Source organism: Panthera leo, chromosome A2, assembly GCF_018350215.1.
Source record: "Panthera leo isolate Ple1 chromosome A2, P.leo_Ple1_pat1.1, whole genome shotgun sequence".
In the NCBI taxonomy this organism is placed as follows: domain Eukaryota; kingdom Metazoa; phylum Chordata; class Mammalia; order Carnivora; family Felidae; genus Panthera; species Panthera leo.
Genome location: NC_056680.1, coordinates 74,875,265 through 75,163,622, shown reverse-complemented (window position 1 = coordinate 75,163,622; position 288,358 = coordinate 74,875,265). Strand labels below are relative to the sequence as shown.

At 39.5% G+C, this 288,358-nt stretch overlaps 1 protein-coding gene, 1 long non-coding RNA gene, 1 pseudogene and 2 gene segments (V, D, J or C); 1 reads left to right on the top strand and 4 right to left on the bottom strand.

Annotated features, from left to right (window-relative positions):
• Nucleotides 1–64,717: 64,717 nt before the first annotated feature.
• LOC122213456 lies at nt 64,718–180,900 on the bottom strand. Its single transcript, XR_006199522.1, has 5 exons — nt 180,701–180,900; nt 178,460–178,584; nt 129,846–129,961; nt 77,899–77,966; nt 64,718–64,749 (listed from the first exon to the last, which is right to left on the bottom strand). It is a non-coding gene; the product is annotated as an uncharacterized LOC122213456 (long non-coding RNA).
• On the bottom strand, nt 154,807–155,698 carry LOC122213455 (annotated as a pseudogene).
• A 196-nt stretch (nt 180,901–181,096) lies between the features above and the next one.
• STARD3NL (STARD3 N-terminal like) lies at nt 181,097–237,165 on the top strand. 7 transcript variants are annotated; one of them, XM_042914877.1, is made up of 11 exons: nt 181,098–181,308; nt 190,218–190,482; nt 197,406–197,466; nt 208,258–208,525; nt 215,331–215,408; nt 218,538–218,615; nt 220,844–220,897; nt 221,012–221,129; nt 223,062–223,157; nt 235,414–235,489; nt 236,671–237,165. In XM_042914877.1, exons 4-10 carry the CDS (start codon nt 208,301–208,303, stop codon nt 235,470–235,472), a joined length of 708 nt encoding a protein of 235 aa, XP_042770811.1. In that variant the 5' UTR covers nt 181,098–181,308; nt 190,218–190,482; nt 197,406–197,466; nt 208,258–208,300; the 3' UTR covers nt 235,473–235,489; nt 236,671–237,165. The 7 variants fall into 7 exon arrangements, with proteins under 7 accessions (XP_042770838.1, XP_042770811.1, XP_042770794.1 ...); XM_042914860.1 differs by lacking the exons at nt 190,218–190,482; nt 197,406–197,466 and adding an exon at nt 202,674–202,885; XM_042914870.1 differs by lacking the exon at nt 197,406–197,466.
• Nucleotides 237,166–241,769: 4,604 nt separating this feature from the next.
• On the bottom strand, nt 241,770–279,095 carry LOC122206055. The segment is given in 6 exon segments: nt 241,770–242,091; nt 244,569–244,616; nt 248,523–248,852; nt 256,166–256,229; nt 278,520–278,824; nt 278,920–279,095. Coding segments are annotated over 6 exon segments (981 nt in total).
• A 3,993-nt stretch (nt 279,096–283,088) lies between these two features.
• LOC122206042 lies at nt 283,089–284,137 on the bottom strand. The segment is given in 2 exon segments: nt 283,089–283,860; nt 283,961–284,137. Coding segments are annotated over 2 exon segments (534 nt in total).
• Between the last annotated feature and the right edge of the window lie 4,221 nt (nt 284,138–288,358).

Sequence of the window (288,358 nt, the reverse complement as noted above, 5' to 3'; positions counted from 1 at the left end):
TGCTCTCTATATATTTTGCTTAAACAACTTAGTTCCCGAGTACCTTTACTTCTATACATGTTTATATTAGATTCCTCAAAGAAACCATCATTTCCTTTAGAAAAAATACTTCAGTCACATAAAAAGAAAACCAACAGCTATTGTGTTAAGTGAAAAGAACAAGATGAGAAATTGTGAATATGGTATCGCATCTTCATTCATTCTTTCACAAAAATATTTGCTGAATGCCTACTCATTGGTCACTCACTGGTGATATCACAATTAAACATAAAATATGGAATCTTTGTCATCAAAGGGCATACATACATGCATATGTACATATATAAAATAAATATCAGGCTGCAATAAAAATAATAAACAGTAAGAGGACAGAGGGTATACTAATTAATCTTTATGTATCCAGATCTACTCGTCTCCCTTTTCTCCTTGACTCCTGTAGTTTCCTATTTTCCACTGGGTGTGAAAAGCTAACTCCCCTGCTCTTCAGGGATTTATCATTGAGCCCCCCACATGGCTGGCCAAGAAAGTAGAGCCCATGCCCATTAATGTGGCACTTAATCTAAATATAAAAATGGGTGGAGGGGTGCAGCTGATAGGACATTTGCAGATTCCTATCAACTCAAGGGGGTCAAAAAACATGGCAGTGGTATGGCATGGTCCAGAAGATAGGTGGCATCTCCAGAACAAAGGAAATAAGGGCGTCTGAGGAGACATAAAAGGTTTATGTTCAATATAGAAGGGTCTCTATAGAGGTGCCATTTTAGTCAAAGTCTCACTAAATTGAGAGAGCAAGTCATTCAAACAACCAAGTGAAGAGTATTCCAGACTGAGGAAGCCACATATTCAAAAGAAAGTTTGATGAACAACAAGAAACTTAATACAGCTGAGTGAAGTGACTGAGGGGATAGTGATAGGAGATGAGGTTGGAGATGTACCCAGAGGAAAGCTGCATAGAACCTCTTAAGCTATTTTAGAGATTTAAAAAAATTATGGGTGAGATGAGATGCATTTCAAAACTTACAAATTTACCATTTGGGACTGACAAACTATGATTTGAATTTTATAACTATGACAGTTAGCTGTGTGGAGCATAGATGGTCAAGGGCAGAGGTGGAAGCCCAGGGACCTAGGACATTACTAGAATACATGAATCATGATGAAGATGTGCACAGGGGTACAAGTGGTTGGAGGTCCTAACTGGTCAGATTTGGAAAAGGTAGAGCCTCCAGGATTTGCTAGTACACTGGAGAGAAAGTGTGAAATTGAGGATGGCTATGATTTTGGCTTGAACATCTGGAAAAATGGGGTTGATGTTTATTGGAATGGGGAAGACTGTGGGAAAGATTTGGGTGAGAAACACAAATTCTATTTTGGGCATGTTGAGTTGAGATGCATTCAGTATATCGAATAGACTTAAAGGATACACAGCTGAATATTTGAATTTGGAGTCAAATGGAGAAGTTAGGGATGAAGATAAAATGGGTTCTGTTGCTGTATGTGGTATATAAAGCCAATTGGGTTGGATAAGATCTTTTAGAGAACAAATGTAAATAGATGAGCACTGAGCCATGGGCACTGAAGCACTGTGAGGATGGGAGCAGGGCCAGCCTCATGGGTGCACAACCTGTGTGGCCACACAGGACACTATGATTCAAAAGGCCCTGTGCGGATGGCGGCGTAGGAGGACGGTGGGCTCACCGCGCGTCCTGCTGATCACTTAGATTCCACCTACACCTGCCTAAAGAACCCAGAAAACCGCCAGAGGATTAGCAGAACGGAGTCTCCGGAGCCAAGCGCAGACGAGAGGCCCACGGAAGAGGGTAGGAAGAGCGGCGAGGCGGTGCGCGCTCCATGGACTGGCGGGAGGGAGCCGGGGCGGAGGGGCGGCTCGCCGGCCAAGCAGAGCCCCCGAGTCTGGCTGGCAAAAGCGGAGGGGCCGGACGGACTGTGTTCCGACAGCAAGCGCGACTTAGCGTCTGGGAGGTCATAAGTTAAAAGCTCTGCTCAGAAAGCGGGAAGGCTGGAGGACAAAGGGAGGGAGAGCTGCTGAGCCCCCGGATGGCAGAGCTCAGCTTGGCGGGGAACAAAGGCGCACGCCAGCGCCATCTCCCCCGCCCATCCCCCAGCCAAAATCCCAAAGGGAACCAGTTCCTGCCAGGGAACTTGCTCTCACAGTGCAAACACCCAACTCTGTGCTTCTGCGGAGCCAAACCTCCGGCAGTGGATCTGACTCCCTCCCGCTGCCACAGGGCCCCTCCTGAAGTGGATCACCTAAGGAGAAGCGAGCTAAGCCTGCCCCTCCAGCCCCCGTGCACCTTGCCTACCCACCCCAGCTAATACGCCAGATCCCCAGCAACACAAGCCTGGCAGTGTGCAAGTAGCCCAGACAGGCCACACCACCCCACAGTGAATCCCGCCCCTAGGAGAGGGGAAGAGAAGGCACACACCAGTCTGACTGTGGCCCCAGCAGTGGGCTGGGGGCAGACGTCAGGTCGGACTGCGGCCCCGCCCACCAACTCCAGTTATACACCACAGCACTGGGGAAGTGCCCTGCAGGTCCTCACCACTCCAGGGACTATCCAAAATGACCAAACGGAAGAATTCCCCTCAGAAGAATCTCCAGGAAATAACAACAGCTAATGAACTGATCAAAAAGGATTTAAATAATATAACAGAAAGTGAATTTAGAATAATAGTCATAAAATTAATTGCTGGGCTTGAAAACAGTATACAGGACAGCAGAGAATCTCTTGCCACAGAGATCAAGGGACTAAGGACCAGTCACGAGGAGCTGAAAAACGCTTTAAACGAAATGCAAAACAAAATGGAAACCACGACGGCTCGGCTTGAAGAGGCGGAGGAGAGAATAGGTGAACTAGAAGATAAAGTTATGGAGAAAGAGGAAGCTGAAAGAAAGAGAGATAAAAAAATCCAGGAGTATGAGGGGAAAATTAGAGAACTAAGTGATACACTAAAAAGAAATAATATACGCATAATTGGTATCCCAGAGGAGGAAGAGAGAGGGAAAGGTGCTGAAGGGGTACTTGAAGAAATTATAGCTGAGAACTTCCCTGAACTGGGGAAGGAAAAAGGCATTGAAATCCAAGAGGCACAGAGAACTCCCTCCAGACGTAACTTGAATCGATCTTCTGCACGACATATCATAGTGAAACTGGCAAAATACAAGGATAAAGAGAAAATTCTGAAAGCAGCAAGGGATAAACGTGCCCTCACATATAAAGGGAGACCTATAAGACTCGTGACTGATCTCTCCTTTGAAACTTGGCAGGCCAGAAAAGCTTGGCACGATATCTACAGTGTGCTAAACAGAAAAAATATGCAGCCGAGAATCCTTTATCCAGCAAGTCTGTCATTTAGAATAGAAGGAGAGATAAAGGTCTTCCCAAACAAACAAAAACTGAAGGAATTTGTCACCACGAAACCAGCCCTACAAGAGATCCTAAGGGGGATCCTGTGAGACAAAGTACCAGAGACATCACTACAAGCATAAAACATACAGACATCACAATGACTCTAAACCCGTATCTTTCTATAATAACACTGAATGTAAATGGATTAAATGCGCCAACTAAAAGACATAGGGTATCAGAATGGATAAAAAAACAAGACCCATCTATTTTCTGTCTACAAGAGACTCATTTTAGATCTGAGGACACCTTTAGATTGAGAGTGAGGGGATGGAGAACTATGTATCATGCTACTGGAAGCCAAAAGAAAGCTGGAGTAGCCATACTTATATCAGACAAACTAGACTTTAAATTAAAGGCTGTAACAAGAGATGAAGAAGGGCATTATATAATAATTACAGGGTCTATCCATCAGGAAGAGCTAACTATTATAAATGTCTATGCGCCAAATACCGGAGCCCCCAGATATATAAAACAATTACTCATAAACATAAGCAATCTTATTGACAAGAATGTGGTCATTGCAGGGGACTTTAACACCCCACTTACAGAAATGGATAGATCATCTAGACACACAGTCAATAAAGAAACAAGGGCCCTGAATGATACATTGGATCAGATGGACTTGACAGATATATTTAGAACTCTGCATCCCAAAGCAACAGAATATACTTTCTTCTCGAGTGCACATGGAACATTCTCCAAGATAGATCATATACTGGGTCACAAAACAGCCCTTCATAAGTTTACAAGAATTGAAATTATACCATGCATACTTTCAGACCACAATGCCATGAAGCTTGAAATCAACCACAGGAAAAAGTCTGGAAAACCTCCAAAAGCATGGAGGTTAAAGAACACCCTACTAACGAATGAGTGGGTCAACCAGGCAATTAGAGAAGAAATTAAAAAATATATGGAAACAAACGAAAATGAAAATACAACAATCCAAATGCTTTGGGACGCAGCGAAGGCAGTCCTGAGAGGAAAATACATTGCAATCCAGGCCTATCTCAAGAAACAAGAAAAATCCCAAATACAAAATCTAACAGCACACCTAAAGGAAATAGAAGCAGAACAGCAAAGGCAGCCTAAACCCAGCAGAAGAAGAGAAATCATAAAGATCAGAGCAGAAATAAACAATATAGAATCTAAAAAAACTGTAGAGCAGATCAACGAAACCAAGAGTTGGTTTTTTGAAAAAATAAACAAAATTGATAAACCTCTAGCCAGGCTTCTCAAAAAGAAAAGGGAGATGACCCAAATAGATAAAATCATGAATGAAAATGGAATGATTACAACCAATCCCTCAGAGATACAAACAATTATCAGGGAATACTATGAAAAATTATATGCCAACAAATTGGACAACCTGGAAGAAATGGACAAATTCCTAAACACCCACACTCTTCCAAAACTCAATCAGGAGGAAATAGAAAGCTTGAACAGACCCATAACCAGCGAAGAAATTGAATCGGTTATCAAAAATCTCCCAACAAATAAGAGTCCAGGACCAGATGGCTTCCCAGGGGAGTTCTACCAGACCTTTAAAGCAGAGATAATACCTATCCTTCTCAAGCTATTCCAAGAAATAGAAAGGGAAGGAAAACTTCCAGACTCATTCTATGAAGCCAGTATTACTTTGATTCCTAAACCAGACAGAGACCCAGTAAAAAAAGAGAACTACAGGCCAATATCTCTGATGAATATGGATGCAAAAATTCTCAATAAGATACTAGCAAATCGAATTCAACAGCATATAAAAAGAATTATTCACCATGATCAAGTGGGATTCATTCCTGGGATGCAGGGCTGTTTCAACATTCGCAAATTGATCAACGTGATACATCACATTAACAAAAAAAAAGAGAAGAACCATATGATCCTGTCAATCGATGCAGAAAAGGCCTTTGACAAAATCCAGCACCCTTTCTTAATAAAAACCCTTGAGAAAGTCGGGATAGAAGGAACATACTTAAAGATCATAAAGGCCATTTATGAAAAGCCCACAGCTAACATCATCCTCAACGGGGAACAACTGAGAGCTTTTTCCCTGAGATCAGGAACACGACAGGGATGCCCACTGTCACCGCTGTTGTTTAATATAGTGCTGGAAGTTCTAGCATCAGCAATCAGACAACAAAAGGAAATCAAAGGCATCAAAATTGGCAAAGATGAAGTCAAGCTTTCGCTTTTTGCAGATGACATGATATTATACATGGAAAATCCGATAGACTCCACCAAAAGTCTGCTAGAACTGATACATGAATTCAGCAAAGTTGCAGGATACAAAATCAATGTGCAGAAATCAGTTGCATTCTTATACACTAACAATGAAGCAACAGAAAGACAAATGAAGAAACTGATCCCATTCACAATTGCACCAAGAAGCATAAAATACCTAGGAATAAATCTAACCAAAGATGTAAAAGATCTGCATGCTGAAAACTATAGAAAGCTTATGCAGGTAATTGAAGATGATATAAAGAAATGGAAAGACATTCCCTGCTCATGGATTGGAAGAATACATATTGTCAAAATGTCAATACTACCCAAAGCTATCTACACATTCAATGCAATCCCAATCAAAATTGCACCAGCATTCTTCTCGAAACTAGAACAAGCAATCCTAAAATTCATATGGAACCACAAAAGGCCCCGAATAGCCAAAGTAATTTTGAAGAAGAAGACCAAAGCAGGAGGCATCACAATCCCAGACTTTAGCCTCTACTACAAAGCTGTCATCATCAAGACAGCATGGTATTGGCATAAAAACAGACACATAGACCAATGGAATAGAATAGAAACCCCAGAACTAGACCCACAAACGTATGGCCAACTCATCTTTGACAAAGCAGGAAAGAACATCCAATGGAAAAAAGACAGTCTCTTTAACAAATGGTGCTGGGGGAACTGGACAGCAACATGCAGAAGGTTGAAACTAGACCACTTTCTCACACCATTCACAAAAATAAACTCAAAATGGATAAAGGACCTGAATGTGAGACAGGAAACCATCAAAACCTTAGAGGAGAAAGCAGGAAAAGACCTCTCTGACCTCAGCCGTAGCAATCTCTTACTCGGCACATCCCCAAAGGCAAGGGAATTAAAAGCAAAAGTGAATTACTGGGACCTTATGAAGATAAAAAGCTTCTGCACAGCAAAGGAAACAACCAACAAAACTAAAAGGCAACCAACGGAATGGGAAAAGATATTTGCAAATGACACATCGGACAAAGGGCTAGTATCCAAAATCTATAAAGAGCTCATCAAACTCCACACCCGAAAAACAAATAACCCAGTGAAGAAATGGGCAGAAAACATGAATAGACACTTCTCTAAAGAAGACATCCGGATGGCCAACAGGCACATGAAAAGATGTTCAACGTCGCTCCTTATCAGGGAAATACAAATCAAAACCACACTCAGATACCACTTCACGCCAGTCAGAGTGGCCAAAATGAAGAAATCAGGAGACTATAGATGCTGGAGAGGATGTGGAGAAACAGGAACCCTCTTGCACTATTGGTGGGAATGCAAATTGGTGCAGCCGCTCTGGAAAGCAGTGTGGAGGTTCCTCAGAAAATTAAAAATAGACCTACCCTATGACCCAGCAATAGCACTGCTAGGAATTTATCCAAGGGATACAGGAGTACTGATGCATAGGGGCACTTGTACCCCAATGTTTATAGCAGCACTCTCAACAATAGCCAAATTATGGAAAGAGCCTAAATGTCCATCAACTGATGAATGGATAAAGAAATTGTGGTTTATACACACAATGGAATACTACGTGGCAATGAGAAAAAATGAAATATGGCCTTTCGTAGCAACATGGATGGAACTGGAGAGTGTGATGCTAAGTGAAATAAGCCATACAGAGAAAGACAGATACCATATGGTTTCACTCTTATGTGGATCATGAGAAACATAACAGAAACCCATGGGGGAGGGGAAGGGAAAAAAAAAAAAAAAAGAGGTTAGAGTGGGAGAGAGCCAAAGCATAAGAGACTGTTAAAAACTGAGAACAAACTGAGGGTTGATGGGGGGTGGGAGGGAGGGCAGGGTGGGTGATGGGTATTGAGGAGGGCACCTTTGGGATGAGCACTGGGTGTTGTATGGAAACCAATTTGACAGTAAATTTCATATATTAAAAAAAAAAAAAAAAAAAGTCCCTGTGCTTGGTTCAATGCTCTGCTCTGTCCTGAAGCTGTTAATATATTTTATTTTATTTTATTTTTAAATTTTTATTTAATTATTTTTTTAAAATTTACATCTTCGTTAGCATATAGTGCAATAATGATTTCAGGAGTAGATTCCTTAATGCCCCTTAACTGTTTACCACCCCCCCCCCCCAAAAAAAAACCTCTCCAGTAACCCTCTGTTCTCTATATTTAAGAGTCTTTTATGTTTTTTTCCCCTCTCTGTTTTTATATTATTTTTGCTTCCTTTCCCTTATGTTCATCTGTTTTGTATCTTAAAGTCCTCATATGAGTGAAGTCATATGATATTTGTCTTTCTCTGACTGACTCATTTCACTTAGCCTAATACCCTCTAGTTCTCTATCCACATAGTTGTGAATGGCAAGATTTCTTTTTTTTTTTTTTGATTGCTGAGTAACACTCCATTATATATATATATATATATATATATATATATATATATATATATATACCACATCTTCTTTATCCATTCATCCATCGATGGATATTTGGGCTCTTTCCATACTTTGGCTATTGCTAATAGTGCTGAAACTGTTAGTAGATTTTAAAGAAGGGTCTAGCATTTCCATTTTGTATTGCACCCTGCAAATTATGTGGCAGGTCTTGGTTGGGAATAAGAGGATTCATCAAGGTCTAAAGCCAGTGAAGTAGACTGAAAACCAAGCAAGTATGTTAGCGGTGTCATAAAAGCCAAATAAAGAAATTGTATGGAGATGAGTAGAGCGATCAACAGTTGCAAGGCCAAGTTATCTTTGGCCTTAACAGTGATCACTGGATTTGGCAACCTGGATGTGATTGTTGCTCAGGTTGACCTATGTTGTGGAGAGAAAAAGAGAAGACAGTAAGAACAAACACTGAGCATAGACAACTCTGGCAAATACCTTCTCTGTGAGTGGGAAGGCTTCAAACTGAACAGGACTAGATAGATAGGGGGTCAAGTCAAGGCTTTTCTAAATTGGAGATATGGCATACTTTTCCTCTGGCAATGACCCACTAAAGAAGGGGAGGAAATGACGAGGCAGGAGAGGAAATAATTATAGGAGCAAAGTCCTTGAGGAGAAGAGAGGAATGGGATCCAGTACAAATGGAGGGTTTATCCTAGGAGCAGATGGAAGGAAAATTGCAAGGGAAGATGCCTGTGCCTGGTGTATTTTGGAAAAAAAAAAATCCATTCTGATTGCTTCTGTATATGATTCAGTCTTCAGCTGAGAATAGAAAGGAGAAGGGGGATATGGAGGTTTGGGGAAAGAGAAGAGAATGTGAAGCCATCCTCTGTGAAGGGGCTGGAACTGACAGGCAGCACCAAGGTTGCTAAAGGGCTATGTGAAAATACAGATTGATGGTACAATACCCTAAACTGTTGATTTGGGGTAACTCCAGTGATTCTTTCTTTTGCAGTTTTCTGATTCCCTAATAGGCATATATTACTTCCATAATTAGCCTTTTTAAACTGTATGAAGGGGTGAAAAGCAGTACTTATAATGTACAAGAGGTGTTTATGATTTATGACAGGTGAATGGGGAATCAGAAAGAGCACACAGGTATCATTTTGGTTGCCTTGAAAAGCAATGCCCACATAACAGGTGAAGAGCAGTCCGGTTTTGGTTTTTGTTTTTTGCAGAAATGAGGAACAAGACAAAATATCTTTGGCCCTTTTTCAGGCCTTTGGATTTACTAATTTCCAGGCCTGAGCCACCTCTTGTGTTTTCCTAGTTGAGTTTGGTTGGCCTATTGGTTCTTCCCAGGATCTGGCACCAGGCTGGCTGCCATCCTTGATTTTCCAGCACGGATGTGCCACTCACCCCGGGTCTGGGTCTACAGGGGTGTTATAGAGACAGGCTGAGTGAGGCTCCATCAGGGACTAGCTAGACATCTCTTACACCAGAAATATTTTTAAATGTTCTTGTTAAAAGGGTTAAAAGTAAATGTCCCTTAGAAGTTGAGGTCCTTGATGTCTGCTTTCAGAGTGTCCTTAGTCACTCACTATTTGTCTTGTTAACAGCTATGGCTGCTATTTTTTAAAATTTCAAATCAAGATCATTGTTCCCAAAAGACATTTCAGAGATAATACATCGTTAGGAAGGGGTTGTTACTAATTCCAAAACATTTTCACCCTGTTAGACCTTGTATTATTAGCTCATATGTGCTTTTATTTTGACCCATGATAGATGGGATGATGAGTGGGGAATTTCAGGGCAACATTTTAAAATAAGTTCCTCTGCGCAATTTACCCTCATCTTTCTGTTGAAATCTTTATTGGGATCATAAATCTCAGTTCTCAGAACAAGATGTGAGAATTAGATCCTGTGATTGCTAAAACACCCCATGGAGCTCAGCTGTGTGGGCGCAGAGGCAGTAACTCTGCATGGGGTTGTGAGGTAGGGTGTGTGTTTGGAACCCTGAGGGTGGTGAATGGAAGACCGCAGAGCCAAGGGCAGCTGTGGGAGCCAAGTCCAGAGCTTAACATCAGGGAAAAGGGGTGAATATTTCTCTTGTGGCGGAAATAATATTTAACTTAACCATATGCATTTGCATCATGTTACTCTTCACAAAACGCACCAACTCGTTGATAATTAAGTTCCTTCATAATAAATTTTTTACATAAGAAACCTGTTTGATAAATTTACCTACTATTCATATTCATACCTGAAAGTAAGTTCTTAAAAGGACAGAACGGTTACCTAATATTACTTTATGTATACTGCTATTGAGAACAAAGACAAATTTTACTCTCTGAGCACTGGGGTCTAATTTGAAATACATAGCAAATTAAACATGGCTTATGTTTAGTGGAGCTATCTACAAGTCAACCGAAGGGAATTAGGTGCAACTAGGCAGTTCTTTTCCTGAAGAAGTGTCTGTAACTTCTTACATTAGATGGACTGAGATGGGAAGTAAGAGTTGTTGTGGGTGAAAAGTTCAAGCAATGCTTAGAAGCAGATGTTTAGAATCTTATGAAGAAAGGTTAAAGAACAGCATGTTCAGTAACTGGAAGTTGATGAGCTGAAGATAAGGAGTTTTCCCGAAGGCACCTGAGTCCTCATTCAGGTTGGCTGGAACTGCTGACAGTCAGTCAGGTGAGCGTAAATTGGTGGCTTTGAGAAAAAAAACAGTGAAGTCTCATTTATCACATCTGTGTAATGAAAATAACACCTACCTTATAAGTTGGTGACATTTAAATGAGAAGATATTATACACACACTCACACGCATCCTGGATATAGCACAAGTTCAAAACCCTGCAGTGTGTGATCAGGTTCATGAGAGATGCCATATGTGGCAAAAGAATCATCAAAGCCAGCCCTCTAGTTGGCTTCAGGGACAAGAGAGGGGTCCAAATACATGCAGCATGTGTGAACGTGCCCTCTCTCTTTTTTTCATGGGTAAAACTGAAATTCGGTTATGATCGAAAGACCTTCTCTTCAGACCTGCATTCCTAGGTGCTTTGGGACACTTATGGAGTTTTTCCAACAGTGGTAAAATAAAAGACTGCAGTTCCCTCTTCTTTCTCACAGCTAGCACAGAAAACTGACCTCGGGCTTTTTTTTGGTGGGGGTGGGGGTGGGGGTGGAGGTGGGGGTGGGGGTGGGGGTGGAGGTGGGGGTGGTGGTTTTCATCTGAGGATGAGACCATGTAAGTCACAGAAGACTTTGTCAGTTGGGTGGAGGGTAAATGCAGGCCCTGCATGGCTGGTTGGGGACTCAATCACCGGCTCAACTCCAGCCATCCAGGGGTCTGGCGGTTGAGGAGGATCACAGGGTGATCTGATAGAGAATTGCCGAAGGGGAGGATCAAGTCAACCTCTTCCAGATTCATCACAGTCCCCTAAAGCATTGATGACCTTTTTCTTAATACTTATATGGGGAAAATTTTAGTTCATTGACCTTACAAATAATTATGATTCTTTGGAAAGCTTTTGTTCATGGAAACCGGGCAGCACTTTCAGACATTTCAATGATGTTTATTATCTTAATAGCACCTGTCCTTTACCCTGCCTGCATACTCCAAAAAAAAAAAAAAAGTTAACTAAAAGAGAGCATGATTCATTTTATATCCTCATGTTTTCTTATGACCACAGCTGTGGCCACTTCAGTGTCCAGCAAAGTATTTCTTTGGCGAGTGATTTAGGGAGGGGTGGAAAGTGAAATGGAAGCAGTCTCTGGAAAATCTTTAACACCGGGGCGTATTCTCTCCCTGTTTGACTCCAAGGAATTCCCACTCGTGGAATCTGGCCTATCATAAAGAACTTCTCTTTTCTGTATTTGATTCAACTTCAATAAATTATGTCAACCAACTGTGGCGAATGATGTGTGTCCTTCACGCTACAGAACAATAGTCTTCCTAGTTAAACTTCTGGAAGGGTCTGAATCTATCAGTTCCAGTCCCCCCATGCTGGGCACAGTCTTCTGTGTCAGCTGGATCCGCTTGTTCATAGCCCCTCCCCTAGAACAAGTTCTTCTTTTTTTCTGGCACCTAAGACACCCTGACACTCATCCCTCCTCGAACTGCCTTCGTTGGCCTTAATTCTGAAATAACATCTCCTCAAGATACAGAAAATGACTCTTGTCATCAAAAAAAGCAAATCCTCAGTGAGAATAATTTGTCTTTTAAAAAAATCATGCCCAAATCAGCCAGATTTAGAAAATGCAGAAACTCTTCCACCCTTTTTAAAAGTAGGCTTTAGAAAATAAATTTGTCCCATGAAAGAAATGGTAACTGGTGCATGAGATGGTATGAGAATGAAAAGTATTTCCTTTATTCTTATCAATAACAGTCTGTGTGTCTGTACCAACCATATTGCAAATCGTCTGATTTTGTGCCATCATAGCTGATATATCTGAATCTTTCCTAAATAATCACACTGTTTCCAAAGGTCACAACCCTTTATTTCTAAACCAAATTTCTCCTGGAGTCTGTGTCCACACAAAGGTTCTCTTACCAATTTTCTTCCAATAACTTTGTGCTTAGTTTGGCTCCCCGCTAAACACACCCACCAGTATCTCCAGCCTTGTACTTCACAACCACTCAATCACGGTCATTGGAATTTTACTTCATTTCATGTCTACCATTTTGTTTTTCTTCTGTCATCATCCTGGCTCAGATATACAGGTGGTCCCCGTGTGCATGGAAATGAGAGACCATTAAAATGACTACACGAACAAAAACCATGCAAAGCAACCTTACCAACCAAAGGAGGGGTGGGGATTACAACTGTTTTGGGACTTTAAGATTTTTTTGTCGACACATTAAAACCTCTTTTGCTGTAGGTTATAAACCTGTAGGGAAATTTAAAGATAGTAAAACTAATATTTAGTACACTGTAATGTAGTTATGTTTTATTTTAGCACACTGTAACTTAAAACATTAGAAACACTTAGCAGTGAAGTGTTGGATTTTTCTGTGTAGAAGTCACACTGAGCAGTTTGAGCAGTGCTAACCCTCTTGTTCCCATTGTATTGCATACAGTATGGAGTGAGCACCTCCATTAGGCCTTGGCAAACTGTCATACTCTTTTCTAAATTTGGATCGGCTTCTGACTATCCATTGTGTCTTCAATGTCAGGGAATACCTCTGAGAGTTTCTTTAATGCAAGTGTTGTGTGTGTGTGTGTGTGTGTGTGTGTGTGTGTGTGTGTGTGTTTCCAGTGTGTTTCTTCTGGGATATCTTCATCCTTGTCATTTTCTTCATTTGTGTCACTAAGTTTGCCTTCCCTGAGTTCTTCTGGTTGCACATCTGCGAGTCTCTCACACAGTGACAACTGTCAGCAATTTCTTCCAAATCTCCATTTATGTTCAATTTGAATTTCACTTGCAGCCTTATCAGTTCTTGTATCTTTGTTGCACTTCCTCTCTTAGCCAATTTCCTTTTATGGTTACCTGTCTTTTCAAACATTGTGTAGGTTCATCTGGAAGACAACTGGGTGACACAACTTCATGTTTTGCTACCTGTGAGCTTAGTAATAGATATGTGGTGGCCAATCATGGGTAGACTTTGTAAGAAGTGATGTGACTGGTCACTGATCATGATGTGCATTTCTTATTTATGCAGTGGTTTTCACCTTGATGATGCAGCAATGAAGTTTCTACTTTATGCAATTAGAGTGGTAACTGAAATCTGAACTGTCTTGTTGGGATACTGGTATCATTTAACTAAACTAGTAACTGAAATCTGCCTATTATTGGAACTGTGCAAAGCAAGGATGGCCTGATGATAACACTAGGACAAATATCTGCTTTCTTTTTTCATCTTTAGTGTTTCTAATACACCTGCTATTCACTGGTCCAGAGTTTCCTCTAGGATAACAACTGCCTTATTCATCATATAGCCATATCTAGCAAAATTTTACATGTAGTTTTTACCCCAACATAGGCGGTGTATAATTATAACCTTCTCCCTGGTTGGCCTAAGCCCCTGTACTTACATTATGAGGTTGCATTATGAGGTTGCTCTTATGCTCCCGGGGTAACAGGTGTTCCTCAACCCTGCCACAGGATTACAGAATTGAGGCTGCTTTGTTGCTGTTGTTCATGATGACTTCTATAGGAAGTGAGTTAGAGGACTCTTTGCTAAACCTGGGTTTTCTGGCTATCTTGTTTGAGTGACATCTCCAGTAAGGTGGATCCCAAGAACTGTCTCTTTGGTTTTCGAACCTTCTGCCCAAGACTTGGTCTCCAAATACCCCTGAGACTGTGAGAGTGACTGCTGAGCTCCCAAGTGATAAACACACAGTTAGACTTTTCAAACTTGTTGCTTTGTAGTCAACAGGAACAGAGGCACTCTGTGATGGTTTGAGAGGCCATCTCCCAAACCAGAGTCTGGGAAGAGTAATTTCGCCTCGGTTGTTTACTTTAGCTTACACCTCTCTTATGTACTGTTGTAGTGAGGTACAAATGCCTCCTTTTTCATGGTCTCTTTTTGGTTCCTGGGAAACAGGACAATATCCCTGAATTTTTCTTTGTATATACTGTAAAACATCCTCTGAGAACAAGAGGTGAAGAGGAAGAAGCTTTCTGTCTTCTTATTCTGAATGCCCACAGGAACACTTGTAGAGTCAAACTGGACAGACCTTTGTGACTATCTCAGCCAACAGAGTATCATGGAAGTGATGCCACATGCCTTCTGAGGCTAGATGATAAGAACACCTTGCACTTGTGCCTTGCCTTCTTATGACACTTATTCTTAGAACCCAGTTGCTATGTATGCTGTGAGGAAGCCCAAATTAGCTCACAGGCAGAGGCCATGCATAAGTAATTTGGCCAGTAGTCCAGCCAAAGGCAGCATCAACTGCTAGACATTTGAGTGAAGATGTATCCAGAGGATTCCCACCCTCAGCTGTTAACTTATCCCAATCTTTGAGTCTATCCAGCTAATGCCCCAGACATGGTACAGCAAACATAAACAGGCTTTCCTGTGTCTGAACTAAATTACTGACCCACAAAATCAGTGAAAACAACTGTTATTTTTAATACAATTATATGCCACTAAGTTTGGGGTGGTTGTAATAGTAACCGGAACAGAAATGCTGGACTCTGTACAACTCTTTAAATGATCTGAGTGGCGAGACAGGTGAATTTGTCTCTTCTTAGCTATGCTTTCTAACATTTCCACAATGTACATGGGTAATGAGTGCAGTCAATAGGGACATAATGAAGTGACTGATTAGATGTGGTTGAGAAAGGGAAGGGTCTGGGATGCTGCCCAGATTTCATGTCCTTGGATGCTAGCAAGAAGAGGCTGTTATGTGTTGTTTCCCTTACCTCATCTATATAAAGGACACTGATAGGACATTATTTCTTGTTAAATAATTTCTTTAGAAATAGCCCCCAAACTGTAATAAAATGTGATCTGGTAATTTTCCACCCTCCCCAAATACTGCCAAGATTTAGAAGTTCCTTATCCCCTGTAACAAAATGGTTAAACAGAGGAGAGGCCCATCTGAATTCTATATACCCCACTCAGTGGTCCAACTGTAGACCACCTTTCATTTTCCCTGTCTCATCTCCTGATTTTGTGGTTGAATTGATACACATGAAGATTTAGGGTCTTTGTGACAAAAATCAAGTGAGTCAGCCAGATAACTATGGCCCTTAGAAGGATACAAACAAAGCCATCCGACTAACAAGTAAGGATCAATTTGACTACTAGTTCACCAAAGTCAAAACATTACCATCCAGGAATAATACAATTGCTGGCATAAGTGCAGGTGCCAAGAGTTGCTGGTTTCAACTAATAGCATTCAGTAAATCATTGCAACTAGATGGCGAGGTGATTCTAAGTACTTCGTTTATCCTTAGTAAGTGAATATAACTTACTCTTCCATCTCATGGGGGGAAAAAGCATTTTTCATCTCTGAAATGGATTAAGAGGAGACCCCCACAGCATCAGCAGAAAACAAATTCCATGGGCAAGTCTCTCGACCATCAGCACTTTGAAATTATATTCTTTTGTTTTTTAAATGTTTATTTATTTTTGAAAGAGAGAGAGAGAGAGGGAGACAGCGTGAGTGGGGAAGGGACAGAGAGAGAGGGAGACAGAATCCAAAGCAGGCTCCAGGCTCTGAGCTGTCAGCACAAAGCCTGATGTGGGGCTCGAACTCAGGAACCGTGAGATCATGACCTGAGTTGAAGTCAGATGCTTAACCGACTGAGCCACCCAGGCGCCCCAAAATTATATTCTGATGGTACAGTTTAGAAAAAAGAAAGAAGTAAGGTTTTACCTATATGATAAATTAGAGGCCAAATGGTTTCTTTCCATATTCTTATAATCTTAAGGGAGATAGTTTGTGACAAATCTAAAAAGTTCTATCTTGACCATTTGGGCATAAAATAGGTGGAGATTGAAGGCAGGAATGACAAGGCCTTGGAGGGATAAAAAATGAAAATAACCAAAATTACATCTTTGTTACATGAGTGGCCAAAACCAGAAAGCTCCATACAAGTTTTTTTGTCTTGGCAGAAATTATTGCCCTTACACCATCGAATGTCATTGCAATCATATGGTATCAATAACAAATGAATTGTGGCCAGAATGTCTAAGGTCTGTTCTTACAGACATTAGATCTGAATTCTCCTTCTCACAAATCTCAAAAGCTTTGTTCATTCTGAACTCTGGCCAGTTTTTTGACCTTTCTGCTGACCTGAAAGGGTTATGCAGCAAGGGTAAGACACAAACTAGTGCTTGGAACACCCCTCAGAGTGGCCAAAATATTTTCTTTATGACTATGAAGCAATTTCCAAATCACATTGCTTTCTGTTGCAGAGCTTTCTGGAATTGTACCGTATATCCCAGTATAATGGTTTTCAATTTCTGTCTCAAGACTTGCGTTATGCTCTTTCAAGATGGCCTAAACACTCTACCAATTGATAGCATTATGCTGGGCCTACTGAATTAGATTTTATCCCAGAGGCTAGACATGGGAGCCTATGTCTATTACTTACACCATTTTTATTGGTCTTTGTGTGCAGCATGGTTAAGCCATAAAAACTTTCACCAAGGTGGTAGGAATGGAGGAGAGAAAATAATGTGAGAGCTTAATGACATTCTGAATGTGGGCTGAAGGGGAAAAGGAAACAAAGTTGACTAAGGCTTGTGGGTAACTGGGCTAATAATAACATACATTAGGTAACTCAGATGATTTAGTTTTGGATAGTCTCTTGACAAACTAAAAAATAATGTATTATTAATAAATTTTATTAATAATAAATACTATTAACATGCTTTAGCCAGGTCCTAGATTTATTTTAAAAACATCCTTCATATAGCAAAACTGTTGTCAAACACTGTTGTAATTTAAACACCTCCTTCTAAAACAGTGACATATATTTCATGAAGAGTGTATATTCCAGAGTTATTTCCTGCTGGATCTCAAAACTAAACCATCTCAAAATTAGGTTACTCACCAAGTGTTCTAAAACTCAGAGCCAATGAAAATGTCCACACTTCCAGCTTTTATAAAGGCCCCTTTGCTTACTTAGCAACCCCCAGTGCAGGAAATTCTCCTGTTACCACCAAAGACAAACCACTTTTTATTTATATTTAAAAATACTGTATTAAAGTGAAACTAAACATTTTTAAACTTACATTGATTTAAAACATTGATTAAAAGTCTGTTTAAACATCATACTTACTGGTGAATTATTAAAGGAATTCCCACTGGGAAGAGGAAAAAGTATGACTACTTTCACTGATATTCAATATTGTTCTGATTTTATTCCCAATGTAATATGACAAGAAAAATAAGGTTTATATTAGAATTAAACACAGGGGCACCCGGGTGGCTCAGTTGGTTAAGTGTCTGACTCTTGGTTTCAGCTCAGGTCATAATCTCATAGTTTGTGGGATCGAGCCTTGAGTTAGGTGCCACACTAACCGTGTGGAGCCTGCCTGGGATTCTCTCTCTCCCTTTCTCTCTGCCCCTCCCCTACTCTCTCTCTCTCCCTCTTTCCCTCTCTCAAAATAAGTACATAAACTTAAAAAAAAGAGAATTAAACATAAATTACTTGGCACTGATATGATTTCCAGGATGTGAAAAAAGCAGTAAGTTAAGGGAACAGATAATACAAAAGTCAGTTCTCAGACTTCTGGGAACATGGAAGAGTAGGAGGATCCTAAATTCACCTCATCCCATGGACACACCTATATAACAGCCCCAGCAGTGCAATTAACCCAGAAAACAACCCAGAGACTGACAGAACAGACTTTCTACAGTCAGTCATAGAGGGGCCATGGAAAAGAGTAGGCGGGGTAGAGACTCAGTTGGGAACCAAACTCCTGGACAGAATAACCACAAATGGGACAGACATCACAAACATGGAGAAGGGAGAGGAGCAGACCTCACCCTAGGCACCCATGGTGTGGGGGAACTACACTGAGAAGATGAGCCCCCATAACATTTGGCTTTGGAACACAATGGGGCCTAACTTCATGAGGTTTCACAGTCATGAGGGCTTAACTACAGATACTTTAAAAATCAGCAGGCTTAACTCTGGGAGTGCTAGTGGGTGATAGGAAACTTAATCCTCACCCTTAAAGGGCCAGTATAAAAAACAACCCTGCCACGATACAGCATAAAAGCAGAAGTTTGAAAAGTGCCTGGGGTATACATGAGGGAGATTTATTTACTAATCTCAGAACATTCACTGGATGGGCAGGGATCTCTAGGAAACTTTATCAATTACAAAAGAGCAGGTGGGTGCCATTTTTCCTCCCTTACCCTCTACCTCTTGCCTAGATAGCTGGATACTTGTGGGAACCAGCAGTAACACTCCCCACTGACCTTGCTAACAGTTGCTATACCCTGCCCTGGCATTCTCCGAAGGATGTATCCCATCCAACATGCCCCACTCATGGTGTATCCCTCCAAAGTGGCTCCTGCCCTGGGGAGAGGAGAAGATAACCACACACTGGTGCAACTGCAGCTACAGCAGACTGGGGATAGGCATCTGGTCTGCTAGCCCCACCCATCAATAAAAACCACTCAGGGGGTAACACAGGGAAAGAGCCCTGAAGTTTGGGTAATTGCAGCCCTGGCAGATGGCCTGAGGGCAGGCATCTGGTCTGACTGTTAACACCATACAACTACAAACCCATGGCATTCCAAGACTGGCCCCTTAACAGCACAGGGACCAAACTTGTCCAGTGTGCCTGCTAAAGGCAAACTGGGCCATTGCAATATATTGGACTGAAGATAGGAGACATCCCTAGAGCACCGGGTTCTGATGAACAGGGGACATTGTGCTACAGGGCACATAGAAATGTTTCTTTTTCTTTCTTTTTTTTAAAAAAATATTTTATCGTTTTTATTTTTTAAAGCTTATTTATTTTGAGAGAGAGAGAGAGAGGGAGAGAGAGAGAGAGAGAGGGAACATGAGCGGGGGTGGGGGCAGAGAGAGAGGACAGAGAGAATCCCAAGCAGACTCTGTGCTATCAGCATAGAGCACGATAAAGGGCTTGATTTCACAAACTGCGAGATCATGACCTGAGCCGAAATCAAGAGTAGGATGCTTAATTGATTGAGCCATCTAGGTATTCCCAGAAACTTTTCTTTATAAGGCCACTACTTTCAAGATCAGGAGACATAGATGACTTTCCTAATACATAGAAACAAACAAAGAGAATTAGACAAAATGGAGAGACAGAGGGATATGCCCCAAATGAAAGAAAAGGATAAAACCACAGCAGAAGAGCTAAATGAAATGGAGATAAGCAATATTCCTGATAAATAATTCAAAGTAATGGTCATAAAATACTCACTGGACTTGAGAAAAGAGTGGAGGATCTCAGGGTAATCTTCAAAAAAGAGATAGAAAATTAAAAAAAAAAAAGAACCAATCAGAGATGAAGAATTCAGTAACTGAAATTAAAAATTCACTAGAGGGAAGCAACATCAAATTAGAGGATGGAGAATGGATCAATGAGCTAGAAGATAGTAATGGAAAGCAACCAAGCTCAACAGCAAAAAGAAAAAAAGAAGAATAAAAAATGATAATAGGTTAAGGGAGCTCAGCAACATCTCAAGTGTAATAATATTTGCATTATAGGGATCCCAGAATGAGAGGAGAGAGAGAGAAGGGAGCAGAAAATTTATTTCAAGAAACAATAGTTGAAGATTTTCCAAATCTGGGAATAGAAGCAGACATCTAGATCCAGAAAGGATAGAGAGCCCCAACAAAATCAACCCAGTGAAGTCCATACTAAGACAAATAATAAATAAAATGGCAGAAAAGTAGTAATAAAAAGAGAATTTTAAAAGCATCAAGAGAAAAGAAAACAGTTACATACAAGGGAAATCCCTGTATGTAAAATCAGCTATCAGTTGATCTTTCAGCAGAAACTTTGCATACCAGAAGCAAGTGGAATGATATATTCAAAGTACTGAAAGGAAAAAAACCCTCAACCTTCTTGGTTGCTCTATCCAGCAAGATTATCATTCAGAATAGAATTAGAGATAGAGTTTTCCAGACAAACAAAAGTTAAAGGAGTTCATCACCACTAAACTAGCCTTATGAGAATTGTTAAAGAGAATTCTTTGAGTAGAAAGAAAAGGCCATAATCAGGAGTAAGAAAATCAAGAAAGAAAAAATTTCACAGGTAAATGCAAGCATAATAAAAATGGAAGATTAAACCAGTATGGTGGTTAAAGCACAAAGCAGTAAAATCAATTATATCTATAAAAACCAGTCAAATGACTCACAAGACAGAAGGATGCAAAGTATGACATCATATATATAAAAAATGGTGGAGGAGTAAAAATTTAGTGCTATTAGAATGAGTTTAAACTTGGGGCACCTGGGTGGCTCAGTCGGTTAAGCGGCCAACTTCGGCTCAGGTCATGATCTCGCGGTCCATGAGTTCGAGCCCTGCGTCGGGCTCTGTGCTGACCGTTCAGAGCCTGGAGCCTGTTTCAGATTCTGTGTCTCCCTCTCTCTCTGACCCTCCCCCGTTCATGCTCTGTCTCTTTCTGTCTCAAAAATAAATAAACGTTAAAAAAAAAATTAAAAAAAAGAATGAGTTTAAACTTAAGTGATCAACTTAATATAGACTGCTATATGCATAAGATATTATATACAAACCTAATAATAACCACAAATCAAAAACCTGTAATATATACACATACGAAAACAAATTAAAAAAGAAGGAAAGAATCCAAGCATTTCACCTTTTGTTTGGCTTTGTTTTGCTTCTTTTCTTTAATACAAGAGGTCTGGCAAGTTGACACTCAATGAGGAAACATCACTCATAATGTAAGTGGTAATATAGTTGGTACAACATTTTGGAAGAATGTCTGGCAGTACCTACACTTTAAAATGTTCTTAATTTTTAACCTAGCAATTCCACCTGTAGTAATTTTTTCCTACAAAATAGACACGGAAAAAAAATATATATATATGGAAAGATGTGTAATCACAAAAATTGGAAACTAATTTGCATGTGTTATAATTCATTTCAGTTACAAGTGGCAGAAAAACAAATGTAGCTCAAAGACGAGGGATATCCATTTCTCACTCATGTGAAAGCTCAGGTAGACAGCCCAGGATAAGTCTAACACTTGATTATCTCAGGGCCCATATTCCTTATATCTTGTGGCTCCACTGTGTAGGCCTCAACTCAATATATTAGATGGCAATCTGAGATTACAGACCGCAGGATGGAGGAAGGGAGGTAGAAAGGCAGAGGTATAGTCATCCTGTCTCCTAGAAAGCGTTCTAAAATCGGCTATTTGATGCTCTATCTACACTATATTGTCCAGTACTTAGTCACATGGCTACATCTAGCTGCAAGGGAGACTGGAAAGCACAGTCTTATTCTGGGAAGTCATGTGCCTAGCTAAAAATGTGGAGGAAAAAAGGGATAATAGAAAAAAAAAAGACAATAGATTTTACGGAACGACTAGCAGTCTCTGCCACGTGACTGGATGACCAATAAGGGGGAAATATGATATAGAATATCATACAGTTAAATATTATACAATTATAACAAAATAAAGTAATTCTATGTGGATTGACATGGAAGGCTGTTACAGAACTGCATTAGTCAACAATTTCAAAAATGCTTGTGTGAGAAATGCCAGCATATGTTCACCCAAAGACACGTTAAAATGTTCATTTCAGCATTATTTAAAATAACCCCTCTGGGGAATAAGCTTAGGAATTCCCTGAGCTTGCATCAATGGGTTAACAAGGCATAAAGAATTAGAAAGCAATAGGGTGTACACATCCAAGTTTGGGTAAACAAGATTAGGTAAATAAGATTAGGTAAACGGGGCAAAGGCCCCCAGTATAGGACAAAGGTATAGAAATAGGAAACCTGTGGATGAAAACATCCAAGATTAGGTAAATAAGATTAGGTAAATGAGGCAGAGGCCCCCAGTATAGGACAAAGGTATAGGACAATAGCAGAAAGCTGCTTTCACAGGAAGGAAGGACCAATTAGGTAAATAGGGCTATAGATGGCAGCAGGGCGAAGTTGCCCAGAGTGGAGCTAATTAGCAAAAGAAAGGTGCCTTCTTGACCCTTTGGTAGCATGCTCTGTCTTTCTTGTCCCCTAGACCAGTTCAGATAAACAGAGGTGGCGCTGCATGTTTGCTGTAAACAACCTTCCATCCAGCATGAGAATCTTGTTTTCTATTGGCCCAAACCCCTAACACCACACATCTCCAAAACCCCCTTTTCCCCACACCCATGAGTTCATGGTTTCATTGTCTCTTTGTGCACATCCATCATGCTTATAAGCCTTCTATCATGTTTATAAGCCTCTGATCCTAATAAAAATGGAGCAAGGACCCTTACTTTTGTCTCCTCCCAGACATTAGCCTCTCTCACATTTTCAATCCTGCATCCTGCTTTCTTGCTGGACAAGAGAGAACCCCAGACCCAGAGTCTACAACAAACCCCAAAGTGAAAATGCTAAAAATGTCCACTAACAGTAGAATGGTAAGTATGGAATATTTGCCTTGTGAAATGCTATAGGTGATGGGAATGAACAGTGTTACCATATGCAAAAATATGGATGATTCTTAAGACACAATGTTAAGCAAAAGAAACCAGGCACAAAACACATAATGTATATTCCACTTTAGATAATTTCAAAATCAGGATAAAGTTACCTTTAAGAGATGGTAGTGACAAGAAAGGAGCATGAGGGAGACTTTTGTGGTGCTGGTAATATCCTATTTCTTAAACTGAATGCTGGTTATTAGGGGATATTCACTTTCTGAAAATTTACCAAGTTGTACAATTTTTGTGCAATTTTTAGTATACATGTAACATGTCAGTAAGATTTTTAAAAAGCATATGTATATTTGCACATTTGTAGAAAATCTAGAACAGTATAGGCCATATTAGATTAGAAGTTGACAAACTTTTTCCTTAAAAAAAACAGATAGTAAATATTTTAGGCTTTGCTGGCCATACAGTGTCTGTCACAACTACTTAGTTTCACCACTGTAGTGCAAACCAAGCCTTAGACAATACATAAATGAATAGGTATGGCTGTGTTCGAAAGACATTTATTTATTAAAAAAAAAAAAAAAAAAAAAAAAAGGGGACAGGCTTTAGTTTGCCAGCCCATGTATGAAATTGTCCATAGTGGTTGTCTCTGGAGCTAGAGGAGAGAAGTATGCTTTTTTTACTCTTTTCATGTTTCTATAATGTGTAATATTTTATAATTGGCATTTTATTTAAAGCATCTACTTTTATTAAAAGCTCATTCTTACGAATGTTTTCCTGCAACAAACGAAAAGAAACGGATCTAAGTGCAACCAATGGACACCTTAAGGTAGCAATAAAAATCTGGTGCAAGTCAATCAGCAAAGTATTCAGCATATATTTGTCACCTAAAATACCCACAAGGATATAGAAAATTTTGTTGCCAATTACTGACAGAATTAGCATCTGTTCATAATAACAAATCTATTCACCAAGATTCTTTATCTATATTTGTAACATTCCAGTGAATCACAGATATTAGCCATGACACTGCCATAGTGTCAACTTTCCATGTTGTAACAAGAAAGTCATTGCTTTTACTCTGTATTTGGAACATGTGTTTTGATCAAGGTACAAGCATGCCAGGAGCATCAATGTGCATATGCAAAGGAAAACTATGATTTATGGGCTAGAAAGTATCACAAGTAAACTCACATTTGCTTTTGAACTTTGTCAAGGTACATTTCAACTATTTTGCCTTAGTAATAGGAAAACAAATGTAAGCCAGAGCCCATGGCTTCTAAGGATTTAAAATCCACTTACAGACCCAAGATATACACAAACAATAGATAATTAACCTTAGACAGTCTGTGCCTCTTATTTTGGCAGGTATATACCAGTACTATAAAAAACAAGAAAGAAAAAATATTGTGACTCAGTGTAGAGGAGACTGACTTTTCAAAGAAGCAAATAAGACTTGGGGAAAGGCAAAAGAAAACCTGATTCTCCATGCTGGGGGGAATAGCAGGGGAAACAAAGAATAAGGTTCCACATGAGCATGACCTCCTCAAAGGACAGTGAAGCCAGTTTGCTTTGGGGGAAAGCCAGTTTAAAGAATATAGATAGTCTCCAGAGTTCAGTGAGAAGGCAGTGGGAGATTGAGCAAGGAATTAATGAGTTCTTAAGAAGATTAATTTTGAGACTATGTGTACAGCTCATGACCTTCTCCCTCACTCCCTTCCAAATATCCAGCCCAACAACTGTAAAAATTCAGGCCAGTATTTTAAGCCTGAACCAGAAGCCTAGAGGCTCCAATCAGAATAATGTCAGTACAAATGGCTAGAAAGGGCAGGTAGTTTAATTTCCATGTCTAAATGACCAATGCTTTTAGCAAAACTGTCATTGGAGAAAGCAATAGTCCATGCTAATGCCATTCTTTGTCAACTAATTTATTTTGATGTAAGTTTTTTCATCTCTATGATTTCTATCAACATCTCTAAGTTTTATTCAACCTCAAATCTTAAGAACTTCTAACAGATCAGATCTCTAGCAAAAGCATTTCTTACGTACGATGGTTTTTTTGGTAGCAGTTCATTCTTTTACCCCCATAATATACTGTGTCCAGCCTTCTGGACCCGAACAACATTAGAACTAGGCATAGTCTCGCTGAGGCTTCTCTCCTCCCCAGGAAGCTGGTGTTTTGTTTCTAATGTTTTCAGGGATAGTTCTCTATGACAGTAGGAGAAGGTTAACCCAGCTGTTACCTACACTGATATTCTACCCTAAACTACTTAAAATGCCTATCATTCCTAACATGTTGAATCAAGCAAGACCCAGGTCAAGACATTTTGGGGAGGAAGAGGGAAAGGACCTAAAAGAATTCTGTATTCTCTCATTAATACAGATTAACCTTTCTCCTTAGAAGATAGAGGTATAAATACGAGGGTCAAAAATACAGAGGGAAATGGAGTCAAAGCATGGCAACAATAAACTTCAGGAAAGAGGCAGCGCAGCCTCTGCAGGGGGGAAGCATATCAAAATGAAGTGCCTTGGGCAAACAGATATGATAGGCTCAGGATGGCAGGGGTGAAAGGGACTGGGTGCAGTAGCATTTTTTTCGCCCATAGATAACACTAGTTTTTCAAATCCTGGGGAAAAAAAGGTTGTTTTATCTTCAAAGAGGAAGTCTTTTGGAAAGATGAGATGGTGGGAACAAGTCCAAACTGGTTTGCTGTCTTGAGAGACCATGGCTAAACCATCTATTTCAGCCAGCTTCCAGCTTCACATGGCCACATAATTACAGCATAAGGTGATGGTTCAGTTCTATGGGATCATAGCTCTGACCACGGCCCTCACTAACCATTCAACCTCTGGAGTTCCTGCCATTTCCAGGTCCTTATTCCCAGGCTCTCTGAAGGCTATTGTTCATTAGAAACATTTTCCCATTAAAGTTAGGATTGTTTGCATGATATACATTGTTCCATATTTTTACTATTAGATTACCTATACTATAAAGTGAGTTTCTTACAGACAGCATATAGTATTGTCACATATTTTTATCCACTTTAACAATCTCTGTCTTTTAATTTATGTGGTTAGACCATTGACATTTAATATAATGTTAGTATTTTTGCCATTTTAATTATTTATTTTCTGTTTGTTACCTTTTTATTATGGTTCCTCTTTTCTTTAGGGTTATGTGAACTTTTTTGGTGTTTAATTCCACCTATTGTGCATTTTACTCTGTCTCTTTGTATAGAATTTTTTTATTGGCTAATCTAAGGATTATAATATACCTACTTAATATTTCACAGTCTACTTAAAATCAGTATCTATCGGATTTTCCATGTATAATATCATGTCATCTGCAAAAAGCGAAAGCTTGACTTCATCTTTGCCAATTTTGATGCCTTTGATTTCCTTTTGTTGTCTGATTGCTGATGCTAGAACTTCCAGCACTATATTAAACAGCAGTGGTGACAGTGGGCATCCCTGTCGTGTTCCTGATCTCAGGGAAAAAGCTCTCAGTTTTTCCCCGTTGAGGATGATGTTAGCTGTGGGCTTTTCATAAATGGCTTTTATGATCTTTAAGTATGTTCCTTCTATCCCGACTTTCTCAAGGGTTTTTATTAAGAAAGGGTGCTGGATTTTGTCAAAGGCCTTTTCTGCATCGATTGACAGGATCATATGGTTCTTCTCTTTTTTTTTGTTAATGTGATATATCACATTGATCGATTTGCGAATGTTGAACCAGCCCTGCATCCCAGGAATGAATCCCACTTGATCATGGTGAATAATTCTTTTTATATGCTGTTGAATTCGATTTGCTAGTATCTTATTAAGAATTTTTGCATCCATATTCATCAGGGATATTGGCCTGTAGTTCTCTTTTTTTACTGGGTCTCTGTCTGGTTTAGGAATCAAAGTAATACTGGCTTCATAGAATGAGTCTGGAAGTTTTCCTTCCCTTTCTATTTCTTGGAATAGCTTGAGAAGGATAGGTATTATCTCTGCTTTAAATGTCTGGTAGAACTCCCCTGGGAAGCCATCTGGTCCTGGACTCTTATTTGTTGGGAGATTTTTGATAACCGATTCAATTTCTTCGCTGGTTATGGGTCTGTTCAAGCTTTCTATTTCCTCCTGATTGAGTTTTGGAAGAGTGTGGGTATTTAGAAATTTGTCCATTTCTTCCAGGTTGTCCAATTTGCTGGCATATAATTTTTCATAGTATTCCCTGATAATTGTTTGTATCTCTGAGGGATTGGTTGTAATCATTCCATTTTCATTCATGATTTTATCTATTTGGGTCATCTCCCTTTTCTTTTTGAGAAGCCTGGCTAGAGGTTTGTCAATTTTGTTTATTTTTTCAAAAAACCAACTCTTGGTTTCGTTGATCTGCTCTACAGTTTTTTTAGATTCTATATTGTTTATTTCTGCTCTGATCTTTATGATTTCTCTTCTTCTGCTGGGTTTAGGCTGCCTTTGCTGTTCTGCTTCTAATTCCATCCCCAAAGGCAAGGGAATTAAAAGCAAAAGTGAATTACTGGGACCTTATGAAGATAAAAAGCTTCTGCACAGCAAAGGAAACAACCAACAAAACTAAAAGGCAACCAACGGAATGGGAAAAGATATTTGCAAATGACACATCGGACAAAGGGCTAGTATCCAAAATCTATAAAGAGCTCATCAAACTCCACACCCGAAAAACAAATAACCCAGTGAAGAAATGGGCAGAAAACATGAATAGACACTTCTCTAAAGAAGACATCCGGATGGCCACCAGGCACATGAAAAGATGTTCAACGTCGCTCCTTATCAGGGAAATACAAATCAAAACCACACTCAGATACCACCTCACGCCAGTCAGAGTGGCCAAAATGAAGAAATCAGGAGACTATAGATGCTGGAGAGGATGTGGAGAAACAGGAACCCTCTTGCACTGTTGGTGGGAATGCAAATTGGTGCAGCCGCTCTGGAAAGCAGTGTGGAGGTTCCTCAGAAAATTAAAAATAGACCTACCCTATGACCCAGCAATAGCACTGCTAGGAATTTATCCAAGGGATACAGGAGTACTGATGCATAGGGGCACCTGTACCCCAATGTTTATAGCGGCACTCTCAACAATAGCCAAATTATGGAAAGAGCCTAAATGTCCATCAACTGATGAATGGATAAAGAAATTGTGGTTTATATACACAATGGAATACTACGTGGCAATGAGAAAAAATGAAATATGGCCTTTTGTAGCAACATGGATGGAACTGGAGAGTGTGATGCTAAGTGAAATAAGCCATACAGAGAAAGACAGATACCATATGGTTTCACTCTTATGTGGATCCTGAGAAACATAACAGAAACCCATGGGGGAGGGGAAGGAAAAAAAAAAAAAAAAAGAGGTTAGAGTGGGAGAGAGCCAAAGCATTAGAGACTGTTAAAAAACTGAGAACAAACTGAGGGTTGATGGGGGGTGGGAGGGAGGGCAGGGTGGGAGGGAGGACAGGGTGGGTGATGGGTATTGAGGAGGGCACCTTTTGGGATGAGCACTGGGTGTTGTATGGAAACCAATTTGACAGTAAATTTCATATATTAAAAAATAAAAAAAATAAAAAAAAAAAAATAAATAAACAAAAAAAAAATAAAAACAAAAAAAATAAAAACAAAACTCTTAGAATTGAAACATATTTTATAGTCTTTAGTTTCTTGAATTGTTTAAGGCATTGAAACATTAAGACAATTATTGGTGTAACATAGAAATTAACTCACTATTTTCACTTTTCTGAAAGAAGGTGTTTCCTAGTTCATGTTTTCAAAGAAGGCATTTCCTAGTACGTATATTCCAATCTTAATAAAAATGGAAATAATTGTAAGAAAAAAAAAATAAATAAAAAAATAAAATCAGTATCTTATCACATCAAGTAGAAAGTAGAAACAATATAATAATATAGGTTTCACCCTCTTCTCTTTGCATTATAGCTGTCTTATGTATTATATCTACCTAATATTGAAAACTCCATCAGATAGTATGGATGGTCTCTCACTTATGATAGTTCAACATGCAATTTTTTTGACTTTACGATGGTGTGAAAACAGTATGTATTTAGCATAAACCATAATTAGAATTTTAAATTTTGATTTTTTCACAGCTTGTGCTATGTGTTACAATACTCTCTCATAAGGCTGAGCAGTGGCAACAAGCCACAGCTCTCAGTCAGCCACACAATCACAAGGGTAAACAACCAATATACTTACAACCATTCTGGAACCATACAACCATTCAGTTTTTTGCTTTCAGTATAATATTCAATAAATTACGTGAGATATCCAATGCTTCATTATAAAATAGCCTTTGTGTTAGGTGATTTTGCCCAACCATAGGCTAATGTCAGTGTTCTGAATATGTGTAAAGTAGGCTAGGCTAAGCAGCAATGTTTGATAGGTTAGGTGTATTAAATGCATTTTTGGCTTATGATATTCTCAACTTATGGCTTTATCAGGATGTAACCCCATCATAAGTTGCTCTCAACCATCAAACATATTTGAATGAACTCAAGAGGAGAGAAATAATCTATTAGAATTACCCAGATATTTACCATTTCTGTTGCTCTTCTTCCATTCCTGAAGTTCCAAGTTTCCTTCTGATACTATTTCCTTCCATCTGAAGAACTTTCTTTCGTAACTCTTTTAGTGTAGGTTTGATGGAAAAGAATTCTCTTCGTTTTCTCTCAGCAGATAATGCCTTATTTCATCTCCATTCTTGGAAGATATTTTGCTGCATGTTGAATTCTGGATTGACAGTTCTTTTCTTTCAGCACTTGAGAATTGTTAGGTCACTTTTGCTTGCTTTCTCCATGGTTTTTGATGAGAAATCCAATTATTAAAATTACTGTTTCTCTGTAGATGATATGCTATTTTTCTCTGGCTATTTTCAAGACATTTTCTTTGCCTTTAGTTTAAAAAAAATTGGTTATGTTGTGCCTGGATATGGATTTTTTTCTTTATCCTGTCTGTACTTTGCTCAGCTTCTTGATTCTGTACATTTATGTCTTACACCTAATATGGAAAATTTTCTTCAAATACATTATCTTCAGATGCTTTTTTTTGTACTGCATCTTTCTCTTCTCTTTCGGTTTCTTCAGTGACATAAATGTTAGACCTTTTGGTATTATCATTCAGGTCCCTGCAAAATTTTTCTTTTCAATTTTTTTTCTCTTTGTTATTTGATCTGGATAATTACATTATTGTTTTATTTTCAAGTTAATTGTCTCTTTCCTCTGTCACCTCCATTTGACTACTGAGTTCATCCAGTGAATTTCAAAAAGTTTATTTTATTTTTAGTTCTAAAATTTCCATTTGGTTTTCCTCTGTATCTTCTATTTATTTGCTGATGTTTTCTATCTTTCCTCATTCTAAGAGTATTTGCCCTTACTTTCCAGAGAATTTTTATAACATATGCATTAAAGTCTGTGTTAGATAGTTCCAATACTTGTGTCATCTCAGCACTGGCATCTGTTGATTGTCTTTTCCCGTGTGAGTTGAGATTTTGTTTCTTCACATGCTGAATAATCTTGGATTGTATCATGAACACTTTGAAAATTATATTATAAAATTCTGGGTCTTGGTTAAGTCCTATGGAGAATGTTGGTATTTTGTTTTATTAGGCAATTGATTGGTTGGATTCATGTTGCAAGATCCAAGCAGTCTCCTGTGGTTTCAACATCAGTTCCATTTTTAAAGCCTTTGCAAAGCTATGTAGGTCTGTCTTGAATGTGTGCCACCCAGCGGCCAGTTTGGGACATGGGCAGTGGCCTATATCTCTTCATTCAGTTCTTAACTGAACAACTGTTGGTGGGCTATTTAGGATCAGATTCATGTATGTGCTGCTTGGGAATGAGCCCAGGAGTTCATAAACTTACAGGGGTCACTTACCCAACTCCTCCACCTTCATGATTTATCTATTACATTTTGGTCTTCTGTGGCTCCCTTTTCAGTCCTCCAGACAGAAATCCAGGGTTTTATCTTCCCTATTCTGCTGTACACTTTCCACAGCTCAACCATATTTCAGCTAAGAGGTAGGAGAACAGAGAATAAAAAAGCAATGGGAGTTCACCCCACTCTCATTGCCGGAATCCAGCTCCAGCAGGTCCAGGGGGTCCCGAAGGATGAACGGCATCGGCGAAAAAGTGAAAATAAAATAAAACAAAAATAAAATGGACACAGACAACAGCAGTGTGTTAGACTGGCCGCTTTATTGGGGCAAGCGTGGCATTATATGTGTTTGCAATTTCCTTGTAGCATGCGTCATCTTTGTTTTCTGGCATTACCTAATTCTAAAAATGTTCCTTTGTGTAATCACCCATTAAGGAACAACATGGTTATTTTCTTGTAACGTTCCTTCCTGCCCTTTGCTTATTGATTAATTTCTTTCATTGTTTTCATTTTGTATCTATGTTTATCTATAATCTATAAAGCATTTGCTTTGCTGTTTTCATGAAAGGTCATTTATCTCTCAACACCTCAAGCGGAACAGTTACAGGTTCATGACCTCTTACTTGTTTCCCTGAACCACTTGTGGCTTGAGGAACAAAAGTGTTCACCTCAGTCTGAGGTTTCAGGAGGGAACCAAGAGGGCCTTAGGAACCCATGCTTTATGCATTCTCAGAGAGACAATGCACCTAGGAACTAATGAACCATTCTGTAGCTTAACCGACTAGGTTCAATCATCATCTAGAATGCCTCCTGGGGGCCAAGTGGGCCTAGGGGCTGGAGTAACTTGTGCCCATAGATACACTTCTTTGCCAGAGTGGGGCTTTTTTTTTTTAATTTTTTTTAAACGTTTATTCATTTTTGAGACAGAGAGAGACAAAGCATGAATGGGGGAAGGTCAGACAGAGAGGGAGACACAGAATCTGAAACAGGCTCCAGGCTCTGAGCTGTCAGCACACAGCCCAATGCGGGGCTCGAACTCACGGACCACGAGATCATGACCTGAGCCGAAGTCGGACGCCCAACTGACTGAGCCACCCAGGCGCCCCCAGAGTGGGGCTTTTAAGTCCATTTATTCCTTCCTTGGCTGGGAAATGTATGGGGTTATCCTTCTTTTGGGTAAAAGAGTCTTTATAGGGGGTGGCGAGGGCTAGATGTAGGGCTGCACAATTTCCTTGCGGAACCTTATTTCCTTCCCCAATGGTTCCTTTCCCAGGGGACCTGTCGAGGGCAACTCCCCAACAGACAATTCCCCAGGTACTTTTATTAAGGCCAAATTACCTAAAAGCAGGAATCCAAGAAGCTTCACTGTCGGTGGGTCGCCTTGCAGTCCAGATCCATCCACCACCTGGGCCCTGCCATCAGGCTGGTTGGACAGCTCGGCCTCTGGCATCTCATGAAACCACAGGTCTTCTCATTGGAGAGTAACATCCCCTTCCCTCAGAATTTAAGACACCTGCAGGTCTCTGCTGCCCTGGCTGTCCCTACTGTCATTGCCATGGAAATGGGATATGAGAGAACCAAAAAATAAGACAAAAAGAAAGAAAAGTAAGGAATTTTCTCAACTGTCCCTGAGGTCTCAGAGATGCCTTTCTCATGTCTTAGATCAGATCTGGAGGATTTCTCCTGTAGCTCATTCTGTGTCAACATCCACCTCTGGGTTTTAGGCTGTCTGGAGTCCAGGCTGGGGGATACTGGAGAACACAAGAATTCATTACTGGTTCCATAGTATTCCAAATTTTGGTCTTCTCTAATCTGCCTGCCATTTTACACTTTTGGAATCTTCAAACAGCTGCTCCAGGCATTCTGTACAGGTTTTATGGGTTCATTCAGTTAGAGAGATAGGATGGATTGTATTTTGTCTCAGTCCAATATTTTTTTTTAATAACTAACATGACACAGCATAAAAAACAAGGATGAAGTGAACAGTGTTGCATACCAGATTTAGTTGCAAGTAAAAAATTGACATTTTAGTTCTAGGTGCTAAAACTATCTTAATGTTCTGTCATCTGCACGGTAAGTGGTGACAGGAGCCAGATCTGGATTTCCTAGTTCCACAAGGCAGTAGAATTCTTTATAAAAACCAGCATTCATTACTCAGGCTTACTAAATTAATTTATTTGCTTAGGTTTCCTGAGCAGTTTAGTCTTGCTTTGGATCTGCTCTATGCTGGGCACTTTCACATGCCGGAAATCACTTGTTAATCACAACTCCCTGATTAGGTGGTGGGAATTGCCTTCAGATTAAGTGACTTGCTTATTAAGTGACTTATTAGGTGAAAAATGCTGCCAGATGGATGGGGGGGGGGGTGTGACTGACCTACTGAGTGGAAATGTGGAAACTAGGTAACTAAGCCTTTTTCTCATCCCCTGAATGAAGTGGGATTTACTTGTTGGCATTTACTTTCTATCATCATGAGCAATCCAGATGCTGCAAACAGTATAAATGGATAAAAAACTAACTACCTCTACAAGATCAGAATGTGCTGACCTTGCTCACCACCTCAACTTGTCCTTATGCTTCTAGACTCTAAACTTTCCATGTCTGCTAGCTTCTCTCTGCCTTAACTTGATCTGCCTTTCCAGGTGGTCGACTTCTCTGGCACTAAATGCTACTCGGTACTTAGCATTTTTTCATGGTCATTTGTGTTTAGTGTTTAATAAGAAAAAGAGACCACTCTAGGTTATAAGTAGGTGTTATGAAACCAATGAAAGCCTAAAGTAGCAAAAGTCAGTGGTTTTCGGTTTAGGGCTATAGACAGACAGCGTTGCTGCCAGTCAGCAATCTTCAGAAATCTGCCACAGGTTTCAGAACCCCTTCATGGCATCCACAATGGTGAATGCAGCTACAAAAACTCGTGCTTGGGAAATCCACCTGCACCCATGGTCACAGAATAGAGCATGAAAATACATCTCATTGGTGGGATCTTCAATAAACTCAATACCCTGCTGGCAAGGGAATCTTGGAAGTGAAGCTCCTTCCCAGGGTTTCCAGTCCTGGCCACTCAAGAAGAGAACTAAAGGCATATGAAGAATATTGAGTGCCAGCAGTGAGTAAAACTAATAATGTTTAATTCCAGGATGCAGCATTCTGTTATTGGTATTAAATGATCTGTCTGCTACAAACTGGTGTAGAAGACCTCTAAAACACAAGGGGTCTATAATTGAAATTATATTTCTGGAAAATAGTGGGAAACACCTGAATTCACTGTAAATTGAGTTAATGTGGATATTTGTGATAGAGAGTTTTATTTAAAATTACTTAAAGAATAAAGTGCACCCAGAGTTCATAGTAAAATATGCTAATTATAGAAGTACCATAAAGAAAGCATGATGCATATGCACATGTTTTTCTGTAAATAAGGGCAGTATTTTTTTTTTCAATTTTAAATATCTGAGCAACAATAAAAGAAAAATATTTTAACTTGTGGGTATTTTATTCCTATAGATGTGCAAATTCCAATAGATTTGAGTAACCCTCATATCACATTTGAATTTAACCATTTAAAATCTACCATGGTTTAAAATAATGATGAATTAAAAATAATTAAAAATTATTCTAGTGGCCTCAAAATGAGTATTCCAATCCTTTAGCAATCTTCCAAAACAGGACAGTTATTCATTTTCTATTATATAAGAGAATTATTGAAACATTTAGTACAGAATGGAATACATATGTACATGCAGGTGAAGCATTATGAAATTAAAATACCTTCTGGAGGAATGTTAATACTGAAAATAAGATGGAAGGATTTCACTTACTACATTAGAACAGTATAAAATAACATAAAGAGTGGATACCATATTACTAAATGTATAGGCACGTTTATTTTTTAAAAGGGATTATAGCAAAATAAAACACAATTTGTGTTTCTATAGGTCAAAGTAAACTAAGCAATGGACAAGCATGTAAAAACTGTAGTTTGGTGCAAATATGTTCTTAGACTTTAACTTCAACAAAACTATACACAACTTATATATTGACTTATTGATCTTGGCAGTTTGTTTATTCAACACGATCTTCACTGTAAAATTGCCTCCTGAAGTCATTTCATACTGTTTGCTCTAGCTACTCTACAGAAAGTGTTGAATGATCATTTTCTACTACACATTACTAAAAGACTAGGTGCACCATACCTTCAGCAAAGAGCTGATGACCATTACATAGAAACTGTTATCCAAGTTAGAAAAACAACAACAACAACAACAACCACAACAACAACAACAACAGCAACAACAACAACAACAACACCCTTCAGGATACAAAATATCAACCAAGACAGTACTAACTAAATCTGACCTTATAAAAATTTTAAGTTAGTGTATCATAATTCATATTTTTTATTTTAAATTATTTTAAGTTTATTTTTTGAGAGAGAGATACAGAGAGAGTGAGCAGGGAAGGGGCAGAGAGGGAGTGAGAGAGAGAGAGAGAGAGAGAGAGAGAGAATCCTAAGCAGGCTTGATGCCAGGCTCGAACTCATGACTGTGAGATCACGACCTGAGCCGAAACCAAGAGTCGGACATTCAACTGACTGCGCCACCCAGGTGCCCCGTATTTCATATTTTGAACTTTAACTTATGCCTCCTAAATCTTTCCACTGTGGTTATAGCTTGGAAACAAGGTTGGCAGAGCTGCTAAGATGGCCTACAAAAGGTAACATGTTAATGCACAGAAATAGTATCATATTCAAAATAGAATCTAGTGGATATACTTAACTGGAACTACTTTTATGCTTCATGCTTCTTTAGTTTTCCCTGTGAAGAGGTCTACACATGCCATACCCACATGACTTGTGCTCTGTCTCTACTCTTCAATATCAGTGGATGGTCAACATCTCCCAGGGTTACAGAGCACGAAACTCAGAACTGAAGGGACTGAATCTTGAAGCTAAAAGTTCTCCTATGACACTCTAATAAATGGTGTGGGTAATCATTATTCCTTTAAGGATTGTTGGACTCATGAAAAAAATCTAGCATGGGCCCAACCTATGAATTGTGGTGTCAGTGGATCCCCTATACAAAATCATTATGTCCTTCGATTTATTGCTGAACCCAAAGACCTTCCTCCTTAATCTGTAGATCTTAGTCCATCCAGGTAGGCAGAGTCCCTCGTGGCCTTACACTATAGGCTTTTACAGCCTCAGCAGTCCTAGCTCTGACCCAGGTCTCCCAAAAGTTTGAAAGCTCTGTTAGCATTGATGGTGGCAAAGAAGAAAACATTTCCGATGAACCGTGTCCTGGTTTTTTCAGAAATATGAGCACTTAGGTTTCAGTTTGAAGAGCCTTTTCCTCCCAGTTGATTCTGGAGTTGTGTGAGGCAGATGTTGGCCTGTTTGACAACTCATCCAAGAAAGAGCTGTAACTTAATTATCCTACATGAGATAGTAAATAATGGATGGTCTTGAACCCAGATCTCCTAACTCAAAGATCTCATGATCTGTCCACCACTGATATCAGTTCTCAAATCTTGTTTCCATTTTGTTGACTACTCCTATTGAAATCCATGGAAAAGGTATTAATATTTCCCTACTCTACCCTCAAAAATTCTCCTAAGAATTTCTTTGAAGCATACATGAAAACTATCCACAAGTCACAACGCCAATGAGGGATGCTGTTCTATCATATGAGGACACCTCTAATCATGCTTCCACTAGGGCTTGGGGAGTATCTGGAATGTGTGTGTAAAGCCAACAATCGTGGAATTACTGTGGCTAGCCTCTCAGACTTGACACATGATGACCTCCCACTCTACACTGTAAACAGTACTTCACTAAATTCCTGAGTGTCACCTCTTTCCTCTGTAGTTTTAGAAAGTCCTAGAGAGTTCAGAGAATTTGCTTCAATGACAATAGAGCTCCTCAGGAGCACTGTAATGACATAATCAGAAGGAGCTGACCCTCATAAGTAGTTACCTTCTTATACCACAGTGATTATGAATCCATGAACTCTTTTGAGTTTCCAGACCCAAATTAAGTTTTAGTCATGGCCTGCATTCACATCTTGTTCCTACCTTTAATGGGAATATTTCCAATATTTTATTGTTAAGGGAATACTGAATGTTGATTTAAGACTGGCTCTTTATCATGTTAAGAAAAGAGCTCTCCATTCCTAGCGTATGAAGTTTACAAAAGGAATGGGTGTCTTATCAAAGGCCTATTTAGGATCTTGACTGACTCACACATTCGGCTAATCCCTAATCCTAAACCATTTTAGTAGTAAACCCTTACATAATCTAATTTTCATTCTTTTAATATCCAGCCTCCTTTATGTCATTTGTGACAGCTTCATGAAATAAGTAGGAAACTTACAGATTTTTATATTCTGCAACATTGTCAACATTGGAATTATTACATAAACATTATGAAGAATTCATCATTAAATCTAACCTTGGTGTATTGGGTGTGCTTTTTTGCTACTACTTGTCCAATTTATATTTTCATCGTTGCTCATTATTTTCCCATATCCTTTCCTGATTCCCATATAATTTTGTTTTCTGAACCTTTTATTTATGCCTAGTTTCAGGCTCTTCTTTTGGGGGAATCCAGGCCAACACAGTATCTTCCAACATACCACTGGTTATTTATTCTTTAGAAATAATTAAGCAAATAGCTTCCTCTGTACCCTGGCACAGTTGAGAAAAAAGTGAGTTTCTATACAGAAAATAGGAGCTTAAATGAAAGTCAACATGATAAATGGTGAAACCTAGAGGTCTTCTCTTTAACTAGGTACCAGAATCTATTATCTTGGCTGATACACTGTATATAGAGGATTGAAAATTTTATTTTTAGGGAAGATTCTTTTTATGACTAAAGAAAAATGCCTACAGATATTGATATTGTGGATTTCTCCAAACACTGGCCAAATCCTGCTCTGCCACCCTTCAGTGAAACCCACATGTTAATGAGTCCTATTCTTACACACATAGCTCACAATCAGCTTTTTAGTGAAATTCCTAATTAGAAATGGATAGGGACAGACTATCAGGCTATGCAGCACCAGAAGGCAGCACCAGAAAGCATCTAATGTGAAAACAGAGATTAAACCCAACAAGAAAACAGGAAAAATGAATATGGAAGCTCATAGGCAAAATAGAGTGCCCATGGTGTGTGTGTGGGGGGGAAACAACTCCAAATAAAATCGTAACATTCTCAAAGATAAGAATATATAGGCACCTGGGTGGCTCAGTTGGTTAAGCATCCAACTCCTGATTTCGGCTTAGGTCGTGATTTCATGGTTCGTAAGTTTGAGCCCCAAGTTGGGCTCTGCACTGACAGTGTGGAGCCTGTTTGGGATTCTCCTTCTTTCCCTCTCTCTCTGCCACTCCTTTGCTCTTGCAAGTGCTCCCACTCTCTCTCTCTCTCTCAAAAATAAATAAACATTAAAAAAAGAATATACTGCATCCATAAAACAAGACATAGATGCTATACACATTTTTAGAGAATAATCAGAAATAAGTAAGATATTTTAAAAATTGGTTGTAATACAAACAGAGAAGAAGCGATATAGAAATTATGAATAGAGAATAGGATGGAAATAGAAATGGTAGGATAGGGGTAGGAGATAGAATAAAAGAGGAGGAGTCAGAGAAATATGGTTAAACAGAGAAAATGAGAAAAAGGGAGAATACAGGGATAGGAGAGGAACAGTGAAGTAATGAGGGTGTAAATCTACGGGGAAGAGAGGAAACAGAAATCAAATGAGGTAAAGAAACAGGAAAAGAGAGACAGATGGAGGAGCTGGAACCGATGTGGGAGAGACAAGAAAGGGAGGCAAAACAGTGATGGGAGAAAAAGAAAATCAGGGAATAGAAATAAGTGTGTATCAGGAGGAAGGGCAGAAAGAGACAACAAAACATGTGGGAAGCAGAGACAGACATTGAAAAAGAAAGCATGAAAAGAGAAAGAAGCATGAAAACAGAGTAAGAAAAACCAAAGAAAGGGAAATCAGAGAGGGGAAGAAAACAAGTAAGGAAAAGAAAAAGAGAGGAAAATAGAGGGGAAAACAGATGGATGGGAACAGATTGAGGGGAGAAACAGAGACAGAACAGATTGAGGAAAGAAAGTTTTACACACACACACACACACACACACACCCCATATCCATATATTCTACCAATAAGACTAGGGTATTATTATTATTTTTTTATTAACAGAGGGTTGGAAGATGAAGCTGAGGAAATTTCACAAAATGTCCAACGAAAAGACAAAGATAAGGAAAACAGGAAACAATTGAGATTACAAAGCAACCCATGAAGTGAAACGTGTGAATAATGGAAGTTCCATAAGAAAAAAAAATGTACAAAGGAGACAGGGAGATGAAATTATCAAAGAACTGATACAAGGTATTTTCCTATAATCGAATGACATGAACTTCAGATTGAAAGGGACCACCAAGTGCCTGATATGATAAATGAAAAATGACAAATAACTAGGAATGAATTAAGTAGATCCCTAAATCTTCCAGTGAGATAAAAGAGGTCAAGTTCAAAGCATCCAGAATTAGGATGATTTTCAACTTCTTAACAGCCATCTAGAAGAAGACAAAGTACAAGTGCTTGACAATTTGTGCAAGTGATTTCCAACCTAAAATTCTATGAGCAACCAATGATATTTTGAAATACACACATTTTGTAAGATTTACCTTCCATGTACTTTTTGTCAGAAAGCTACTGGACAATAAACTCCAACAATATGAGGGAATAAACTATGACAGAAGAAGGACACGGTCTAGGACACAGGGAATCCAACAAAGGAAGTAGGCATAGGGAATTTCCAGAATGTGAATGAAGGGAAGCCTTGGGACAACAGTTGTCTACTTGGGTTCTGGTTAAATTCTCCCAGTGGAATTTTAAATAGAGTATTTGTTAGAAAAGTTTTAGACTATAGAAGAACTGAGAAGAGAATACAGAGGATATCTATATATCTTATGCCCAGTGTTCCCTATTATTAATATCCTGCATTAGCATGGTATGTTTGTTATAATCGAAGGACCAATATTGATAACGTTGTTATTAAGCAATGTCCATATTTTTCATATTTCCTTAGTTTATACCAAGTGTCCTTTTTCTGTTTCAGGATAGCACATTACATTCAGTTGTCCTGTCTCTTAGCTATGGCAGTTTCTTGGACTTTCCTTGTTCTTGATGATTTTGACAGTTTTGAGGCATCCTGGGCAGGTATTTCATAGGTTACCCACTATTGCAATTTGATGTTTTTCTCATGATAAAATTGAGATAATGGGTTCCTGAGAGGAAGATAGCACAGGTGAAGTGCCATTCTTATCACATAATATCAAGGGTACTTATTACCCTACCTGTATGTTGATGTCGATGTTGACCTTGATCACCTGGTTGAGGTAGCATTTTTCAGCTTTCTCCACTGTAAAGCTTCTCACACTGCCTCCATCTTTGGAAGGAAATCATACTATACACACCCTGATCTAAAGAGTGAGAAGATGCACTCTCTCTCCTTGAAGGTGGAGTACCTTCATAAAATATTTGGAATTCTTTTGCATGGGAGATTTGTTTTTTCTTCCACATTTATTCATTTATTTGATCATGTATTTGTATCAGTTCAGATTCATGGATATTCATTTTATACTTTGGATTATAATACAATACTACTTTATTAACTTTGTTGCTCAAATTGTTCTAGCTTTGGCCACTAGGAGCTCTTTTTTGTTAACTCCTGTGTACTTTTGACATACCCCCATCAATGCGCGCATGCGTGCGTGTGTTTCAACATTTCCTTACTTGCTGCGTGTGTTTGTTTCCTTACTTCCTTACTTACTGCCTCTAAAAATGCTTCAGGCACATCTTGTATATTTTCTGTCTTAGTCCAATATTCAGTCATTTCTCTGAGGAGACTTGGTTCCTTTTATTGGAGAATGTTATTAAAAAACAAGATCTGAGCACTAAGTATGCTTTTTGCTAGTGGGTTATCATTTATTTGGGGGCTTTTCAGCTAACAGCACAGAAATGTACATATGTAAACTAACCTGTTGTATATAAACATATCTGCGATTATGTTCTATTTAACTATCTGTATTTATAGTAAGTTAAACATGAGCTCATTCTGATGTCTCCAGCTCTACTCCATTACCACGTGGATCATTCAGGCCTCCTTTGGTTACTTATCTGTAAACTCCCATTGCAGCAGTGAAAAATCTGGCCCCCACCATCTGCCATCCACTTGTTCAATTGTTCAATTCCAGTATATATGGGTAGCAGTAAGGAAATTGGTAACAGATAGCCCAGTGGGAGAAAACTTCATCAACCGAATGAATATAGTTCTTAAGTGCCGTTAGTCTTATAGACTCCTCTTCCTACCAGAGTTACTTACATCAGCACCTGTCTCCTCCAGCCCTGCAGCGAGATTGTTTCATATGTTTTCATACAGTTAGTTGCTCTTGTCACAGTCTGAATTCCTTCCTAGCATCCCCAAACCTTCTAAGTGATTTTTTAAAAATATCATATCGAGGCGCCTGGGTGGCTCAGTCGGTTAAGCGTCCAACTTCAGCCCAGGTTGTGATCTTGAGGTTTGTGCATTTAAGCCCTGCATCAGGCTCTCTGCTGTCAGTGTGGAGATACTGCCTCTGTCCCCATCTCTCCTGCCCCTCCCCAGATTGCACTATCTCTCTCAAAATGAGTAAACATTAAAAAATATTGTATTATTAATGTTCTTTGTGTTTTTAAGGTCCATGTATTTTGACAAAAGCATTCTCATGTGTCCACCTTACAGCATCCTACAGAACAGTTCTATTGCCCTAGAAATCCTTTGTGCCTCTCCTATCGTAGACCCCTTGGCAAATTCTGATTATTTTACTATCTATACAATTTTTCCTTTTCCAGAATGTCATATGATTGGATCATACAGTCTCCCTTTTTGTGGTTTGGTAGCTCACTTGGTTTTATTGCTGAATAATATTCCATTTTACAGATGTACCACAGTTTATTTATCCATTCACCTATTGAAGGATATCCTTCAGTTTTTGGCAATTATCAATACGCTGCTATCAACATACTCATGCAGATTTTGTATGGGCATAAGTTGTCAATTCAACTGAGTAAAACCTAGGAAAATAGCCAGGAGCATGATTGCTGGACTGGATTGTAAGACTACCATTAGCATTGCATGAAAGTGCCACACTGTCTTCCAAACTGTCTTTCCATTTCCAACAGGAAAGAATGAGAATTCCTTGTGTTCCACACTCTCACAATATTGTCAGTGTTTGCTACTGTCTGTTTAAATTTTTGCTTCTAATGGGGCATAGTGTTATTTCATTGTCGCCTTAATTTGCAATTCCCTAATCACATGCAATGTTGCATATCTTTTCATAAGGATTTGCCATCTGTGTGTCTGCTTTTTTGGTGACGCGTTAGTTCAGATCCTTTGCCCATTTCTTAATTGGGTTGTTTGGTTTTTTATGGTTGAGTTTTAAGAGTTCTTTGTATGTTTTGGAAACAAGTCCTTTATCAGATATGTGTTTTACAAATATTTTCTCCCAGTCTGTGGCTTGTGTTTTGATTCTCTTAAAAGTGCCTTTCACAGAGCAGAAGTTTTAAATTTTAATCAAGACAGCACTTTATTTTATGGATTCTGGTTTTTGTATCATATCTAAAAACTCATCATAAAACTCAAGGTCTCTGAGGTTTGCTTCTAGAAGTTTTATAGTATTGTAATTTATATTTAAAATCGTTTAATGTTTTTATTTATTTTTGAGACAGAGAGAGACAGAGCATGAGCAGGGGAGGGGCAGAGAGAGAGGGAGACACAGAATCTGAAGCAGGCTCCAAGCTCTGAGCTGTCAGCACAGAGCCTGATGCGGGGCTCAGACTCACAGACCATGAGATCATGACCTGAGCTAAAGTAGGCTGCTCAACCGCCTGAGCCACCCAGGCGCCCCTGTGATTTATATTTAGGTCCACATTTTTAAATTTTTAGTTAATATTTTGTGGAAGGTGGAAGGTCTGTGTCTAGATTTATTTATTTTTGCCAATAATTATTCAATTGTTTCAGCACATTTTGCTGAAAACATTATTATTTCTCCACTGAATTACCTTTGTTCTCTTGTCAAGGATCAGTTGACTTCATCTGTGTAGGTCTACTCTGGGCTCTTTACACTGTACCACTGAACTACGTGTCTATTCTTTTATCAGCACCATGCTGACCTAAGCAAGCTTTGTAATAAGTCTTGACATTGGGTAGTGTCAGTTCTCTGACTTTGTTCCTCAGTATTGTGCTGGCTATTCTGGGCCTTTTAACTTTTCTATATAAACTTTATTTTTATTTATTTATTTATTTATTTATTTATTTATTTATTTATCATTTATTTATTTTTGAGAGACTGAGAGGCAGAGCATGAGTCGGGGAGGGGCAGAGAGAGAGAGGGGGACACAGAATCTGAAGCAGGCTCCAGGCTCTGAGCTGTCAGCACAGAGCCTGATGCGGGGCTCAGACTCACAGACCATGAGATCATGACCTGAGCTAAAGTAGGCTGCTCAACCGCCTGAGCCACCCAGGTGCCCTGTGATTTATATTTAGATCCACATTTTTAAATTTTTAGTTAATATTTTGTGGAAGGTGGAAGGTCTGTGTCTAGATTTATTTATTTTTGCCGATAATTATTCAATTGTTTCAGCACATTTTGCTGAAAACATTATTATTTCTCCACTGAATTACCTTTGTTCTCTTGTCAAGGATCAGTTGACTTCATCTGTGTAGGTCTACTCTGGGCTCCTTACACTGTACCACTGAACTACATGTCTATTCTTTTATCAGCACCATGCTGACCTAAGCAAGCTTTGTAATAAGTCTTGACATTGGGTAGTGTCAGTTCTCTGACTTTGTTCCTCAGTATTGTGCTGGCTATTCTGGGCCTTTTAACTTTTCTATATAAACTTTATTTTTATTTATTTATTTATTTATTTATTTATCATTTATTTATTTTTGAGAGACTGAGAGGCAGAGTATGAGTCGGGGAGGGGCAGAGAGAGAGGGGGACACAGAATCTGAAGCAGGCTCCAGGCTCCGAGCTGTCAGCACAGAGCCCAACGCGGGGCTCAAACCCACAAACCGGGGGATCATGACCTGAGCTGAAAGACGTTTAACCAACTGAGCCACCCAGGAGCCCCGACTCTCACCACTTTTATTCAATATAGTACTGAAAGTCCTAACTAGAACAATTAGGTAAGAAAAAGAAGTAAAAGCCATACAAATAGAAAAGGAATAAGTAAAACTCTCACTATTTGCAGAGGATATGATTTCACATATAGAAAACCCTAAAGACTCCACAAATGAACTGTTAGAGCTAATAAACAATTTCAGTAAAGTTTCAGGATACAAAATCAATATACAAAAATCAATTGTGTTTCTATACACCAATAACTATTGGAAAGAGATATTTAAAAATAATCCAATTCACAAGTGCATTAAAAAGAATAAACTCTCTGGGAATAAATTTAACCAAGGAAATGAAGGACTTATACATCGAAAACAATAGGACATTGATGAAAGAAATTAAAGAAGACACAAATAAATGGAAAGATATTCTGTGTTCATGAACAGAGGAATTAATATTGTTAAAATGTCCGTATTACTCAAAGCAATCTATAGATTCAGTGCACTCCTATCAAAATTCCAATGGCATTTTCCACAGAAATTAAAAAAAAATCCTAAAATTTGTACGGAATCATAAAAGACTCCACATAGCAAAAGCTATCTTGAAAAATAAGAACAAAGCTAGAGACATCATATCCTGATTTAGAACTATATTACAAAGCTGTAGTAATCAAAACAGTATGGTTTGGGGATAGATACCTAAATCAACAGAATGGAATAGAGAGTCCAGAAATAAACCTATACATCTATGTTCAATTAATTAATGACAAAGGAGCCAAGAATATACAATGGGGAAAGGATAATCTCTTCTTTAAATGGTGGTGGGAAAACTGGACAGCCACATGCAAAAGAGTGAAACTGGACCATGATCTTATACCAGACACAAAAACCAACTCAAAATGGATTCAATACTTGAACATAAGACCTAAAACCATAAAACTACTAGAAGGATTTTTAGGAAACTCCTGACATCAATCTTGGCAATGATTTTTTGGATTTAACACCAAAAGCAATAATAAACAAGTGGAACTACATCAAACTAAAAAGCTTCTGCACAGTGAAAGAAACCACCAATAAGATGAAAAGGCATACTACCAAATGAGAGAAAATATTTGCAGACCACATATCTGATAAGGAGTTTAATATCCAATATATATAAGAACTCATATAACACAATAACAAAACAAACAAACAATCCAATTAAGAAATGGGCAGAGGAAGCGAATAGACATTTTTCCAGAGAAGACATACAAATGGCCAACAGGTATATGAAAAGGTACTCAACATCACTAATCATCAGGGAAATGCAAATCAAAGTCACACTGAAATATCACTTCATTCTTGGTAGAATGGCTATCATAAAAAAGACAAGACAGTAGAGGGAAAAGGGAACTCTTGTGCACTGTTGGTGGGAATGTAAATTGGTACAGCCACTTATGGAGAGCAGTTATGTATGGAGGCTCCTCAAAAAATTAAAAACAGAACTACCTTATGATTTTGTAATTCCATCTCTGGATCTACCTCCAAAGGAAGTAAAAACAAGTTATTGAAAATATATCTGCACCCTCATATTTATTGTGGCATTATTCACAGTAACTAAGATGTGGAAACAACCTTAGTGTCTGTCAACAGATAGGTGGATAAAAAAGATGTAATACATATAATGCAATATTATTCAGCCATGAAAAAGAAGGAAATCTTGTCATTTTTAACAACATGGATGGACCTTGAAGGCATTATGCCAAGTGAAATAAGCCAGGCATAGAAAGGCATATACTATATGTGGAGTCTTAAAAAAAAGATAAGTATATGAGGTGATGGATGTCTTAATTAACTAGATGGGGGAAATCTTCCCATAATGTATATACATCTATCACCATGATGCACACTTTAAATGTTATATAATTTTATATATCAATTATACCTCAATAAAGCTGAAATTTTAAAAAGAAAGAAAACTAGAGAATCTGTAGTGACAGTGCTTTTTGGAAGTATTAAGGAAGAGGTGCAAAAACTAGTACAAAGGGTTCATTGATATTTATAGTTGCAGAGGAGTTCTTTCAGTAGCCGCAGTAGGATGGTGTATCCATCCTTTGTCTTCATTTCTAATACCCAACTATGGGGAAGAGAGAATTCACAGTCTCTCATGGGTGGCCATGATTTTTCCTGTCTGGAGCTGACCAGAGCTGATCATCATGATCTAGAGATATAATTGTGATGTCTCTTGGGCTGGAGAGCAGTGAAAATTACACTGTTGCTAATGAGCAGTCAGGAAAACACCAGAGAACCAAGAAACATGTGTTTTCTCAGGCTCTAACCTCTGGAGAATGCTCCTAGATCTGTAATGTGGTGATCATTCCAAACACCCCAATATGCTAAAACCTCTGTCAAAAGTGGCTATTCACACATACTTCACATTTCTTGATAAGGCTCCTGGAAATCTAGAGCTGTGATGGTCTTACTTAGCTCATTCCAATGTTAAGATCTTTTCCTACCATACCTCTTTTATCCAAAACACTGCTGTACTGTCAGCTCATTTCCTTCTCTACCTTTGTGCTACCTGGAGTCTAATACATTTTTTTCTTAGTGTTAATCATGTAAGGAAAGTTTAGAAAACTAAGGTAAACCTGTATACATTGTTGCTTCTCTGAAATAAAAATCCCACACAGCCTGAGGCACACCCATTATCTGGTGTTCAGTTCATTCTTCCCAAGATCTTAATGTACCTCAAATATTGATCTCTGATTTGAGTAAAGTTTCTTCAGTCTGCGGTAACACTTGGCAATTTGTTTGTTCATTTTACAGCTTCTACATCTTATTCTAAAAAAGCCAACTCTGGAAGTGTGATGAGATAAAATTTAAAGAATCCCAAATACAATCCTGTCACATTCTTTTTATCATATCAAGATAAGTGTCTACTCTGGACTAGCTATAATAGAGAAGGTAGAATATTTTTCAACAAAGATGACATTGTTTCAAACCTTTTATCTTCTGTGTTCTCTTCCAACATACCCCTAAATCACCAGCTCACACACATCTCTTTTTTTTTGGAAATAAAGTTATGGTATAGGGCAGCCTTTTAGGTGACCATTGAATTTTCCTCAGTGTTTGATGCTTCACTGATGGTCTGACTCAGTATTCACAACGCTGTGTCAGTGTTTCAGGGTGTGTTTGGAAAAGAACTTATCCAAATTCTCCATTTTGCCTCCACTCCATTGCAGCTGGTGGTGTCATGGAAATTCTCTTCAAGGTAAACATGAAGAAACCCGAAGGCGATAATACTTGCCCTTCAGTTAGAGTAATTACCTGGCCTTTACCAATTGTAGATCTTGGGTGTTGAGAGGAATCATTCGGCAGGTTCTTTTTAAAATAGGCAATGATTCTTTAAAGGCTGAAACCCCATTTCATAACATGCAATTTTGTAAACCACTCTGTTTGGAAAACCGGGCTCCCTCTGGTTTCCCAGCCCCGGTAGCTCCTCTTGACGCATGAGCTTGGGGCTGCGTCGGTCATGCCTCTTTAGATTACTGGATCTCACAGGATGCTACAAGGCAGACACACCCCAGGCTGACTCATTGAGTGGGAAGTTTAAAAAGATGGTTTTCCTCAGCCATCAATTAGATAAACCACATTTTCCAGGAGAAAAACAGCATCTTGAAAAGTTCTTTACAAACAAAGCTCTCTTGGTCATAATGCTTTTGGTCATGTTTTCTTGTGAAGGGAAGTATAACTTTAACCTTAATTGCACTTACAAATTAGCAAGTAAGATATAATGCCACCCTTTCCTCCCTTCCTTCCTTCCTTTCCTTTTTTTTTTTTTTTTTTTTTTCCTCAGAAGGAGTCACTTTCATGATTTTTAGCTCTGGTAAAATTAGAGCATTCTCCCTCTTTGCCTTTCCCCTCAAAGCTGTGGTTTTGACCAATCACATGGTGAATAAGTTATAGATGCAGGCCTGAGTTCTGTTTCTTCTCTCCTGATGACTCTCCTTTATACATTTTTTTTCTACCTTTTATTGCAACAGTCTTGAAAATACGCGGAGGAGAAGGCATTTATAGATTGTGCCTTTTTGAAAATGGTAGTTTGGATTTCAGATGTATGTCAGGAAGAATCAAGAACCAGATGGTGATTTGAACCTCCTTGTCTCATGTTTTTCCAGGGCTGGCTGCATATTTGGAAAGTTCTGGGTAAGAGTCTCCATTGTACTATAAGATTCTGAAGGACATAGGATATGTTTGTGGTTTCTATCTTCTGGTGTACAATGTACCTAATACGTATTGAGTAACATTCAGAAGCAGACCTTCTTTACCATGTAAACAAATAAGAGAAAAACCACACACCCAAATATTCTGCACAAGATAGGACATAGCAGGCACTGTCCCATTGGACGGTAAGTGGACAATACAGTCACCTGCAGTGTGTGTTTACCTAGAGGGAAGGGATGACCCAGGGGCATCAGTAGCTCTGCTCACAAAGGACTCCATGGTGCGATAAGGTCCTGATGGAGCAAAGGCTGAGCACGTTTTGGAAACCGATTCTGTTCCTCTCCTCCAAGTCCTGAAGGTCTCTCACAGGCTTCTATCCTACCTGTCTCCATCTTTCTCTCTCTCCCAGCTACAACAATCTACCAAATACTTATGATTAACTGCTACACACTTTCAGGTAGCTTTACAAGACTGTTTTAGAAGTCAATGCTGAACACTATTTTTGATGACTGTTTCATCACAATCATCCTAACATTCTCCAAGGTAATAGATGGATTGGGGGAAATTCATGAATGAGGAAAAGTAAAGGAAAAAAAATAAAGAAAATCACATTAATATGTTCTAAAATATCACAACTTTAGGACTCCAGCTTGGATCACAATCCAAGGCTCCAGAGGATCTTACCCAAGCTCTTTTCCCCAACACATTAAAGGATTTTGAGTAACATTATGTTAGCATCATGTTTTCAAAAATTGCTAGGTTCCCTCAGACTCTCTCCTGACTTTTGAGTTAGCATCAATAATTGGTTAAGACATCCACTAAGAGGTAACACATTTTTTTGTAAAGGTAACTAAGGCAATTTAGCAACGATGACAGCATTATTGGGTCCTTGACCCCAAAACAAAGTAGATAGATATATTATTTAATGCTTATGTCAAGGAAACAAAGGACCCTGATGAGTGACCTAGCTAAGACCTTAAGTAGCTAAGACCACTGACTGGGTAACTTCTCTTGCTAGTTAGTTAATGGTTAACTTCTCTTCCTAAAGAGTTACCATTCTGGGTCCTAATCTATTTTGAGTTGTCTGTAGAGTAAGTTGTCATTTTTTTTTCACAACAGAATTTTGAAGTATCCTGAAAAGCAATACTGAGTAATAAAATGGGAAGAATGAAATAAATATCTGACTGCCCACTCCCCTCCTGGGATTTTTTTCTGTACAGACCCTCACCACTGCCCACCCTACCATCCCAAATCTCAGCTCCATCCAGTTATGTGCTCTTGGAAATCTACATAATCAAGACAACCTGGCCCAATTAAAGCTTCTTGTCCAACTATAGTTTGGTCCTGGATACCTTCTGGAAAAGATGCTCTACTCCCAACTTAGCATTCCTCCTTAGCCATCCTACTTGCCTGCCATGACTGCCATTTTGTTTGTCTTTCAGAATGTATTTTCTAACATGACTTCCTCATTTGTCCTGGAAAAATTGATATAGATAACATATAGTAAGCACTTACCATGCTCTAATAGTTATCATCACAATGATGCTTGAGATAGGAACCATTATACAGATGTGGATGCTAGTTTCTGAAGGGCACTAGTGAGCGGCAACTGTAAGTGGCAGAGTCGTTTTACTAACCATGGTGTCCCTCTCCAGGATCCCAAGCTCTAAGGCACCTATAAGCTCTACATATCTTTCTTTATTCTCTTCTGATCAAAATAGATATGTCTTCTCTGAGCCCTATAATTGTTACTTATATTTTACTACACATTTGTTATCAGAATCCTGTTCTCTGAAATTCTTTGTAATTGCATTTGTCTTTCTCTGTGAAGTGATTTCTAATGAGATGCCAGGAATTCCGCCATAGAAGCAGAAATATTCAGTAATCTCTAGCCACTGTTGGTAGAAATTCAGTAAGTATATTCTCTCTCATAGATAATGATGTTGGGTGTAATTTGGTAAAGTAAAAGTACTATGATTCACCTGCCAGTGAATTAGTGTCTCAGAAAATACCAAGAAGCACGTATTTTCCCTGAGTAAAGATGATTCAAAGTCAATAAAAATTTTTCCGCAAAGAAAACATCAGACCCAGACAACTTTACAGAGTAGTTCTACCACACATTCAAGGAAAAAATAATTTTAGCCTCACAAAACTCTTCCAAGAGAAGAGAGAAAGAGAAAATAACATCCCATCTCATTTTATGATGAGCATTTTGATGTTCAAACCTGACCAGAAGAGTCAAATAAATAAAAATTACATAACAACTATACTCTTGAACAAAAATGTAAAATATTAGTAATTAAATAAAATATTAGCCATCTGTATACAGTAAGATATGAGAAGTTAATACATCATAAGGAAAGCTTATCCCTAGATTGCAATGTTGGTTTAATACTAAATCAACTAATACAACTTTTCACATTGCTAAAGGGAGAGAGACAGGTTATTATCTTAATATATGCAGAGAAAACATTTAAAAATTCAATATTCAGGGGCACCTGGATGGCTCAGTCAGTTAAGCATCTGACTTCAGCTCAGGTCATGATCTCACAGTTTGTGGTTCCAGCCCCATGTCAGGTTCTGTGCTGACAGCTCACAGCCTGGAGCCTGCTTCAGATTCTGTGTCCCCGTCTCTCTCTGCCCCTCCCCCGCTCCTGCTCTGTCTTTCTTTGTATCTCTCTCAAAAATAAATAATAAACATTAAAAATTTAAAAAAAATTAAATATCCATAAAGACCTAACTGTGAAATCTAGGACCATAAAATTCCTAGAGAAAGCATAGGCAGTAATCTCTTGGACATTGCCATTACCAACATATTTATGGATAAGTCTCCTCAGGCAAAGGAAATAAAAGCAAAAATAAACTATTAGGACTACACCAAAGTAATAAGCTTTTGCACAGCAAAGAAAACCATCAATAAAAAAGAAAAGAAACCTAGTTAATGGAAGAAAATTTTTACAAATGATATATCTGATAAGAGATTAATACCTGAAATACATAAAGAATATACACAAGTCAACAACAACAAAAAAGACAATCTGATTAAAAAATGGACAGAGGAACTCAATACAGTTTTCCAAAGAAGACACACAGATGACCAAGATGCTCAATATCACTAATCATCAGGGAAATGTAAATCAAAACTACAATGAGATATCACATCAGTCAGAACTGCAAGTATCAAAAAGACAGAAATAACAAATGTTAGTGAGGATGTGGAGAAAAGGGAACCCTTGTGCACTGTTGGTGGGAATGGAAATTGGTGCAGCCACCTTGGCAAACAGTACAAAGTTTCCTCAAAAAATCGAAAATAGGGGCACCTGCCTGGCTCAGTCAGTTGAGCATATGTCTCTTGATTTTGGCTCAGGTCATGATCTTGTGGTTCATGAGATCGAGCACTGCATAGGGCTCTGCACTGACAGCATGAAGCCTTCTTGGGATTCTCTCTCTCCCTCTCTTTCTCTTTGCCCCTCTCTGCCACTTGTGCTCTGTCTCTCTCAAAATAAATAAAAATAAACGTTAAAAAAATTAAAAATAGAAATACCATATGATCTAGGAATTCTCCTACTGGGTGTTTACCATCAACCCTCCACCAATGAAAATACAATTTGAAAAGATATATGCATCCCTATGTTTATTGCAGTGTTATCTATAATAACCAAGACATAAAGCAACCCAAGTGTCCATCGATAAATGAATGAATAAAGAAGATGTAGTATATATACATACTGGAATATTATTCAGCTATGAAAATGAGATTTTGTCATTTGTGACAACATGGATGGAGCTAGAGGGTACTATGCTCAGTGAAATAAGTCATACAAAGATAAATGCCACATAACTTCACTTATATGTGGAATCTAAAAAACAAAACAAATAAGCAAACAAAATACAAATAACCTCTTTTTTTTTTTTTTTTCAAATAGACTCTTAAATACAAAGAATAAACTGAAGTTTCCAGAGGAGAGGTACATGGGGAGATGGACAAAATAGATAAAGGGAATTAAGAGGTACAATTTTCCAGTTATAAAATAAATAAGTCACAGATATGAAAAGTATAGCATCGGGAATATAGTCAATAATATTGTAATAATGTTGATTTATGACCGATGACTACACTTATCATGGTGAGCACTAGGTAATGTATAGAATTGTTGAATAGATATATTGTACATCTGAAACTAATATAACATGGTATGTTAATTTTATTTTATTAAAAATATTCATTATCTACACATGATCTAAGAAATATATTAGCAAACTAGAAAAGCATAAAAATTCACTAATTTTATAAAAGGCAAACATATAAATAGGGGAGGCTGGGTGGCTCAGTCAGTTGAGCGTCCAACTCTTGATTTCAACTCAGGTCATGATCCCCAGGTCATGGGATTGAGCCCCATGCCTGGCTCCACATGCTGAGTGTGGAGCCTGCTTACGATTTTCTCTCTCTCTCCCTCTCTCTCTCTCTCTCTCTCTCCCCCCTCTGCCCCTCTCCCCAACTCATGCTCTCTCTCTCTCTCTCTCTCTAAAAAAAAAAAAAAAAGAAAACAAACCATACAAATAAAAAATGCATAGCAAACATCAAGATGAAGAAGAAAAGGATGCCTGTTACCATCACTTCTATTCAAGCCACTGACCGTGAGACCTACCTAGTGCAATGGAATTAGAAAAAAAGAAATAAAAGTAATAAAGAAGAAAAAGAAGAACAAAAAGTCTCATTTTTCTGAAGAGGGCATAATTTCTTTTTTTTTTTTCTTTTTTTAATTTTTTTTATTTTTTAATATATGAAATTTACTGTCAAATTGGTTTCCATACAACACCCAGTGCTCATCCCAAAAGGTGCCCTCCTCAATACCCATCACCCACCCTGCCCTCCCTCCCACCCCCCATCAACCCTCAGTTTGTTCTCAGTTTTTAACAGTCTCTTATGCTTTGGCTCTCTCCCACTCTAACCTCTTTTTTTTTTTTTTTTCCTTCCCCTCCCCCATGGGTTTCTGTTATGTTTCTCAGGATCCACATAAGAGTGAAACCATATGGTATCTGTCTTTCTCTGTATGGCTTATTTCACTTAGCATCACACTCTCCAGTTCCATCCATGTTGCTACAAAAGGCCATATTTCATTTTTTCTCATTGCCACGTAGTATTCCATTGTGTATATAAACCACAATTTCTTTATCCATTCATCAGTTGATGGACATTTAGGCTCTTTCCATAATTTGGCTATTGTTGAGAGTGCCGCTATAAACATTGGGGTACAGGTGCCCCTATGCATCAGTACTCCTGTATCCCTTGGGTAAATTCCTAGCAGTGCTATTGCTGGGTCATAGGGTAGGTCTATTTTTAATTTTCTGAGGAACCTCCACACTGCTTTCCAGAGCGGCTGCACCAATTTGCATTCCCACCAACAGTGCAAGAGGGTTCCTGTTTCTCCACATCCTCTCCAGCATCTATAGTCTCCTGATTTCTTCATTTTGGCCACTCTGACTGGCGTGAGGTGGTATCTGAGTGTGGTTTTGATTTGTATTTCCCTGATAAGGAGCGACGTTGAACATCTTTTCATGTGCCTGTTGGCCATCCGGATGTCTTCTTTAGAGAAGTGTCTATTCATGAAGAGGGCATAATTTCTAATCTTAATATAGAAAATCTAAAGAAATTATAGGAAAATTAAGACATTTAATAAGAAAGTTTGGCAAGTTCTGAAACAAAAATCAGTATATAAAATTCAGTTGTATTTACACATTAGATACAAGAAGCTGTAAATCAGTTTTAAGAAGGGCATTTTCAGTGGCAACCAAAAATATAAAAGTACCCAAGGATAATTATATCAAAAGGCATGCAAAGCCTTAATGGAGCAAATTATTAAATGTTGATAAAAATCATCAAGGATAAGGAGCACCTCGCTGGCTCAGTTGGTAGATTGTGTGACTCTTGATCTCAGGGTTAGGAGTTTGAGCCCCACACTGGGCATGGGGCCTATTTAATAAAATAAAATAAAATAAAATAAAATAAAATAAAATAAAATCTTTAAAAAAAATCCTCAAGGGTGTCCTAAACAAGTGGAGAGAAATAACCTGTTCCTGTAGAGTCCGTGATTCCTAAATGATGCTATATAGATGCAGTGAACTTCCAATAAAAGTCACTAGATGTTTGTAGATGGCACTGTGGAGCCAGTCAGCATGTGTCACCAGGAGACACATGGAACTGGATTCTGAAGGTGCTGGTCAGATCATAAAATTGGATAAAGAGGAGTTTTTTGATTTGGGAGCACACTTCTACTGTGTAAGGTAAGTCGTGTAAGACTTAAACCCTCCACAAGGACTGCAGGAAACAGTGGTAATACACAGCTAGGCTAATTCTTGGGTGCCTGGAAAAACCAACAGTGCCCACTAAGTGAAATACGGGTGCCAGAACTGCCATAGCAGAAAGCAGAGGAAGGCATCAAAAGTTCACGGAAGTAGACCCTCAAAAGTAGATATAGTATAAAGACCAAAAATCCTGTCAACTGACTATTCTACAGGAGGGCCTGGAGAACACTCCATTTATTAGAACAATAAAGAATGTGCTAATGAGACAGAAACCAGCATCACTGAGAAGCTCTTTGATTTTGAGTTAGGAATTGTCACTACAGGACTGGGCTCACAGATAGCAATGGGGATGATCCCAAAATACTACAGGCTAGGAGGTGTGGCTTCACCATCAGAATGGAGGTGAGCACAATTGTCACAAAGGTAGGTTCCCGAGGCAGTCAGGAGAGACACGGAGATATTTAACAGAATATAGTTTCCCTAGGTGCCTGAGAGATGGACACTTCTCTGATCCAGACCCACTGGGCTTAAGCAGAGGCTAGATGGCTAGAAGATAGGACCCCACACCACCACAGCAATCAGTAGTCATTTTTCTAGGCTTCCCTCAAAGGATGTAAAGGCTATTTAGCAGTGGGAAAAGGGGAAAACTCAAACATATAGAGGTCTGTTGGGCACAGGGACTGAATTGATCTGAAGTGGTAAATGGTTCTCCTTTTGGAATGAGAGCATATAGAAGGGAAGTAATAAAAGGAATCTTGACCCAAGTCCAGCTCACAGAGTGTCCACTGAGTCTATGATCCAGTCAGCAGTCACTTCTCTCCATCCTGAATTTAAAATGGAAACAGTATACTTGGTACTTGGCATAACCTTCACATTTATTTTTGATCAAGTTGAAACCTCTGAATGTTCTCTCCTTTCTCCCACCAAAATAGTAAGTTACAAACAATATTGTGTCTTAGAATTGAGGGTGGATGCCAGACATGAGTGCTGCTCTTAAAATCCTAACGTGTGCAGAGTTGGTGGTCCCTGCCATACACTCATTTAACTCACCTTTGTGGTCCTTCAAAAACTAGATGGATCTTGGTGGATGATAGTTGTCTACTGTGAACTTAACCAAGGCGTACTCCCAGTCACAGGTGCTATGTCGGATGAGGTACCTTTGCTAGAGCAGATTAACACAGCCTGAGGTACACAGTATTTTAAATTCACGTGATAACACCTATCTGTGAGCATTCACAATATAAGAAATGCTAAATGGGCAACAGATGGATGGTGTGAAAAACTGACCACAGCCAGCCTCTGCCATTGGTCATGTCAGTGCTAGCACAATGGGCTCAAGAATGAAGTCGTTTTATGGTTGGCAGGGGTGGAAGCTGTGCATGGGTCCAACAGCAAGTGCTTCTACTCATCAAGGCTGAGCAAGTTACTGCTGCTACCAGATGCCCCACCTTCCAGTAGCAGGAAGCCATCCTGAGCCCCCTGATTCATGGACAACATACCATGGAAAACAAGCAGCCACTTGAGGGGCATACTGATTACAGCTGACCTGTTGTGGCTTGAATTGTGGCTCCCAAATATATATGTAGAAGTTCCAACGTGGTATCTGTATATGGGACCTTGTTTGGAAATATGGTCTTTGAGGGTGTAATGAAGATGTAAGTTAAGATGAGGTGGGGTAGAGTGCGTCCTTAACCCAGCATTACTGGTATCCTTATAAGAAGAGACAAAGAGACACAGAGGCAGACACAGAGAAAATACATGTGAAGACATAGACATATGGGGGTAAGATGGCTATGTGATGACAGAAGCAGAGATTGAGAGTTATGTTGCTGTAAACAAAAGAACATGAAGGATGGCTGACAACCACAAGAAGCTAGGAGATAGGGTGATGGCCCTGCTGACACCTTGATTACAGACTTGTATGTAGCCTGCAGAATTGTGAGAGAAGAATTTTCTGTTGTATTAAGCCATCCAGAGTGTGGTAATTTGTTATTGTGGCCCTAGAAAACTAACACAGGACCACTTTCACCCTTGGCTGGGGCAGCAATTTATCTCACCTAGAATTGATATTATGGGTACAATACCTGCAGGACTTTGGCCAGCACAACTGAAGGCTCACAGTGACTGGCCAACATAAAACAGAGAATACTATCCACTACTGTCATGGACCAAGGGTTCCACTTCACAGAAAAGACTTTACAACAATAAACATGTCCGTGGGATCCTTGGATCCGATCACAAAATACACCATCCAGAATGTACTGGCCTCGCAGAGCAACTGAATGGCCTTTTGAAGGTATAGGTGAAGCATGAACTTGAAGTTGATACCTAAAAAAGATGGAATGCCATCTTCCAAGATATATCTCTGCAACCCGTAGTTTCTGTTTCCCAAAGGAGAAGTGTTTCCACTACAAAAACAGCTAGAGCTTGATTAAACTTTAAACTATGGATACTGCCCAATCCCTGAAGACTTCTTGTGTCAAGAGAAAAGCAGACAAGAAAAAAAGGATAATCAGCTTTAATCATATGCAGGAGGAAGTAGGGCTGTGTTATACAGGTAAGAAAGAACAGATTTGCACTTACGTAAACCACTGTATCATCTTTCGTGACCCCCTTGCCTAATTTTGACAGTAAATGGACAAGTACAGGAGCCATGTCCTAAGAAGGCCTTGATAATCACAGTCTCAGATATTTATGGGCATTAAAAGGCCTGGCCCCTTGGGGCACCTGGGTGGTTCAGTCAGTTAAGCATCTGACTCTTGGTTTTGGCTCAGATGGTGATCTCATGGTCCATGAGATTGAGCCCAGCATCAGGCTCTGTGCTGCTGGTGCAGAGCCTGCTTAGGATTCTCTCTCTTTCCCTATCTCTCTGCCCCTCCCCTGCTCTATCTCTCAAAATGAATAAATAAACTTAAAAAAAATAAAAGGCCTGGCCCCTTTATCTCAATTTAGGACATCTCTGAAGGGAACACCCAGCTCCAGGGTCCCCAGGATATCCACTGAATCCTCTAACAAGCTGAACCACAAAAAAACTTACCCATTTGCCCCATCTTGCTTGTCTCACTCTTTCTCAGGTATTGGCTATAAGGCATAAACTCCTGGACATGAATCCCCATCTCAGAGTCTATTTCCCAGGAAAGTCCAGACCAAGTAAAGATTTACTGTGGAGGAGGGAAAACAAATATTGTTAAAATGTCCTAATTACCCAAAGCAATCTATACATTTAATGCAACCCCTACCAAAATACCAGTAACACTTTTTCACAGAATTAGAACACATAATTCTAAAATTTGTCTGGAACCACAAAGACCCTGAATAGCCAAAGAAATCTTATAAAAGAATAAAACTGAAGGTATCACAATCCCAGATTTCAAGATATATTACAAAGCTGTAGCAATCAAAACAGTATGGTACTGGCACAAAAATAGACACATAAATCAATGGGACAGAATAGAGAGCCTAGAAATAAACCCACAATTATATGGTCAATTAATCTACAACAAAGGAGGAAAGAATATCCAATGAGAAAAAGACAGTCTCTTCAACAAATGGTGTGGGACAACTCGATGGCTACATGCAAAAGAGTGAAACTGGACCATTTTCTTATACCATACACAAAATAAACTCAAAATGGATTAAAGACCTAAATGTGAGCCCTCACACCATAAAAATTCTAGAAGAGAGCACAGGCAATAATTTGTCTGACATTGACCATAGCAACATTTTTCTAGACATATATCTAGAGGTAAGGGAAACAAAAGCAAAAAACAAAAATGAAAACAAAACTATTGGGGCTACATCAAAATAAAAAGCTTCTGCATAGCAAAGGACACAATTAACAAAATGATAACCTACTGAATGGGAGAAGATATTTGCAAATGATATATCTGATAAGGGGTTAGTGTCCAAAATATATAAAGAACTGATACAACTCAACATCAAAACACCCAAGCAAATTAATTACCCAATTAAAAAGTGGGCAGAAGACATGAACAGACATTTCTCCAAAGAAGACAGACAGATCGCCAACAGAGACATGAAAAGATGCTCAACATCACTCATCATCAGGGAAATGCAAATCAAAACCATAATGATGTATCACCTCACACCGTTCAGAATCTTGCCATTTGCAACAACATAAATGAATCTAAAGGATATAATGCTAAGGGAAATAAGTCAGTCATGGAAAGACAAATACTATCTGATCTCACTCATATGTGGAATTTAAGAAACAAAAAGACAAAGAAAAAAGTACTTTGTGAGTTTCTGCCCCTTCTCTGCTCCTTCTCTCTCTCTCTAAAAATAAATACACTTTAAAAAATACTTACTATAAAAATGTAGGAAAGAAGACAGTATAATTTTGCTACAAATAAAATCTAAGTGGATAATGGTTTAAATGCAGAAGACAAAGATATAAAACTTTCAGACGAGAACATAGGAGAATATCTTTATGAATCAGGGTAGGGAAGAGTTGTCAAAATAAGACATGAAAAGCATAAACCATAAGGAAAAGACTAATAAGTTTGACTATATTAAAATTAAGAACTTCTTGTCCGTAAGAGGCACATAAACAAAATGAAAAAGTAATTCACAAATGAGAAAAATATAGATGAATTCATACAACTTCAAAGGATTATTATCAAAGATATATGTAATATTATACATATTACATATTTACATAATATTTTACATATATACACATAGATATACATATAGATATATACACATATATGTGTATATATGTGTATATATATATACACCTCCAATTTGGAAACAAAAGATGAGCAGGTATCATTTACAACCTGAATATAAATCTTTAAGAAATAATTTACAATGAATTGAGAAGTATCTAAAAGTCTTTATACCACCCAGATATACACAAGTTTAGCCGAAAAGATGTTTGTTGGTTTTTGGACCCTGAATATAGACCACCATTCATTTATTTTGTTCATCTATGTACATTTCTTTATAATTTTCCAGTTATTTCAATCATCATTAAAATATCACCTTAAAAATATTTGTAATATATTATTTAACTGTTAAGCAAAATGTGATTCCATTTCAACTAGATCTCAAGTACCATTCTTCAATTAAAATTAATCAAAATTAATGTAATTAAAATTCTTAAAATCTTTAAAATTAATTAAAAACTAACATTCTTTCACTGTGCTTACAAATCATATACATACATATGTGTGTGCATGTATGTGTGTATAATAGCTATGAAAATCCATTTTATAAGTTTATATGCTATATATATTAGAATACATGTTTAAACATCAGTCCACAAAGAATTCTTGATTCAGTAGATTTCAAGTATGGTATAAACTACCCAGGAAATATCAACGAGATATGAAGTATTTGACCATACCCCTCTCACTTCTGCACACAGTGAATGCCACCTTCGAGTGCTAGAAGAGTTTGTTTTTGTAGAAGCCAATCTTATTTTAGTCCTAGTCACTTTAGTCACTGTAACCAAAATTATGTAAACTTTCTAAATAGACTAAATATTCTAAAAATACAGTGAAACACCAACCTCCACACCAACCAAGTCACAATATGGGTGTCTGGCCTAAACCCACAAAATGAGAATGATGGGAAGGTCATTTATCAAACAGCAGTGACCATAACGTGCTCCCACCACTGTGTCAAAAACAAAGGCAACCAAATGGCTATTACTCAAAGTTATTCCGTTATCGCTGGGAAAGCATTTCGTCCCTTCATACCCTCAATGCTTATCATATTAGACCTACAACTTAAGTTCAATAATTATAACCATGTGTCTTTGAAACATTTCCCCATACCTTGGAAAATGGTGGAACAGTTTGTAGCTTTGTTACTAAGTTTTTAGGATTTCCCTTGAAATATGAGTGTGTTCTGTGCAAAAAGGATTTGTTCCAATCTGTTTGTTACCACTTATAGTGCAGCCTTGGGTATTTTGAACCCTAAATGAGCTGCTTTGACCATTAGGAAGAGTTGTGAAGACACATATGTCAAACGTTATGAAGCAGGCCCAGTTTGTCCACATTTGCTCCCCACCTGCAAACAATTTCCATAAGGCCTCTTTCTCTAAGCATTAACGCCATACCCATGAGCTTACGAACATATCCACTCAGCTGCCATATTCTGACTGCTGTCTTTTTCTTCCTCCTCTCCTCCTCTGGTCTTGGCTACTGGAGGTCCCACTACCGATGCCTTAAAATTTTTGGAGCATATTCAGTAAAATAGAGAAATTAGTTTTCCTTTTTCTTGTCACTTGCTATTGGAAAAGCAGCCATGCCAAGCTGCTGCCTTTCACCTGCTGTACCATATCTATTTTAAAATATTCCATTTTGGATAATATAATGTATGTGTATAAGCCATCTGCAATCTACAACCTGGAAAAGTTGGTTAACATTTGCAGTTTCCTAACCCTGACTTCACACTTCAGGGTGGGTTGGTTAGCTTTTGAGAGACCCTATCAGGTATCCACTCTCCAGAAAACAATACACAGAATACTTTCAATTGAAGTCAGTTAAGCTTCTATTTTGGCTCAGGTCATGATCTCACGGTTGGTGAGTTCGAGCCCCGCATTGGACTCTCTGCTGTCAGCACACAGGCTGCTTCAAATCCTGCCTCCTTCTCTCTCTGCCCCCTACCCCCCACTGCTCATGCGCTTATGCGCACTCATGCTCTCTCTCTCAAAAATAAACATTTAAAAAATGCAGTCTAAATCTCGACTATTGCATTTGCTGATTAGAAAGGAGTTTTCACTGGTGAAACGACAGGTGATCAAGATGTGAGATCACCAAGGAAATTAGCGTGGGCCCCTCTACCCTGTCACAAATAGGGTATGAGAATCGGGTGAGCCCAACATACTAACACTTCTGCAGCAAACAAAGCCTTAGGACCGTAACTCCTTCTGCCACCACAGCCCCACCCTAACATCACAACCACTTAAGGGAGGATTTTGTCATCTTTGCTGATTGACGAAGAAGCGATCTTGTTGCCGAAATTTTTCTCACATTTCCCTTGCGATAGACCTTTAAAGAAAGGTGCTCTCGGAGTGTGGTAAGGACAGAGAGTAGAAATTTTAGATTGTCTACAGAACAGCTGCACTGTTCTGGTGACTGCTAATCAGTGCGCATGTGGAAAATTCAGTTCATGATGTTTTCATTGTAACAGGTCACCCTGAGGATGGAGTAAGGCAGTCATAGTTCACTCTCTCCTCTCTGGTTTAAGGCTACTCGGAGTTATCAAAGAATCAGAAATTGTCCCATAACAGTTCTCAACAACTCTTATATAACTATAAAAATAGAAAATGAGTAATAATATCTATTGATGACACAGATATGGTGGCAATATAAATGGTTACCATCTTTTGGGAAAACAACTGAAAATATCTATTAAAATTAAACCTTTGCATACACTTCAGCCCCATAGTCTAATTTTTGGGAATCGATTCCATGGGTATGAGTATCAGAATATATAACGGAAAATACAAAAAAAACAAATTACTGCAGCACTGGTTAAGGTGGCACAAAATAAAATGCAAGCCAGATGAATGCCAACACATGGAAAACACTTAAATAAATTATGCATGGACTTATAAAACATTAGCAATTATTATTAAAGAATAATTAAGTTCTGTGAACTGATGGGCGACTTGGGGGTATTCCAAAATGTGTTGAATGAGGAAAATGACGTGAATGGAAGAGTATTTAATATTCCACTTCTGTAAACAACGACAAAAAAGTGTATGGAATGTGTACGTACATTAAATTACAAAAGGATACAAAATGTGAGGAGTGAAAGGGACAATGAGAGCAAAGGATAGAGAAGGTGGGGAAGTAAGGTAAGCAGAAAATTAAAGTCGGGAAGAGACTACTAATGAAGAACCATAATACGATATGATGTGTGTGAAATTATAGGTGTATATGTATGCTTACAGAAATTAGAAGAGCAAGATGGATCTCTTATGAAGATGTCCATAACGTATTAAACAGAAAAAAGTAACAATTAAGTAATGGGTACTTTCTGATTCTATTTCAGGATAAAGGAAATAAATAGCATCTCTATACAGATATATCTATGGCTATGTGTTTGCCTGAGCAAGAATAAGGGTTTGGAAAGATACGGAATCAGATCTCCAGGGGATGACCTTGGGATGGGGTGGGTTAATTAAGAATTTGGGCTGCTGGGGCAGGTGAATGTTAGCTTTGCCCACTTTTGAACTGCATTATGTTGTTTTACTTATTACAACCCAAAAGTATTACTTTGGCAATTTGAAAAGAAGAAAACATGCAAGTTAGAGATTCTGGATAATTGAACAATTTTCTAACTAATTCATGGGGAAAAATAGTTCTTAAATATTTTTGAATTAATTTTTTTTAAATCATTTATTTTAAACTATTAAAGCTTCATTAAATTCACCAATGTACCGAATCCTTATTGGAAATCCTTATTTTGGTCAAAGAATTAAAGTTACTTCAAATATAGTAATGAAATTCTTAAGCATCTATTTAACTAAAGCTCGCAAAGTAAATCATATTCACTGTCATTTTTGCATAGGAGTAACAGTTCTGGCTTTTGAGAGCTATCAAAAATAGCATTTCATGGAGCCGTTACTATATGGCAGACATTATGCTTTTATTTTTTTTTTTTGAGCTATAATTTACATACATAAATTTTACACAAAATTTCCCTTCTATTCCCTCAAGAAACAGATGCCAAGATGAGAATAAGCATGCATTATGTTGGCAAAGGTTGTTGTCGTTTTTAATTTTAGCTATTGTAATAGAAGTTTAGTTACTTCCCATTGATAACTTTTACAAAGAACTACATGAACAGCCCTATTCAGCAGGTGAAATCTCCCCAATGGACTTATTTTAAATAGCTTGCCCATGGCAATTCAGAGCTGGTTTGATCTTGAAAATGCTGCCTGTAACCACATGTGACCTATAGTCTGCAAGGATCCTAAGTCTTTATTCAGTGATGGTTGGTTATGCAGGTGGCTGTTCAAAGTCAGTAAGGCACAGAGTGTATTTCCTGGTTATTTCCTCAGTTTAAGGAGGTGATCAATATCACCTTTTGAAGCTTTTTGCAGGTTTATCTTTGGGTAGTGGGAATACAGAAAATGCAAATAAATAGAAAATAGAGATAAAAAGTCATCCACACCCTATTTAGTAAGCATGTAAGTTTAAACTCAGTTTGATGGAAGTTGAGGGAAAAAAATTATTGAAAAGTAACATCAATCGTAAGCTGAGACTTGTATATAATGAGTTAAGTTTATTAAGGTAAATTTTCTCTCTGAAGTGCTAAGTATGTAGTGAAGACACATTGGCAAAAATCAGTTTTTGTGTTTTAGGACTCTAGCATAAAATGAAGAAGAAACAAGGATTGTGAATGATGTCCAGTCCTCCATCTTTATGATTCTGATTTGTGTTACATCAGTAGAATAATTCTACTGAAAACCAGCATGATTAACCACGATGTGACTTTTAAGGAATTCATTTGGTGGAAGGTGGGGTGAAAAGGAAGTTAAACAAAACCTTTGTGGGGTCTTCTTTGATGTTATTTTTTAGTCTTTTGTTTTTGGCAGGGGTTGGAGTGCAGTTAGGGAAAATAAGTGGTAGAGAAAGGGATTGTGTGATTTAGGAATAAATAACTGAGTAATGTGGCCCCAGTGAGACCCAGAGGTTGGGATTGGAGGGTGGGTGTGAGGGCATGTGAACTGAAAGGTAGTCCATTTTCATTTTTTGTATTTTTGCTTTTTAAATCTAGGGTTACATCCGAGGCTGTATTTATCTCTCTAGAAAATTATCAGTAGAATACAGAAACAAAGAATACAGAAACTAGGCTCTATTTCCACCCTCTTGTGTGTATGTCTGTGTAAACTGGCAAGCTATAAGCTTCCAATGAGCTTAGAAATGGCATACCAGCTTCTCTCCTACCATAGCATCAATGTTTATCTACCTCTCCCACAATTAAAATCAGATGTCCGACCACAAGCAAGAGTGAGGCTTTGCTTACCTTAATAATGACTGCTTGTAACCTCACTATTCAGCCACTTAACTACTGGCCCTATGAATCAAATCAGCAGAGAGGAAGAAAAGTGTCAGTGTCAGAATCCACTTTGGGCATTTAAGCTGACTCCACATTTACAAAAACATTCATAGAAACAAATTCCAACCTCAAATCTTTTTCTCCGACTTCAAGTCCATCAGATTGCAAGTTAATTACTAATTCTAGTTGACTGCATAAATCAACAGACCAAAAATGTGTAACCATTTGCTTAAAGGGCAAATGATTTGTGAAATTTCACCTAGCTGTTTTTATTCATGTCATGCAAAATTATGTATATTACCATTATTCACCATTTAATCATCAGCCACATTCTAAACAGTTTGAAATATCAAGTCAAATCTAAATTCTCTGAATTTTAAAGTGTTTAATTACACGAGGAATAGCAAAACAGGAAGAAATTATTCAAAGCTAATTTTGCAGATCCTTGCAAGAATGGAAATGACAACCGTATTTCCAATAGGTCCAAAACCAGAAGTTAATTTTATTTCTCAAGTCAACAAAACTCTTTTTATTGAAATGCCAATCTGTTCACAGAATTACAAACTTACTGTATGCTAGAAAAAGGCTTAAAGAATGAACACAAACAGTTAAAAGGAAATCGTTGACAAAATACAAAATGAATGCATTCTAGGTAAGTGATTCTATTCAATTGCACATCTAATTGAGATATTTTGGATTCCTAAGCATAAGCTTAATTTTTTTCCTCCCAAGTTTGGTCAACTTTGATTTAACAAGCACTGCGTGCCTTGTCCTACCTCTTCGCTCTACTCAGATATCAGATTAATGTAAATTTAGTATTTGTTTTAATTCTATAACACACTCTTACAATATCTTCTGTCTATGCATTGAGCAAGAGAACTATTTGCAGACCTTGATTCTTCATTAAGTGGATGGAAGCATTTCTCCAGAGGTGTCTGATATATGGCAATAATGAAATAATATGACCAATTTGGTAAATGTTCACCAAAAGACCTCGAGACATTTACACATATGCAAGAAAACACAATGCATTATAGAAGAAGAGAAAAAGTAAATATAATGAAACTAGCTTATATAGAAATAATTGCCTCATTGGTTTGTGTCTCAACGTATTTTAAGGAGGACACTATTTACAATGATAATATAGGATGCTAGCATTCTTTCTAAAGTTAGGGAACCCAGTTTTATTTTTAGCAGGCTCTTAATATTTGTAGAAAAAGAGCTTAGCTACACCCCCCCCCCATATTACATAATCTAGACTTATAAATGGAATGACTTCATTTTCAGTGATTGAGGTCTGAAGTTAAATTCATCAGTTTGTTATTCATTATATTTTGTCAAGACAAAAGAAAAAAAAAAAAAAGCTTAGTGTGCTGGGGCACCTGCGTGGTTCAGTTGGTTAAGCATCTGACTTTGACTTAGGTCATGATCTCACCATTCCTGAGTTTGAGCCCCATGTCAGGCTCTGCGTCGACAACTCAGAACCTGGAGCCTGCTTTAGGTTCTGTGTCTCCCTCTCTCTCTGCCCCTTCCCCACTCACACTGTCTCTCAAAAATAAATAAACGTTGGGGCGCCTGGGTGGCTCAGTCGGTTAAGTGGCCGACTTCGGCTCAGGTCATGATCTCGTGGTCCGTGAGTTCAAGCTCCGCATAGCGCTCTGTGCTGACAGCTCAGAGCCTGGAGCCTGTTTCAGATTCTGTGTCTCCCTCTCTCTGACCCTCCCCCGTTCATGCTTTGTCTCTCTCTGTCTCAAAAATAAATAAACGTTAAAAAAAATAAATAAATAAACGTTAAAAATAAATAAATAAGCTTAGTGTGATTCCAAAAGTAAATAACTCATTTTGAGGTAAATCACTGAGAATTTAAAATTAAACTAAAATAGACGCTTCTGTTTTATTAATGAAATAATTAATAAAGGAACAGTAGTTTTCACATTCTTTCTGCATCACAGATCTCTTTTAGAATAAAAATCTGATGAAATGTCTGGATTTTCCCAGAAAAAAAAAATGTATATTCTAACTAAATTTTGTATATGGTTTCTCTGTAAACTTGTCCTTTCACACCAAATTTTAAAAACCTTTAACTTGGGGTCAAGTTAAAGAATACCTGCATGCAATAAGGATCCTGTCATAATTATGTTTATTGTTACCAGACTGAGCCACAATTTGGCTCAGATTCCTAGCAGCCAGGGGGAAATAGAAAGCCTGGTTATGATGACCTCATTAGAAAAAAAGAAACAGGGAAAACAAAGTTTTGCCTAGCAATGAATTATAAATAATTTCCCCTGGAACTGTTTTTGTAAACTTTACTTTGGAAACTGTGCATAATCTCACTTGCAATAGTAAATTTCATGTAATTTCTTATTTTAGGCACTTAAGAAAATAAGAGGACATAAGATTACTAGGAAACATATAGCCTGTTGGTCGTCTGAACCATAGGAGAATATGCATTCAGTTCACCTGGTAGTTAGTCAATTCTATCCTTAGACTTTATAGACCTTAGGCTTACATTCCTTAACATTTTACTGCTCATTTAAAGCTGGGCTTTTAATAGGTACAGTTCAGGTATCAGCCCTCTGAAAATCTCTGATACATTCAGCCTTATGAAAGATAGGAAAAGAAGAAACAACATGTGTATAATAAAGTCCCCAAAGAAGAAAACCAAAACAATAAAATGAGATATTTTAAAAATCTATAATAAAAAAAACTTTCCTAAAATTAAGAATATATATGCATAAGACAGTACATGTTGAAAGGACATACTGTGTACCTGGGAAAATAAAATGAGAACACAGGAAAGTAAGGAAATTACTGGTTGTTGACAAAATTGAGTAAATTCTCTTGACATCTGGGAAACATCTTGAAATCTAAGTCACTTATAACTGACAGAAAATAAAATTGTGAGGAATTTTCAATAGCAACATTTTATGCCTTCTAGGATAAAGCAAAAATAAAATCTGGACCAACTGTTTTCTACTCAGATAAGTTGCTTTTCAAGTATAAAGCCAAACTCTTTTCAACATCCCATGAGTTATTCCTGATGTATCCATTCAAGAATAACCTTCAGACAATTAAAATGACTGGATAGACATCAATTTAAGGGCATTTGGTGAGCATTAGCATATAGTTAATTATAGAACAGTGAGTAAATAATGGTAATAAGGGAAGAAATACAATATGTAATAATTATAGGTACCAATCCTAATGCTGACATCTCCCCTAAGGGTACAGAGTGAATAAGATGAAGGAACAGGGATAGAAGGTAGACTTCTTTCAATATACCTTGTTCTATGGAATTGACTTTGAATCTGTGTAAGCATTTTATATAATAAAAAATTAAGTCCCTAAAAATTGAATTAAAATGAGAGAAGTGAATCAAAACCAGTAACTAGTGCAGGCATAACCCCTCAGAAACGAATCCAAATATCTTTTCGTTTGTATTTATTTTTTTAGAGACAGAGCAGGGGAGAAAGACAGAGGGAGAGAGAGAGAGAGAGAGAGAATCTTAAGCAGGCTTGCTCAGCATGGAGCCCAAAGCAGTGCTTGATCCTATGACCCTAGGGTCATGACCTGAGCTGAAATCAAGAGTCAGATGCTCAACCAACTAAGCTACCCAGGTGCTCCAAAATATTTTTTAAAAAACAGTTTTTGATTGTACATCCCTAATATATGCCTTAAGGACAAAAAAAAAAGCTAGAAAAAAAATGGTAGTTTTCAGTAATCATAGTATAGGTGATAGCAATGATTTTGTAACTCAAAAATGTTGTATGCATAAAGTATAATTCTGCGATATTATAATCCTATTATCCAGTGTCCTTGACAAGCAAGATTCTTGACAAGGGAGAAAGGAAAAACTGATGTCAGAAAGAAGAGATTAATAAGAGCTTTTAGTCCTGAATTTGAAGTCTCAGTATAAACTGACATTTTCTGCTTGAAAGAAACTATTTGTAGTTTTTTCAACTGAAAAGTCTAAGAAACACTGATGCACCCAGTAGCAAAATGTCCTAGAAGCACTCTTGCTCCCCAGGATGTGGTGTTGAAATCCAATTTCCTTCTGAAAGGAACAAGAGATCTTTGGAGAGATGGCTAATTCTAGATTCAGATCCAGGACAGGAAATATACAAGCTTGTCTTGGAAACTCTTGTCACATCAGATAATGAGGAAGCTATCAAAGATTATTAAGTGTGTGTCAAAAACTTGAAAATCAGCTCTCAGAGACTGTCAAAGATGAAGCAATATGAAGATCAATGAGAAAAAAAAACCCTTCAAAAGATTGAAATTCACCAGGGGCTCCTGGGTGGCTCAGCCAGTTGAGCCCTGACTTTTGATTTTGGCTCAGGTCATGATCCCAGGGTGGTAGGATTGAGCCCTGCATTGGGCTCTGCGCTGAGTGTGAAGCCTGGGTTTTTTCTTTTCCCCTCCCTCTGGCCCATCCCCACTCATACTATCTCTAAAAAAAACAAAAACAAAAACATATTTAAATTCATCAGTTTAAATCCATGAGTTCATAATGATACTTAAAACAATAATTGGTCAGCCATCGGAAGACTCTAATGAACCAACTCATTACTTTGAAAATGTATAAGCAAAGAACCACTGAGTAAATTATGGTAGGTCAGCAAATAAATGAGAAAGAAATGACAGAATTGGAATATCATCCATTTGTAACACAAAATGTGTTCGTGGATGTAGGCATTAAGTATCAATTATTACTAATACCAAAAACAGAAAGAAAACCAGATATTAGGTGTCTCCTGAGAGAGGAAGGAATCTTTCCAAAAAATCAAACCTGAATCTGGTTAGTCTTCCTGATCCATTTATTAAGTCACAGACAAGTCAGAGGAAGAAGGAATATGCTAAACCCTGCTATGGAGATGTAATCAGGACAAAGAATTCTACAGGACACACAATTGAGTTTCTTCAAATAAAGTGAAGAGAGGAAAAATAGATGGAAGGGGAACCCCCCATAGGTGAGAAAGGAATATATTAACCAATAATAGCATGTAGGCCTTGTTTGGATCCTGATTCAAACCAGAAAACTTTCTGACATTAAAGATATAGTTGGAAATGTAGACACTGACCAAATATTTGATGGCATTCAGAATTATTTTATTTTTAAAGCTACCATCATGGTATTGTGGTTATGTAGAAAGAAGAGTCTTCTTCTTTTAGAGTTACACACTGAAATGTTTGTTGACAAAATGAAATGTCTGAAATTTGCTACAAAATCATCCTGGAAGGTGTACATGGTGAGAGGTTCATGTTACAACATGAAATCATTTTGTCGAAGCTGGGTAATGGCACAGGAGAAGTTTATTACAGTATTATATTTTATTTTTTAAAAAATGAGATGTTTAAAATAAAAATGTGCATTTGGTCGCTTTGCCTGAATGGCATTGCTTTGCTCTGATGGCACTTGAGAGACTTGAAATTTTCTGCATTAGGAGAGATTTCTTCTCCCTCCATTTCGGTGCAAAGCAGGCAGTGCTGCATGTGAGCCCAGTGAGAGTTAAAGACAGCTAGCAGCTGATACATCTGGGGAACATTAGCTATATTAAGGACAAGCCAGCATGAAAAGGTAACCGGAAGAAGCAGCTGAGTACTCTCTGGTCAAGCCTTGAGGTCATCTGAATTAAGGGATTGCGGTTCCCAGTCTAGCAAGGGACGTGTATCATTTCAGCTCTCTGTTTTAAGCCCCAGCACAAGATTCCTTTGGTTTGGAACTGCATCAAAACTGAGACCAAGACTTTTCTATTCTCAATAAGCAAGTTTCAATGTCTTGTATCACACAACACCTTTCAGGAAAGAATGAACAGGATTTACATTTATAGTAACAAAAACTCCATGTCTTTTGGATTTTTTTCCGTTGCAAAAACTTCTATTAGCCATATCTGTGTATATGACGAGAAACACTTCTTTTGATTGTTGTAGGGATCAAAAGAAACCTGCAGTATTTATTATGTGGTGGCACTGTAAAAAGCATAAGAATTCCTATAAAGGCATGGTAGAATTATCGGGGTCCTATAGCTTCAGGAAAGACAGGACTTTGAAATCAAACTGAAATTGTGTAAAATCTAACTGCCATTTCTCAGCTTGTTGGGTTAGGCCATGTCTATGGTTTAGTTCCCTCACTTACAGAACAGGATTGTAGTGAGGTGTAAAGATAATACCTAAGTTGGGGCGCCTGGGTGGCTCAGTTGGTTAAGCATCTGACTCTTGATTTTGGCTCAGGTCATGATCTCATTGTTGTGAGATCGAGCCCTGCATTGGGCTCCACACTCAGCGAGGAGCCTGCTTGAGCTTCTTTCTCTCTCCCTCTTCCTCTGCCCCTCCCTGACTCGGGCTTGCTCACTTGGTCTCTTTCTCTCTCTCTCTCAAAAATAAAATGAAATCTTAAGACAACAACAACAGGTAATACCTAAGGCAGCTACCCCAGAGTATACATTCAGTATGTAGAAGAACTGCCATTTTCACATTTGCTTTCTTATGAGCAGCAATTTCTGCCACTTGCCTTTGAATAAAAGCATGTTTGAGTGAGTATCAGGCATCTTTCTCCTTATGTAAACACCACTCCTGGACATTCCCCTAGCCTACCAGCTCAATCTCTCTTGAAGACAAACCTGAAACAAGCCAATAATTATTACAGATTCATTTTCCTTTTATGGTGAAACAATTTTTATTAAAAGTTGAAGGCTGTATAACAATGTGTCAGGAAGCCTCAAGTACTGGTTATTATGAAGACTCTAATACACTGATAATTTAACTAATACTAACAGAGATGCAAAAATAAGTGTAATAGACATGCTGTTTGAGAAAACGTAGTCTTAATAAACACAGAATACTGAATGTGCCACACTTTGGCCATTTATAGTTTGAGCTAGAAGACGGTCTGTCTTCCGGGTGCCTTGTCTTTTACAATTAAAACAGCAGTGAATAATAAAAATGTATAAGCCATTTTGATGTAATCTTAAGGTACATAACCTGATGGCATGCTTCTAACCAGCCATATCTATATTGTAAATTTCACTTGAAATACATGATAAAATGAGCCCATTTCACACATGGTAAAAGCTAAGGCCAACAAGAGTTTTCCATCAACCTGTAAGGCGTTTAAGGTAGGACAGAAGAGGTAGGAAGCAAGAGAGCTGGTAGCTCAGGAACTAGTAAAAGACTGTGAAGTCACTACACAACACTGTGGACCTACTCTCGTTCCTACTAGTCATTTCACTGACTAGAAGCTGGGACATTGGGAAATATACTTTCTTGTGTTTTCAGCATGTTTATTATATAATCAATCCAAGTCCATTGTAGAAGAATTAGAAGTTGTAAAGAAAAACAAAATTGCCTAAAGCCCTACCATTCAGAGATAATCCCATTATTGCATATTGATGTATCTCTATCTAGATTTTTGTATGAACATATAAATAAATATATATTCCATAACTTATTTTTTGCAGTTGATATTCTTTTATGAATATTTTCTGTGACACTTGGTAAAGATCTACACTAAGAAGTGTGATAATATGGTATTGTTTTCTGTTGCATATTTGTTTTTGTTGGTTTTTTTCTTTTACAAACGTGCTTGAATATATATCTTTATACAAAGGAAATATGATGTGTGAAAATTCCCACAAGTGATATCTTAGCATGGTATAAATTTGACTTCCTAATATCTCAGCTCGTGCTCCTTGTGAGAAGTAGTCCTTTATTCACTTCCCATGGCAGACTTTCTTATTTCCATAACCGACTTTTCTATGTTGGCAACATAGCAAATTAATGGAAAAGCCCACAGTAGGGTGATGGAAATAGGTATTATTTTTTGTCCATAATCCCTCTTGAGCAGGTTTCCTATTAAGTGAGAAAATATTTCTCCAAATACATGGTGTGGCCATTGGTGACGAAGCTAGGGAACAGACAAGGACACTGAGAGGAGATGCCTGCTGTCTTCACTGTGGCTTCACAGGAGCATCTGAAACCATCTCTGGGTTTAAGAGTGAGTCCATCTGACCAGATATTTTAGCAAGTTTTTCAGCAGCCAAAAGTCCAACTCAGATATAGCTTAGTTTTTCACGAAGCTGATGAACCCTTAGCCATTTTAAATTGTATCTATTAAATGCAATTCATCAGACCTTGCAATGGGTGCTTTGGCATTATACATCTTTGGTTCTTATTCATAAGCTTCTAACTTTCTAATTCTACTCTACCAAAGTCAGTCATTTCCCATGAAGAAAACCAGAATACGATGTCTTGTTTCAATTTCAGAATCAGGTTACATTTCTGGTTTCAGTGAGTATGCACAAGAAATACATTTTGGGTGACTGAAGCTCTGTAATTTTTAGTGACTAACTATAAAGAAAATATTTACAAAGAAAAGTCTTAGTGGATGTCTAAGTAGCTCATATACACTGATGGCCCCCAGAATCTATTCTATACACGTTCTCATGTTATAATACATTGCACTACCTACCTCGGGCACCTAATTCAGGAGCAATCCACATGTATAAGGAGTCAGCTTGTGGCCAAAATCAGAATGAGGCCAAATTCTCAACAGGCTGCTCACATGAGCCTCTCTGCTCATGGTTTTGATTCATCTGCATTTGGCAGAAGAAAATAGTGCCAACCCCAGCAGGTGAGGAGGTAAAGGAAGAACCCCAGAGTAGACAAGGATGTCAGGAAACCGGAATATCAGGACAGTACAGAAATGCAGAAACACACATGAACAAGGTCGATGCCAATGTCAGTGCAATCCAGACCTGGTGTCGGAACAGCTGCCAAGATAAAAAGGATCCTTTTTGGAAAAATGCTTTTCCCAGGTCTGCCCTACCTTGTTATATACCACATGAACGCTCAGGGAAAGTCTGACCAACCATTTGCTAACCATTTGTTAGTTGTGTTAACACTGATCACATACGTCCCTCTGACAATTACTGCTGGGTCATAGGAGGAAATAGAGATGCATAACTAAACCAAACCAAACCAAAACAAAACAAAACAAAACATCATTCCTCCTGCAAAGGCCAAGGTCCTTTTCAGTCCTGACTGAGTAGTGCACCGGTGAGCAGCTGGGGACACAGGCTGCTTAGCTACGGGAGTCTCTGGGTCTCCAGAAGCACCGCTGGTAGGAGTTTCAACAGAAGGAGGAGTCTCAACAAGTCACGTCAGTCGTTGAGTAGCCCTTGCAGCAGAGAGACACTGGTCATACCTGCTCCTGCTGCTGGCCTCACTTCTAGCATGGTAGAAAAGCAGGGACTTGTGTCAAAGAAAAGGTTAGAAGACATTCAGTGTGTCACCTGGGTAGGTGTGCTTGAAAGGGGGGTGTTGTCACAGTGCAGGCAGTGCTGCAGGTACCTGAACTGCAGGCCTTGGGATCGAGCACATGTTGACTCCATCGGTGGCAAGGGACCCACAGTGGGAGAAATCCCAGTTAACTATGGGACTGGAAGCTGCAGCCCCTGTAACTTGATGGGTTAACATCATCCTAGAACTTGCTACCAGCACAGAGAATGACGGTTTTGTCATTGACCCACAACATCATGGTGGCTCAAGAAAGGTAGTCAATGACCCAAAGAGGCAGTAGTAGAACTAGGTAAAAGCATGTATGAAGGGTTTTGAAACTGACAAATAATCTAGGCGGAGCCCCTAAAATATGTAATGAACTTGGTGTGCCAAACCCAATCAGGACTTACTTACTGTGCCTCCATTCAGCCCTGATGCCAGTTAGAGATCTGGAAAATCCCCTGGGACCTCCAGGGAGGGAGCTTTACGCCAAGGTAACCACCTGTTGAAATGCAGGGCTCAGTGCACTGCAGGTCAGTCTAGGATGACCCAAGTGAAGAAGGGTGTGGAAGGATACACACGAGGCTTTATAGAGACCAAGATCCAGGCTGCCACACAGGCTGGGAACAGATCTTACACTAGCATTGCTCTAGCGGGGTCAGTGAGCACTATTATGTAGCAGGAGTGGACTGGAGACAGCCCAGAGGAAGTCTCAGTTAGGGCAGGCCCTGGGGAGCCACAGCTTGTCCAAGCAGAAGAGAAAAATGGAGCCCAGTAGTCAACCCTCAATTTTAGTGGATATGGGGAAGTTAAAGACAGATCCATTTTTGATGATAAAATAGTGAGGATATTCTGCCATAATCTTCCCCCATAACAGCTATACCTCAGTGGGATGGTAGAGCCACCTGAGGACATTTTGGAAACTTTAGGAGGCTTGTATTTCCCTTTTGCCACACTGATTGGGAAATGCTGTGGACATTCAGTGAGATGGGTTAGGGATACAAGGTGTCCCGCAATCAAATAATTGTACCACATCCTGCCCAACCTTCACCTTGTCTCACTAGAAATTTACATAGATGAAAAATCTACCTAGAGCCTACCTTTCTTTATATTAACACAAAGTAGTTCTGTACCGTTTTAATATACATAGAATCTTTGGTAATAACTGTAACTGGAGAGAAGACTGCATTTGGTTTCACGGGAATGATTCCACAAACCGTTCCCCGTCTCAGAAGACCACATCACTAACAGTAAGGCTGCGCATGATTTTGAGGCCACCCTACACAACATACCTGGGTGGTCAGAGTCTGTACGTGTCACATTCATGATGATTCTGCACATAGTTGCACATCTGGATGCCTAATTATATGTTACGGTGCAGTCATATCTGAGTCATTATAAATTAAAAGTAACTAAATTAAAAGTAACTAAATTAAAAAGCAAACAGAGAAAATAAAGCCAAAAGTTAATTTTGAGAAAAGATTAATAAAATCAATCAACTCCTAGCAGGACTGATGAAAAATAGAGAAAAGGCTCAAAATACCAATATCAGAAATGAAAAAGGAGTCATCATTAGAAATCATGCAGGCATTAAGAAGGTAAGAAGAGGCTATTATTTAGAACCCTAGGCAATTAATTTGAGATTTCATGTAAATCAGTTAATTTTTTTAAGTTTATTTATTTTGAGAGAGAGAGAGAGAATAGGAGGGGCAGAGAGAGAATCCCAAGCAGGCTCTGCGCTGTCGGCAGAGAGCCTGACGTGGGGCTTGATTACAGGAACCATGAGACCATGACCTGAGCCAACACCAAGAGTCAGATGCTTAACCAACCTTAACCACCCAGGCTCAAGCTCTTCCTGACAATAGAGAAGAGGAACCCTTCCCAACTTCTGTAATGAGTGAGCATTTCCTTGGTCTCTGTAACCAAAGATCTTTGTTTTTCTAAAAAGGAAAATGTAAAACTAAGCTTTCTCTTCAAGTTAGGTAACAATTCTAAACAAAATAACAGCAAACATAATCAAGCTCTGTATAACAAGGATACTATATCATAACCAAGATGGAGGTATTCTAAAAATATAAGGTTCAGTTAACATTTGATAATCAAGCAAAGTAGGTTAGCAATTAACAGAAAAAGGGGAGAAAAATAATAGGTCATCTCAGTAGAGGCAGGGAAAGCACTTGGTAAAACTCAACACCCATTTGTGATAATGACTTCTACAAGAAGTAGAAAGGTCTTCTTTATCTGATGATATATAAAAAAAAAAAACCACCGACAAATAATATAAATATAAACCAAAAAAAGAATCTTATCATATTTAGAGGTGAAATATTGAAAGCTTTTATTAAGAGACTGGGAATGAGACACGGGTTCCTCCTATCACCATTTACTATATTGGGCAATCATCACAAACCCCAGTGTCTGTAAGGTTCATGGCAATAGGGAGGGGTGGGGTCTATGGAATTTGAGAATCTTCTGCCAAAAGTCATTCAAATTCAATTACAAAGCAAAACCAAACAAAACCAAGACAAAACAAAACAAAAATCACTGAGCCAGCCAAATAAAATATCTGCAGGCCAGATTTAGTCTGCAGTCTGCAAATTGGTGAACTTGGTTGGGGTTGTTTTGGGCCCAGCTGATAGGATAATAAACTTCACGTCTTAAGTGAAAACAGTAATCAAGTATATTACTACCTGAAGGAGACCCTGTGTTTTAATAGATGTCAAAGTCTCAAGCTAAACTTTGTGTAATTTGGAGGAGAGCGCTGAAAAGGCAAGCCATACAATACTCAGAAGGAATAAACAATACTAGGGTGTCAATGGAAAGAGAGGCTCACATCGTGGGACTTCAGGAGTAGCGATAAACAGCAAAACCACTGGGTTATGAATTATTCCAAGAAATCCCCAGGGCATCTCTGCTTGAATTTATCACATTGTACAAATGTGAAAGAAGACAGATTAAAAAATGCAGTAGTGAGTTGACTGTTTTGGTAAATACTCCCATTAGAAGTACTTGCATGTAAGAGGCACTGGTGAAATCTTTGAATTTGAATAGTGTTCTTTCTTGATATCTGCTGTCCTAGAGGCCCTAGGACATGAATGAATGAATAGGATGAATAGGAATGGTCCTTTATGCCCTTAGACTGGTGTCATCAGCTTGCTCCTGGGCCCAGAGTTGCAGACACAGGAAAGCAGAAGGCAGGCAGGCCAGTTTGCTCAGCAAGAACCCCTCTTGGGTGGTCCATTTTGCACATGTGTTAAGAACTGGCTTGACCCAGAACTGCCTCCCTCATTTCTGCAGGGCGAGGTTTATGGAATCTTTGGTGCAGTGACTTTCTGAATCTAAACTGACCTTGGCTTTTGTGTTTCCTTGGATAACCGTCTCTCCGCTTTGCAAAGCAGATGAGCTCTCTGCCTCCCTTCCAGATGAGGTGGAGATTGGAGAAGATAACTGAAAGTTTAAACCTGACACCCCTCTGGTGCCTTTGCTGCTTGGTGTGGGTTTCCCAGGTCAGCCAGTGAGACAGCTCCAGGAGCTCACCCAGAGTCCTTGAAGGAAATCTTATCCCTGAAGCAAGACTCATGTCAGTGGAGACTGACAAAACTGACTGCCTGCACAGTGGTCAGTCTGGCTGTCACCCACATGCCCAGTGCCCAGCATGGCACCTGGAAATGCCTATTTTCAGAAATGCCAGGGTTTGGGGAGTCCTTGACTGTGTTTGTATTTATGATCACAACTCTATGTTTTAGATGATGTGGCTTGGATTCGTCTTCGTAGTTGTCTTCAGACTTTTCTGCCCTTCAAAACAGGAGCTGCTACCAAGGACCTAAGGAGGTGATACTAGGAGCAAAGGGAGAGCATTAAATGCTGTTTAAGTTGACAACTCCAACTTACCTTTGGACTCGGTCCTTATCAACCACCTCCAATCATCTCTAATTCATTAATCTGCTTTTTGCTTCTTCCTGAAAAAAAGGGATAACAGAAGAAAAATATTTTTTTTCTTTTACTATAAGTTTTTTCAAGAACAGTGCCAGGCAGCACTACCTTGGCTAGGGTTTCTGACACAAGTTAGTTTTAAGGAGTTTATCACATTCACTGTTTTTATTTTATTATTTTGTTTTGTTTTATTTTATTTTATTTTATTTTATTTTATTTTATTTTATTTTATTTTATTTTATCTTATCTTATTATTATTTGATTTTATTTTAAGTTTACTTATTTATTTGGAGAGAGAGAGGCAGAGAGAGAGAGAGGGCGAGACAGAATCCCAAATAGGCTCCGTGCTGTCAGCGTAGAGCTGACGCAGGGCTCGAACTCATGAGCCATGAGATCATGACCTGAGCTGAAATCAAGAGTCAGTCGCTTAACCGAGCCACCCAGGAGCCCCACAACATTCACTATTTTAGTTTTTAGGTGGCAGAAACCTTGCCTGGGTGTCAGAGTTCATGTGCATGCTCTGTTTACTAAAACATGAGTCACAACTGAGGGTTTCTCGTTGCCCTTTGTTATGAACAGTGTCACTTGTATCAGACCACACTTTCTGGTTTGTGCCTTCAAATACAGCTTTGGTTACCATGAAATACTGAACTTTTGTCGGTGAAATTTAAATTTCTTACATGGGGGAAAGTCCAAATCACATCGGGGAGAGAAGAAAGAGATCTGAAGTTGGGGAAAGTCCAGAGACTTGAATTTACTTGTTAATTAATGTATCCTATGCCTAAATAGAGCATAACTTAGTAAATGGTTGTTGAATGACTTAGTGGTGGGGAACTTTACTTTTGGAATGAAGGTATCTCATAAAGAATCCTTTTGGGGATAAAAGGAGCCCAGTACATTAGCTAAATAATTATGGGCCACATTTAAAAAAAATCACATGTATCAATACTTTATTAAATAGAAAAACAGAGATTTGAAAAAGAGCACTGGTTTTATTTTTTTTTTAATTTATTTATTCATTTTGAAAGAGAGAGAGGGTGCATGCTAGTGGCGGAGGGGCAGAGAGAGATGGGGAGAGAGAACCCCAGGCAGGCTCCGCACTGTCAGAGCAGAGCCTGATGCAGGGCTCGATCCCGACAACCGTGAGTTCATGACCTGAGCTGAAATCAAGAGTCAGATTGATTAACCAATTGAGCCACCCAGGCACCTCGAAAAATAGCACTGGTTTTAAATCACCAAAGTTTCCATAGACGGGGAAGAAAACCCAACATGATACACCACAGATTCCAGTGGCCTCTACCCATCAGGAAGTGTGGGAATACCTGAAAAGGAGGCAGATTTCAGTAGTGAAGACAATCTGAGTGTCTTCCAGTTCTGGTAGCTACATAGTGGTGTCAGAAGCACAGCAAACACTTCCCCAGCAATAGATGTTTATCACAGCTCCACTGAGGAAATATTTTGCAATGTTCATCAGCATAGCACCACTTTGGGGAAAGCCCCTTCCACATTCTTTAGTCTATGTGCTTACAGTGGGGCTGACCCCAGCCCCAACTGCACAGGTATGAAAAACTAGAGTCAATCCAAAGACGTTTACCGATTACATCAGAAGAGGGGTGCATTTGTTTGCACTGCTAGGAGGGATCTTAAAAGTTCTCTTCGCAAGAAAAGCATCTGTGACTGTGTGTGGCAATGGATGTTAACTAGACGTACTGTGGTGAGCATTTTGCAGCATATACAAAATCCAGTCATTACACTGTACACCTGAATCTAATACAGTGCTGTAATATCAGTTATATCTCAGAAATAAGCAAATACGTAAAACTGAAAGATAAAGTAAACAAAAAGGAAAAGGAAAGGGGATGCATCTGTTTCACGGGAGTTGGAGGTAGGAGGAAGACTTGAGTTACTCATGGTCACATCTTATTACCAGGTGGGAAGAATCTTTCAGAGAAGAATGATAATGAAAAAAATATTCAGGGGTGCCTGGGTGGCTCAATCGGTTGAGCATCCGACTTCAGCTCAGGTCATGATCTCACAGTCTGTGAGTTCAAGCCCCGTGTCAGGCTCTGTGCTGACAGCTCAGAGCCTGGAGCCTGCTTCGGATTCTGTGTCTCCCTCTCTCTCTGACACTCCCCTGCTTGTGCTCTGTCTGTCTCTCTTTCAAAAATAAATAAACATTAAAAAATTTTCAAAGATAAGATATGAATACAGATGGTTTTCTGGTCATATTGTGAGAGCATCTAGATCCAGCTATACCTGAAGCATCAGATTTCTGTAGTTTTCATTTAGTGAAAAACTTTTTTAAATCCTTTTTTTTTTTCTGGCATTACCCTCTCTGTTGCTCTTCCTCAGTTCTCATCCAACAAGGTAATGTTTTCCTTTAAAAAAAAAAGTCAAAAATAATTTTTATACATTACTAACAAACGATCCATGTCTCCATTAGGTACCTTTAATGTTCTACTTTTTATTTTATTATTTTATTTTTTATTTTTTTGGAACGTTTATTTATTTTTGAGAGAGAGCAAGTGCGGGGGGAGGGGAACAGAGAGGGAGTGAGACAGAGGATCCGAAGCAGGCTCCATGCTGACAGCAAAGAGCCCAGTGTGGAGCTTGAACTCACAAACCATGAGATCATGACCTGAGCTGAAGTCAGAGGCTTAACCGATTGAGCCTCCCAGACACTCCAATGCTCTACTTTTTAAAACAAAATCTCAAGCAGCTCAGAATACTTTTATACAAACTTGTTAAAAATGAGAGTTTGGTCCAGTTCTTTTTAGAAGACGAAGAGCCATCTGCAGGAATAAGAAGATGAACTTGCATGTAAAAATAGAGTTTTTCTGAATTAAAAGCAATAACATAGGCACTGAAAACATCATTTGCCTTGTAGTCAGCCTGGTATTTTTAGCCCCTCCTACACAGTGTTAGGTCAGGGGAACTGAGAGCTTCATTCTCTCATCTTCATGCATCCACAATTCTAGCATTCATTTAATTTCTGACTAAAAGACACTAACTGCCAGTCCAGCAGGCTCTTGAGAGAGCCTCAGACCTTGTTCTTCCCCAGTGTTCTCTAAGGTTCCTGGAGGTGGGACTTCCACTTACCACCCATAGATCCCAGCCTTTCCTCCCTTTGCTATTTCAGCTTCCTTTGAAAATTTGATTCATCTTTACAATTTGGCTGGCTTATTCTCAGCACTTGGCTATCAGACTTGGGAGCTGGTGGGGACGTATCTATTTCTTGTATCACACTGTGCGTCTTTATTTAACCCAAAGCCCTACCAGTTGAAATGAGGGATTGAATAGACAAATTACACTGACGTGACTTGTCTATAAAAATTGCCCCCAAAGAACCAGCTTCTTGCCTTTGGGTTATTGTGTCTAAATCTGTCATTCTCTGGTTCCCTCCTCCCCTTGAGAATGTTGGCATTTGCCTCCAATTCTAGTGAGACTGGTGAGTTCACACCAAAAACATTTCTGAAAAATATGTAAGATGAGCTAAAGATTTAAGTGGTCACGCTGATCAGAAGGAAGTTCAGCAAAACTTAACACAGCTTCTCTGACTCCTGGAAGCCGTAGTCAAGATCCTGCCCGTGCAAAGTGGCATCTAGCCAGGTCTGAGAGCTTTACTTTACACGTCTAGTTCAAACTAAAGCTTTATGATAACTTATGAGGACTTTGAGAATAAGTCCTCTTGTCTTATATTTCTTCTTTAAAAATCTTGGCTCTCTGAAGTCCTTTGCATTTGCTTATTAAGTTTAGATTCAGCCTGTCGAATTAAAAAAAAAATCCACAAGAGTTTAGATTGCAGCTGATTGAGTGTTTCAATCCCTTCATATTCTACAGCACAATTTAAATTTATTTTTTCTTCAATTTCTTTTAGTGTTTCCAGTTTTCTGCATAGAAGTCTGATACAACTTTAGTTAGATTTATTCTAAGTATATGGCATTATGATGCCATTATAAAAGCATTTACTAAATTTCATTTCCTAACACTTTCCAATATACAGAAATGAATGGATTTTTAAATATTGATTTCCTATATAGCAACCTAGCAAAGCACTCTTTAAGTCTCATGATATATCTGTGAATTATTTAAAATTTTCTTCATATATAAGCAATTACTTCATATAGAAGTTTGCTGTTATTTTTTCCACTTCCAAACTTCATGTCTTTTTTGTTGACTTACTATATTACCACGAACTTGAGCAATTTGTTGACTAAAAGTGATAACATCGTTGCCTTGTTCCCAATTTCAAAGGGAATAATTTCATTATTTCACCCATATGTATACTTGTTGAGGTTTTGTTTTGTTTTTTAGGTATTCGTCATTAGATTATTAAATGTTCTAACCTGGTTTCCTAAGAGTATTTGTATTCTTCTAAATCATACATGCGTGTTATAATTTCATCATGTACATTTTCTGCATCTGTCAAGATTATCATGATTTTGTCCTTCAATTCATGAACGGGCATGTTGCTAGAAGCCAGATACCACTCAAGTGCTGATGGAAAAGAAAAAAAAGTTCTGCAAAGGGGAAGTGCTCAACTTTGTCAAGGAGAGGCCATATTGTTTGCACTACTGGCAGTTATAAATAAGTGCATGTAAATCAGAGCATTGGTTAGTTACAAGGTACTTTTCAAACACCAAAGACCTGGATATATGTGTTGAGAGGAAAAATTACAAAAGCAAAAAGAATGGCATTTTAAAACATGTTATGAGAGAGGGCCTTACTATTATTCTAACTCATTAAGCACTTTCTACATGAATTATCTGACATATCCTCAAAACAACCCTATCATTTCCACTTAAGACACAGGAAACTGAAGCTCATGGTGGTTAAATAACTCGCCCAATGTTACATAGCTAATAAGTGTGATTGATGCAGTTCCAACTGGCTCCAAACCCAAACTCTTATGTTTCTTTCAGAGGAGGCAACATGATATAGTGGGTAAGGATTTGCACAGGGTTTGGTTTTGATAAATGATGTTTTTTAAGTGACAGTTTTATAGATGGAAATAATAGACAAGAAGGAATTGTACTCTGAACTATTTTATAGAGATTATTTGTGTGCAGAATTATAAAGTCTGAAATTCTTTTATTCTGGAAACTCTCACATTAAGCTTCTCTAAATGAAAGAACTTAATGGTGTGGCTTTGGGCTGAGCAACGGGTCGAATGTTTGCATGTCTAGTGGTGAAAGAAATTCTTCAGTTTTCCTCATTCCTTCCTACGTGAAAACTCTAAATGTGCTCATAGTATTCCCTAAAAAACAGTGTCACTTTGGACACTGTTAACTATGCCAACACTGTGATGATGTTCTATGATAACAACGCATTCTTCTGCTTTTTTCAGCACTTCTGTTCCTTCTAACTTCTTTGTGGGCTGCTCCATCCATCTCTTAAATGCTGATTGATGAACACACTCACTTCCTGGAAATCTCATTATCTTAGGATCTCGTACCTTATCTATCTAGCAGCCGAAAGCAGAAAATAAAAGTGACGAAATTTACACATCATTAATACACGTGTGTGTGTGTGTGTGTGTGTGTGTGTGTGTGTGTGTGTGTGTGTTTTCAATCCAAATGGTTATTTATTCTAAAACTGGAAGCTACTTTGCCTACATTTTCCCCAGAATGTTTAAATGAGAACCGGGAAGGAAAAAGTTACAGATGTAAACAATGACATAGTTGCTTTTTTTAAAAAAATATTAAAACCCTTTTTATTAGCCACTTCCATGAATGCTTTACAGGTTATGCAAAAACATTTACAGGCTCCACATGGTGTTTGCTTTTCTCGCAAGTTTTTCCATCTACTACAAGAACAACAGAGGTCTGATTATATGTGTATTACAACATATAATATAATTATATAATCTGTTAATTGTATAATTATATAAACATATAATTATATGTGTATTATATATAATTATATAACATATTAATTATATACGTAGCAATGTAGAATCAATATATAATATTATTATATATAATACTAATATATACTGACATATTACATACTGATATATACCTTATACTATATATAATCAGTATATAATATTATTATATATAATCAGTATTATTTTCAGAATTTTTTTTTGCTAATCAGGCTTAATTTTTTTGAATTAACTTTTTATTAAGATTTCATTTTTTTAGAGCAGCTTTAGGCTCACAACAAAATTGAGGGGAATATACAGAGATTTCCTATATAGCCCCGTCTCCACAAATGCCTGGCTTCCCCCATTATCAACATCCCCCACCAGAGTGACACATCTGTTACAACTGATGAACCTGTACTGACACGTCATAATCACCCAAAGTCCACAGTTTACATCATGGTTCACTCTTGGTGTTTTACATTCTGTGGATCTGGACAAATGTAAAATGCCATGAACCCATCATTATGGTATCTTACAGAATATTTTCACTTCCCTAAAAAGCTGTACTCTGCCTATTCATCCTCCTACCCCTCCAACCCCTGGCAACCTGTGATCTTTCTGTCTCTAGTTTTGCCTTTTCCAACATGCCATATAGTTGGAATCATCTAGTATGTAGCCTTTTCAGACGGGCTTCTTTTACTTCGTAATATGCACTTAAGATTCCTCCATGTCTTCTCATGGCTTGCTAGCTCATTTCTTTTTAGCCCTGAATCATATTCCATTGTCTGGATGCACCATAGTTCGTCCATTGACCTACTAAGAGACATCTGGATTATTTACACTTTTTGGCAATTACGAATAAAAGTGCTATTAACATTCATGTGCAGGTTTTTGTGCGGACATAAAATTTCAGCTCCTTTGGATAAGGAGCATGATTATTGGATCCCATTGTAAGACTATATTTCGTTTTGTAAGAGACCACCAAACTACCTTCCAAGGTAGCTGTTCCATTTTGCATTCCCATCAGCAATGAATGAGAGTTCCTGTAGCTCTATATCCTTATCAGCATTTGGTGTTTTCAGTGTTCTGGATTTTGGCCATGCTAGTAGGTATGCAGTAGTATCTCACTGTTGTTTCCATTTGCATTTCCCTGGTGGCAGACAATGTACAACATCTTTTCACCTACTTATCTGCCATCTATGTATTTTCTTTGGAGAGGTGTCCGTGGCCCATTTTTTAATTTGGGTTGTTTTTTTATTGCTGAGTTTGAAGAGTTCCTTGTATATTTTGGATAATAGTCCTTAATCATATGTGTCTTTGACAAATATTTTCTCCCAGTCTATGGCTGGTATTCAGTATTATTTTTTTATATTCTTCAGTATATAGAATTCAAATATTGCAGAAAATACAAGAATTACAAACAGAAAAAAGTTTAAGTGCATGAAAAATAATATTATATGTATAACTCTGAGGAGGGAGACAGAGAAATAGGGTCAGTGCATGGGGTTTTAAAATTCAGATTAAAAATTATTGACTAAAATTAGGTAACATTTTATATCAAGTATGTCAGATTACGTTTTTCTCCATTCTTTTCTATGTGTTTGAAATAGTTCAAAATTTAAGGAGGAAAAAAACTGAAATCAGACCAGGTTCTAGTGTTTTAATACAGATGACATTAGTGAATCCATTACTTCCATCTGATCTCTTTTCAGATGGAAAATAATCTCTTATAATCTTATAACTTTTATAATCTTATTTATAAGATTTCTTTCCATTATAATACTCTGAGAATGCTTTTTTGATGGCATGTCTCCCTACTTTCTTTGGTATATCCTAATTCACAAAATATGAAACTTCAAAAGATTTGCTTAAGCTGTACATTCAAATTAGCTCTTTTATAAAGAGGAAGGCAAACATATTGTTACTGCAATAATTATTGTCTTAAAACAAGTGCCCTCACTTGAATTTGGACTCTTCTGTTAACTTAGTCAATGAACTCACGGTCAGTAGCTTGAATCAACTCTAAATATAGGATGTTTACACCACACCCAGATTGGGTCAACACTAAAACGAGGTATATACAAAGGAATTCTTCCCACTTCTCTTGAAAACACATATTTCCATCGGGCTCATAAATCAGGATTTGCCATATGTAGTGCACTTAACCCCAAGCTAAGATTTCTAGAAAACATTTCGAAAATTATTTAGCAAATCATGATCACTACATTTCTAAGTGGCCACTTGGAGTGGACAAAAGAGAAAACATAGGCTTCTGGACTCTTCCTGTCTGAAGCCTCCAGCCATACTCCAGGGTAGTAGGAGCAATGAGCTGGGCCAGAACTTTCCTCCCCAACACCGACCCAAACTCAAATCACCTGCAGCAATTGAGCTCCTTAAAATATTCCCGAAAATGAAAGCGTACAAAAGGAATCTGGGATTTGAAACATTCTCACAGGCCCCAGAAGTGAGGGACTGAAGAATTTTTGGCCCTGCTCAGTTTCTCAGTGGACGAGGCAGTGTCAGGGCCTCCTGACTATGTGGGTCAGAACTCGCTTTCCACAGAGATACGAAGAAGGAACTGGTAAGACTTTTTTAATTGCCTATGTGAAGGAAATCACTGAGGACACTTGAGCTGAAAAAGGGGAAAAGGAGGGAAAAGAGAGAGGCTATGGCGTGAGAGCACACATCACTGCATATGCCTTTTCTCTGCTCCCCGTGTTCCCACTGTAGTGTGGATCTGAGATGGTTCATGTGCTGATCTCTGATTGTTGGCTCATCATTCCAGCAGGAACGAGTTCTTTTGAGGTCTTTGTTTCCTCTTTGCCCACCTCTTTCATCTCATCCTCCACTTCTTAAGTTCTCTAAACCATAAAACGTTGATCCTATCAGAAGTTTGGAGTGCCATGGTAGTCTGCAGATTCAGGGTAGGAGAAACTGTCTTAATTCCTTTGAACTGGGGTTGGAAATAAGGACGGGCAAGAGATACTTTAGGGACACTGAGCTAGTGATTGAAATGCTTGGGTATGTTATAATGGGGGTCTGGGCCCAGGACCTAAAGTAGACTTATGCGGACTTAATAAGAGAGAAATCCAATATTTTAAAGCATCACCATCTAATTCTGGGGAACCTGAATTTTAAACATATAGGACACATGCCCACCTACTACCTATTGACTATTCAGTAGGAAGAACTGTCTGTGACTCAAGACTTTGCACAGTCCTGTCTGAACTATCCTCAATAGGAACTTCCCTCTTTTTAATGGTCCAAGACAGCCATAAGGCTTCTTTAATAAGAGGCTGGATCCCTGACATCAAGAAGGGCAGTGGAATTTGGAAGGGGAAAGATGTTTATACGTTTTACTTTTTTTAGCACTCTGCACCTGTACATGGGTGGTACTATGAAGAACAAACTCTGGGCGTTCGCCTGAGCCAAGAGAGCAATGAAACTCAATCCTGATCCCATAGAGGGTCTGTCATCCTGCCTCCAGACATCCCACTGCTTTCACTATGCTGCTTCACTCAACCTCATGGCTCTATGGGCTTCTCTATGAGTTCCATGAATGGTTCATTGCATTTAGGTTAAAAAATATATACCCCCAAACTGAGAATTTCTCTCTCCCTTGAGAAAACTAGTACGTTTTTAATTTTTTCTTGGGAGTCTATAACTTTCTTCCCCAAAGTAAGTAGTGTAAACAAATTATTTCTGTCAAACCTATATTATTGGTATCTTTAAGAGGTTCCACAGGATAATTGTGAATTCAGCCTGATTCTACAGAAGTAATTCAATACTTCCTTCACTGCCACCTCTGCCTCTGCTGGTTTCTTCTCTCTCCTTCCTTCCTTTCCTTCTCCTTTCCATCCCCACTCAGCTCTTAGAAATTTCAGTACTGACAGTTGGTCTCCAACTCCGGCTTGTCTTCTTGATCTTGCCCTGTCTTCTCCAACTAGACCTAGTGTGTGTTCTCTATCCCAGCACTGACTCTTGGCAGACTCCTGCTTTTGAGTTGCTGGTGTTCTGTGGCCAGTACATGAGTATAATTTTAGCAAAGGCAGAAAGGGGAAAAGTTGTGCACCTGTTTTATTCTTCCTAATCTCTCCCCCAGGAGAAATAAATCTGGGAAAAAGAATAGGGAGGTGCAATGGAAAAGGTCAGCCCAGACTGCTGTGCTTTCTGAGAACAGAGAAGACAGCTGTACTGGTCCAGAGAAGCTGGCCCCTGAGTTAACCAAGAAAGGCCTACAGCCTTGTTGCTGTGACCCTTCCCCAGCCCACCTCCTTGAGTTGCTACTTCTGGCAACGGAGAGAGTCAAAGTGATCCATTCAGGAACTGTGTGGCCCTGGTTATTGATATTCCATCACCAGACACTGCATCAACCCAGACCTGGAAAGACTGGACAGATTAATAGCTTCTTCACATTTCTTTGGGTGGTAATACACAGCTATTCTTGGCTTACTGATTAATTACGATGTCAAATTAAGTTAGGATAAACCTTTCTAGCTCATATAAAAATTGGCCCCTACTTATTTTGTGTCCATACATCTCTATCAAATAATACCTGGCTACACTGTTATTCTCATCTCTGAGTTGTTCCTGTTTAAGCAGGTATTATGTCTAACAACACTAATAACAGCCAAATGCATAGGACTTTTTATGGGCCAGGAGGTGTTGGAAGTGTTTTACATAGACTAACTCATTTAATACTCATAATAACCCTAAGAGGAAGGTAATTTTATCCTCATTTTATGAATGACAAATCTTAGGAGAGAGGTTAAATAACTCCCAAATCTCCTGCCAATGACCAGTGGTGAAACTGGGATTCAAATTGAGATGGTCTAACTCTGGAGTCTAGATTTGCAATCATTAAGTCATTAAATTGTACTTATATAGTCATCAATGTCTAGCACAAAATGTTAAACAAATAAGTGTTTAATAAAAAAATCTGAGCTCATTATTCTAGTTTGGGGGTATTAATCCTGGGATCCATAGCAAGTGCTTTAACATGACAAATATTTTATTTCATACATTTTCCACCCATATGACAAAACTAAGACTTTGGGAGCTCCAGAGCCCTGACCCATTGGATGGGATTCAAAGTCATTGTCTAACTCCATAACCAGCACTCTGCCTACTCTGCCAAGTGATCTTTCTACGAGGCCCAAGGAGCTCTGGGATGTCCTGGCTCTTCTGTGGCTGCAAGGGCTGTCCTCTGAGGCTCTCACGCAGTGGATAAGCCAAAGAGCCCACCAGGCTCTCTTTGCATAATGAGGGATAAATGCAGAGGGAGACCCGTGGTTCCCATGTAACTGAGGTGGCCGCTGGCCCTCAAGTGGCCCTGCCTGAGCCTCATCCAGTGGTTTGACTCTCAAATCAAAGTGGGGAAGTCTGGGTTCTGTTCCTACTTCACCAATAATCCTGTGCTCTTGAATCACTCCCTTCTGAGTAAGAGAAGAGAGAAAGAGAAAAATCAGGGCTGGCTCTTCAGCCTCCAATCCTGTTTTTTGAGAACAGGGAACTGGACTACCTGGGCCCCTCAGGAAGGCTTGAACACAGAAGGTGAGACACTCCCTTCCCCTCTCAGGATCCTCCTGAAGACCACTGAGCTAGATGGTCATTTCCAATGACTGTTTCTGCTTTTCACTTAATGACAAACAAATCTTACCAGGCCTAGAGTTAAGATGTATTTTAAAAAATGCTTTAAATCTGTTTAAATCCTCAACAGATATAGCAGGGAGAGTTTCACCGTAAGAATAAAGGTACAAGGTTTCTAAGCTACCACTTTCCATGATTTTTGCCAAGTGATATCACTTAATTATTCCTATTTTGCCAGTGAAACTACAACCACCCTATGTACTGATGAGGGAGCATAAGGCAAGCCGACAGGCCACAAACACCCCCGACCCTGGTGGGATATGGGTGATATTCCTTGGGCATTCCTGGCTGCCCAAGAACAAAGGAAAGGGGAAAAACAAATGGTTAACTGATAGAGATCATAGTCCTGCAGGACCTAAGTCTCCATCACCCCTCCATAGTGATGTGGGAAACAAAGGCAGAAGGAAATGGCAGATAGAACTAAATTTCCTTATAACCTGCAGCCCACTGACAGATACTTGAGGCTGGCAGAGTAAAACGTTTCTCCAGGAACTCCTTACTGTCTTAATGTTAATGCTCTGCTAGAGGGAAAAACCACCTTAGCTTGACAATAGCTTGGCCTCCAGTATCCCATGAGTCTTCTTTAGCATATGAAAATCTCACTGGGAACTTCCCCTGGACTTTACCTCCCCCAACTGCACAGTATATAACCAGTCTCTCCTCATGGTCCCGGGGCAGCTCTTCCAGCCTATGGGTGTTTAATAAAATCACCTTTTTGCACCAAAGACCTCTTCAAGAATTCTTTCTTGGTCATCGGCTCTGGACCCCATGATCCCCACAATCACCCCTAAACCTCATCATGTACCTCATGTGGCTTTAAGGACGATTGGAGGTGAGGCATTTAGTTAGCAGTATTGTTTTACCCTTCCACACAAACTCAGGTTTCCCTTCTCCCGGGTGCTCTATGCTCTATTCTTTAGTAAAAATGTTCCATGAATTTTTGTAAAATAGAGAGCCAATGGTTTTGGGGGATTTTATGAGGTGGCTTTCTAATCCAGGCACAGGACTCCAGTCTGGGTCTTTGTTTAGAGAGGAGTTTTTCACAAGCTTTTTTCTCCACAGACAGCACTTTGGTCACTTCACATGTAACCAAAGCTCTCTCTGTGGGGAGACGGATCATGTCGTGGCGCTTCCAGCCAGGCAGTTACATGGCCGTTCTTCCCACTGATTTCAGGGAAGGAAACTCACGTTACAGCTCAGTGTTTTCATTTCAGTCTCCCTACAGCCCCATGTGCTATATAAAATGTGCTATGTCTCTGTGAGACAGATACATACACACACATTTGAGTGTCTTGTGTGTTTTACAAATACAAAACCTGTATGACCCTCTTATTTTATAGTTTTTTTCTTTTCACTTAAGAACACATTACATATTTCTTAGCCCGGGTGTCTGTAAACAGGAGAATGGATGAACAAACTATGGTGCATTTATACAATGGAGTAATCCAATGGAAAAGTATTCAGCAAGGAAGAGAAATAAGCTACCCACGCACACAACAATATGGACGAATCTCAACTAATGAGGAGTGAAAGGATCTTTACCTAAGAGTATATATTGTACGAATTCATTTATTCATATGAAGTTCTAGAACAAGTAAAGCTCAACTTTGATGGAAAAAATCAGAAAAGTGGTTGCCTTGGCAGAATGGGGCAAGGAGAGAGGAAGGGGCAAGAGTGAACTTTTGGGGTGGTTGTAATGATCTATGTCTTGATAGAAGTTTGGGTTACATAGCTGTATGCATGTGCAAAAACTCATCTAATGGTCCACTTAAGACTTGTACATTTCATTGCATATAAATTTTTACTTAAGGAAAAAAAACAACAAATATCGAACTCTAGTTAATAATATGCATACAAAAGTACTTAGGGGAAGGGAACCGATGTCCGCATTTTACTTGGAAATGCATTTTGAAAAAAGATCAATGCTACATAGATGGACAAATATGATAAAGTGGGTATCGTAAAATGTTAATTACAGCATTTAGGTGGTAGTTCTTTGGGCGCTCTCTGCACAATTTTTTCAATTTTCTGTAGGTTTGTTCTTTTTCATATTAAAATGTTAGCAAGAGAAAGAACATATGACATGTTCTCATGTCCAATATGCTTCCACAGTGTTTTAAAGGACTGATTAAATCGATATCTATAGACTGGAATAAAATTCAATCACTGTAAAACATTTAGATTGTTTATATTTTTACAGTACAAGCTGTATTAAAACAACTATCCTTATACTTGGATATTTGGACAATTGTCTTATTAGATACTTAGGATAAATAAGCATGATTGCCAAGTCTATAAGGAATTAAGGATTTGGGTTCCTATTTTGATCTAGAAGATTTGGCACCATTTCCTCTCTTCTAAAGAGATGGATTCTATTTCCTCATATTTTCTTAGAAGATGTCCATTTCCATAAGATTCAGTTCTTTTTTCATCTTTGCTAATCAATCCAACATCTTTAACGGAATATTCTTACAATTTATTTTCTGGTTCTCTCCCACAGCATTTTTAGATCAAGGGGAAAACACTTAAAAGACAAGAGGAGAATTTTCCATGCCCAGTTTTGAACTAACAATCTGAATCATGGACTCCAAACCGTGATATGTCTTCAGCCTATTTCCATGATTTGATTTGTACTTAATCAGAGATTGAAAGTAAAATCAGTTTCTGGGTATTCTATCTAGTCTTTTCTTTCTGTGAACATCCAATGAAAGTACACAGGATACAAGAACATGGGAGGTGTTTACTCTTCATGCCGTGACATCACTATGCTTTGACAAATTGTAATGTGGAGTCGTATGTTCTAACACCTTTTGGGTTATCAGCAAGTTGCATAAAAACCCAACATATGTTCAGGTTCTAAATGATGATTAGAAGCCCAAGAAATCTGCGCGGCAAATTGGGATGCCAGAAGGAGCAGCACACAAACAAAACATTCACTTGGCTGTTCTTCCAATCCCGCTCATTGTGGTGTGGACTACAGTCCTGTTTTATTCCTTTCTCTTGGCTCCTTCAGCAGTAGATGAAACCACTGAAGCCACTCAGCAGACAAACACGCCAGATCACGGGCCAGAGGACAATTTCCCTTTCCCAGCAGCAGCTCAGGGCCCTTCCCTGGACTTTCCAGATGACCTTTATAGCAGCAGCTGATTTCTTGAATAGTTTTTATTTTGATGGCATACAGCAAAATAACAATGCAACGTTGCCTAGTGGAAAGCCTGAGAATCAAATTTTGGGTCTCTCTCTCTCTCTTATGGCTTTGATTTGAATATAAGAGACTTTAAGAAGGCAGTAACGGTGAATATACATGTGTACTTAACGTCTCATGGAGGTTTAACCAATTGGTGAGCAACAGGTGCATTTTACAATTTCCAAAAATGATACGAAGTGTTAAACAAGTTCTTGACAGTATTCCACTCAGTATCAGCTTTCAAGTGGGTCAGCCCATCTCATCCATTTGAAACTCAGGTTAATGGATTCTTTATAGAAATTGCTACTGTTGAAATGCTGTTGGGATTCCATTTTCTGATTTCCTTAATATTGCACTTTCCTGTTTCCCACCTACTTCCTGCAAAGTCTCTCTTGACTGACTTATTTATTGTAGAACTTATAAATAGTTCTATCCAAATTTCAGTCTTTAGTTTTACATTCTATCTCTACTTTTTCCTATAACATTTTGAGAAAAAAATCAGTTCCACATTGTTTGGACGGGTTCCTAAAGGTGGAATTAAAATTTTAAAATGTTATAATAGGTATCTAAATTGATATAACTTGTTGATTCCCACCACCTGCAGATTGTAGCAATTTCCTTACATAGTTGTCAAATAAGTCCGTCCCATTCCCAGTGTTGGGTAGATTGATGGATAAAAAATGCTATCCCATCCAACCAATTGTATGGACATTCAAGTTCTTTGTCCATTTTAAAATGGATATGTTTATCTTTTCTTATTTATGTCTATTTTTTAAAGTTTATTTATTTATTTTGAGAGAGCAAGCAGAGGAGGGGCAGAGAGAGAGGGTGAGAGAGAATCCCAAACAGGCTCTGCACTGTCAGCACACGGCCTGATGCAGGGCTGGATCCCATGACCCTGGGATCATAACTTGAGCTGAAATCAAGAGTTGGATGCTCAACCAACTGAGCCACCCAGGCACAAGATAATTTATATAACAGATTACGAAGTCTGATATTACTGAATTAGTTTCTTCTTCAAAATATAGGCAATACTGGGTGAATGACAGAGAACTAGACTGTGACTAAAATAGACTGAAGTCAGTTGCCCATCATATTATATGAATATTTTAAAAGGCCATTTTTCCAAGTTACTAAAATGTTCCATTTCATTGAACTTCATTCCCATGAACCTTTATAAATGATAAATAACAACCACATCAATGACAACAATAGTGAGGGGTAGAAAGAACGCTATAACAAGATGCCAAAATCTCAAAATATGGATTTTTTAACAAAAAATTGGAAGAACAATAGTTTCTAAGTGTGGTTGTGAAACTAGGTCATCTATATCTTTTGGGATGTAGAAAGAAACTGTGTTTGTTGAAACAGAGCACTGTGGTGAGAGAAAGATATAGCTAATGCAAAGAAGCAATGAAATGGTTAATGGAAAAAGTGTATGTACAGGTTGAAGACATGGTGTATAGAAAAGTTACACCATGTATCACAGGTTGTTTTAAAATTACTTTTAATCTAGAAAGTTCAGTTTTGTTTTAATATGATTTACCCAGTTGTGATTTACTTGGCACATTTAGGACTCAGCATAATCTTTGAGTCTGAAAATTGATTTCTTTATTCTGGAAAATTCTCCTTCATGAATCATTTTTATACAGTGTATTAGCATTCTTTCCATTCTTTCTTCATGAAACACCTTCAAGACCTCAGTTGATGCCTCCTGTCCTATTATTTATATTTATTAATGTCTTTTTCATATCTTCTGTTGATCAATCTTCCGATATGTCAACTCTATCTAGCTGGTAATTTATCCATTGAGGGTGTTTAATTTACTGTAGTTTTCAGTTTTAGTGTTGAATTGTTTGTTCTCCCACTTAGTGCATCTACTGAAGCATCCTCATGGTGACTTGTTTACAAATGTGGTTTCTGATTTTTGACTACGTACCCCTCCCACAGAGGTTGTCCTACAGGTTTTGGAGACATTCTCCAAAGCCTTTGCTTTTATCAGGAGCCCTTATGGGTCAAATGGTTTTAATGTATTTTAATGTTAATTTTTTGGCTTGAGTTTACATGGGTACTATGTTTTATACACTATACCCTAGCATGGCACAGATTTTCTGTTTTAATGTCTTAAGGTAATTCCCTATTCTATAAGGCCTTAGGCAGATGATAAGAATCTTGTAGTTTCACAAGTTGGTAAGGTAAAATTCTAAGAGGGCTTAGCCCTTGAAATAAATGGTCTGGCATGAATCCCACCTTTATGTAGGAACCTCAGTTCTGGCTTAAACTCCTATTCTTAAACTCTAGCTTTGTGTTTCCATTTTCCATTTTTAGGCACCTAAGAATTTTCCTTTCTTGCCCTCAAACTTTGTTAGGTATTTTTAAAAAATGTGTTATTCCAGGCTGTTGTAAAACTGGAAAGCTCTCCAAATAATTTTATGGATTCAGGATAACTTTAAAACTAAAGAGAGACAGAGAGAGAGAGAGAGAGAGAGAGAGAGAGAGATTGATCTTGTTTATTAATATAGACATAGATGCATAAATTGCACCAAATATTAGAAAATAAGTTTTTTAAATGTAGAACCACAACTACAGTCCTAAAATAAATCCTACTTACTTGAGTTTACTATTATTTTGATACATTGCTAGATTTTATCAGTATATTTTATTACATTAAAATTTTTAAAGGGAAAATTCATATGAATATAACTGGTGGTGAAAATATGATTGTTACAATTCAATAGACATTTCTTCCAGAAATTCTGAGTAAAATTAGAATGCAAGGAAAAGACTAAAATATGACTGATCCTGTAAGTGCATTGACACTGCAAGTATATTTTCCTCTTCCTTATGATTTCCTTAGTAACATTTTCTCTTCTCTACCTTACTTTATTTTAAGAATACAGTATATGATACATATAACACACAAAACATGTGTTAATCAACTTTTTATGTCACCAGTAATGCTTCTGGTCAACAGTAGACTATTAGTAGCTGAGTTTTTGGGAAAGTCAAAAGTTTTGTGCAGATTTTTGACTATGTAGGGAGTTGGCACCCTTAACCCCTGAATTGTTCAAAGGTCAACTGTATACGTATAGATACTGTATGTGTAATTTTCAAATTGTAATTTCCTATATAAATTATATTTATATTTGTATTTTACGCATTTTTGAAAATTTATAAAATCCAATAAAAAACACATGAAAAGGAAAACTATTTACATATTAATTGCATGGTGGGCATACTAATTTGGTACTCAAAATCCATACCACTATCTTTCTAGTGTGTTCTAGTTTGCAGAGTCTGGAGAATTAAAAACTACATTTTCACAATCCCTTGCCAAATCTAGGATCCTGGATGTGAGTTACGTTTGGTTGACCAGATATACTTGTGTAAAAGTTAGAATCTTCTTGGGATATCAGTTTTCTCTATATCTTTAAGTTTCATATATATATAACTTATTATATTACATATATTACATATCAGGTGATATTACTGTCACCCTGATTGCTATTCTCTGAGGTTCTTGAACCTGTGTTTTGGTATCTGTCATTAATTGTGGAAAGTTCTTGGCCATTGCCTCTTCAAATATTTCTCGTGCTCTGTTCTTCCTCTTGACTCTTTTTAGAAATCCAATTACACATGTTAGATCATTTGGTATTTTTGCACACCTCTTGCACACTGTCTTCTGAGCTTTTTACATTTGTCTCTGTGTTTTCTTTCCTTGGCTATCGAGACTATTGAAGACATTCTTCATCTCTCCTACTGTGTACTCATTTCTAGCTCTTCCAAATGATTGCTTTTTATTCTTTTCATCTCTTTGTTGAAGTCTCTCATCTGATTCTGCATATTCCACCCTTCCCACCAGAAATTTAAGACATTAATCTCATTATTTAAAACTTTCTATCTGGCAGTTTATAATACCAGTGCCATTTCCAAGTCTGGTTTTATTGAATGTTTTATCTCTTGAAAAGTGTTGTTACTTTCTTGATCCTTTGTAATTTTTGGTAGAAATATGTCCTACACCTTGTGTAGTACAGTATAGACTGAAGTAAACAATTTTTGTGCTGGGAAATTAGCACATTTTTTCTTCTACTAGGGACTTAATATGAGCCCTGTCAATTCTGTAATGAGTTGAGCTAGGTTTAATCTTTGCTGTTGCTATGGTTACTCTCCGTGCACTACAGATTTCAGGTTTCAAATACTTTGTTATAGACCGAATATTTGTGCCTCCACATCCATATGTAAAATCCTAATGTCCAATGTGATGGTATTTGGAGGTGGAGCCTCTTGGAGGTGATTAGGTCATGAGGGTGGAGCCCTATGAATGGAATTAGTGCCCTGATAAAAGAGATCCCAGAAAGTTCTCTTGCCCTTTCTGCCATGGGAGGTTACAATGAGGAGATAGCCTTCTATGAAGCAGGAAGTAAGCTCTCACCAGAAACTGAATCTGATGGCACCTTGACCTGGGAATTCCCAGCTTCTGGAACTGTGAGAAATAAATTTGTTGTTTATAAGCCACACAGACTATGATATTTTGTGACAGCAGCCTGAACAGACTAAAACATACCAGCAGTGTTAATTTGTGGTTAGGATGGAGGCTGGTTTGCTACCTTATTTTCTCAATGTCTGCTATACCCTCAGTGTTAGTTCATCCCTTTATGTCTCTGAGAAGGTCTCCCTTCATGCTTCTGTCCCTCTTCCAGAAATAGACTGTTACTGATTAGACTGAATAGACTGTTACTATTAGAGTTCTATCAATAGGTTATGAAGAATTTTCATAATTTACTGTTAAGGGAGATAAGTAAGATGTAAAATAGGTGTACACAGTATGATCCAATTTTATAAAACAATGACAAAACCTGTATTTATGTATTTATACATCTATGCATAGTTATAGAGGCATGAAGGAAGTGCATACATACTAGGTCACTGCCATAGTTCCTGGGAAAAGGAAAAGGCCTTTATAGGTGGAAGGGGAAAAAGCAGAAGGAAGAAAAGAGAGCTAGGAAAAAAAATTTAATGAAAAATTAAACATGTAAGTTATAATCAAATGTTATTTAAAATAATATATATGTTGAAAAGTATGTGTGACTAATCTAACAAGATGTGCAAATGAAAGACAATCAGAATATTTAAAATATGTCACTGAGGCTGGGAGGCTGGTGGAGTAGGAAGCAATAGGAGTGTCTCCCCACACAGACAAAAGTTGTACTGGCAGAATGTGTCTGATGTAACAATTTTAGAACTCTGGGGTATGTTGAAGGCTTGTAACTTCCAGGGTGAGGCATGGATGGTAAATTGTGTTTAATTTCAGTCAATGTTAGCTCTTAGCAGCAATCACCCATACCCTACCTCACCTTCACACCCCCAGCACCATGGCCAGAAGTTATACACATGTTCCTGGAGTAGCTTGCATTAAGCTCGAGGGAGGCACACTTTATTTGTCCTTCAAACATCAGGGATCTATGTTCAAATATTAGAGATTATTGTTGCTCCCTGTTCCCCATTGTTGCAAGACCTCCCTTCTTTGGCTGAAGCAATTGTAAGGGATTTATAAGGCCAGTATCCATTTTTTTCCCTGCCTTTATATTTCTCTTTCCCTCCTTTTTAGAGACAGACATTAAAGAAGAAGTTGTTCAAAAAGCAACTCATATCCAAGGGAAGTTAAAGGCATTACACATGCTCAGGGAAAGTCGCAGGCTTGAGAGACCTGAGAAGACCTTAAGCTTACACATCAGGCTGATACTTGACATGGGAACAGCCTACAACAACCTAAAACCAAACCAAACAAACCCAGAAAGCAGAAAACCCCAAGGAAAGGGGAGAATCTGATTTCCAGAGTGAATTACCACACTATTAGATTCACATGTCCAGTTTTCAACAACTAGAAAAACAACAAAATCACAAGGCATGCAGAGAAACAGGGGCAGATAGCCAATTAAAAGGGAAACAAAATGAACCAACAGAAACTATCTCTGAGAAAATCCAAGTGGCAGACTTACTAGATACAAACTTTTAAAAACAATTTTTAATGTATACTTATTTTTGAGAGAGAGAGAGAGAGAGCAGGGGAGGAGCAGAGAGAGAGGGAGACACAGAATCCAAAACAGTCTCCAGGCTCTGAGCTGTCAGCACAGGGCCCAATGCAGGGCTTGAACCCACAAACCGTAAGATCATGACTCAAGCTGAAGTCAGACGCTTAACTGACTGAGCCACCCAGGTGCCTCATGGACACGAACTTTAAAACAATGCAAGGAACTAAAGGAAGATATGGAGACAGTTCAAGAAAACAATATATGAGTAAAACAGAAGTCACAATAAAGAGATAGAAAGCCAAAAGAAACTACAGAGCTAAGCAGTACAAAAACTAAAATGAAATTTTCACCAGAGGGATTTGAGTAGGCAGAAGAAAGAATAAGCAACCTGGAGATCTGGCAGTTGAAATTGTTGAGTCTGAATAATAGAAAGAAAAATGACTGAAGAAAAGTGAGCAGAACCTAAGGGACCTGTGGGGACACTGTTTGGCATACATTCATTTTGGGAGTCCCAGGAGAAAGAGAAGAGAAAGGGGAAAAGGGATTATTTGAACAAATAATGGCCCCAAATTTCCCAAATTTGATGAAATCCATGAATACAAACATGCAAGAAGCCCAAAGAACTTCAAGGAGGATGGACTCAAAGCTATTCACCACAAGACACCTTCTTTTCAAACAGTTGAAAGCTAAAGTGAAAGAGAATCCTGAGAGTAGCCAGAGAGAAGTGACTTCTCACATACAAGAGACCCTCAATCAGATTATCAGAAAATTTCTCATCACAAACTTTGGAGGCTGAAAGGCAGTGGACAAATATATACAAAGTGCTAAAAGAAAAGAAAAAAAGAAAAGAAAAAAGATCAACCAAGACTCCTATATCCAGGAGGAAAACTGTCTCTCAAAGGTAAGAGATAAATTAAGACATTTCCAGATATTTTTAAAAAACCCTAAAAAAAAAAACAACTAAGAGAGTTTGTTGCTATTAGAACCGCCCTCCAGAAATCCTAAAGGGTGTCCTGCAGGTTGAAAATGAAAGAATAGTATCTTAGAGCCATATGTAGAAAATAAAGACATCAGTAAAAGCAAATACATAGGCAACTATAAAAGCTAGTATCTTGACAATTTGTAACTCTATTTTTGTTTTGTACATGACTTAAGAGACTAATACAATTTTTAAAAAATTATTACTCTAAAAGCTAGTATTATCATAACTTTGGCTTGTAACCCCACATTTTGTTTCTACATAATTTAAGAGACTAATGCATTAAGGAAACAATTATTAGGTTATGTTTTTAGACACACAATGCATATGTAATTCTGTAACATCAGTAACTGAAAAGGATGAAGACCATGCTATAAATGACTTGAGGTTTTCTTTTTAAGTTATTGAAGTTAAGTGGCTATAAATTTAAAGTAGAATGTTATACCTTATAGGATTTTAAGTGCAATGGCCACAGTAACCACAAAGAAAATAGACAAGTGTTATAGAATCCACACACACAAAAAAAATAGAGAAGAGAATTAAAACATTTCACCATAAAAATCAACTAAATACAAAAGAGACATTGATGCAAAAAGAGAGGAACAACAACAACAAAAAGCTATATTCCATATAGAAAACAAATAGCAAAACTACAGGAGCCTCAGAACTACAGAAGTCCCTCATTAACAGTAATCACTTTAACTGTAAATGGATTAAACACTTCTATCAAAAGAGAGGTTGGCAGAATGTATTTTTTTAATTGCACCTATACGCTATTTAAACATCCTCATTTTAGATCCAAATGGAATGAAAGTATGAAAAAAGATATCTCATGCAAATAGTAACCAAAAGATAACAGGGGTGTCTATACTAATATTAGACAAAATATACTTTAAATCAAGGAAATGTATAAAATATTTATATATTAATAAAAGCTTCACTACAGCAAGAATATATAACAATTATAAACATTTATGCACCTAATAACAGATTATCAAAATGTATAAAGCAAAAATTGACAAAATTGAAGAGAGAAATAGGTACTTGTATCATAATAACTGAATACTCCAATACCCCACCTTCAATAATGGATAGAACCAGACAGAGATAAGTAAGGAAACAGAGGACTTGACAAGACAATAAACCGCCATATACAGATCGAACTCTCTACCCAATAACACCAGTTTGCACATTCTTCTTGAGTGGACATGGGCTATTTTACATATTGACAATATATTAGGCCACAAATTAAATCTCAATAGATTTGGAAAGATATATGTCATATAAAGCATCTTCTCTAACCACAGTGAGATGAAGTTAGGGATCAATAGCAGAAGGAAGACTGGAAATTTCACAAATTTTTGGAAATTAATATAATACACAAACCACCAATGAATAAAAGAAATCACAAGGAAAATTCAAAAATATTAAGGCACAAATAAGAGTACAGCACACCAAAACTTACACAATGCAGTGAAAGCACTGCTGAAGGGGAAATGTATAGCTATAAATGCTTACAGTAAAAAAAAAAGAGAAAGATCTCATATCAACAACCTAAGTTTACAACTAAAGAAATTAGAAAAAAAACAAACAAACAACAAAAAAAAAACAACTAAGCCCAAGTATAAAAGGAAGGAAATAATAAAGATTAGAACAGAGGTAAATAAAATAGAAAATAGAAAAATAATAGAAAAAAATCAATGAAACAAAAAGGTGGTTCTTCCAAAAGATCAACAAAATTGGCAAACTTTAGCTAGATTGAATAAGGAGAAAAAAAAAGAGAGAGAGAGAGAAAGCTCCAGGTACTAAAGTCATAAATGAAAGTGGGAACTTTACTACTGACTCTATAGAAATAAACAACATTACAAAAAAGTACTATATGCAATCACACTCTAACAAATTGTATAACCTAGATGAAATGGACAGTTTCCAAGAAACACAAATCCCACCAAGACTGAATCACACAAAAATAGGATAATCAAATTGGTCTATAACTAGTTAGGAGATTGAATCAGTAATTAACAAATCTTCCATGAAGAAAAGTTCTGGCCTTGATGACTTCACTGGTGGATTCTACTATTTAAGGCAGAACTAACAACACTTCTCAAACTTTCCAAGAAATTGTAGAGGAGAAAACCCTTCAATAAGGCCAGCATTATGGGTAGCAGAGGGATGGGGGAGGAGATCTTAATCCCAGGAAGCGAATCCCCCATACTGAATAGAATCATTACCAACCCCCTCTCCTCCACTCCAGGACTTGGTTTTTCTAACTTTAAACTCTGCATAACAGAGTTATTTAGCGGATTAAACTAGGAAGTGAATAAAATTCTAAATGCAGTGTCTGCCTAGAGAGGGTGAAGTAGCATTTTAGTAACTAGTAAAATTTTTATTTCATGTGTTTAAATAGAATGCTTATTTAAAAAAGTTTTTTTTTTTTTGCTTGTGGAATATCCAAACACAGAAAATAGTTTCCCATAAAATGTGACTGGCATAAAATGTTAGGCATAATTTTAACTGTCGTCTTCTGCTGTCCTTAGCAGAGGAACAGACTGCGTAACTTTTGAACGAAAAACGTCCCTTTAGGCGCTCCTTCTGGGCTACCTCAAATCCTCAAATTCCTTCAACACAGAAATAAATATGCCAGTTCATCTTCAAAACAGCACTGTGGTGAGATTAAAGGGTTAAGAGCTTCATAGGATATGGTTGACCTGAGTTTGTTATTAATGGCTGGTCACATGGCCTTTGGCAGGCCAAGTGGTAACACTGGCTTCCAGGAGAGAGGATGTTTTGGAAAATGATAATGTATGTGACTATCTGTTCCAGTCCACCCTGTGTTGGCAGTGCCTCCCATCCTCCTGTCTGCTTCCTTTGGTTTGGTTTAACCTATTTTTTAGTATCGTCAGTTCAAGTTCTTTCCTGGACTCTGGGAAGGGAGTTTCACTCTTTGCTTAGGATCATATGAGATTTTATTGCAAAACCTCAAACCATATTAAATTTGATTGTTCTGAAATATGCCATTGACTTTGAGTTCTGGGGATCTGCTTAAATATTGCCTCTTGGTTGAAACTTTTCCTTAAAGGAAGTAGACAATTTTTTCAGCCTCCAAAATGACAGACCCAAGTGGATAGGTCTTCGTGTAGAGGCTGCTGTTTATAGAGTTACTTTTGTAACTCTAAGATTTCTGTTAGTCAGAGACATGGTCTTTGGGTATAACATCTCCTACAGTCACCAGAATGTAATCTGGCACTATAGGCTAGAAATTGTAGTATTTATAAGGCTCTGTAACAGTTTCCATTTTCTAGGAGCACCTGGCTGGCTCAGTGGGTAGAGCAAGTGACCCCTTGATTTCAGAGTTGTGAGTTCATGCCCTATGTTGGGTGTAGACACTATTTCCCACTTCCTTGTCGCCAAGGCTCATAGAAGATAGGCAGGGGAGTCTGGGAGGGCAATATGGGATTGATCACCTGTCCAGTTTTCATTCATCAACTTAACGACAAGATATACTGCTACCATCAGTATGAATCAAAGAGAAGGTGAAATTACACTTCAGTATAAGCCCCATCACCTGGACTTAACAATCAGGGTCCAGAAATAATTTCTTTCCCCACAAGTGTCATCTAGCTTAATTATTAGCAGTTTATATATTTAGCAACGACAAGGCACCTCCTATCCTTAGTCATTTTGAGATGAAATAGGCATATAGGCAGTCACCTCTAATATAACAAAGCTTATAAGAGATTGAGCATGACAGGCCTAAGCATGGACTATCATACTTGCGCAAATTTCTTTATCTCCGTGGAACCTCATGTTCTTCAACTGTGATGGTACCTATCATTTAAGCTTGTTAAAAAGATTTGGAGTAATATTTATTATTTATGGAATATGTATGAGGGTGTGGGGCATCTCAGCTTGAGTCAGAGGCTGACACATATGTGTGGTTGTTCCTGATGAATCTGTGGGGTAGGGCCAGAAGTAACCCACTGGAACAGGACCATAGTACCTTAAAAAGAGATTCTTGAAGGAAGATTCAAGAACACTCAGCTTGATCCAGTAAGGCAGCCTCAACACTGCATTTTCAAAATCACTTAGAATCATTGAGATACAGTTTTACCTAGCTCACACAGTGGACTCTTATCTAAGAATCTCACTGAGCTCAGGAGGGAAACTCAAAATAAACTGTATCCACTGTGTGCACTCTATCCACTAGTCAAGTACGGTGCAGATATATGATGCAGACTATTTGTGAGTGCACCAGAGGGACTCAGGATTCTCCAAATTACCCACCAGAGAATTTGGATAGTACTAGGTCCTGTGTTAGAGAGACAAGAACATTAGTTAGTGAAATGTGGGCTATCACTGTTTAAACTTATCTAATTTTTACCCATTGGCCAAAAGCCTGGAGTAAATTTTATTATGTGTAAAATACATTATCATGGAATACCTTGAACATAGATAGACCATGGTATTAAAATGTCATTTCCCATTAATGAATATGTGTTTCATACATTAACTAAGAGTATTTACTCTCCTATAGAACACAAGATAAATGGGATGTATAAAACTTGAAAGTCATGCTAAGTATGGATAATAAATAAGTTAGTAGTTTTAAGACATAGGTGAGACTCATAAAATGTGCTAAATAAATAATCAAATTGCCTTTATAACATGGACAGGGGCGCTTGGGTGGCTCAGTCAGTTAAATGTCTGACTTTGGCTCAGGTCATGATCTCATGATTCATGAGTTCGAGCCCTGCATCAGGCTCCAGGCTGACAGCACAGAGCCTGCTTCGGATGCTCTGTCCACCCCCTCTCTCTGCCCCTCCTCTGCATTCATTCTCTCTCTCTTCTCTCTCTCTCTCTCTCTCTCTCTCTCTCTCTCATGCAGAAATTAACATTAAATTTCTCATGCAGAAATAAACATTAAAAAAAACATGCACAGAAGTCCTTAAGTGTCTCAACATAAATTATCAAGTTATTAACTTGTGAGACATGTTAGACCATAAATACAGTAAATAGGGACGGAAGGACCAAGTGGCACCTAATACTTGTGAAACACTAATACAGGAGACGTATTAAGCACTTAGTTATTCACGAGACCTTATATTGATCATCCATTGTTGACACCCATTCTGGCCCCGCTGGCCACAGCTGCTCATTGGGCTAACTGGTGAACTACAGCTGTGACAAACACTTGTCCTTGTGTCTTTTTGCTGGAGCAACTGTGGGTATGGTTAGCTCTGGGTACCTTCCATATGCTTAGCCCCCCTCGCTCAACCTTAATTCCGGTTCTCATAACTCCAAGATCAACAAAGACTGCTGATGCAGCTAAGGGAGGAGCAAGCCATACCAATGTCACTTAAATTAGGATCTAAATCGTGTGGTCGTTCTGCCCTGCTTACAACTTTATACTTAATGTGTTAACCTACCACTCCTTTTTCCTCTTTTTATGTTTTAAATAATTTAATAAACTGAATGATGCAAGTGTCTGAATTTATTCTGGGAGCCTTTTTGGAGTAACCTGATGAAAAAGTGTATTTGGAGACTACTGTTCATCAAGGCAGTTTTCCTCATGACAAGGTTCCTAATATGTGTTAGTAAGTCTCTCTTAGGAGGAGAGACTTAACTAGTAGATTAGAGAATAAACTACAAGTAACAAGAGTCACAAATCAGTCTGAGGTGAGACCATTGGGGTTGAAAAAAAACAATGTGTAGATGTCCTTGCTTCAGTATGCATTGTGGGTCTGTGCTAGTAGAACAGGGAGTTAACTGGGGTTCTTTCTGGTTTTAGAAAAGGTTAGTAACTCAAATCCTCTGATTTAATCTCATATTCACTCATTCCCCTTCTGTCCAAGGCAAGCATTATTTAGATGTGTCTAATAGCATATTATGGCAATTCAAATAACTTATTAGAACAGGCAGCAAAGATGAACATCACTACTACAAATTTGTTAAATGAGGTCATTCTATCATTGAATTTATTATATTTATTTATTATTATATTATATATATTTATATATATTAAATATTATTATATTTATTTATTACATTTGCAAGCTCCTCTTTGGTATTCTTACCTTAATCAACAAAGTAATTCATTTTTTGATCTTTAAATTGAGGTAACATTCGGTTTTAATAACTAACCATTTTAGGGGCACCTGGGTGGCTCGGTTGTTCTGACTCTTGATATTGGCTCAGGTCATGATCTCATGGTTCATGAGATTGAGCCCTGCATCGGGCTCTGTCCTGACAGTGTTGAGACTGCTTGAGATACTCTTTCTCCCTCTCTCTCTGCCCCTCCCCTGCCTGCTCTCTAAACAAACAAATGCATTAAAAATTTAAAAATACTAACCATTTAACAATGTGTAGTTCAATGGCATTTAGTATAGCCACAACATTGCATAGCCACCACACCTCCTTCTACTCCCAACACATTTCCATCACCCCATACTCCTAATCATAAATAATAATAAATCCCATACTTATTAAGCAGTCACTCCCCTTGTTTTTCCTCCCTCAGCCCTTAGCAATTGCCAAAATGCTTTCTGCCTCCAAGGGTTTACTGACTTTGGATATTTCATACAAATGGAATCATACAATATGTAACTTTGCATCTAGTGTCACTCACCTAGGATGTTTCTGGGTCATCTACATTGTAGCACCTACCTGTACTTCATTCCTTTTTATGGCTGAATAATATTCTAATGTACCTATATACCACAATCTGTTTACCCATTCATCTATTGCTGGATATTGGTTTTTTTCCACTTCTTGGCTACTGTGAATAGTGCTGCTTCAGATGAATATCTATGTACAAATATGTGTTTGAGTACTTGTTTTCCATTTGGGAGGATAAATAGCTAGGAGAGGAATTGTGAAATCATATATTAGTTCTGTGTTTACCTTTTTCAAGAACTACCAAACTCTTCCAGTGATTGCACAATTCTCTATTCCTACCAACAATGTACTGGTGTTCCATTTTCTCTAGCACTTTGCCAACCCTTCTTCTCTCTTTTTTTAATTATTGTCATCCTAGTGGGTATGAGGAGGTATTTCATTGTGGTTTGACTTGCATTTCCCTCATCATTGTAGTTTTGATTTGCATTTCCCTAATAACTAACTAATGATATGGAATACCTTTTCATGTGCTTATTGGCCATTTGTATATCTTTAAAAAATTTTTTTTAATGTTTATTTATTTTTGAGAGAGATAGAGCACAAACGGGAGACAGCCAGAGAGAGAGGGAGACACAGAATCTGAAGCAGTCTCCAGGCTCTGAGCTGTCAGCACAGAGCCTGACATGGGGCTCAAACTCACAAACCACAAGATCATGACCTGAGCTGAAGTTGGACACCTAATCAACTGAGCCACCCAAGCACCCTGTATATTTTTTTAAAGAAATGTCATTTCAAGTCATTTGCATATTTAAAATTGGGTTGCTAATCTTTCTGTTGTTGGGGTATAAGAATTCTTTATATACTCTGGACACTAGACCCTTATCAGATATGATTTGTAAATATTTTCTCCCATTCTCTAAGCTGTCTTCCCACTTTTTTAATTATGTCCTGTGATGGACAGAAGTTTTTAATTTTCATAAGGTCTAATTGATCTATTTTTTTCTTCTGGTGTTTATGCTCTTGGTGTCATGTGTAAGGATCCACTGCCAAATCCAAGGTGGATTGTTTTTTTTTCCAGTTCTTCTGTACTTTTTTTTAAATTAAGTTTAAAAATTTTAATTCCAGTCTAGTTAACATACAGTGTCATATTATTTTCAGGTGCACAATATAGTGATCCAAAAATTCTATACATTACTTAGTGCTCATAATGGTACGAGTACTCTTAATCCGCTTCACCTTTTCACCCATCCTCCCATCCACCTCCATTCTGGTAACCACCAATTTGTTCTTTCTAGTTAAGAGTCTGCTTTTTGGTTTGTCTCTTTTTTTCTTTGCTCATTTGTTTTTTTTTTTTTCTTAAATTCGTATGGAATTTGTCTTTCTCTAACTTATTTTACTTAGCATTATACTCTCTATATCCATCCATGTTGTTGCAAATGGCAAGATTTCATTTTTTTCAATGGTTGAATAATATTCCATTGTGTGTGTATATGTATGTGTGTGTGTGTGTGTATGTATATATATGTAGTATACTAAATATACTACATCTTATTTATCCATTCATCTATCAATGAATACTTGGGCTGCTTCCATGATGTCAGTATTTAAAATTGCAATAAACATAGGGGTACATGTGTCCCTTTGAATTAGTGTTTTTGTATTTTTGGGGTAAACACCCAGTAGTGCAATTACTGGATGATGGGGTAATTCCATTTTTAACTTTTTGAGGAACCTCCATTCTGTCTTCCACAGTGGCTGCACCAGTTTGCATTCCCACCAACAGTGCATGAGAGTTCCTATTTCTCCACATCCTCTCCAAAATTTGTTGTTTCTTGTGTTTTTCGTTTTAACCATTCTGACAAGGTGATATCTCATCGTAGTTTTGATTTGTATTTTCCTGATGAGGAGTGATGTTGAGCATCTTTTCATGTGTCTGTTGACCATCTGGATGTCTTCTTTGGAGAAATGTCTGTTTATGTCTTCTGCTCATTTTAATTTTTATTCTTTTTAATTTGATTTTTTAGTGAGAGAGACAGAGAGATAAAGAAAGACAGAAAGGGACAGAGGGAGAGGGAGAGAAAATCTTAAGCAGACCCCACACCCAGTGTGAAGCCTGACACAGGGCTCCATCTCACGACCGTGAGATCATGACCTGAGCTGAAATCAAGAGTCAGATGCTTAACCTATTGAGCCACCCAGGCATCCCTCTGCCCATTTTTTAATGGGATTATCTTTACGGGGGTGTTGAAGTATATAAATTCTTTATATACTTTGAATACTAACCCTTTGTCAGAGATGTCATTTGCAAATATCTTCTCTCATTCAGTAGGCTGTCTTTTAATTTTACTGATTGTTTCCTTGGCTGTGCAGAAGCTGTTTATTTTGATGTAGTCCCAATAGTTTGTTTTTGCTTTTATTTTCCTTGCTTCAAGAAACACATCTAGAAAAAAGTTGCTATTTCTCATGTTGGAGAAATCATTGTCTGTGCTCTCTTCTAGGATTTTTATAGTTTCATGTCTCACATTTAGGTCCTTAATCCATTTTGAATTTATCTTTGTGGATGGTGTAAGCCAGAGGTCCCATTGCATTCTCTTGCATGTAGCCATCCAGTTACCTCAACGCCATTTGTTGAAGAGACTGTCTTTTTCCCCTTTGCATATTCTTTCCTCCTTTGTCAAAGATTAATTGACCATATAAATGTGGGTTTGTTTCTGGGCTTTCTGTTCTATTCCATTGATCTATATGTCTATTTTTGTGCCGATACCACATTGTTTTGATTACTACATTTTTGTAGTATAACTTGAGATCTGGAATTGTGATACCTCCAGCTTTGTTTGCCTTTTTCAAGACTGTTTTGGCTAGCCAAATCCAAGGTTTTGAATGAAGATTTACTCCTAAGTTTTCCCTTAAGAGTTTTATAGTCTCAGCACTTGTATTTACTACTTATATATACATTATATACATAATAATGTACATTAAGTTGTTTTAGCCCTTATATTTGTATTACTTTCTGGACTCCTCATTCTACCCTATTGGTCTATATGTCCATATTTATGCCAGTACTACAGTTCTGATTATTGTAGTTTGGTAGTAAATTTTGACATCGTGAAGTATGATTCTTATTTTTGTTCTTCTTTTTCAATATGTCTTGGTAACTGAGGGCCTCTTGAAATAGGATTTGAAGATCAGCTTTTCCATTTCTGAAAAAAAAAGACCACTGAAAATTTGATAGGCATTGTACTGAATTCATAGATGGCTTGCAGTATTATTGTCATCTTAACAATATTGAATCTTCAATACATAGACAAGGATGTATTTCCGTTTATTTGTGTCTTTAGTTCCCTTCAAAAATATTGCTGTAGTTTTTCAGTGTACATCTCGCACCTTCCTGGTTAAATTTAATCCTAGGAATTTATTCTCCTGGATAGTGTTGTAAATAGAATTGCTTTCTTAATTTCCTTTTCAGATTGCTCATTGCTGTTTTATAGAATTACAACTGACTTTTGTATTGACCTTTATTCAGTAATAATTTTATCAAATTCTTTAATTAGCTGTAGTGTTTTTTAGTGTGTGGATTCTTTGGGTTTTTCTTTATAGGATCACGTTATTTGCAAATACAGTTTTACTTCTTCTTTTCCAATTTGAATGATTTTTATTTATTTTTATTGCCCAATTTTTCTGGCTAGAACTTCCAGTACAACATTGAATAGCAGTGGTAAAAGCAGGCATCTTAATCGTGTTCTTGATCCTGGGGGATATTTTTCAGTCTTTCACCACTGAGTACAATGCCAGCTGTGGGTTTTCTATAAATGCCCTTGTCATAGCAAGAAATGTCCCTTCTATTTCTAGTTTTCTGAGTGTTTTCTTTCTTCTATTTTTTAATATTGAATTGTATCAAATAGTTTTCCTGCGTCAACTAAGTTGATCATGTCATTTTTTTTTTCCTTTGTTGTATATATATGTAATACGTATTACACTGGTTGATTTTCCTGTATTGAAACACCTTTGCATTCTTGGGATAAATCCCACTTAGTCATGGTATATAATCTTTTCAATATGCTATTGGATTCAGTTCATTAGTCAGTATATTTGAGGAACTATATCTGATTTTGGCATCAATATTCATATGGATCATTGGTCTGTAGTTTCTATTTTGTTAGTATCTTTGGCTTTGGTATTAGAATAATGTTGGCCTCATAGCACAAGTTAGAAAGTATTCCTTTCTTTTCTAGGTTTTGGAAGAGTTTGAGAAGGACTGGTGTTAATTCTTTAAATGTTTTGTAGAATTTACCAGTGAACCCATCTAATCCTGGGCTTTTCTTTGTTGGAAAGTCTGATTACTCATTCATTCTCTTTACTTGTTATTGGTATGTTCAGATTTTCTATTTCTTTCCTCTCGAGTCAGTTCTTGTAATTGTACATTTCCATCCATTATTCCTGTCCATTATTGAAAGGGGGATATGGAGTCTCCAACTAATATTGTGGAACTATTTCTGCCTTAAACTCTGCTATTTTGCTTTGCATACTTTGAGGCTCTATTGTTTGATGCATACATGTTTATAATTATTATGTATTCTTGATGATTTAAACTTTTTATTAATAGATAATATCCTTATTTGTCTCTTGCAATAATTTTTGACTTAAAGTCTATTTTGTCTGACATTAGCATAGCCATCCAGCTTTCTTTTGGGTACTATCTGCATGGAATATTTTTTACATCCTTTCATTTTCAACTTACTTGTGTCTTTGGATTTGTAATCAGCACACAGTTGATCTCCAACCACAAGAGATGATTTTTAAATCCATTCTACCAATCTCTGTCTTTTAACTGATTAGTTTAATCTAGTTAAAGTCATTACAGATAAAGAAAGACTTATTTCTGCCATTTTGCTATTTGTGTTCTATATGTCATATCTTTTTTTGTGACTCAAATCCTCCAATACTGCCTTATTTCATGCTAATTTGTTTACTGTATCCTTTTGATCCTCCCTTCATTTCCTTTCTGTATATTTTTTAGTTATTTTCTTCATAGTCACCTTGGAGATTACAACTAATATCTGGAAGCAAGTCACTACAAAATATAATTAAGATAAATCCCTCCTTTTGGAAATACTGTTCCATTTTGGCTTTCATGATACATTGCCTTTGGTCTATTTATTTTCATTTCTTTTAAGCAATTACTTCTTAACTGGACATTTCATTAATAATAACAATAGAAGAAGAATTAAGATAGACATTAATAGAGATCTGTCTACAGTGGCTTAAATGCACAAAGGTTTATATTTATATTTTTTCTTGTGTAATGAGAAGTCTAGCAAGGTTTGCAAATGCTTGCTGGCATGATTCAGTGACTCAGAGATATCAGGATCAAAAGTTCTGCTCTTTTCATCTTTCCCTCATGGTCCAAAAGGGTTCCTATAGCTCTAGTCATAATGTATTTATTCCATGAAAGGGAAAGGAGGAAAAAGCAAATTAAAAAGCATCCTAAATAGCCAATTTAGCCCTCTTAAAGAAATTTCATAAGTTACATCCAACAACGTCCTTTACAGATCATCTGCCATCCATATCTATAAGAGAGATTTGGAAATGTAATTTTTCTTTTAGCTGAGAACATTGCTACTCCTGACAACTCAGGGTTTCTATTACTAAAAAAGAAGGGGAGAATAGATATCAGCAAGGCAACTGGCACATAATTGGTTGTTAACATTTATATAATAGGTATTATGTGTCAGACATAGTTCTAAATACCTTATATATATATTAGCCCATTTAGTAATCACAGCAATCCTAAGGGATAGGTGCTCTCATTATCTCCATTGTACAACGACAAAACTGATTCAACAAAAGGATGTAACTTTCTTAATGTCTCAGACTTATTAAATATTTGAGCCAGAATTAGAACCCGGCTATCCTCTAGATCTCATTTTTGAAACTACTCTCCTATACTGCTTTGCACTGAATAGGAAACAAATCCAAAATCTAAACATCTTTTTTCCTTTTCCTTTCACAATCATCTGTTAATGTTTAGATGCCACCTTAAATCCAATATGATTAAAAGAGCCTTTATAGCTGGTTCCTTCACTGGCTTCCTACATCTGCAGCTTCCATTGCTATTTTCCTTTATGCATCATGGATTGCTGCCCAAGAATTGTAAGCAACAGTAAACTCATTTTAATGAAAAATGCTCAGGAAGTTGTGGCCCATTAGTTCTTCACTGGCTCTCTCATTGACAGTTGTATCTCTAATGTCTATCCTAGTATTTGATCACTGTGATGGCTTCCCACTGGGTACCCTCACCTCCATTCCTGGAAACTTATGTTTAGAACAGTCTAATATATACAGATTAGTTGCTGAGCAGTGGGAAGCCATTGAATGCCAGTCTGAAAGTGAAGGTCTTCAACTCTTTTTAAAGTTGATTCATTTTGAGAGAAACAGGGGTGGGGGGAGGGTGGAAGGAGGGAGAGAGGGAGAGAAAAGGACAGAAAGAGGGGAGGAGAGAGAGAGAGGAAGAGAGAGAATCCCAAGCAGGCTTCACAATGGCAGCACAGAGCCCAAGGTGGGGCTCAATCCCATGAACCGTGAGATCATGACCTGAGTCAAAATCAAGAGTTGGAGACTTAACCAACTGAGCCACCCAGGCAGACACCCCATCTTTCTTAACATATTTTGTAAATCCATCGCATGAAATGGATCCTTACTGCTCAGTCAAAATTCCTTGGGTTGAAATTCAATGTTCTAAACTAGGCTCAAATCTTTACAACTTTATTTTCATTCACTTCTCTTCCTCTAATATATTCAGTCACCTAGCCTCTCCTAGCAAAAGCATAAAGGTAGAAAGGAATAATTACAACCTCCCCTGTCTGACAACTGCCCCTTCCTCCCAAGTTATTTATTGACCCTCTCAGGTCTTACCACGTCAGCTCATGGCAAAATAGATAATGGTGACAGAAATAACTAGAAAATCAGAAGACAGTCATTGACGCTTTTGAGGAAGCTTTTCACAATAAAAAGTTAGAATGAATTTTCTCACAATAAGGGAATTTTTTTTTTTTTTACTTTCTCTATATCCCCACTAAGAAATACCATTTTCATTAAGTACTATATGTATATTTATTGTTTAAATTTAAGGTGAACTGTTACAGGTAACTACTGTTGTATAACAAATGGCCCCTCCAAAACTTTGTGGGATAAAATGATGATTTGTTTGCTCATAATTCTGTGACTTGAGCTGTACTTGGCAGTGATAGCTCTTCCTGGCACCATGTAATTTTGATAAAGGCAGCTCAGCTAGCACGTAAGTCACGTGATCCTAGCTGCCTGGAAGGACTTGTGCTGGCCGTCCCTCTTTTTCTCTGTTTGTAATCTTTTTTCTTCCAATGGCTCTCTGTCCGTGTGGTTTCTCTCTATTGCAGTGTATTTGACTTCAAAAAAAAATTTTTTTTTAATGTTTATTTATTATTGAGAGACAGAGAGAGACAGAGCATGAGTGGGGGAGGGGCAGAGAGAGAGGAGGACAGAGGATCCGAAGCAGGTTCCAGGTTCTGAGCTGTCAGCACAGAGCCCGACACAGGGCTCGAATTCAAACCGCGAGATCATGACCTGAACTAAAGTCGGAGGCTTAACTGACTGAGCCACCCAGGCGCCCTTGACTTTTTTTTTTTTTTTTTTAATATCATAGCTGGTACCCAAGAAGATAAAAATGAATGCTGCAAAGCTTCCTAAGGCCTATGCCCATAAGTCATACCAAACAATTTCTGCCACACTGAGCTGATCAAAGCAAGCCAAAGAGCCAACCTAAATTCAAGGGGAGAAAAAGGCTCTCTTTCCCTGGGGTAGAAGTAATCACTGACAGCCAACATTACAGACAATCTACCATACAAGTCCTTGCTTTTGATTTGCCTCAAAAAAGACATAACAAAAGTGTTTATCAACAAAAGAATGGTGTGAAAACCATTATCCTTGCTTTTTTTCTATAGCTACATAGCAGTTTGACTATCAAAGTATATCTTGCTTTGTGTTTCTCAAAATTCCAAATATGTGAAATTTTAGTAAATATTAAATCAGGTAGAAAGGATTCTTTCATGAGTTATGGTTTGAATAACAGCCCCTAAAATTTTGTGCCCAAACCTTAACCCCCAGGACCCATGAATGTGACCTTTCTTTTTGGAAAAAGTGTCTTTGTAAATGTAATTAAGTGAAGGATGAGAGGTCATCCCGGATTAACTGGGTGGGCCCTAAATCTAATGACAAGTGTGCTCATAAGAAGAGAAGACGACTCAGGAATACAGAGAGAAGAATGCCATGTGAAAACAGAAGCAGAGATTGGAGTTACGCAGCCAAGGAATGCCTGGAACCTCCAGAAGCTAACAAGGCATTCCAGGATTCTCCTTTAAAGCGCTGAGAGGGAGTGTGGCCCTGGTGACACATTGATTTCAGACTTCTGGCCTTCATAACTGTAAGAGAACAAATTTATATTGTTTTAAGCCAACCAGTGTGTGACAATTTGTTATGGCAACCCTAAGAAACTAATAGGTAGTTCTTTATCAAACTCTTATTGAAAATATTTTACAACATACTCTTTTGAAAACTTCCACTTCTAGTTCATCCGATTTCAGAGGATATTCATGTTGCAGAAGAGAGTGAAAGGCCGAAGAAGTTGCATTTATCTCAAACTCAATAAGAGCTCTTTTAGCAACAAAATTTAAATATTAACTCCTGAATCGTGCAGATTTCCCTCATTGGCTTTGTGTCTATAGATACAGTATTGAAATCATCTCATCATTTATATTGGCTGGATACTTATACTGATCCATCCGGACCCTCACAAAACCTTTCTTTGTCCCATATAGTATCTCTGTGGTCTCTAATATTTATGGCAAGGAATTAAAGGTAAAATATTTCATCGTTTTCATGGTTTAAATCGGTGGCTGTCAAAGAATGGCAGTCTTACCACCAGCAGCAGCAGCATCAGTTGGGAACTTGTTAGAAATGCAAATTCTTGAATCCTACCCCTGCCCTACTGGATCAGAAACTCAGCAATTTGTGTTTGAATGAGCCCTCAAGGCAATTCTAATACCACTAACATCTGAAACTGCCGGGGTTCTGCTACTTGCTAAGTATGTCTATTATTCCAATTAAACTTTCTGGAACTGAGGAAACAACCAGAGGATGAGACCAGGGACCTACTGGACCCACTGTGAAAGAGACTGGAGCTGAAACTCCATTGATCACTTGATCTCATAAGCCCCTGCTCTGACTGATGGACCACAGTGACATTTTGAGCCTCCATGAATTAATATCAGTTCAGAGGCAGTGTCCAGGAATCTTACAAAAACCTAATTATTTCCTTGTTTCCAATGCGCAGTCAATGCAGGGCGTGGTATCATAGTGGGGTCTGAATGTTAGTTCCTACCACTGGCCGATTGGGCACTCAGCAGTGGCTAAAGTCAGGTCAGTCTTGGTGAGTGGAAGTCAATGTCACTTCCAGGGATTATAGACTTCAAATTTTGAGTTATTACTATCTAGTAACTAATTAAATTTCTTATCTCTGGATATGCTGAACATATGTTTTTCCCCACTGATTTCTTCTTTTTAACCTGCCTCATGTACCAAGTGTTTTTGCTAAGTTATGGCTGCTGTCCAACATCTGGTTCTGAAAGAAAACTACAAAAATCCATCAAAACACATTTGCTTGATTCCTGTGGGTTTCTGGGTGGGGAATAAGTTTAAACTCTGTGTGAACCTAATGAGGATAAAATAAGCAAGGACAGAAGAATGAAACGTTAGGTTGGGACTGCAGAAAACCAAACTGTAGTTTTGTGCCCTGAGCCTTTCTTCTATGACAGCCATACTGTTGGGTCCAAAGGAACTGGTGCACTATGCAACCTATTTTCCACTGCAAATACAGGTATTCATTGTGCCATAAATATCTGATAAGCATCATTGAAACCTTTGTTTTTGCCTTTCTGGATGGAGAGACCTACCTAATTAACAGACCCGATCCCATTCACTAGGTGAGTCTACAAAAATAGACTCTCTCTCTCTTCCTCTCAACCCATACTCACTATTTAAGGAATGAAGCACAAGGCAAAATTTAACGGAAACTGGATTTAGAAGTATTGCACAGAAGTCTGACAAATTTACCAAAAAAGTTCCAGAATGTACTACCAATTATGTGAATTATAGGATTCTGTCACTCTTTCCACACTAGATTTTCAATCTAGTTGTTCTGCTTCTAAGAACATATATATAGGAATCATATATCTGAAGACTGAAATAGGAAAATTCATTTCTAAGCACTTGGTAATATATATATAGTCCCTTCCAAAGGTTAAAAGTTAATTGATGTTTAGTAATATGTAACAACAAGCTCCAAGTCTTCAGCAAAGAAACACTTCGTACTTTTTATGTCATCTCTTTATGTGGCAATTTTATGAATCACATTTCACTGAAACTGTGATGCTATCAATTGTAAAATGCATCATTGTTTTACGTGTCATTAGAAAGAAAAAAGTTGTCAATTATATCATATGTTATATTTTTATTTTACATTAATTGAAAGAACTCTCTTAGACATATTTAGAGGTAGAATTTTATCATATGTAACTCATGCTTACATCACAAGAAAATGTTAGCAAAATAAGTTGTTTCTCATTCCTAACGCTTCTTCCTCTTCAAGTTCAACTCTTCTGAATCAGAGGTGTTGATGCCCAAGCTTTCTCCCATACCACCTCGGGCCATCAGGAGATGTGCTGCTACATCATGTACTAATAAGAGGGTCCACTCTGGTCTCTAGGCTTTTCTTCCACACTACTGATGCTTTTCAAATATTTGATGATGATAGTAAAAGGTCTACTGGAAGAAATCAGTGGAAGGTTTTCAAACAATTGGGTCCCACATTACTTTTTAAATGAGCATTAAATATTTGTTGACTAATGTGTTCAGAGCCACAATTGTCTAGTCTTAATATTGGACATAGCAACAGAGTTATTGTACTTTGTGTTGAGCTTTTCCTTTTGCTCTCCCACTGCATATCAACAAAACTAAACAAAAAGCACGCTTGGGGTGCCTGGGGGCTCAGTTGATTAAGTGTCCGACTCTTGATTTCAGCTCAGGTCATGACCTCACGGTCCATGGGTTCAAGCCCCTCATCGGGCTCTAGGCTGACAGCATGGAGCCTGCTTGGGATTCTCTCTCTCCCTCTCTCTCTCTCTCTCTCTCTCTGCCCCTTCCCCACTTGCTGTCTCTCAAAATAAATAAATAAACTTAAAAAAAATGTAGCATGCTTGATCAGTAATGGAGGGCCTCTATCTCATCAATTTCATACTTGATAGGTAGGTATCCCACTTCACTTTCTCTCCCACTATGAACCCTAGAGGGGTCTCTTTCTGGTCAAAGAAATATGTTTCTTTTTTCTTGTTCCTTTGAAGGAGGGACTCTATTCTGTCCATTTTTTCTCCCCCTCTACCAGGCTTTTGACTAGTTGTGTATTACTGAAGTGACAAGGTGAACTGTTATGCTCAAGTTCATCCACATGCAGGCAATGACAATTTCTCACCTGCATCCTTGTCCTCAGTAACTATAAGTGACAAGATGTCACCAGCTAGATAGTTGGCATGACTGAGGGCTCCCCATTTTAGATATTAAATGTCAAAATGTGGGGGAAAGTATGAATTTTATATCTGAAAAAAAGTAATTGTTTGATCTTAGATTTCTTCAAGGGTGGTGATCATGACTTATATATCTCTGTATCCCTGGCATAATCACTGCTGTATTATTCAGAGATCAGTAATTTTATTTGTTGAATGAATTAAGGGTTCACAAATGGGCAGGAAAAAAGTTTAAAATGCGTACCAACAAAGCATGACCCTCCCTTTTGCTTCCCTAATGATAGAAAATAATGAGTATTTAAGCCAGATGTTTCTTTAAATAAGAACATTCCTTTCCTATAGCAGTTGTGAATTAAGAGTAGAGATTTATATATGCCATAAATACTATCCTCAAAATTAAGTGATGCAAAGACTTCTGTGAGAAGAAGCCCCTTCCTCTTACAGTGCCCTCCCCACCCCCCCACCCCCCTACCCCCTCCCCCAGCACTCTCCCGACAGGGCCAAACACTATCCAGCTGGCAAGGAGAAATGTTTACAGGGTCCAGCCCAGCATCACAAAGTGGGGCAAGTGGGAGTAGATTTGGAGCTGGCATAGCAGAAGATTATATTTTATTAACATATCAAAACAATCTGGCTAAATACAATTTGTCAAAACATCTCATATATCCTGTGAACTTTCAACCAAGTTGGACAGAGGCAGATTTCTGCAGATGTTTTCTCACTATTAATATGGCAAGAAAATCCACGTATAACAACGCACTTTTGCAAAACTATAAGCCACAATGATGGCTCTCCAAATCTCCTATGTGGACATTCACTGGTTCCTTTTACTTTTATTCTTAGGGAACCAGGCATTTTTATAGTCAAATAAAACAATATTTGTCACTGAGTGTGGGGACAAATTAATCAAGTTAACCAAAACTCCCTGCCTCACCTTACCCTCAAATAATTTATCTCATTATCCAACCTTCTGTGAATATAGATTTTAACTTACTACAAATTGCTATTTTCTTTTTTTTTTTAATTTTTTTTTTAACATTTGTTTATTTTTGAGACAGAGAGAGACAGAGCGTGAATGGGGGAGGGTCAGAGAGAGGGAGATACAGAATCTGAAACAGGCTCCAGGCTCCGAGCTGTCAGCACAGAGCCCGACGCGGGGCTCGAACTCATGGACCGCGAGATCATGACCTGAGCCGAAGTCGGATGCTTAACCGACTGAGCCACCCAGGCGCCCCCAAATTGCTATTTTCAAAGAAAACATTCTCAATTAGTACAATCATTCAGGATGAAGTAAGAAGGTAAAACCACACCTGTGAACAGGGCAATTTTAATATAAAAACATAGTAATGGGATTAACTACGAAGAGGATTCTAAAAATAGGCAGTGTAAGGAACAGCCACTGGTTTTGGGCTGTGGGAAACAACTCAAGAAAGAAGGAAGCTGAGAAGAGCACCCACCCCACCCCCAAGCACTGACCAGACTTTCCAAGAAGCCACCCACTGGGGCTGGCATCACTGGTCTCCAGCACACCCCTGACAGAGGAGCTGCCCACGTCCAGGAAGTGTCACTGGCAAAGAAGCCATCCCCAGCAGCAATATCCCAGGATCAAGAAGGAAAGCACCAGTATAAGGAGAAGAAGGCCCCTCCTCTTACAGTGTCCCACCAGCACTCTCCTGACAAGGCCCAACACCGTGCTAGCTGGTAGGAGAAATATTCAAGGGTGCAACGCCGGTATCGCAAAGGTCAAGAAGGATGGATTTGGAACGGAAAGACGATAAATTGACAACTGGCATAATTAGCTTACCTTTTTGTTGTTCTACACACGGCACAAAAACTCTACCTTTAGAGCCGTCCAGCACCTGGTGCATAAAGACTGGTGCGGGAGAAGGGGAGATGTCACAGCTTTATAGATCGTTGTTACTGCGACTCTATATACAGCATCTATTTCCCCCTGGGCCTTAGCTGCCCAGCAATACTGTCACGTTCATGACCATCTCTTCCCCATCCCCTGAAAATATCCATTTTAAAATGATTTCCTCATGTCTCTACTGTTCAGCAAGACTGAGGAGTTTTTTTTAAAATAAATGATCTTGTTGCTTATTCTAAAGAGAATTAAAGAACCCTTCAGAACGAACCGCAACAGGTTCTATTGCCGACCCGCTCCTTTCCTTGTCATAGAGGAGCAGGTGTATTCTTCCATTATGATGCTTATTCTACCACTCAGTCTCTGGACCCCACCCCCTCCCATGCCTCTCTGCACTAGGTCTTACCAGTTTTATTCTTGTTTACTTTCCCTGTGCTGAAGTATTTCTAAAACTCTGGTCTTTCCAATACACACCTCACACTGACCTGGCATACTTACTTAAACACAGATTCCAATGTTCCATCTCAAATCAACTGAGTCAACAGCTCTGTGAGGCAGAACCCAGAAAACTCTTTTATCTGAGTGTCCTTGACAATATTTGTGCATGCTACATCTTGGGAACTAGTGATATACTATCTTTTTTTTTTTTTTTTTTTTTTTTTTTTTTTTTGCATGCTTACTGCTTCTAACTCATTAAAAATACTTCCTGGCTCTTCCCTCCTCTGATTTTTATTTCATCTTTCTTTTCCCGTTCACAACACAGACTCTTTTGAAAGGCTTGTTCATAGTGGGTTTCAGAGCAGACTAAGAATCACTGTCTGGCTTTCACTTCTGAGATGCTAGAAATATTCTCCCAGGTCATCATGACTTTTTCGTGATAAATTCAAAAGATTTTTTTAAACTTTTCAACTCTTCTGTTGAAGAAAAGATTTCTGCAGTGTTTAACACTGATCTTTCCTTTATCTTGGCTTTTACTTTATTTTTCTTAATTTCTTCCTCCTCCTTTATCTTATGCCTTTATTCTATGCTGAAGCTCAGACTTATCTGCCCATCTCTTAAATATGGATATATCCATCGTTCAACACCTGACAGTTTCCTTCTCTTCCTACACACTTCCTAAGCAATCTCTTAAACCTCTATTTCTGTACCTACCGTTTACATAATAATGTAAGACAAAAATCTCTCTTCTCAACTTCATACCCACATTAAATTCAACTAAATCCTGGATAGCTTAACCTAGATGCTCCATTTTAAGCTCAATGAGTTCCGGTTTTAGGCCTGGCTTTCTTCATTCAAGCCCCAATTTTTCTTCCTAGACCTTTGTGAATAATACTATAATCCCTTCAGATGTTAATGCAATCATTAATTATTTCCTCTCCCTAAGCTCACATCCAATAGTCATACAAACTATGAAATCTCTCTTTTAGCTAAGTTTTTTGCAATGCCACAATTTTATTTTAGACGACATCATGCGTGTTATGCAGATGCCTACTGAATTTTCTTGCTCCCCAAGCTTCCTGCTCTTCTACTTTTTCACTGTCAAGAATTTTTTCTAAATATCAACTGTGATCATGTCACATCCCTTTTTAAAAACTGTTTCCATATACTGTACCAACAACAAATACAAGATAAAATTTTGCAAAGCATACAATTTGCAATATAATTAAAAATATCAAATACCTAAAAATAAATAGTCTGAATGATGTGCAATATCTCTATAGAGAAAAACCTTATGTAGAGAAAACAGATAAGACCTAAAGAAATGGAAGCTATGCCACATTAATGGGTAGGAAAGTTCAATATTTTATAAGCTTGTCATTTCTCCCAAAATCAATCCATACATTCATATACACCCAATCAATACTGCAAAGTTGTTCTCTAAAAATTTTACAAGCTGTTTCTAAAATTTATGAAAATATAAAGACTCAAGAACAGTCAAAGCAGCTTAAAGAGCATATCGAGATGAGTTTTTCTACTTTTATTCAAACTCATAAAACTAGAACAAGACAATGGAATGTTAGTCAAAGGACAGAGAAGTACACAATTATTATTTGATGATAAAAACATTTTCATTCTTTCCCGTTCTTAATTTTGGCTAGTTCTGCCTCTCTCTTCCTTTTTTCTTGATCAGTCTTGCCAAAGCTTATCAACTTTATTAGTCTTTTTAAAGAACAAACTTTTGGTTTATTTACTTTCTATTTTCTAGTTTATATTTATTTTCTAATTAATTAAAAGTGAGTTTAATTTGTTGTTCATTTTCTACATTCTTGAAAAAGATACTTAGCTTGTTTTCAGCTTTCTTTTCTAAGTTATATATTTAAAGCTACATCTTCCTCTAAACTCAGTTTTATGTATATGCCATAAATTTGAAGATTTTTATTAAGATTTAGTTCCAAATACTGTCCAATTTCCCTTCTGATTTCTTCTTTTGGTCAAGGTTATTTATAAGTATGTTAACTGCACTTCTAAATATTTGGGGATTCTATAGTTACCTTTTGTTATTGATTCCTAGAGTACCTGCAGTGTGGTAGGTGAACATCCTCTGAGATTTAAATCCTTTATAATTTGTTGCAAATTGTTTTATGGCTTAGCACATGACCAATTTTGCCAATTTTGGTAATTGCTTCCTATGCTCCTGAAAAAGAATATGCATACTGTCCTTGCTGGGTGCAGTTTTCTGCATATTAGTCAATATGGTTCATCATATTTTCAGATATTTATATGCTTACCAATTTTTTTAAGGCTGGTCTATCAGCTATTGAGAAAGGCACGTTTAAGTTCACCACTGTGACTATAAATTTGTCTTTTCTCCCTTAAATTATAACCATTTTTGTTCTAAAGCTTTATTAGTTACCAGATACCTACAAATTTTGAAATGGTTTCTTCCTGGTAGATGTACCTACTTAGCAAAATCAAATGTCTCTCTTTGGCTCTATTGATATTTTTTGCCCTCAAGTCCACCTTGTCTGGTATAAGTAGAGCTACACATGGAAAATCTTTTCCTATCCTGCTGCAATCTTTTTATGCCTTTACATTTAAAACTTGTATCTTGTAAGGAATATACAGTTTTATGCTATTTTCTTATTCAGTCTGAAAATCTTTGTTTTTTAGTTTGACTGTTTAGTCACATTTATAGTGCAATTCATAGTGTAATGATTAACAATATTGTTTTTATATCTACCAACTTGCTGTATGTTTTCTGTTTATACAATTTATTTTATGTTCCACCGATTATTTTATTATTCTAATTTTCCCTCTATTAACCTGTGAGATATGTAAGTACATGAATAGATGTATATATTTTATATACCTCTATATATCTAAATATATTTACATATAGATATATAGTTATGCATTTATGGGGAGAGAGGTATAGTTACACCATATAGTTACACACACATATATATATACACACACATATATATACACACACACACATATATATATACTTACCTATACATATACCATACATATAGTTATCTCAGAAATTACAAAATGCATCCTTTGAAACCTTCATTCATTATCACCTCATATAATAATTTTTACTACTTAACAATGAGAAAAAGTTATGATTTTTTTAAAGTTCTTTTAACACCCTCAGATATTTTGTTATTATTATGCATTTAATTCTATGTATAACATCACAAAATATTACTATTTAATTTTTATTATAAATATCATTTTATATTTATACATGTCTTGCTCAATACCAGTGATATTTTTCCTTCTTGCATTTCTGTTTTTCTGTGTCAGGGATCATTTTACTTCTGTCTGAAAGATCTCCTGTAGTGTTAAAAATTTTTTTCTTAAACATTTATTCATTTTTGAGAGATGGAGTGAGACACAGCATGAGCTGGGAGGGCCAGAGAGAGAGGGAGACACAGAATCTGAAGCAGGCTCCAGGCTCTGAGCTGTCAGCATAGAGCCTGACACAGGGCTCAAACCCATGAACCGTGAGATCATGACCTGAGCCAAAGTCCGACCCTTAATTGACTGAGCTACCCAGGCGTCCTTCCCCTGTAGTGTTTAGTGTAATATTTGCTGATGGTAAATCCTGTTTTTGTCCACATGAAAACTCTTTATTTCACTTTCAATTTATAAAATCTATTTTCATCTGGTGGAGAATTCTAAACTGGCAGTTATTCTCTTTCATCGTTAAATATGTCATTACATTGTCTTCTGGCTTCCATCATTTCTGTTAAGGAATCAGTTGTCCATCATATTGGTACTGTTTTAAAGGTAATGTATCTTTTTTCTTTGCATACTTCTAATATTTTCTTTCTTTCATTTTCAGCAGTTTTATATGCCAAAGTGTGGCTCTCATTGTATTTATCCTACTTGGACTTCATACACTTCTTGAATCTATTATTCAGTATCTTTGGTCAGATTTATAAAATTCTTGAAAAAATATTATTTCTTCCCTATTGTCTTTTTCCCTTCTGGAACTCCAATTTCTTATAGGATTTACCTTCACTGAAACTTCTTTTTAAAAGATGTGCTTCCAGAAGAAGGAAATGCAACCTAAAAGAAGAACTTCAAAGTAAGAACCAGCAGTAAAATAAAGGAACTGACAAACATTGGGGTAAACAGAAACAAGAATTTATTACATAAAATATTATCATTATTATTTACAACTTACTTGAAGAATATAACAATGGGTCAAAACTAAAATAAGGAAATGTTAGATCTGGGGAATGTGGCATTTAAGTGTTCTAAGAATATGTGCTTTTTGGGGCGCCTGGGTGGCTCAGTCGGTTAAGCGGCCGACTTCGGCTCAGGTCATGATCTCGCAGTTCGTGGGTTCAAGCCCTGCGTCAGGCTCTGTGCTGACTGCTCAGAGCCTGGAGCCTGTTTCGGATTCTGTGTCTCCCTCTCTCTGACCCTCCCCATTCATGCTCTGTCTCAAAAATAAATAAACGTTAAAAAAAAAAAAAAAAGAATATGTGCTTTTCAAGTGAGGGATAAAAATGCTGATTAACATTCAACTTTTCAGTCACATATGTGTGTTTAAAATGTAAGACTGTTTATTTAAAGAAGATAAGTAGAACACAAAGCTTTATAAATATTATTGGAGCAATAGGGTTTTTAAATAAAAACAATCTACTAAAAGGTTGAAAGGAGGGGGGAAATGGAGCACAGCATAAAAGCAGATAAACAAAAATCACAAAATAAGATGGAAAAAATAAAGAATGAATACATCACTTTAATTGAATTTGACAGTTAAATAAAAACTAGGGTTGGATGAAATAAAATGGAACAATCTTCTGTTTAAAAGAGACACATTTCAGTGTGCAGAAAGATTACAAGTAAATGGATGATAAAATATATACCATGCAGTCAGTAATCAAAAGAAATGTTCTACATTTTTGCAAGAATCAGCAAAATTTTTCTGTAAAGGGACAGATAACAAATATTTTTGGGTATATGTCACAACTACTGAACCCTGCGATTGTAGTAAGAAAGCAGCCATAGACATTACGTAGACAAATGAGCATACATGTCTTCTAATAAGACTTTATTTACAAAAACATGTGACAGGCCATATTTGGCCCACAGGCCGTAGTCTGCTGACCTTTGGTCTATTGAAAGGTCACAATCATGGGCCTGATAGATACACAAAAAAATATTTTAAGATATCATGATTTTATAAGAAAAATCAATCTCAGAAGCTGGACTAGGTATTCAATAAAAATACAGAAAAAGGAATTGAGCAAAAATGGTAGACAGCCCAAGTTTTTACTCTCTTATTCATCTTAACCCATCATTCCTTTTCTTTTACCTCACTCCCACCTCATACCAGTTCTAGACAAAGTAAATATTAAGACAGAGGCTTAGGAAAGTGATATCAGATAGAAGAGTTTATCGGAATAGAATCTCCAAAAAGTATAGGATGGAATTTAGGTGATCTTCTGGCTGACAATTCTGAGGCAGTGCTTCTGAAGCCACCTTTATGATATCACAACTTGTGTTAAAGAGGTTCCCAAAACTGAGCCCACCAGCATCTATGAATAATTATTTAGGAAACTATTAGAGGACACTGATCACCCTTTATACTTTGAATTACAATAATAAATCCTTGGAATAAGTAAGCAGCAAGACAGTATAAACATGCTGTTTTACAGTTTATTTATTTACAGTTACTTACTGCCTCTTAATTATAATTATTACCACTAGGTGGCACTCATCCAAAGCTGTATTTACCCAGGAAGGTGAATTAGACGTTGCAAACTGACATGGCCCGACTCTAGCCCACATAATGTGTTTTGATTGGCCCATGATGTTTTCAGAATTTTGTATTACTGGTATATGTTTAATTCCATATTATAAAACTGTATTTCTTGCTTCTCCACCTGCCAGCAGCCAGCTGACTCTACCAGGCCCTTTCTATAGAGACAGTATGCACTCTCACATGAGACCCTGCTTAGTTTTCTCATCTTGTCTGCTTTAATCATTTCTAGTCCCATCTGGCCCCTATAGGTGTTTAACTGTGTGATCTTTACCCTACAGTTGCACCAGAAAATCTCAAGCAATGGCTGTTTATTAAAAAAAAAAAACAACCTAAGGAAAATATAATTTAATACTGAAATGTATCCTAGAAATTTAGATGTAAAGAGAAAAGATATAAGACTGACATTAAGATCTGGTTTCTACCTTACAGAATGAATACTGAATTGGAGAAAGTAAAGGACACTTGGAGTGAGGTAAGCAGTAAGACAGTATAAAAAGGTAGAAAAACCAATGGCATCCAGCAAATGTCAGTTGACTGGGTCCAGTACTGGGCTAAGCAACTGATTTAGATTCATGCATTAAATTCTCAAGATCATTCTATGAGGTGTGTTCTTCCTTCCCATTATACAGATAAGAAAGCTGAGGCCCAGAGTTACATAACTTCTCCAAAGTCAAACATAATAAGTGGCAGGAGTGTGTTTACCCCCAGATAGGTCTAATGCAAAGCTCAACCTCTTCTATTCTAAGGTCCTTGATGCAGACAGATTATTTGGTAATCAGTTTGGCATATAGTTTGATTTGTTCTGCCATTCATACTGAATCTTCCTGAGTCTTAAAACTGATTATCCTGATGTTTCCTGTTGAGTAAGGAGATCGTTCCTGAAGGAAAACAGTCAATGAGTGTGCTCCCCTGTCTTCTCCTTTTGAAGAAGTGCCATGGTCCATGTAGACTGCAATCATTCTCTCCCTTTTCTTCCAAGGATTCCCCCTCCTGTGAGATCTTGAGAGCTCCCAGGGATGTTTACCCATGCTTGAAAGAACCAGAAAACCTGGTCCTTCAGGGGCAGAGGCCATTCCTTTTTATAGTTGCTGCCGCATGGTGTCGCTATTGAAACGCAGGGAACACAGCCACCCAGGTAGGGTCCCTGCTGCACAATGTTGTTGCTGAGTCCCAGGCAGGTGCTGGGGCTGGAGACCTCCGCAGAGAAAAGCCTTGGTGACTGACAAGCACCACTGCCATCCATCATTTATCTATCATTTTCCTTCTCTGCAGGGAGAAGGCTCTCCTTAGTGTCTCATACAACTATGATGATTCTATGCCGTTGTAGGCCTGTGTGCCCCATGACTTCTGTCTTATTTATAAGAGACTATTTCAGTATACACATAAAGACATTTTTACAAGATCCACACTTAATCTCCAGGGTGGCTGAATTTGGAGGTGTTCTCAGTCTCGGCCATGTAATTGGCCAGAATTACCACTCCTCCCTCCCCCATTCTTTACCAACCCCTAATGTGAAAGAACTTCTCCATCTTTGTCCCAGTGACCATCCCCTTTTTTATACAAGGGAGAACAACATTCCTTTATGGCAATAGTTCACCTTGTTGCAACAGCATGGTCCATTTAGACTGAGTGACCTTAATGCCTGTAAATCTTTCTACTGCTCATAGAATTACTCTGCATGGATTAAATCACCTTGCATGCATTAAAGCAACATATTTTGCTTTCAGAGATTTGACGTTCACTGACCGTGTGAAGCATCCTCAGCAGTTCAATACCAAGTGGATGATCCCCAAATCCTTTCTTGGTAAAAAAAAATAACTGGTGTCATTATTATTTGCCACTTAAGAGCTAGGGGAGCATGCAGTGGAACAACAAATGATATTTAAATAAAGTTTCCAATTCAGCAAAATCTTTCCCTCTTATAATTCGATTGTATGCCAGTGTTGTTTCTCATGAAAGTATTTCTGTGTCGTTAAGTACAGACATGAGATAAAAGAATAAATACGAAGACAATGCTGAACATAGAGTTGAGGATTGCCACATAATTAGATCAGAAACAACCTTGGTAAATTATCCATTTTGCTGTGGACATATAGTAATATAGACATCTGGTCATTCAACTCTCCACTAATCTGAACAGAGAGAAATTCACAAATAACCCAAAGTCAAAGTTCAAATAAACTGTGCGTCATCTTCTGCTGCTTCCCAACTCCCTTCAACTGACCTATAAGCAGCCGATCCCCAAGGTCTGGCTCAAATTTTCCTAAAGCCTCCACCCCAGCTCTGATTCCCTGGGGAAGGGAGAGGGAGTTCCAGCGAACACCAATGGTAACAAGCAATAAATAACCACTGCCTAATTCCTGAGTCCTGCCTCATTATTCCCATAAGTAGGAACTCAATTACTGTATCCCACTGCAAGTGAGAAGTACCTGTATCCTAATTTCTAAGATCTTGCAGGGAGTAGAATTGCATATCCCCTCCCGTCAATCAGTTCTAGAGGTAATTAGCCAAGGAAATCATTTTTTTAATGTTTATATATTTTTTGAGAGAGAGACAGAGTGCGAGCCGGGGAGGGTCAGAGAAGGAGACACAGAATCCAAAGCAGACTCCAGGCTTGAGCCTGAAGCGGAAGTGGGGCTCAAACCCACAAACTGCAAGATCATGACCTGAGCCAAAGACAGAGGTTTAACTGACTGAGCCACCCGGACGCCCCTCAGGGAAATCATTTTTTAAAAAATTAGTATGGTATTAATTTCCCTAAGAACTAAGAAAAATAATTTCCTGACAGGTCATATATTTTTTAAATGGAGGGTATTAAGTAACTAGTAGTTTTTACACCAGTGATATAACCCCTCTCTAAACAAAAAGGAAAAGTTTAGAATTTTAGGAAGGTCTTATTGACCATGAAATTCAAACAGTGACTTTTTCACTTACAGATAAGGAAACTCCTTGCCATCAACATTAATTTTCTCATCTGCTAAATGAAGGGCTCCAAAACGATTTGACCTCAATTGCAGAGTTACTTATGGGGTGAAGAAAAAAAAAGCTAAAATTCCTATCTAAGGCACTTTCTATCACCACACGCTGCATTAGAACTAATCAGTCCTTGTCTTCTAAGACCACATGCCCCTCCCCCCGAAGTCAATGGTCTTCTACATCAGAATTCCAGGATGCAGCGTTTAGAACATTTGGCTGGAGCGGAGAAGGAAAGTTGCTGGCATCGTGGCTATTCTTTTGTGGTCTACAGGCAATCCAAACAACAGTTGTGTGCTGTTATATTTCAATTCTCAAAGACTGGTGGGATCCCATGTTATGGTATGCTTAAAATAAAAACAGAGACCTCCTTTCTGAGGCTGTGGGTCGACATGCAGTTTTGTGCCACTTCATCAGAACTCGGTCTTTTGACCAGAGCGTTTATTACAAAGTGCAGCAAAGCACAACACAACCGCAAGAGAAACATTAGAACTCTCTCCCCCTTGGGAATTAGTCTGAAGAGATTTTCCTTCAGAAATCACATGTCTGCCTCGGTGCTCACTATGCCCTGAACTCTTTTCCCTGCATTCATCTCCCATGGGCTTCTGCAAAGAAAAAACCTTGGTGAATTGGGAACCAGGCTAATACACATTTTATGGCTTCTTTCATTGAACGTCCACCCTTCTTTGGAATGCCAACTATCTCAATCAAGTTATCTTTAGGAGTGAGAGTTGGGTTGGCACAGAGGCACTCTTAGTCCTAATGAAGTTGAGATGTGGGACAGAATATATAAACGAAGATATCCTTCGGCGACTGGGAAAAAAAAACTGAGCAAGTCTAATATTTTGAAATTAGAAAAACTGAAATAAGGGAATTTATTGTATATGGAGTTAACTCACCTATGCACAGAAGGCTTCTGAACGTCTGTCACTGCTTCCCAAACAGCTCCTGTCCCCCTCCTGTTGGTTTAGGTTCAGGACAGCCTACTTTGCATCTCTATTCTTTTTCTGTGATCCTGAGAAGGTTAAAGATAGAAAAGGATTTCAATTTGCTTTTTTTATTTTTAATCTCTATTTTCCCTTCTTAAAAAAAGAAACGTTGTACTTGGCTGGAACTTCTATTCCATAGTTGCCTGAGGCTGGGTTGGAGCTGCAAAGTTGCAAAATAAATCAGAACAAGCTGTGCTCTGGTGTTTCTAAATTATTAAACATTTACATTTGACTGGTCAAACAGCGTCTTTTTTCTAAATGTATACACCCTTGATTGAGCAGCAAAGTTTGGTGTCGGTAATTTGGAGGGTACCTCATTCTATCAGAAGACATAGTTTAGGCCCAAGTCAGCTAAACTCTGCTGATGGGATAGAAAATTTAAGTACAAGGGTGGACTTTTAAAAAAAACTTACACCCATAGAGTACATAAACACTCTAAACCAGCAAAGCAAAGAAAATGATGTGTTTATGATGCTAATTACTGAACTTCACCAGCTCAGTTCAAGATATATTAAAAAGTTGCTTAGACTGGCAACGTACCTTGTTCCATTGTTAGGCTTTAGCCTTATTTCCCCACTAAGGTCAGAGCACTAGCCCTGAAGGAAGAGGCTAGGAAACCTGAATAATGTTATGAAGTGATCCAAGAATAAAAGAATGCTTAAGGTAATTTCTAATCTTTCGGGATCCTACGGTCATACGCTCTTTAGTTTGAAAAAAGTTCATGAAGCTTTCCAAGATGACAGCTTTGTAACCAAAAGAGAAATGGAGTATGGTGTAGTCTAGTGTCTGTGTGAGTTGTAGGTGATAATATTTAAGGGTACACTGTACATGATGGAAAACCAAAGTAAATGCTAATAATCTGCTCTGGAAGAAAACTCATTTAGATTATCTACTTTCTTGTTGCCATTTTCCAAAAACTTTTTTTGTGAATATTCTACAATTTGCATACTTTGCAGATTGGGAAATATAGTGGTTATCCACAATAGTTAATGAGAACAACCCAAGATTTCCATTTTTTCCATAGTGTTTCAAAACCTCTAGGCTAAGTCATCCTCTCTTTGACGTATCTTTAAACACTACACCTAGTATCAGATTATTCCATCACATAGCATTTTGTTAAAATATATTGAAACAAGTATGTAATATGATATTTCCTGCGGTACAATATTCCCACCTTGCAAATGTTCCCACTAGCGACCACTCGTAATCACATTATGTCCGAGTGGTGATTGAGGGAATGTCTAATAGATTAACTTTCCCATTCTCCTGCACAGTCAGCTGTTCCCAGGCTCCCATTAATGGTATGCTTTTAACCAGATTTCTCTTGAATGATAAGATAAAAAGGGGCAGGGACCAGAAAAGTTGTGAATTGATAACCACTGTACTGCTTTAGCCCCAAGTATGGATCCAGGGCATTGATGAAGAGACAGTTATATGGGACAGAAATAATTCTTTGGGTCTTCATCTTCTGTCCTTAAGCCCCAAAATCAGTCTGTTCAATTTTGATCTGAAGAAGGCACTCGGGTCTCAGAAGCCATAGATTCCAATATCTCACCCTACCACCACCTCCTGACTTTCCTTTTCTCAGAAGATCTCGTTTTTACCCCAGAGACCTCCCTCTCCTTCATTCCACATCTCCCCTCACCCAAGTGTGTGTGTCCTCTCAATAGTAGCTTTCCTACTGACACTGAATGTCATGATTTACCTTCTCTACCTTCTCACCAGCACCTCCGTTTACCTCCAATCTATCCTCCCACTACCCACTCTGCATACCACCTGATCCTTAGATGAAAGACAAGAAATAATCCACCTTTTCTCCTATTCTATCTAGGGGACTGAGCCCTAAATTGAACAACACTGAGAGTTGAGGAAACCAAACTTCTGGGCTCTGACTTCACAAGCCATGGGTGCCTCCTATCTGCACTTTTATTAGCTAATGTAAGTTTTCCCTTCCATTCCATGCAATGGCTCTTCTCAATGTACACCACCACTTTTCTGCCATTAAATTCACAGCCTAACTCCTTGTTCTCATACCTCTTCTCAATGTTACCTTCTACTCAGACCATGCTCAAAGCTTTCACTGGTTTGTTTGCTTGCTCTTTAGTTTTTTTTCTTCTCATTCTGAACTTTCCATCCTATCTGCAAATGTATTTACCACCAATCCATTTTTACCTTTTTTCCTCTGGTCTAAGTTCTCCCTATTCAGGTGGTCAACCACCCAGCCCTTGACCTCATACACTTCCTTCAATCATCTACTGTCTCTCTTATATGTTCCACTTCTTCTGTTCTACCTGCCTGTTTACCACACCCCCCCACCCATTACCATAATTAGTTAATGATCCACAGATCCCACATTGAAGGGTGAGATGTGCAATATATTTGCCATCTAGATCTGCTGAATTCTGGCGCCCCCTTTCAGCACTCCACTAAAGTTGCTCTTGTCAGGGCCCATAATAACATTTTCACCAAATTGAATAGTCATTTGTAGTTTCTATCTTACTGGATCTCTCTACTTTAATAACACTGCTAATCCTATTCTTTTTAAAATGTGTTATGCCCTTGTTCTCCAAGACATACTACTTTCTTACCTCTATCCCCATTTCTGTAAGTGAATCTCTTTCTTTTACATATTCTTTAACTTTGGATGCTTTCCTCAGTTCTCTGACTTAATCCCAGACTCAAAAAAAAATATGTAAAATTAACTCATCTTATGTCATTTTTAACTATCATCAGAATGCTTTTGACTTCCAAATCTGTATTTCCAGATTTCCAACTCCCTCCCCTTCTTGTGATTTTCACTAGCTAGCTGAACCTGATTATTAATTTTTGAGAGAACCTAAATCCAGTATTTCTAAAACTAATCTCTTCCCACTGCCCTGCATCCTTTCCTCAAGCCCTTCTGCATCCCCAATGCACACTGGCTATACGGCAGCCATCCTAACTCAAGCTTAAAATCTGACATACCTTTCGGTCCCCTACTCCCTCGCTGTTTACAGCACATTCTTAACTTAGTCATGGATTATACCTCAAATATTTTAGTACTGGAACCCTCTTCTCCAACTCCACTGTACCTGCCAGGCACCAGGCTGCGATCACAACCTTCTCAGAGATGCAAGAGATTCCTTCACACTCTCTCTGCTACTCGTTTTGTCCCTTTGTTTTCACTCTCCACAAGGGTTCCAATCACTCTTCTTAGATGAAGGCTTATTACATCATTTTCATGTTTTGTACCCTTCAGTGACTGTCTACAGAATAATGCCTGGGCAACTTACTGTGGTATTTCTTTAGGATCTAACCCTTGCCTACCTCTTCAGCAATGAATGTCAGAACCCCCTGCCTTGAACCTGCTGCTGCTGCTGCTGCTGCTGCTGCAACATGGAAATGGATGGTATTTCCCATATTCTTAAAACTGTTTCTCTCCTTGTTGCTTTCACTCACATGATGCTTTTTCCTTTTTTCCTTTAAGTGGAGGATTTCTAAGGAGAATATCCAGTTGAAATTGTATTGTGAACGATTTCCATAAACAGTGGGAGTTAGAGGTAAATGTTCTCTGATAATCTTTTTCCCTTTTGTCCTCCAGGATTCAATTATATACCAGACCTCTATTATTCTTTTTCTGTAAAATGAAGCTATTCAGCAAAAGTTTGTCCATCATTTATGTGAGAATAATTTCCCCTAGTGGATACATAGAGTACAGTAATTTTGGCACACACAGGATCTAATACTGATTCAGAAATTATAATCCTCTTCTGAGATGTCTGCTAAAGTACAGATTCTTCAGTACTTGTGGGAGGATGCTAAAAATCACAAGGAGCCAAAAGAAACTATGACAGACTTCCAAGGACAAACGTCCCTGCTATAGGTGAAGACAACACGTGTTACTTGTCCCTTCCCTATCTCCTACTGCTGGTCCACTTTCTCACTGCCATGTTGTGAATTATAACAGCATTGGATGGATACTGAAATTTGGAGGCAATGCCAAAAAAATGGCAATGAGAAGGGAGTTTTGTATGTTGTTTTTATATCTTGGTCTAAAATGTATTCCTTTGAACCAGATTTAAGTGTCGTGAGGAACTGTCATCACCTGAGGCTCATTTGGATGTGTTCTAGTCCTTGTAAAGGCAGGTAACAGCAAGCAGGACCTGTCTTTGCTTTTATTAAGCTTCTCTTGTGTCTCGTAGGAACCATAACTGTGGAAGGAGTTTCTCTAATGTTTTGCCTGAAGTTTCCTACCTCATTCTCTGTATCAGATGCCACTTGTGCCTGCCTTACACCTTCTCAGCCTCATGTCTGATTTCAGCCATGTCACAGCAAAGAGCTCTGTGAACATTTTGTCTCATGGCATACTAACAGGACTAACACCTCAAGCACCCAGGACTTCTCGGTGTCACAACAGATGACACAGAAGACCACTCTGCGTGAATACATTTGCAGCCAAAAGCTCAGGGAAAAAAGCCAAAGTTCCTGTTGAGGAACTGTCAACCAATGGGGGTCAGGGAGGGATGGTGAATCACTGCTCTCTGTTACTCCTCAGGAGGATAATTCTAAGAGGCATCTAGCACTCCTCAGGGATCCAGCCCCAGTAACTCATGGAGATGACTTACAAACTTTTGAGCGCACAGCAGGAGTGAATGAAAAAAAGAGTGGTGGGACTTCTGCTAAGGATCAGTTGGTGCCATGCTGGCAAAACAGGAAGAATGGGGGGAACCACATAAAAGAAAACCAGCTATTAGCCACCCCATCTGTCAGTACACTGCATCCTTCCCTTATAATCAAAAGAGAAAGACTGCAGTAAAACATGCTATGTCTATGAAGGCTCACAGGGAAATGCAAATGAAGATGAGTACACAACCAGTAATCACGATACATCTGTGGAAAGACTACAAAGCAACGGAGTTAATACAGCAAACTACATGGAACTTTGGAAAATGTATAAATGGAGACAGCTTCCTCCCAGAGAGGCTCAGGAAGACTTTGTACCCCTCAAATATTCAAATAGAGATTTACAGTATTTAAAAGCTGATCATTACTTTAAAAGAATACTCTAGAGATTGGATACCCAGAAAAATGAACAAAGCTAAAAGACAATTAGTGAGCTAAAGATCAAGCTAAGGAATTCTCCCTAAATGAAATCCAAAGGAACCAACTGATAGCATGGAAGAAAGGATAAGAGACATAGCATGTACATCTTTAGAGATTCCAGAGGCACTTCCAGAAGAAGACAGCACAGAGGACAAAGTGTGTGGGGGGGGAGGGGGTGGGGGGTGGGAGTGGCACATAAAATAAATTAAAGGAAATAAAAGAAGACAATGTGTGAGAACTGAAGAGGCTTGGTGCAAGATTGAACGTGTCTGCTTAAGTGTCAAGATTAAAAATCTTGATTAAAAATAGATTAAAAACAAATCATACAGAAAGCTCCAGCTTTTGTACACACAAAAGTAAAATATCAAAGCATCAAGGAAAAATTCTAAAACGTAGAAGATAAGGAAATATAAAATATTAGTCATAAAATAATAAGGATTAATTTTCCTAGATGATGAGAGGATTGTGCCTCCTAGAAGACTGTCCTTATTCTTCAGAGAAGTATCCTGAATAATTAAAGGTGAAATCCCATGATGGCTGCAACTCACTTTCAAATAAATGGTTAAGCAAAAGAATGCACACACGTAGAGAGAGGGGGACACCAGGCAAATACAGCTAAATGCTCATGTAGGTGGCAGGTACCTGCATATTTCCTATACTATTCTTTCAACTTTCCTATTTATTTGAACAGTTTACCGCTATGAAGTTAGGGAAAAGTTCTCAAGATCTTGTTGACTGTCAACTAACCAAAAATTAGCTACCAACAACCAGGTGTCGGATTGAAATTAGGCATCTTTCTAGTAACACTAGATACAAGAGGATAATGGTGTGGTATCTCTGAAGTTCTGAGGCAAATATCTTTTGGCTTTCCCAGCTAGAAAAACTGTTATTCAAATATAAAGGTGAACTATATTTCAATACAATTAAAATTAATGCAGGTAAGATAAAGTCAAATTAAGCACTAATATGTGGAGTCAGTAAACTATTCATCTAATATCCCTCCTAAAAATATCCTATAAATAATATTAGAGGAAAAAAGGTCTAAACTGACAAATACAAAGAGAACATGGGAAGGGGAAGGGGGACAGTAATGGAGGAGGAATTTCCAATCAGTTTCTAGAAAACAACATCTATGGATTTAATGAGACTGAGGAAACTATGGTCACAAAGCCAGACGGTGCATGAAGAGCAACAGTTCACTTGCTAGTGCTGGGAGGGGCTTAGGGTAAGGAGAATGAAAGTACAGAGGCAAGTGATGAGGACACGCAGGGCAACACTGAATTTCTGTGGACACCACAAAGGTTGTACACAGTTAACTCCTCCATCCTCCTTCCTGTGCGACCCAGTGAGCTAAGCTCCTCCCATCTCCCGCCTTGGGCAAGAGACTGGCAGTTTCTTCTCTGCAGAGCTTAGGGGTCCTTGGGATATACCTCTACTAATGGTATTTTGTGGAACAAGAAAAACCGTCAATGAGTGAGTAGTCTTCAAGCTAAACCACACGTGGCATCCAACTGGCTTTTCAGAGTCTCTCTATGAAATATTCATGGGAATAAAATTTTAGGAAGCATTTGAGAAAGATGAAAATAGGGAAAAAAATTTTCATATTTTCCAATAGGAAAAAAAAAATCTTAGAGCTTTTTAAGGTTTTCTTCAAAACTGTTATCTTTATTTAATATCCTCAGAGCAATCCGAGAAGATATTCTATAAAACAAGAACACAATGCTATGGAAAATGAATTGAAGAACAAAAAAAGGGCTCCTAGAAATAGAACTATTTAAGGACAATCACAGGTTTAACTGAAAGATGAAAATTAGGGAAATCTCACAAAAAAGCATGGCCAAAACCCTATGATGAGTGGGGAAACATGATAAAAAAGACAATGAGTTGAAGAGGTCCAATATCTTACTAATGACACGTTCATAAAAAGAGTAGAGAAAAAGGAAAGGGATAAAATTTTAAGAGTAATGAAATCAAATTTCCTGAAGAAATTTTCCCACATCAAAATGGCCCACAAAGTATCTAGCACAACAGGTGGCCTTTTATTTACTTAATATTTTATATTCAATTAATATGTCAGCAGATATAAAGGAAAAATATTAAGTACATTAAATAACTAAATTTGAATCACTGTTTGTAACAAACTGCCTATGTCTCAAATTAAGAATTATGGTATTAAAAAAAAAGAATTATGGTATTTTAGCTTTGAATATCAAAAATTTCAGAAAACTCTTCCAGAGTTAATGAGCTAAAACTTCTAGTCCAAATCCAATCTGCAGTCCTTGTCATACAGCCTAAAGCTAAGAAGGGTTTTTACATTTTTAAATAGAAAAAAACAAAGAAGAATATATGACAGAAACCATACGTGGCCCATAAAACCTAAAATATTTGCTACCTTGCTTTACTGACCACCTATACTAAGCATAACAATGAAATCTATCTGCTGTCTTTCCATTATGTTAGTCCTCTTCCAGAACATGAAAGAGGTTCTAAAAGACTCCATCCCTAAGACACTGAGAAATAGGGGTATCTGAGATTCACGGATGTCTAAACAGCCTCTGCCAAGTGGTACCTTACACCACAGGGGGTCTGAATACAAATGATTTGGTGCTGGGTTTGTTAGTTACATGAGAAAACACCTACGGTTGTCAAATGCCCAGGAGCAGTGGACTGGCCAGTAAGGAACTAGAGAGAACATACCTGAACTAAAGACATTCACATTAAAAACACACAAAAAATGTGCTGTTGCTGACTAATCAACACATCCTATTTGTATAAATTGGTGTGATTTCGGGGCGCCTGGGTGGCGCAGTCGGTTAAGCGTCCGACTTCAGCCAGGTCACGATCTCGCGGTCCGTGAGTTCGAGCCCCGCGTCAGGCTCTGGGCTGATGGCTCGGAGCCTGGAGCCTGTTTCCGATTCTGTGTCTCCCTCTCTCTCTGCCCCTCCCCCGTTCATGCTCTGTCTCTCTCTGTCCCAAAAATAAATAAAAAACGTTGAAAAAAAAAAAAATTAAATTGGTGTGATTTGTACTAAAGTCATTGCCATATGGATGGATGTCAGGTTCTAGAATTTCTGCTGCCTCTGTAACTTAATTTGCTCATTTTCATCGATACCTAAGAATGAAAATTTTGCTTATACTGAGACAATCCCCTCTTCTCATATATTTGTAAATTTCTTGGATTAAAATATTTCAGGATGAAGATTTTCATGAGATGTGATAGAAAAAATATCTTAAGGCAAAAGGAGATGTGGCTTTGGGCTGAAGCTTATAAGATCTAATGCGATAGACCAACTTCCCGACGACCCCCAATAATCTCTGCCCCGTGCTAGTCACACTCTGAGTAATGTCCTCTGCTGGAATGAGGGCTGGACCTCTGACTTGTGCCCACTAGGCATGGATTAGGTTACAAAAATGATGACTTCTGTCTTGCTGGCAGACTCTCTTGCTGGCTTTAACAATATGTCTGAGAAGCCCACATGACAAGGAACTGTGGGCAACCTCTAGCCAACCATCAGGGGAGAACCAAGGCTTTCAGTACAACAGCCAGTGAGGAAGTGAATCCCACTGATGTCCACTGAAATAGCCTAGATTCAGGCCTGTCCCAGATGAACGTGGGGATGGCTGCAGGCAACATCATGATTACAGCCTTGTGAAAAAAAATGGAACCAGGGGACCTAGCTAATCTGGGCCCAGATTCCTAAATAGAGACTGTAAGATAATCAGTATGTGGTGTTTTAATTTTGTAAGTTTTGGTGTGATTTGTTACACAGCACTAGATGACTAATACACATTATCATAGGAAGAACATGTTTTGCGTGTTGTTCTAGGACCAGTTTGTGATTCTGCCAGTGTCTCAAGATGGTGAATATTCTACAGTACGTGTGAGGAGCTGTGCCACACCAAGTCTTTAGTTCAGTTAAATTCTGCACCCACACATTACTTCCTCTTTGACTTACCCATTTTCTTATTACTATAACCCACATATCTAAAATTAAAAAAAGTAAGAGTTATCTGTAGTCTCGGTGGAAATTCATGTCTCTTTGGGAGATGAATTAGTACCTTGCCAGATACCCCTTACCAATAACAGATCCTGTGATATGTAGAACATTTATTTTAGAGTATTTTATTACTCTTCAAATAAATAAGGAGATAGTGTTATCAAGTAATATTCATTCAAAACATTTTAATACTGAAAAGTGTTCAGTAATTTTTATTTCCTCAATCACATATTTGAGAGCTTAATAAGACTCATGTGACAAAGAGATAATATTATTTTATTCTTTTCTTCTGTTTTAAAAGATTACAGTCCACAGTGTGAGACTTCACATGGTTTTGCTTTTTAGATCATGTTTATGTCAGTTTCATATCCTTTAAAATGATATTTTACCTTATTTAATAAGATCCCAAAGTTGATTAAAATTTTATTTAATGATATGATTCTGTAATTTGCTACAAAATAATGCATGTGGCAGAGGAAGAAAAGGAATGGCTTGGGGGCTAGGTTGTTGAAGCTGGTGGTAGACACATTATACTAGACTCTCTAGTTTTGTATAATATTCGTAATTTTCCATGTGTGTGACAAACTTTTATATAAATATTTCATTTTTCCCAAGGATCCTCCTATTGTAGTATTATGTGGTTTTGTTTTTCTATAAAACCACATGCTGCTTTCAAGTTTCTTGCTACACCAACCAGCAAAACAAACACATTTAACATTCTCTATTTCCAACAAGACTGCTCATTTTGCAGGGGACATGCTGTAGAGGCAGTTTTAGTAACAGCTTTTAATAATGACTAAATTTTATTGGTGACTAACAATGGAACAGACACTATGCTATATGCTTTACATGAATTATTTCACTTGAATCCACAAAGGGATAGATTTATCCCAGGGGTGAGAGGTGACTAGGAACTTACCTGTGTAATTTACCTGAATAAGTTACTAGTATAACTTCTACGTGAGAAACTTATCTCAGAAGCTGAGTATAAGTCAGAATCTCTGTGAAAGACAGTGTACATTGTAAAGCATTGTACCCTCCACTGTGGCCTTATTTTCTCCTATCGTATAATGCTTCTCTGGAAAGTTCTTTGATGTCCTACCAAGTTTGATACCTTTTCTTTAAATACTTGGCCACTGCACCTCAAAATACTTCCTGGCACAGATTCTGGTAGATGTTTATATTTTATCTTTGAAGGGCAAAGAACATAAATGATTCAGTAACTATTTTCACTGAGATCCTGCCTAGGGTGGTATTAGAAAATTATACACCTGAATAGTTTGATTTAACATTGGTTAAAAGTCTAGTCAACACAAGAGACCACTAGATTTCAAAATGGTTGAAAAGAAAAATCTGCAACAATAAGAAGGTAGTTGACATGAGGATCTGTAGAATTCAAAGCAGTGAGCAAGCTATTTGGAGAAGCCACAGAATACTTAAATCCTATTATTCTGTATACTGGCATAAAAATTTTGAGTTTGTTTTTCCAAGAAGTTTTCCTATGGTCTGCTTTTGCATAACAAAACACCAGAAAACAATGATGTTTATTTTGTTTTTGTGGGAAATTGTATTGATTCATTGTTTGTTTTCTATAGTTAAACTTACTCATCACCCTTGCAGAATTCAACCCACTGTCCGTGACGTCACTGGTGTTGCTATAATCAACACAACCGCCAATACAAAAGCAGTGTAGATTCTCTAGGAGTTAGAATAAGCACTTGTAAGCTTTTCCTTTCTCGCATATATTGTGACAGATTTGTTGTTTTTTTAAATTTTTTTTTCAATGTTTATTTTTGAGAGACAGAGGGAGACAGAGCGTGAGTAGGGAAGGGGCAGAGAGAGAGAGGGAGACACAGAATTCAAAGCAGGCTCCAGGCTCTGAGCTGTCAGCACAGAGTCCGATGCGGGGCTCGAACCCACAAACTGTGAGATCATGACCTGGGCCGAAGTCGGACACCCAACCGACTGAGCCACCCAGGCGCCCCATGACAGATTTGTTTTTAAAATACAATGTAAGTTCTCAAACTTTCGTCTCCACTTAGTTACAGAGTTTGCCGTCCTAATAAATTATCTGGGTTTGGATCCTGGCCCACCTTATACTCTATGGTCATGGTAAAGCCTCTTGGCTTTTCCAAGTCTGCTTTTCAATCAGTGAAATGAAAACCCGGGCCTTGATGTGAAGACAGTTATATGGCATATGGCATAAGAATCATAGTAAATGCTCAAAAAAGATCATTTCCTGCCTTCATATAAGGGGCATGTTAATTTTCCTTTTATTTCTGTAGAAACCTTTCTTTTAAAGAAATAATAGCAGTGTTTAATAAGGAATTAGAATTCTCATTTAGTTAAAAGATGCTGGGTAGGCAATTCAATATGATTATATTATTATTACGGAAGATGAGGCAGAGGGGAAATTTAATGGGTATGAATCTGATAAATCATCATCCTCAAACTTAAAAAAGATTTAAGGTATCAACTAGACATTCCTTACTTTAAAAAATGGGATAGTTATTTCTAAATACATGTATAATATTTGTAAGTTGAGTGCTCTATTACTTTTTTTTCTCAGAAATATTTCCCTATATTAGCTCCATGTTTCCAAACTTGCCTGATCATGAGGCTCTCCTAAGTTAAAAATAGAGGTTCAGATCCCCTCCCCCGGAGAGGCTGATACATTGGCGCTGGGGCAGGAATCTGTACATTTAACTGTGGTTCCAGGTGGTTCTTAGGCTCAGGCAAGGATAGGAAAGAGTGCATCAGCTGATCTTCCCATTTTGCTGATTGAGGGAAAGTGTATACGTGCAAGTCAACCACTAAAATTACATTTTTCCTAAGTCATAGCATACTTAAATTCAAACACTGATTCCTCAGAGTTAACAGCGGGTTAGCAGCCTGCAGAGATGAAAACTTAATTACAGTGAAGACTGAGAAGGTGATTTTGCCTCACGGTCTTTCCGAGCCAGGGTTAGATTTCAGAGTTAATGTACGTGCTTTCCAAGCAATTCTCCCACCCAGGGCTTTCTCACTAGTACACTGAGGACCTCTCTTCCTCCGTCCTAGCCTCCTTTCTTCCCTCTGTCCTTCCTTCCTTCCTTCCTTCCTTCCTTCCTTCCTTCCTTCCTTCCTTCCACCCACCTATTCACCTACCTAGCAAACACTAATGTAGAAATAAAGACTAAAAAAGCTGTCTTAGTCTGTCTGGACTGCTGTAACAAAATACCATAGACTGGGTGGCTTATAAACAGAAATTTATTTTTCACAGATCTGGATGCCAGGAAGCCCGAGATGAAGTCTCCAGCAGATCTAATGTTCGGTGAGGGCCCGCTTCTTCATAGGCCACCATCTTCTCACTGTAACCTCACATGACAGAAGGGGCTAGGGAGATCTGAGGGGTCTCTTTTATAAGGGTACTACTCCCCTCCATTAGGACTCCACCCTTATGGTGGAAGCACCTCCTAAAGCCTCGACCCTAACACCATCACACTGGGCATTAGATTTCAGTATGAATTTTGGGGAGACACAAATATTCGGGTTGCACCAGAAGGTTTTGGCTTCCGTGTCACAGTACGCTCAGGAGACATGCTTACCAAGATGAGATCAACATACAAGAAAGAGACAGGAAGCCAGATAACAAAAGGGAATGGGTAAAGAGTGGCAGGCTCACTGAAACAGAATATATATTCTCTCAGGGCACCTGGGTGGCTCAGTCGGTTAAGCATCCGACTTCGGCTCACGTCATGATCTCATGGTTCGTGAGTTTGAGCCCTGCTATGTGCTTATAGCTTGGAGCCTGCTTTGGCTTCTGTGTCTCCCTCTCTCTGTCCCTCCCCTGCTCACACTCTCTCTCTGTCTCTTGCTCTCTCAAAAATGAAAAACATTAAAAACTTTTTAATAAATAATAAAAAATATATGTTCTGTCAAGTCATGTTGTCCCTCTCCTCCATTCGATCACATATTTATGCACCAATTACCAGTCTGATTGCCCTTTATTAGTAACACCTGTGTATAAATGCCGTATTTGTGTCTTGCCAAAGTGCTAGAAAGCCCTAAAGGACATGGCGTCTTCCGTTATTGTATCTGCCTATTGTAGCTACTCGGCAGAGGACCTGGCACATAAAAGATGGTCTTATGTTTTTGCAAATTTTAAAGTGCTACACAAAGTGATTCACATCATTAAATGTGAAACAAAAATGTTAATGATTAACCGTGCCTATCTGGCTCTCACCCTCCACAATCCCCTCTCTTCCCAGGACCCCAATATTTATGGCACTAGAATAAATTTTAACCCTGGCCACAATTCCTTATCTCTTTTGCTAACAGTCTGCTGTGGCAGTTAAGTGATCCTTGATCTTGCTTTGGTTCTGACCTTTTGTCCTGATTCTTATAACTAGACTCCTGTCTTATTCTTTGTTCCCTAGAACATTTCTGTGTAAGCTGACCACTACTTCTCTGGTAACTCTTAGACTGGGTTTAGTCTTTGTTATGGGTTGAATTGTGCACCCTCTAAAGTTATGGTGAAGTCATAACCCCCAAAACCTCAAATGTGTCACCTTCAAGTGTGACCTTATTTGGAAATAGGGTATTGCCAGAATAAGATGGGCCCTTAATCCAGTATGATCAGTGCTCTGATGAGAAAAGAAAGATGACTGAAGACAATACAGAAGGAGAGCACAATGTGACGACAGAGGCGGAGACTGGAGTGACACAGTCACAAGCTAAGGAACACCAAGGACTGTGGCCACTGCCAGAAGCTATGAAAAGGAAAAGAAGGATATTCCCTAAAACTTTTGGAGAGAGCATGGTCCTGCTGACACTTTGATTTCAGGTTCCTAACCTCCAGAACTGTGAGATGAGAAATTTCTATTGTTTAAGCCACTCAGTTTTGGGGGTACTCGGTTAGGGGAGCCCTAAGAAACTAATGGAGTCTTGTTGCTAGTTTCTTTGTAGACGCTACCGACAAGTGCTGAGTGTTAGCAATTGCTTATGCCTGCTGCATGCACATACATCAGAACACCCATAACTAATGGAAATCTGGGCGAGAAACCTTTATTCATAGGAGTACTCCTTAGATATCTGCTGGGCAAAATACCTTTTCTTCAACTTCCGCGATGATTGTGTTCTCCAAGTATGTCACAAATTCCACGGCAGGGCGGGAGGGGGGCAAGGTCCAACTCTAAGTCCTCCAAAACATTAAAATAGTGCCTAGCCATGTATCAACACATTTTCTTTTTCCTTGCTGATGTTTATTAGTAGCTTTAAAGTTGGAAGAACAGGAAGAAAGCACACAAGAAAAAGCAACAAATATAAAGGCTCATCTACATGAATGGAAGCCTACTTAGCCAAAGATGGATTGATTTGTAATTCAATAAATAGCTGTCTGTCCTCTAACCTGTCAAAATGTGATATGTAACATCTTCATGAATAAAAGTGATTTCAAAAGAGAAAAAAAAAAGGAACACTGCATCACTATCTTTGAGAGAATGGAAAGTATTGTATTTTATATGCAGGGAAAATGATAAATAACTATTGCATAGATGTGAAAAATCACAATGCATCTTTTTTTTTTTTGATAGTAAATCGAATGCTCCTAGTGAAGTTGATAAATTGATGGCTCAGCACATCTAGGGACTTGTTTACTCTAGTCTGCAATTGTCCTTGCCACAAAGGCTAAATTTTGCTCACTCATGGTTTGCAGGATATAAGGACATAAAATAGATTTGTAACTCCTGGGTCACAGAAATCCCCTCATTCTTGTATCTAACTATGAAACCCTTAGGACTAGGCTAGTGTGCAATACATTCAATCAGTCATGTACATGTGTGTATACATACGTAAGTGCACACTTGTATATGTGTACTGTAGTGGTAGCGGGATAATTTCTCTCTTTTTTTAAAAGTTTATTTCAGGAGAGAGAAAAATGCATGCATGCAGAGGGGAAGGGCAGAGAGGGAGAGAGAATTCCAAACAGCTGATGTGGGGCTCAATCTCACGTGAGATCATAACCTGAGCCAAAAACCAAGAGTCCGATGCTTAACCAACTGAGTCACCCAGGCACTGCACCATTTTTTATTTTAGAGAGAGAGAGAGAGGGAGAGAGAGAGAGAGAGCACACAGAAGCAGGGGAGAGGGGCAGAGAGAGAGAGAGAGAGAGAGAGAGAGAGAGGGAAAATCTTAAGCAGGACTCATGCTCAGCACAGAGCCTGATGGGGAACTCGATCCCACGACCCTGGGATCTTGACCTGAGCTGAAATCAAGAGTCACATGCTCAATGGACTGAGCCTTTGAAGCACCCAGGAATAATCTTTTTTTTTAAAAAAGTGTTAAAATATATCAACATATAAACATTATATTACATGAAATATAAACACGCACCCAGATGCACACTAACACATCCCACCTACACATACATATGCTGCATGCAGCAAGAGTAAATTATTATTTGAATTTAATATTATAGTAAATTACTTTTTCATATGAAGAAGAACATGAAGTGATAAAGAAACCAAAGCAATTCCTGTAGAACCAATTTGTCCCACCTGCGAGAACTTCCTCACCGTTTTAAAATAATAGACAAGTTCCTTATCTGAAGACTGACTGAAGGATACCATTCTCACTCTAAAAGCTAACCACACGCTTCTCTGTCCATTCTAGGGCTGAAAAAATGCTTGGAAACTCCTAAAAAGTGGAAGCTCGAGAAACACAGAATCATGTATATTAAACTTCAGGCAGAGAGACTAGTTGAATACCATCCCCCCACCAACAAATCTTCTTGGTCAAATTATAAGTAAATTGTGGATGTACTGCTAGTCATGTTTGAGAAGAGATACATGGGTAGGGAGAAGTAATTGAAAAGGGAGGTAATGATATTGTGATAGATGGATATTTGAAAGCCTGAGCAATGTCAAAAACCTAGAGGTTAAAGCAAAATGGAATAGAAAACTAGAAAGGACCTAGCCTATGATGATTAAGATTTAGTGGGAAAGATGGTCAGTCAAAGCATATATATGACTTCTCTTCTCTCTAATGGCATTCTTCTAAAAGTACCCAAGAAGTGTGTGTGTGCATGTGTGTGTGTGTGTGTGTGTGTGTGTGTGTGTGTGTGAGAGAGAGAGAGAGAGAGAGAGAGAGAGAAAGAAAGAGCAAAAGAATAACCTGAATTATTAGTACAATAAGTTGATAAGAGATGCCAGCTCCAGGGAACAGACATTTGCTAACAGTCACCCTAGATCTAGAAACCTCAAGAATATTTACTGTACATGGTGCCAATAAGACCAGATTGGAACTGAAACAAATAAACAGAAATGCTCTTGGGTTCCAAAAATGTACTCCAGTTATGAAGACAAAGGCTGGAGGCAGGGTTTGAAAGACTGAGAGAGACTCAGAACAACTGCCTTGGCCAGGGAGAAGGGGAAATTCAGGGACGACTGGGTAATGAAGTCAGATGCAGCAGAGGCTTTCCTGGGTAGCAGGCAATGGGGGCAGCAGCTCCGGGGTAGTGTCTCAAGTGTCCCTCATTGATTCACTGGCAAGCGCCTTGTTGAAATCAGACCCCAGGGAACAGGCATTTACTAAGAACAGCAGGCCACAGACAATGTAGCAATGACTTTGAGGTATGGTTTTCCCAGGTGATCAGGCTATTTTGCTAATATATTGAAGAACTTCTTGGTAAATTAAGCAGGGGGCTGAGTATTATGTGTAGTGACATCATAAAGCAGGCCATCAGTGGTGGCAGAGTGAGGACCACCTTCCTCAAAAGACAGGGTTGTTCTACACGAGCCAAGAGGTCTGTGCACACTGGGCCTAGGATCTGGCAAGGTAACATTGCCAAACAGGAAATGGGTGGCTGGAAAAGGACAAGAACTAACAGATGCATTAATGGTATGGGTCTCTCTCCTACTTGTCCAGGCAATGCTGGAGAACTAAGAGAATGCCTAAGATAGCATCAAAATGGAAAATGAGAATCCAGGAAGAATCTACTCACCTGAGAAGATCAGACCAGGGTAGAAAACTCCCTGAAGAATAATTAGGGGGAAAAAGCAGCCTATGGAAAAGGTTTTGTGGCTTAAAGAGCACTTAGGAAAGGAGATAGAAATGACTAAAGAAAACAAAATTTTAAGAATACCTTCTCAGTATTAAAAGTCTTTCACAGGAATTACAGAGCCCTTTGTGGCTTAGCACCGTATACTTTCCTGATCTCACCTTGTGCCACACTCAGTCACTGCTGGAATTCTGTCCCCCACCCAATAATAACAAAGCACCCCTCCTTATTCCATAACCACGTAGTGTCAGAGAAGACCCACCGGGGAGTTAGACACTCATCAATTGTGAACGCAACTCAAATGGAATGAAATTTGGAATGAAAGAGATAGTTTTAGCAAAGAAATAGAAGATATAAAAGGGTGGAAACTTTATAACTGAAAACCACAATAACTCAGTGTGTGGGATCAACAACTATCCCTTCTGAATAACATACAGAGAACAGAGACTGAAGAAAAAATGATAAATTATTACAACACTGTGGGACAAGATCTTACATTGCTGTAATCAGAGTCCTGGAAGACGAGGAAAAATGTGCAGAGCTGAAAAAGTCAAGAAATAATGGCTGAAAACATCCTAAATTAAGCAAAATACATACTTCTTACACATCTGAGAGCTGAGGGAATGCCAAAGAGAATGAACCAAAAGAAATCCATACCAAGATATGTCACAGTCAAACTTATAAAAACTAAAAACAAAGAAAAAATCTTGAAAGCAGCGAGAGAGAAGTGACACCTGACTTTTAAAGGAAAAACAATTCAAATGGCGGCAAATTTCTCATCAGAAACAAAGAAGGCCAGGAGGAAGAGACACAACACTTTTCAAGTGCTAAAAGAAAACAACTCAACTTAAATGGCATATCCAGAGACAATATCCCCTTCAAGAGTGAAGGGGAAATTAAAACATTCTCATATGAAGGAAAACTAAGAGAACTGCCCACAGAATTATCCTCAAAGAATGGCTAAATAAAAAATAGAAATGAAATGATAAGAGAGAGAACTTTGGAACATCAGAAGGGAAGAAAGAATACAATAAACAAAAATGTGGGTATGGGGCATCTGGGTGGCTCTGTTGGTTAAGTGTCTGACTCTTGATTTTGGCTCAGGTCACGATCTCATGGTTCTGTAAAATCAAGGCCCCTGCTGGCTTGGGATTCAGCACAGAGCCTGCTTGGGATTCTCTGTCTCTCTCCCTCTGTTTCTGCCCCTCCTGTGCATGCACTGAATAAATACATAAACAAACATTTTTTAAATGGGTAAATACAATAGACTTTCTTTCCTCTGAGTTTTCTAAATGATTTTTGTTGGTGTAATCAAACATAACATCAATGTGCTTTTAAATGTGTATAGAGGAAATGTTTAAAGCAACTATATTATAAATGGAGACAGTAAAGGGATACAAAGAGAAGTGACTTTCATATTTCACTCAAAGTGATAAAATGATGACACCAATAGATTGTGATAAATTATGCACAAATATAAAGTAATACCTGGAGTAACCACTGTAAAGGCTATACAAAGAGCTATGCCCCAAAGTACTATAAATAAATCAAAACAGAACTCTTAAAAATGTCCGAGTCACCCACAAGAAGTCAGGAAGAAGGAAACAGCAAAACAAAAAACAAAAACAAGCATAAAACAGGAAAACAGAGTTACAGACTTAAGCCTTACCATATCAACAATTAGATTAACTGTAAATAGTCTAAATAGGCCAATTGAAAGAGAGATTGTCAGAGTAGACTGAAAAACTTGTCCCAACTGTATGCTGTCTGTAAGAAACTCACTTCAAGTATTAGAAGATATGAAGGTTAAAAGTAAAATGATGAAAAAGATATATTCTCCAAATATAAATGGAATAAAAGTAGAAGAAAAATAAAAGTGACAGCATTAAGTGGACTTCAAAGAGAAGACAATTAGCAGAGATGGAGAGACACATTTACAAATGATAAAGGGCCAAATGCCATGAAGACATAGCATTCCTAAATGTGTGTGCACCAAGAACTGGTAGAGCCAAAATGAGAGATAGATAAGTCACAAGAATCATTTGAGACTTCAACATCAATCTCTCAAAACTTGACAGAATAAATAAAAAAAAAATCAGCAAGGATCAGGAATAACTCAACAACACCATCAACCAATGGTATGTAACCAGCATTTAGAAATGACTTGCTTTCAAAAACACCAGAATGCAAGTTCTCTTCAAGTGCACAGGAATCATGTATCAAGATAGACCACAGACTGTAAAACAAATCCCAACAAATTCAAAAGAATTGCCATCATATGGAGTGTGCTCTCTGACCACATTAGCATCAAAGTAGAAGTCAATAACAGGAAATCTTGAAAGTCTTGAAAACTAAACAATACGTCTAGACAATTCGTAGGTGAAAGAGGGAGTCTCAAGGGAAATTAAAAAGTGCATTAAACTGCATGAAATGGAGATGTAGCACATCAAAAATTGAGGGACATAAATAAAGTAGTGCAGAAAAGAAAATTTATAGCATTAAATAATATTAAAAAAGAGGAAAAGTTTTAAATCAATAGTCTAAGGTACTTCTTCAAGAAACCAGGAAAAGAAGAGCAAAATAAAACTGAATCAAGCAGAAGGAAGGAAATAATAAAGGTAACAGCAGAATTCAATAAAACTGAAAACAGAAAAAGCAATAGAAAACACCAACAAAATAAGAGATGGTTCTTTTAAAATATCACTAAAACTGGCAAACTTCAGCAAAGTTGATAAACAAAAGAGATAAAAGATACAAATTATCTGTATCAGGATATCTCTACAAAAGGATAATAAGGAAATACTACAAACGACACTACACTCATAATCTTGACAATTTAAATGATATGGACCTATTCCTTGGAAATACAAATTACCATAACTCACCATTATGAAAGAGTTTGAATAGTCCTATAACTATTAAAGAAATTGAGTGTGTAACTTAAAAGAAATATCCAGATCCAGATGGTTTCACTGGAGAATTATAAAGCTACACCAACCAAGACACTGTGTTATTTGTATAAAGACAGACATACAGATCAATGGAGCAGGATAAGGATTCTAAAAATAGACCCGCATAAGTAGAGCCAATTGATTTTCAACGAAGGTGTCAAAACAATTCAATGTGGAAAGGATAGTTCTTTCTTTTTTTTTTTAATGTTCATTTGTTTTTTTTTGGGGGGGGGGGGAGCGAGAGCGGGGAAGGGGCAGTGAGAGAGGGAAATGCAGAATGCGAGGGAAATGCATAAAAGCCCAAGCAGGCTCCAGACTCTGAGCTGTCTGCACAGAGCTTGATCCAGGGCTCAAACCCATGAACCGCAAGATCATGACCTGAACTGAAGTCGGACATTTGACAGACTGAGCCACCCAGGTGCCCCAGGATAGTTCTTTCAATAAATGGTGGTGGAATATTTGGGCATCCACAAGGAGAGGAATCTTGATCTATAAAAGTTCTAGAGAAAAACACAGGAGAAAATCTTATTGACCTAGGGGTAGGCAAAGATTTCTTATATAGGAGTACAAAGTGCACAAACAAAAAAAAATAAGTAAATTAGACATTATCAAGTCATAAAGTTTGGCTCTTCCAAAGACAGTCAAGAAAAATGAAAGGCAAACCACAGACAAGGATAAATTATTTGCAAAACCTATATTCAATGAGGAATTTATTTCCAGAATATGTATAGAACTCTGACATCTCAGCAATCAGCCAAACAACACAATTAAGACTTGAGTAAAAGATTTAAGCAGACACTTTAGAAAAGAAGACTCAGGGGTGGCTAATGCTCGCCTAAAAAGAAGTTCAAAGTCATTAGTCACCGGGGAAATGCAAATAAAACCACAATGAGCTATCACTACATGCGTATTATCTTGGCCCCAACAAAAATAACCAACTATCAAGTGAAGGAAATAAAAGATTAGTATAAATTCTTGTCCACTGAGCAACTGCAATGTTCACAGATTGCTGATGAGAATATAAACCGTACATTTTGAAAGTTTGGTGATTTTTTATAAAGTTATACAGACAGGCACTATATAACCCAGCCACGTACTCTAGGCATTTACTCACAGAAGATGAAAATTTGTGTTCACATAGAAACCTGCACGCAGATGCTTATAACAACTTTAATAAACATCCAAAGGGGAAACAACACAAATAACCAAATGGGCCTTTATATACAATAGAATACCACGTAACAAATAAAAAGAGACAAATTAAGGATACATAAAACACTGTGGATTCATGTTTAAAGCATTATGCTAGATGAAAGAAGCCAAATAAAAAGTAGTACATACAGCATCATTCCATTTTTATGATATTCTAGAAGCGAAAATTATGGTAACAGAAAGCCAATCAGCGGGCGCCAGGGACTAGGGAATGGGAAGAAGGATTAATCACAAAGGGCATAAAGAAACTTTTTGGGGTGACAGAAATGTTCCGTGTTATGATGATGAATATATTTGTTGATGTAATCAAGCCTGCACTCACAAGTTGTAAATTTTATGTATATTATATCTCAATAAAGTTAACTCTCTCCAACACAAAACAAGTGAACCAAACTCTTCATCAATTTAAAAAACACAACCACATGGGAAAAATATAATCATTTCAAATAATTTTGTAATATATTACTCTGACCAAATACACTGATGCATAAGAATAAATCTTAAACATCATATTGAGTAAAAAAGAGCAAACAGAAAAACAAGTAATTCACTTATATTACCTTCAGAAACAGAAAAAAAACTTAGTTTTGTTAAAGGCTATAAACATAGGGGGGATAAAAAGTAAAAATAAGGAAATAAAGAATTAGTATAAATTCTTATACACTGATAATTGCTAAAAAAGGAGGGAAGGAGAATAATCCAGGAGGGCCCCATAAAAAGATTCTGGGGTGTGATGATATTTCTTTTTTTTTTTTTTTTTTTGGTCTTGGTATTGGTAAAGATGTGGACATTTCATAACTGTTCTTTAAAAGAATGAATATGGTCTCATAAACTTCACTGTAAGAATGTCATATATCTCTGTATTTAAAAAACTTAATTATAGCCATTAAAGAATAGAGATACAATCAATAGCTTCCAAACTAATAAAGGGGAAAAAGTATCATAGAAATTCTATTGATCCAAGGCAGGGAAGGATTAAAAAAAAAAAAAAAAAAAAGACACAGCTGAGACTGAAAACAAGATAAACATCTCTTTGAAACAGAAACTGAAAAAAATGCAAGCGGTCAGCAGGGCTGAGCCTACGGGCCTGCTGAGCTCTGGGTATGGAAGCAGCAACTGGGAGTTTCAGCTATGTAAGGTGACACACCAGAAAAAGATCCATCCAGCACAAGGAATTAGAGAGCTAGAATCACAACTCAGTGCCAGGGACTGGGGTGGAGTTGCCCTGGTCATGAAAGGGCACTGGGAAGGAAAAAATCAACAAACTGTGGCTGACCAACACAACATGTGGCTACAGCTTTTAAGAAGCTACGGGCATAAGGAAATGGGAAGACACATAAACAGCCTCGTAAACAAGAATGGAAACCAACCACCTGCTGGCTCAGATCATGATCTGCATTCTGTCTATGCCACAGCAGAACTTGCGCATTAAGCTCTCATTATATTACATAAGACCTGGTTCTGGACTGGGAAGCCATATGATTCTAGTGAAGGCAACCAAACATGTGAGACTAAGAGACTGAGAGACAGAACTTCCCACTCCAAATGAAGCTGCAAACTACATCCCAAAACATATGAAATAACTACACACAGTCAACAAAATCACTAATTAGAGTGTTTTGACAAAAGCTTTAAAATCAGTGGGTTTTGAATGTACCTGAAAATAAAAAGGAATGAAGTTCTCATACATGCTACAAAATAAACACCCCAAGACATTTTGCCAGGTATAATAAACCAGACACAAAAGGACAAACACTGTAGGATTCCACGTAGGTATCTAGAATAGACAAATTAATAGAGACAAATAGCAGATTAGTGATTATCAGAGCCAGGGGGAGGAGGCATAGGGAGTTGTTGCTTAATGGTTAGAGTTTCTGTGTGGATTAATCAAAGTTTTGCAAATAGCCGTGATGGTTACATAACACTGTGAATGTAATTAATGCCACTGAATTATACTCTTCGATACTGTGAAAATTGTAAATTTTATGTTATACATCTTATCACAATAAAAATAAAATATATAAGGCAAAATAGAGCTCAAGGAAGATATACACATCCACAATTATAGTGGGGGGTGCTTACATGCACATTACCTATCATAAAATGATAGAACTAGTGAACAAAAATTAGAAAGGTTATAGTACACTTAAATAACAGACCTAAACTGCTTGATTTGTGTAAACTGCTTACACACATGTGTATATAAAGATTGCTCCCAAGAAATACATAAAATATATTATTCTAATGTGTACATAGCATATTTAGAAAAGTTGCAATGCTTTGGGTATTCTTTCTTGGTATCTGGTCAAAAGAATCAATAGTGTATAAATTATAATCTCTGCAATAAAATTAGAAATAAATTTAAGATTGTTTAAAAGGAAATTTGCCTATAACCTTTCATATTTGAAACCTTTAAAATGTAAAGAGGATATCATAATAGAAAAATCATAAATGAACACATGTGAAAGTGCTACATATCAAAAATTATCAGATGCAGTTAACTGGGATTTAGAGGTAAATTTACACAATTAAATATATATACATATATACTATGTATAGGTGCATAGTATATACATATATACCTACATATAATCAAGTGATTTTAGGGTGCCTAGGTGGTTCAGTTGGTTAAGCATCCAACTTCAGCTCAGGTCGTGATCTTACAGTTCATGAGTTTGAGCCCTGCATCAGACTCTGTGCTGACAGCTCAGAGTCTGGAGCCTTCTTCAGATTCTGTGCCTCCCTGTCTCTCTGTCCCTCCCCAACTCTCTCTCTCTCTTTCTCTCTCAAAAATAAATAAACTAAAAAATTAATTTAAAAAATGAAATGATTTAAAATTAATTAGTTCAACATCAAGATCAAGACATTAGAAAAGGAACAAGAATAATCTGAAGAAAATAGAATATAGAAAATAATAAATATGAGATCAAAAATCAATGAAATGGAAAATAAAAAAAAAAACAAGAGGGAATTCACAATCTTTTTTTTTTTTTTTAGTTTCAGGTGTACGATTTAGTGATTCATCACTTATATACAACACCCAGTGTTCATCACAAGTGTCTTCCTTAATACCCAATACCCATTTAATATCCAACACCCCTCCCACCTCCCCTCTAGCAACCCTCAGCTTTTTCTCTACAGTTAAGAGTTTGTTTTATGGTTTCCATCTCTCTCTTTTTCCTTCCTCCTCCCATATGTTCATCTGTTTTGTCTCTTAAATTCCACATATGAGTGAAGTCATATAGAATTTGTCTTTCTCTGACTGACTTATCTCACATAGCATAATATTCTCTAGCTCCATCCATATCATTGCAAATGGCAAAATTTCATTCCTTTTTATGGCTGAAAGTACACTTATACTTTTATTATGGTAACGAATAGTTGTTGAAGTGAGATCTATAAACATATACAGAATTATTATATTTAAATTCATATAGAACAATATTTACATTTTTAAGTTACAGCTTTGAAATCAGAAGATGAAGTACAGCTTCAGTTTGCAAGAAAGAAAGAGACAAACACAAAATAAAAATAGACAAAGCAGTAAAAACATAACTATCTGTTTCTGATACGTAGAAATGCTCAGAAAGCTACATCTTCTTAATCTTATTGTCCAAATCATTAAAATATGGATGATTCAGTGCCATTGTGCCAGAAATTCATTTGGCAGGATCATAGACCAACATTTTTGAGAACAGATCCAAGCCATTTCCATCCAAGTTTCTGACACGGGATGCCAGACTTCCTGGTTTCCCCTTGGGAAATGTATTCTTATAGTCCTATAAAGATTCCACCTCTGGCCACACTTCATTATTGGGGGTGGCCAAAGCTCTGAAAATTCTGAAGAGTTAATCAATTTCTGAATCCCCATGGAAAAGTGGTTTCTTAGTTGTTAATTCTGTAAACATGGTGCCTAAACTCCAAATGTCAACTGGAGTTGAGTAGTGAGCTGACCCCAGCATTACTTCTGGAGATCTACACCAGAGCATCACTACCTCATATGGTATATTCTAACAGGTATTCCAAAAGCTCTGGCAAGGCCAAAATCAGCCAGTTTAATTGTTCCTTTGTCATCAATCAATAGATTTTGAGATTTTAAGTCTCTGTGCAGAACTCTTCTGGAGTAGCAAAACACAGTCCCTTGTAGGATTTGGTACAAGTAACTCTTAACAAGTGAAGATTCCATGAATTGACCAGGAGGGATGGAATCTAAGTATTTCTTGACATCCATGGAAGAGAATTCAAAGATGAGATATAAGCTGGAACCTTGCATAAGCACGTCTTGAAGACTGACTATATTTGGATGACAAAGTTCTTTTAATAGAGAAATTTCCTGAATTGCAGTACTAGAAACCCTTCCTCTTCACTTTCTAGTCTGATTTTCTTCATGGCTACCACTTGACCTGTAGTTTTGTGTCTACCCTTACACACAACTCCACAGGTACCTTCTCCATTTTTTTCTATTTTGGTATAGTCTTCCATAGTTAACCAGTGAGGTGGTACGTCCCGGCTTTTATCCCATGACGAAAGTGGTGGTGGCTACCACATCGGCGTCACTCTCGCCTCAACTTCCAAGAGCCAGGTTTTTCTTTTTTTCTTAAGCACTACGTTTTTAATATAATTGTTTAATCACGAATAGAGCTTAGTGATTGAGAGAAAAACTGTGCCACTGACTAACAACAAGGAAAAGTGTAATTCAGACCTAAAGGGAAAAATACAAAAACCTTAGCATCAAACAGACCAGGAGTCAAATCTGGACTCTACCATGTCCCATTGGCGTGACCTTTAGCAAATATCATTTCTCTGATTCGGAGTTTCCTCCTCTGCAGAGTAAGGATCACACTGCTCACCTCACAGAGAGCTGGGAGAATTAAATGAGAAATCAGGTGTTCAGAGGTCAGCATTACTGCCCAAATCATGGTAGGGGTTCAACAAATATTAGTTCCCTCCTACTGCCTCCCATGCAACTTTTATCAACAAGCATCATAAAAGGGTTTGGAAACTGCTAAAATGTATTTCCTCATGTCTGGATTCACATTGTATATATATACCACAATTTCTTGATCCATTCATCGGTCTACGGACATTTGGGCTCTTTCCATAATTTGATTACTGTTGATAATGCTGTTATAAACATCAGGGTGCATGTATCTATCCCTTTGAATCGGTATTTTTGTATCCTTTGGGTAAATACTTTGTAGTGCAATTGCTGGGTCGTAGGGTAGTTCTATTTTTAATTTTTTGAGGAACCTCCATACTGTTTTCCAGAGTGGCTGCACCAGTTTGCATTCCCACCAGCAATGCAAAAGGGTTCCTCTTTCTCCACATCCTCACCAACATCTGTTGTTTCCTGTGTTGTTAATTTTAGCCATTCTGATGGGTGTGAGGTGATATTTCATGGCAGTGTTGATTTGTATTTCTCTGATAATAGTGATGCTGAGCATCCTTTCATGTCATATTGCTTTTTAACATTAGTTCGCTAGTTAAAACAGTAAGGAAAAATAAACATAGGATATTAGAATTGAGAAATAAGAGCCCAAACTGTTTGTATTTCAGATTTGACTATTGTCTACATAGAAAATTCAAGAATATCTATAGATAAACCCTTAGAATCAGTAAATGTGGTTAGTGATGCTACTAGATACAAAGAAAAGAATCTACAATCCTCATATATCTCCAGTTATAAAGTAGACTTTTTTCTACTACTATTAGGGTAGTAGAAAAAAATATTCCATTTATAACAGTGACCAAAATTTATGGGTGTCCACAAAGAAATCTAAATGATTTTTTACAAAACAAACTACAAAACATTATTGAAGGATGGAAAAGAAAACATAAATTAAGAGGAAAAAATGTCAACTCCAAAAATTGGAAGACTCTCCAGCAAAGACGGAAATTCTCTTCAAATAAATCTACAAATTAAATATAAGCACAAAGCCCCACCAGAGTTTTCCATGGAAATTGACAAAGAACCAAAAATCTCAAAGACAAATTTGAAGAACAGGAAGGGAGACATGTTATAAAGCAACAGTATTTAAGACTGTCTAGTATTAGCCCAGGGACAGATAAATCAAGCAAATAAAACAGAAGTGAGCAGTAGACTCAAAATAGCCCTGCTCACATATGGAAACCATATATAACAAGTATGTTCAAATGGATACACCATTCAATAAAAAGTCTGGTCCAACTGATTATGAATACAGAATAAAATTAGGTTACTACCTAACATAATATACTGAAAAAATCCCAGTTGGATGAATATCTAGCTGCAAAAGACAAATTAGTGTTTTAGAAAAAAAAAGTAAGGTAACATCTTTATGACATTATTGATATTGATAGTTTTTATTTACATTACAAATAAAGACTTGGCATAAACCAAGAATATAAGGTAAAATGACATTCTATTGACATCTCACCACTTGCAGATTTACCTTTGAACATGTGGGCTTTAAAGTTGCCAAGAAAGGGGAGTGGAGAGCTTTCAACTGGCTTGGAAGTAATATGTAACTTCCACTTAACACTCAATTAGCCATGATCAGTCCCAACTTAATTGCAAGGGAGCCTGGGAAACATGGGGGTGCACTTGGAACCTGGGTGGTAGGGGTGACTAATACTTGGCTCTTCCACAGGTTCTTGATCTATGATTTAATTAAGCCCTTATTAATTTTCTATTGCTGCTGTAACAAATTACCAAAAACTTAATGCCTCAAAACACCTTCAATTTATTGCATTGCACATTTGGAGGTCAGAAGTCCCACATGGATTTCACTGGGCTGAAACCAATATATTGGCACGGCCATGTTCCATCTAGAGGCTCTATGGGATAATTCATTTTTTCTTGTCTTTTTGATCTTCTAGAGGCTGCCAAAATTCCTTGAACATGGCCCTGACCAACAATCAGATCATTTCAATCTCTGCTTCTATCATCAACTCTCCTTCTCAGACTTTCCTGCATTTCTCTTTCACTTATGAGGACACTCATGATTACATTGGACACACCCAGATAATACAGGATAATCTCCCTGTCTTGGGATCCTTACCTTAATCTCATCTGCAAAGTCCCTTTTGCCAGATAAGGTCACATATCCACAAGCTGTGAGCATTAGGATGTGGCCCTATTTGTAGAGCCATTATTCTGCCTACCACACATGGAATGATCCAATTCTTGTAAAACATACAAACACACACACATAACTGGAAATTTATATGTGCCTATAAATGCAATTCTATATGTGTAACAGGATGTTAAATTTAAAGATGTAATAAATTATATTCTAAAAGGCTTACTACACTATATTCAGAATTTGAAATAGGGTAAGTAAAACTGGTTGAAGCTAAGAGATTTTGTGAGAAAGATTTCTTTAGAACAAACTATGAGTGTTTGTCACATACACACCGAGTGGAAGGGTGGGGGGGGTATGTTAGAGGGTACTAACTTCTCTCAGGAAGGAGTCCTGTAAGAGCACTTACAGGGTATGACATAAGTTTCTTGGAGGTGTGGGGCTGGATGTCACAGAAAACTAATATGTGACAAAGGCCTCAGGATTCTTTTTTTTTTTTTTTTTTTTTTAACGTTTATTTATTTTTCAGACAGAGAGAGACACAGCATGAACGGGGGAGGGGCAGAGAGAGAGGGAAACACAGAATCGGAAGCAGGCTCCAGGCTCTGAGCCATCAGCCCAGAGCCCGATGCGGGGCTCGAACCCGCGGACCGCGAGATCGTGACCTGAGCCGAAGTCAGACGCTTAACCAACTGAGCCACCCAGGCGCCCCAAGACCTCAGGATTCTAATGGAGAGGGGCTGTCGCTGTTATCCTGGGGTGGCAGAAGAGAGAAAGCGAAACCGGGCTCTGTTGGGAACATGCTAAACTTCCACTGACGTGTGGCAAAGGATACAAGAGTATTTCCTGTGGATCAGAACACAAAGGAGAGAGCTAGCCTGGAACCTTTACAACTCCTACTCATGAGGTTGACATTGAGATGGGACCCCAGAAGAACATCGGAATGGAGCGCACGCTGAAATAACAGAGAATGAGTAGTATGGCTACCAAGAGATGAGAATGCAATTTTATATGTGTAAACAGGATGTTAAATTTGGAGATAAAAAACAGGTATATTCCAAATTACTTACTAAGCTATGTACAGAATTTGAAATAGAGAAAGTAAAACTGTCAGTGAATGAAGAACATGTAAAAAAACACCCATGCCCAGGAGTGACACCAGCATGAAGGTGGAACAGGAAGTCCCAGTCTCTTATTTCCCCACAGAGACACCAACTCAATGATATACAGACTAAACTGCCTTTGTGAGAACTCGAGAAACCAGTTAAGAATTTGCAGCACCCCTGGGGAGGGCAAAGTCAAGAAGAGCCACATGGAAGCTGGTAAGAAAGTTTGTTGCATTGACCCGGCATATCCCCTCCCCTTCTGCAGCACAGAACATTGGTAGAAAATGCCCAACCTGTGGCTTCTCCCTAGGGAGAGACAAAGAAAAGTGGAACGTCTATCAAACACTCTGGCCTTTCAAAAGGCTGTCCCAAGGACTAGTTTTTGTCTCATTTAACTCAGTTCTGACAGGAACCAAAATAGTTTGGATGCCTAGGGGCCACTGAGAACAAAGGCTAGCATGGTGGCTTGTTGCAACACCAGAGAGATTGAATTACCATGGGCAGTCACCAGGGAAAGGAAATATTATAAGCTCCTGAAAAAGAAACAAGGCAAGCTTCTTTAACACAGAAATCACATGCACAAGCTCAGAGAAGTCACATATGCATAAGTGAGTTGAGATGCTCCAGAATCTCTAGCCAGCTTGATTTTTGAAGATCTTCCCAGTACAAAGCCAGTCCATAAAGACCGGGAGAGATGGCTATTTTTTCAAATGCCCAAATTTCAATAAAATCACAAAGCATGCAAAGAAACAGAAAAATACGGCAAAAATCAAAGGAACAAAATAAATCTCCAGAAACCAACCCTAAAGAAATGGGGATCTATGAATTACCTGACAAAGAACCATTAAAAACAGCCTAAAAGATGCTTGATGAGCTAAAAGAGAACACTGATGGACAACTAAATGAAATTAGGAAAATAATGCATGAACGAAATGAGAGTATCAGCAAAGAGATAGAACCTATTAAAAACAAGATCAAAGAGAAATTCTGAAGCTGGAGTATACAAAAAGAGAATTGGAAAATTCACTCGCCGGATTCAACAACAGACTTGATCAAGCAAAAGAAACAGTTAACATGAAGACGAGTCATTTGAAATTATGAGTCAGAATTATAAGAGAAAAAAGAATGAAGAGAAGTGATAGGAGCCAAGGGACTTATGGGACACCCTCAAAAGTATACTACTCAAAAGTGGTAATATATGCATCATGGGAGCCACAGAAGAGACAGGGAAAGGGGTGGATGGTCTATTTGAAGAAATAAAGGCCAAAAATGTCCCAAATTTGAGAAAGGTAATGGATACACAAGCTCAAGAAATAAAAAGAACTCCAATTGGGATAAATACAAAAAGGCTCATGCCAAGACACATTATAATCAAATTGTTAAAAGTCCCAAAGAGAATCTTGAAAGCAGGAAGAGAAAAGTGACTCATTACATATAAGGGAGCTCCTATGAGATTATCAGCAGATTTCTCAATAGACAGAAATCTTGCAAGCCAGAGGACTTGGGATAATCTATTCAATGTGATGAGAGAAGAAAACTGCCAAACAATACTGTATCTGGCAAAGCTGTCTTTCAAAAATGAAAGGGAAATTAAGATTTTCCTAGACAAATGAGGGCTGAAAAAGTCCACTGCCACAAGAACTGCCTTACAGGAAATGCTAAAAGGAGTTCTTCAAGTTAAAGCAAAAAGACACTGGATAGCAAATGAAAACAAAATTATAAAGCTCTCTCTCTGGGAAAGATCAATATAAAGACAAACAGTACTGTAATGTTGGCACATAAATCGCTTTTAATTCTGGCATAGAATTTAAATGACAAAGGCATTAAAAACAACTATAAATCTATGTTAATTGGTACACAGTATAAAAATATGTAATTTGTGGGGCACCTGGGTGGCTCAGTCGGTTGAGCGTCCGACTTCAGCTCAGGTCATGATCTTGCGGTTCGTGAGTTCAAGCCCTGTGTCGGGCTCTGTGCTGACAGCTCAGAGCCTGGAGCCTGCTTCAGATTCTGTGTCCCCCTCTCTTTCTGCCCCACCCCTGCTTGTGCTCTCTCTCTTTCAAAAATGAATAAAAATAAAAAAAATTTTTTTAATGTAATTTTGAGACACTGGTAACATAAAGCTGAGTGAACAGAGATGTAAAGCAATAGAGTTTTTCTACACAAGTTAAGTTAAATTATTATCAGTTCAAAACAGATTGATACGGGGCGGGGGGGTGGGGGGGAATGAGTGAAATAGGTAAAGGGGATTAAGAGTAATTTAACTTGATGAGTCCTGATAATGTATAGAATTGTTGAAGCACTATATTGAAAACCTGAAACCAATGTAACACTGTGTGTTAACTACTGGAATTAAAATTAAAGAAAAATAAAATAATAAAGTAGATTGCTGTAACTTTAAGATGCTTGTTGTAATATTCATAGTAACCACAAATAAAATACTATAGAAGATACATGAAAGAAATGAGAAAGGAATCAAAGCATATAACTACAAAAGAAAATCAAGGAAACAAAAAGGAAAGTAGCAAGCCAGGAAGAGGGACAAAATAGCTACAAGACACATGGAAAATCATTAACAAATGGCCATAGTAAGTCTTACCCTATTACTAATTACTTTAAATGTAAATAGATTAACCTACCAATTAAAAGACATCAAGTTATTGAATGGGTTAAAACACACAAGATCCATCTATATGCTGTCTACAAGAGACTTAGCTTTAAAATCTAAGAGCACACATAGGCTGAAAGCAAAAAGAGGGAAAAGACATAATGTGCGATAGTAAATAGGGCAGGGGTGAACATAATCATAACATAAAATAGGTAAGTTAAAAACTGTCACAAGAGATAAAGAAGGACATTTTATACTGATAAAAGGAACAATTTATCAGAAAAATGTAAGAATTATAGATATATGCACCTAACATCAGAGCTCCTCAATATATAGAAAAAAGTTGACAGGATAGAAGAGAGAAATAGACAGCAATACAATTATAGTAGGAAATTCAACAGCCATCTTTTAATAATGGCTAGAATAACTAGACAGAAAATCAATAAGGAAACAGAAGTCTTGAGCAACACTACAGACCAATTAGATCTAACAGGCATATACGAAACATTCCATCCAAGAACAGCAGAATACACATTCTTCTCAAATGCACACGATACATCCTCCACAAGAGACCCCATGTTGGGCCACAAAACGAGTTTTAACAAATTTAAGAAGACTTAAGTCATGCCAAAGATCTTCTCCAAACACAATGAGATGAAACTAGAAATCAAGAGCAAAAGGAAAATTGAACATTCACAAATACGTAGAAATTAATACTCTTAAACAACCAATGAGTCAAAAATGAACATAGTATCTTCAGACAAGTGAAAGTAATAGAAAAACAGCATAGTAAAACCGATGGGATGCAGGGAAATAGTATTAAGAGGGAAGTTTATGTCAGTAAACAGTTACATTAAAAAAGAAGAAATATCTCACATAAATGACCTAACTTTCAACTGTAAGGAACTAAAAAGGAACAAACTAAATCCAAAGTAGCAGAAGGAAAAAAAATAATAAATTTTAGAGCAGAAATAAATGAAATAGAAAACAGAAATACTGAAAAAAATCAACAAAACATAGAGTTGGATTTTTAGGAAATCAACAAAATTGGCAAACTCTTAGCTAGACTGAGAAAAAAAGAGGACCCACATAAATAAAATAAAAAATAAAAGAGGAGATATTACACCTGATGCCAGGATTATAAAAGAAATATAAGAGACCACTATGAACAATTATACACCTACAAGTTGGATAATCTAAAAGAAATATATAATTACTAGAAATATAGAACCTAACAAGATTGAATCATAAAGAAAAAAAGTCCAAACAGACCTATAATCACTAAGGAGACTGAATCAGTAATCAAAAATTTCCCCCGAAATAAAACCTCAGGGCCAGATGGCTTTTCCAGAGAATTCCACCAATATTTAAAGAAGAAAATACCAATACTCTTCAAACTCTTCCAAAAAATTTCAAACTCAGGACTCCAGCATTACCCTGAAACCAAAACCAGAGAAAGACATTACAAGAAAAGAAATCTAGAAGCAAATAACCTTGATTAATATTGATACAAAAATAGTCAACAAAATACTAGAAAACTGAATTCAACAGCACATTAAAAGCATTCCACATAGTTACAAACAGAGAGGGAGGGAGGCAAACCATAAGACACTTTTAAATACAGAGAAAAAACAGAGGGTTGATGGGAGGTGGGGGAGAGGGGAAAATGGGTGATGGGCATTGAGGAGGGCACTTACTGGGATGAGCACTGGGCATTGTATGTAAGCCAATTTGACAATAAATTATATACAATAATAAACAAATTAATTAATTAAAAATAAATAAATAAAAGCATTCCATAGTGACCAGGTGGGATTTATTCATAGAATGTCAAGATGGTTCAACACATGAAAACCAATCAATTTAATATACCACATTAACAGAATGAAGGGAAAAAAACACATGATCAATTAATGAAGAAAAAGCATTTAACAAAATTCAACACATTTTCACAATAAAAACACTCATAAAACCAGGAATCAAAGGTTATTATCTCAAATAATTAAAGGCATATATGAAAAGCCCGCAACTTATACTCAATAGAGGAAAACTCAAAGTTTTTCCTCTCAGATAAAGAACAAGAGAAAGATGCCCATTTTCATCAGTTCTATTCAACATAGTACTAGAAATCCTAGCCAGAGAAATAGGTCAGGACAAAAAAAAAAAAAAAAAAAAAAAAAAAGACATCCAAATTCTAAAGGAAGAAATAAGATCATCTCTGTTTACAAATACATGATCTTATATGCAGAAAACTAAAGGTATGCACACACACACACACACACACACACACACACACACACGAATGCTGTTAAAATAAACAAATTCAGCAAAGCAGCAGGATTCAAAAACAACAACCCAAATCAGTTCCATTTGTATACACTAAAAATGAACAATCCAGAAAGGAAATTAAGAAAACATTTCCATCTACAATAACATTAAAAAGAACAGAATACTTAAAAGTTTTATTTATTTCCATAAATAAATGGAAAGACATCACATGTTCATGAATTGGAACACTTGATAACATTAAAATGTCCATATTACCCAAAGCAATCTACATATTTAATGCAATCCCTATGAAAATCCCAATGACAATTTGCAAAACTAGAAAAAAAATGCTAACATTATATGGAATCTCAAGGAATCCCAACTAAATCTTGAAAAAGAACAAAGTTGGAGGCTTCACATTTCTTGATTTCAAAACATATTACAAAGCTACAGTAATCAAAACACAGAGTTGTACCATGGAAAGACAGACATATACACCAACAGAAGAGAACAGACAGGCTAGAAATAAACCCTCATGTATTTGGTCATATTACCTTGGACAACATGGCCAAGACCACACAATGGGGAGAGAACAGTATCCAACAAATGATGCTGGGAAAACTGGACATTCACAAGGAAAAGAATAAAATTGGATCTTTACCTTATAGTATACACAAAAATGAACTAAAAATGGATTAAAGACCTACGGGTAAAACATAAATCTGTAAAACTATAAAAAAATATGGGAATAATTTCATGGCAATTGATTTTGCAATGATTTCTTAGATATGATACCAAATGCACAGGTAACAAAAGCAAAAGGAGATAAATGGGACTACACCAAACTTAAAAAACTTCTGTCCATCAAAGGAAACAATCAGGGTGAAAAGAACCTACAAAATAGGAAGAAATATTCGCAAATCACAGATATGATAAGGAGTTAATATATACAATATGCCAAGAACTCCTATAACTCAACAACAATACCCTGATTTTAAAATGTGCAAAGCACCTGAATAGACATTCCTCCAAAAAAAAAAAAAAAAAATACACCAACAAGCTTAAGAAAAGATGTTGACCATCACTAATCATCAGAGAAGTGCAATGAGGTATCAAAAAAAAATAAACCAGAAATAACAAGTATAGGTGAAAATGCAGAGAAATTGGAACCCTATGCACTGTTAGTGGGAATGTAAAGCTTCTCAAAAAATTAAAAATAGAATTACCACATGACCCAGCAATCACACTTCTGGGTATTTATCCAAAAAAATTGAGACAAGGATTGAAGACATTCACACACTCATGTTGATTGTAGCATTATTCACAATGACCAAAAGGTGGAAGCAACCCAAATTTCCACTGAAGAATGGATGGATTAAAAAAAAGGTGATATATACATACCATGAAATATTATTCAGCCTTAAAAAGAGAAGGAAATTCTGTCATATTCTACAACATGGTTGGGACTTAAGGACATTAAGTCAGTCACAAGAAGACAGTGTATGATTCCACTTACGTGAAATATCCAAAGTAGTCAGACTCATAAAACAGAAAGTAGAATGGTGGTTCCCAGGGGCTGGGGGAAAGGGGAAATGGGGAGCTGTTGTTCAATGGGTACAGAGTTTCAGTTTTGCAAAATGAAAGAGTTCTAGAGAGCAAGTGCACAACAGTGAGAACACGATTAACCCTATGGAATGGTACACTTAAAAATGGTTAAGATGGTAAATGTTACTATTTTTTAACCACAATTAAAATAATACAAAACACCCAGGCCCAGAGACCCTGAAACCTTCTTATAAAATTCATTAGAATTTAACACTTTCCTGCCTACCTCCCACACCCATCTCCCCTTCTTCCCTATTTCCCATCCCTTTAGATTCAACTAGAGTGGGTCAGATACCACTGCTAGTGACAGGGAAAGAAGTAGCTAGGAAGAGGGAGAAAAGGAGCAGGTGGTCTCCAGCAGCAGGTGGTCCATTTATAGTAAGCCCTGGGAGGGGAAGGAGGGATGGCTTGAATTTGCGAGATTGAAGTGCTGATCCATATATAGCATTTAGCATTCTAATTTCTAATAGAGGACTATAATTTAGAACTTAAGAGTTAACTAGGAAGGAGCAGATGAGTCAATAGATATGCCCAGCGGTAACCTATTAGCAGAAGAAGAAATTTCCCACTGAGCCTGTTGAAAGAGATAATGGAAAGCAAAAATAAAAAATGTTTTCAATTTATATCCAATGCATTTTACCTGTCCAGTATACTGGCTTCAACTGCTAATGTACATAATGTTAACGTAGAGGAAAAAGTTGGGAAGGCTGTACACTAAATGATTAACAGTAGCCATCTGTGGGACTGGATTAAAAAGGGGAGCATTTGGGGGCACCTGGCAGGCTCAGTCAGAAGAGCAAATGACTCTCGATCTCAGGGTCATGAGTTCGAGCCTCATGCTGGGTGTACAGATTACTTTAACAAATAAATATTAAAAAATTTAAAAATGGAAATGGGAGCATTTGAAAGATTTTTATTCTTCACTCACTATACATCTATAATATTTTAATTATTTGCAAGGAGTATATTATATTATTTATGTAAGTGATATGTAATTTTTATTTATTTTTTATTTTTTGATATGGAATTTTTAAAGTCAGAATTTGGAATTAACATATTATGCAGGTTTATTTCATATATAGGTAATTGGTCTGTCTAAATACTGTCTACTTTGTTATAACCAGACACTAGTGAACCTCTTGGGAAAGACAAACTTTCTTTGAAATTGTTGGATCCAGCATTAAAAATGAGGCCAGATGTGCGGCACCAGGGGGGCTCAGTTGGTTAAGCATCTGACTCTTGATTTCAGCTCAAGTCATGATCTCACAGTTCATGAGACTGAGCCCAAGTTGGGTTCCATGCTGACAGTAGGGAGCCGGCTTGGGACTCTCTCTCTCTCCCTCTCTCTCTGCCCTTCCTCTACATGCACCCTCGCATGCTCTCTCTCTCTTTCTCAATAAATAAACATTTTTAAAAAAATGAGGCTAGATGTGAAGACTGGGTTTTCTATTTTTTTTTCCTTTTTCTATAGCAAAAAGAAGAAGAAAGAAGGAGGAAGTAAAGGAAGGAAGGAAAGAAGGGAGGGAGGAAGGGAGGGAGGGAGGGAGGAAGGAAGGAAGGAAGGAAGGAAGGAAGGAAGGAAGAAGGGAGGGAGGGAGGGAGGGAGGAAGGGTGAGGTAAGTCCAATCTCCTTTTCCTTATAAATTCTTAGAAAAAACTTACTAACTCTTACCAGTTACTGCTCATAGTGAATTTCACAAAGAGTGAATATTAGCATTATAGTGTTCTCTGTTTGTATTATTTTTCTCTTTTAAAACATCTTTATGGATAGCACAATCTTATGTTGAAATTTTGAATCAATATGGTGCTTTCTAAAGTTAAGAGTTACTAACAATGTCTTTACTCTTTTTTTTCTTTTAAACACAGAAAGGACATCAGCTTACAGACACACACAAAGACTAGGGGAACCTCCAATTGGTCAAAAAAGCAATGTGGAAAACTTTCTTTGAAGATAATTAATGACAAATGGTAAACATTACTTTCCTGGATATTCTGCCATTATTCTGGCCCTTCCTCATATGCTACCACTAGAATCTTATAGGAGCTGCTTCCTGCCAACATAAGCATTGTGTGAAAACTTTACAAACATCACTGGGAAGAATAAACCAATGACCTCTGTATGACTTCTTAGCAACTTTGCAAGCCAGAGGCCTAATTTGACATGTGGATTTGGTGGTTTGACCATCCTTGGCTAACATCAGGTCCACATGTAAGAGGGGTGTGCAGTGGCTCCATACCCCAGGGAACCAGCTCAGTCTCATGCGCCATGAGTCACAGTGGAGAGGAGAGCCTCCTTCCTGGCCGTCTTGACTCACTGCGGAGCAGAAGAGGATGCTCATTGGGGTTGTGGTCCCGTTACGCGAGAGACCGCGGTGAGCTAAACAACTGCACCAAGATGCAACCAAATCCCTCAAATTAGGAGAGAACAGGATGAGAACGACCAAATTCACTGATGGTTTGAGTTGGCAAAATTCTATGAAGTTCTAACATTAGCTCTACGCTCATAAATCATGTTTTCCTTGGTCTTCTCAACTTCTAGTAATTAAACTGCTGCACCTCAAGTTGCCTTTTCAACAAATTCTATAGGAATTTGTATTCTGCTTAAGAGTGGATTAAATTTAAAAGTCTATCTTGGATCAGACTGGATCAGTCTCAACTTGTCTCAGAACCCATGTCTCTTTGGACGGTACCTATCCTGCCCTTCCCAACAGCCATCCACCATTGGGTTCTTCTCTAGGGTTGGTAGTGTGTTGTTTGTTTTTAATTGAAACCTTGAATCCCAGGTTTTTAACTTACTTACCTATAAAATAGCATCGTTTTATGGGAACTAAACTGTAATGTATCCTAGTGATTTGCCAAATTCCTAAATTACTAGAAGGATTGCCCCTTTCAGATAAACTCTGTACTGTTTTAGTTGCAAACTAATAAAGGGAATAGAAAGAAAACATTAGAAGAAAATATGTTAATCCCTCTTCATCATATGACCAAACATAGCCTCTCTTCGAATCTAAAGTGACTTATCAGCTTAAATCACTCAGGGACCTATAGTTTCATGTACCATTCACTCAAGGCTTCCCTCAAGGCGGCTCACACACTGCTACCTCGACTTCTTTTCCTATAATGCTTGCCCTTCTCTATCTTCTGCTTACTTTCTTACTGCTCTACACCACTCACATCCTTAAAGATACAAGTTACAATTAATCTTGAAGTAAATATTGCCATAGATGCCTCACTCTGCTGGGATTTCTATTCTGTAGTCACTATTTATTATTACTTTTGAAGTATAATTTACACAATGTTATATTAGTTTCAAGTGTAGAACATACTGATTCAACAATTCTATACGTTACTCAGTGCTCAGAGAATCACTAGACATATTATTACAATATTATTGACAATATTCTGTGTGCTGTACTTTTCATCAATATGACCTATTTATTTTATTACTGGAAGTTTGTATCTCTTAATCTCATTTATCTGTTTCACCCCTCCCCCAAACCCCTCTCTTCTGACAACCACCAGTTTTTTCTCTGTAATTAAGAGTCTGTTTGTTTGTGTCATTGTTCATTTGTTTTGTTTTTTAGATTCCACTTACAAGTAAAATCATATGGTGTTTGTCTTTCTCTGACTTATTTCACTTAGAATAATACCTTCTAGGTCCATCCATATTGTCACAAATGGCAAGATCTCATTCGTTTTATGGCTGGATAATATTGCATTGTGTGGTGTGTGTGTGTGTGTATACATATACATATACACACACACAAAAATAGACACGCAGATAAACAGAACAGAATAGACAGCCCATAAATAAACCCATGTTTATGTGGTCAATTAATCAATGATAAAGGAAGGATGAATATACAATGAGGAAAAGACAGTTTCTTCAATGAATGGTGCCAGAAAAACCAAACAGCTACATGCAAAAGAATTAAACTGGACCACTTTTTTTTGTTAACTTTTTTCATGTTTATTTATTTTTGAGAGAGAGAGAGACAGAGAGCGACAGAACATGAGTGGGGGAGGGGCAGAGTGAGGGATACAGAATCTGAAGTAAGCGCCAGTCTCTGAGCTGTCAGCACAGAGCCTGACACGGGGCTCGAACTCACAAACTGTGAGATCATGACCTGAGCGGAAGTTGGATGCTTAACCAACTGAGCCACCCAGGCACCCCTAAACTGGACCACTTTCTTACACCATACAAAAAAATAAACTCAAAATGGATTAGATACTTAAGTGTAAGACCTGAAACCATATAACTCCTCCAAGAAAATTTGGGCAGTCATCTCTTTGACATAGGTCTTAGCAACATTTTTTTCTACGTATGTCTCCTCAGGCAAGGAACACAAAAGCAAACATAAACTATTGGGACTACACTAAAACAAAAAGCTTTTGCACAGTGAAGGAAACCATCAGCAAAATGAAAAGGCAACTTACTGAATGGGCATCTGTATATATATGCAAATGATATATCCAATAGGGGGTTAATATCAAAAGTATGTAAAGAACTTACCTAACTCAACACCAATAAAAGCAAATAATGTGATTAAAAATGGGTAGAGGGCCTGAATAGACATTTTTTTCCCAAAAAAGACCTACAAATGGCTAACAGACACATGAAAAGATGCTCAGCATCACTAACCATCAGGAAAATGCAAATCAAAACCACGATGAGATATCACCTTACATCCGTCAGAATGGCTAGAATCAAAAAGCCAAGAAATAACAAGTGTTGGTGAGGATGTGGAGAAAAAAAATCCTTTTGCACTGTTGATGGGAAGGTACAGTGGTGTATCTACTATGGACAACAGTATGGAGATTCCTAAAAGAAATTAAAACAAGAAAAACTCTATGATCCAGTAATGCCACGACTTTGGGTATTTACCCAAAGAAAACAAACACTGATTTGAACGGTATATTCTGTATTCTCTTAATTCTTGCTGACTTTGACTTAAATCTTTACCACTCCATCATTTTCAAGACATGGTTTTCTCTAGTCACTCATGACTCTTCTCCTGGCACTCTTCTGAGCTTTGAGTTCACTGTGTCTAAGTTTCCTTTTAGTCTCTTCTGCTTCCACCTACTCCTTAAATGATGATATTCCCTAGGATTCTGTCCTGGGTTCTCCTCCTTTCTCAATCTGTATTCTCCCTGAGTGATAACAACCTGAAGTGTCTATCCTAAACTCTTTAAGTTTATAATCTATATGCCTACTAGACACACAATTCCAAATGAACCACACCTATTTCAAACACAAAATGTTCAAAGGGGAGTTTATAACACAGACCCTGCGCAATCCAACTTTCCTCCTGAATTTCTAATTTAAGTTAATGGTAAAATTCTCCAACCAATCCCCCCTTCTCTATTCTTATTTTTCCAAAGACAATAGTCAGATTTTGTCTATTTTATCTTTTTAATAGCTTACATACATATTCATTGCTTACTTTTCAATCCACACTAATGAATATTACTGATTTCCATTATAAACATAACTATTGCAAGCCTACAGGCTTTCATCACATCTCATAGAGACTAACTCATAGTGTCACTCATAGTGACAGTATAGAGGACAGTTTAGATGAGAGCATTGTATTTGCATGAGCATTGTAAAATGCTTATTCATCGTGTCATCATTCAACAAATATTTCTAAGTACCTGATCTGGGACAGAAAAAAGGTATAGCTAGCCAAATGCAAAGCTGGAGGGGGAGGGGCAGAAGAGTTGGGCATATAATGGTAGAATTTTCTGCATTAACTTCTATTTTTACACTTACATAGCTTAAGTAGAACAGTGTAAATATGTTCCACGTGATTTAGATAATTCTTCCATATTTAAAATAGCTATAGGTTTCCCTACTACCTCAAATCCATGGAAGTCTGGGAAAGAGAAGAAAACTCATTTAAACATTTTTCTTTGGGATGGAGACAGGTTACTAAATTGTTAATTATTGAACCAAAGAAAAGTTCACATAACATAAAATTACCATTTTAAAGTTAACAATTCCGTGGCTTTTATTTGATGCATTTCAAATGTTGTGCAACCACCGTCTCTATAAAGTTCTAAAACACGGTCATCACCCCAACGGAAAATCTCTCATTTTCCTCTTATTTCCTCAAGCACTTGTTCCTATTCTACTCCTCCTCCCCTAATAAGCATAAATGTACATTCTCTCTATCGATTTACCAATTGTGGAAATTTCATATAAATGGTATCATATAAACCTGATCTTTTGTGTCTGTATGGTATCATACAGGATCTTTTGTTTCATTCACATTGTATCATGTTTCAGTACCTTATTCCTTTTTATGGCTAAATAATATTCTATTGCATACATATACACCAAATTTTGTTTATCCATTCATCCATTGATGGATGTTTGAGCTGTTTCCACCTCTTTTTTTAAGTTTATTTTATTTATTTTGAGAGAGAGAGGGAGAAAGAGAGAGCGAGCGAGCACAGGAGGGGCAGAGAAAGAGGGGGAGAGAGAGAGAATCCCAAGCAGGCTGTGCACTGCCAGCACAGAACCTGACACAGGGCTTGATCTCACCAGTTGTGAGATCATGGCCTGAGAGGAAATCAAGAGTCAGACGCTTAACCGACTGAGCCACCCAGGTGCCCCAAGCTATTTCTATCTCTTGGCCATAGTGAATAGTGCTGTGGTGAACATGCATGTACATGTATTTATTATCTTTCTTAATTATTATTTTGTGTCTACACCTAAAAGTAGAAATGTTGGGTCACACTATAACTTTTTGAGGAATGCCAAACTGTTTTCACAAAAACTGAATCATTTTACATTCCCATCAACAATGGACAAGAGTTCCAATTTTTCCACATCCTTGCTAATACTTTTATTTTCCATTTTCATTGGGGGAGTTGTTTTGTTTGTTTTGTTTGCCATTCTTGTAGGTGTGAAGTGGTACTTCACTGTGTTTTGATTTTCATTTCCCTAATAACTAATGATGGATGTTGAGAGTCTTTTCACGTCTCATTGGCCTAGTATGTATCTTCTTTGAATAAATGTCTATTCAAGTCCTTTGCCTATTTTTTCATTTGGTTGTCTTTTGTTGCTGAGTCATGAGAGTTCTTTATATAATCTGGATACTAGATTCTTATCAGATACATTATTTGCAAATATTTTTTTCCCATTCTGGGGTTTTCACTTTCTTCTCTATTGTTCTTTCAGGCACAAAAGTGTTTAATTTTGATGAAGTCCAATGTATTTACTTTTGTTGTTTTTCATACTTTTGTTGTCAAAGCTAAGAATCCACTGCTAAATCCAAGGACATAGAAATTTACCCCTATGTTTTCTTCAAAGAGTTTTATGGTTTTATCTCTTATCTTTAGACTACTTGCTCCTTTTGAGATATTACATCTGCCTACTATCTATATATCATCTAACTATCTATATCTATATCTACCATTGATGTAGGGGTCCAATTCTACTCTTTTGCATACGTATGTCCAGTTGTCCCAGCATGATTTGTTGAAAAAACTATTATTTACCCTATTGAATGGTCTTAGCATCTTTTTTGAAAATCACTTCGCTATAGATGTTTGAGTTTATTTCTGGACTCTCAATTCTATTTTATTGATTATACATCTCTATTCTAGTATCACACTGTCTTGATTATTGTAGTCTTTTATTAAGTTTTTTAAATTTATTTTGAGAGAGAGAGAGCACACAAGCAGGGGAAGGGCAGAGAAAGAGGAAGAGAGAGAGAGAGACAATCCTAAGCAGGCTCCACACTCGGCAAGGGGCTGGATATAGGGCTTGAACGCACCAACTTTGAGATCATGACCTGACTCAAAATCAAGAGTTAGACACTCAACTGATTGAGCCACCCAGGCACCCCTATGGTAGCCTTGTTGTAAGTTTTAAAACCAAAAAATATGGATTCTCCAACGTTGTTCTTTTTCAAGATTGACTTGTCTGTCTGGGCCCCTTGAAATTCTATGTGAATTGGGAGATTAGCTTTTCCCTTTCTGGAAAAAAACACTATTGACATTTGGTAGAGATTGTATTGAATCTGTAGATGGCTGTGAGAAGTACTGCCATCTTAACAACATTAAGTTTTCAATCTATGAACATGAGATGTCATTCCATTTACTGAGTTCTGAAATTTCTTTCAGCAATGTCTTATGGTTTCCAGTGTATAAATCTTTCACCTCATTGGTTAAATTCATTCCTAGTTTTTTTTCTATGTTTGTATAAATAGAATTCCTTTCTTAATTCTACTTTCATATTTTTACTTCCGGTGTATAGAAACATACATGATTTTTTGTGTTGATGTTGTACCTGCAACTTTGTGAAGTTCATTTATTAGCTCTAGTAGGGTTTTTAAAACATTCTTTGTATTTTCTACATATAGGGCTATACCATCTTTGAATACCTATAGTTTTACTTCTTCCTTTCCAATTTGGATACCTTTTGTTTCTGCTTAGTTCCTTCCCTACCCAGGGACCAGGGTCACCGACTGGGAACACAGGCTGCCATCTTCAACACCACTACAGAGCCTGGAGGGGCCTGGTCAACGGCAACTAAAAGCACCCAAAACTATTTTATTATTCAAAGTTGCCCCTTCCTTGATTCAGCACATGCTTGTTGCTGTAAACTTTTATCTGTTTTCCAGACTTCTCAGAGAGTTTATTCCAATAGTGTTTGCTTAATTTTTTAATGTTTCTATGGAGGAGTAGGTTATTGGAGCTGCCTGCTCCACCATTGTCACCAATGTCATCCCAAATATTTTTCTTGTGGTGCATGGCACTATTCTAGGCTAAGGAACACCAAAATAATATTATTCACACCTGTCAACATGCTTGATCCATTTTGAGCTATAATTGACTATTTGGTATTGGACCAACTTCCTACCAAGGATAACCACAAGTTTGAAAAGAAAACAGTTGCATCTTAGAGTAACCAAAATAGCCAGGAGAGAGAGTTTAGGTATCTCACCTTAGATAGCCTAGTAGAGATTTTTATCACCAGCAAGTATACTCTAACAAAGAATGAAATAATTTCAAATGTAATCCCAGAAAAGCAAAAAGTACTAGAAGGCAAAGTAAAGGGCATATGCATATATATAAAAACATATACATATACATATATATATGTAAATAAATAAATAAATATATATATATATATATACATATATATGGGTAAATCTAAATTTCTCTATATAAAGCAAAATACTATTTTGTTGGGTTTTTAAATTTAATAAAATTAAAATACATGACAACAAGCACTCAAATCAGGAGTTGGATAAATGAAATTAATGTTCTAAAGTCCTTGAATTGTCCAGAAACTAGAAAAGTATTAACTTGTAGTACATTCTAGTAAGTCAGAGATTCATTTTGTAATAATAAAGTAAGCCACAGAATAAGAAAAATACACACAACACATATAACTGACATAGGAGTCATATCTAAAGTATAGAAAAACCGGGGCGCCTGGGTGGCTCAGTCGGTTAAGCATCCGACTTCAGCTCAGGTCACGATCTCACGGTCCGTGAGTTTGAGCCCCGCGTCAGGCTCTGGGCTGATGGCTCAGAGCCTGGAGCCTGCTTCCGATTCTGTGTCCCCCACTCTCTCTCTGCCCCTCCCCCGTTCATGCTCTGTCTCTCTCTGTCTCAAAAATAAAATAAACATTAAAAAAAAATAAAGTATAGAAAAACCTCTTAGAAATCAATAAGAGATGGATAGCCTAATTTTAAAATGGGCAAAGGACTTGAACAGGAATTTCACAAAAGAGAATATCCAAATGGCATACAGACATATGAAACAATGCTAAATTCTTTTTTATCATCCAGGAAATGAAAATTAAATCAACAATGTGATACCTTACATATGCATCAGAATGTACAACATCACAAAAAAACCTTCATGCTCTTTTCCACAGTGGCTATGCCATTTTTACATTCCCACAAACAACATACAAGGGTTCTAATTCCTGCATATCCTTGTCAACATTTGTTATCTTTTACTAACATCTATCCAAACTGGTATAAGGTGATATTTCATAGTGGTTTTGATTTCCATTTCTCTGATGATTCGTGATGTTAAGTAGCTTTTTATATATCCTGTTCGCTATTTATATGTCTTCTTTGGAGAAATGTCTATTCAAGTCCTTTGCCTATTTTTAAATGGGGCTATTTGTGTTTGTTCTTGTTTTCTTTGTTAAATATTTGTACAAGTTCCTTATATATATTTTAGGAAGTGGGGGGAATTAATATCTTATCAGACATGTGGTGTGCAAATATTTTCCTCAGTTTTTAGGTTGCCTTTCCATTCTGCTTTCTCCCTTTACTGAAGGAGGCTTTAGTCTGATGTAGTCCCACTCATCTTCTTTTGCTTTGGTTTCCTGTGCTTTTGATGCCATATCCATATATTCATGAAATTATTGCCAACACTAACATCATGAAATTTTTACCATTTTCCTCCAGAGTTTTTACAGTTTTAGGTCTTATGTTTAAAGCTTTAATCCATTTTGGGTTGGTTTTTGTGTATGCTGTAAGGTAGGGGGTTATTTTCATATTTTACATGTGGATATCTAGTTTTCTCAACCCCATTGGTTGAAGAGATGACCTTTTTCCCATTCTGTATTCTTGACACCATTGTTGAAGATTAGTTCCCTATATACATGTGGGTTTATTTCCAGGCTCTCTATTATGCTCTATTAGTCTGAGTCTGTTTTTATGCCAGTATCATACTATTTCAACTATGGCTGCTTTGTAATATATTTTGAAATCAGGAAGTGTGATGCCTCCAGCTTTGTTCTTTGCATTGGCTATTCTAGGTCTTTTGCTCTTCCACATAAATTTTAGGACTATTTTTCCATTTCTGCATAAAACGCCCTTGGAATTTTGATGGGAATAGCACTGAATATGCAGATTGCTTTGGTAGTATGGACATTTTAATGATATTAACGCTTCCAATCCATGAACACAAGGTGTTTTCCACTTCTCTATATTTCCTTTAATTTGTTTTATCAGTGTATTATCGTTTTCGGTGTACAAATTATTCACCTCTGACATATTTTGGTTTTGATGCTAATGTAACTGAGAACATTTTCCTAATTTCCTTTTTGAGTAGTTCACCGTTAGTGTATGGAAATGCAACTGATTTTTGCATGTTGATTTTATATCCTGCAACTTTTCTGGATTCACTTATTCATTCTAACAGGTGTGTGTGTGTGTGTGTGTGTGTGTGTGTGTGTGTGTGTGTGTGCGCCTACGTACATATGTGTGTGTAATCATTAGAGTTTTATATATATGGTTCATATTATCTGCAAACAGAGACAATTTACTTCTTTTCAAGTTTGGATGCCTTTTGTTTCTTTGTCTTGTCTAACTGTTCTGGCTAGGACTTCCAGTATTAAGTTGAACAGAAGTGGTGAGAAAGGGCCCCTCTGTCTTGTTCCTGATCTTAGTGGAAAGTTTCTAATTTTTTACCACTCAGCATGAGGTTAGCTGTGGGCTTGTCATATATGGACTTCATTACATTGAGGTACATTCTTTCTATACCTGATTTGAGAGTTTTTAACATGAAGTGATGTTGAATTTTATCAAGTACATTTTCTGCATTTACTGAGATAATCATATGATTTTTATGCTTCATTCTGTTCATGTGCTATATCATGTTTATTGATTTGCATTCTGGCATCCCAGGAATAAATTCTATTTGATCACAGTATATGATCCTTATAATATGCTGTTGAATTCTGATTGCTAGAACTTTTGTCACAAATTTTTGCATCTAGGTTTTTTTGTTTTTACAGACTTTTGCATCCATGTTCATCAGAAATATGGACCTTCAATTTTCTTATCTTGTAGTGTGTTTTTGTGGTTTTGGGAGCAGTGTAATGTGGGCCTTGTACGATGAGGCCTTGTACCAAGCAAACTACTGCTTCTCTTTAAGTTTTCAGAAAAGTTTGAGAAGGATTAGTGCTAAGCCTTTAAATGTTTGATAGAATTCACCAGTGAAGCCATCTGATCCAGGGCTTTCCTTTGTTGGGAGAACGTTATTCATCCTTGAAAAAAGAAGGAAATCCTACCCTGTGTGACATCATGGATGGACTCATTTTTCAAGTGTTTAAAAAGTAGAAGCGAATATTACCTATACCTCTTCATTTGTATCGGAACTTATTTTTCATTTTAAGTGTCCTTTTATCTAAGTAACAACTGCTTTGAAGCAAAAGCAAAAGTGCTAATCCATGCATTTCTGGCCTTCCAAATTTAATTGGGTAACAAATGATCGCATTATCTAGTTCTAACTGCTTAAAAGGCATGGGATAGACCAGTCGTACAATCAGAGACATCTTCCTCTGACACTGTTTTACTTAGTTCAAGCATCACCTTTTCTGTATAGCATCTGTCTCGCTCAGACCATTCCTAGGGATTTCTGGAATACAAAATCCAGGGCCAAAACGTATCCTGGCCATCTAGGCAAACATGGATCCCCAGAGCCTGAACCTGGAGGGGGCAGAGAAGTTTTCGGGTTCAGGTTCCAGGTCTGGGGACATCTGAAGCGAGGTCTGAGTGGGGATGCACAAAGAAAGGAACAAAAGGTGACTCAGAGTCACTGTAGCACCTCTTACCTGCTTGTGGTCCCCTCATGATGATTACCCTCAGGGCAGACACTGAAGACCAGACCAGCTTGGGGCGTTCATGAAGTTTGGTGTGAGGAACAGAAGACATCGCATTGCCACGGAAAACATTATGCCTGGAAAAAAGTCAGTCACAGAAGAACAAATGCTGCATGATTCCACTTATATGAAGAATCTAGAATAGTCAAACTCATAGATGCAAAGATTAGAATGGTGGTTGCCAGGAGAAAGTGGGGAATTTTGTAATGATTATACAGTTATGGTTATATACAAGATGAATAAATTCTAGAGCTCTCCCGTATGACATAGAGCCTACAGTTAACAACAAGGTGCTGTACACTTAAAAACTTGTTGAGAAGCGGGGCGCCTGGGTGGCTCAGTCGGTTCAGCGTCCGACTTCGGCTCATGTCATGATCTCACGGTTCGTGGGTTCGAGCCCCGCATTGGGCTCTGTGCTGACAGCTCAGAGCCTGGAACCTGCTTCAGATTCCATGTTTCCCTCTCTCTCTGCTCCTCTCCTGTTCGCACTCTGTCTTTCTCTCTCTCAAAAATAAAATAGACATTTAAAAAATTTTAATACAAAAAAAAACCTGTTGAGAAGGTAGATCTCACGCTATGTGCTCTTAGCTAGAACAACAACAAAGGCAAGGGGACGTACATAGATGGAACCTTTTGTATATTCAGTTTGCCTCAATAAAATTGAAAACAACAACAACAACAAAAAAAAAAAAAAGAAAAAAGGATGAGCACAAAAGAAAACTGAGAATATCAAGTGTTGGCAAAGATGAAGAGCAACAGGGATTTTTCATTCTCTGCCAGTGGGTTGTAAATTGGTAAACCAAAAAACTACTTGGCAATGTCCACCAACAGTGGACATATGCACATCCAGTGCCATAGTAAGATTACTCCTAGGGATATACCCAAACCAAACATGTAACTATGTGCAAACACCTAACGTCAAGCAGTATCAGAATAAATGGAGACATCTTGGAAGTATACACAAAAAATAAACTACTACATTCTTGAATATGGATCAATGTTACAAATATATTACTGAGCAAAAAGGGCCACATGAGAGTACACACTGTCTTTGTCCATTTACAAGTGTTCAGGCAGGCAAAACTAATTTTGGTGGTAAAATTCAGAATCGTGGCGATTTGTGTGTAGGAGAGCAATGACCAAGACGAGGATGAGGAGAGAGTCTATGTTCCTGGTGAACTTTTAAAATCTTGGGCTAGGGAATGGTTACAGAAGTTCATTCACTTTGTTACCAAGACATGGACACATGATGACTGCACTTCTTTTGCACACGTGTCATCCTTCAAAATTTTTCTTATACTCATCAATTCAGAAAATTTTTTTAATCTTTTTTTTTTTTTTTAATTTTAGCAAGGATGCAGGGAAAGAGTTGCTCATATATTACCGGTAGGAACGTAAGTTGTAACAGCTACGTAAAAGGACAAATGAAGGGGATCTACTATGAAAATTTAAAGTGTGCATTCTCTATCCAATACATTCACTTGCTAGTATTTCTACCCTAGAAAACGCTTGGGTATAGGTTCGACTTATGTTGAAGGTAGCGATGCTTCTGATAGAAAAACGAAAAGAAAGGAATTACATATCGAAGGGTAAGGAAGTCATAAATTGCTTCTATTGGTTCTGGACTATTGGTTCTGAGGACTAACGTGCAATAGTTTAAAAGAATGTTGATTGGAAAAAAATACCTACACAAAATGCATAGGAACTAGGGGTCATCCTATAGGGACTGGGTTTGTAATTAATGCCTGAAAAAGATTTTATTCTAATTTGTAATGTTTCCATTTATTATTCTGTGTAACTTAAAATTAATAATAGCACTTAGAATGTCTCTGGAAGAATATTCACCGAGTAACACTGGTTGCCTCCAATAGGTGAACTGAGTGCCCGAGGAACTAGTAGTGGAAGAATTTTCACTCTGTAGCCTTCTACATCTTTAAATATTTGAACGTTATAACTGTAGCATCTATTGGTAAAAAGTTCAATTTAAACTTAAAAGTAATTTGAAAAATAACAATAATTAAAAGATGCTCAGTCTCCTGGCCAAACATACAAATATAATTAAATGTGACTACTATTAAGATCCAAGTGTTAGATATGCGACAGGAGCACAGAGAAAAGGTCTCCTAAATAGGTCTGGGGGCCTGAGAATTCAGGGTGAAGGTGACGCTTGAACAGAGCAATGTAAGGTCCTACTTTTTAATTCCTGGAGAGCTCAGTGCGAGGTGCCAGGGGCCCTGAAATCCAGGCCACGACTATTTTCCACGAGCCGGAACCTAAATCCCCACCAAGAGACAGGAGGAAAGCGGAAGAAGCAGAATCGCCAATAACGGGAAAGCAGCCTCTTAATAAAACGGCAAGGGACAACACTCGGGCAAGTCCAACCAGCCCGCAGCTCTCAGAGACCGAATTTCAGATTCCCACCCTCTACACGGGCGAGGCGAGCCCGCCCTCTCCCGCCTTCCGGCGTTGCTTACAGGGCGGCAAATGATCGATAGACCCATTCACCAATCGCTGGCTCTGTTACGGGAGGCAGGCGGGCCCCAGCCCAGTCTTTGGTCCCTCGGGCGAGATGGGCTTCTGTGCGTCGACGTCAGCGTGTTGACGTCACGGGCCCGGTACAAGAGGAGGTCCGGGGGCTGCTGGCTGCGGGCGGTGGGCTGCGCGTCGCCTGCTGGGCTTGGTCCCCCGTCCCCGCCCCGCCAAGCCCCGCCCCTCCGCCCGCTAGGGCTTCCGCGGGCTCAACCGCGGAACCGCTGTCCCCGGGCCAGCCTGGGGCTGCCGGCCCGAAACCACCCGATGAGGTAGGCTGGGTTTCTCGTCACCCTATTTGACAGATTGGAAAACTGAGTCACCCGGGATCAGATGACTTGCCCGGGGCTCAGGGGAGACGCGTGAACGGAGGCCAGAGCCCGGGCGTTCGGGTGTTTGCTGAGCGCTGTGCGGTCCTCCGGGGAGGAGGAGGGGCTAGGCGGGCTGTGTTTATAAAGGATGCAAAAGTGAAGTTGCAGAATGCCGAGCCCCACCTCGTTCCACTGCTTGGGCTGGGATTCGGGGGATGGATACAGGTTGTGAGTCTCCATTCCTTCACCCTGCGGACCCCGAGGAGCCCTCGGTGGGGTCCCGCCCCGTGCTGGCGCCATGGGCCCTCCAGAGTCACCAAGAATGGTGACTGGGGTGATGCGTGGGTTATACAGACAAGGTCGATCATTGACCTCTTTTATTCATTAAAAAAAAAAAAAAATCTGTGTTTCAAGCAGAACAAAATGGAAAAAGCGCAAGTTATGAGTGTTCTGGCCACAGTTTCATTTCACTGCTTTGCCCACTCATGGTATCCGGCCATATTTTGAAATCTCAGCAGCATGCTTATTTTTGTTTAGGATTTTCTAGAAAGATCCCCCCCCCCCCCTTTTCGTCCAAATACGGGTTAACATTGTGGAACTTTTCCTTTACCATCCCATTACTGCACCAGTTATTCACCATGTCATTTGTCTTCTGTTTCACAGATGGAATCACTGAATTCATCACTTGACTCAGTAATAGTTGGGATAAGTTTAGCAAGGTAACAAAGTAACAGGTCTGATCTCAAATATACTGGAATTAGTTCGGTTTGTTTACCTCACAGTCATTGTTGAGAAGGGTTCTGAAAGATAATTCCCATCTATATACCATCTACTCATCCACCCTCTCTTTCTAAAAGCAGGATCTCGAAAAACAAAACTTACAGTACCTTTGCTTTACGTATGGATTCATGCTCATAAAGTGAAAAAGTGTACTGTACAACATATGCATACGTATATATTTTGTATTTTCATAAAAATGGACTATTCCTTATGTTCACAGAAGGATGGCAGTTTTAATCATCGGAGTTTATTCTTTGAACAAGTTCATCAGATGAATACATCTGATCCTACATCATCTCTGTGCCACATTTTGGTTTAAGGTGTTGGGGGATTGAGTGCTGAAGAATTTAGGTCAGCTTCCTGCCCTCACGGGCCTTCCATTTTGGTGGAGAAACGATAAACATGTAAACAAAAATGACAATTCTAGATAATGATAAATGCCAGAAAAAATACTGCAAGTTAAGGGGGTAGGGTGTGACTGGGATGTGGGGGGGTGGAGGGAAATTTAGATATGGTGGACGCGGAAGACTTCCTTGAGGAATTGACAGTTTGGCGAGACCTGAGTGTGTGGAATGAGGCAGCATGGGAAGATCTGGTAGACGTTTCCAGGCAGACATAACAGGGCAAAGGAACTAAAGGAAAAATGGGCTTAGCATGTTACAGGGGTAGAAGAGGAGCCGTGCGGAGTGCGGTAAACCTAGGAGACAGTGAGGTGGGGTGGGGCAAATGAGGTGGGCAGGAGCCACGGGCAGGATCATCTGAACCCTGAGTAAGGATTGCAGACAGGCAAAGGAAATAGGGCTTGTGTATTGCCAAGACCCGCTATTTAGTGAGACTCATAGACTGTAGCCAGCTCTCTGCTTTATTTCGGTTATGAAATCATCGCAGTAATTCATTATGGTTTGTTTTGTTTTGTGTTGTTTCACCAGTAGTCCTCTCTCTCGCTGAAAATCTGTCCTCTTGCCTGTATCCCATGCTGTTGTGTTCCTGGTTGTCATTATGACGTGCAGGACTCTAAGCCTCTGCTGCTTATCATCAGCTCCCTGCTTTTATCCTTCCTTCCTATGAGTCCTCCAGTATTTATGTGCTCACCCTTTGCAAAGGACTGGTACTCAATCCCTGCCATTCTCCACGGTGAGTTTTAGGAAACTGTGTTGTCAAGTGGATTACCGTTTGCCATCAGGACTTTCATCACTGGCCAGGGACTTAACGTCCACCTTTATTTAGTGCCTATAATGTGCCAGGTGCATTACGTACATTCTAACCCTTCCAGCATATTGCAGAGGTAAATATTATCCCTTCTTGAGCAAAAAGGAAGCGTGCACTGAAGGCCATCCAGCTAGTACTGAGTGAGCGTAGATTTGGGCACTCCAGTAGGCCTGCCCACAGAGCCTCTTCCGTGCCACTCCGCCTCACTGCTTCCCTGGATATGAAGCAGCAGCTATACATCTCCACTATCTGAAATTAAATTTTTTGAAATGGCATTTCAGAGGTCATGATTCAACCCTCTCAGTTTAGAGGTGGGCCTGTGGAGGGCCACAGATGTTCAGTGATTTTTTTTTTTAATTTTTTTTTTTTAACGTTTATTTATTTTTGAGACAGAGAGAGACACAGCATGAACGGGGGAGGGGCAGAGAGAGAGGGAGACACAGAATCGGAAGCAGGCTCCAGGCTCTGAGCCATCAGCCCCAGAGCCCGACGCAGGGCTCGAACTCGCGGACCGCGAGATCGTGACCTGAGCTGAAGTCGGACGCTTAACCGACTGAGCCACCCAGGCGCCCCTGTTCAGTGATTTTCAAGACTTAACTGCCACCAAATTCTCTCACCTTCCTGATTCGCAGCCTAATTGTTTTTCTGTTATACTACATAAGATTTCTGCATCTATGAAAATACAATATTTCAACATGACGGGCTTATTGTCCAAAACTCATACAAGGTAGTAAGCTCCTTGGGATAAAATAATCCATTGTTTTCTTTCCCTTTTCTCAGCGGCGAGCAGGTGCAAACTTGCTGGATGAATCTTTGCTTTTAGTTAGGAGAAAGACAGTGGTTTCAAAATGACTTTAAAATTTAAGGTTTAATTTCACCTGTCTCTGAAAGGGAACTTAAAGCTTGTTACTGGTTTCCCAGCTTTAATGTTGTGTTTAACAGTATGGGAACATTGCCTAGAGTGGCCGCCTCATAGTTTCTGTTAGCAAGTGGAGTTTCTTCCTAGAATGGAGGAAGCCCTTGGGTTAGCTCAGGGATATAACTTCTCTTTCTTGGTAATTATCATTTGTAAAAATAAGGAAGAATCAGTTCGTGAATTCTATGGTTCAAAAATGTTCCTACAGTTTAAAAAATACCCATTATTTATTTCCAGGCTTTGCTTCTCAGTTATGATTGGGATATGGTAGGTGAATAATAATAAACTCGCAAATAGTTAAGTTCACATTCTTGTGGCTTTTTGACTCTCTAGCTCAATAGAGATTGCCTGTCATCAGTCAAATTAGAATTATGTTCATGGAATTGCCTTCTTTCTTACATGTGGAAACTACTTAAATTTAGGCAAAAGAGAGTTTTTGCTCTTTAAGCCAATTGCTGGGTATTTTGACCGAGTATCTCCATCCTTCAAGATTGTTGGTGCCACTGATGTCCATGTTCTGGAGATCTGGGCTGTCATGATTTGACTGTAGTGCCTCCCCTCCACCATGAGCCCACCGCCCCAACTGGACTCCTGGCCTTTCCAACTTTGGTGTCTTTGCTCGTGTTCTGCCTGGAATGCCTTCTAGATGGACAGATCCAGCCAAAACTCTGCCCATCCCTCTGTGTCCATCTGTGGTGCTTATTTAACGAGATATTTCCTGTGTCTTTAATGGAAACCTCTTTCCCAGCCCCTCTGGGAGTATTTCTCTGACAGTTTACCAATCCTGGTATCTTTGGTAATACATTCTTTTATATATGGGTGTTAAATATATATTTCTTTGAGCTTAAAAGACACTTACCAATTCGTGTTACACATGCAGTTTTTTGTAGATTGTAGAGACCTTTGGTTTTGTTTACACGTTTACGATTTCATCTTTGAGAGAAGCACCATTCTGCTTTTCTTGGCTTTGCTTCAACGGAACCTCTTTCCTGTTTCAGTTAAGGGTCTGACTTACCAAGGGATCCTGTGAGAGGAACTCAGATCTTTGGGTTGTGAATATTTAAGGCACACTGTCCCCCCAGAAAATCATTCTCTGTGTTTATGGTGTTGGAAAAAGTAAAAGCAACTCCACTTGTTAATGTTAAGATGAGAAAGGGCCAGAGAGGCCAGCCTGGGGCACCTGTGGTACTGGGCTGAGAAGCCTGGTTTGTACTCCTGGTTCGCAACAGCCACGTGTCCTGGGTTCTGATTGGCATCATGATGCCAATCCTGGCAGCCACTTATGAGCCTATCAGCGGAGCTTTGGAGCAGAGTTTTGGAATGATTTCAGTAAATAGCATTCAAAATACATTGGAAAAAGAGATGACCAAATTAATTAATGTGGGGCATTTTGATTAATTGTTTTGTCAGTTATAGTTCATTAAAGATGGAATATTCTTGGCTCATTCAGTATCATATATTGAAATGCCAGACGTGTGTAGACTTGCTTCATTTTGGTTAACAAATACCCAGATCCCATACTTTTATATGATGATATTTGTAATTCATGAATTGAGCAAACAAATCTAATGCCTAACATGTGGCCAGGCATTTCCCTGCCTGCGAAGAATATAGACAGGTCTTCTGGGAGCTTTTGGTATAGTACTGAGAAAAAGACATGTAAGCAATATGTGAAATGTATATGAAAGATTTGAGGTGCCATTAAAGATATGTGGCATGTATGTTATCCAATTGGATTCAGAAGGTTTCTTTGAGGAAGTGGTACTTAAGCTTCCTTGAGCAATGAATAGGCTTATTATTGCTGTTGTTGAAGTGCTTGGAAGAAAAGGCTCTCTAGGAAGAGGGAGCATGAAGGAAAAGGTATAGATGGTGAAACCTCCTCCTGTACAGGGAACTTAAAATACGTCTGTATGGCTAGAGCCCTGGGTGTGAGAGAAAAGGAGTTTTGAATAGAGGGATGAAATGGTTCATTCAGGTTTTCATTTTTAAAAAACTAGCATGATACCAGCATGGAGGATGTTTTGTAGATGAGCGAGTCTGAATTACTAGAGTAATGTGAATGAGTGGTGATTGGGAAAACTGTGGAAGAGTCCAATAAGAGATATTAAGGGAATGACATGGTCATCAATCAGTTTGGAAAATGGAGCTCACAGCAGAATCAAATTTAACATATTGTCTTCATAATAATGCTGTACACAAGATCTTATGGGTTATTATTGGTTCATTTTTCCTACTTGAGACATTTTTGAAATATTTACAGGTAGTGTATGTTATACATCAATATATGTATGTTTAAGTCTTTCTTATAATTTTCTTTTTGACTTTGTAATTGCTTGTCTCAAATTATTTGAGAGGAAATAATAGAGCTGGTTTCAAACCTTTTTTGAGCTTTTCAAACCTTGTGAGCTTATGGAGATCCTACTACTTTGGTGATATCCTCTGCCTCTGTAACATGCTCTGAGCCCATTCTTATTATGAGGTTGTGATTCTGTTTTCTGGCTGTATTAGCCTGTGGTTGCATTGAGTCTTATAAATTAGTGGTGTGTGTGTGTGTGTGTGTGTGTGTGTGTGTGTGTGTGTGTGTGTGTGTGTTTTGTTTTCTGAAGCACAGGTGAGTCTGACATGCTGATATCTTGAATTTCCTATGTGACCACCTAAGAAGTCTGATGAAAAAAGAAAAGGGTACTGTTTTGTTTTGTTTTTTTAATCCAGGCATCAAAATGTTGCCATTGACTTTCCTTATATACCATGTGCACCAAGCAGACCTTCATCCATGATAAAGATTAATAATTATTTTAGGAACTGTGTGCCATCTTTGTATATCAAAGTATAGGAGAAAGAGCCCAAATGTCTGTCGACTGATGAATGGATAAAGATGTGGTATATATATATGCAATGGAATATTACTCAGCCATTAAAAAGAATGAAATCTTGCCATTTGTAATGACGTGCATGGAGCTAGAGAGTATTATGCTAAGCAGAATAAGTCAGAGAAAGACAAATGCCTTATGATTTCACTCGTGTGTGAAATTTAACAAACAAAACAGATGAACATATGGGAAGGAAAAATAAGGGAAGGAAGCAAACCAGAAGAGACTATAGAGAGCAAACTGAGGGTTGATGGGGGATGGTCTAAATGGGTGAAGGGTATTAAGGAGGGCACTTAATGATGAGCATTAGGTGTTGTATGTAAGTGATGAATCACTGAATTCTACCCCTGAAACCGATATTATACTATATGTGTAATAACTAGAATTTAAATAAAATAAAAATTTGAAGCAAAAAAAAAAAAAAAAAAAAAAGAAGGGAACTTACTAATAGTAATGTTACTTAACACAAATAAGGAAACTGAAATTTGGAGAAATTAAGTGACTTGTCCAAAGCCATACCACTAGCAAGGACTTCAAAATAAGAAATAAGGGGGCGTCTGGGTGGCTCAGTCAGTTAAGTGTCCGTCTCTTGATTTTGGCTCAGGTCATGATCTCACAGTTCCTGAGATTGAGTTCCACATCAGGCTCTGTGCTGACATCTTACCTGCTCACATGCACATGCTCTCACTCTGTCTCTCAAAATACATAAATAAACTTTAAAAAATAATAAAAAATTAAAAAATTTTAAAAACTTAAAAAGTAAAAAAATAATAAAAAATAAAAATGTTCATTTTTATAATCAGGATTTTCTCAGCAAAAAATAAATTTTCTGGACAGAATAAGAAATATGTCTGATTATAAAAACAAACAAAAACAAGTGTAGGAGATAACACGTAACTTTTGCCTGTTGGGTGAAGATGTGAATGGCACTTCTTACTGACTTGCTCTGGTTTGTGAATTAGGAAATTGGCCTTGGATACCTCCAGGGGCAGTTGATGTTTTATCTCCCCTGGCATTACGCTTGGTGCGCCACTTTTGCCAGCTATGGAGCCCCTGCAGGAGCAGTGAGTACAGGATGGACACTTGCGGGAACCCTTCTCTCTCCTCTTCCATGGAAGGAGTCTTGTGCTTTTGAATGAAGAGAAACCCAGTTCGCCCCTGGATAGCCACCTTAGCTTTGCTGTCTCCTCATCAGCTGGCTACTTGAGTTTAGCTTCTGTCTTCCTGTATAGAGAATGTAAGTTTGGGGAGGCCTATGGAGAATGTGCCATGAACACATTCTTAGTTCTAGTCATTGAGATGAAGACAGGTAGTTGCTAAAAGAAGTGAACTCTTGGGACGCCTGGGTGGCTCAGTTGGTTAAGCATCCAGCTTCGGCTCAGGTCATGAGCTCATGGTTTGTGGGTTCAAGCCCCACGTCTGGCTCTGTGCTGACAGCTCAGAGCCTGGAACCTGCTTCAGATTCTATGTCTCCCTGTCTGTCTGCCCCTCCCCTGTTCATGCTTTGTCTCTCTCAAAAATAAATAAACATTAAAAAAAAATTTTTAAAAGAAAAAAGAAGTGAACTCTTGTAGCTACTTTCCTGTGACTCCTGGCAGATCAGTGAACTCCCTGCCTTGGGATGGTACTGATTTTCACATCTAGATCAATAAGACCATGGTTCTGTTCTGAGAACTGAAAGCTTCTGTTTGAATACTGCTTGCAGTAAGTACCGGTGCAGAGAGGTCTTCCAATGCATTGCTAAATATTTCAGGTTTCTTAATTGAGGGACTTTGTTGGTTCACGACTTCCTCGGGAGCTTCCTGGGTGTAATCTGAAACTGGCCCCTATATGTGTAAGGCAGGGAGAGAGCAAAGAAAGAAGAAAGAGGCAGACCACTTCACATTGGTAGTGGCGTCTTCAGGAGCAAAGGAGCTTACTTACAAGGCTGTCTTGAGCACCTGCAAGACAGTGGCTTCTCTCACCCGCCCTCCAGGATCTGCAAAATTGATGTAGAGGCCCTGAGTGAGTTCAGTCAGTCATATACCCAGTCCAGATAGCCTCGGCACCACGTTTCTGTTTCAAGGCTGTATCTTAGGAGCAGCTTCTGGGAGGGGGGAAGGCAAGCAGAGTGCACATGCCAAGGCCGGGGAAGGGGGCGGCGAGCCTCCGACTGGCCAGGTCTGGCTCACAGCTTGACTGGCGGTCACATCTTCATCTCCAGCAGATGTCATCTGTCTAGATAGTAATGTGACTGTTGACGCCATCGCCATCGTTGCTAAAGCTGGAGGCGCATCTCTAAGAGGAAGCTTGAAATATTCATGAGAATGTGAGGTACTTAGGAGCAGCATGGTTCTCTGAATTACCATATACTGATGGTTGACAGTACTAATGAAGTCCAAATTGGGAAAAATAGTGGTAACTCCATAATAACCACCAGGTATTTTATTACTGATCTCTTGTGATTTTTAAGGAAAGCTAAATGTTCTGGAAAATGGTGGGTAGTCAGCAACCAGAAAAAGCAGTCTTACACCTGTGGAAATGACTCCGTGTGACTCGTGAAGGGAAATGGGATTATGTATAGCTTCTGTGACCTAGAAGATTAAAATAAAGCTGTTTGTAGAGGAGCTGTGTAAGAAATTAAAAAAAAAAAAAAAAAAAAAAAAAAAGAGGTTAGAGTGGGAGAGAGCCAAAGCATAAGAGACTCCTAAAAACTGAGAACAAACTGAGGGTTGATGGGGGGTGGGAGGGAGAGGAGGGTGGGTGATGGGTATTGAGGAGGGCACCTTTTGGGATGAGCACTGAGTGTTGTATGGAAACCAATTTGACAATAAATTTCATATATTGAAAAAAAAAAGAAATATTTGAGTATAGAAGTTAGAGCTGAAGCTGAGAGCGGGAGAAAAGCTGTAATATCTGAGCACCAGAAGAGACCTATTGGAGGAGAATCAGAATTTGGAGAGAGGCTGTGGAAGGTAGCTATAGACACCTTGTTGTTCCACTCATTCGGGGCCCAGATAGCAGTTTCTGAAAAAGACGGGACAAGTGAAAGAATTTTCTTGTTTGCCAGAGCCCAACTTGAGACAGATATATATATATATATTTTTTTGGAACAGTGGTAAGATGTAGCCGTAACATGCCAGCCATCTGACTCAGCCAGTGCTGGTGACATAACTGGCTACCAAGGTGTCAATCCCTGCAGAGGTACTGAGCTAACAGCATGAACTACCCAACAAGACTGGCTACTCTGTGGCATGCTGCCATTTTGCCAACCTGTGATCTATGGAAGAACAAATATATGTTGTCAAGTCCTTGACAGTCTCCAGCTGACTCATCTTCCCCCGGACCTGGCACCACCCAGGGGCATGGTTATTGTCAAGGGTACATTGATTTCCTTCCTTTCTTTCTCTTCAGTCATTCCCTTCTATTATCTATCTATCTGTCTCCTCAACTAGATGGAGATTCTGCTAAGAGCATGGGGACTCTTGCATTGCCCTTTGAATCCTTTTAAATGTCCTTGGTATTTTACATTTTGTAAGTGGTCAGTGCTTATTATTTAACAACATGGGAACTTTTAGTGGACTTAAAGAGGACCCTCCCCCTTAATTATTTTCTATTCTACAAATAAAGGCACTTTGTTTTTTCTCCATCTTTTATGGAAAGAAGGGAGAATATTCAAATTTCTGGTCTCTTGCATGGTTTTAACTTCCATCTATATGCTATCAACTCTCAGATTTCTATATCTAGCTCAGACCTCTCCTCTGAACTCCTGACTTAACGTACTTTACTATTTACTTTAATAATGATCACTGTCAGTGTGGATATTAATACGCATCTCATACTTTACGTGTCCAAACTAAACTGATGTTCTTCCTCAAAGTTGCGCTGAGACTGTCTTCTCCATTGCAGCAAATAGCAACTCCATCCTTCCATTTCCCCAGGCTGTAATTCTGAAAGTTCTCCTTTAGTCCTTCCTTTATCCCCCCTGCGCTCCCCCGCCCCATATCCAGTCCATCAACAAATGCTTTTGGCTCTGTAGTTAGAACCAATCGATTCTTACCGCCCCCACTGCTACCACTGTAGTCTCCCAAGTCAATGCGTCACCTGTTGCCTGAATCGTTGCCGTAACCCGCGAATTGGTCTTCCTGCTTCTGTGGTTCAGTTAGAGAGCCTCTTAAAGCTTCAGTTGAATCAGGTTTCTCGCCTAGTGAAAACTTTCCAGTCTTCCTATCTCATCAAAGTCTTTACAGTGGCCTGTAAGATCCTCTGCCCCTTCTTCTCTCTTACCCTCTCATGTTGGTCTCCAGCTCTGTTACTTAGCTCCGGCAAAGCTGAAAGCCAGTGACCTGTCTGGATGCCTACGCGGCCAACTTCACCCCACCTCGGGATGTTACCCTTTATCCTTCCCTCTACCTGCCTTGCTTTCTGCTGGTCTTTGCTCCACCTTCTCAGGGAGGTCATCCTGACCACTCCCAGTTTAAAATCACAATGCTTTTTTGTTTATCTTCTGTCCCCTTACTTTAGAAAATAAGCTCAGTGCTCAGAGGAAGGCCTGACACGGTTTGGGTGCTCAAGATGTATTTGTGGAATAAATAAAGTAGACGTGTTATATTCCTGGCAAACTTTGAGTTTTCAGAAATTATCAAGGACAATTTTAAAATTTTGTAGTGCCCATCCAGATTCAGTTTCTCGGTATATGTTTTGGTTTGCCTCATAAAGTACAAGAACATCAGTATACATTTATCCAGCCATCTTTAAATCTAATATTTCTTTTTTTTTCTTTTTTTAAAAAATTTTATTTATTTGGGGGGAGGGGCAGAGAGAGGGAGAGAGAGAGAGAATCCCAGAATCCTGTGTGGAGCCTGATCCCATGAACCACAAGATCATAACCCAAGCCAAAATCACTTAGAGAATTAAGTTTTTCTATGGGCACCTCGGTGGCTCAGTCCATTAAGCACCCAACTCTTGATTTCAGCTCAGGTCATGATCTCATGGTTTGTGAGATTGAGCCCTGCATTGGGCTCTGCGCTGACAGCATGGAGCCTGTTTGGGATTCTCTCTCTCTCTCTCTCTCTCTCTCTCTCTCTCTCTCTCTCAAAAATAAATAAACATAAAATTAAGTTTCTCTAAAAACAGGTGTGGGCTTGGGAGATAAATTAGTGTTATTAGAGGACTGACTTAAAAACACCATATTTGTTTTCTGCTTTAGTTTTTCCAAGCCATTGGTAATTAATTTCTAAATAAATCTTAGTCTTGAAGCATATTGTTGAAAGGTTAAATCCTGCTTATGTACAGTTACTTTGGTCTGCTGATATTAGCAGGAATCATTGAATGAGACAAGGCCGTGGGAAATGTTGGGGTTTTAACAGAGAGCCTTGAATGTGTGTGCTTGGGGCAGAAAGTGTAGTAGCGAAGAGCAAGTAGATTTATCAGGATGGAACGAAAGCTTTCATTATATCCCAAGTGAGTAAAGAACAGTAGAAAATATGAGACCCAGAAAATAAATATTTGGAATAAAACCATGGACATTATATAGAGATATCACTATGGAGCTGGACATTTCTAAATTCTTAAAGTGAAGAGAAAGGACAGAAGGAAGTGGTGTGGAAGTGTAGGTACCAGTGTTACTATAAGAAACCAGCTGCACGGGGGCACCTGGGTGGCTCAGTTGCTTGAGTGTCCAACTCCTCATCTCTGCTCGGGTCATGATCTCACAGTTCTTGAGGTCAAGCCCCAAGCCAGGCTGCCCTGACAGTGCAGAGCCTGCTTGGGATTCTTTCTCTCCCTCTCTGCCCCTCCCCTGCTCGCTCACTCTCATTCTCCCTCTCTGAAATAAATAAGCTTTAAAAAAAAAAAAAAAAAAAAAGAAAAGAAAAAGAAAGAAATCATCTGCATGAATAAAACGGCACTGAGGCTGAGCCTCAGTGGATGATGCCTTGTAAAATTCTTTCCTGAGGTGTCTGGGTACAAATCTGTGGAACCGAATGAAGGACAGATTTGGCTTGGAAAAGCTTACAGAAAAGTGCTATCTTATGCACATTTTCATTAAAGACCTAAGCAAACTTTAGACCCTGAATTCTCGCTCAGTATACCCTCCGCTGTTTCATTTAGGCCTCGTGACAACAACAACAAAAAGGCCATTCTTAGGTATTTGACACGGGCTGAAAGTTCAGACAGAGTGACTCCTGTCTACAGTCACAAGCACTTTAGAAGTCTTCAGCCAGTTTTCATTTGTGTGGGGATAATTTGATAGTTATTATATAATGGGTAAAATGATTTGGGGGTCCTGAGCACTTATAGAGGTTTTCCTTTTAGTCTGTCACTGTGTCTCAAACTATCATGTACAGAATTATTATGCAAATGTGTACAAAATCGTAGTGCATTCTTCGTTATAGAAAAACTGGTTTAAGCCGTTTTCTAGGATGATTCTGGTTCCTCTGTACTCAAAAAAGGTAGCCCCCACTGTAGCAAAGTCAATTTAATGATTTTTTTGCAATGAAAATTTGCCTGCGCTCTCTTTAATATCTTTATATGCTACATGCGCATATGCATACTGTATATACATTACATGTAAATATATTTGTATCATATGTATGTTTATAGATGCTGTATGGGTGGGTAGATAAATAGAGCAACTTTATTACAAAACATCTTTCTGTCCTTAGTTTTTCTGAACTATTTGTAAGTTAAGCTGTGTACTTCACGACACTTAACTACTCAGGACTTCGTCATGCATTTCCTAAGAATAGGGCCATTCTCCTACATAACCAGAATACTAAGCTATAATCAATTCCCCAATTGTCTTCTGTAACTTCTCTTCCTTTTTTTTTTTTTTTTAAATTCAATTTCAGTCTAGGCTCATGCATTGCATTTGATGGTTGTGTCTCTTTATGCTTTTTTTAAGTTTGAAGAGTATCCACAGCACTTTTCCTTTTTTCTGTTCTTTATTTTGTTTTTAACCACATTGACTTCTTTGAACAGTCCACAGTACCTGTCTTGGAGAACGTTCCAAATGCTGCGTTTGTCTGGGTGTTTCTTTATGACTGAAATCAGGTGAAACATTTTCGGTGAGGGTGTATCATAACAGATGATTGGTGTTACGTACTTCCTCCTACTTCATGTCAGAAGATATATAATGTCTGCTTATTCCAGTATTGGTGATGCTGCCTCATTACTTGGTACAGACGGTGGCTGCTAGATCTCTTCACTATAAAGGTGTATTATCCCCAATGGAATTATTAAATAATCTGAGGGATAATACTTTGAGACTGTGAAGATCCTATTTCTCAACAGCTTCATAATAATTTTTAGCATTCATTGAAGATTCTGACATGATTCTGTTATTCCAACTAAGGGTTACAGATTATTGATTTTTCTCATTTTATTATCTTTTCTTCCTTTTTAAAAAAATTTTTTTAATGTTTATTTTTGAGAGAGAGAGAGACAGAGTGCAAGCTGGGAGGGACACAGAGAGAGGGAGACAGAATCCCAAGCAGGCTCCAGGCTCTGAGCAGTCAGCATAGAGCCCGATATGGGGCTTGAACTCATGGACCATAAAATCATGACCTGAGCTGAAGTTGGATGCTTAACTGACTGAGCCACCTAGCTGCCCCTTTTCTTCCTTTTTTTTTTATCTGATATATTTTTCTGTAAAGTTAATAATGTCATTACTTGTTTTCATGTTCAAGTTGTCCCACATTGACCAGTGGGAACCCCTCAAGACAGCCAAATATAGTTTTTTAATAATGATTATGGTTTTTTTGTGTGTGTCTTCTCTAAGAAATCTTTGCCTACAAATAGGTTGTAAAAATATTCTACTTCACATTCTTAATTTTTGTCTGGTGTTAGGGTTCAAGGTTCGTTTTTGTTTGTTTGTTTGTTTTTCAGTTTTGATGTCTGGTTGTCCCAGCAGCATTTGTTGAACACAGACTTTCTTTCCACCATTGGATTGCTCTGACATCTTTGTCAAAAGTCAAATGATCAAATAAGTGCAGCTCTATTTCTAGGCTGTCTGTTATGTTCTGTTGATCTATTTGTTGATCTGTATGTTAGTACCACACTGTTTTCATTCCTGAAGCATTATAGATATCTTTAAGTTAGGTAGTAGGAGTCTTCCAATTTTGTTGTTCTTCCTCAAGATTGCTTTGGATGTTCTCATTTCTTTGCATTTCTATATACATTTTAGAAATAACGTATCAATTTCTACCATAAAAACCTTGGTGGGGTTATTATTGGAATTAAGCTGACTCTGTAGATCAGTTTGGGAGGAATTAAAATGTTACCACTGAATTCTTCCAATCCATAAATGCTGTATATTTCTCCATTTATTTTCATCTTTATTTCTTCTCTCTTCAGTGTGTTACAGTTTTCAGTGTTGGGATCTTGCATATGTTTTGCTAAATTTATTCCTTAAATTTATTGCATATATTTTGTTAAATTTATTTTAATGTTTTCAATGCAATTTTACATTTTCTTCTTTCCTTCCCCTCTTCCTTCCTTTCTTCCTTTTTTCCCCTCCCTTCCTTCCTTCCTTCTTTCTTTTCATCTGTCTCTTTCTCCTTAGTTTCTCCCCCACTCTCACTGTCCAGAATGAAGGAATTGGTAAATAGGTGAATCCCAACATTGTAAGCAAGCTGTTGCTTTAAAAAAAAAAAAAAAAAGAGCAAAAATAGTCTTGCTGCAGCATAATAAATGTCATTATAGAGGTCTATGCTGTTCTCTGCTCAGGGGAGAAAGGTGTGGAAGAGTGGGAGGAAGCCAAAGCCTCCTGGAGGAAATGGCCTTTGAGATAAGGCTTACTGGATGAGTAAGCCAGAGAGGTAGGGAGAGGAGCAGTCCAGTAGAGGGAAAATTACAAGTAGAGGTGCCTGAGAATGTGATTCCTTTAGGGAAGCGCTTGTGATTTTTGGCCTGAAGTGGTTCTGGAGAGGGAGGCAGAAGTAGGCCACGTGTTAGGTTAGGCAAGATTAAGGAGTTTGAGGTCTACCTGAAGGTCCCTGGAAACTATTTAATAAATGATCTCATGAATTTAATTTGCTTCTCTAAAAAATTTACAGGTGTTGGATGAGAGTTCTTTTTTATTCAAAAGAAATTTCTTTTCCTTGTGTGCCTTGTCTTTCTTTGCCCATTTTTCTAATTGAATTGTAAGGTCTTCATTGTGTCTTTAATCACGTAAGTTTTACTTCTAATGTGTTTAAGATAGGGAAGCTTTTTATTTTTATGTGTTGAGATCTGTTTCTCTTTATTCTTACAGATTCCTCATCCTAAAATCATGTTATTCACCTGCAGTTTCTTCTACTACATAACCCAGGAAGATGGCTTTGTTTCATTAACTTTTATTTATTTTCTAAATGCTTATTTTTTTGAGAGAGAGAGGAAGACTGTGTGTGCACGTGTGTGCACAAGCAGGTTAGGGGCAGAGAGTGAGGGAGAGAATCCCAAGCAGTCTCTGTGCTGACAGAGTGGTACTCAAACCCACAAACTGTGAGATCATGACCTGAGCCTAAATCAAGAGTCGCTTAACCCACTGGGCCACCCAGGCGCCTCTGTTTCATTAACTTTTAAGTGGAACCCTCAGTATATTTTGATGTGTAGGTTTCTTTCTCCATGAGCTAGAATGACTAGTAGTTCTGGTCTTTCGCAGCTGAGTTTCGATGGCATCTTTATCATCTGTAGATATTTTTTGCAGAAAAACTTAGGAAAGTTCTGGGCAGATAGTTTATAGGTAATGAGTTTTCCTTGATCTTTAGTCGTTTTATTGTTTGTTTAATTGAACTAATACTTGGTATGTGGTCAATTTCCTATTACAGTTCAGATTTCTGACTTCTCCTAATAAATCAGTAGTGTGGCACACATATGGCCCCTGAAGATGGGCACACAGTCCTCTCTTGTCTGCCCCTGTTCTGTGTCTCCTGATGCTGATTATCAGTTGTCGCTTTTTCTCCGTTTACACTGTTGTCTTTCTTATATCACTAATGTATTTCCTTATGTCTCTTTTAAAACTTGGAGAATAAGAGACTTGAGAGAACCACATTTTAAGGAAAGCGGAAGACAGTAGATGTCTAGATGGAGATGAAGAGTCTCACAAAGTTTGAAGTTATGCCAGTCCCCCCCCCCCCAAATTGAAAACCAGTCAAAATGTACATAATTTCAAAGCTTTTTGGCCCAAATGAATTATAGGTTGTGTTTATGAATGTTTTTGAAATGCAAAGAAACATTTTAATGGGTGAACAGAGATAATCTGCCTTCTTATTAGGTTTAGTTTTTATTTATATGAGTTTTTACTTATTTATGTGATGTTTCAGGAACATTTGAATACAGAAGATCTACTCATGGGAGCAGTCGCGAGGTTTAAAGGAGTCTAATGTACGTTAAGAACTCAGCACTGTGCCTAACTCAGTCTGCGCTACGGAAATGACTCATTTTGCTATTAGGTTAATATGTGGTATATGCAGTGTTATATAATATATAATAACATGTCAATAGATAGGATTAGTTCATACTTGTGTTGTATTCTTTGTCCCTGTATGTTCTTGGTCAGGTAATGTCAGATTATTCTAGCTTTAAGGGTAACCTCACTTTCTTTGTTTCTTTTTTTTAATGTTATGGAACATACCATAACATTTAAAGTTTGTAAAATTTTATTTTTTTCCCCCAATTTTGAAATACCAATCAAACTGTCTGACTCTAGTTCCTTTGCCAGGTAATTCTTTGTCAACTTTTTCACTTTTCCTTTTGGGTTCATTCTGGTTGATTCATTGTAGTCAGCCCATCTACATCTTCTTGATGTAATATTTCCAAAGTATTTATGCTTTTCAAACACAATGAGTGTGAAGTGTCACTTACTGTTTGAAAAACCACCTCTCCTAATAGTGTTACTTGTATTCCTTTCTTAATCGCCCCCTCTGCAATCTAGGTTTGCTTGTTTGCCCATTTCTTAGGCTTATTTATAGATCTTAAACTTACGGAAACGTTTACCCATGTACAAAAGTAGGGAGTTTAGTGTAATGAATCACATTATACCCATCCCCCAGCGTGGAACATTTATCATTCTCCTTTCAGATTTATTTATTAATTGTGTTCACTGTTTTTCTTTTTTCCTTTTTAATGTTTTTCCCTGTGGGATACTTACAGTTTTTGTAACGTTATAATTTAAATGCCTCATTTTAAAAATTTTATTCTTTATTTAAAAAGGAATTAAAGCACTTTAAGGAAGTGAATTTGATGATAAGCACAACTATGACACCTTTCCACTGTTTTTACTGTCATTTTTTAATTATACAACATAATGTATTGTTTTTCAGAGTAAGATGTGTTACTTTTATTGTATGCATTTCTCATCCCTGATATAGGAGAGGAGAAAAATGGATATTTACACTGAATATCAGAGAGTTTGACATGTTCTTATCTAAATGCATCTTTAATAGAACATTTTTAGAGTTCTTTTGTAAACATCTCCCTGTGAACATTTTCCTAAGGTCTTACTGTCATTTTAAAAATACTATTAAAAAAAATTAAATGTATTTATCTCAGTAGTTATTTTAGAAAGTACTGCTATGTTATGAGTGTCTATTATGCATTGTTTTTCTGTAGACAGTTCCTAATTGCAAGACTTACTGAATTAGATATTTTTAGTAGTATAGATTTATGCTAAATGTTGTAAGTGTATCAAAATATGCTCAAAATAGTATATAGTCTGTGATTGAAGGGTTACAAAAAGAATTATCTGTCTTTAAAAAACTTTATTATGTATTCGAATAATCAGCATCCGTATGTATATCTTCAAGATACCAAATAGGATTTTTTAAAAAATAAACTGTCACACCTTCCATTTTGATCATAATCTATCGTTTACTTAGCTTTTACATTTTCTTTGTTTTTAAGATGCATTTGTTATCTCTGTTCTTTCTGGTAAGGCATACATTATTGATACTGAGTGGTAAATCTTAAACCTGATTTCAAATGTATGACACTTCTCAATTTTTAGAAATACAAACATTAGCTATACTTGCTTAGTTAAGAGGATATATGGCAGAATCTTTAGAGCTTAATTATGAATCTTGAGTTTTTGAAGATTTTCTATACTTACTAAGAACCTCCCTGCTTTTTTTTTTTTTTTGGTTATGAACTAGTAATCATACTCAAATACTTGTAAGTCAGATTTTAAAATAAGCAAATGTACTGTATTAGCATTGCAGAGTCAAGTTCAGTTATTCTATATCTGTTTGGAGCCTGATAACTGTGGTGCTCTTAATAATTCACTTACAGAAAATTATTGATAATTGCATGTAAACTTACAAAGAGATATTGGAAGAGGGGACGCCTGGGTGGCTCAATTGGTTAAGTGCCGACTTCAACTCTGGTCATAATCCCACAGTTCATGGGTTTGAGCCCCATGTCGGGCTCTGGGCTGACAGCTCAGAGCCTGGAGCCTGCTTCACATTCTGTCTCCCTTTCTCTCTGCCCCTCCCTCGCTCATGCTCTGTCTCTGTCTCTCAAAAATAAATAAACATTAAAATTTTTTTTAAAAAAAATTAAAGAGATATTGGAAGAATACTTCAGTAAAGGCACAGCTTTCTATACTTCTTTTTTAAAATGTCACCTCTTGCGTATTATACACAGAATATGCTAATATTTTAAAGATGACTAACCCATCACTAAGGTGGTGTCTGAATGGTATCTCTAGATGTTTCCAGAAAGCAGTGCTTTTGAGGGTCATCAGGAGACAGCTAGACATCCATCTCCCAAACAGCTTCATAGTGGCATCACATTGACTTTGTTAGTGTTATAGTCCAGCCCTCTTTCGTGTTGACCGGGAGACCTGATTTGTCCCCATCTGTTTACAGAGAGCCCAGTGGAGAGTGGCTCTGCCTCACATGGGTCAACTCACATCTTAAAATCTGCAGTGAACACTGTAAGTGCTGTGTAGACTGAGTTTGTTTCAAGCTGACCAGTCTTACTGTCTCCCAACTCAAACTGTGATGTTTTAATAAGAAACAGAATGTTTAAAAGGTGGTGGGAAGCATGCAGGGAATTATTAAATTGTCAGTGACAAAAAGGACTAATGATATCCTTAGCCATCGTATTAATCAGAGGAATAATCTGGCTGCTGGACTGGAGATACTTAAAATCCACCAGGCAAGGCACTCCCTCTTGAAGATGCCGGGTTGGGTACAGCCACCATTCGTTTGTGACACTCCTCTCCCTGTGTTTTCTGGACTGACCCGTCTCCTCTCTGAAGGGCACATTTCCTCTTCCCCTCCTTACAGCCTAGCTGATGATAAGCCCCGTCAGCACCTTCTATCTTGGACTGCGAGTCATTGTGTGTTAAATGTATAGTTTAACTCTCAGAGAGCAGTATTATTTTAATTGTTTCAAAATTCTCCCCCACTTTCCCCCATTGTAGTCCTGATGATATGGGGAAGTCTATAAAAAGCCTTGCAGGGTTTCATACATGCACATAATTTTTTTCTTTCTCTTTTTTAAATATTCCACTCAGTTGTCAAATTAATAGGTTTCTACTGGCAAAATTTGACTCCTTGACTCAGGAAAGATTTGTTTTTATTTGAAGTAATACCAAACAGTTGGAGGGTTTTATTTAATTCTCCATAAAAATTTTTCACTATTACTTTGAAATAACTGATCCCCCCCCCTCCCAGATTTCTCTATCTAGCAATCTCCAATTGTTTCTCTCTATCCAGGAATTTCCTCTTGTTTAAACTGCTAACTTGAATATGCTATGTAGGTGTTATAAAATCCAATCCGGTATTCATCTGTTTTGTATCTTAAATTCCACATGTGAGTGAAATCATATGGTATTTGTCTTTCTCTGACTTATTTTGCTTAGCGTGGCACTCTTTAGCTCCATCCACATCGTTGCAAATGGCAAGATTTCATTTTTCTTTAATGGCTATAGAGAACAAACTGAGGGTTGAAGGAGGGGAGGTGGGTGGAGGGATGGGCCAAATGGGTGATGATGGGCATTAAGGAGGGCACTTGTTGGGATGAGCACTGGGTGTTGTATATAAGTGATAAATCACAAATTTTTTCTCCTGAAACAATTATTATGCTATATGTTAGCTAACTAGAATTTAAATAAAAACTTGAAGCAAGAAAATAAAATTCAGTCCTATAGCCTAGATTGTAGAAGTATTTTTCTCAACGTTGTATTTCGTTTGGAAAATACGTGGCGTAAAGTAAGCCAAGACTGTTTGGAAATGTGAACATAATGGTAGTGGGCAGTCTGCTCATAAGTTAAACTTCTTGTAGTGTTTCGTAACGCCAGTTCTCCTGCTCAGGAAGCTGCAGGGTTGTACAATGGTGTCAGGTCCTTAACCTTGCCCCCTGCCAGTCTTTCTCAAGCCACTTCCGTCAGCGTTCTCCCAGGTCTTTACTTTCAGGGTAAGGTTGGCATATGTCACAGCATCAACAGCACCAAGAAGTACAGGATGGGAAATCATACTTGTTTCTTCGTTTAGAACATCTTACCTACAAACAACTTTGAAAGTTTTAAAAAATACAAGCAGCTTCATGTAAGCAAGCATTAAGTAGAAAGCTGTATTTTATGAAAAGTTAGTCATTGATTGAATTTGACATGACATTTTTAGGCATGGCAGAACTTTCCTCCCCCCATATTGATAACTTTAAAATATGAAGGCCATGGGGTGCATCAGTGGCTCAGTTGGTTAAGCGTCCAACACTTGATGGCGGCTCAGGTCATCATCTCATGGTTCGTGGGATAGAGCCCCGCGTGGGGCTCTGTGCTGACAGTGTGGGATTCTCTCTCTCTCTCTCTCTCTCTCTCTCTCTCTGTCTCTCCCCTACTCAATGCACATACATGCTCTCTTTCTCAAAATAAGTAAATAAACTTAAAATAAAAAAAATATGAAGATTGCTTTACTATGTTTTTTAATGCCCCAGATGAGCTTTAGCTTCCTTCCCACATCCTCTCTTTCTGTGCATATTTATTCTTTAAAGTCTCTAGGTTTCTTAGTTACCATGCCTCTTTCTCTTACTGGCAAGGCATGTTTGTAAATGTCAGGTTATCCGCTCAGTATTCCCATTCCCCAGTTCTAGCTGTTTCATCTTGTAACCTGCAAGCTCTAGATAGGACTTTTACCATCATAAACTAGGTCTAACATATGCGCCTCGCAAGAGGATAGTCAGCTCAGTCTGCTACCTGCTCCCATAGAAACCTGGTCTTAGGGTAGAGCGGGCCCAGCTGAGGCAGCCCGGGTCTTTGGGGAAGCTCAAATTCAATGCCTGCATCCAAGGCCCATTTAAACACCTACAGATGTCCCTCCTGTTTCCTCTCCTGAATGGAGAGGAAAGAAGTAAAAGATTTGAGCTTTAATCCTAAAATACATTTTAAAATGTCTTTTAGATGGGCACATCCCTGTAATCCTGTTTCCTCTTAGAGTGATGGAGAGGAAAGAAGTAAAAGATTTGAGCTTTAATCCTAAAATATATCTTAAAATCTCTTTTAGATGGGCACATCCCTGTAATCCATGTAGGCCTCAGATTCTTATTTCTTTTTTTTTTTTTTCAAGTTTAAGCATACATTTGTTTTACAGGCAAGAATAATTTGGTCAACAAAGATGAAGAAAGCTTTGAAACAACATGATGAGACACAGTCTTCAGGCACTAATATGTCTCTTTGCCTGTGAAACAAGGGAGTGGAAATCGATCAGACTGGCAAACTTAAACCCCTCCGAGCTAGGTCGAAACTGAGGCCGAGTGGAAAGTGCATATTACGTCTAAAGAGGTCATCAGCCTTACTGCCGTGGTAAGGAAATGCAGGCCTCCTGATTCTGCTTTTAACTTTTCAAGAGAAGCTGGAAGTCTGGAGTTTTATATGAAACTTCATTATTTAAAATGTTGACAGTTAGTTCAAAATCTTGAGAAACACTGTGCCAGACCAAGCAAAACATGTCGATAAGCCAGTTCTGCTCCCTAGGCCTTTGGTTAAGATGACGACCTAAAGTCATTCTGAATTAAATGATTTCAGTGTCTGTTATTCTGGCACTCTCTTGGAGAAGAACATACAGTGTCCTGACTGTAGCCGTAAGTAGTAAGAGAAGAAGGCTGGGTGTTGGGGATGAAAGGTGTGGTTTGATGCCCCCAGCTGGTGCCCAAAGGCTCTCTCTAGGAAGGTGCAAGAAACTCTGGGACTTTTGTATGAGGCCAGCAGTGATGACTAGTGCTCAGAGCAGCCGCTGTTTAACGTCTGGAGAGTATCGATTCTATGCTCAAGCAGATGGAGTTGAAGCTTTGGCTCAGCTTTGCACCCAGCCTGGGGACCAGTGCGGTGGAAGAAACCCAAAGATGTAAGCAATTCTTCTTGGAAGCAGAAAGGATCTCAGTTCTTTTTGTTTTGTTTTTGTTTTTTTCCACGTGGGAAGGATATCCTCGTTTAAGAAGCTACCAGCATAGATGAGACAGAATTTTTCTCCAATTTTAGTAGTGTGGAGTTAAGGAAAGAGAATTAAGTCCACGAGCAGCATGTTCATGCCATTTGAAGTGGCCCTCAGGTAAATGAACTGCAGGTTTTTGCTAACCACACAATCAGAGCACGCATTGGAAGGATTCATATTCATCAGTTAGCCTGCAGTTGCTAGCCTGAATCACTCCAGATCTCGCCTGGGTCTCCTTTGTGAAGCTGATGAAAGCAGTCATCCCTTTTTCTGGAAAAATGCAGAAAGTAAATATGGTTTCTGTTGTGATAGTTCACCTCTGTCGTCCTAGTGTGAAAGCATCCACAGACCCTCAGAATGGATGTGGTGGTGTTCTGTTAAAACCTGATACTCAGAAACAGGTAGCAAGCCATAGTTGACCTCTAGGCTACAGTTTGCCAACCCCTGGTTTAGAACACTGATAGCTGTGCCAGGCTGGAATATTAACCAGCAAATGTTCACTTGCCTTCTCCTCTCTGAGCAGAGTGTACATCCCAGCTCTACTGCCTTTGGGCATGGCCTCGACAGAAGATTTTGGCCGATAGAATATGAGCAGACGTGATATATACAGAGATTTTAAATGTATTTACATGGTCTCCCTTGTCTCGTGTGCTGTTGCCACTTGCTGTGAAAAGCTCGTGACCCAGATAGTCCTGGTCTGAGGAGGAAGACAGACAGAGAGCTGACCTGCATCCAACATGATTTGAAGCCAAGTTGCGCTGCCCCTAGAAGCAGAGTTGCCCAGCTGAGCCCCCACGAGATCAGCTGAACTTCAGGCAACCTGTAGACCTGTGAGCTTGAGAATAAATATAGATCGTGTTATGCCCCTGAACTTTGGAGCACCTTGTTAATGTAGCATAATGTAGAAATGGCTGGCCATTATTACAGTACAGAGGAGGACAGCGATTCATGTGAGATTCACGAAGACGTGAATCTTATTTTCAAAAACTGAAAGAACAAAAAGATTCTCATCTCCTCACGCAAATGCCAGAAAAAGATAAGGGGATGTTTTTCTTTTCTTTTCTTTGTAGTTCTCCACCCTCATCCCCCATATGTCCCCCATGGTTGGAATAAATCTTGCGTTGCAGATTTAGGTTCCTGTGTATACAGCTCTTCGGTACTTACCCCCCTCCTTAGAGAGGCTTAGCTTTCCTTAAACCAACCCCAGAGAGGCTCTCAGTACCAAGAACTGAATATTTAGTGCTTCCAAAATTATACCTGGGAGAATATCCAAGCTCTTCCTTGGAAAAAACAGTTGTGGCCTCTCCAGTGCAGAGAATGTGAAAGCCGGCTCTGCGGGTCTCTGTGTGAGGTGGTAGAATTTACTTAGTCGACGTTTGTTTTGTTCTTGCCATGTCCTGTGTACTGGGGTAGTCCTTGGGGCACAGGGATGTGCAAATCAAATTCAAGGCCTTCATGGAACACACTGATTAGCAGGAGAGACAGGCGAGTGGATAATTAAGGCACATTGTGGTAAGCAATTTCAGAAGTGACATAATATCCACGGCCCTAGGGGGACCTGGAGGAGATGTACTTGACCTGCCTGGGGATTAGAATGTGGAGAGCATTTCAGTGACGTCTTCTGTAAGGTTTCATACTTGAACCTTTTGGAAGGACAGGGTTAGGATGAAGTCCTGTCACTGTAGAGTAGAAAGGGGCTTTGTGTGGTGTCCTCTTTTACGCCTTATAAGGAAGCTCTCTCTCTCTTTCTGGTCACAACAATCTGTGCTTTGGGTAACTATTGCTAAAGGTGTGCAAGTATCTGTAGATTCTAGCTACTTAGCAGTTCTGTGTATGCATCTGAAAGATAACGGAATGATCCTCGTTTCTCAGGGAAGGTGTATGCCGTTGAATGATGTCAGATTTTAGTTTGAAATAGCCTCAGATTTCTAGGAGTGATGTTGTGCTTTGGGATCCGTTTGTATTCATGAGGAGTGGGCTCAGGGAAGGAGGAATGCATGAGCCTGAGAAAAGCGATTTTCTTCCTAAAAACAGCCCTGAGTTTGAATTGTGAATTTGTTGAATCGTCCATACAGTTTAGTAGATTTAAGAGTTTAAATTAATTTTTAAGGGTGCCTGGGTGGCTCAGTCAGTTGAACATCCGACTCTTGATTTCGACTCAGGTCATGATCCCAAGGTCATGGGATCAAGCCCCACGTGGGGCTCTGTGCAGAGTGTGAAGCCCGCTTAAGATTCTCTTTCTCTCTCTCTCTCTCTCTCTCCCTCTCTCCCTCTCCCTCTCCCTCTCCCTCTCCCTCTCCCTCTCCCTCTCCCTCTCCCTCTGCCCCTCTCCTGTGCACCCATGCTCTTGCTCTCTCTCAAAAAAAAATCATAAAAAATTTTAAAAAATGGTTAAATTAATTTTTAAATATACTTGCTAATAGAATAATATTAGATCAGTTTAAAAACTACTTGGGTTCCTTTTTCTTGCTGTAGAATGTGTTGCCACAGAAATATGTCTCTATTTATCCAGGTTCAGATTTAGAGAGCGTCTCTGGTATCTTTTTGAATTTTGTGTGTGTTTTATCACAGATAACATAGTTACATTCCTTTTTACTTACTGTTCCAGAATTAACTGTTAGAAGTCTGGCAGAATAAAGTTAGTGTTTTGCAAGCTTTATTTTAAAAACAACTGGACAGGGGAATATGCCATTGGAATCCCTTCCCTTAGGATGGTGTTGGTCTCATTGAGAAAGAAATTGTGTAGAATACTTTGAACTTTTGGAATTTTGTATTTTATTTTACAAAGCACTGAAGTGGACTCCTACTGAGCTTCTCAGAATGCTCAATAGGCTGTTATCTCCTGTCACCCAGATGTGTGAAAGAGAGGGAAGAGCCTCATAGAGTCCTGGGACATCTGTCTAGGACTCTACCACAATGATGTTTTAATTTAGTCCCTGTGTTGTAGACACAATATGTGCAAAATAGGAAATACAAAAACATGGAAAAGATAAAAGGGGGAAAATATATCACCAGGCAGAGATAATCAGTATTAGCATTTGATATGTTTCATAGGTACATTCTTTTAAAAATTTGGTTTTATTTTACAAAGTTGTGAAAATGCTGTCTGTGCCTATGTTCCATTTGATGTTGAGATTTTAGTCTAGTTACTATTATAACGTAATCATTTTTCTAAGTTTGGAGTACCTTATTTAATGACTATACTGTGGTTATACTATGATGTATCTCATTATTCCCTTTTTGTTAGATATTTAGATTGTTTTCTCATTGGGACTATTATACATATATAATGATAAAGTCTACCTAACAGGCACACACACACCATTCATATGTGCGTACGTGTACGTAAGCATACAGCATTTTGAATATTTGCAAGTCAGTGCCCCATTGAAACGACTACCCGACATTAGTAAATTATCACTAAGGGAGCACAGCCATGGTAGCTCTACTCAGGCCAAGAAATGGAATTTGACCAAACTTGTGAGCTCTAGTCTCTGTTCCCTCTCTCTTGCTCACGGGTAATCACTAACATCACTAACCCAACCTCTAGTGACATAGATCAGTTTTTGTCTTGGCCTGGGGTTACCGGACCAGTAGGTATGAATATCTTAAAGCATCTTAGTTCGTATAACCAAACTGCTTTGGAAAATGTTACGTCGTTTTATCGTATGAAAATGTGGAAGGGACTTTTGTCCCTGGAATATGGGAAGGGAAAGAAATGAGGACCATGTGTAGCGACACTGTTCTGGACTGTGAGTAGGACCGAGCGGGACCATGATGCTTCTGGGAGATGTCAGCAGTCTGTTTTCAACTTCCATTTTACCCGCCTTGAAAATGTTCTTCCTTATCTGGACATTGCCAGTCACTGTGGCAGAAGGAAAGGAGAACCAGTGCAGGGTTCTTACGTGTGGACAGAAGCGGGTAAAATTGGCCCGGGGAAACGCACATGAGGTCAGTAGAGCCAGGTGTCTAGTGTCCCCCTACGGGGAGAGGTGCTGTAGAAGGAACACAGCAATACCGTCCACCATACTGTTTCATGATTTTGCCTCCTTCTTGAGGAGGTCAGATCATTTAGGTTAGTAATCTTTCACTTTTAGCATAGAAGCACATCCTAGCCTTGGGGAGAGGGGGTCTTGGATCTCTAGATAGAGCTGTAACTTGGGTCATCAGCAGAGGTGTTTGCGTAACGCTGATGAACTTTGGGGGTGTGGGTACTTTTCCAAGAAGGGGCCTGACACATGCTTATTCATTAAGACGTAATGGGGAAACACTAAGATCAGTTTATTAGATACTTTTGGTGGAAAGCAGTTCCTCTTCAGGAGACAATGTTTTCTGTGTCTAGTTTTCACGTCCTAGTCACACGCTCTCTGGGGAGCTTTCGGGAAATGTTTTCCTGAGTAATGACACACACTTGGAGAGGTTTTCTCCCTGGAAACGCACGGGAACCGGCTTGCTCCAGGTTCTCAGTTACCCCCTCCTCGTGTGGTCAGCATCCTGTCTTCCCTCTTTAGTGAGGCACACTTGCATTCTTCTCTGCTGCCAGTCATGTCTGTACCAGCTTGTTTGTAATATTGAGAGCATCAAGAGGCACGTCTCATTTCCCTTTGGCTTTATGTCTTCATCAGGACACAGGTGTCTTCAGTGACGACACTGTCGCTCAGCTAGAGAAACAGTTGTGCGGAGGTGGGGTGGCATGGTGGTTTTAGGTGAGCTCTGATTTCACACAAAGCTGTCTTCTCTCCAGGGATGGTGAAGTTGGAGAGAGGCTCCCTTAACCCGCCTCCAGGATGAACCCCCTGCAAGAAGACATGGAGAACGCCCTCACCGGGAGCCAGAGCTCTCACGCTTCCTTGCGCGACGTTCATTCCATCAACCCTGCACACCTCATGGCCAGGATTGAGTCCTATGAAGGAAGGGAGAAGAAAGGCATATCTGATGTCCGGAGGACTTTCTGTTTGTTTGTCACCTTTGACCTCTTATTTGTAACGTTACTGTGGATAATAGAGTTAAATGTAAGTGTTTTTCTTCCCCATGACTTTACATAAGAATTGTTTCCAGAGCCAAGAAACAATTTTCTTATTTTTCTCCTCATTTCTGTGTCATTTAGTGAATTCTGTGTTTTTCCAAAGGGGGGGATAGTGCTCTTTTCCAGCTGATTTTGACCTCTCTTGTTCTGTGCTGTTATTTTTTAAAACAAAGGCTAGTTCATTTAAAACTCACTTTGAAATTTGAATTCATGGTGTTTTGTTCTCTGTCAGGAGTTAGCGAACTATAGCCTGGGGGCCAAATTCAGCTGGCCTGTTTTTATAAAGTTTTATTGGAACACAGCCCTGCCCATCTGTTTACCTTTTGCCTGTGGCTGGCTTTTGTGCTATAGTTGACTTGAGTAGTTGTGACAGAGTCCATCTGGCCCACAAAGGCAAAAGTATCTATTTCCTGGCCCTTCTCAGAAAAAGATTGCTGGTCCTTGCTTCAAAAATGTAGCATGCCTCTGGAATATGTTTTAGATGTTACATCTACTTTTCTAATCCCCATGTTTAAGAGTATTCTTGCATTTATTCTTTACTTTTTCACAAAGAGATCATTCATCTTTTATTGAAAAAAATGTTCAGAACCATTTGGAGGTTTGTCTCGATCTTGTCAGGTCTATGCAGTTATATTGTCAAATAACTCTCTAGACTAGTACTATCCAATGGAAATATAACGCAAGCCTTGTAGACAATTAAGTTCTCTAGTTGCTACATTAATAAAGGTGAAAATAGGTGAAATACGTTTTAATAATATATTTTATTTAGCCCAATATATCTGTTTTCTCCCAAAACCTTGACTCTGTTTACAAATAGGTAATCTCTTCCAAATGCTTTCCTCACAGGCAAGAATTGTTTAAAACCACACAAGCCAGTGATATGATGCACTAATTTAGAGTCTCTCTTTTTATTATTTGTTCCACATGTATACATTAAAGAAAACATTTAAATTAACATATATTTCAAAGGAGTAATATGTTTTCAAAACTAGTACCTATCTATTAAGAAATAAAAAAGAAATACATCTTTTTAATTTATTTAAAAAAATTTTTAAAGTTTATTTATTTTTGAGAGAGAGAGAGAGAGCAGGGGAGGGGCAGAGAGAGAGGTAGAGAGAGAATCCCAAGAAGGTTCTGCACTGCCAGCGCAGAGCCCAACTCAGGGCTCGAACCCACGACACTGCGAGGTCATGGCCTGAGCCGAAACCAAGAGTCAGACACTTAACCGACTTAACCAGGCACCCCTTATTATTATTTTTTTTTATTTTACTGAGAGAGAGAGGGGTAGAGGAGGAGAGAGAAAGAATCCCAAGCAGGCAGAGCCCAACGTGGGACTCTGTTCCACAACCCTGGGATCACGACCTGAGCCGTTATCAAGAGTTGGATGCTAAACAGACTGAGCCACCCGGGCACCCCAGAAATACATCTTTTAACAGGAAAGCATAGCAGCAGTTTTAGGGAGCTCACGTAAAAATGATTGTAATGACAGCACAAAATCAAAGCATTTATTGATTTACCACCAAGATCACTACCTACTTTTAAGTGAGGGAAGCCTAGGGGTAGAGCTGTGGTGAGGGATTTGTAGGATCACACTCACCTCCCTCCTCCCTTCAACTGAGTGAAGTGGACTGAACTCTGTTTTGTTCCTCAGGAGGGATTGGTTGATGTCTGTGTGTGACAGGTTATAAATGAAAAAAATCACCAGGCCTAGCAATTAAGAGATGTATTTTTGTTTAATTTTTTTTTTATTGAAGGTAATTAACATACGCAGTGTTAACATTAGTTTCAGGCATCAAACATTTCAGCATTTCTGTACATGACTCGGCGCTCATGCAGTAAGTGGAGTCACCATCTGTCACCAGACAACACTATTACAGTCTTACTGACTTTGTTTCCTGTGCTGTGCTTTTCATCTCCATGATTTATCTATTTTATAACTGGAAGGTTGTACCTCTTAATCTCCCTTTTCAATTTCTCCCAGCCCCTCCCTGCCAACTCCCCACTGACAGTTCTCCATATGTAAGAGTCTGGTTTTTGTTTGTCTCTTTTTTTCTTCGTTTGTTTCGTTTCTTAAATTCCATGTGTGAGTGAAATCATACGGTATTTGTCTTTCTCTGTCTGACTTATTTCACTTAGCATTATACTCTACATCTAACCATGTTGTTGCAAATGGCAGGATCACATTATTTTTTACAGCTGAGTACTATTCCATTGTGTGTGTGTGTATATAATGTATGTATTTATATTATATGTATAATATATATGTGTGAGTATATGTATATTGTATGTGTATATATCTATATATGTCTATAGATAAATAGATATGCACACCACATCTTCTTTATCCATCATCTGTGGATAGACACTGAGGCTACTTCCATATCCCGGCTTTTATACAATGCTGCAGTAAACCTAGAGATGCATATTTCAAATTAAGAAATGTATTCTAAAACTTTTCCACTGACTGCCAGTTGCCCCAGTTATAAAATGAAAAGATCACACAAGACTATATGATCTTTAAGATAGCACATCTTGACTTTTTTGGCAAGGTTTGATATTTTGGTTTTTTTTTTTTTTTTTTACCTTCAGTTTCTAGTTGTGTTTGATTTAGATTGTCAGTCCTGACCTGGGCTTTTCACCACACACTGTACCATATGCCTTTTCTTTTGTGGTCTGTTTCTGTAATCACTCTAATCACTGAAATCCATTGTTCTTCTCACCTGTCTACACACATACTGAGTGCCAGACATAGGCTTCAGATTTAGGTGTGGCAAGCACCACAGAAACATTAGTAAGATTTGAAGTTTAGCGGAGCAGATACAGCACATATCTTACACTGCCCTATCGTGCTGGTCTTTGAAAGAGGAAAGAAATAGCGCCAGGGGTGCTTAGGCCTTCAAAAGAGGAATGGGACTATGCAATCATAACAGTAACCCAAGTACTTTGCCTTTATATATGACTTCCAATTTAGCCAATTTTTCTCCTTTCTCCAAGGAAGCAAGATGCTCAGGCCAAAAATGAAGACTCATCCTTAATTAATTTGCTTGTTTTGTGTCTCTCACATTCCCTATCCAGTTGAAAAGTAAGCCCTGTGGGATGTGCCTGCAAAATAGATCCAAGTCATGACGTCTTCTCCATTTCTACCATGGCCACCCTCAAGCAAGCCAGCATTATGACTCCCCCGGACTCCTGTACCAGGAGCCCAACTGATTAGCCAGCTTCCATTCTTGCCCTCCTAATATCCATTCTCCTCCTAGAAGCCAGAGAGATTTGGGGCGCCCAGGTGGCTCAGTCAGTTAAGCATCTGACTTTGGCTCAGGTCACAATCTCGCAATTCGTGGGTTCGAGCCCCACGTTGGGCTCTGCCTGGAGCCTGCTTTGGATTCTGTGTCTCCCTCTCTCTGCCTCTCCCCCACCCATGCTCTGTCTCTTTCTTTCTCTCAAAAATAATAAATAAACATTTAAAAAAATTGTAAAAACAAGCCAGAGAGACTGAAAACAACAAATCAAACAATGTTACTTTCTATTTATAACCCTTCTGATGGACCAGAGCACTTTTGATAAAATCCAAGTGCCGTAGCTTGGCCAGCATAGCCCCCAAGGAGCCTCTCCAGCCTTCCTTTCCCACTCTCTGTTCCTGGCCCTCCTGGATAAGCCCAGACTTGCCTCCTGGTCTCAGGACAGAACAAACTCCCTTCTGTCTTGGACCTTTATACTAGTTCCTTCTAAATGAAAATGGTTCATTTCCTTTATCTTGATGCAGATGCTGACGTCTTATGCTGGTATCTGTCAGCTTAGATCTCACCACAGGGAAGGCTTCCACTTAGCGTCCAACCCAAAGAAGTCAACCATCACTTCTGTCGCACTGCCCTGCTTCTGTTCTCTGTACAGCACGTATTTTCTTGTTTGTCATCTCTCACTCCTTGCTAAAACATAAGTTCCATAGAGACAGGGATACTGTTTTGTTTACTGAAGTATTTAGAACCATATTCGACACTTAGCAAGTGTTCAGCAAATATTCTGTGAATGGATAAAGATCTCATGGCACTGGTTTGCCAGTAGGATTACATTAGGGACAGATTGGCTGCGAAGCTGTGAAAGGAATCCCATGCAAGGTGGTGAGAATCAGAAGGAAAAAGTTAATCTTAGAGGCATCCTAAAAAAATAAGTATGCTGGGGGCGCCTGGGTGGCTCAGTTGGTTAAGAGTCCTACTCTTGACTGTGGCTTAGGTCAAGATCTCACGGTTTATGAGTTCAAGCCCCACATCAGGCTCTAGTGCGGAGCCTACTTGAGAGTCTCTCCTTGTCTGCCCCAGCCCTGCTCACTCTCTCTCTCAAAAAATAGATAAATAAACTTAAAAAAAATTTAAAGAAACGTAAGTATGCTGATAGACTTATTGATAAGCAGAGTTTTTTTATCTCCAGTATTCAGGAAGGAGTCAAGATTTAAACAAAAATTTTTTTAATGTTTATTTATTTCTGAGACAGAGCATGAGTTGGGGAAGGGTGGAGAGAGAGGGAGAAACAGGATCCGAAGCAGGCTCCGGGCTCTGAGCTGTCTGCACAGAGCCCGATGTGGGGCTTGAACTCACAGACCGCAGACTGCGAGGTCATGACCTGAGCCAAAGTCGGACGCTCAACCAACTGAGCCACCCAGGTGCCCCAGGACTCAAGATTTCTAATGATGGAACATAAAAAGAATAGGATCAGCTGTGTCAGAACTGTGGGAAGAGATTCCATGTGAAACTAAAGGCAAGTCTATGGGGGACATCTTGAGGTAGAGCCAGAGGTTTTGAAATTAAGAATTTAGAGCACAAGTTGGAGCTCTAGGTAATAGATTTTCGATTTCTCTGTTTAAAGGCCAGGCAAAATCAGGGTCTTTTAAAGTATGCAGATACTGTGGAAAACCTTTTTCTACTGACTGTTTACTGAAGAACTGTTATCAGCAGCTTGATTCCCGGGCTCTCAGCCAGGACGGTGGTCTCTGCGCCCTAGGTCACTTAGAATAATCATTCTTTTAGTATTTTAGAGCTTGGTAAGCTTCCTTAGTCTGGACAGACACAGTTGATAAGACTACATGGTTGGTTGCCTTTTAATAATTCTTTCTTTTTGCTCCCAAGTTTTCTGTTCTGTTTGTTATTAGGGATCTATAGTCAGGCACATCTATAGCCCATCTGCACAAACTACACAGAAATCTAAACCCCCTTAAGAGATTTTAAAGTACTGACTAGTGTTTATAGTAAACTTTCATTTGAATAACAAATACATATACTTGTAAAAGTATCTAAGCCAAGAGGAGCCTTCCCTTGGGGCAACTTTAATTCCAGTTAGGCCGATTAGCAAACCTCGCAGGGGTGTTCCTTATTAATTTTCTCCCCCTTTGCCCAGGTCTTTGGCTCATCCTCCTTCACTTTGTCCTTTTTCAGATATCTCCATCAGTTTACCAGGACAAATGATGTGTGTACTCCAGATCAGAAATGGGAATTTACTGTTGCACATCCTGTGCCCTAATCCACGGGCCCTAACAGTTCTGGTGTCTGCTTGGGTGCTGCCGCAGGTGCCAGACACACGTTCCATTACTTGATTTTTTTTTTTAATTTTTTAGGGCGCCCGGGTGGCTCAGTTGGTTGAGCGTCCGACTTCAGCTCAGGTCACAATCTCACATTTCATGACTTCAAGCCCCGCATCGGGCTCTGTGCCCACAGCTCAGAGCCTGGAGCCTGTTTCAGATTCTGTGTCTCCCTCTCGCTCTGCCCCTCCCCTGCTTGTGCTCTCTGTCTCTCAAAAAATGAATAAATGTTAAAAAAAAATTTTTTTTTAAATTTTTTAATGTTTATTTGAGAGAAAGAGAGACAGAGACAGAACTGGAGTGGGGGAGGTGCAGAGAGAGAGGGAGACACAGCATCAGAAGCAGGCTCCAGGATCTGAGCTGTCAGCACAGAGTCTGATGCGGGGCTCAAACTCACGAACCGCGAGATCGTGACCTGAGCCAAAATCAGACACTTAACTGACTGAGCCACCCAGGCGCCCCTACTTGATTTTTAAAACAATATTTTCTATAGTGTAATATGTAGAATCTGAACTTGATCGTTTAAAATTCATCTTGATAGGAGAATCGAGAGAGGACAAAGTTTATCATCTTAGGGCTGATTTTCATCATTCACTGTAACTTCATCACATTTGATTGTAGGTCTGGTCTTCCCCTTATTTCATTATCTATCAAATGAAAAGTATATATGAAAATTGCTAAGAGGGCAGGATTTTCAAATGCCAGGAACAAATAAAAAAGAAAAACCAGAGAGAATATCTGAACCTCTATCTTGTGTCACAGTAACTGCTGTCATTGATCTTTGCTAAGATCAGGGGACCCGTTGGCCTTCCAAGACCTTAAACAGCAGAGACTGGTCAGAAAGTGAGGGCAGGCTTGGAGGAATGTGACTTGTCTTCTTTAAGATTATACATTGGTATGTTTGAAGATTTTGTCTTAGAAGAGAAAAAGAATCATTTTTGAACATTTTAGTTTGCCAAAGTAGGAACTTGTTTTTTACAAGGCATTCTTTTTCATTATATGTTTATATTTGTCAAGTGAATGAATTCAGAATTGAAGTGGGAAATACTATTCAGCATTTTTCTATTAGAGTTGATGCGTGTTTCATTCCTCCCGTTTTAACATTCCAGGGTTCTGAGATAGTAGGCAGAAAAGTGTATATGAGAACAACCTTACTTGTATATTTTCTTGTATTATTTTCACACGTAAACCTCTCAGTTTTACTTCTCACCATCCTTCCCAGGTGAATGGAGGCATTGAGAACACCTTAGAGAAGGAGGTAGTGCGCTATGACTACTACTCCTCTTACTTCGATATATTTGTAAGTATTTTCTGTTTTCCATTTTATTTCAGATATGATGGATCTGTAACCAAAAGGTAAATTTCCCCTGAATAGATCTCCTAGTCTGTGCCATTCTTCTGTCCTCTCCTGAACACTGTCTTTCCTTTCCCCTCAGTTACTGGCCAAGTCAACGCTCTCTCTCTCGCTGTAAGGAATTGTTTGGTCATAGGGAGGAGAGAAATGAGAGATAAGGGAGGGCAGGAGAAGGAGCCATTCTGTTTTCTTGGAGGAGAGCCTTTATTCTTTTCGTAGAAGCCGTGGATGTGTCCTAATCACTAAAAGGAAAAGTGACCTATTTATGTAATAACTTGATGAAAATGCCATTCCTTTTCTGCCTTGAGATAGATTTCTGAGTGTACTTTTAATAATACTGTTTCGTTTTTCTAGAATAGTTTTTGAGGAAAGTTCCATATTGGTAATCCTGAGCAACATTAGTCAGTTACGGAATTACACAGATGCAGTTCTCTGTGGATGAGGCCTTCATTTCATTCAAAGAAATGCTTGCACTCTTTCTAGGGCATTCTGTGGCTTTCATTGGGCTTGGTACCTCTTCCTGGTATCTCTTTGTAGCGGATGGTGTAAGCAAGTCAGGTTCTAACGTTGTGTTGGATGCAGGATAGGCAATTAATGTTCGCGGTGAGTTCCTCCAAATTGATTTTAACTGCATTAATCACTATCTCTAGAAGCTTTATGCACACCGGTTAAGAGTAGGACCCTTCACGTCAGAAAAACCTGGGTTTGATTCACAACGCTATCACTATTTGTATCCATCTTTTAATATATTGGGTCTAAACTTGAGTTTTTCATATGTAAAATGAGATCACCATAGTTCTAAAAAGTAAATGAAATACTATATGGAAAACATTTAGCCCGAGGATAGATACCTCCAAGAAACTCAGAGAACCACCTGCAGTCACTAATCAACATCATCATTATTTTTGGTCGAGAATTTTAATAATCGGGTGATTATATTTTCTAGTGGTTTTCAAATTATACTAGAAAGGCTTTTGTGTTGTGGTGGTTTTATTTCTGAAGGGGGCTGCAGAAGTGTGTGGGGAAGGAGGTAAAGCTCCCGGGAAGTAGAGGTTAGGTTAGGGTTCCCTGTCACAGCCCCTTGCAACCTAGGTGGTTCCATTTTTATCTGTACGGTACGTTTGAGTCCCGGTAGGATTGTGCTGAAAAAGTGTTTGGCTGCTACAGAACGTTTGGAAGACCACTGATACAATTTAATCCCCTCATTTGTCACATGAGGAAAGTGAGTTTCATGGTTTCAGCGTCTTCGCCTACCTGCTCCAGGTCATTGAAGCAGGGGGAAAGAGCATGTCACATCCCACATCTTGATATTTCTTTCTTCTAAAGCTATTGACATGTAATAGCAAGACTGATTTCTCTTCTCTTATTTCCCTTGCTGAATTTATCTTCACATAGCCTCAGCCAGGAAGCCAGGTTCATCTACCAGCTAGACCACCAAGGGTTGTCTGTCCTTTATGTGTAGGGACTTAATGGTCCTGGACAGATAGGTGGAGCCCATTAGCTCAGACTGAAAGGACTGGCATATCTGGCCTGGAAAGTGGACACAGCTTCCAGGAAACCTTGGCACCCAGGAGACTTTGAGATAGAGGGCTGAAGAAGACTCATACTTTTTTAAAACATATTTTTTCTAATATTTATTTTTGAGAGAGAAAGAGACTGAGTGTGAGTGGGAGAGGGCAGAGAGAGAGGGAGACAGAATCCGAAGCAGGCTCCAGGCTCCGAGCTGTCAGCACAGAGCCTGACACAGGGTTTGAACTCAGGAACTGTTGAGAGCATGACCTGAGCCAAAGTCGGCCACTTAACTTACTGAGCCACCCAGGTACCCCAAGACTTATATTTTTTGCCAAATCCAGAACACAGGGATAGAGTTGGAATGAATAGAGAAGCTAAACTAAGTTTGCAGATTGTTGGAAAACACACTTTTTTAAACTTTTCTTTTAAGCTTATTTATTTTGAGACAGAGAGGTGAGTAGAGAAGGAGCAGAGAGAGAGGGAAAGAGAGAATCCCAAGCAGGCTCCATGCTATCAGAGTAGAGCCTGATATGGGGCTTGATCTCACAAACTGTGAGATCATGACCTGAGCTGAAATCAAGAGTCGGATGCTTAACCGACTAAGCCACCCAGGTGCCCTTGTAACGACAGCAGAAAATTAAAAACAAATACAACCCGTGAGCTTCACTTATGTGAAAGGATCTTAAGTGTGGCCCGCTAGTGAATGGCTGCAAAAAGGCCGTCGGCCTCCAGCCTTTCAGCAGTTTAGATTCATGAGGAACTTTTGGCAGCCCCTGGCCTCAGGCATTGCTCAAGAGCTGCCTGACTTCTCCCTGCCCACAACAAGGTGTCTCTTCCGAGGAAAACTGGTAGAATCTTATTCTCCGTGTGTTCCTCACTAGATGAGAATTACTAAGACAGCTGTGACATAGTGGCTAAGTAGAGTCTGGCCACCTGGGTTCAAGTCCTGGCTCCCTCACTAAGCAGTTGTGTGGCCTTGCACAACTTTTCTGTCCCCTGTATGTGTATAACGGGATCGATGATAGTAGTTGACACATGAGGTCATTGAGGAAAGGCTTACATGGGCTAATAATACATATAAAGGGTTTCAAAAAAGTCCCAGAGGCACCCTAAATTTATCAGATGGTAGCTACTAGGGTGGACAGAATCTTCCCAATACCCCCGTAACCCAGAGGTTTACAGTGGACTTTATTAGGAACCTGGTATCTCCCAAAAGTGAGTGTTTGTGCCAGGAGTGGAAAAGTCAGCTCTCAGAACGTTTTCTCCAGTCTTAACAAGATATCAGAAATATACGTGCACTCAAATGGAAATGAAAAATAAACATTAATTATAAATTCTTTTGTTGATAATGGGAACTGAACTTGAATCCTGATTTGGGCAGCATTGCATTCATTCTACAGCAGAGATCCCAAATACTGGTCTTTGGACCAGTGGCGGTCTGTGGCAGCCTTCAGCTAAACAGAATGATGAAGACACTTTGGTGGGTTCTTCCTAAAACTCAGTGATCTTATATTTGTATCTATTTTTTTTTTAATTTACCTTGTCATTTTTTTTTTAATCTAGCTCTTGGCAGTTTTTCGATTTAAAGTGTTAATCCTCGCGTATGCCGTATGCAGACTGCGCCATTGGTGGGCAATAGCGGTGAGTATGTCACCACGGTGAGCGGTCCGTCTCCTCCAGTGCTGCTGGCCCAGGCCCGCTCACAACAGGGCTGGGCTGGGCCCAAATGCACCTCTCATCTGGGATGAATTCTACCAGCTTTTCCTGAGGCCCCTTCCTCCACACTTCCCTAGGCTTAAGACCAGGGCTTTGTTCCAGTAGTGATGAGTTCCTACCTTTGTCTCTACGGATACCGCCCCAGTTGAGGAACGTAGGGACCCATCAGTGGTTCTTTGCCATGCACCAACTCACCCTCTACTGCATTTTACAGATGAGTGATAAGATCAGTCAGTATCTCTGTCACAAAGATACTTGGAAAATTTCCCCTTTGCTCGTTGGTGATTTTTCGTGACTGACTTGCTGCTTATTTTGATCATTGCTTTTCTTGCTGTTTTATCCCCTCCCCTCCCTCCAGTCTTCTTTTAAAATTTTTTAATGTTTATTTTTGAGAGAGACAGAGTGAGTGGGGAGAGGCAGAGAGAGAGGGAGACACAGAATCCAAAGCAGGCTCCAGGCTCCAGGCTCCGAGCTGTCAGCACAGAGCCTGACGTGGGGCTCGAACTCACGAACCGCGAGGGCTCAAACTCACGAACTGCGAGATCATGACCTGGGCCGAAGTCAGACGCCCAACCGACTGAGCCACCCGGCGCCCCACCCTCCTTCCGGTCTTAAAGGGAAAAGTTCCCACGCTGCCTTTTACTGTTGCCTTCAGGCTTCTTGAAGGCAGTGGTGTTTTTTACTCATCCCTGTTTCTTTGCATCTAGCACAGAGCTTTGGCACATGCTGTTCACCCTCGGTAAATATTTATTGGTTGAAAGAAGAATTATAAGCCATTCTGCCTCAATTATTTTTGCCATGTCCACAGATGCCTGAACACTCGCCTTTTTGAGAGCTCTAAGAAGGCAGGTATATGGGGGGAATGCTGAGCTCCCCAAGCTGGAGTGGCCTTCTCAGGAACAGCCTACAGTTTTGTTTCTGGAGTGAGGCCTCAGTCGGTGTGGGCCAGCGTGGCGTGCCCAGCTGAGGATGGGGTTGTGCTTCTTTCCCGAGACACAGTCCACAGGAGCCACATCTCCCTGGGCCATCTCTTCCGAGCATCCGCAGAATCATAGGGCTGACATCAGGACCGTCAGATGAGCCCCAAGCTAATGTATCTCAGATGTAGGCTGACAGTAGTAGCCAGACTTGAGTCCCTTTCCTGAATACGTTTCTGCTGGTACCAAATAGCTGTGGCGATGGTCTCTTCCCAGTTTTCTAGAGTCTCCTTAATATGCACTAGTATTTGTCAGACCATCTGTCTCAAATTTGTTTCAGAAAAGTGAGTGACTCACTGAGTCTTTAGAAAGTATCTTTAATATCTAAACCAAATTATGAAGGGGCAGGTCATGTTCAGCACATCCATTTGATTGGTTTTGATTCTTCCTTTTAAGAACATTTACAGGGAGGGACCAGCCAGCTGGAACAGAAGGTCGAGTCACCTGATACCTAAAAACGTACTGAGTGTCAGCATACAAAGTTAATTAGTGTCAGAATGTAAAATACCTTCTCTTCCAGGTAGCTCAACTGGCTGGGGTGTGTGTGTGTGTGTGTGTGTGTGTGTGTGTGTGTGTGGCAGTTTGCTAACAATGCTGACCCCGCACTTGGTTAATACTTCCTGAGCTTGACACCCATGTCCCCTGACCTCCATTCTGTCAGTCAAGGCTACTGTGGGCATCACACTGGTCAGCTGTCACATTGCTAGGATCCTAGTTGGGGGAAGGAAGGACAAGGCCCAGGTCCCGTGGGATTGTCTCTGGGCTCCCCAACCACCAGGGGGGAGCCCTGGCTCTGTATTCCAGGGGTCCCTCCTGTGGGGAGAGGTCTTTGCAGGTTGGACCTTGTGGGGGACAAACCTGAGTGTCCCAGCACACCAGCCGGCTGGACTGAGGGAGGAGGGTCACCTGCTAGACCGAGAGCAGAAGGTTGCTGACCTGCTAGACCGAGGGAGGAGGGGTAGCATGAGCAGCCAGTCAGGGATCTGGCACCACGGAGAAGCCACTGTGGCCCCGTCTGCGTTTAGGGGCTGGGGACAGGGTGATGTGGGAGGGCCCGGGCTGGCAGAGCTGCTCCAGGCCTTAGGTGCTTCTGGCGCTGACAGGTCTCTTTGTGAGGAGGGGGCTTCCCAGCGTAAAATGTCTAACTCGAATGGTGCTGGGTTATGTGTCTTTCAGCTGACGACAGCAGTGACCAGTGCCTTTTTACTTGCAAAAGTGATCCTCTCAAAGGTACAGCCTCCCACGTTTTCTGTACAATTACTGTCTATACTGGCGAAGGCTCATGTTCCAGTGTGAGCTCCTGGTAACTGCATTTCCCTCTCCTGGTCACGTCTGTCCTTCCAGCTTTTCTCTCAAGGGGCTTTCGGCTACGTGCTACCCATCATTTCGTTCCTCCTTGCCTGGATTGAGACGTGGTTCCTGGATTTCAAAGTGTTACCTCAAGAGGCAGAAGAGGAAAACAGTAAGTGTCTCTCAGGTTAGGCTCCTCAGATGGGCTGGGGACCGAGCCAGAAGGAAGAGCCTGGAAGTCAGATTTGAAGGGAGCCACACTGGGTGGGGTAGGCGGGTCTCGGGTCTCCACCGTGCAGAGGACCCAGCAGAAATCCAGAGCAGGGCGGAGGACAGGATGTGAGAGCACGTGGCTCCTCTCTGGAGCTGTGAGGCCAGACTTCTCTGGAAGAAAGTGTGAGCCCTGGTGAGAGGGACAGTCAGACAGCAGAAACAGCCAGCACCTCCTTATCCCCAGTGATGGCGGTCCCAGGACACCAAGCACTTTGTGCATCTGAAGAGGACTGTTCCTTAGGGACACAGGGATGGCAGACACGATAGGCTGAGCTGAGACAGTAAGTCTCAGAGTCCGCAATCCTGCCAAGTCTCACGTTGCTACCTTACAGCAGGCAGTGGCCTAGAAGGGGCCCCAATTAGCACAGGGGGTGCCTGGTGGGGGAGAGTGCTGGGTGAGTGAGGAACCCAGACGGCGGGAGGGGGAAGACAGCAGCCAGACATGTGTGCTCAGCTCAGGGTCCACCTCCCCTTGTGAGTAGCAGAGGGACTCCTAGCGATCTGTGACCATGAGCCCTGCGGGGCGGCCGTCATCTCCTGCGTGGACTCATGTGGATACTGACCAGGAAGGCCCAGTGATGGACTGAGCTGCATGATTCAGTATGGGGCTAGAATTCCTCTCTGCATGATGGCCTGAGTGGAAGCCCACGGGCCACATCTGCCCTCTGGTGGTGACATGTTGGAAACTCAGTACAGAGACCCAGGCCTTTTACCACGTGCCGTGGTTATGTCCTTCATGCGTCTGGCTCAGATTGCCCTGCAAAATAGGAAAAATAAGGTCCTATGTCCTAGAGAAAGTGAAGTATGATTGTAACCTCAAGGGATAATGGAGAATGAGTAAACATGTAAATGGATTTGAGTAATCTCATTTACAGAGTAGAAATCTATAAGAACAGAATTATTATTCAAGAGTGCATTTTAAACACCTGAATCAGACCTAGATAAGTCTTCTGTCGTGTGTCCTCTGTGCTTGTATGAAAACCTGTTGTGGAGCAGGGCAGGTATAGCTAATGGAAGTCGCTTTTGGACTTGTGTATAAACATCAAATCGAGCTTGGGTGAAAGCATATCAGCTGTTAATGTCACTGGGGCTTGAATGCGAGAGTGATGCCACCACGTTCAAAGGCACTAACAGGGCAGAACTGGCGTCGATGAAAACGTGGAGCAGCGGGTACGCTCACGGTCACGAGCAGGTAGTGAGCTCACACCTGCACCTGCGATTCGGCCGCGGCTTCCTCCAGCTTCTCTCGTGTTCGCTCAGCTCCGGACGAGACTCGCCGCCGATGCTCCCTGTGCTCACGGGCGCCCGTCCTGAGCTTCCACATCAGTTCCTCCCCTTTTCTGTGTTTGTTCAATTTCCTTTTCTGGGGGGACCTTTTTAAATAATAAATCTTTCTTCCCTATCTTACTGACGCTTTCCACATTTATACAAGTCTCTCCACTTATTGTGCCTTACATTTGCTATTTCCCTAACGAAGTGAATACTGGAGGCCATTTGTATGACTTACCAGGTTGTTTTCCTTTGTGCTTTGGTTTTGATTATGGTGATTTCTGCAGGGAGGAAAGTGTTCTCCAGGGAAAGAGGCCCTAAATACTGAATCAAAGAATCCCCTGAGTCACAGGCAGGTTTTTAAGTCCGCTGCCATGTGCCCTCACAGCACTGGTTCATAGCGTAATAACAAAACCTATTTTTTGTTTGAAAGATTTTCTTTCTGGCAAGGGTTTTTCTCTTTTTTAGCGTAGCAACGACACCATTTTATTGTGCCTAACCTCGCCGAGAAGCTACCAGAACCGTGACGTCACTCTCAGCCTCTGAATTTCTTCCTTTCCAGGACTCCTGATAGTTCAGGATGCTTCAGAGAGGGCGGCACTCATACCTGGAGGTCTTTCTGATGGTCAGTTTTATTCTCCTCCTGAATCTGAAGCAGGTAACAAAAATGTGATTATCGTCTGTGTTTTCATCCATCATTCAAAAGCTCAGCCCTCCCTCCCTCTCCTGTCAGAATGCTGCTGAGCAGACTCTCACAGCGCAGGCACGTAGGAGACGGAAATAACCGAGACGTGGTCTTGATGTGGGAGCAGTGGGGAGACACAGAGTGTAAAATACGTGTAACCCAGGGACACAGACCCCGTGTGACCGGCCATGTGCATCTCAGAAGACAGGCAGACGAGGGGAAGGGTCCACTCCTCTTCTTACCCGTCATCCCCTAGCCCGACCTTCCTCCCGGGTCCCCGTGTCTGAGGGTGCAGCTCTCTCTGAGCTGTTGGCTGTGAAGAAAGCAGAGCCTCCCTGGGGACTCGGCCCTTTCTTAGGCCTCACATCCCTGCCTTCTCCAGGCCATTTCCACCCTCTGTATTTCTGCCTCCTTTACCTCATTCATTGCACCGCTTCCTGTCTTCTCCACCTTTCCTTCAGCATTTCCTGCTTTGGTTTCTGCAGCCATTGCTGCCTCGGTCACCCTCTCCCTGCCCCGCCGGAGCGCCATGTCAAATATAACAATTGCATTGTCGTATGGCTTCCTCAAACCACTCGATGAAGTGGGAGTCTCATTTATCCCTATTTCAGAGACCATCAGATTAAGGCACAGAGAGGGGAATCATTTGTGCAAGGTCTCTGGAGGAGTAGGAGGTGATGGGATCTGAACCCCGACTCAGTGCTGGAATCCGCGCTCACAGCTGATCCGTGTGGGGCCTCTCAGTATTAATGGAAACGCAGCATTGACCACCTCTTCCCCTGCCCAGAAGCCTTCAGTGGCAGAAAGGATGAAGGAAGTCCTGGGTCCTGAGCCTGGCAGAAAGCACCATTTTAACCTCATTACCCAGTTGTCTGACCTCCTGGTACCGTCTCCATGTGTTCTCTTCTTAGCTTTGCTGAAAACATTGTGAGCCCAAGCCATCAAGCCATCGGGCAGCTTGCTTTTTCTGTTTGTCACACTGTCCCTCTGCAGGCCTGCTCTCCACGCACGGGAGAGAAGGCTGTCCCACCGCACCCCCACCCTCTGGCTCCTGGGAGAACATTCTCTGCATTTCCTAGGACATTTCTCCCACCTGTGCGGGCTGCACTGCCTTCAGCCTTGACCTGGCCTCGTTGTATCACTGGGGTGGAAACTTGAGTTAGAGAGACTGCGTTATTTCATTCCCCGCATTGAGCTTAGTAACTATTTGAAACACACACACACACACACATAGGATAGTAAAGCAGATTCCAGGCAGAAAGAGGCATGTGAAAGATCAAAGGCCCAGCAATGTGACATAGTCAATCATTGGAACTCGAAGTAACTTGATATCCTGGGCTATTCGTATTTGATATTAAAGCAGGTTAAATCAGGAAACATAGGGTCAGATGAACTACAGATGTGAATTGGCAGTATTTCTCTTCTCAGTCAGCAGAAGGTCAAAGAAGTATCAAACTCTCATTACTTCACTATGAGGGTTACTTCGGGGAGATATTTTGGTATGTCATAGGACTTGTTCTTTTGGATAAAGGCAGTTCACAGTTTAGTCTGTGCTTTTGCACAGCTGTTATTTTTCTAACACTAGTAAAAGTTCTCAGCACTAATGTATTTACTTAATTAGAAACCCTAACTTGATATTCTCTGGACTATGTTGGATCTAAGAATGGAGTCAGACGAAATACAGATATGAACTAGCAGCCAATCTCTTTGTCAGGCGGCAGATACTCAATATAAGTATTCAGTTTTTCATTACCTCGCTATGAGGGTTATTTCACTGAGGTTTTTTTATGTCATAGGAATCATTCTTTTGAAAAAAGGGAGTTCACATTGTTCATGCTTTTATCTAGCTTTTATTTTTCTAGGACTAACAAAAGTTCTTGGTGCTAATATCTTTACCCAATTAGAAGTTCAGAACAGCCGGATAATGATAATGGGAGGAGTTACACCTTAGACATTCTTCATCAAACTTTCCAGTCCTGAATCCATTGGCTTCCTGCCTGTGACTTTTACCCCCACCTAGTGGTGGTTGGGAGCATGACCAGTTCATTGGATTATGGAACTGACCTTGAACATGGTCTGGGTGTTCAGGTAGCTTCTTTGTTCAAGACAAAATGCAAGTGAGTCATAGGCAGAGAAGGAGGGTTCAATGTGACTTACTCTATTGTATTATATTTTCATTGTATGAAGATGCAAGTTAGGAAAGAATTAAAATTAAAAACTGTTATTGCAGGGCTCAGTCAGTTGGGTGGCCACCTCTTTCAGCTCAGGTCATCATCTCATGGTTCATGAGATCAATCCCCATGTTGGGTTCTGTGTGCAGGGCATGGAGCTTGCTTGGGATTCTCTGTCTCCCTCTCTCCCTGGCTCTCTCCCTCTCTCTCTCAAAATAAATAAACATGTTTAAAAAACCTATTATTGGAATTAATGTATCTTGAAAAGAAGGTTCTCCTCTAAAGCATGGCTGGCTCAATAGGCCGGTGGCTAAAAACTACACAGAACAGGAGTCTGTGCTTCTGCTGCCCTGGGACTGACACAGTGCTGATTGGTGCCTGGGGGACAAGAGGGCATCTGGGTCCTGCTCGCCTGCTCTTGACTTTCCTTCTCCAGCGCCCAGGGCGGTGCCGGCACTTAGTAGATTTGTAACTGTGGAATGAAGGAATGAGGAGGGAGAAAGAAATCAGAGTCACCAAAAATAAAATGTTAGTATTTTTCCTTGTAAAGGTGTTGCTTGAATTTTAGCATCAGAGAGATTCTGAAAGTTAGCACCCTTCGTGACATGTGCTTCTAAGGAATGTAAAGGTGGTTTGTTGGGAGGTTTCTTTGTGGGTCTAACCATGTCCTGCTCACCTGTGTATTCAGTGGAAGGATGAGGAAGCACAAGCCTTGTCAGATGATTGGACTCAAGTTGTTATGGTGGTCAGACAGCTGAAGTGAACCAGCCGTGATGCTGAGGAAAAGATAGTTCGTCACCTTGTAAATCATCTTCTAAATCATCTTAATACTTAAATTGAAGAATAGCTCAATTGCATTATATAATCTGTGATAATAAGCAAATCTAGAAGAAGACAGTATAATTCAAATTGGACACTTTTTAAAAAAATTTTTTAACATTTATTTATTTTTGAGAGACAGCACGAGTGGGGGAGGGACAGAGAGAGAGACACAGAAAACCAAGCAGGCTCCAGGCTCCAAGTTGTCAGCACAGAGCCTGAAACGGGGCTCGAATCCACAAACCATGAGATCATGACCCGAGCCGAAGTCGGATGCTTAACCAACTGAGCCACCCCAGCACCCTCGTTTGACACTTTCTAATAGCAAGCAGCCATGCATGCTGGTTTGCCCTGGGTAGTCTTGACTTATTCCTGTGGCCCCAAGTAATGATTATTAGAACCGCTTTGATCTATAGGAAATGTTCTTGTTTAGGTGATGAATTCCATAGTCACCCCATGTATAATCAATAGATTTGAAAGACAGTTTTTCTAATTTTTTTTTAAATTTTTTTTTAACGTTTATTTATTTTTGAGACAGAGACAGAGCATGAACAGGGGAGGAGCAGAGAGAGAGGGAGACACAGAATCTGAAACAGGCCCCAGGCTCTGAGCTGTCAGCACAGAGCCCGACACGGGGCTCGAACTCACGGACCGCGAGATCATGACCTGAGCCGAAGTCGGCCGCTTAACCGACTGAGCCACCCAGGCGCCCCTCTAATTTTTATTAAGAATGGTAAATTGTATTGAAACATCACTGCCGAGGATACTACATAATCTTTATTAAAAAAAAAAGAATAGCTTGACTGAGTTATAATTTTCATACCATAAAATTCATCCATCATAAGTGTGCAATTGCATGATTTTAAATAAATTTACACTTTTTAAAAAGTGTTTTATGTTCATATTTGAGAGAGACAGAGAGAGACAGAGTATGAACTGGGGGGGGGGGGGTGCAGAGAAGAGGTAAAGAATCCGAAGCAGGCTCCAGGCTCCGAGCTTTCAGCACAGAGCCCAACGCGGGGCTTGAACCCACAAACTGTGAGATCATGACATGAGCTGAAATTGGACGCTTAACCAAACTGAGCCACCCAGGCACCCCAAGTAAATTTATACTTTTTAAACCAACTTCACAGTATATTATTAGAGCACTTTTTTCATCCGAAAATATTTGTATCTAACCCTTGCTCCTATTTGCAGTCCTAGATAAACCACTGATTTCCTTTCTGTCTTGAAAATTTGCCTTTTTTGGGTAATTCATATCAATATAATCACAGAATATGTAGTTTTCTGCATGTGGCTTCTTAGGATAGTGTTCTTGATGGCCATTCATGTTGTACTACATATAAGTTCTTTGCACGGCTCAATACTATTCCATTGTATGGATATACAGTGTTTTGTTTATTCATCAGTGGATGGACGTTGGAATTGTTGGCAGTTTTGCTGTTATGACTCATCCTGCTATGAACTTTTAAGTGCATGTCTTTGTGGCGACGTTTGTTTTTCTTTTCCTATAGATTCCTAGGACAGGACTCACTGAGTGTTTGGCAAGTTTCTGTTTAACTTTTCCAGTAATTGCCAAAGCGTTCTCCAGAGTTGCTGCACATCTTACACTCCCTCCAGCAGTGTGTAAGGGCTTGCTCTCCTTGTTCTCACAGACAAGCCTCATGGCCGAGGCTGTCTTTTTGATCAGTTATTCCAGCAGGTGTGAAGTGCTATCTCCTTGTGGTTCTCATTTGCCCATAAGGACTGGTGGCCTCAAGAACCTGTTCATGCGCTAATTAGTTATTCAGATATCTTCTTTGGAGAAATGTCCATTTCACACATCCCCCCCCCCCTTTTTTTTTAAGTTATGTTGTTTGCCTTTTTACTGAGTTGTAAGAGTTCTTTATACATCCTGGATAAAAACCCTTTATCAGATAAAATTTTCTTCTGTGATGCACAGATACTTCTTTCCAAGGTTGTAGTCTTTTCATTTTCTTTCTGGAGTCTTTTGAAGCTCATGTTTTGTATTGTGATGAAGTCAGAGTTTATCAGAATTTATTCTTTTATGGATAATGCATTTGGGGTCACATCTAAGAACTCCTTGCCTTAACCCTGTGTCACAAAAATTTCCTCCTATGTTTTCTTCTAGAAGATTTTATAGTATTAGCTCTTCCGTTAAGTTTATGGTCCATCGTGAATTAGTCTTCATGCATGGAGGAGGTAAGGAATGACGTTCACTCTTCTGCCCTCAGATACCTGGTTGTAGCTGAAACATTTGTTGAAAAGTCTATCCTGTCTTGCACTGAATTAACTCAGCGCATTTATCAAAGTCCAGTTGACCATAAATACAGATTTATTTCTGGACTCTCTGTTCTCTTCTGGTGACGCATATGCTCTCTCTGAACCAGGACCACACTGGCTTAATTAGTAACTGAATTCTGTGAGCTCTGAAATCAGGTGCTCTAAGACCTTGCTTGAATGGCTCGTCCTGCTGTCCCCAGGACCCCAAATTGTGTCAGTAATAAATCTGTTCACACCCTCTGTGTGTGCGGCTTCATCAGTCTCAACATCCAAGTCAAATTTGGGGTGCGCCCCTCCCCCACATTGCTTCTGCAGGGTGACCTTATCGGTTCTCCCAACTGTGTTCCTTATCAAAATGATTTTGCCTGTTTTAGGTATTTTGTGTTTTCATGTCAATTTTGGCATGAGCTTGTTAATTTTTTGCGAATAAAGCCTGCAGTGGATTTATAGATGAATTTGGGAAGACTTGCCATCACAATAATATTGAATCTTGTAATCGATGAACATGGACCCTCTTTGCATTTATGTAGATATTCTTTAATTTTTCTCTGCGTTGTTTTGTAATTTTCAGCATGGTTTTGCTCTACTTTTGTTGAATTAATTCCAAAGTGTTTTATCCTTTTTAGTTCTATAGTAAATGGAATTGTTCCTTTAATTTCATTTTCAATTTGTCCGTGCTAGTACATAAATACACAACTGATATTTTGTATAGAATTTTTATGGAATTTGTAGTTTGCAACAAGGCTAAGCTTGTTCCTTAGTTCTAGTTTTGGTTTTGTGTGCCTGTAGATTTCATGGCATTATCTACATACAAGATTATGTCATCTGTGGATAAAGACTTTTAGTTTTAATTTTCAATCTGTTAGATATCCTTTTTTCCCCTTGTTGCACTGTCTAGAACCTTAATACCGTGTTAAACAGAAATATCAACAGCAAGGGCACCTGGGTAGTCAGTCGGGTAAGCATCTGACTCTTGATTTCATCTCAGGTCATGATCTCATAGTTCGTGGGATTGAGCCCTGTGTTAGGCTACACACTAACGGAATGGAGCCAGCTTGGGATTCTCTCTCCTCTCTCTCTGCCCCTTCCTTGCTCTCTTTCTCTTTTTCAAATAAATAAATAAAGGTGGATAAAAAGTTTCAAGAGCAGACATCCTTGTCTTGTTCCTGGTCTTTGGGGGAACACATTCAGTCTTTCATCATTAAGTACGATTAGCTCTGAGTTTTCATAGATGCCCTTTATCAGGTTGAGGAAGTTTGCTTTTATTCTTAGTGTGCTGGGAGTTCTTATCATGAATGGGCATTAAATTCTTCACGTGCTCTGTATGCATCTATTGAGATGATAATGTGGTTTTTGTCCTATATTCAGTTAATATGGTGATGCATTAAATAATATTTGGATGTCAAATCAGCTGTTTATATCTAGGAAAATTCCTACTTGGTCATGCTGGATGATCCACTATTATGTTTCTGGATTTGATTTGCTAATATTTTCTTGAGAATGTTTATACTGATTCTTATGACATTTTACCTATTGGTCTTGTAGTTTTCTTTTTATGTCTTTGGCTTTAATATCAGTAATGCTGACCTCATAGAATACATTAGAAAGTCTTCCTAAACACTGTATTTTCTGAATGAATTCTTCTTATGAATGATTAATATTGTTTCTCCTTTAAATGTTTGATAGATTTTTCAAAGAAACCATCTGGGCTAAGAATTAATTATCTTTGTGGGAACACTTCTAATTGCTAATTCTGTATTATGTATAGATGTATTCAGATTTTTTATTTCTCGAGTCCATTTTGTTAATTTGTGTCTTTCTAGGAATTCATTTCTTCTAAATTATGTAATTGTTGACACAAATTATAATGTTTCCTTATAATCATTTTAAATTTCTGTAGAGTTGGTAGCTATATTCTTTTTTTCTTGATTTTGGAAATTTGTGTCTTCTTTCATTTCTTCTTTGTAACTCTAGGTTGATGTTTGTCAAACTTGTGATTTTCAAAAAAATGGACTTGTTTTCATTGGTATTTCTCTCTTGTTTTTCTGTTTTCCACTTCAGTTATTTCTGTTCCAGTTTTTATTTCCTTTATTCTGTTTGGGTGAGTTTAGCTTATTCTTCTTTTCCATGATTGATTTTAGATTTTTCTTCTTTTTTGATAGAGGCATTTAAAGCTATAAATTTTGGGGTGCCTCGGTGGCTCAGTCGGTTAAGCATCTGACTTCAGCTCAGGTTGTGATCTCGCCGTTCATGGGTTTGAGCCCTCTCTCAAACCCTCTCTCTATGCTCCTCCCCGATTCACAGTCTGCCTGTCTCTCTCTCTCAAAAATAAATAAACATAAAAAAAAAGAATATGAATTTTCATCTAGGCATTGCTTTAGCGACCTCTTATGAAATTCAGTGTGTTACGTTTTCTTTTCATGTGTGCTTGGCTTTCATCAGGTTGCCTATTATGTGTCTACATGTGAATCTGTTTGTATACATCATAATCAGTATTTTTTTACTTTATTAAATATCTAGATTATTATCTCTCAAATAAATTGGGATGTTTTAGCCATGAGGGAGTTTAAGCCATTGTTTCTTCAAACATTTTTTCTGTTCTTTTTTTCCTTTCTGCCTCTCTGGGAGTTCATTCCATATATGCTATCTCATTGGTCTCTGAACTCTTTTCAATTTTTTTCAGTCTTTTTCTCTCTTCCTAAGATCAGATAACTTATACAGCCCTATCTTCAGTTTCACAGATTATTTCTTCTGCCAACTTGAATATTCTTTTAAACCCCTGTAGAGAATATTTTGCTTAAATATTATATTTTTCTATTCCAGATTTTACATTTTTAAGTACCTTTTCTGTTTTGTAATTTGTCTCATTCTTTAGAATCTATTTGTTCATTTATTGTGGTCATTATTTTCCTTTAATTCTTTAAACGTGGTTTTCTGTACGTCCTTGAACATATTTATAATAGCTGCTTTGAAGTCTGTCTGCTAGATAAAATACCTGGACACATTCAGAGACAGTTTCTATTGAATTGTTACGGGGTTTTTTCCCCCTGAGAATAGTCACACTTTTTGATTCTTTTCCTATCTTTTTGTTTAGTTGAAAAATATTTTGTTGAAAATATATTTTACCAACTCTAGATTCCAATTTCCCCCCCAGAGGTTGCTTTTATTGTTGCGTTTTTGCTTAGAAAATTGCTTAGGCAAAATCTGTGAAATTGTGTCCCTTGCAGTGTGTGAGTGTTGACTCTACTCAGATTTTTAATTTTTAATTTATTTTTAAGCTTAGCTGTGGTCGCCAGTGATTAGTGATTAGACAGAAATTGTGCTCAAACACCTTCATGAGACTTTCATCCTCTGCTAAGTGAAGTAAGTCAGTCAGAGAAAGACAAATACCATATGATTTCACTCATTTGTGGAATTTAAGAAAGGAAAAAAAAAAAACCCCACAAAGAAATGAAAGACAAATAAAAAAACAGACTCTTAAATACAGATAACAGACTTTTTACCAGAGGGCACGTGGTGGTGGTGGGGGGGGGGATTGGTAAAATAGGTGAAAGGGATTAAGAGTACATTTTTTGGGATAAACAGTGAGTAATGTATAGAATTGATGAATCAGTATATCAGACACTGAAATCTAATCTAACAGTATACATTCATTATACCGGAAATGAAAAAAAGACTTCCATCCTCTGACAAATGGTTATTTGTATATATTGAGTAGCACATTCACATTTTAGGGAATATCAAGTCGTCCTCTGCTTCTACTCTTGGCTGAGTTTTTTCACATCTCCTCTGCCTATGTCCAAGGCCTCGGGATTGACCAGGAGTGTGTGGCTGGCTTGGGCTCTGCTGAGTCTCCGCTAAGCGTGCACATGGCTTCAGCCAAGCACACGTTTGCTGCAGCCACGACCTCAACCTCCGACCAGCACAGCCCCTGCCTTCCTGCCACCGCACCCCTGAGTCTGTCAGTTCGCCCTCACACCGCTCCCCACTGTCCTATCTTGGAAGACCCTTCATGCCCAAGCAGGTGGGAGGTGGGGGAAGAATGAGATCAACGCCGGCAAGAGCACCAGTGTGGTTCCCTGAATTCTGCAGTTTTTCAAACATAAACACTTCTCAGATTGTTGTATGTCTTTGGACATTTCCCAGCTGCTGAAATGGTTAGTTTTGCTCGTCTAGTTGAGTGTTATAGTTGCTTTTCAAGGAGAAGGTTTGTTAACTGCACTTGACCATAACCAGAAGGTCTTGTTATTATTTACTTTTGAATTATGTAAAGGATACATATTATTTAATGTACCTATGTTTTAATTAGAAGTTTGGCTTTATTTAGAACTCCCAAATTATTCCAAGACACTTGTCACTCAAATGCTATTAGCCTGGCAGGTGGAAAGTAAGGTCAGAAACAGGAAGAAAAGGTATGACCATTCTCCTTAGACTCGTTTCAGAGTGAGAATGTGTTAACTGGCCCCAGTGTGTCTACGATTTACAGCAATTTAATAGGCTAGAAAGCGAAGCGTTCCAACCACTGTGCCTTTATCTATTTATGTCACCACAAGCTCACCTGGACTGTGTGACATTTATGAGGTTAGGATGTGGGACACAATCTTTTCTTCAGATTCTCCACTGTTCATTCTACTGGACCAGATTTGTTCTTGGCTCTAAAGCAGGCAGACATTCTCAGAAGGGAAAAAAAATGTGTTGTTTGAGGTGTCTTATCTGACAAGAGGAAAGCAGCTGTGAGGCAGGCTGTTTCCTTTGTGCGTGAGGAGGCCCTATCCCTAACCTATACCTTGGTCTTCCCACTGCTCCTTTTTTATGTTCCTTCCCTGATTGTGAGAATAACACAGGCCTTTTATAAAAATGTGCATAGAACAGCAACCAAAGAGGGGCGCCTGGGTGGCTCAGTCAGTTAAGCGTCTGACTTCGGCTCAGGTCATGACCTCACGGTTCGTGAGTTCGAGCCCCGCGTCGGGCTGTGTGCTGACAGCTCAGAGCCTGGAGCCTGCTTCCAATTCTGTGTCTCCCTCTCTGCCTGTTCCCTGCTCTCTCTCTCTCTCTCTAAAATAAACATTAAAAAAATTAAAAAAAAAGAACAGCAACCAAAAAACCTGTCCTTCAAACTCTGTGACCACATCAGTATTAACAATTCAGTTTGTCTCCTGCTAGTTTTGTGTTTGTAATGTCACATAAGTGTGGCCATACTGCTGATGTTATTTATACCCTTTTTTAAAGATGATAATTTAAAATTTATAAAGTCAGTTTGTTGTATGTATTTTGGAATATCCAGAAGTGATTCAAGTCATCTGGTTATTTTCTTAGAGTCTTTCTTATTGGCACGTATGTATTTAAGTTTTTATTTTTATCAATACGATCTTACGGGATACAGTTTTTTTCATTGTGTATTTGCTTTTACTTTATTATAAAATAGGCACTTCCCATGCTGTTTTGAACTGTATAAATATAAATGGATACAAGATATTTTGTGTAAATAAGATAATCATTTAACTTTTCTCCTACCCTCAAACATCTAGATTTTTTCCCAGATTTAAAAAAAAAAATTTTTACGTCTATATATTTTTGAGAGACAGAGTGTGAGTGGAGGAGGAGCAGAGAGAGGGAGACACAGAGTCTGAAGCAGCCTCCAGGTTCAGCTGTCAGCACAGAGCCTGATGAGGGGTTTGAACTCACGAGTCGTGAGATCATGACTTGAGCCAAAGTCGGACACTTAACTGACTGAGCCACCCAGGCACCCTTTCCTAGATTTTTAGAAGTAAAATCTACTTAATGGAAAAAAGTATGATTGCGTCAGACATGTTTCCTCAAGGAATAATTGCAGAATGAAATGGTGGGCTCCAACGTACCAATAATCTAAGGTTCACAAGGCAGGACCCACCGCAGTGTCCCAGTGCTACAGCACCGTCACTCTCGGCATCAGGAAGTCCTCAAAACTCTCACTCACTGGGTACAGCGACTTTTAAAAATAAGTAGGGCGTCTGGTGGTTCAGTTGGTTAAATGTCCAACTTCGGCTCAGGTCATGATCTCATGGTTCGTGAGTTCGAGCCCTGTGTCGGGCCCCGTGCTGACAGCTCAGAGCCTGGAGCCTGCTTTGGATTGTGTGTCTCCCTCTCTTTCTGCCCCTCCCCTGCTCATGTGCTCTCTCTCTCTTTCTCTCTCTCTAAAGCAAACATTTTGAAAAAATTAAAACAAAGTCATAAAAGAATAAAACAGTACTATATTGAAAAAACCCAAATATAAGTGGACTTGCACAGATCATAACTATGCTGTTCAAGGGTCAACTGTATACCTTAAAAGAACTAAACAGTTAATATGGGAAAGTTTGTTTCTATAGACATATTCGAGCTAATATGTCATAAGCCATAAGATTAACATAGCATTGGGGCACCTGGGTGGGTCAGTGAGGTAAGCGTCCGACTTCGGCTTAGGTCATGATCTCATAGTTTGTGAGTTCAAGCCCCACGTCGGGCTCTGTGTTGACAGCTGGGAGCCTGGAGCCTGCTTTGGATTCTGTGTCTCCCTCTCTCTGTCTCTGTCTCTCTCTCAAAAATTAATAAACATTAAAAATAGGTAGATTAAATGCTCAGTGTCAGCTACACTTGAAAAATACCTAAGCCTGTCAGCAAAGAGGAGGAGGAGGACTAGGAGTAGATAATAATTCTTGCTTTATATGAAAACTTTCAGAACTACATAAGGGAAGTCCATTCAACTGATTAGTATGAGTGATCGATCCTATTTTAAGTGTTTTCTTCCTATGAGAAATAAAGTAAAACTTTATTTTACAGGTACAGTTTTTTAACTCCAACCTTTAATACTGAGGATTAGATGAGCAGATGCACCTCCCACATAAAATTTGATGCCCGTATATTATCATTTCAAGCAAATGGCTTGTGTCCTTAATGGAATCTGATACTTTTTCTCCTTCCCTTTCCCTCCCTTGTAGGATCTGAAGAAGAAGCTGAAGAAAAGCAGGACGGTGAAAAACCACTTTTGGAACTATGAGTACTACTTTTGTGACAGTAAGTGCAACCGAAAGTGTAGCAACAAACTAGTTAAATATGGATCGTTTCTCTGAGTAGATTCAAGGTGAAATTCGAAGAATATGAGTATAAATCTAGAGCCAGCTCTGTCCCATTCACATGAATTTATGGTTACATTTTTTTCATGTGAAATTTCTTACCATTCTTTTGCATCAGTATGAATTTGTAAAGTATAAAAAATACCTCAGAGTTCCCATTTCTTCTTTTTCTAATTGAGGTTAAAATTGGCACATAGCCTTAGGTGAGTTTCCCGCCTACGGCATCATAATTCGATTATTTGCATACACCGTAAATCCCTGCTGCCAAGTGCTGACCATCATACACCTGCTTCCCATCCACATCTCTGCAGAGTAAGAATGAGTTGGTTACTGTTTACTTAGCCAGAGCATCTCCATGTCAGGTGTTACTCAGTTACAAACCCTACCTAGTGTGCTGAGTGAGGGTAGCAGTCCTACGCGACGTGGGTACCGAGCATCTCTGTCTACACCTGGGCAAGTGGGACTAGCATGGTGAGTGACCGTCCCAGCGGGCACCGCTGGCGAGTGGCAGAGCTGGGACTCGGGCCCGCCCAGTCTGGTACCAGGGTCCTCCCTGGACCTGCACCCAGGTGTCCCCAAGTCCCGTGGAGCTCCCGAGATGAAAGGTGTGGTCCGGCCAGAGCAGTAGCCTGATGGGCCTCAAGGTGGAGCGTGTTGTTCAGCCCCTTGAAGTCATCAAAGGGAAACACTTCCACCCCGGAAATGGCAGCAAATGAACACAAAGTGAATTGTAGTAGCAGCGTGTCCGCCTAATCACGTGATGATGGAAGGAAAGTGGTGCCGGGCTCAGAGCTGCTGAGGAGCTGGGACAGGCAGGGACTAGCCTCGGAGGCAGCCTGGGGGCAGCGAGCGGGCCCTGTTTCTAAAGCCCCTGTGCCCCAGCCCGCTCCAGCCCCGCTTTCTGCATCGGTGCTTGAGAGGCAGCAGAGATGGGGGCACGTGAACAGCCAAATTCAAGAAGGCTTTAAAATAAGTTCTTAAGTGGCCACACCCAGGTCTTCACGTGTTTGTAGCCACCCAGCTTCACACAGACTTTCTCATCGAAATACAGGGCAAAGTGTAGCACTTTACCTGTTAACACTGCGTCTCAAATATTCGTGTGTTCTCGTCTCTTCTTCCAAGTGTGAGAAATCCGTCACTGAAAGTCACTGGAGGAGGACAAGGACCAGAGCCGGGGTCTTTCCTGTTGCAGGTTGAAGTGCTGACACCCGCCGCTGACTTCAGCGGACGGCCGATAAGGAACTTATTTATTGTAATACCTCATAGACGTCTTACCACACCCACGTACATTTAGGAGCCTGCCTGCGGCAGGTGCATCATGTGATGAGCCACACCGCCTTGGGTGAGACTGAGTCTGATCTGTCCATGAATACTTGGAGCCGAGTCTTGTGCTGTATTCCCGATCAAAAGACTTCTTAATATATTGGAATAACCCTTTTTTAGTAAGCAAAATCTCTTTTTATTTGCTTTGCAGGGTTGGAGGTTTCTTTTTGTTTCATGTCTCAGATTTCTTTTGTATTTCTTTTTTTAACATCCTACATTTCCCTCGTGTTTTTTAACTCACGCTTACGCGCTCTTTGTACAATTTTAAAAAGTAATAAAATCCAACGTATCGAAGTGGTTCATTTTACTTTCCTTATTTGGCATTATGTATTTGGCTTAAAGTATTGGGATTACCGAATGGGGCACGGAGGGGTGTGGATGCATGTTCGAGCACAACCAGACATTTTGCATTGTTTTCATTATGAAATGGTATCCTTCCCTTAGAAGTACAGTTCTGAAATAACGTGAGAGTCTTCTTTTGGATGAACAAGAGAAGACCGTGGCCATCATTTCTCTTTATGTGGCTAATTTGAACTGAAATAAACTAAGTTACATCGTGAACTCCTTCTTTCAGATATGCATGTTCACCTCAATGCCTCATAGAAGGCAGCGTGTCTGTTAGTCTTCTGGTCTTATTCACTGTGTCCTTCAAGAAAAACTCAACTGTGTGTAGTGACGGTGGTGGCAACTGGCCGTCTGTGCAGGTCACGTCAGCTCCGTCTGTGCTCGTTCTGACACTGGACCAGAGGACCGGAGTGCCACGAGGAGGGTTGTGGGAGGCTGAGGCCTAAGGGGAAAGAGCCTCCTGGTGGAGAAAGGGCGAGGAGTGTCTGCAGGGTCTGGCCGAATCTCGAGAACTCAGTGGAGGGGCCTCAGGTAGGACACCCTGTCTCAGGAGGGGAGCCGCATACACACCAGGCCCCCAGATGATGCCTCAGCCGGATGTCCCTGTATATTTACCCTGAGAAAGAGCCCTCACCTACATACGCTAGGCTGAACCAGTAGCACGTGGCCCATGCTCCTGGAAGCCGAGACTCGCCCAAGAAGTTGACTCTCAGAGCACAGACCAAGAGGAATGAAGTCTGTGTTGAGAATGCGCAGTGAAGGCAGACTGGAAGCATAAAAGGCTGATCTCAGAAATCGAGTTCTGCTTTTGCCAGGCACCGGACAGATTGGGTCCCGGGGCTGGGCACCCTCTCTGTACCGTACGCGGGTGGCGTGGAGGTGGGGACACTTGCTCGTTGTGCTCACATTACTGAATGCTCTTCCGCTTGACTCCCAGCACACCGTTATCTCCCGTGCATGTCTGCTATTGAACCTTGCTTAGCTTCATGCTACGGTATTGTGTCCCTTTGGAAGGACTAAGATGATCCAGCACGTGACATTCAATTACACAGTTGACTAAGGGCCTCCATGTGTCTGTTCTCGTGAGGAAAAAAGTCCCTTCCTGTTGCCCCGTCTACACTCTACCTGTGCTAATAGTTTAATGTGCCCGGGTCTTGTGTTCCCCTGTCCGCACTGACAAAATGAGACCAAAAGTACCACCAGAGGAAATTGCGCACCAGGGAGAAGCGCAGATCCTTGGTAGATGTCAGGATTAACTGGGGCTACGAGAAGTCTGTGGGCTGTTCCCCGCAGAACAGAGGCATCAGACTGGACTGAAGGTGCAGCGTCTCAACAGTCCTGGTCATACGATTCCCAACTCATGAAGCAGCTACTTGGAATGAACTTGGTATAAAATAGGGGAACCCCTCACCCACAGAATAAGAATATCTTTGGCAGCAATCATATGCGTGTGTGCAGATGGGTATTTTCTTTCATTAGCTGTGACCTTTTGGAAGTGAGCAAAGTTAGCTGTGGTTTAACTGCCCTTAATTTATCATGCAGCACCCCAGCCACCGCTTGCACAGCCCCAACCAGTAGGGGCCGGTTTGACTTCAAGCCTTTTCCACGAATCAACCACATTTGACAGAGCACATAGACCAGAAAAACCCTGAGAAAACAAAACACCAGCCCCTTCCTGCCCCCCACACTGTCCCCTGCACCACCGCCCTCCCCCTCTCTGCACCTGCCAGTGCAGAACAGAGCCCGCAGGGCTGCCCAGGTCGGGTTGGGGAAGGGAGGGGTTGAGGATTGGAAACCACAGAGGACACTGGCTAGGAGTGCCTGGCCCTGAAATCAGCCCACACGGCTCTGGGTCATTTGCTAGTCTCCCCTTTGCCTCTGTGCTTTCCACACACAGAAACAGTTCCAGATCTCTAAGTAGAGGCCCAGGTATTTGGTCTAAAGAAGAAGCCTAATGAAATTCCTGAAAATGAAGAAGTGGATGGGAATTAAATTTCCTCCTTTTGGTATCTGGTGGGTCTTGTGCTGTTTCCACCTCTACTTGGTCTCCAAAACACCTGTTTCACAGAAACTGAAGCTGATTGTAAATAAACAAAAAATCCTTCCCAATTTTAAATGAGACATTATTTTATTCTAGTATATAAAAACTTTTCCTTTAGGGGCGCCTGGGTGGCTCAGTCGGTTGGGTGTCCGTCTTCTGCTCAGGTCATGATCTTGCGGTTCCTGAGTTCTTGCCCCATGTCAGGCTCTGTGCTGACAGCTTGGAGACTGGAGCCTGCTTTGAATTCTGTGTCTCCTTCTGTCTCTGTCCCTCCCCTGCTCACGCTCTGTTTCTCTTTCTCTCAAAGATAAACATTAAAAATTTTTAACTTTTACTTTATTATTTTTTTAATGTTTATTTATTTTTGAGACAGAGACAGAGCATGAACAGGGGAGGGTCATAGAGACAGGGAGACACAGAATCTGAAGCAGGCTCCAGGCTCTGAGCTGTCAGCACAGAGCCCAATGCGGGGCTCGAACCCATGAGATCATGACCTGAGCCGAAGTCGGATGCTTAACCGACTGAGCCACCCAGGTGCCCCCTTTTAACTTTTACTTTAAAAGCATTCATTAGAAAAAGAGAAAAACAATCACTAATTTCTTCACCCACCTACCGTGCATTGAACATTGTGTTTTATACCCACATTTGTAGAAATATACATACACATATAAATGAGTGTCATACTTAATAGTATTATTCCTCAGAAATTATGGTCAAAGGACTGGACAAATATTGTACAAAAAAAAGAAACATAAATGGACTCAATCTATGAAAATATGGTTATCCTTATCAGAAAAAACAAAACCACGGTGGAATACTACTTTTCACCTGTCAGGTTACCAAAATCCTGATGTTTGACAAGCACAGTCCTGACACTGACCTACACTGTGGTGGGAAGGGCACAATGGCGTTACCTCTGTCGGGGTAAGTTGGCAATACCTTCAAAATTACAAGTACACATGTCCAATATTATAAAACAAGATTATAATTTTAGCATATTTTATAATAGTAAAAGATTGGAAAGAATCCATTCGTCTATCGCAAGGAACTGATCTTACAAAATGTACGTTCACCAGTAAAATACTGTTCAGCTATGTGTCCTTATATATGGACATAAAAAGAGCTGAAGAATATATGTGAGAAAAGCAGAATAATGTATGTTGTATACTACCTGTGTGTTGGAAGAAAATGAGACATATTTGTATTTATGTTTATATGTAAACTCATATTTGCAGAAATAACTCGAAAGATGCACAAGAAAGAAAAATGTGACCTGCAAATGTTTGGGAGGTAGAGACAGTGGTTGAAACAAGATTTCTTAGTTCAATTTTTAGAGTGTTTTGAATTTGAAATCATATGAAGGTATAATCTACCAATTTTATTACAGTCCTGCCATGTATATTTCTTCAACAACACTTCCTGATTAATTTTCCGTATCTTTAACAATCTGAATTTTTTTGTAGATGCATGTTAGTCCATCATGTGACATCATTTAGTTTATTTTTCTGGTTTCTTACTGGGCATTTGAGTTCATTTGTGACTGTTGTGAATGGTGCTACAGCATTGCACGTAAATCTTAGTGTGTTCATTGTGTGTGTGTGTGTGTGTGTGTGTGTTCTCTATTAATTCTAAAGTATATCTGCCAACAGTAGATACAAATGCTATTGAGGACTTGCATATATTCAGCATAAAAACTCATCGCATTCACAAAACTCCAGGAGATGTGTCGCTGTAAGTCCGTTTTATAAATGGGAAAATTATGGCACAGAGAGTTCAAATAGCTATAGACCCAAGATTTAAACCCAGGCACTTTGGATCCAGAGTCCAAGCACTTAACCCCTCCAGCACCCTCCCTTCCCGTGTTAGTGCAGCTCTCATGGGATTCTTGTGACATCGGGAAACATGGTGCACGTGAGACACTGGTCCAGGTCCGACACACCAGCCAGGCATGCAACATGTTATGGCCTTTGCCACTGGAGTGTCTTAAACCAAATGAGTCTAATTCAGCTGCCTTTTGAAGGAGTAATAACTTGGGCACCTTCACTGGCTGTGGCTCCCCTGGGGACAGTGCCCCAAAGAAGGCATCACAAGGACTCTCTCAGGGAAATAGTTAGAAATGTGGAATTGGCCATGATTACAACCAATGCTGAATTTGAAGGCTCAGTTGTCATGCTGTTCCTTACCTTAGCCTCTCAGATTTCACCAAATGAAAGAACACAGAGATAAAAGTACACTTTTGATTCTTTTTATTATGCCTGTTATGAACAACAGTACAAAATTCAGGTAGCAAAGATAGCAGCTTCCAGAAATGTAAAATAAAAGGCCTCCAGGCAGTTATCTGGATACAGAGCCCCAGGGGCCGCTATGGAAGCTGCACGTCAGCTGTACTCAGAGGCGAGGGTGCTGGGTGGCTGACGGGCTGGTGGCCATGAAGGAGAGAGCGGTACTGAAGCCCCCGTGAGTGCCCCCCGGCCCCGCCCCTGACTCATGGCAGAGTCTGTTCTTCGTGCAGAGTGACATTTCCTGTTTGCCCAGCAGTTTGTAAACCCATTCTGCAGTGATGACACATAGAAAAAAGAGACATGTGAACTGCAATAACCCACACCCAGAAAGAAAGCCCCGCTAGAGCCTCAGCAGACACCTTTAGCGACAATAGCCAGTAAAGAAAAGTGGAGCCTTGGGCCACCATGTGTTACAACTCTTCTCATTGCGGCAGAGTGCTGGTCTCCCAAGCAGACAGTAGGTGATGATGACAGTGTAGACCATACTCTTGACGAGGAGGATGACGTAGGTGTAGTAGGCAGAGGTGTTCGCAAGCTGCAGCTGTAGGGGGTCTAAAAGAAGCCATCGGTTAGTTTCACCTGTTGTTTTGAAATGCTAGGGCTTATTAATGGGAGGTAGGTTGTATTATCCAATTCTGATGACCTGGGTGGAAGTGACTTTCCTGCACCAACCCAACCCAACAGTAAACGTCTATACCACTGTCACCCCTACCACCACCACCAAGACAACCCAGAATCCAGCTTGCGGGTCAAGTGAATCAACAACTTCTGTGAAATTCACTTAGTACATTCCAAAGTCTTAAAAAGCAAGGTTATGTTTTAGATGAATGAGTCATCCAGAAAAAAGCATTCGTGATAAGTAGCTTTTACCATTTCTTCACCCCCCAGCATGTCTGTAAGCAGCATATTGTTAGCTATTAAACTAATATGATTTAACCACTAACTAAATGCCAAATATTTAATTTTGAGAGTTTTGTGGGCAAAGCTTTAATCTTACTTAATTTTTCAGTAACCTACGAGATTATTTTCATTCCCATTTGACAAATTAAGGACAGAGAAGGAATTTGCCGGGTGTCATACAACTAGTAAGTATCACAAGCCAGATCTTAATCCCCACAACACAATGTTCAAGAATACATTCTTACCAACTCTAATTCTGCACCTCCACATGCAATAAGTACCCCCAGCAACAAACAGTTAAGCAAAAATACAATGATGAATTACTGATTTAGCAGCATCTTAGCCATTACACATTGTGCATTAATGAGATTCCTACCAAGTGTAGGAATTTCCACACTCCATGGAAATTTGGTGGTGTTCACAGTAGGGTGGGTGGGAGGTTTTACAAGAAGGCATTAGTTGTGGAGAGCACTAGGTGATGAATGGAAGTGTTGAATCATTCACTATATTGTATACCTGAAACTAATATTATACGCTAAGTCAACTAACTGGAATTTAAATAAAAACCTAAAAAAATAACAAAAGAAAATAAAGTGGAAGAGAGTAGTTAATCCAAATTCTCTCCAATGTTAGGAGGTCATAACTAACTCCCTTGCCTTTCCTGAATATTCCTCATTGGAGCTATGATGTTATAGAATGATTGCCTTTACTATCCTTTGAAGTTACCCAGGAAATATACGATGTCAAGAAGTAATTAATGACAATGGTTGTGGGACCAACTGACTACTCAATGAACCAGAAGGCAGGGTCTCTTCCTGTGGAAACTTCTTGTACAGGCTTTATCTCCAGAGAATCAGAACTCCAGAATTATTAGTACTTGGTATGAAAAGGGACCTTGAGAGGTGAGGTACTCATAACTTCTTGCTTTTGGTCAGGTAATATGTTAGCTAAGGTCCTTGGTATTGGATATGGAGGGCAGATCAACAGGGGTAGAACCAATGCTCCTCGTCACTTTCTTGCACAGATGTGGGGAGAAAGGGACAGAAACCAGTACTTCTAATGTGTCAGCTAAATGAGATACCCTATGCTAGGCATTCCACATATGTGACCTTACGTCTTCAACAACTGAGGGAGGTGTTATTCATGTTATTCCTGGTTGGCTCAGATAATGTAAGTAATGTACCCATATTCATGCAACTAATAATTAAAAGGCTGAGGTTAAAAGTCCAGTTTGTGGCACTTGAAGCCCTGCACCCACACCCACGCCCCATGTGTGCACCTGTCTCAGGGTCGTGACTTTGGAATTTCTTGCACTGTGATGACATCTTAGAGGAAGAATAGAAAACTGAGTAAGTATATGAACTCTTTTCTCCCCCACTTGTTTTTTGAGAGAAAGAGAGAGAGCGAGCGCATGAGTGAGGAACAGGCAGAGAGAGAGGGGGACAGAAGATCTGAAGTGGACTCCACGCTGACAGTAGTGAGCCTGATGAGGAGCTCAAACTTGTGAACCAAGAGATCATGACCTGAGCCTAAGTCAGACACTTAACCAACTGAGCCACGCAGATGCCCTAAGTATATGAACTTTTAAACCCTCTGTGTTGAAGCCTCAGATCTCACTGTGTGGCATGGTGCAAGGGATTTAATTAATTTTTGATCACTGCCCTCTTGTGTAAAATGGGAATAAAATCCTTCATAGTGAGTATTAAGAGAATTAAACAAAATGCACTCACAGTAACACAACGCCTTCTGTACAAGAACCTTTCAGTGTCGGTTCATGTTACTAAATATGAGCAAGAACACAGACTTAAAAAAATGTAGAAGCAACTTGATACTGTGTTTTCCTCAGTAAAAATAAAGACCACAGAAGTGAATGAAGTCCATTGGGGAAAGACTTCAGAGCCCCTCACTGCACCCCTAAGACTATAAAGTCCTCTCATTCCCAAACCAGCATTTATTGTGTGAAGTTGATCCCTGGGAAATGAAGGACTGACTTAAAGTATCACTCAGTCTATTTTGTAACATCCTGCCATTATGAGGCTTCTATCTGAAGCCAGGGAAGTTCAAAAGTAAAGCTGATCAGGAGGAAACATGCTATAACATATCATAAAGGCAAACATACAAAGCCTTACCATTTTCATCTTTCAGAGAAGCTTCTATAGAATCAATGACAGCGAGCTCTACAAGATATAAAAACAAGTATTATTCAATTGTTCATATTCATTATTTGATATGTGTCTGTGTTGGGGCTGAAAAGAAGAAAAGAAAAGAAAGAAAAAAAAGGAAAAAAGAAAAAGAAGGAAGGAAGGAGAGAGGGAGGGAGGAAGGAAAAGAGAGAGGCAGAAAGAAAAGAAAGAAAGGGAGAGAGGGGAAAGAAGGAAGAAAGAAAGGGAGAGAGAGAAAGGGAGAGAGAGGAAGGAGGGAAGGGAAAGAAGAGAGAAAGAGGAAGGAAGGAAGATAGGAAGGAATGAGGAGGGGAAAGAGGGAGGGAAGAAGGCAGAATCTGTCAATCCAGATAGAGCCATTACAAATATGAGCCCCACAATTCCAGAAATGGTTGACCTGATTTTACATAATTCAGTAGATCAATTCATAGATTGTGTTTCTGCACATGAAGACGTTGAAGTTCATGAATGATGCATTTTTTTTCTTTTTTTCTCACAATTAGTGGGTAATGTCTGAGACTATCTTGTTTTCTTCCTGTGCTCATAGCTCCTAGCACAGTGCCTGCCTCAAAGTTGAATTAAAATAATAAAAAAATAGAAAAAGTGACTGCTATACAGTCCTCAGCACCCACTGCTGACATGAAGGGATACTACTAAAATAATTCTTCCAACCCTGGAATCCGCAGCAAAATCTTACATGTTGGGAGAAGTTTGGTTTACATAATTCTTCCGTAGAAGCAAAGAAAAGCAGCCCTACCTTTCAAACCCTGCACTCCCCAGTAACCCCAACTCCTGCGCATGATTTTCTGGAGTGGAGCTGTTTAAGGACATGAGAGCAATGCTAATGAAAGCCAATACCTATTGAGTGATTATGACCTGACCGTGCCAGGCACTGTGTGAAAGGTTCACTTGCATTGTCTCACCTGATCCCTCAGTCACAGTGATGTGAGTTGAATCTGGAGGGCTCCATGTTACACACAAGGAAATACGGTTTAGAGAGTCTCACGTGCCCAGACTCATACCAGAAATTGGCTGAGCCAGCACTCACATGACAATTATGGGAGCTTAGATGAGCTAGAGCAAGTGGGAAGTACCTTGGGACACAATCCACAGAAATCGAACATACCTCCAGCACTGTGGACTCTCAGACATCATCTCTTCTAGTACCTTAATCGTTCTTGCAAGTGACCCTTTTTATAACAGAAGCTCAGCATTTCAGTGCATTCTTTCCAGGGACAGAAAGATACACTGAGTAATAATTATAGTTTTCTGAATATATAAAACCTGAGGTGAGGGTTGTATTTCTCTACAATGTTTAAAAAAAAAAAAAAAACCCAACATACATAATAAGACAAAATTCCTTTAAAAAGATCACTGAATCGGGCCCTGTGCTGACCGCTCAGTGCCTGGAGCCTGCTTCAGATTCTGTGTTTCCCTGTCTCTCTGCACCTCCCCCACTCACACTCTGTGTCTCTCTGTCTCTCAAAAATAAACATTAAAAAAAATTTAAAAAGGTCATTGACCATGGGATGCAGGAAGAGAGAGTTACAAGGTTGTTTTTGTTTATCCTTTTTCCACTGGATGTGTCCTTGTCCATACACACGTGGTTCTGGGATGCAATTTTACACACTCCACACAATCCTGTTTTGGGGTGTGCTTAAAAAATGGGTTTGAGGTGCAGTCTTTGGGGTAAATCCCCAAAATAAAAATGTTTGTGTAATCATATTTAGATGTTAAAATATCCTTAAGAACTAATTAAAAAAATTTTTTTCAATGTTTATTCATTTTTGAAAGACAGAGACCATAAGCAGGGGTGGGGCAGAGATAGAGGGGGACACATAATCTGAAGCAGGATCCAGGCTCTGAGCTGTCAGCACAGAGCCCGACACGGGGCTCAAACTCACGAACCGCAAGATCATGACCTGAGCCAAAGTTGGATGCTCAACCGAGTGAGCCACCCAGGCACCCCTCCTTAAGAGCTAATTTTAAAGTGTCTTAAAAGTCCCTTTCTATTTTATATGGTGCCTTTACTCATTAAAAGAGAAATAAAAATCTCTTATCACCATGCATCGATTGAGGTAAAAGCAATAAGGTAGCAATTTTTCAAATTAAAATCTGTGTATGTACCCTAGGTTCTCTTTCTCCATGCAAGTTGATTGAAAACTTGGACAGATTAGTTTTATCTCTTCAAAAGCATGGATTTTTTGTCCTATATATTTTTAGCTTTCATCAAAAATAAAAACAACAAGCAGCAAACCTATAGCAATAGAAATTTGTTGTAGAATGGTCTCAGAAATGCCTTTGTTAGCTTTGTTGCTATGAGAAGACCTTGGGAGACATTCCTTTCAGAAATTAATTCTCAGGGAAAACACATCATAAATTAGAACTTCCCTCTTTTCAGTAATCATCACCATGAAACTTACTGTGTTTTTACTTTGATCACTATAAAAATCAATACCTAAAGGACATTAGCCCAAGGGCTACATTAAACTTGTGCTTTGCTCATTTGCCTCCTCTCTGTTTCTTAGCTGTAGAAATTTTAAAAAATTAGGGGTGTTTGCACTTTTACTTCAGTTAGTTTTAGGAGAGGGTGCACATAAATACAAGAAGCACATGAATAAATGCATTCATGTTATATTTTCAAAAGCAAGCATTTTCACTGACATGATTATATTTCTTCTTCATCACAGCCGGGGAGAAAGCAGAGATAAATGTTCAACCCTAATTTGATCATTGGAAACACTAAGGATCCAAGAAGATAAAGATTTATTTCAACAATTTTAAGCAGTATACAGCAAAGGTCTTTGCACATTTAGTTACGTGCGTGTTCCCCCTGCTTCCAAAGGGCTTGGTAACCACAGAGAAAGGTACAAACTAGTCCTGTCCAGTGGGCCCTCTGGGGCTATGGTCTGTTATGTCAAGGCTCAGGACTTGACTTCTGAGTCTAGAGGTTATTGGATCACAGCCGGGTGCCCACGCTATCTAAAAATGATCAGCATTTGTACCAATGGTGATCCTACGGGACACCATGGCTGAATCACAAGTGACCGTGAGTGATTAGGAAACGTGTGTTCACTCTACTGTAGTGATCCTCCTGGGGACAGTGGTCCATCCTGCATCCTTTCCAGGCCTGGCACACACTCGTTCTGCAGTGTTTGCTGGGCAGCATTTCCCAGGGGTAGAAACACATCCATTGTGTAGAATGGAAGAATATTTGTATACATTAGCCTCACACAGTCTTTACTTACCAAATTTCACCTTAGAGTGGTATGTAAAATTCAAATCTAAAAAACCCAAGACCATACTAAGACCTCAGCAACCAAATTATACTTTTTTTTTTGTTGAGCTGCGCTCTGGCTCTTCAAATGAACAGCATTTTGTCACATACAGCTCGTTGTTTATGGGTTATACTTTGAGTACAGCAAGATTGAAATGAGAGGGACTTGGCTGGGTAGAACATTCTTGAACGATGTGTAATTGTTCTTATTTTCTGATCAAGTAAGATCCTTAGAAATGGACTCTCTTGAACATTTATTGTGTGTGAGGTTGCTAGGTGCCTTTACATGTACTGTTTCATTTAACCCAAAAAATGATGCTAAAAACATCACTGTAACCTTAATATTTTGGTTGATGAAACTGAGGTGAAAAGGCTAAATGAATTTTTCTTTTTATTTTTCTTTGTATGTTCCAAAACCCATAGTATTTTAGTTCTATGGAGAAATAGCAGGACATTTATGTTACCATTAGGTAACAACAGTCAAGAAAGATTTCTATTTGTTTCTTTTCATTAATATTTGACAGAAAAGGTAGGCTACTGGAAGGTTATATATTATATTATATTATATTATATTATATTATATTATATTATACTATACTACATTATATTATACTTAGATTAGATTAGATTAGATATGCACATACCTTTTTTCATTGAGTGAAAAGCAATCTCATGATCAACCCCTCCTTTATTAGTCTCATGTGTGAAGATACATTTGTGTTCTTTATTTATTGACTTTTTAGTGCGCGTCAACCAGGTGTATTTCATGTATGTGTCCTTTGTCTTCATGGTGTTTCCCTGCTGGGATATCAGAATTCTTTTGCTGTTCTTTTCTTTCCAGTCTATCTTGACAACATCAGGGAAGAAATTCTCAAGAAGACAAAGATACGTTCCAGTCCTATCGAATTTTATTTCAGCAATTGAAGGAAGAAAGAGTGTGGGCTTGGGGGAAGGGTCTGCATCAAGGCTTCTATCTATGGGGGGAAATGGAATAACAGTTAAAAACATTATTAGAGAAACACAAACATTGTGTGGTTTGGAACCACCTAGCACAGAGTGAAATGAAAGAAAGTTGCCATAGTATTCCTGCTTACCATGGTCTTTCATCCACAGTGGTTATGAGTTGCTCACTTTCTTAGTTTCCATGGGAAAACAGGTACAAGAGGTCAAGTAACTTTCCCAAAGTCACAGCTAATAAGTAAGTGGTAGAGTGTGGATAAACATGAGATTTTTTAAAACCGTATACATAGTCACTTTTTGAATGGGAATCTACTTCCACACATACTTGACAATCTATCAAGTTGAACTCTTAGCTTCAAATATGGATCCCATGCCCACTTCTAAAGTAGTGGAATCCTTCTCCTTGACTTCTGATTTTATAGATCAACTCACTATCCCACCTGAATCATGCAGAGTTTTGAGTAGGACAATGTTTAAAGCTGCACCTCCAAATTACTTACAGTGCCTTGAATTTAGAAGCAACGTGGCAACGTATACAAAACTGCTATTAAAAAACTCTGATTATTTTCAGAAATGCCTTTATATTAGCTTCATGGAATAACACACTTACCAGAATTTGGTTTTGCTGTGGAAAATGGTCACTAAAAGCACATTTTCTATTGGAATTTCATTTGAAGTTCAAGTGTGACTAGGAAGACATTGTATTTTGACTCTCAGAGTCTCCACTCAAAGCAGAATCTTCCTAGAAAGCTGCTGAACTGTTTACAATGCCACAATAATCGGTGATGTCAGCTGCTGAATAAAGTTTTATGTAAGTAGTGTAGTGTTAACAGTTAGGGTTCCAGAGTTTCCTGTAGACATAATGGCAGAATACATAACAAAACATCATTGTTTTCAAGGGCATATGTTGGTATGTTAGTTGATCACACATTTACTGTTAATGATTGAAATGATAAATGTTAGAATCCTTTCAAAATTGATTTCCAACTGAAATGCAAGTGCTTTACTGATACTCTCTTTGGGCTAGTTTGGAGTTAGTTTAACAGTCCAATGGACAATTTCTTAAAAAAGCAGTCGGATTTCTCATTTGAGAAGTAAAAGTAAAAAAATTATTTTTGGGGGGTACTGTTAATACTCAATTTTATTTTTTTTAGGAAAAAAATTTTTGAAAATTTCTACCTGTGTAACAAAGCTCCTGATTTTTATACTAAGTCAGTAAGCAAAGGATGAGTTTTTTATTCATGTTGCAGGTAGAATTAGGGCATAATGTGCTTATTTTAAGTTTATACATCTTGCTTGTAGTACAAATAGTTTTTTATTGATTATAACAATAAGATACTGTATATTTCTCCAGCCATATACTCTGCTTTTAATTTAAAAAACATGCTAGATAGACAACATTAATTTTTCAGTTGTACATGACATTTACATAATTTTAGCCTGTAGTCAATATATTAAGGAATCTAATTTTCATCTTAGAAAATTTGTGGTTTTTTTTTAAATAGGAATACTTCTCATTCCTGATAGTATACAACTTTAAAATCAAATGATGAACTTGAGAAGTTTCTGGATGGTAACATACTGTTTCTAACTCTTGTCTCTTTTCCTTTTTTTTAATTTTTATTTTAAAAATTTCTTTTTAACGTTTATTATTGAGAGACAGAGAGAGACAGAGCATGAGCATGGGAGGGGCAAAGAGAGAGGGAGACACGGAATCCAAAGCAGGCTCCAGGCTCTGAGTTGTCAGCACAGAGCCCAATGCCGGGCTTGAGCCCTCAAACCGTGAGATCGTGACCTGAGCTGAAACCCAGAGTGGATGGCCAACCTGCTGAGCCACCCACACGCCCCGAGGTGATAGTTTTTCAAGTCTAACTGAAGATGACTTGAAACATCAGAGAAGATGTTTGCAAATCCCACTCTGACACACAGATGCTAAACATGCACCATTCAAATGCATTAAAATGCCAGAGCCTAAGGTGAGGCTTACTTCCCAACACAATCCCTCAGGTTGCCTTATGTCCTTGGGCAACGTCCTCAGTAGAGGAAGCTCTTCTACTGCTCTGCTTTGATCAAACAATACTGCTTGGACAAGATATCAACCTGAAATAAACCCAATGCTAGTTTCAGAGGTAGCGCTGGCAACATGGATTTGGCAAATATTACTTGGGACGAAAAGCGCTACACTTTACGCTTACATCGCACAAGTATAGAATAGTGAAGTGAATGAAAAAAATGTTTTTTTAAAAAATGTTGTAAGTGAGTAATTTTCTCTTCAGATAAAAGATCCAGTGACGGCATCGTAACGGGAGGCCCAAACAGAAACTTGGACCTGGAGACAACTCAGAAATTTGCTCTAAAGTAGGTGTTTTAGATGCATATGAAAAGTCTGAACAAAATTTGTAATGAAATGTGAGGGCAGAAAAAGCAATATTTCTGAAGTGATGCTGTACTGATATCATTTTTAACTTTGTAGGTATAATTCAATTAAGATATTAAATATACAAATGAATACTTGACTTTTTATCTACATCACTGTAAGTTTATATATTTAAGTTCTGAAACTTCCTCCCTATTTCTCTATGTCTGGATATTTCCACTGAAAAATGAGAGATTACCCTTTATTCAGGCTAGCAATCTTTAAAGTGAGGCTTATTACATTCTCATCATTTTTACAAGCAGGTGACAATGAGTCTTAGAAGTTGGAAGTATTTCATAAATTCGACCATTTGTTCTAAAATGACATGTAGACTAGATGGTAATTAACACAGTTTTCTGTACTCCTGATTTCATTAAAAAACTCCAGTGGGTGGTAATTCGAATTCTTGAAATTGGCATTCTTTATCTCTGACAACCTAATTTTTATAGTAGTGATTTCCATATTTAATTTCATTTAGTCTTTGTAACATCCTCTTGAGATGGTTGTTACATTGACAGAATGAATGGAAGGAAAGATGACAAATATTAACAGCAATAAGTGTCACTGAAAATTTTTAATTTTTTTCTTTATTTTTCTATTTTCCAATTTTTCCCATGATAAGCACTTATTATTTTTATAGTTTTAAGAAAGCAATAATGACTGAATCAAAATTTAATCACTAAAGGATGGTTATCCAGAAAGTGATAGATCCAGATCCACAGTCTATATTTTGTGTACCACGTTCTCCTAAAAGACATCTTTCAGGACTCCATGAATTATATCTAGGTCACCATTATTTAATTAGATTGTAAGAATTTACATTGATTACGTAGTCAATTGGAAAAAGGACCAGAAGCTTGCTTCTCAGCTTATGAGTTCATTTGTGCCTATGATCATAGCCATTAAGGAAAACACGATATATCATCTTTCATTTTTTTCAATGTTTTACCACCTTTGAGAAAATTCTTAAAAATTTTTATTTGACTCACCTAGTACGCTAGCCATCCCTGTGAGAAATTCTCCCCCCTCAGGCAAAATTTCATTTCTAAGGCTAATGAAGAATGAACAAATTTAATACTGCATTTAGGGGAAAAAGCCTAGCTTATCACATTTTTGAATATGTTTACACAGGTAAATATTTCGATATTTGATATTAATTATCCTTTGACAAAACACAAGTTTAGCAATTTTTTTTGTTCATCCTTTTTTGTACCATTTATTTATTTTTGAGAGACAGAGCCAGAGCACAAGTGGGGGAGGGACAGAGAGAGAGAGGGAGACACAGAATCCGAAGCAGGCTCCAGGCCCCAAGCTGTCGGCACAGAGCCCGATGGGGGGCTTGAACCCACGAACTGTGAAATCATGACCTGAGTGGAAGTCGGACACTTAACCGACTGAGCCAGGCAGGCACCCCGTGTTCAGTCTTTTCCATTAGTTATTTTTGGATTTAAATGAATAAGATAAACTTCTTTACAAAACTTTCAACACAGAAAACCCAAATGGCCCTAAGATCTCCATCCCTTAGAAACCCCCAGTTGCTCTCGCAAGTTAGCTCCTTGTCAATGTCCTTCACGGGAGCTCAGGTGGCAACTACCCCCAAGGACTGGGACACAGTCACCTACCTCTCCAAGGATCCTGCTGCCACTTGTGACCAAACTGGGACTGAATCCTAGAATTCTGAGCTGGCACCAGCACCTAGCCTTCCGCCCCTGCATCCCCTGCCTCCCCTCCCTACGTTATACAGAAGAATGAAAGAATATTTACCTGTGACCCTGAGCAGTGTGCCAGGACCGAACACTTTGTTGCCCCAGCTATACCAGCCATACCCATCATACCACTCCCACTGTCTGAAAAGCTTGTACAGAAATCTCCCTTTGTGCCACCTTTTAAAATTGTGCCCACATTTTTTCAATATTTATATAAACATATAAAAAGTAGGTCCTGCTAACATTACACAAAGATGAACCTCAAGCAACATCACATCAGAGATGAACTTAGTCAAGAATGGATGAACTGACCTCTCTCTGCCTGGGCAGCTGGGTTGTGTCTTTCCATCTCGCTCACACGCATTGGAGAATATGGTTTTACCTTCTCTCGACATTTTCCTGACCCTTAGAAATCTCTTCCCTTAAAAGACTTTGTCGTGCAATATCGCTTCTTTTATTAGAGTATAATTTGCAGTTATTATTTATTTTGTTTTTGAAGAGGAACAAAAAAGTATTTAATAAATGAATCTTCAATATTTTTACATGTTTTTTTCCTATTTCTAGGTATTGAGGGGTCGCTATCTTGTTTGACTGTAGGTAAATTCTTTCCAGAATCCAAGCCCCACTGATGGTAGACCAGATGAGTAGTTACAGTCTGAAATATTAATAATAATCTCTTAATCTATTCATTCCTGAAAGACTGCCTGTTTGAACATGAAATTACCCCAACAGTTTCCAGGCATTGATTTAAAATCCTGAGATGCTCGTGGGGTGCCAGGGTGGCCCAGTCGGTTAAACGTCCGACTTTAGCTCAGGTTACAATCTCACAGTTTGTGGGTTCAAGCCCCACGTCGGGCTCTGTGCTGACAGCTCAGAACCTGGAGCCTGCTTCGGATTCTGTGTCTCCTCCTCTCTCTGCCCCTCCCCTACTCATGCTTACTCTCTCTCTCTCAAAAATAAATAACATTACAAATTTTTTTAAATCAAATCAAATCAAATCAAATCAAATCAAATCAAATCAAATGCTGAGCTGCTCATCAGAGGATCCTGTCTGGTCTGGTCTTTCTGCCGCTGCCCCGGCCTGAATGGAAAGGCAGCTGTGGGTCATGCGGCCGAGTCCTGCTTGTAGGTCACCTGCTCCAGCTGTCCTGCCCGAGTCAGTGTTTCTGGCGCGCTTGATGCCGATGCGGAAAGAAGACTGAATGCGATGGTGTGGAAAGGACTTGTCATTTTATAGCAATACCCTAAGAATCACATTTTGAAAATCTAATGAATGCGTATTCAGCATGACTTACTGGATATTTTGGGGGGAGGAGAGGCCATTTTAATCCCATGATTGGAAGCAGAAGCATTGTTTTCTGTATGAGGAGCAGTATAAATTATGAGCTATTACTAATTAAGCATTCAACTAAAGAGTCTATTTTATTTTTATTTTTTTTAATTTTTTTTAATGTTTATTTATTTTTTGACAGAGAGAGAAAGACAGAGCATGAGCGGCGGTGGGGCAGAGAGCAAGGGAGACACAGAATTGGAAGCAGGCCCCAGGCTCTGAGCTGTCAGCACAGAGCCCGACGCGGGTCTCCAACTCACAGACTGCGAGATAATGACCTGAGCCGAAGTCAGACGCTCAACCGACTGAGCCACCCAGGCGCCCCTAAAGAGTCTATTTTAAAGGTCAGGCTGCACATGAGTAAATATGGACATATAAAAACATGGCTAAATGTTTCTAGTATCACATCATGGCCTACACCATGCATTCTGGGATGGACAGGTCTCTGTTGGATCCCACTTTTTGTCATAGTAACTTGCCATGTGAGTTAAGGCAAATGACTGAACTTCTCCAGACCCCACTTTCCACATCTGTGAACTTGGAATACGAGGACTTTCTGTATAGGGCTGTTGAGGCATGAATGAGATAAGGCACTGAAACTAGTCAGCATGGTATGTGGCCCTCAGTGAAACTTAGCTAATATTATTATTCTCTTCAAGGGGGTGGTTTCAGGCCATTTTATCAAAATTTTCCACCAAACAAAACATCTGGATTTTATAAGCAATAGGTATTACACAAATTAATAAAGAGAGCTCATGAATCCAAGACTTTCTCTGTCTCTTAACAGCTACATGCCGAAAAGGGATTGTGGCCTGAAGAAGCCACGATCTAGAATACTTGTTCTGTAGACCAAAAGCTTTTTGAGTGTTGGGGCTGTGTCTTTTTTACTCTTTATCTCTAGCATCCAACACGGAAACTGTGTTCAATAAGTGTTTCCTGAGATAATAAATGAACAAATGAAAACGTAAACCCAGGCAGATGGACTTTTTCTATGGACTTTGGAGTTGAAATGGTTTATTGAGCTCACAAAATCCAATAAACTGGACCGTCGCTAGGCAGTATCACAAGACTCACAATGGCACAAATTTCGACTAGTCTCAGGCTGCCCTCTAAGAAGCTAGAGTAATAAGAATTAATGGGATTATTGACATTTTGTAGTCATTTACCATAAGAGTAAATTATTTTTCAACTGCTAACAGCTGAAAGCAAAAGCAGTTACAGAATTTGGCAGGTTATTAGAGAAAGAAGCAGTAGTCATTAAGAACGGAGTACTATTAGGGGCGCCTGGGTGGCTCGGTCGGTTAAGCAGCGGACTTCGGCTCAGGTCATGATCTCGCGGTCCGTGGGTTCGAGCCCCGCGTCGGGCTCTGTGCTGACAGCTCAGAGCCTGGAGCCTGTTTCAGATTCTGTGTCTCCCTCTCTCTCTCACCTTCCCCCATTCATGCTCTGTCTCTCTCTATCTCAAAAATAAATAAACGTTAAAAAAAAAAAATTAAAAAAAAAAAAAAGAAGAACGGAGCACGATTCATACTAAAAGGAACTTAATCAAAGTGTCTGTCTCTTCAGAGACCATCTACAAAAAAAGCAGCTTGAACCATTAACTCACACCAATGGTTTATAGACACAGTCCTAAAAATCATTTTAATTTCAAGACTGAGTCTATTTTTGTGTGCATATGTTTCTAAAAGTAGAAGTTCGCTCCGCTTGCAAGCAGAGAAGTAAATAAACGTTTGCAAAGTAGTTTTATTTCCATGTAGAGTGGCTGTAGCTGCGAAATTGCTGCCCATAAGCTGCTCTGATGCTAAATTGTTTTTTTCTAAAAAACATGTATCAGTTTTTTTATTCACACGATCAAAGCAGAACAAAGTTACTTACCCGGGGGAGTTACTATGACCTTAGTTCCTTCTGCAAATACCATGATCCAGCCTGATTCATCACACTGGTTAGAACTTCTACAAAAATGTCAGCCTTGTCCTGAGCCTCATGGCATGACGGGCAAGTAGAAACCTGGTCCTGGCGACTTGATCTTCTGGGTTCCCTTGGAAGTCCTTGAATATAGGTTTCATGGTGTCTGACATTTTATAAATTTTCCTCAGATTAGTTGGCAAAAATGTCTGTTTTCCAAGGAGCCAGTAATTACAGAAAGTGCTGATAGAAAATGGAAACAATGAAAGCACCAGTAAAAAAGAGAGATTGGAAGTAATGAGGCAACCAACCAGTTATCTAAATTACCAGGAAAAGTGTTCAGAGAATTAAGATGTTTTGATTTCCAGGTGTTTGAGTGTGTGAAACTGCTTAGAGATCGCATCAAAGGCAAAAAACCCTTCTGTTCTCACAAACACCAAGCCTGCTCCGTTAGCAATCTGGGATTGTGTTTCTGAAAGAGGAAACTCTTCAGTAACCAGAAATACAAACATACCAACAGAAATATACTCGAGAAGTGTGGACAATGTTCTCCATTTTAAAATCAGCTACTTTTACCATTTGACAACATGATTCTCTACCACGCAGTGCAAAAATGAGAAAATAATTTGTTAGGACATTTTTTCCTGGAATAAAAGAAGAAAATTGTAGAAGTCCGTCTTCTATGAAATACTAGATTCCTATATAAACCATAATTTGAAAACAAAATCCAGTTCTCTGATATGTTGAAAAAAAGAAGCCTCTTGGAAGTTATTCTGTTGTCTTTGGAAATGCACATGTAGCCCTATCTCTGTGGTTAACTGGCTTTGGACAAGACATTTGCCATCTCTGGGTTCCCATGTCTCCACTTGTTGTGCGGGCACTGGGCTATGTGTGTCCAACAGGCCCTTCCTCTTCCAACAGCTCATAAACCTGTGATTAAGAGCAGGAAAGGGTCTGCTGTGGTTGCTCAAGTGAGAAAGGAGTTGAGGGTTAGTAATAAAGAAGGTTTTCTTACAAGTCCTTCTGACTCTATGACATTGTGAGATCCCAGCAGGTACAATAGCAGGTATCTTCATCAGACTGGAGGGCCTTACTGATTATCAGGTAAAAGACTCTGTTGTCTTTCCTGTCTGTGTACAAGCCAGAAATGGTAATATTGGTTGAGCCATACAGGATTCATTTCAGAGCCTCTGCTTCTTTTGGTTGTTACTGGTGGACGATGGTCTTCGAGAGAGTAACCCAGACTGCTTACAATGTATATAAACTGTTCTTTCTGTTAGGTAAAGGAGAGTCGATCCTGAGGGATGCTTATTTTGGTGTCTCCATTTGGAAAGCATGGGAGTGAAATCAGAAGCACTTGAACAAGTTGAAAGTGGACATAAAAACAGTGAAAAGACAGTCAACCTACAAGCCCAAGCCAAAGACACACAAATCCATGGGGTTGGCATTGCCAGTAACTAGTCAGAATGGACTCTAAGTGGGGGGCATGAATCAGGACTGGGGAATCAGTGGCAGCCCTCATTTTTCAGAGGCAAGGAGGGAGAGGAAGATTTACTTTAGAACCAATGACATACTTCCTCAGTAAGACCTATGTCAGTGTTATTTTATTATGTTCCTGTATAAAGAAATATGAGATCCCAGAAGACCTCACCAAGACATCTGTGTAATAATAATTCAATATTATCTTCCCTTTGGGGTAAATACCTTCACATTTTTCCTTCAGGTTTTGCTTCAAACACATGTACCCTTAAGCTCTTTTTCATCTCTGAGTTACAGATTTTTCACCAAATTTTGTGAGTGTGGGAGCTATATGGCTATCATGAGAATTGGAAGAAAACTCTTACTACTATGTAATAAGAAATGAGATAATAACCCCAAAATATTATGCAGAAGTATCTACATTCTATAGGTCATTAGTTTATAGAAAGTTCCGAAAGCTTGGTGAAATTGAACTATTATTATAGTTACTGCTTTAGGTGTTATGACATTACTGTCCTCTGCTATGAATGAAGAAAAATCTTGGAAGAAAAATATCCTTTGGTTTATGACCCTCAACTCTTATCCTATTCAAAATTCTTAGCTTTTCAAAATAAAGAAAACTTTACTGTTGTTTGAAGGCCAATGTCAGATGTGATGTTTAATGAGTCCCTGAGCTCCTGTGTTAGCTGAGATGGCTCAGGGAAGCAGTTCAGTTGTAATGGGAAAGGACACTGTGATGTGTTGACCTTGTGCTTGAACTGTCCTGTGTGGAACCTCCTTCGGTCCCCAGCAACCCTATGAGAAATATTTAGTAATGTTCCTGGATCGTGCTGTCAGTTAAGTGGCTGAGCAGGAATTCAAACCCAGGTTTGCATCACTCCAAAGGTCTTGTGGTTTCCATCATTCATCCATCCATCCATCCATCCATTCATCCATTCAAAGTCAGCAAACCATTTTGCACATTGATATGGCTCCCTTCCCAGAAAGCTTCTCATCAAAAGAGAAGTGGAAGATCAGGACACGAACAAAAGCCAGCCTGGGCCCCAGAGAGTAAATAGATGATAAAGTGACCTAACTGAAAGATCATCACAGATTGAGTTCTTAGGCTCTAACCTAAAACCTTGCTGAGGACACAGATGCAGGAGAAAAGTCTTGTATAGATGGTAGCCAGGTCCCTCTGAGAGGCAGAAAGGCATGGGTATATGTTTTCAGGGGTGTGGTGTAGTGGGAGGGCTTCTGTTCAGTGTCAGTGGCACATTTCCATACAGTGGATCCCAGCAGGTGCAGTCATACAGCCCAGCACCTGCCTCATTAACTCGGTGTATCCTCAGGCTCGCTTGGCAAATCCCTCTGTCGTTTCCTGGCTTCATATTTTTCCTCACTACACCTTGTTCGTGGACCACATTTTCACTTGAGGAAATACACAATGCATTTTAGAGGCTGGTCTGGCTTTTGGTACCAGTGTATTATTATACATTCTTCCTTAAGACCCATTTTTATTTCGCATTCAAAAATGTTGTGTTTCCTTTTTTCTTGGTAATAGATGGTATGAGTTGTGTTATAAAAATGTCTCCACTTGAGGATGGTGTCAGGAGAAGTGGTTGAATACTGGGCTGATCACAGAGCACATGTGAGGGCTGATGTGGTAAGAGGAAGGGGCGCTCTGAGCACACAGCGAGGAACCATAGATGGCAGAGAAAGGGACCCACAGCGTTTACCCCAAATCATCCTGCAAAATAGGACTACTAACCTGTTTTATCAGCAGATTTTTCTCACTACTGTGCATTTGTTACCATCCAATGATATTAGTATAAAGAAGCCATTTTCTTGTTGAAGGACTATCGTCCTTCACCAGTTCAAATTAGAGAGTGGGAGGTGGGGGGTAATTCTTACAGTTCTCTTCTTCTATGACTTATGAATTATCTGCTTTCTTTCTCTGCCTCTGTCATATTCTCTCTCTCTCTCTCTCTCTCTCCTTCTCTCTCTCTCTCTCTCTCTCTCTCTCTCTCATCCTTCCATTGCAGTTTGGGTGATTTCTAATGGCCTATCTTCATGTTAACTAATTCTTGCCTTATATCTCTTAAATCCACTGATGAGCCTTTCAGGGCATTCTTCATGTCTGTTCTGATGTTTTTTATTTCTTGCATTTCCTTTGATTCTTTCCATCTCTCTAATGAAATGATTTGTCTGATCTTGCATCTTGTTTACTTTTCCTATTAGATTAGATCCTTTAAAGTGTTCATCAAAATTATTTTAAGTTCCCTGATGGTTCCAACAACTCTGTCATGTCTCAGTCTGGTTCTGGTGACTGGTCTGTGTCCTCACACTGTGTTTCTTCTTGACTTGCTGAGTCAAGAGTCTGAGTGTTTGGCTGGAAGCTGGCCACGTTGTGTGGTAGAATAGATACGGAGGTAAATATATTTTGTGCTTGAAAATGAGCACACCTTTCCACTTTGGCCTTTACTGTGGGGCTTTCAGTTAACTATTCAGGAGGTAGACTGGATTTGGAGCTGGTTGTTGCTAAGTTATTGGGTTGAAATGTGTTATTGTCAGAGTCCAGACACTTAAAAATTCTCTAATTGTACTTTGTCTCTTCACTTGTCTTTGAGTCTTCCCTTTGTTCTGATCCCCAGAGAAATTCTGTCTCTCAAAGTTCTCTTAGCTCTATTCTACTGTTACTTTCACTCAAAGTTTGCTACCTTGGAGGTGAAAGGTCACACAGGGAGACATTCTCTGGTATTTTTAGTAAGTCTCATTTTGAAGCAGATACAATGAAACTGGGTCTTAATGTCACAGTCTTCACAAGTATTCCTGCCTCTTCTTCAGAGATGGAACATTTTCAATCCTTGTTCCTCTCCTCCCAGGGTATGAAGTACCCACCTACTTCAGGTCGTGGGTTTGATGCCTATCCTTCTGCAGATGACCTCTTGTTACCTTGGGACATAGGGGAGATGTTCTGGAAAAAGTTTTGGTGGTTGCCTCCTTTGCCTTCTCTCAACCACAGCAGATTCCACCGGCACCTCCCCTGCAGATGAAGTCACCTCTTGTCTCCAGGGATAACGGGGTGGATCGGGTATGGGTGGATTTCAGCGGTAGTTGCTGTTCCCCTCCTGCAACACCAAAGGGGGAGCTTTGTCTGGATTGTCCCTGGTCTTCCCTACAAGAATTTTATGGGATTCCTCCAGAAGAAGCTTAAAAGGTGTTGGAAAACCCCCTGTTTATGGTTCCAAGGGTTCACACCCCCCCCACACTAGTCTATACTGTCTGATATTTTCTAAGTAAATATGTTTGACAACATCTATCCAAGGTGAGAAATGCTCACATCCTATGTCTCCCTGAAAGTGCCTGTCTGCCTCCAGTTTTTGTGTAAGTCACTTACCTACAACCTCAGTTCTCTGATGGATTCAAACAAAGTATTAAATCTCAGTTTGTCCCGATTTTTTAATGTTTATTTATTTATTTTGAGGGTGGCATGGAGGGACAGAAAGAGGGAGAGAGAGAGAATCCCAAGCAGACTCTGCACTGTCAGCACAGAGCCCGATGTGGAGCTCGACCTCACCAACTGCGAGATCATGACCTGAGCCAAAATCCAGAGTCAGAACGAACCATCCAAGCCCCCTGTTCTGCTTTTTGAGTGTTTCTGTAAGATGGGAGCTGTGACATTTCCAGCTCTCTGTATCTCTGAGCACATGTGGGTCCTTTTTCTTCCTTTTTTTTTTTTTTTTGGTTTGTTTCTTTAATGTAAATTGTTATTTACATTAAAATTCTTCTATCAGAAGAAGAGAAGTAAATTTCAGTTGAGTTCTGCCCAATTACCGTTATATCTCTTTCCAATTTTTAACTGAATTTCTTTTATTATTATTGAGTCTTGAGACTTCTCTCTGTATGCTGGACATCAGTCTTTTCTCTACATGTATTTTGAGAATATTTTCTTTTAAGCTGTGGCTTTTCTTTCCATTTTCTTGAAATGTTCTATTTTCTTTCCATTTCAGTCTTGAATAGAACAGAAATGCTAATATTGAGGAAGTGCAATTTATTAAATATTTCTTTTATGATTCTTGCTTTTTGTGTCCTATATGAGGAATCTTTCCCCAACCCAAGGTTACAAAGATTGTCTCCTATATTTTCATCAAGAAATGTTATTGTTATAGTTTTTACAATTAGGCCTAGAATCCAGTTTTATAATGTTTATTGATTTATTTTGAGAGACCGAAGGAGCATAAGCAGGGAAGGGGCAGAGAGAGAGAGACAGAGAGAGAGAAAGAGAGAGAGAAAATCCCAAGCTGGCTCTATACTTGGCATGGAGTTGGACACAGGGCTCAAAGTCACAAGTTGCAAGATCATGACCTGAGCTGCAATCAAGAGTCAGACACTTAACCAACTGAGCCACCCAGGGGCCCCTAGAATTCATTTTTAGTTAATTTGTATATATAATGTTTGGTATGGATTGAGGTTTATTTATTTATTTATTTTTACATAGATGAACAATTGTTTCATAATCACTTGTAGAAAACTGTATTCTTTGTCCATTGGATTTCCCATGGATTTTGTCCATCTTTGTTAGGAGTTAGGTAAGCACTTCGGTGTTGCCCTATTTCTGGATTCTGTTCCTCTTACCTATGTGGGTATGATTTCACCCAAACCCCTTTTTCTTGACCATTGTAGCTTAATAGTAAGTGTTTAAACTCTTTTCAAAACAATTTTGGCAATACTATGTTTTCTGTAATCCCATAGAAATTTTGCAACCAGTTTATTGATTTCTATGAAAAGTTTTCCTGGGATTTTGGTTGGGGTTACATTAAATCTATTTATCAGTTTGGAGAATGTTTGCCATCTTAACTATATTGAGTCTTCCAATCTATGAACATGGTACATCTCTTCATTTATTTAGTTCTTCTTTGATTTCTGTCATTAAAGTTTTATTGTTTTCAGGGGCACCTGGGTGGCTCAGTTGGTTAAGTGTCCGACTTAGCCTCGGTCATGACCTCATGGTTCGTGGGTTCCGGCCCCAAGTCAGGCTTTGTGCTGACAGCTCAGAGCCTGGAGTCTGCTTTGGATTCTGTGTCTCCCTCTCTCTCTGTTCCTCCCCTGCTCACACACACTCTCTCTCTCTCAAAAATAAATAAACATTAAATTTTTTTAAAAAAAGTTTTATTGTTTTTAGCATACAAATCTGTTTTTGCTCAAATTTACTTCTATGTATTATAGAGGTTTTTTGACATTGTTTTTGTTGGTATTGTAAATGATACTATTTTGTAAATTTCTGTTTCCAAATGTGAATTGCCAGGATATGAATTACAATTGATTATTCATCTCACATTCTATTGTATTTTGTATAGTCCTCCGTTAGGTGTATGTGCCATCATTTGTTCCACCACTGTCCCTATGTTTGGATATTTATATCATTCCCAACATTTTGCAGTTACACAATGAATAACTTTATCCATTTGTATTTTCACATTTTTGAAAGTTGTGCCTTTAGAGTATATTCCTAAAAAGTGTTTTTACTTGACAGCTAAATGCATATAAACTTTTGTTATATATTTCCAAATTTCCCCACAAAATGATTGTATTTTGCACCAATGTATGATTGCCCGTTTTCTCCCACTGCTTCACCAACAGAATGTATTGTCAAACTTTTAAACTCTTGCCAATCTCATGAGTGAGAAATGGCATCTCACTGTAGTTTTTATGGGTACCCAGAAAATCAAGGGAGACAGCCTTGATTGTGTGCTGGTTTGGGGATGATGAGATTGCCTTATTACCTTCGCACACCCTGTGCCCCTCTCAGGGTTGCATACAGTACATAGGAAAAGACGCCTTTCGTGTTCAGTATGAAACCTTTCACCTTCTTGTTTCAGGGCGGAGTGATGTGAAACAGTGCAGCAATTTCCAATAACTATATCCAATACTGAGATCCCTATTGGTATTGTTTGGATGCCACAATAATTCCAAAGGCGTGAGCAGTAGAATGCATTTAAAAACTTAATTTGGCCCCCACAATACAGATGGAATGCCAGAAAATCCTAATTTCAATGTCCTATCATTCACTTGTTTGGGACAACACCAGATAGACTAGAGTGTAGACTGGGTCATGCTTAGAGCCTGCCTAGACCTCATAGCCGCTCTCATGAGTATGTCAATACCTAGATCTTCTAGAAGTAATTTTGGTATGGGATAACTACATTAATAGTACTATTTTTTTTAGCATTTATTATCTTTTAGGTGCCGTGCCTTATATATATTATTTCACTTTCTCATCTAAAAGGTCTAGACCTTTGAGATGTTATTATATTCACTGTTGTACAGATGAGGAAAGTGCAGCCAACAGATGTTAACTCATGTATCCAGAGTCACAAAGCTGGTACCTATGGGAGCCCGGATGCGAACTGGGAACTCAGTGAAAAAATTCTGTGGAGAAGGCAAAATATAATGATGACAATATAGGTCTTCCATTATTATAGCACTGTTGGGCAAACACCATTTTCACTGTGGACCATTTATTTATAGTTTTACTCCTACAGTGTATACATATACAGATACACATAAAATTATATAATTATATACAGAAAACTAATTTATACACATATAATTTTAAATTATATGTACACACACACACATATATATATATAAGTGGTCATTCACATATGGACTTGTGTGTACAATTTATCTTTATTGTGATCTTATGAATATTTTTATAGCTGAAATTTATAATTAAGTGTACACTTTAACATCTTAAAGTGTGTATTTTTCTTAATAAATTTATAGTAAATCATTTTTAACATTTTAAAAATCAGCAAAAGTGCACAGAAATAAAAATTATCCATCACTGATGGATAATTTACCATCTTAAAACTTTTAAATTTACCTTGATTTTATTAATATACACACATTCACATAACCGAGAGCTGACCATATATGCAATTCTTTGCTCTTTTATGTTTCTCAACATTTCCAAGTTAGGATTTTCAACTTTATTCCTTAAAGTCACCATTTTTGGTAGACATCTAGTGTTACATATTTTGAGTGCAACATTGATATGCTTCACCATTTGCCCACCATGGACACCCCCGGGAGGATAATGAGAAGCTGATACAGCTTCAACCCTTTTGTATTACACATAAATGACTCTGTACTTTTAGATCCTGACTTCTCCGACTGTGAGTGAAGTACACAGGGATCCTGCAGGAACCTTGTGAAACGAGATCGGCATTCAGGAGGCCTGGCTGAAGTTTGATTTTCTGCATTTGTAACAAGCTCCTGGGTGAAGTGGAGGCTGCTGGTCCACGAATCAAATGTTGTGCACCAAAAAGTTAGAATATGCATCCAAATGATTTCCTTTTCAAATAGGCAATAATAACCCATATACTCGCTGCAATGCCCCAATATATTGAGCATGAGGCATGCCCCAAGCGTCGTGAGAACTTTATAGGTATTATTGACGTTACTTCTCTCAGGACCTCCTTCAGGTTAATATGTTTCCATTTTAAAATAAGGAAAATGAATCAGAGATATGTTATACAATTTATTCAGAATAAGTTCATAGATGGGGAGGGTGGCTATGTAATGAAGGACATTGAAGAAACACTAAGAAATAGGGAAACATATAATAACAACAAATGTCACTCTCAGTGTATCATTCTACAGTGGTGATTGACAAACTTTTTCTGCAGAGGGCCAAATGGTAACATTTTAGGGTTTCTGAGTCTCTGTTGCAACTACTCAATCTGCAATGTATTGCAAAAGCTGCTATAGACAATTTATGAACATGTGGACAAGGTGGTGTTTCAGTAAAACTTTATTACAAAACTAGGGGCTGCTGGGTATGAATATAGTTTGCTGACTTCCTGTTCCATGGCAATCATTATGGTTAATTGTAGTGTTTTAGTGTTTTAGTGTGTGTGTGTGTGTGTGTGTGTGTGTGTGTGTGTGTTATAGGAGATACAGAGTAGTAATATTATTACACAGAAAATTAAAAATTCATAACAATTTAAAGTGTGTCTTATAGGGGCACCTGGGTGGCTCAGTTGGTTAAGGGTCCGACTTTTGGTTTGGGCTCAGGTCATGATTTCACAGCTCGTGGGTTCCAGCCCCACACTGGGCTGTGCATTGAAAGTGTGGAGCCTGCTCTGGATTCTCTCTCTCTCTCTCTCTCTCTCTCTCTCTCTCTTTCTCAATCTCTCTTGCCCCTCCCCATTTGTGCTTGCTCTCTCTCTGTTTCTCTCAAAATAAATAAATTAATTAAAAAATAAAGTGTGTTATATATACAGGTATATTCTATATTGTTACATAAACAATCTCATCATTAAATGTACAAAATCAATACAACAGTGACTGTTATGTATACATAATAAAAAGCTTTTTGTTACAATGTGCAAAATATCTAAAGGTACCAAGAGAATTAAAACTACCTTTCCAGGGACATCCACTGTTGAAACTTTGAAGAATTCCTTTGCGTTTGTTTTTTTAATGTATTTGAGAGCTTACTATATAAACCAGTTCCGTGACATTTCCCTTGCAATACATGGTTAATATGTTCAAGTTCACTAACAATTGATCAAAAATCATGTTTTAATGGGTCCATAATATTTTGTCACTTCCAAACCTCATAGATAATGTGCCCCTTCCCCTGAGTTTCATCACTATAATGTTTCCTGGTTGTTTTGTGTTGAAAAGTCAGGGTGGCTCTCCCTCCTGAGATCAGTCTCCGTGGGGCCACTTCAGGTGAATTCTGCCCTGCTCTTCTCATTATTAAGTGATATAATCTGTGTAAAGCATTTGACACAGATACAATAAGAAGCTAGGTACTTGTTTTCATCCCCTTCTTTCTGGAAACGGTTCACATTCTCTGACTCTATATTCCCCTCAGGGATCTTCCTACCGTTGCTTCTGTAGATGTGTTAGGGGACAGGTGAGACCCTTTGAGACCCAGGCCCCCCGGGTCCTCCAGCTGGGGACCCACCACTGTCAGGAATCATGCTGGACAGAAAGTGGGACAAGATCCGGAGTTTGCCCCTGGGAAGGAAGACGTTCAGTTTCTGTAACCTCTCTGCACGTGATAGAAGCACCTGATCCGTAGAATGAGAAACAGAATGAATGTGTTGTCATTATCTCAGGAAGCAGGGATAAAGTGCATGGCAATTATGTGGTCAGATGTTCACATTTACCAAAGGTACCAAAATTTTTGCCAAGTAAAGGTTTTTTTCTCATGGTTGACGGTGGACTCTAAAGAGGTGGGAGAGGAGCTGGAATTTTTTTTTATTTTTTTTTTTAGAGAGCGAGAAACAGAGACAGAGCCTGAGTATGGCATGGACAGGGAGAGAGAGAGAGAGAGAGAGAGAGAGAGAGAATTTTAAGCAGGTTCCACGCCCAGCCTAGAACCCCATGCAAGACTTAATCTCAAGACCACAAGATCATGACTTGAGCCAAAATCAAGAGTCTGACATTCAGTCAACTGAACCACCCAGATGCCCCGAGAGGGGGGTTTTACAGTTTACACATAACACGGTGTTTTGCCATTTTTTGAAAACTCAAAAACGTCCAGTTCCTAATCACAGAATTCAGTTCCAGTAACCATGTTTCATTTGATTAATGTGTGAGGGACATTGCTTTTCTTTTCTTTACAGATGTAGGGAGTGTGTATTATCTATCTTTTTAACCATCTGATTCTTATTCAGGATATTTCTGCTTCTTTGTAGAACCCTGGAGACCGAAGACTCAGAGGCATATCTGCTATGTTGGAGGCACGGGGTGTGCTCGAAGGCCTGTTCCAATGGAGCAGTGCTGGTTTTGTCCCACTATCGATCCCTGGATGTGGAGTGAGGTGCTGCTTCTGCCTCTAGGACATAGGACTTTTACCTTGGTCTCTCCTCTTCCCCAAAGAGCTGGTTGCTTACTTCAGAGTTAATGGTTATTGCTTCCTTCAGGATGGCCTCAGACGCTAATAAAAGATGTACAGTTATTATCTCTGACAGATCATTCCACCTGTGAAGAACTGTAATGCCTGTGAATTAAATCAGAAAGTAAAAATGACAGCAAATATTTATGTCCTTTCCTCTCTTCATTCTGAGCCACCCGGGTGCTAGAAACCTCTGTCTCCACAGTGAATTAACAGACACATGGATTTTTCGCTGATCCATCCACCCTATGTTTTCAGAGTTCCCAGACAGCTGAATCCAGCGGGAACCAGTGTCAAACTGCTTTCACGCGGACCGTCATCGCTGGTATCAAGTGGGGCTCGCTGTGCGAGCAGAATCTATAATGTCTTCCTGCAAAGGTCAGGAACTACTGCAGAGGGAGAGGCTCCAGCTGGGCACCGGGCCGTGCGGCCTCTGTGGTTGCCCATGTGGAGAAGGATGTGGGTGGACCCAGACCCGAGCACGGTTCTTGTGCAGCTTCTCCTGGCAACTCTGGTGCTGTGGCTCCAGTCCCAGCAGGCACAGAAGTATACAGCCTCATCTTCTTGCTCTAAGAAATTTATTTTCAAGGTTGCAGTGGAAGCGTGAGCGTTTTTACTTGCCTCAAGTTTGTTGCTCTTCCCTCCTAAAGAAACTCGAATGGGGTGTGTTGAGACGAATGTTAGATGTTCTATCTCCTGATCTGGCTTCTGCCGGTACCAGTGTATGGCTCTATTGATGACCTCAGCGGACATCTTGCACAATATGTGTGCACTCTTCCCCCTTGCTCTGGAAATTGATATTTCAGGTTGTTCCAGTTTCCCCTGCCCAAGGCCAACTGCAAGCCAAGAAGAGAAATCCCCATGAGCAAATGATATGGAAAAAGGCAACAATAAAGAATTTCTCAATTCTCTCCTGTAGACTGAAGTGACTGGGGGACACTCACAGGCCCGGAGAGATAAGAAGATGACGGCCTCCAGCAGTGACATTCTACGGGCCAGGCTGGCTCCCCAGGGACAAGGTAAGAAGTGAGGTCCCCGTGAGCAGGACTGGGCAGGCCAGTGATAGGAGGGTGGAGCTGGTTCAGGATTTAGAAGAAGTGGTGGCTTAGAGAGTTTCCTGATCAACCACAGGTATGAGCAGTTCTGGGGTTTCCTGAGTCCCGTGATGCTGGGCAGATGGGGTAAGAGGGCCCCCAATCTGGGAAGAGATCCTGGTACCAATGTGTCTGTCTGGGGTGGGGCAGGATGGTTCTCACACCCCCTCAGCCATTCCCCCTGGGATCCCAAACCCCAGAGACATTGCCCAGAGACATGGGGCCACGCCTGCTGGGTTCAGCCCCCGTGTGTATCTGCCTCTGATTTGCTGTTGACTCGCGACTCGGATGGGAAACCTGACCTTTACTCTTCTGTAACAACCACAACAACACAACAATCAGAGACTGAAATATTTCATCGATGATTTGAATATGCCATGTGAACAAGCACCAGAGTATCTTTGGGTCTTGTAAGTTAATTGTGATGTCACCAGGCAGATGAGGACTCAGAGAAATCAAATTTCGTTTATAATCTGGATGCCTCCAGGAAGGGAGCAAGCTGCAATTGCTGGGGTCATGGGTCAGGGAAGTCTCTGGAAACCAGCTTCTACTTGCCCTGGGCCTTGCCACTGTCTCATGAGCATGATGTCACATGTGGGATCATTTTCAAAGCAATGTTGTGTTTCAAACGTAATGGTAAGTGCTAAAATTAATGTACATCCAATGTCCATTGTGGACTTGCTTTTGTTAGGCATATTTCTGACAGCTTTCTTGTATAATTTATGTAATCCTCTCCCCTGTCCCAGGAGATGGCTGTTGTGATTAATCTCCATGTCACAGATGAGGACATTAGCAGGTAGGGTCCTGTGGCAGACTGTCCTGAGTGGGAAATCTTCCAGATGTGTGCCCGCTGTATTCCTTTACACGTGACTTCTTTTTTTCATTGTTTATTAATTTATTTTTGAGAGAGAGAGATAGAGAGACTGCACAGGGTGGGAGCAGAGAGAGAGGGAGACAGAATCCCAAACAGGCTCCCCACTGTCAGCGTAGAGCCCAACCAGGGCTCCAACTAACGAACCATGGGATCATGACCCAAGCCAAATCAAGAGTTTCTGCTTAACCGACTGAGCCACCCAGGCGCCCCAGCCATGGTTTCATGAGTGACACTCATACTGTCCTGCCCAAGCTTGGCTGGGTGTGGCAGCAGGTCTGGGACAACCCATGGTCGCCCACAAATGCCAGAGTATGTTCTTGTGAAGTTAACAAACACTAAGGAAATTCGAAGTGGCCCAATGTCGCAATTGAAACAGCATGGACTATGCATTTGAAAACATTTCTGTTCCTCTCTAAGCAACAATTCTTTCTTCCATGAATTAGGTTCATTTGCAGGATTTTTATGACGATCACATGAGCTCCTGGATGCACACAACATCTGGCTCATTATGTGGCAGCCAGCGGAGCGAATGGATATGAATTCCATGCAGTTCTTTGCCAGCCTGAGCTTTTGACACTTCTGAAAATCTCTGGGGAGTGAAACACTGCACCTTGCTTCTCTCTGAGATAATCAGACCATTTCAACATACCAAGTCTCCAAATAGGAATCCAGCCCAATAGGAAGTTAGGTGAAACCAGACATCTGGGGTACAGTTGGTAGCATCTGTGGGGGTACAATCGACAACCATCAGGCTGTCTTTTCTCTTTCCTCTGAGACTGAGGCATTGACCCGAGGAAGGTCACAGGACGTAGTGCAGGCTGAGGCTGAGGCCTAGTCAGGGCTGAGGTCTGGGCTTGGGGCCAGAGTTGTTGGGAGGGATGCTGTCACAGTCATGATTAGGGGTGTGTGTGATTATTAACTTGGTGTAATGGTAATATAGATTTCCGGGGGCCTTTCTATTAAGTCATCGTGTCCTCTTCTACTTCTGCACGTTTTATATTAAGGACCAAAGCAGAACGGACAGAATTTTATGCACCTCGTGGTTGTGGTTCTTTGTCTGTAATTGGTCTTGAACAAGGGTTTTTGATCCACAAATCCTGATTTGGTGTTGTCGGTACCTGTGTGCATGAAAAGTGAAATCTGGATACCCTGTAGTGAAAATATCATTTCCATTATTGAAACAAATATTTCTGTTGCTTCCATTATGTATATCCACTTGCAAATCTAAACAAAAGAACAGCATTTCAAGAAAAGCCAAGGTTATCAAGAAATAAAACATGAAATTTAAAAATTTAAAAGTATCACTCAACCAATCTGAAAAGTAGGGAAACAAATTCACATTCGCAGGTGAATCCTGCCTGCTCAGGCTGTCTGCCCACAAAGAAGGCTAAGGAGGAGCCAGGGACGCCGGAACAGGAAGAGGAGAGGGAGCCTCCAGGAGTGTGAGCGCAGGAGAGGGGTGACTCGGAGCCCGATGCCAGGTTGGGCATTTCTGACATTGCTCTAAATGGCCAGTAATATATGGGAATTTTATCCATATGTATATGATGCCAAAATAAGCAATCCATTTACGAAGGTGGAAGTTTCCCCCAGGATGATTATTAGCAAGATTATTATTTCATCAAGAGGATTTTGCTGATTTCAGTAGGAAAGTTGGCCCCAGTTACCAAGTCTGCGATGACCTGAAATCCCCTTTTGACTTTCTAGGTGACAGTCATCACTGGTCCCTCTGCCCATCTACCCCTTGGGACTCAGGTCAAAGGCTTCCATGACCCTTTATACAGATCTTGACTCTGAATCTCTCGTGGCCCCAGGGCCTGGGGAGTCTTTCTGTTTGTGTGAAGGTGGGAGGGCTGTCTCCTCATGTCCTCATCTGAATAAGAGACAGGTTGCAGTGATATTCCCAACTCTACCCTTTAGAGAAGGCTCCATAGAGTGTCTCTGGGGGTGTAGGCTCCTCTTATAGGCTGGATGTAGTTCAGGAGCCAAAGGTTGGAATTATCAATTTTTTGGTGCACTCAAATGTGATCAATCTCTTGATTTATTTATCTACTTCTTCATTATTGGTGTATAGAAATGCAACAGATTTCTGCATGTTGAGTTTTATATCCTGGGAGTTTGCTGAATTTAAATATTGGTTCTAGCAATTTTTTGGTGGAGTCTTTCAGGTTTTCTACACAGTATTATGTTGTCTGCAAATAGTGAAAGTTTGACTTCTTCCTTGCTGATTTGAATGCTTTTTATTTCTTTTTGGTTTCTGATTACTGAGGCTAAACTTCCAGTACTATGTTAAATAGTAATGGTGAGAGTGGACATCCTTGTCTTGTTCCTGAACATACGGGAAAGGCTCTCAGTTTTCCCCGTGAGGATGGTATTAGCTGTGGGTCTTTCATGTATGGCCTTTATGATGTTGAGGTATGTTCCATCTATCCATATATTTTGGAGGGTTTTTATCAATAATGGATGCTGTGTTTTCTCAAATGCTTTTTTCTACATCTATTGAGGGGATCGTATGATTTTCATCCTTTTTTTTTAATGCAATCTACACACTCTTTAAACAGGGCGTAGGCCATAAATAATAATGACAAGTACTATGGTTGTTGAACTCTTACTATGCGACAGGCATGGGTCTAAGTTCTTCGCATGTATTAACTCTATATATCTTCCAGCAACCCTCAAAGGTAGGAACACTTATACCCTTATAAGTGCTGGGGAGACTGAATCTCATAATGTCGAGCTGGGTAGTTGTATGTTTTCTGTGGGAGAAGAGGGTTTATAAAGGTGGAAGGGGCCACACTCCATCACAAATGTCTGAGCTTTACACAGTTAATCAATTAATGTTCTGGATAGAGGTCTCCAAACATTCTTGGTTCATTTTTGAATTTTTGCAATAGTGGTTCCCTCCTTCATGAACCTCTTCTCTCCAAATTTGGGCACTATGACCTACTATCCCTCATAGGGTCTAATGCTCATGTTCTTATCACCAAGGTTATTTTGTTTCTGAGCAGCAATCAGGCTGTTACCAGTGGGGCTGGGAGTGCGTCCAGGAGCATTTCAAATACAGCAGACAAAGTGGTCAAAGCGATTCCAGTCACCATGATTGACCTGGAGGTCCTTTACTCTCTTGTCCATCTACCTACGAGGAATATGTCCGTACTTTCCAGTGGGCTGAGAGTGGGGGAGTGGAGCACCAAGGGCAGAAATCAAGGAGCACATCCTTGTGTTCCATCTTGATGCTTCTTTGCTCAATAAACAGCTTTTGTTATGCCTATCTTTCCTCGTAGAAAAATTCTGGGGACCCAGGAGTCAGAAAAAAATTGACTGCATAATAAAATTCTCTGCAGAAAATTCTCTGCTAATTGTCTCTAAATATACACCACAGGGATCAATTTAAATAACTGTGTGTGGCTCCCAGGGATGGAATATGCTTCATATTTTTAAAAAAAGAACGTAATCATTAAAACGATGGTTAAATTCTCTATTTCTGTCCAACATGCCTGCTTCAAATGTTTTCATTGTTTTGCTTTGCTTTGCTCATCAGATTTTGTAATCAGACAGATCTGGACTCAGATTCCAACTTGCTCCTTATTATCAGGGAACTTAATTTATCAAAGTATCAAATTTCTAAAATATCTATAAAATTGAGATGATGATAATAATTAATAGTTATCTCACAATATTGTTATTAGAATTACATAACAAAAAGTATATGAAGTACTTAACACAGCATGTAGTACATAAGGAATGCTCAATTAACATTAGCTATTAGTATACTTATATCAAAATATCACACTATATTTCTTCATTTTCATATGGAACTGAGCTTCTTTTTTATTTTTATTTTTAAAAATTTTTTAAATGTTTTTATTTATTTTTGAGACAGAGAGATACAGAGCATGAGCAGGGGAGAGGCAGAGAGAGAGGAAGACACAGAATCTGAAGCAGACTCCAGGCTCTGAGCTGTCAGCACAGAGCCCGATGCAGGGCTCGAACTCACAGACTGTGAGTTCGTGACCTGAGCTGAAGTCGGAGGCTTAACCGACTGAGCCACCCAGGTGCCCCGGAACTGAGCTTCTTGAGAGAATGAGTACACATTCAACTCTGTACACATAAACTAATTAATTCTTTGTTTTGGTTTGGATGAACAAAAAAAGTAGAGTCAAAGGAATCTGTTGACCCATCGACTGCAAATTCTATGGCTTTCAGAATATAACTTCAGATTTTTGGCAATCATTCTGGAACTTGAATTTACAAGTTAAAAAAAAAGGCAACAGAACCACAGTAGGTTGGAATGATCAGGTTGTGACTGAAACAGTTAAATATAATTGACTCAAAAGTGACAAAACAAGTAGATTAAGAAACTACAGAAAAGATGGATCAGTTAAAACAAGTGTGGGAGGTGGATTTTGTTAACATTCTGAAAGTGACAGGCATTTCTCTAGTCTTAGTTATTTAATAAGAACTGGCATTGTTTCACTCCTGTACATTTGTTTATTGTATTAACATCCAGAACACAGAACTGGATACATCATAGTATCAGTTCATAAAGCACTATAATTATTTATCTACACATGGATCTCTTTTATGTTATTTATTTTTTTTTAATTTATATGTTGATAACTTACTGAAAATATCAATAAATCCATTATTTAACAGAAAGAAAAAAAACATTACAAATAATCTACATGCTCCTTTCTTAGTTTATCAAATAGAAAGGCACAGAATTTAATGATAATCTCTCAACACTTATCCAGTTTCCTGTTTTGTTACTGAAGGAACGGGGCACATCTTGTTCCGTTAGAGATGGGACCTTGGTGGCTTTGTGGAAACTGAAATGAAACAAACTAGATAAAATCTTCCCCCTACTCCCCAGTTTGTTCTACTAAGTTAGAACTAACATAACCCACTTATTTGACCATCTGCTTGATTTCTTCCTTTTGCTCCTCCAGACGGACTGTCCGCCTCCGGTTACCTTGTCAGGGGATTACGAGGTGGACCCTTGTGGACCACATGGATGGGTTTCCTTATTCTCTGGTTGCTATTTGGAAGCAGTCAGTAGAAGCATCAGGAGGAGGCTGGGAGTTGGGAGCAGAGTGAGCTCAGGGTTCCCTCCCTGACGGTTGGGTTGGCTGCAGCATCCCCCGGGGCCCAACATATAAGGTCATCTACCCCAGTGACAGAGCTTTATGCTCAGGAAATAAAAGGTGCAGGTGGGAGTGGCCATTCCCTTTTATACCAATTAGCCCACTGGAGGAATCTGTTTCTTTTCTCCCAGGGCCCTGGATCCACAGGCTTGGAAATCTAGTGCTCAAGAAGGAATGCTTTTGTCTGGTGACATGGTAATGATTTTTTAAACTTCAATTTTGATTTGCCACCATTAAAGAGAAATCAGAGCAAAGATGCCCATTAGTGGAATCCATAGGGGTTGGTCTCAGAGGGTCACAGAGTAGGGTGGGGAAAGTTGGGGGGGAACAGAAGGTTCCAGCAGAATCCACCCTTAATGTCCCTCAGTATCCACACTTGTTCTTTGACTGGGAGACAAATCCACGCCCCCAAAGAAGGGAACCCCCAGAGTCCTAATCGTAAGAGAATGAGGGAATCACCCTCCTGCAGCCCCTCATAAGACACTGGATTCAGACACGTGTCACCCAGGGGAAGGGGGTCACAACTCCGTCACCTGCACTGGCGCTGCTCCCACTGCCCTTCCGTGTCCCTGTCCCCTCCTGACATCCCTCTGTCTCCCTCGCTGTGTCCAGCTCTTTGCCTTTCTCATTTCCTGTTGCTGTCCGTCCCTCTGCGTCTTTGTCTCCACATCTCCCTTTCCAGCGGGGTCTCCTCCTTCTTTACTTCTATCTCTCCTCTGTCTCCTCCTGATCTCTCTCCCTCTCTCTGTTTCTCTCTACATGTCTCTTATTTGTCTCTGTGTTTCTGTCTCTGTTCATCTCTATCTACCACCTAGTTTCTATTTCTATCTCTCTCCCTTATCGACTTTACACATTCTCTCTCCCTCTACCTCTCCTTCCACAGTCACAGTAGCTACTTGAAATTCTTCGTTATTCTGACATCTGTGTATTTCCCTGTCTTCTGATGTCCACTTCCTGTCCTCTCAGCGCCCTCTTCATAGGAGCCTCTTTGTCCATCGTCCCTTCTTCTCTCTGCTTCTCTTCTCTGTCCCCTGGGGCCTGTGGGATGCAAGCCTGTGGTCTGTGCTAAGGGGGCAGGATGGGCCCAAGCTCACAAATGTACGTTTACTCCTTCAGTGTCTCTTGATGATCGCACCTGCCACATATCAAGTGATCAGAACGATAATGGCAGTGACAGAACTGTCCCCAACATTGCTGCCCTGGGGGACAAGGTCATCACATGCACATGAGTGCTTATATTTCTATCAGCTGGTTGTGAGGTGTTACCTAGTGACAGTGTGAGAAATAGTCTCTTTATCGTGATTTATTATAATGTCCTACGATTTCATGACCTCGTAATGGGTCTCTTTATGTTGTTTTGTGACCACAGTGAGGCAGGTCAGTAGTGTTCGTAACAAGCCATACCTCTCTGTATGGACTGGTTGGCCTCTGGCTGGTTTGTGTGGCCAAAGTGTCCTGGGTGAAGCTCACCTTAGCCAAAAGGAGAAGGGCAGGAGGAAGAAATGACTCCAAACATAGACTTGTTTCCTCCTCCCCATAGGGGGTGTTTCCTCCCTGTACAAGGCCACTGTGCTCTCAGGCTGCACATCAAAAGCACATTGGATCCACGTGGAAAACTGAGATTGACATGGACTTGGAATCATTTCTCATGAGAGTGTCTTCATATTTTTCTAACCTCTCTAACTAAGCTATAATAACCAGATCTCAGAGTCACCCCTCTGTGGAGTCAGGCACTGAGAAGGTGCAGCAAGACGAGAGGGTTCGGTTGTATTAGGAAATGGGGAGGACAAATGAGGGGACCACCCCCAAGAGGGAGGGAAGGTGACTTTCTGCCCCCTCAAACCCTCCCCCCCTCACACACTTCCTGCACTTGCTGGAGGCCTTAACCTTGACCTGGGACTTCAGTAGAGGGTCCAGATGTTGTTTGGGCTCCTTCACAGACAGGCATGTCTTAAATATACATCTTCATCCACAAAAACAGAAGCTCATCGAGACAGAGGAAGATTTAGCAAATCTGAGAAACCAATTTACTTCCAGTCATTTAGACTTCCCTTTCATTAATCATTTTTGCCAATGCTATTATGTCACATAAAGTTGGAATTTTCAATTGAAAATGCATTTAATTCAGCTTAGACCTCCTCAGAGAGCTTTATCTTCCCCCCACACAGCAGGGCCTTTCTATTTGGGGCCAGAGAATCAGTAAATAGCTTTTCTTTTCTTCAATTTCTTTTCTTTCTTTTTTCTTTTTTTTTCTTTTGGTCAAGAAGTTGACTAACTTTATAAGAAGTTAGTGAACATAGTGATATATTTTTGGTATAATTTTGCTTTAATACAGAAATCAGTCACACAACTGTAGCAGTTAAACCTCCTCACTTTACAGATGAGAGAACAAAGGTCCAGGGAATCTGGTCCCCAAATCCCATATGGAGTCACTTTCAAGGAGAAGGGGAAGGCGGAGGGCCCGGGGTCTCGTCCAGGGCTGATGCATGCACCTGCCCTGAGGATCATTTCCCCCACAGGAGAGTGAGCGCCAGGCATGGGTGAGGGTGCTGCGAAGTTAGCCACACTGTTTCCTGGGCTTCTGATCAAGGAGTCTCTCTCTCTCTGCACAGGAACCAGCTGTGGGCGGGGCGGTAACTTAGAAACTGGAGTCAGGAGCTGCCTTCCAGTCTCTGCTTGCACCCATTTTGTGCGGAATCCCCAGAGAGTCTCTCGGCCTTGAAATTATTTGCACGATAATTTATTCTTGCATTCTTCAGGGGATGTGGTCAGAATCTTAAATGGCCATCCGTCACAGCTCTGTTCAATAGAAATAAGTGTAAGACAGAATTTGAGAGACAAATTAATAATTTCCTAACTGCTGTGTTATAAACAAAGTTAAAGAAATAATTCTGGGACAAATTTTATTTAGTGAATGATATCCAAAATAGTATTTCAGTGTGCAGTCAATATAGAAATTTTTAAGGATTTATTTCATCTTTTTTTTATAGTCTCCAGAATATGATTTCTATGCTACACAAGCAGCCCATCGCGGCGTGGACTAGTGCACTGGCTACATTTCAAGTGCTCAGTAGCCACATGGGACTGGTGCCTGGTGCTCGTGGCTACTGCATTGAGCAGCTCAGATCCTGCTCCAGATGTTTCAGAAGCTCCACCCTGGACAATCTTTAGAAAAGTGTCTCTAGGTGGGCCCGGGAGGCTCAGTTTGCTAAGTGTCTGACTTTGGCTCAGATCATGATCTCATGGTTGGTGAGTTCGAGCTCCACCTAGGGCTCTGTGCTGATAGCTCAGAGTCCCTCTTGGGCTCTGCCCCTCCCCCAATCATACTCGGTCTCTCTCCCTCTCTCTCCCTCTTTCTCTCAAGAATAAATAAACATTTGGGGCGCCTGGGTGGCTCAGTCGGTTAAGCGTCCGACTGTAGCTCATGATCTCGCGGTTCGTGAGTTCGAGCCTCGCATTGTTCTCTGTGCTGACAGCTCGGAGCCTGGAGTCTGCTTCAGATTCTGTGTGTCCCTCTCTCTCTGACCCTTCCTCTCTCTGTGTCTCTCTCAAAAATAAATAAACCTTAAAAAAAAAAGAATAAATAAACATTAAAAACAAAGTGCCTCCAGACTGGACAGCTCCCTCATTCTGCACCAGGCTGTCCACCAGGGGCTCCTTAGCCTCCTGGGTTATGTGCAGTGGACCCGCGGAGGGGGCGTGGGTGTCAGGGGTACTGACCGTTGACCCCAGGAAGCCCCAGGGACCCAGCAACCCTGGGAGGTCCGGGCCTGGAGCGCCCTGGGAGAGTGAGACTTTTTGCTCAGGGAGGAGAGCAGGGTGTGGGGCTGTGAGCTTCCCAGGCAGCACAGTAGTACACGCCCTCATCGCTCTTCTGCAGCTTCTTCACTGACAGTTCACAGCTGTTGCTTTCCTTGCCTTTCTTGGCATCAATTTTGTCCACTTCCAAGCCCCCATACCTCTGCACATGTAACCTTGACATGTCCAGCATGAGGATCCTCTTGGGGGCAGTCCCCTCCTGGTGGAGGTACCAGTGGATGTAGCTGACGGAGGCTCTGGCTTGGCAGGACAGGGTGGCCAAGCTGCCTACACGCCCCACGGCCACAGCCTGCTGAGTCAGACTGATCACTGCCACGCCACCTGCAAGGGGGACAGCGGTGAGACGGAGAAAGATAGGAGCCTCAGCTCACCCCACACCAGGGTCACCCCGCACCAGGGAAGGAGTCGGGACCTACCTGGAAACAGGAGGGCACACAGGAAGGCGAGGGGACCCAGCATGGTTCTGCTTCCCCGCTGGTGGGGAGAAGCCCAGGGTGACCTCCCAGCTGCACCTGCTGGACGGAGACTGACTGGATGGGTGGCAGAGGGCAGGTTAGGCTCTGAGCTCTGCTTCCCTGAGGCACCTGCAGGCACTGGTGAGAGAGAGGCGGGAGGGAGGGAGGAGGGAGGAGCCAGAAGGCAGGGACAGGTCTGACCACAAGGGGGAGAGGGACCACCAGTGGTCAGGGTGCTAAGAAACACTGAAGAACTTTGGTGCAGTAAGAGCACCACTAATAATAGCAATTTTTGATTGGACATCGACTTTGAGCAGAGCACTAATAGGTTTCTGCTCAGTGTCTCTTCCAAGGCTGCATGCCTAAGGCGAATCAGGTGGGATGACAGCCGGGTCTGGCTGGAGACAAATCCCAAGCCTCAAATGGCCACTTGGCACTCACAGAGCAATGGGTGTGCGGCCTGCCTGGGGGGCAGGGACAAGCAGAGCAGCAATCCCCCCCTAAAAGGCACGGGGCTCCCGAGCAGGCACTGGAGCATTGTCCCCAGAAGAGGCATCAGGAGATCAAATGCCCTCACATAACACGATAGCTGTGCAGTCGTGGGCGAGCTGTTTCTCCTCCTTTTCCTCATCTGTCAAAAGGGACCTCGTTCATTTGCAGGCAGACTGAACAGGAAATGTGAGCAAAGCATGTAGCCTGTCCCAGGTGCATAGACAATGCTCAGGAAATGTGGGGACGGACGTTTCACCTCAACACTGGCCTGGGTGCCGTTGATGATTTCTGGGATCCCCAGAGTGCAAAATTATAGGGAATATTACTCTTTTGGAAAATCAGGGGCACGTGTGTGTGTATGTGTGTGTGTGGCCAAAGGCAGAAGTGTGCGTTGACCCAAGTAGGGTGCAGACCAGGGGGCGGGACCAGGTCCTACAGTTCCAGGGTCAGATCCTCAGAAATGGTAAAGGTGGGGTGGGAGGGAGCAGAGGGTGGGTGATGGGTATTGAGGAAGGTACCTTTTGGGATGAGCACTGAGTGTTGTATGGAAACCAATTTGACAATAAATTTCATATTTAAAAAAAAAAGAATGGGTTGAATCAGTCATGATCTTTGCCCTCAGGAGCTTAGGGTTCAGAGGAAGAGACAAACTTGAAAACCCATAAATGTCATGCAGTATAATAGGTTTTATATTACATTAAAATTATGTTATTAGTAAAAAAAGAAAAGAAAGAAAGAAATGGTCATTCGGCGCCTCGTGAAGGGGCTGCTGAAGAATGCGTCTGAAATGAAATTTTGAGAGGTAAAGGGAGCATTGACTTCCGACTGAAATGAAGCTTCCTTTTCAGTTATGTCCAGTGTACCGGGCCCCCTGGGTATGGTTATGGTAATTAGTTATGTTAATTATAGCCTGACTGCCTGGAGGGAGATGGCAGTGGGATGGCCAGGAAGGGGACTTGGGTGGGCTGGAGGGTTGGGTCCTTCAGCACCCACTTCCAGAAATGTCAACATGCTGAGCTATAACCAAGATTCAAGGCCCAGGTGTCCGAAAATGCAGGCTTTCATTGTCCTGACCCTCAGCGAAGGGTCACTGTGCCACTGTCTGTAGTACTTCGTGTCTGTCCTCCAGCGGGGAAAAGACACACTCAGCCCAAGTACCTACTCTGATTCTCCAAGAACGGACCTGGTCTCTAAGTAGGCCGATGGAGTCAGTGGGAATCAGAAGAGAAAACAGGATTTGGTTTTGTAACAGAGGCAAAAGTTGTTTGAGAAGAGGGGAGAAAAGTAGTCCAGGCAGAGGTCCGTTTCAGGCCTTTCCAACCATCAGATTTCACATGTTGTATCTAAGTGCTCAATAATATGTAAGATTTTAAATATTAAGTAACGTGAATTCTTTTTGGAGATACATTTTAAAATAAAATTCAAAAGCGACGCAAGTTTGCTAGGTGACAAATTAGGGTATAGAAGTGACATAGTAAAAACTATCCTGATCCTAGTGTTTAGAAGTGACCCCTCCAAAGTTGTGCCCTTTCCTCTACCCGGGGCTGTGTCCCTGAACCCATTCTGGGGGCGAAACATAAAAATCACCCGAAAAAATAGTCAACATGGGTTTCCATGCCTAGATACTTTTAGAATTGTGATTTCTAGGAAATGACTCTGAGGTAACAGACATGACTTTTCCATAGTACTGGTGGGTGTGAGCAGTTGGTATTGGATATTATCATACCTATGAAAATTGTGATTTTTTGAGGTGTTCTTGGACTTTATTCAGCATTAATTTGATATTATAATGTTGCTTCTATTACTCTAAATCATTGCGTCTCACCCACCTCAGGAATGAAACAAATGACTTGAGCCCAAATCATCAGGATATTTCTTTCAAGCAGCCACCTACGCAAAGTCCCCTACCCATGAGGTAATGTGAGACCATCACTAACATTCAATATGAATCTCACTTCAACAGAGACAGAGGCCCTGAATACTCCAATAAGATATTTTTAGTACTTGGTCCTGAATACTCCAATAAGATATTTTAAGTATTTTTACGAATCAGTGTTTTAAACAATAATGTAAGTAGAAATCTTTACTTAAGGCAGGGCTGGTTGGCCTCTGACTAGTTGGCCTTTACTAAGTGTGGCCAAAGTGTCGTTGGTAAAATTCACCTTAGTCAAAAGGAGAAGGGCAGGGGGAAGAAATGACTCCAAATATAGACTTGTTTTTACCTCCAGGTAGAGATTGTTTCCTCTGTGTACAAAGTCACTGTCCTCTCAGGCTGTAACTCAAAGACACAATGGGACCATGTGGAAAACTGAGATAGACATGGACTTGGGATGACTTCTCATGAAAGTGTCTTCATATTTAGCTAATTTCTCTCTAACTAAACTATAATAGTCAGATCTCAGAATCACCCCTCTGTGGAAGAGAGACTGAGAAGGTGCGACAATAGGAAAGGATGCGGTTGTATTTTGACAATGAGGAAGATGAATGAAGGAACATCCCCTACAGAGCAAACGTAAGTTTCTGCCCACCCCCCCAACCCACCCCTTCCTGCGCATGCTGGAGGCCTTAGCTTTGACCCAGGACTTCAGTAGAGGGTGCAGGTCTTTCATAAATCTTGTATTGTAAAATCAGAAGCTCAGGGAGATAGATGAGGACTTAGTGAATCTGAGAAACCAACTTTTACCTCAGATCATTTAGACTTTCCTTTCATTAACCATTTTTATCAATGCTATTGAGTTATATACATAAAAGTTGAATTTTCAATTAAAAATTCATTTAATTCAATTTAGATCTCCTCAGAGAGCTTTTCTTCCCCACACACAGCAGCAGTTTTCCTGTTTGGGGCTGGAGGATCTGTAACACAGTGTTTCTTTTCTTCTTTTCTTTTCTTTGTTTCTTTTCTTTTCTTTCTTTCTTTTTTTTTTTTTTTTGTCAAGAAGTTCACTGACTTTACAAGAAGATGTGAACATGGTGATCTTATTGCCATAATTGTGCTTTAATACAGAAATCAGTCACACAACTGTAGCAGTTAAACCTCCTCACTTTACAGAGGAGAGAACAAAGGTCCAGGGAAGCTGGTCCCCAAATCCCATATGGAGTCACTTTCAAGGAGAAGGGGAAGGCGGAGGGCCCGGGGTCTCGTCCAGGGCTGATGCATGCACCTGCCCTGAGGATCATTTCCCCGGCAGGAGAGTGAGCGCCAGGCATGGGTGAGGGTGCTGCGAAGTTAGCCACACTGTTTCCTGGGCTTCTGATCAGGGAGTCTCTCTCTCTGCACAGGAACCAGCGGTGGGCGGGGTGGCAACTTAGAAACTGGAGTCAGGGGCTGCCTTCCAGTCTCGACTTGCACCCATTTTGTGCAGAATCCCCAGAGAGTCTCTCGGCCTTGAAATTATTTGCACGATATGTCATTCCCACATTCTTCATTGGAGATGGTCAGATTCTTGAATCGTCAGTCCGGCACAGCTCTGTTCAATACAAGTAAGTGTTAGACACTATTTGAGACACAAATTAAAAATTCCCTAAATGCTGCGTTAAAAACAAAGTTAAAGAAATAAGTAACAAAGTTAAAGAAATAATTCTAGCACAAATTTTATTTAGTGAATGATATCCAAAGTAGTATTTCAGTGTGAAGTTAATATAGAAATTTTTAAGGATATATTTCATCTTCTTTTATAGTCTCCAGAATATGATTTATATGCTACACAACCAGCCCATCACAGCGTGGACTAGTGCACTGGCTACATTTCAAGTGCTCAGTAGCCACATTGGGCTGGTGCCTGGTGCTCGTGGCTGCTGCCTTGTGCAGCTCAGATCCTGCTCCAGATGCTTCAGAAGCTCCGCCCTGGACGATCTTTAGAAAAGTGCCTCCAGATGGGACAGCCCCCTGGGTCTGCACCAGCCTGTGAGCCAGGGCTCCTTAGCCTCCTGGGTCATGTGCAGTGGACCCGCGGAAGGGGATGTCCTCCAGTGTCCAGGGTACTGTCGGTTGACCCAGGAAACCCCAGGGACCCAGCACCCATGGGAAGTCCAGGACTGAAGCACCCTGGGAGTTGGGGACTTTTTGCTCAAGGACCTGAGCTTCCCGTAAGGCTGTGCTCTGCACTTCCCAAACAGCACAGTAATACACGCCCTCATCGCTCTTCGCCAGCTTCAGTAGCAACAGGTTAGAGCTTGTGCTATCCTTGCCTTTCTTGGCGTGGACCTTGTCCACTGTCAAGACACCATCACTGATCACATGTGAGCTGGACATATCCAGCATGAGGATCCTCTTGGGGGCTGTACCCTCCTGGTGGCGGTACCAGTGGAGGTAGCTGACGGAGGCGCTGGTTTTGCAGGGCAGCGTGGCCCAGCTGCCTGCACGCGCCACCACCACGGCTGGCTGCTCCACACTGATTGCTGCCACGCCACCTGTGAGGGGGGACAGCGGTGAGACAGGGAAGGATAAGAGCCTCAGGGCACCCAACCCACCACCCCACCCACCCGCACTGGGGAGGGAGTCAGGACTTACCAGGATACAGGAGGGCACACAGGAAGGCGAGGGGACCCAGCATGGTTCTGCTTCCCCGCTGGTGGGGAGAAGCCCAGGGTTACCTCCCAGCTGCACCTGCTGGACAGAGACTGACTGGATGGGTGGCAGAGGGCAGGTTAGGCTCTGAGCTCTGCTTCCCTGAGGCACCTGCAGGTACTGGTGAGAGGGAGGCGGGAGGGAGGAGGAAGGGAGGAGGGAGGGAGGAGCCGGAGGGCAGGGACAGGTCTGACCACAAGGGGGAGAGGGACCACCAGTGGTCAGGGTGCTAAGAAACACTGAAGAACTTTGGTGCAGTAAGAACACCACTAATAATAGCAATTTTTGATTGGACATCGACTTTGTTTGAGCAGAGCACTAATAGGTTTCTGCTCAGTGTCTCTTCCAAGGCTGCATGCCTAAGGCGAATCAGGTGGGATGACAGCCGGGTCTGGCTGGAGACAAATCCCAAGCCTCAAATGGCCACTTGGCACTCACAGAGCAATGGGTGTGCGGCCTCCCTGGGGGGCAGGGAGAAGCAGAGCAGCAATCCCCCCCTAAAAGGCACGGGGTTCCCGAGCAGGCACTGGAGCATTGTACCCAGAGGTGGCATCAGGAGATTAAATGCCCTGTGCAGTCGTGGGCGAGCTGTTTCTCTGCCTTTTCCTCATTTGTCAAAAGGGACCTCGTTTGTTTGCAGGCAGAGTGAACAGGAAATGTGAGCAAAGCGTGTAGCCTGTCCCAGGTGCATAGACAAGGCTCAGGAAATGTTGGGGACGGGTGTTTCACCTCAACACTGGACTATTGGCAGTAGTTTTCTGGGGAGTAGATGTTTTCTCATAGCATAGGATTAGTTTTGAAAAAAAGGGATGTTGGCTTGGGTGGGCACACCTGTGTGTGTGTGTGTGTGTGTGTGTGTGTGTGTGCATCCAAAGGAAGAAGCCTGCATTGACCCAGGGGCGGTGTAGACCAGGCGGTGGGACCAGGTCCTGCAGTCCCAGGGTCAGATCCTCAGAAATGCTAAAGGTGGTGCCTCGTGAAGGGGCAGCTGAGGAATGTGTCTGAAATGAAATTTTGAGAGATAAAGTTTGCATTGACTTCCAACTGAAACGAATATTCCTTTTCATTTATGGCAAGTATACCAAGGCTTCCTGGGTGTAGTTATAATTAGTTATACTCATTATAGCCTGACCTCCTGGAGGGCAAGGGCAGTGGGGACAGCCAGGAAAGGGACTTGGCTGGGCTGGAGGGCTGGGTCCTGCAGTACCCATGACCAGACCCAGCTCCCGTGCTCCTCTTCCTGGTAAAACTGGAGGGCAGACACGCTGAGCTATAACTGGGATTTAAGGCTCATGTGTCCCAAAATGCAGGTTGGGGTAGTGCTGAGTTGATGAGGTGTTGACTGGAATATTCTGCTAAAAGAATATTCCAGGCCCATCATTCAGACCCTCAACAGGTGTCTAGGGCAGCTGTGCTTATTAAGTGTTAAGTGGAACAGAGAGTGACAATGGGGGAGACATCTGACCAGCAAAACGGCAGGTGGAAAGAGTATCAATGTAGAAGGTGAGCAGTGTGGGTAGTGACAAATTGGGTGACATTTTTCTTCCTGCTTTCTCTATTTCCTAGGTCTGACCAGCAAAATGGCAGGTGGAAAGAGTATCAATATAGAAGGTGAGCAGTGTGGGTGGTGACAAATTGGGTGACATTTTTCTTCCTGCTTTCTCTGTTTCCTAGATTTTCACTGATAGGAAAATCTTACTTTGGGGGAGAAAATCCACAACCTTCTCTTCTTTTATGAGAACAAATCTTATTTCACATGGTCAGCATTCAAAAATCTGTTTCTCTCAATGACTTTTACCATGTTTGTTCAAATACTGCTCAAATTAAAGGCCCAAAATTGTTGGCCATGACCATCCTTAGTGGGTAATGAAGTCTGCCCCAAACCTCCAGCCAAATACTCTCTTGGGTGTGTCAAATGGCAAAAGTGAAACAATTTAGTTTGTAGACTGTGATGTCCTTTATTGAAAGAAGAATAATCCACGGTTTGGGGCGTTCGGTGCCTCACAAGCAGTGGACACGGTTCCCCAGGGATTTGGGCAAGAGGGAGTCTATAGAGCCTTAGAAGCAGCCAAGGGGGAACAGGCAGGATTAGATGGGGTTCAGGGATCTCCCTGCAAGGCTAGCAGGTCACTGAGGGAATAAGGAGAGAGCTTTTAGCTCAGGTTGATTGGCTGGGGTTGCATATCTGATCCTATTTAGAACAGGGAAATCATTACAGATTCCTGGTGATGGGGACCGGCTGGCTGGGATATACTGTTTCTGGTCAAGGGCAGCATTGACAGGGACATGTAGCATTCAGTTGGTGAGGTGTTGTCCTGCTTGCTGACCTGGGACCCTGGGCAAGAGCGGCTCCATCCTGGGCCTGGAGATGTATGTCAGCAGGTGACCATTGTTCACCTTTCCTCTACTCTTCCTGCTGTGGGGTGTGCCTGCTCTTCTCTAAGTGGCACTAAAGGTCATATTTCTTAAAAGATGCTCATGTTTAAAGAAATAATAGGGAAAACTCTTCAGCAAGAGAGAAAGAGTAGCCACCCTTATGTGGAGAGTGGAGGGTTCTGATCAGGACCCCAATGACTCCAGGAAGAGAGAAATTACGCTGCACTTGAGGGAGCAGGACGTCCTGTCCCCCCAGGTCATCCCACTGCTGCCTGAATGAAGCTGCTGTGATAGCCCCAGACCTCAGCCCCAGGGGAGAGGTGGCTGGGTCACAGCAGGTGTGGACTCAGGCAGACCCTGTGCAGAGGGCCAGGTGCTGAAGCTTGGACCTGCTCGGTTAACCTCTGAGAGGCTGGTGTGCTCGCCTCACCTGGGGCAGCTCCCCTCCGCCCAGCAGAGAGTCTGAGATCTCGTCCAGTGTGACCGCTTCCCTTGGTCACATGGAATAAATGGATGCAGACATGACGTCAACTTTCGGTGAACGGGACAAGCCCGAAAGCCCAAAAGAGGAAAGACATTGATATATTTTGATGAGTGGACTGTCCATAAAATATTCTTCCTTTTTTCTTCCATTTACATGTTTAAAACACTTTGTGTTGAATCTACATTTTTTTCTAAAATTTATTTCTCATTTGTTAGATTAATAATCCCATTTTTTAAAAACTAAATCATGGGTAGCATCTTGGACATTCATACTTTGCTACAGAATCACAGAACTTTAAACACTTCAAGCTGAAGAAGAAAACCCTCATTCCAGATGCCTCATTGTTTCTCATCTTTAAAGATGAGAGAACAGCTCCCCAAAGCAGGTGATTCCTTCAATATAACAAGATCATGAGCAGCTGAGGCAGGATTCGAACCCCCGTCCCTCCTCAGTACCATGAACACATCACATTGAGTGGACCTGTCATTTCTAATTCAGTATCTACATCAGAGCACCCACTACATCTCAACGCTGGGACCAGGCCCTTTTTCAAACATAAACGTTACTTTCGTAACCCTTGAGAGTTGTAAAATTCTGTGAGGCACACATTAGTGTTCCCATCAACAGATGACGACCGTCAGGCTCCTTAAGACATTCCTCACATTGGACTTTGGAAAACAGCTGAGCAAATCTGATAATCATGGAACCAGCTTTATTAGAAGAAATTAGGATCAGTTATGTTGGTGTGCATTGGACCCTTCTCAAAGGTAAATGTGTGTGTGTGTGTGTGTGTGTGTGTGTGCACTCATAACAAATTAACTTGATAGAGAATTTCCTCCTCTAGTAAAAAAGCAGCCTCACAAAGGTTGTCAGATTTACAGGAAATTGCAAAATGCAATGCGATATTTGGACATAAACTACAATGATTTTGTTGTTTACCTGGAATTCAGGGAAATGTAAATCAAATCCACATTGAGCTGGCACCTCACACCTGATAGATGGCTGTAATCAAAAAGAGTACAATAACAGGTGTCATCGCAGAAGCTGGGAAGGAAGGAAGGGCAGGGACTCTGGCTGACCATCCTCTGCCCAGGGACCACGTGCAGGGGACACGAGGCTGTCGCAGGAACAGCTCCAAGAGCCGACTGTCCCAGGCAAGCATGAGTGTCTGCGGTCCGGGAAAATCCCTGCTGGGCCAGATGGGGCATGCTTTCAAAATTAAGAATGTATACCATGTATCACACTAGAGTGGAAGGGTAATTCTTAAAAAACCAAAACCAACAGGAGAAATCTCCTCCACCAGAATGTTACAGAAGCTATAAGCTACAGCACAAAAAAGAGCTCAGTATTGGCCTCAGAGTTTATTCATGAGAACAAGGTGCCCTAGAGGGGGTGAGGGGAAAGGGAGAGAATGAAAAAATCTTAAATTGCATCCTGTGGGCTTAGTGTTGTTAGTGGTGATTACAATTTGTTTATATTCA

Excerpts from the sequence above, each read along its gene's own strand:
- STARD3NL (XM_042914904.1), top strand. The coding sequence starts at position 208,301 with ATGAACCCCCTGCAAGAAGACATGGAGAACGCCCTCACCGGGAGCCAG. Across the intron at positions 215,409-218,537 it reads CCTCTTACTTCGATATATTT|CTCTTGGCAGTTTTTCGATT; the intron begins GTAAGTATTTTC and ends TTTTTAATCTAG. Across the intron at positions 221,130-223,061 it reads AGAGGCAGAAGAGGAAAACA|GACTCCTGATAGTTCAGGAT; the intron begins GTAAGTGTCTCT and ends CTTCCTTTCCAG.